At 36.8% G+C, this 269,861-nt stretch overlaps 2 protein-coding genes across 2 annotated transcripts; one reads left to right on the forward strand and one right to left on the reverse strand.

The window, feature by feature from the left end:
* The first annotated feature begins 2,544 nt into the window (after nt 1–2,544).
* On the forward strand, nt 2,545–157,882 carry HMGCLL1 (3-hydroxymethyl-3-methylglutaryl-CoA lyase like 1). The gene is made up of 9 exons (XM_058554130.1): nt 2,545–2,806; nt 43,177–43,257; nt 43,497–43,604; nt 65,061–65,156; nt 67,144–67,292; nt 77,555–77,618; nt 81,029–81,217; nt 152,612–152,737; nt 156,464–157,882. Exons 1-9 carry the CDS (start codon nt 2,699–2,701, stop codon nt 156,563–156,565), a joined length of 1,023 nt encoding a protein of 340 aa, XP_058410113.1. The 5' UTR covers nt 2,545–2,698; the 3' UTR covers nt 156,566–157,882.
* A 30,529-nt stretch (nt 157,883–188,411) lies between these two features.
* On the reverse strand, nt 188,412–242,240 carry GFRAL (GDNF family receptor alpha like). Its single transcript, XM_058555450.1, has 7 exons — nt 242,102–242,240; nt 229,919–229,975; nt 228,756–229,086; nt 222,775–223,025; nt 192,032–192,127; nt 191,872–191,944; nt 188,412–189,546 (listed from the first exon to the last, which is right to left on the reverse strand). The coding sequence occupies exons 1-7, from the start codon at nt 242,238–242,240 to the stop codon at nt 189,447–189,449; spliced, it is 1,047 nt and encodes a 348-aa protein (XP_058411433.1). The 3' UTR covers nt 188,412–189,446.
* Nucleotides 242,241–269,861: the final 27,621 nt, after the last annotated feature.

Genomic DNA, 269,861 nt, shown 5'->3' on the forward strand with positions numbered 1-269,861 from the left:
TGATTTTTAACAAGTGATTCCTTTACTGTTCTGATGGAGCCCACTAATCTGCAACACTGTGGAGAGAGAGCTACATGACCTACCACAGGAGTTTTCTGTATTTATTCTCATTTCACCTAGAGCTTTTTAGATTTGCAATAACGCGTTTATAGTGAGAATTTTCATGTTAAAAATAAAAACAGGAAAGATTTACACTAATAATAACTGTTCAAATTTATAAATTTTAAGCATTCATGATTACATTTAATATCAAACCACACTTTCTGCAAAAGCACATCTATTTTTACTCCCTTTTATTCGTGAGATTAAACATTTGTTTTTAAAATTTTTTGTTTATTTCAGTAACATTGGTTTATAACATTGTAAAAATTTCAGGTGTACATCATTATACTTCTATTTCTGCATAGATTACATCATGTTCACCACCAAAATACTAATTACAACCCATCACCACACACATGTACCGAATTATCCCTTTCACCCTCCTCCCTCCCCCCTTCCCCTCTGGTAACCACCAATCCAATCTCTGTCCCTATGTGTTTGTTTATTGTTGCTATTATCTACTACCTAATGAAGGAAATCATACGGTATTTGACCTTCTCCCTCTGACTTATTTCACTTTGCATTATACCCTCAATGTCCATCCATGTTGTCACAAATGGCTGGATTTCATAAACATTCTTAAGATATTTCCTCCTTATTATTGCTAATGGTTTTGGTATTTACAGGAATTATAGTTTAAATTGTTGGGATTATAGCATTTTCCATATGAAATGCATTAAAATAAAACTGTGTCAACAAGTTTTACATATTTATAAGGATTTTCTGTTAAAAAAACCCTATATTACTATGGTGAACTAATTGGGATATGAAATTTTCTGAAGACCTTTCCCCTTTAGAAAATTATTAAGCAGTAAAGTTTATGTCTAGGTGTTCTTTTTCTTAGTAGCAGAGGATCATACAATATTTGGCTTATCTTAGAGGTCATATTCTCCAAAAGTTAAGACTTCAATGTTAATTGTCAAAACTTTTTGATATTTTGAACTTCAAACCCATCATAACTCATGATGAAGGTTACCTTGCTAAATTGCTGTTGTTCAAATTGGGTCTTTTTAAATTCTTTCAGCTATCATGTTCCCTGTTACAGAATTACAACAGGGAGAGAAAAATGGTAGTAGGCGCTGACGCAACCTGCGTGCTGCATTTCCAGTGTGGTGGAAGAATAATCAACAGTAGGGCTCTGCTAAAAACAACATATAATGGAGATTTACCCCTGTGAATATATACCTATAAAATAGTCACATTCAGATAAATAATAATTGGAAATTTTTGCGCTTTAGAGAGTTTTGAAGGTGTCCAGTATTTGCATGACTCCACTTGGGCAGCTCAGAGCAGGTTCTCCGAGTTAACCATCCTTGGTCAAAGCTGTGAGATGTCTGAGATCCCTCCATCCTCTTGGCCCTCTCCAGTGCTGTTTCACTGCAGCATCCCCAGGATACCTCTCCCATTCTCTGCCTTTTTCTGTCCTTAACCACTTTATTTCTATTACCAGTGGAAGTCTCATCACCCTCACAAGTAATCATGATGGCTTGTTTATTCCGGGTGTTAAATTCCTTTTAAGGGTGTTTATGTTTTACAAGGTAATCTTTGGGTCCTTTCATCTGTTTGTGCAACTATGTGTGCATGAGCCAGCTCCTAATTTATATTTGCTGCAGCAACCAGTAAGGCTGACTGGTGTTCCTGGCCATGCATTTGGCTGCACAAGACCACTCCTGATGAATACGTCGACTCAGTCGCAGGCTGCTGAACCCACTCGGCAGAGTTTTAGAGTGGGTCGATGCGATGTAAGTGTGCTTGTGAAAGTAGGGGAAGCCGGGAGGTGGTCTGTTCCAGGACCATCTTCCCAACCCCCTCCCCATCACAGATTACTGCTATTCTAATGTCCTAAGGATTTGTTTAGAATCTTCAGTTCGAATGAATTTAGCCTTTAGGCTTCGATAATTTTGTGCCATGTGTCTCTTAAGCAACTCAACGTCATTTCAGCGCTTAACTTGTAGTACTGACTTATTGACAACTTACTGACTGACCAAGTTATCTGTGACATCTCCTCTAATGTAGTACCTTCTCTATTTTCTTCTTTATTACACTGTTGTACATAGGTGTTTTAACCTTGCAAACTGCCTCAAAATATTTTAAAATCGAGCTTATTGTCATCAAGCATAAACTCAAGTGAGTTCAACGTGGGACAAATCTACACTGAGCACAAAAGGATGTAGCTGGAAGGAACAAACTCATCGACACAAAAACGCATGCCCCCTTGCTTTTATTTAGACCCCTCTCCTTCTCCATACGATCTGAACCAGAGGAGAAGCCGATCAGCGGGGCGAGTGCAGATGCAATCAGCCCTGCGCGCTCAGCGCCGTGTGCAAAGTGCGCCACACCTGAATATTCTCTGGCTCCGTGGTGCCTGTGCTCCGCGGCTCCCCGGTGCTGCCGGCGTCCGCCGCAGGTGCCTGGCGCGCCCCGCGCCCGCCCTCCCTCTCGGCGCCGCCGCAGTGCGCAGAGCGGGGCTGGTGCTCGCCGCCCGCGCACCGGGGGGACGCGCTCCGGGCCTGGCGCGGTTTCGCAGCGCGTGCCCGCCCCGCATCCCTCTCCTCCGGGCTTCCTCGCATCGCCGACTGCAGCCCCAGGCCCCGCCATGGGGAATGTGCCATCCGCGGTGAAGCACTGCCTCAGCTACCAGCAGCTTCTCCGGGAGCATCTCTGGATCGGGGATTCAGTGGCAGGGGCGCTCGACCCCGCGCAGGTACCACCTCGCGGCCCAAGGTGTCCCCACCCTCTTGCACACTGCCAGCGGGCCTCTCCCCCATCAACCTCCTGGTCTTCTCTCTTCTTATTATGTCGCCTCCGCACCCCGAGGCTCTTCCTGTAGCAGTTCTGTCGTATTAGGCCTCACCCCTTAAAAGGTTTCCCATCATATTTCTGCTGTGAACATACAGACCCGCCTCTAAAGATCAGACCCAGCACAATCCCTCCCTGTGGCCATTTGCAGGTCGCCTAAAGGAAACTGTTCCTTCTTTGTTTTTCCCTTGAAAGAGATGCATTAGATAAATTAATTTGTATCTGTAGGCACTCCTCCAAGGATAGTGCCCTTATATTCAGTTCTCTCCTTGGACTGTGTAACAAAGACGACAAATGTGTCAGAATGGGAGGCAAAAAGAGGAGTGAAGCCAACATAGAAGGTTGAGAAAACAGTCTGATGAAATTATCCATCATATCGTTAATTATCCTTAATGTATTTATGCTTCAACACACTTGAACAAGCTTGAAAAAAATTGTAAATAACAGTAATTTCAGACCAAAATTTATTCCCATGTGATTCCTGAAAGCCCATTTTAAGACAATAGGCAACTTACTAGTATCCACATACTTGCGATTTAATGCACTCTCAACCAGACATGGCAAGTAAATGAAGAAAATATATATAAAGAAATTTACTTTTCCCTTAAAAGAGCTTAAAATTTAAAATTTCACAGAGTAATAACAGTGATAATTGTTATGTGAATGTTAAAACATGGAAAAATGGAAGGACACTATAAGAGTTTAGTTATTATTTTTTTGAATTTTGCTAGATGCAAAAATGATTATTCCTGATTCATTTTGTGACCAAAATAATAACTTGTATTAATTATAATATTTTAGAGGGTAAGCATAATTTTACAATGTGGCTTTAAATCAAGTATTCTAATGTTAGGTATCCATTTTCCTATAGTTTTACATTTAGTGTATTCTCAGTTCAGTGTATCAATATGTGAAATTGTAATCTTAGTTCTGCAAGTTGGAATTCAGCATTTGTGGATTCCTTAAAAGATACTTTGCTCCTCATAACTTAAAAGATGGCTGTGGTCATCTGATGCAAAGCCTGTTGCTGACAATACAAGAGAGGGCAAGTTCTTCTGTATCTTCTCATATGTTCACGTGTCTCTCTAATTTTCTTACGTTCTGATTTGATCTTTATATTATAACTTTCCTTGTAACTTTCATGGTCAGTCTGTTATATAACCAGAAATCTTTAACTTTTATTCCCTAAGCCTGAGACTTTATATGACTTCTATTGCTGTGTTAACATTGTATTTCTTTCTCCTGGTATGTTTTGATTTTGTGGGCTTTGGGAACAATGATAGAGGCCTGGCTGCCACATGAGGATGTCTACTTTGCCCTGTTAAGATGTCAAAGCAGGTTACTTGAAAATGACTAGGATGATTGATCAAGGAATGTGAGGAATAGGATTTTTGGACATCTGTCAGCCTAATGAAGAACGTTTTCCTCCTTTCTGAGAAATAGCTATACCTTCTCTAAATACTGCCTTTTTATCCCCCAACTGCTTTGCCTGGGAAACTCCTATTCCTTCCTCAAATACAGCTTAAATGTCACTTTCTTTGATCAACTCTTTTTTCCTCCAAGGTTCATGCCCCATTTCTGTGCTCTCATGACATTTTACGTATAATTCTGTTTTAGTCCCAGTCTTGTTGAATTCTAATTTTTCTTGTCTTGTCCTATTTGAACTCACAGCAGCATTGACACCTGACGACTGACTCTCTGAAATTTATCTCTTTCCTTGGCTTCTGTTTAACTGTACCCTTCCTGCTTTAAGCCCTACCTCTGCTTCCTCAGTCCGGAACCAGACTGGCTCTGTAGCCTCTATCTGTCTGGCAAATGTTCAGGTTCCTCATCACTTCTTTTCCACACTCCCAGTTTTGGTTACTATTTGTATCTCTGTGTCTTCCCGATTTATGTTTCCATCTCTTTCTTAAGCTCCAGTCCTGATGTTCAACTGCTCACTTGACATTGTCACTTGGATATCTCAAAAGTAATTCAAACTCAACATTTCCAAAATTGGATTCATGTTCTCCCCCTTACAACCCCAGATCTTTTCCAATATTTCCTATTGCAGGGAACACCATCGTAATTCATTCATCTCTGCAAATTGCAAACCAAGAGCTCCTTATTTTCATTTCTCCACATTCAAAGTATCACCGAGTCCTGCAATTTTACCTCCTGAAATTCTCTCAAATTCGTTTTTCCAACTTGACTGCTACTGCCAATTTTAAAAGGGTGTTCTCTCATATGGATGACTACACTATTTCAATCCTTCTTTAACCCACCGACTATATAGCTAGTTGGGAGATGTTCTCTATTTCAGATAGAATTATGCCATTCCTCTGTTTCACAAACTTCTATGAGTTCCCATTGCTTTTAGGAATGAATACTAAAACTTTTAATGTGTTCTCTGAAGCTTCAAATGGTCTTTTCATTGCATCTCTCTGCAACTTCATCTTAAACTGTTCTCACTTGTTCTTGCACACTGGCCTTCCTTGAGTTCTCTAATAATGTTTCCTCTTGAAACACTGTCTTTGTTTTCCTCTCTGCTAGGAAGATTCTTTTCAGCTAATTGACTTCTATTCATCCTTTGGATTTCAACTCAAATGTTGCTTTCTCATGAACTCTTTCCTGGACTCTCAAGGCAAGCAGACTTTGTTATCATATGTTGCACAGTGCACTATTCATTATACGTAATATGAATTATATATTTATTATTGTGATTATTTAATTCCCTGCCAGACTCTAAGCATCATAAAAGTAAGGAAAAAAATCCACCACAGGATTCTCAGCAACTAGCAGAATGTCTGGTTAGTTTTTGATGGCCACTAAATACCTGTTGAATGAACAAGTGAATGAATGTTTAGCCTTGTAGGCCATAAGCATCTGATGCTTATGGGAACCATGAAATTCTTCTTAGCACTTTTCAGGGTCCAAAACAATGACTAGTACATTGTAGTACAATGATAAATATTTAAGTGAATGTAAAGTGATGGGAATGCATACATGATGTCGACAGAGTTTTATCGTAGTGATGGAAGATGGATATTATTTCTGTTTGTGTCTTGCCTTTTCATTTCATGGAACTTAGTCATGCTTTTGTGGGGAGAAGAGTTGAAAATGGATTCTGAAGGCTGTGAAGAGACAGCACAGCGCTTAACCAATTGTTCACTGTTAACTCTGACAGAAAGACTCATGAGGAGGACCCCTGTGATTTGAAATAATCTGGTCGCAGTTGGGACAAGACAGAATGCTGTATTTGAAAGAATCCAGTCTTCTATTGGAAACCTAGACCTTTTTCTGCTACCAATTTATTCATGATTTCGTGCAGGCAATAGCTTGGCTAGATCTTAAATTTTCAGATTATGCGTTAGAGGTAATAATGTATCCCTGATAAATTATTAGGATAAAATTAAATATTGGGTGTGTGTATGTATAAATACACACACACATTTGAAGTCTAACAATTTATTATCACATGTAAAATGAATCAATGTGAATGAAAGGCTTACTCTACTGCAGCTCCTCTAACTAAATTCTTTGAGTCTCTAATTTTTTCTAATGACATTGGTTTTGCAGAAGATGCGCTTAATAGACCCAGAGGTTAAAATTGATCATTTTGTGGTTCAAGCTATCTCTTAGGGCCTGTTTTATTTTCTATATTTGTCTCTGTTAAAATGTGTAAGATAGGGTGGCTTAATTGGTATGCTTTAAATTTTTAATTAAATTTAAGGTTCCTGGTAAAGCAGTTCTTTTTGATTCCTAAGTGCTGCTTTGGCACTAGCTAAATTTCTTCATATATATTAATACACCATTGTAAGAATAAAATTCCCAAGGATTGAAATTCTAGCACAATGTTTCAAATATATTAGATTTATAAAAGCAAAATTGTAGATTATGTGAGATTAAATTTATAGTTATTTTACATTGTAGCTTGATACTTTAAGTTACACTTGCTGTCAGCAAAAATTATGATTCAAAGTGAAGTATTTGGTGTTAAAGAGCCTCTGGAATTTAACCTAAATGTATTATATTTCTACTTAAAATTAATCAGAGGATAATGTGACTATATTCTTTTTAATTTGTAACTATGCAGCTGTTAGTACATTTACTGAATACCTTCAGATGATTGGGGAGGAATTTTCAGAAAGCAACCAAAGTACCATCCCACTGTTTGTTTTCTGTTTATCTCAGGTGTTGTTTGTTCCTTTTTTCTCCCTTTTTCTCCTTTTATGGCTTCTTTTGAAATTATGTATTTTTATTATTCATTTTCCCCCTGCATTAGCTTGTTAGCTTGTTAGTTATATGTTTGTACTCTATTCTTAGTTATCTATGAGATGTCAATATACATCCTTGACTTATTAAAATATTATATAAATTAGTACTATTGCAACTTATTAAAAATGCAAATATAAACATTTAACTCCATTTACTGCCTTCTGCTTTTTATATTGTATATATTAATTCTCTATATGATATATGTGTAATATATATTTGTACAGCTAATATACATTTATATTTATGCACATATTTTTTTCCTTTGCTCTTCATTCCTTTCCTCATCTTCATTCTTCCATCAGAGATTATTTTCCTTAAACTAGAAGTATTTGCTTTAATGTTTTCTTTAGTAAAAATCTGCTGACGATTTCTTTCAGTTTTTCTTTGTTTGAAATTAAATTTATTTTGAAACACACACATGTATACATATATATAATGTGCATAAACATAAATGAATATTGACTGTAAATGTACATGCCATATAAAGAATTAAAATACATGACAGCAGTACAAAATGCAGATTTCTCAAAAGATACAATGAAATCAGAGACAATGAAATCAGTGATTAGTCTTATTTTGGTTCTTTGATGATAATGTAACTTTCATTCTCTTCTCATTATTTTTGGTTTCCAACAATATGACTGTGAGATGTCTAGATTTAGTTTTCTTTGTATCTGCTAATGATTCATAGCACTTTTTGGATCTATGGCTTGATACTCATCAGCTTTCATATGTTTTGGAAGATTTTCAACCATTTCTCCTCAAGTATTGCTTCTGTTTCTTTTTTAATCCTTCTACTTGGGCCTATAGTTTGAAGAATCTTAGAACTTTTTCTATACCCCATTTATTTCTTACGTTAATTTTTGTAGTTTCGCCCTTTCTTTTCTCTCCATATTTGGTCTGAATATTTTCTTCTCACCTGTATTCCATATCACTAATTCCCTCTTCAGCTTTGTTTAATTTGCTATTAATCTAATTTATTGAATTAATAATTTCAGTTGTATTTTTGAGTTAATGCATTTATATGTGATTTTTAAAACCAGTTTTTAGTTCTCTGCCACAATTCTCCATCTTGTCATGAATTCTTGAATATTAATCAGAGTTATTTTAAGTTCCATGTCTGAAAACTCCAATATTCAGATCTCCAGAGGGTCTGTTTCACCATGTTTTCCCTCCTGGAATGCCTACTGATTTTTGAGTTTGTGTTAGACACCTGATATGAAAGAATTATAGACATAATTTGAGGCTCTGAATGATATTATCCTTCTCTACAAAGGACTTTTTTTTTCCCGTTTCACTCACTCCCTACCTTCACCTCTTACAACCACCAATCTGTTCTCTATCTATGAGGTTTCTTTTCTTTTTTTAGATTCCACATATAAGGAAGAACATGCAGTATTTATCTTTTTCTTTCTGACTTATTTCACTTAGCATAAGTCAAAGCATATGCTTTCTTTATCCATTCATCTGTTGATGGACACAGGTTGTTTTCATGTCGTGGCTATTATAAACAATGCTGCAGTGAACGTGGGTGTGCAGATATCTTTTCAAGATAGTGATTCCTCTCCTTCAGATAAATGCCCATTCCCCACTTCAGAAGTGGAGTTGCTGGATTACAAATACTCACTTCAGAAGTGGAATTGCTGGATCATATGGTAGTTCTATTTTTAATCTTTTTAGGATCCTCCATACTGATGTCCATAGTGACTGCACCAATTTACATTCCCACCAGAAGTCCACAAGGATTTCCTTTTCTCCACCTCCTTGCCAATGCTTATTTCTTGTCTTGTTTTTTTGGTGAGGAACATTAGCCCTGAGCTAACATCCGTTGCCAATCCTCCTCTTTTTCCTGAGGAAGATTAGCCCTGGGCTAACATCCATGCCATCTTCCTCTACTTTCTATGTGAGATGCCTGCCTCAGCATGGCTTCATAAGTGGTGTGTGGGTCTGTGCCTAGGATCTGAACCTATGAACCCTGGGCCACCGAAGTGGAGCATGTGAACCTAACCATTATGCCACTGGGTTGGCCCTATTTCTTGTCTTTTTGATAATAGTCATTCTAACAGATGGGAGGTGCAGAAAGGATTATCTTTTGCTACTAGCAGGCAGTAGCAAGTGTAAGGATAACTTACCTTACCAGTCAGATGCTTAGCTGATTTGAGGCTGGGCCCACTTCATTTGTGAGGCCTTGTCTTTTTTCTCTTCAACCTTACTTTTATTTTGTAGCTCTTTAGGGGTTCTAACAAAAGGCCTAGGGTGTTTACCAGGGTGTCTCCTCCTTGGTAAGTTGATCACTGAAGTACTCATGACCTTTGCAACTCTCTAGGGCTGTCAAGCAAGTGTTTCTCATTAATATTTTGTCCAAATGTTCTCGTTATTCTCAGTGAGAAGTTTGTTCCAAACAAGGTAGTTGAAAGATTAACAATGTAACAGGGAAAATGTAAAAAATACCAATTTTGCAATGTAATTTGAGTTGTAAAAATATATTCATTTACCATATTACAAAAATTTTGAAGTGGTTGTATTCCAGGTAATATGCAAACTATTTAGAGAAACTATTTATTTTCCCAGCTTTATTGAGATATCTTTGACATATAACATTGTGTAAGTTTAAGGTGTGCAGATTTGACACACTTATGTATTGCAAAATGATTACCATTGTAGCGTTGGTTAACACCTGCATCACATCACATAATTACCATTTTTTTGTGTCAAGAACGTATAAGATTTACTCTTTTAGCAATTTTCAAGTATATCATACAGTATTATTAACTGTAATCACTATGCTGTACATTAGATTCCCAGAACTTATTCATCTTATAGCTGGAAGTTTGTATAGAGTGACAAAAGTTCAAGAAAGGAATGAAAAGATTGGCTGCTTCATGAAAAAGTAATATTTTATGGAAAGACAGACTACTATTTGAATGGTTTTCACTATAAATAAAAATTTTGAAAGATAAAGAAGGTATTTTTAAAATAATATGTAAAGCGATATGCTCAGTGTCGGTATCTGACTTTAGAGAAACAATATACTGTTTACTCCTTCTGTGTGTGACATAATTCAATCGAACTGCTAAATGAATGAATCAATGAATGATTAAATGGATGGTTCCTTTATAATATTTTATCTCTATTGATATATGTTTCTTTCAGACCTTTCCATTTTGTGGGCATAAGTTGGTAAATATATTTTTTTCTTGTTATTAACGTTTTCCTTTTAATCTTATCTTTTGCTTTGCATGTTTTCGTTCCTGGCTCATTTTCTCTATCTCTGCCTCTCTCTGTCATTCAATAAGCCTTTCTAGAAGTCTACATATTTTATCAGTTTATTCAAAAAGTTATCTTGTAGGTTTGTTGGTCCTCTTGTCTATGTGTGTGCACATGTGTAATGTACTCACAACTGATTTCCATTTTTTGAAAAATAATTCTGTTTTTCTGCTTTCTGCATTAGCATTTTAGTTTTCTTTATTTCAGTATTTAACTCGTGATTTTCTTGTTTTTAAAAAGTAAGTGCCTTAAGACAATACATGTTCATTTCTCTATTGTTTTGCTTTAAATGTGTCTCTTATAAGCCACTTATCTGATTGTCTCTATTGTCTCCATTAATTAGGTGAATTTAACTTTAATTATGTGTGATGTGACTATTGATATGTTTATCCCATTTTCTGCCATATATATCAGCCTCACTCACCACTTTATATTTCTTATCTTTGAGGCTGTTTATCTTTTTTTATTTTATTTTATATTTAAATCGATAACTGTTGTTTAGAGCAAAAGATGTATTTTACAGAATGAACTCATTCACCTTGAGGAAAAGTCTGTTTCATTATTATTACACCATGGTTCCTCAAATATCATATTACCAGGTATATTGCCATTCTCAAGACCCTCTTTGTTGACATAAGATATCTGACAGACAAGATGAAAGTAGAATGTTCCAAAGACTTGTAGTACCGATGAAGCCAAAGATTTTAGTCCTTTAGATTTCCAACTTTAGGCACAACAAAGTTGGAAAGTCAAAAATATAGGTATTTGTGGTCAGAGGCTTAATAAGTGAGCTGTCACCAGCAATAATAAGCCCCTTTATGACCATGTGAATTAAGGGCTGGAATGGAGTAACATTCCAGTGAATTTCACTGGAATTCAAATATTGGATAGAAGGTTCACCAGCACATTGAATACACTACAGGATAGTGTCAAAATTTGGGGTAAGGGGAGCGATGGTGAACTAAGTTCTAACAGCCTTGGTGTTTAAGGGGTACAAGTCCTCAAGGAGGGATCAAGGATAATATGGCCAAATTACCTGGATCTCAAAGGAGCAGGAGTTTTTATACAAGTAAAAAAGAGTAACAGTCTTCAAGAAGTAATGGAAACTGAAGATGTCATCCATATTCCTAGTCACTAAGCGAGGTGTAGGAGACTAAGCAGTCTCAGTATGAGAGGTTTCCAGGTCGAGTTCTTTCCACAAGGGTGATTGTGGCTTCATTTAAGGCCAGAGGCTGATGGGAATGTTCGGTAAAGAGGTTGAGAATGTGGTGCAGCTTGTTATTATAGAGCTGAGTTTCCAGCTAGAAATATGAGGAGACTTGAGTCTTAGCATAACAGGAAAAGCAGAGAACTATGCAGGGTTCTACAGAAGAAGTAGATGATGTTGGGAATAACATGTTGAGAAATGACTAAAGAGAACAGAATTGTGAAGTAAGGTGGGTTAGCAGGCGAATGATCCTCAACAGTCTTGGGATGGATGTGGGTCTCTTTGGGTATCTCAGCATTAGCCAAGTCCTGGATTTATTGTATTTCAAGAGTCCTCATCTCTCGAGCATGGAGACTTTAGATCTTGGAGTCACCTTTAGTTTGAATTGACTTATATGTACTTTAAAAAAAAAAGCTTTTTGTCAAGACTGTTCACGTGTTGATTCCCAAGAGAAATGCCTGGCTCGTGAATGCTGAGACCAAGGGCAGAAACCCTGAGGGTTATGGCTTGATCTCTGTGCCATTGGGAGGAACACTCGGTGTTTTATAAGAGAGGCAGCCTTTTTTATATCTTCCTCATCTTTTATTTTTTAATCAATTAAAATGTTATTTTGTATGAGTTCTCTATTCAAAGACTTTTATAGCTATATAGCTACCACTATCGAGTATTCACTATGTACGGACAACAGTCTGTTTCATAGATTTAGTCATTGGGATGCAGAAAGGTTAAATAACTTGTTCATGGTCAACAGCTAATGAATAGCAGAGCTAAGAACTGAAGTCCGGCAGTTCTAGTTCCAGAGCCCCCAATTTTTCAGTGCTTCCTAAACTTTCCTGGTGATAGGAATCACCTGAGGTGTTTATTACATGTACTGGAAATTCTGATTCAGTAGCTCTGAGCTGGCGCCCGGCTATCACTGTTTTTACTTCATCTAATTTGGAAAACACTGCGCTGGATGAAGCTGCCAGCCCTCTGTCGCTGTACCTGCTGTCCGAAGGGCTGCTGTCATATCATGTTCCTCTAATCTGTCTTTCCAGAGCTCCTGGCTCCTGCCCATGAAAGACCCCTATGAGTTTCAACTTCCCTTGTATCCTCTTTGAGGTTGAGACTAGAGTTCTGCCTGGAATAGAATTGCATTGGATACAAAAGGAAAAACAACTTGGTTTCCAATAAATTTCCTGTTCCCTTCAATCTCTAATACTTTCTGTCCTTGGATTTCTGTTGGCTCCCGTATTCCTTGCTGTCTCTTATTCCAGCTGGCTTTCACATCCTTCCCTCCCCCCACCCTGTGTCCTCGTTTTTTTCATTAGCTCTGAGCTCCTCCAATCCTTCTGGCTTTCTTTGTGCCTTTTCACTCTGTGTTGTAACTTTCCCTGACCCTTTCTTCTCTCCTTGTCTTCCAAGTTTAGCTTTTATTTTTGTGTCCTTTCATTTTCCCTAATCAACCAAGGGGCTAGACTGTGCAGACCCATAACTTTATGGGTCACTCTCATGTAACAGATGGTATTTAAAAGAGATAAAGCAAAGTCATATATTTGGGGAATATCATTTTAACAGAAATTCTGATTTGAAAGTGATCGTCCAGCTTGCTCGAAGCCCTAATAATAAAAGCAACATATAGCATCTCAGTTTCATCCTGCCAGTGTCTCTATTCTAAGTAGGAGATGCAAATTGGCTGCTGCACAGGTCAGCCAGATTTCACCTCTGGAAATATTTTATTTGGTCAAGATTACACTTAAAAGATAAGTAGCTGCATAGGAATGCCTTAAGCAAGACTTGTACTTTCTATTCATATACTTGGCTGCCTCGGGCTTCCAGGTTACCTTCCTGTGCCTGTGGACATTTGATTTTGTGATCCTTGACGGACAATTACATGGGGATACTTTGATGAGACCATCCAGGACATTTCTGAACATTGGCATATTTTTCAACAGTGTGGAGCCTAATCATCAACATTCAGCAGGCAGGAATTTGTCTTTAAATTACCAGAAGTTTACCATCTTCCCTTTCTGACGATCTTCCTTTCCTGAGTGATCGGTTTTCATTCCTGTTCATAAATGAACACTCAGGTGTTTTTGAATTTCTTCTCCTGGATCTAACCATCTCGATGAGCCAATTTTTAGGTTCTTTTCATACGGAAAGTAATATTGATAGGCAGATCTTGTTCCTAAAATATTTATTCTAAAATCAGACTTTATGTAAATAGAATTTTACATGAAGATAATTTAAAACGTTATTCAAGTGCATAGGAGTTTATATTTTTAAACTTTTGTTCATATGATTTGTATGAAATTCAAGTAATAATGAGTGGAAAAGCTCTCTGATAAATATGAAATATAACAAAAGCTATTGTTTCCAGGCAGTGATGAAGGAACCAGACTGTGAGTTCCAAACATGCTTTTGATGGGAGGAGTTGATATTTCCTTCCTTGGTCTAGGGAGCCGAGGAGCTGTGCTCTGGCTTTCTGATAATTGCAAGATGGTGAGGACCGTGGTGGGGAAGGAGGGGCAAAGGGTTATGGGAGACAGAACCATAGAGCTTCTGTCCCAAGGCGCTGTCTAGGTCACATTTTTATTGTTCATTGCTGTATTCTTTGAAAGCTCGTTTCTTTATTCTGCTTTTTATTTGCATCACTTTTTTTTTCTTGCAATTCAATTAAAAACCCAAGCCTGTAAATTTGTTTTAATTCAGTGCAGAGGGAGTTCATGATGACGATAATAGTCTTTGTGCTGGAGTTAGACTTGAGGTCAAGTAGGATTTGGATAGATAGAAGGCATTCCTGGTCAGAATAAAATGATTGAAGATTTATGGCAGAATTATCTTGTGAAATCATGAAGAATTCTTCATTTAGTTATAAATATATATGTGTACGAGTATATACATATCAATCTATGTCTGTATCTACATCTGTCATATATCCATCTATTTATCATATATATAATCTATTGTTTCTTACAGGAAAAACTAATTTAAAGACCCTTAGTTTTAAAAATTGCCTTATTTTTTTATATTTGATTTGAAGATGGATGCTCACTTTTTACAAGTGGTGAAACTTATTTCTTATAAGTGTTTCTGTTGTGGCCTTCACCTCTCCCTGCACCAACCCCAATTATTATATAGTGCTTAGTGGACCCATCTTTGTTTTCTGCATTGAAGCTGAGTTCCCTACCAAATATGCTTGAATAGATTGAAATATCTCTTTATTATATATAATATTTGTAGTGCTAGACTGAGGTCTTCTCAAGGGGTGAAACTAGATTTTATGTACCTTTCTGTTGTCCAGAAGACCCAAATACTTAGATTCTCTTTAAATGTTTATAGAACTAAGTGGTTTGTATATGTTAAATATAGCACACATCCGTAGGATAAACTTCAGGTGCTTTTAGCCAAATTAACTGACTTTCTGATTGGCAAAAATATGTATTTAATTATATCAAAGAAATTGTTTTTGTAAACTAGAATTAGAAATTTTAACTCACATTATTTTTCATATTGGACTATAATGTATATTGTCAGATCTAGGTGCTAATTTTGGAAGTTTGGAAACCTATTTTTTTCTTTCTTGGCTCCCATTGTAAAGGTCAGAGAAAGTAGAATGTAGCTTTTCATTCACTTTCCATATCTCTGTTTTTGTTGAGTTAATTCGCACTGTGTACAGTATGCATCTTTGCGTGACTCCATTTCACAGGAGAAGGAGTGGAAACATTGAGCGGCACAGGGACACCCTCAGGATGCAGCATCTTCTCTATTGCAGAGTCCAAGCTGTGGCTTCTGGTTCTGGATTCAGTGTTTGGGCTGAATATCCCACTGATAGGAAGCGCATCAAATGTCACCTTAGGCTTGTACCTTTCCAAGTCACGCTTCCTTGGATTTGTGAAGTAGGAAAATGCAGATGGCAGGAAACTTCAACTACATAAAAAGGCCTTTAATATAAATTTCGCTCTATGAAATCCGCATTTCATAAAGTCTTTTTGTTAAACTTTATTAACAAGCAGTGGGGTCTAGGAAGCTTGGCAAACAAGGAGGCAGGAAACCCCGAAGAGAACATGTCTGTCAGACCTCTTTCCTTCTGGGGTTTCCTTCCAAGTGTTTTTGGATCTTGAAGGAAGTGGAGTGGCTCTCTGCCACCACTTTCATACATCTGTAACCCACTGGGTGTACAGCGTCTGGCATTCACTTTTTAAATTCTTTCCTCAATCTGTATTTATTTCACTGTGAAATAGAAGCTGATCATAGGTTAATGTTTAAGTCAAAATATGAATCTTATTTTAGTTAGACACAATTTCTACTTTTTGAGAATTTTGATTTAAGGGCCGAGAATTCTCTGATTTTTTAAATGCTGTGGCAGAGTTCAAACCTTACATCTTACAAAAAGCTGTGGACCAGGTCATACATAAAAGCGGAGGGCGATTTGGAGCACTGTTTGCCTATATTTTCGGGCTGAGTTTAAAAGACATTTGCAAGACTTGTGGAGAAACAGATGTAGTTATTCAGAGTTTCACTCATGAATGTCTGCTATCACTTAGTCCCCATTCCCTCATGACAATATTTTAATATTTAATTTAATATAATTCTGCTGTATGTATGCTCTAGAAAATATTGAAAGGAAAACTTGAGCTAAAGGAGATGGAACACAAGCCTGCAAAAATACTCATCTCTGGAGAGCTTGAGCTCTTAAATCTGTTTGCTCTTTGAAGAATGTATACAGATGTTGACCTTTTGATGGGAAAGACATGGTGATAACTTGTTAAATAAAATGTCAATCATTCGTCTTAATCAAAAAGTATCGTTTAGGGCAGTAGTAGTAGTATAACATACCTGCTCTAGATTTGCGGTTAACTTATTGCCTGAGACAAATGAAGGAATGTGTGAGATACAAAATGCTACATTAACTGTTACTAGAGTACTATTAGCAAGAGTTTGGGAAATTATGTAGTAGTAATAATAATAATATCAACCACTCTTGATCAGATAGCGAACTTATTGCAGTGACTTTCCTGAAGGCTTTACATAACTTCCGAACTCTTATAGTTAGTTTGGCAAAGAAGATCCTGTTATTCTCATTTTTAGTATGAGGAAAGGGAGGCTCAGAGTTAATAAAACTCTGCCCAGGCCACATACCTGGTAGAGGCACTGGATTTGAATCTATGTCATGTTCCAAAGCCTGTATTTCTTCCACTACGTCATGTCAGACTATTGATCAGTAGGAACTTCAATTATAAGAAAATTATTTTGTACTCATTTAATATCACTTTTTTTTCATTTAAAATATTAGTAAAGTTCTAGGTTAATCTGTCACTTTAAGGAAGCAAACTGTAGTTGGGTACCAATGGCTTAGAATGATATGGCTCAACTTCCATCATTAGTTCAGTTTGAGACCCAACATTTAAAATCTGAAGTGGCTGAACCTGAATGAATCACTCTTACTTCAGAGACGGTTGTTTAGACTCTTTAAAATGATTCCATAGTTCTTAGTAACCTGTCCTGACCTCTCTCTTTCTCTCTGTACCTACCAACATCCCTTCTTTTTCCCCTGTGCTCAGGTAAATGGTTTTGTAGGATATTTCTGAGATGTACATCCTTCCTTAGGTTTTCAGTAAGTAGTTTGAACTACTTGCCCTGTGGCAAGTACGGTTGACTCAAAGTCTTATCAAAGAAGTCAGATTTATGTAAAATGTATTGTTGTATACATACCAAATATTGTGTACGTAGACTTATGTTCATATTGAAAGTTCCTGGGTAACTTCTGTTGGAAAATCTATTTACTTTACTTCAACCATTGCATCTTTACTCTTTTTTTTTCTAAGTGGTCATCCAAAACCATAGTGTGTGGAGTAAAACCACAGTATAATACAATAAATGGAATAAAAAAAACAAAACCCCTCAGTGACCTCAAATGTGCTGAAGTGCTATTGTGAAGTTAATAAAAATCTTTATTAATAAGACATGGGTTTTTTGAAGCATAGAAAACAATAATTTCCTGTCATTTGTCACTAAAAGCACCAAAGTAAAGATAATGAAACCAATTGTATACAGTTGATTGTAAAACAAAAAGATAAGGGATGAGAAGGAAAAAAATAATGACAAGGCAGTTGTTCTAACACCCACAATATACCGCTAAGAGAAGGACTACAGGATCCTTCCGCTTGAGAACAAAGAGCTCGGGAACCACTGCCAATCATGTTATGACTGAACGTTTGAGTTGAACTTACAGTATCAGAGTCGCTCTTTCGTGTGGCTTTGTTCTTCCATTTCTGCTCAGCATCCCTAAAAACTGTGCTGAAGCTGCGGAATGTTGAGGTAGTCAGGAGTTCCCTATGGCCTGTTTTGGGAGCTCCTCATTTCTCTTCTCCACAGGGGCCAGCTTTGTTCTGAGGGAACATCAGGCTTTGATGCTGCACCGTCCACCTCTTAGGAAGCCACCTTTCCCTCCTTTTACTAAAAGCAAGATCAAGAGAAGGCCAGCAGCTCCTTCTCGAACTGTTGGGAAAGGAGGATAAAAATACAATCCTTGTCATTAACTTTTTATGAACTCCTATTGAGCTAATTTTGCTGAAGCTACATGTAACACTTGGTATCAGATTAATTACTTAAACTACATGTAATAATTTTCTGCTGTTTTCAGATTCATCGTACAGTTGGAGACATTTTCTGTTAACCAATAGGGACAGTAGAAAGTGAATGCTGAGAACTCTTTTAGAAAGCTTAAAATATTTAAAATGGGCTGATATGCTATAAAATAATGATATCTCATTAATTTCCAGGAAGGAAAAATAAGTGTAAAAAATTAAATTTGTGCCTCATCATTAGTAAAATATACAATTCTCAAATTCTAGAAATCACAGGAATTGAAAACCAAAAAAACTGAGCATATTCTTATACAGTTTTGCTATTTGTGTTACTGTTGTGGCAAAGCATAATTGTATGTGGTCTATAGGGTGTGTGTTTTATTTTTTACATTTTAACTTTAACATCCCTGCCAGCACATATCAATACTTTCTGAGAACACTAGTTTTATTTATTTATTAGTTATCATCAACTAAAAATTTGAATACTTTCCAAGTGTTGATAAATTTTCAAGAGAACAAATATTTATAGTTCATGAACTTGTTCCTATAAATATATGTTTATTTATCAGTGTGTGTATGTGTATACACTCACCCACTGCAAATGACACCATCCATATCCAGACGTGTCTGTGAGTGTATGAATGATAGTCTTTGTGTATGTGGGTTTGTGTCTATGAATATATGTAAGTACATATTTACTACTGTTGGGTAAATCGTGGTATATCAAAGCATATTTTTTTGGAGTTAGAGCACTCAAGGGGAAATGGTGAATTGGCCAAAGAGAAATTAGGAGCGGGAGCAATTGAGGATGTTGTGTACAAGACTGATGTGAGAAGAACTGAGAGAAACCACTGAAGAGTGGGAGTGTGGGAGAAAGCATTGAATTAGGATAAATCTTCCACAGTGCCTGCTCTGTTTTTTTTTTGGTTTTTTTGTTTTTTTGAGGAGATCAGCCCTGAGCTAACATCTGCCAATCCTCCTCTTTTTGCTGAGGAAGACTGGCCCTGGGCTAACATCCATGCCCATCTTCCTCCACTTTATATGGGACGCCGCCACAGCATGGCTTGCCAAGCAGTGCGTCGGTGCGCGCCTGGGATCCGAACCGGTGAACCCCGGGCAGCCGCGGCGGAGCTCGTGCACTTAACCGCTTGTGCCACCGGGCCGGCCCCGTGCCTGCTCTGTTTGTCCCACCTGCCTTGTGGTTGATTGCTTAGCCTGTTCTGTTATCTTTGAGTATCCTTGAGTCTTCAAAGTATTATCTCAAATAAGCTTTCAAATTACTATTGTAAGTTATTAGATTTGTTGTTGTGTGACTTCGGACAGTAGGATCTACTCTTACTATTGCTAGACCAAACCTGCGTAAGTCGGGCACTGATGTCCAAACTCTTCCCTCTGCAAGGACTCAAAGGAGGCCTCTAGAAGAAAGGTAGCCTGGTGGGGGTTGGGCGGCAGATTCTGAGGCCTTTCCTGAAAAACCATCTCCTATCCTCTCAAACTGTTCAGCATCAAAATAGTAACTATGTGTATATGTTTCTTTTAGTGCACATCTCATATATGTTCCTGGTATTGGTATTTCTCAAATACCACTGGAAGTTTACGGAGGGATAGAAAAATGTTTAAACGACTTGTGAACTTTGTAAAGAGATTTTGTAGAATTAAGATTCTAGTGTTATGGTTTAAAATTTCATTCATTATTTACTCTAGTGTATGCTGAGAAGACTAACTTGGAATGGTCTAAGTGAGGAAAGATAAATCGTTTCTACTTCGACATAAAATAGTGGTATTTGAAAGAAAGGAGTCAGAAAGTGCTATTCAAGCTATGGAATTAGAATGGATATTAATATAAAAATTGGAATTTTAATTTTTATCATTTTTACATTATATTGGTAGAGGGATTTTATTATTTTGTAATTGTTGATGATAAGCTGTTACTTAAGCATAACCATAGAGGGTTTTTTTTAAGTTGGCTTAAGCTAGACTCGTGGTTCTTGAATTGTGGTCCTTGGATCAACAGCATCACCATCGTCTGTGAGGTGGTTAGAAATGCAAATTCATGGACCCAACCTGACCTCGTGAATCGTAATCTCTGGAGATGGTCCCAGGAAACTGTTTAAACAAGCTCTACGGGGGATTTCATATGAACATTAAAGTTTGAGAAATACTGATCTAAAGAAGAGTCCAGGACAAAGGCCGTTATGATCTACACAGGAAACAGCTGGAATTAGGAGCATGGGTTTTGTCTCAGTTTTATATTGTAGGAATCTTATGTCCTTATTTCTAAAAAGAAACCTACATTAATTGAGATTGTAGAACAAATAAGATCAAAGTTTAAAAAATGATTTTTGTAAGATAATACGGTTTAATTATATTCAAAGTTATTAATGTGAGAGTGTCAATGAATAATTTTAATAAACATTGCATACTATTAGTTTAGAATTAGCGGTTTATTGGGATATTTCAGTTTATTGAATAAATTAAATAATGCTGCTGAAATGAGCTTATAAATTTATGTGTATAAAATGAATTTATACACAGAATAAAATTAAACTTTATTGAGCAACCTGATGAATTTCGTTAGAGATTAAGTTTCTAAATAGAAGCTTAGTCGATCAGCTGGAAGGCATAAAGACTAATTAGTCATTGCATGTAACCGGTTTGTTAACTACTCCTCTGAGGAGAAATGGAAAATCAGCCACTATGGTTTATTTTTCAATAGAAATCGAAAAGAGGAACATTGATTTATTGCCTAAAATGGCCGATAAAGGTTGCATCCAACTTTAGCAGAACTGTGCAAAAGTTTTTTCTTTGTTTTGATGTTTCAGTCTGCAGATGTTAGCTGTTTTTGTGAGGAAATAATGGTGTTAGCTATGAGTTTTCTTGGAAAGAAAGAGCTTAAAAGCTTTGGAGTGCTGGAATCACAGTCTGCACTGCCAGATGAACATGGCTGGAATGTTAGGTGAAGTCCGTGGGGAGTCATTCCACAGCAGCATCTGGAAGGAAACAATAAGTGACTGGAGGGTTTACTTTTCAGGCAAATGATTAAGAGGTGATTAAATGAAGGTGTTAGGATGTGAGGGAGGGAAGGAAGCACTGAAGGTGTATATATAATATGGAACGGAGGGATTATGGAAAAGACTTAACAGAATAAACTGTAGATCACAGCTGAACTTACAAAAAGCTGGAAGCGGAATTTGGACAGAACAGCTTATATGTATCACGTGAAACAGAACATGAGATTCATATAATACAGAACATACAGGGACGTATTTTTTTGGAAAATAAAGGGCAGTGATGATGTCTAGTTATTCAGAGCCACTGGAAATCATTTCTTACATTTGGAAAGACATCCTGCTATTATACCTTTATAGTCTTACTCTGATTATATTGGCCCTACTTTAAAGTCCTAAAAAAGCTCTGCTCTTTGGAAATAGAAGTCCAAGTCTTTGATCAAGTGAGTGGTTTTACTTTAGCAATTTGATACTAACTCGTTCATAATGCGTAAAGACAGTGTAGCTTTAAATTGCTTTACACGATCATGTCTTCCTGCCCGTTTCTCTTGCCTACTGACAATTTCCCACGCCCTATTGTGAATGAATGAGTGAATTAGTCAATAAAGGAATGAATGAGTAAATAATTAGGACTCCATGTTTAGTTTAGATGATATGGGATGAAAACTATTTTTCCCCTAAAGGCTTAAGTTTATCCTCAGAAACAAAATCAAGTTTCCTTTGAATACAAGTTTTTCTTCTTGATGCCAGATATTTGAGCATCTGGAAAAGTAAGAAATTGGAAAGATAAGTCAGTGTTCTGGAAGCTAATGCCGTACTCTAGCCATCCTTCCCAGCAGTCACTTAAATATCCTTTAATCTTAATGTGTGGAGATTCTGCAAACACAAGGCTCAGTCTTTGCTCAAGGCTCAAAATCTAAGCATTGGATTTTATTAGCAAGTACACCTAAATACTATAACACACATCTCCACATTTTCTGTGGCTTAAAATAGTCACAAGAAATTTGATGTGGATGATTTGGTCATTCAGGAACCATGTAGCCAAAGAGTCAGGGACCCAGACTGCTTCTTGTGGCCTGCCCTCCTCTAGGCCTTTCCATTTATCTGGAGGATGGAGAAAGAGACCATGGGAAAGACACTTCCTCTTACCACTTCACTCCAGAAGTGCCACACTTTTGCTTCACTCCGTTTTCCAGAACTCACTTGAATGGTCAAACCCAGATGCGAAGGCGACAGGGGAGTGTCCATTGCAGTCTCTACCATATGGACTAAATCTTCCTGCCAAATCCCTAGGCAGGCTCTTTTTCTGGATTATAAGAAAATGTAAATCTAATTGGGCACATTCAAGGATAAACTAACTGGGCAAATTAATTAGAGGGCTGTATATGTAATTTTTGCTCCACACTAAAACTTTGGAATAAGAAGTCCTATTTAATTCTATTTAAATGCCTCTCTGGCCTCTCCTCCTGTCAGCCTTGGTGCACATCTGGCTCTTTAGGCTGGTGTTCCCTTAGGATGATCATTTCATCTAATGGCTCTGAGAAGTTAAAACCTAAGGCATTCCAGATTGCTAAAATGTGTTTTAGGGTTGGTTCCACTGGTAGGTGAAAAGGATAGGAATGCCTGCCTGACCAAAATTTGCTCTAGGCTACCTTGGGGTGAAGACAGCACTTAGGTAACCAAGATTGTAGTCTTGACAGATTATGAACAAGGTCAGGCAAATTTTGATGAGATTTGGGAAAGAGCAGCAGTTTGGATTCTTCTAAGGATAGTAGCCCCATTGAGGGATAGAAAGAAAATTTTAAGAAAGAGTCAAGAAGCAGCTCTGGGGGAAGCAGGGTTGAAAGCAAGACTCCTTTTTCACATTGCCTGGAGCTTACCCTCATTTCCAGAGAAATGTTCTGTAGAAACATAGAGACTGGGAAAGGTTCAGTCCCTAGGGTGGTCCACGTCTAGGTGTTTGGGGAGGGTGGCTTTGCTTATTTGTGATTGCCCTTGGTCATCATAGTGACATGGAGGGACTGTGAGAATTATATGCAGGGGCAGAGACAGGAGCCTTGTTCTGTCACTGTGAAAGCTCTGTATTCTGGTAGGGGTAGAAGGGATGTATGGTGTAATTGTCTATTCCTTCAGAGTAAATTTATATAGGAAATTTAAGTGAGATGATCATATAATTTATGATCCAGACATAGGCAGTTTGAGAGTCAAAGGAGATAGTGTTAATTCCTAGGACAACAGGTGTAAACTAGGGCCACCTCACTCAAAAAGGGATGTATGGCCACCTTGCTTTTAAGACGGTGATATTGCGTTCATCTACCAATAAGCCTTCAAAGTATTTAACAGCCCTGACTTTAAGAAAATTTCCTGCTCATGCTCAGCCTACTGTTTCAGTTCCTGTGTTAAATAAAGATTGACAGAAACACTAATCTTTGTAGGGTAACCCTTTACATAGTAAGTTATAAAATTACCCATTAGTTCTCTATACTCAAGGCTAAGCATTTCCAGCACAGTTTGCCCTCTCTCATCCTAGCTATAAGCTGCTACTTTAATCAACTTGTAGACCTTTTCTAAGTTCTTTCTCTCTTAAAATGGAGCCTGAAGCAGAACTGTGTTCTCTAGCTAGACTCCTACTGAATCCTGAGGAAGGCAGGGCTATCTTAGACTGACCCCAACATGTTAAACTTTTATCTGAGGATCTGATTGCTCACTTGTTCAACTTGAGAATAGAAGATTGTGGAATGAATTAGGCACAGTCTTCAAGAATATGAAGCACTTTTAAGTACAGTATGGGTACCAGCTGTACTCTATTCAGGCATCATAATTTGTTGAGTAACCCCCTACTCCCTGGTATATGGAGAACATTTAAGCAGGGCTAGATTTAGGCTTGCGTGGAATGAACAAATAGACCCATGATGTGATTTAAGAAGGATCAGAAATTCAGCGGCCCCAGACCACCACTCACCAGCCTGCTCGCATTCCCAACATTAGAGACGTCTCTGGGGTTCGAGATAGAGCATCTCTAAAATAAAATTGGCCATCTGGAAAGGAAAGTATAATAAAGCCAGTAGGAACCTCATCAGCTGGATTCAGAGCTCTCAGGAAACAAAACATAAGTTTTAATTGGAGTTGAGGCCAGAGAGGTCTGTTAGACAGCGGAGCCAGGTGAGGAGTCAGTGAGAGAGACGCAGTCTAGAAATCACTGAATGCAGAACTGGGGCTGCTGATGGCAAATTCTGTCAGGGAGCACGGAGTTGCTGCCAAGCAACCTGAAATGTAGTTTTTTGCTTTGGGCTGGCCCGAGGTTAGCTATTATAGGCAGCAAGACAGAAGGAGGAAGTGCTCTAGCTTAGGAGCTCATCACTTAAAGTGGGAAACAGGTTGAACACTGCCATATACTTTAAAGCTTAGTAAGTGGAAAAAAATTAAATCTTTGTATAAGCCTATTTGCCAGCCCTGGTAATCTAGTGGTTAAGATTCAGTGCTCTCACCTCCATGGCCCGGGTTCTTTTCCCAGTCAGGGACCCACACTACCCGTCTGCTGGTTTTCAGACTGGGTTGTCAGACTGTGGCGGCTGCGTGTTGCTGTGATGCTGAAAGCTATGCCACCACGATTTCAAATACCAGCAGGGTCACCCGTGGTGGACAGGTTTCAGCGGAGCTTCCAGGCTAAGACAGGCTAGGAAGAAGGACCTGGCCATCCACCTCCGAAAAAATTGTCCATGAAAACCCTATGAATAGCAGCGGAGCATTGTCTGATGCAGCACCGGAAGGTGAGAGGATGGCGCAAAAAGACCGGGCAGGGTTCTGCTCTGCTGTGCACAGGGGCGCTGGGAGTCAAAATCCACTTGACTATTTAGTATAAATTAGTATCTGTGGGTGAGCTTTTAGTTTTGGGGGGCTTAGGAGTAAAATGGAGAGAACAAAATATTGGTATCATTAGGATGATTGAATTTAACTTTATAAAGTGTGGGAAGGCTTCTTGTAGGAAAATATTTAGTAGTAAGTATTCTGGGGAAGATAGGAAGGAGTTTAATGGAGAAGCAGATTTTGAATAAATTTAACAATTTACTTTCCTTTTTCTTACATTTAGGACTATTTCCCTCTCCTAAGTATTCTGACTTTCTATGCATTTTACATTGTCAAACTTCCAGGGAAAATCAGAAATAAGGTTTTCATCTGTCCTGGCCAGCTTGGGAGTCAGGGTGAAAGTTATTGTTGCCTCAGGGTCTCTTCTTGCCTGCTCTACCCAAACCATCCCATCCAAGCCGCCATCATCTCTCATCTGGATCATTGTATAACCTCCTGACTTTTAGTCTCTTTGTTTCCACTCTGACCTCCTCCAGTCCATTCTCAATAGAGCAGCCAGAGTGAGCCCAGATCCTGTCATTCCTCTGCCCCAAAGCCCTCTAGTGGCTTCCCATCTGCCTGGGAATAAGTCTTGACTTGGGCCTTCTCTATACCTCTGATTCCTTTTATCTTGTTATTTTAGTCCTTGCTTACTCTTCTCCCTTTAACACTGGCCTTCTGGCCCTTCCTAGAACAGGTAACACACGGAGCGCATTTCCCCCAGTCAATTCAGAGAACGTTGCACTGGCTGCTAGAAGGCTCTTTCCTGAGATATCTGATGGCTTTACACCCATTCCCCTCACCCACCTGAAAGCACACCTGCTTACATAAAATTGCAGGATGATTCCTATCCCCCAAATTCCTCTTCCCTTTCCTTCTTTGATTTCTTTTTCTTTAGAACACTTATCACTATGTATTTTAATTTATCTTTTTTTGCTATTATCTGGAGCCTCCATGAAGACAGGGCCTTTTGTCTGTTCTGTTTGCTGCTGTGTGCCAGTGCTCATCAAATGAATGGATAAAAGAAAACTCAGCTGATTAATAGTCACAGAATTCCATGGGGCCCTTGATAAGTTGATGCTGATCACAGTGATCACAGCCCTTCCTCTTCCAATTTAGGGAACCCCACAGAGAACTGGCACCTTGGTAGTTATTTGGACCCTCAGGATCAAGACTCTTGATGTATTATCTTGATATAGTCAGTAATACCAGTGGAAGACTTCTACTGTACCCCACCCTGCCCAGGAGAATCTATACAACAGAAAGATGTATATTCCTTTAGACCACGGGACATCTGTCCTTTAGAAAAGCAATGGTCCAGCTGTTTGGCCCGCCTTCCTTTGGCTGCAGTTTCCTCACCATGTGCAGCTCTCATTCCAAGTGTTTTTGAAGGCTTCCCTTGGACAATTCCTGTGCAAATAATGATTCTAATTATTTTCATCAGGGAGCATTATTTATAGTGAATTTTTGTTAGTTTTCAAAGCTACAGTATGAGTGTGAACACCCTCCGTTATGTGAATAACTTCTATGAACTCTGTTTGGATGAATCATATCTGTTTATTTATTCCATAAGTGTTTACTGAGCATATTCCATATGCCACGCTCTACTCTGAGGGCTGGGATATAGCAGTGAACCTAAAAGGGTCCATACCCTCGAGGGGCTCTTTGTCTAATGGGAAGAGGCAGACAATAGACAGATAAACAGATACATATATAACATGCTGGGTGGTGATGAGTGCCAGCATCAGAATAAGATTAAGGGCGACAGAGAGTGGAGAGGAGTTTTGTAGTTGTTCTGCATTTTTTCTTTCATATTATGTAGGCTTTTTGGAGAGCAGAGATCTGAAGGAAGTGAGTCACAGAGATATATGGGAGAAGAGAAGTCCAGTAGGGGGAAGGGCAAAATGCCCGGTGTTCAAAGAACAGCGAGGAATTCAGTGTGGCTGGAGCAGGGCTGCAGGAGGAGTGGAGAGGACCTCAGAAAAGTCATAATGTGCAGGGTCTTGGAGACCTCCAAAGCTGCAGAAAGACTTGGGATTTTCTCTAAGGGAAATGGGAAGTCATGGAGGGTATTGAACCAAAGGAGTGATGTGATTGGATTTATGCTTTAAAAGTATTAGTAAAGACTGCTGTCTAGGGAGTGGGTGTCAAGGTTGGAAGCAGAGAGACCACTGATCATGCCCTTGCAGTAATCCAGGTGAGAAATGGTTATTTTGGAGATAGAACATGGTTTGCTGATTGACCTGATATAGAGTGTAAGAAGAAGAGAGGAGTCAAGGATGAGTCCATGTGGAGGCTTCAGCTGTTATACTTGTCTGTTGGGGTGCTATAACGGAACGCCATAGCTGGGTCGCTTATAAACAATGGAAATTTATTTCTCACAGTTTTGGCGGCTGGGAAATCCAAGATCAGGGTGCAGGATGATTCAGTGTCTGGTGGGAGCCCACTTTCTAGTTCATAGACAGCTGCCTTTCACTGTGTCCTCACATGGCAGAAGTAGAAAGGGAGCTCTCCGGGGTCTTGTTTATAAAGGCATGAGTCCCATTCGTAAAGACTCCACTTTCATTCTCTAATCACCTCCCCAAGGCTCTACCTCCAAATATTGTCACATTAGGGATTAGGTTTCAACATATACATTTTGAGGGGGACACAAACATTCAATCTATAGCAGCAGTTTAAAAGAAAAATATGCCATTTGCTGAGATGGGAAAGCCTGCAGAAGGACAGGTTGTAGAGGAACGAATGAAGTCTCAATTTTAATGGAACCACTCTTAGACCTGGGCAAGCAGGGCCCCTGCCCTGGGCTCTATGCCTCTAGGGGCCATGTGCTTTGGCATAACTTCAAAACTGTCTAAGCCCCCCTCCGCTGCTTCAGTTGTTCTCAGTATATTTCATTGCCCTTATATTTTGAATGTCCCAAATGATGGGGTTTCTGAAAATTCTGATAGGTTTTGAGGTCAAGAAGCTTTTCCATTCCATTACCTATAGGGGCAATTAGAATAATCAATGTACTCCAAGAATGATGACAAAATGAGTAATTGAGTTACTTTAAGGCCTTGTGAAGTCTCTTTTGCTCAAGGGTGTGGGTCAACTCAAACCGTATGCTGTGGTGTGAATGTCTAACCATTCATCTCCCAGCTCTGTATTCCACAAGAAGATCTACATCTTTTAACAAATGTATGCTATACCCAAAAACTACTCTTTGAAGTTGAAAGGAAGCCTCCCTGGGGTCAAAGAAGAATTTAAAAGCTAGCTCATGAAGAGGATATAGGGCTTTTTTGATACTCTTGCCTCTGAGCATGTGATGCCCATCAGATTTATTAATATATTAATTTGCCTTTTAAATACATATTTTTTCCATAAAAACATTTCCAACAGGTAAATAGCTGTGACTCCTGTATTCATTTATGGCATTATTCAGCCAGGTTTTAAATACGAGCTCTTATTTAGCCTCTTGGTGAAGTGAGTGCCCCTCTCTTGCCTCTCACAGGTTCAGAGTGAGGTTGACACTGCCAAGTGGAACAGGATGGGTGGAGTTGGTGGTGTCAGCACTGGAGGTGGGTAAAATTGTTGGCAGGCTCCAGAATGGGATAATGTCTCCAAAGTGTTTTGAGCTCCTTGCTGAAAGACCTTGAATAATTTCCATGTATTATTTTGATTGTGGCAAGAACTGCATCGGGTAATCTGCTGTGCTATCAACAATGATTCCTTTCATTGCAGATTTTAAACAAGTCAGTGTATTTTAAAATGATAAATGAAATAATTTTAAGCTATTCTTTCAAAGTATTAGAAAAAACTTTTCATGTCTTCAAGTTAGCCTTAAGAAAGGCAAACGAAACACGCTGATCAAGTAGTAACTCTTCGCCAAGCACTGTGCTACATGCTTTATATTCACATTCGCATTTAATCTTCACAACAGACTTATGGGCCAAGTGCCGTTTGGCTCAGAGGAGAGTTGAATTCCCACTTTACATAATTTTCTCAAGTTTGTGCATCAGCACGATTGTTTGTCTCCAGAGTTTTTCACTACCACAGTGGATGGCCCATGAGATTGTCATTTTAAGAGACTTCTAAGATTTGCTTCAGTAGTAGTATTGGAAACAAAGGTAGTAGAATAACTAGTGATTTATTTTAGGAATGTTTTGACTAGGGTAACTCCTTTAAAATTGATCTTTGTCTTCAAATGGGCTCTCTTTGACCAAGTTCTAGCATGGGGTCTTGCGTTTGTTAGGTGTCCAGTCAGAATTAAGTGAGTGAATGAATGAATGAACAAAAAATGATTGCCTGTACCTGTTTGTCTAATGGCTGTTATATGAACAACATTATGCATTGCTTTGCCACAACTCTTTATAGCTATTATGATCTCACTTTTATAGAGGAATAAGTGAGGTACAGAGTGGTGAGAAGAGCACTTCCGCTATAACAGGGATGGCAAATAGATTGTTGTCTTGGCTGCTAGTTGGTAGTAGATACCTGGAGTTAGATGGTAGTATCTACCTGGATAGTAGATATTGAAGTAGATGGTTGTACTGAGAAGGCCTAGGAGACCATCCTAGGACTCATTGTGAAATACTGCCAGATTTGATTACTGCTGTCCGCCCTGAGTCTGAAATAGAGGAGTGGTAGCATTCATGCTTGATTTTTGGCCAATACAATGCCCTACAGAGTTGGGTTTTCTATGGTATTTATCAGATTGTTTGACACTTTGAATTTGGTACTGAATATTGAGCAGTCATTTTTGTTTTGTTTTAGTTGTTTTTCAGATGACTGCATTAAAAAAACAACACAAAAGTCCCCTGAATTACTTCTAAAATTTCTTAATGCACTTTAATTGAGTATCCTTTCATACTGTTAGAACTTTAACTATTCATTGATATAGTGGATCAATGTGATGTTCTCCAGAATCTCCAGATATTGCAGGTCCGTGAAATATATTATGACAGATGGTAGGAGAGTTCATATAGCCCTGAGAGAATTCTATACATGTTTACTGTTGTCTGTCCCAAACCAAGGGGAATTGTTTATACTATCCTTTCCATCAGGTTTGAAAAAGAATACATTCGTCCAGTCAGTGGCTACCTACATGTATCTGAGGCAGTATTAATTTGTTTTTGCAAAGATACCACAACTGACACAGAAGCTACAATTGAGGTTGAGTTTGTGGTAGTCAACTGTCATCCTTCAAAATCTTAACATCTTTCTGGTTTTAGTAGAGGTAGTACTAGTGATTAAAATGAGTTTATGATGGGGCTATCACCGCTGTATCCTTTATTTCAAATACTTAAGGATGGCGATAATCTTTGCCATTTCTCCCAGGGTGTTTTTTCTTTTCTTTTCTTTATTCATTTTTACGATTTTGGCTGAACAGGAGACGGGAGGAGTGAACAGTTTCAGAAGCTCAGAAGCTTCCGCTTACCTTCCCCTGCCTGATAGTTCTTATATTATAGGTCAAGGAATGAATGTGTGGTAGGAGCTGTTTCAGCTACCAAATATGTGTATTCCAACTATACATTCGGGGACTGGAAAATGACCATGGGGGAATAGGGGCTCAGGACTCTATTTGTTATGTGGCCCCCGTATTCCCCATTCTAACAAGGGGGGCATAATGACACTAGGGTCTCCAAATGTCAATGTCAACTTAGACCTTCTGTCCAAGAGTCTGAAATGTATGGTATTCTGCTTTGCCCAGTGTACATTTACTCAAATAAATGGCTGTAGCTCCCTTTAGGAAAACGTTAGATAAATTATTATGTATAGTTGCCATAGCAGTACAGGGTATTCCTCATGGGAATCTGGCTTTTTCTTCATGCAGTTGGTTTTTGGTCTGAAAATTGGGTCAGATACGTAAACCGTGTGAGGGATTGTGACTTTTTATTGGATTAAGGTGCCTGTAACTCAACACTATTGACATTTTGGGTGGGATAATTCTTTGTTGTGGAGGCCTGTTTTGTGCATTGTAAGATGTTTAGCAGTATTCGTTGTCTTTACCTGCTAGATGCCAGTAGTGCCCAGCAATTGTGACAATGAAAAATGTCTCCAGACATTGCCGTATGTCTTCTGGGGGACAAAGATTACCCTAATTGAGAAAGAGTGAACCTTTTAACAATTGTATTACTGCAGATTGTCAAGGAGTATTAATGTCCCACCTATTTCCAAGGATGAGAACTAACTGAAAAAAACCAAGCATGTGGTCTAGCTCCCAAACCCCATTTTAGAGACTACAGTACTTCCTCCGCTCACTTCTGGCACCAATTTTCTTAGTTCTGGTTCCCCAGGAAACAGATTCTTGGATGATTTGCCTGTAGGAAGTTGTTGCCCTTGGTTGAATACCGGTGAGGAAGTGAAGGACATAGGAGGAGGCAGAGGCAGAGGTGGAACTTGGATGCAGTCATGCCAAATGCCTCCCTCACTCCCATGGGGGGCTTGAGCTGGTCTGGCCTTTCTGAGTTGTACTACCTCGAGGCAAAGGGAGAAAGCTGGGCTTTTATGTTCCTGGGTCAGCCACTCCTTGGATGATCACAGAGAGGGGCTATGGCTTTGGGTAAAGTGGCTTTCTCTAGCTGAGGTCAATTCCTGAAGAAGAGCTCAGTGAAATGTCATCAGCTGCCAAAATTCAAGCTTCTGGGAATGTCTCAGTCCTGAAAGGGCTATCTGAGCAGCACACCAAACATCCACTATAGTCTATTAATAATAGACATCAAAATTTCCAGAGATATAGACTTCACCTAATTTCACTAGCGTATGGTAGTGTTTCTATTAACTTCTTATTCTGCCACCTTGAGCACTCAACAATTCATCCCTACCAAACATCAAAACTGTTTACATATCATGAGGTATGAGACATCATAAATTATTAATTAGATCGTCTGTTTTGTTATTTTCTGAGAATTTTTGGTGTATGTCTATAACCATGCAAATACTCGGGCATTTCTATTGATTTTTGCGAATCAGAAAATACATATAACCTAAGGTAATATTTTGATGGAGGGGCTTCATTAAGATCTGAAGAATTTTATTCAAAGTTTGAATGGATTCTGTGGATGGCTGAAGGGTCTTGCTGTGCTTAATAAAGAATATTAGAAGGCTGAAAACTCATAGCATATCTGTGATGGGATTTTCCAACTTGCCATTGTTAATAACCAACATGGCGTAACCAAAAAGTCATGTAAAGCAATGTAATTGCTTTTTGTCAATAATAATGACAACTCGAATTTAAATAACTACTTAGCACAACGAATTGTGGCTTCTCAGCCAGTAATAATCCAAGTTTCCCCAGCAAAGGCACTGCTATACCAGCTTGGGAGTATGAACTCTAAAACTCTGACAAAATTATATATATCCCAACAGTTTTCTTAAACTTGGCTGTGAGGTCATGCTGCTTGTATAACTAGCTTAATATAGTTAGTTGCGTTTTCTATTTTAAGGCAGTGTTTTCAGAAATTTATCATCCTAAAAAATATTTCCATGATGAAACTTGGTACATTACATGGCATATCACGTTTTATCCTGGGAGAGTCAGCTTTTCCAAATATGTATACTTTTTAAATCAATCTGGCTGCTTTTGTGTTTGCAATAGGCAAAAACAAGCTTAGTGGTTTTAAAAGAAACTATTAGCAAAGACACCGAGGAAAAGGTAACTTTCCATACTTAAAATATTTCAAGTCAAACTTTTTCTTTTGATTTTCTAATTAACACTTTTATTACTGTCTTAACTTTTAATACAGTAATAGTGATAATAATAGTAATGAAAAATCTATAGATGATGTTGCCTAATTTTTCATAAAGTTTATTCCATTTTGTTGTTAAATTGCCATGAATGCAAGAATAAATAATTCCATTTCTTGAAACTAAATAATGTAAGTAACAGCCACCATTTAAAGAAGCATAACTTTGTATGTAGGATCTCATGCTATATCAATGCATGGAAGTTTTTCTTTTTTGAATTCTTTTAACTTTTTTTTTTGGTGAGGAAGATTGGCTGTGAGCTAGCATCTGTGCCAATTTGCCTCTATTTTGTATGTGGGACGCCATCTCAGCATGGCTTGATGAGCGGTGTGTAGGTCTGTGCCCAGGATCCGAACCCGCGAGCCCTGGGCCGCCGAAGTGGAGAGCGCAAACTTAACCACTATGCACCAGGCCAGCCCCATGTTTTAACATTTTTTAATGCTTTTACTGGGTGGTTTATTGAATTGTTGCATTAAAAATTACTTTTCTTCTTAATATTTTCAATTTGTTTCTCCTTACATGTACTTCATCTCACTTTTGTTTCTACTATTTTATCATCTGTGTTTCATAAACTGTTCACAGTCTATTTCAATATTCTGTATTTTCAGTCCTCATACACTATTTACAATACAGTTATGTTTTGGTATTAAAACAGTAATTAACAGATGACTATTAAATACATATGTATGCATTTATTGCTCAACACACTTTTAAAAATGGAATTTATTTAACTGGGAAGTGAACATATGTGATGCAGATGTTAAGATTCTCATTTTTCGAATTTTAATAAATAATTTTACATGATCTTATATGCTCCATCATTCTACTACATTTCAATCTGCCATATATGGCAGACGCCCCTTATATAAAATTCTTAATGCTTTTTTGTAACTACTCTTGATTTATCTAAGCATTCATAAAATTTATACATTTCCAGAAGGAATTCATATTTAATCATGCTGAATATCTATACTGATACACGGCACTAGTTTTCCATTGAATGCTAAGAACAAATATTAGTTTCGTACATACAGAGGAGTGTTCACATTTTTTAGAGCTTGTTTTTAATCTCTGTTAAACTTTGACTGAATGCCGTTGGGAACAAAGGACTGTAAATACTCCATTTTTCCTCCTGGCTGTCCAAAAATTACTAAAAGGTAAGTGGATACCTTCCTTTACCTTTAGATTTGGTGAATTAAGTTATATTATTCATGGAGTTTGAGGTGACTTAATAGTACATTACAAACTTATTTTTGCTTGGTTACAAATAAATTCTTCTTAAACTGCCAGAGATTGCCTTTGAAGCAACCTTGGGACGTGGGTATTCTGAAAGAAGGGTTTCAGGTATCAGCTTTATTGATTCAGCCCTTCATCCCAGAAAGGCACCCAGAAAGGAGAGAAATGTCCTTAGATTGTTTCAGAGGACCAAAGGTCCTATGGCTGTCTACTCCATCAGTGATAATGCTGCATGTGTTTCTGACTGTTTGGTTACAAGAGAAATTAATATCTAAGAAATAACAAATAGAAAATGTGGAGAGTTTAACATCACCACAAAATGCACCATGTGCATATTTCAGATGAGATGAAAATTAGATTCTTTTGGAAAAGTGGACATCTAATGCCCCCTTAAAAAGTCCAATTTAATTTTAAAAGAAAATCATACAGTCTCCTGATTCAGACTTTTCATCTGTGTGTTGGGAGCATTTGATTTGTTCATTGTGGCAGTTCTCCATGGGAATACTGGCTATGAAGCAGGATATGTCAAATTTATAAAGACTTTATTTACACATAAAATTACTCTTCAAGAAATGAAGTGAGTGGAACATATAAAAGTCTGTCTAGAAATTTCTACTGTGGATGGTGTCATTTTCCTAGGGGGGAAAAATAAAATACACACACACACACACACACACACTCCCCCTGAAGATTTCAGAGAAATCCCCATCAAAATATGCCTTCCATTTAATTTTATGTAAGATTGAAAAATGTGAATAAAGCAGCCTATTTATATTCTGCATAAAAGAATGGTTCATTATTACTTTTTCAACCTAAGCTCAATAATTGGTGATGTATTTAATCTCTTCCTAAAGAAAACTAGAATAGGAGCCAGGAAACTTGGTTGGGTAACCTTAGAAAGTCATCTCGTCTCTCTTTCGGTTCTGCCTACCTCACAGAGTAGCTTCACAGATGAAATGCAGATAGAAAAGTGCTTTGGAATAATAAAGCAACATATAAATGCAAGATAGTATTGCTTTCGTTGTTGCTCTATGAAAGTGAACCACTAGAAATCTGATGCTAAATGTGGGCATACACTCAGCCATATAACATGGCTTTTTAAAACCCTCATTCTGGATAATACGTCTTTTGTTTTGCACTGATATCGTACACTTCTCTGCATTAAACAGGATACACTGAGCTCAGTAACATAGGGCTTTTAATACTATAAAAATAAATTTAGACTATAGAGCTGCTTAAAGACTATGTTGCTAACTTCTGCAGACTATTTTTTAAATTCAATTTCTTGGAACTTTCAAGTCACTCATCGACTTTCATATATTCAATGTGTGAGAAAAGTGCTATGCCCCCACCGTGCCCTCTCTTAGAAGGTAGCATGCGGATCCCTGTGCTACTAAAAAGTAAGCTTGTTATGGGCAGAGATTTTTGATTGATTGGTTCATTTCCATATCTCCAGGAACAATAATAACGCTAATATGTGTTGGATAATTAAAAGATCAACCTTACTTTTCTAAATTTTAGATGTGAATTCCTTCCTTCATTCTTCCATTCATTCAGTCATTTAACTGAGCAAGTGCTTAGTATGTGTCCATACTGATGACTCTGAAGGTTCATAATCAAAAATGGGAAACAGGCGGGCAAAGAAGTAATTACAGATATATTTTAAAATAGGTCTCTACAAAGTGTTATGGGATCGTAGAAATGAAATTAGTTCTATCTGGAGAGGTCAGAAGAGTTTTTCTTGATTAGATGACAGGTTGTATCTTGGAAATGAATGAGAGTTTTGGCTGAGGACAATAATTGAGGATTAATTGAGGTAATAATGTTGAGAAACAATTCTTCATGGATCTCTCACATTTCTGCAGGTCTTACTAGCAAGACACTGATTACTTTCTTTGGAAATATTTTTTCAAGGTATTTGTCTGGCACACAGCCTTGGGGGTTAGAGATAGTGTCTCCTTCTGGAGCAAAGGGCAGGCATGCTATCTGACCATTACGAAATATTCAGGTTTCCCAAGCACAGCTCCTGTCATGCTCAGGAAACCGGTGCAAGAAAATGTTGATGCTCTGACTACTGCTATTAATATGAACAATAAAGCCTTTGTCTCTGATTCAGGAATCTCATATCTTCTGCCAGCATCCATAAAGCTGTGGCAGGGTTACTTATGAGCTAGCATGTAGGGTAAAGATCTCAGCCCTTCACAGGTTTTGACAGTTTTGTTGATGAGGATGGGATGCTGAGGGAGATATTACTTTCTGAAAGAGGAAGAATGAGGGCTTTTCAGGTGGATTAAAAAGATTTGAGCGAAGTCCATGGGAATTGGTAACAAACTTGTTCACCAGATTTTGTAGTCAATTGAGCAAAATATGGTCATCTGCTTTATTGCCTGTTAATAGTGAGGAATTGGGAAGATGGTTGCAGTCTGGTTTCCAGGATGTAGGTTCAAAAGCTGAGGGGTGCTCTAGCTTTGCTAACACTCCTAGGGGCAGGGGACTTTCTTGGCAATCTGGTGGTCAGCCTCAGGTCCACCCACTGTAACAACTAGCAGTAAGCTGAGTTCTGTGTGGGCTGAAGGTTCTCTTCCCTCTTTCCATTAAGAGTTACTGGGAGTGTAGAAGGAAGAAATTTGGCCAACTTTAAGGGAAGAAGCCAGGTGAATCATCAGAACTTTGACTGGTTCAGTTGGGAGATGAGGGAGTGGGGTATGTGATGACTGCTAGGGAGGAAGAGCAGTACCTGGGCCCTCTTACAGCTTAGCCCGTGCTGCAGTTTATCGTGCCAAACTTAGATGCAACTGGAGATGACAGCAAAAGGTCTCTGAGTTTTTTTTTCTGTGAGTCCTGGCTGCTATACGGGAACTTGAGCCTTCCTCGGGAGATTTCACTGGGATAGATCAACTTCCGTGAGGAACCAGAGATGAGTCATTGACTAGTGTGTGGGGTCTTCTTGCCCCAGACTGTGTTTATAATGCTGAAAGACAACCCACTGGAGAATGAGAAAGGACCCAAAATATTCAGATAAATTTTATAGTCAGCCTTGCCACCTTGCAAAACTCCCTTAGCCATTATGTTATAACTGGATGAGGACTTAGAAGATGTTGTCTTGATATTGGAGCATGTGTAAGTCAAGCCCATTTCAGCCAGAGGGATCAAACCCTGTTATCCGACTGGAAACCAATGGAGCTATGGGTGTTAAGTCCAGGGGTTCCCAAGGTTAAAAATAAATGGTGTTAATAATGATGCTTTTGATATACAATATAGGGTTTTATATGGGCCCAAAACATTGCAAGTTCGTTTGATTGAGCTAGTGAGCAGCTGCCGTGCTGCCTGAAATTGAAGGTAAATGTGCCTTGTTTACTGATATGGACCTGATCTCTCCCTCTGTGTCTCCTGATCATTCCCAACCTTCCTCCTTCAGCTGCTTGAAGGAAAAAGATGATTATTGGTGTGTGAAGATCATCCATCTGAGTATGCTGGGGAACTTGGGGGAGAACAGGCACTCAAACTTTTATGGCTCTGTCAGATAAAGGCATCAAAGTGACCATCCTGCTCAGTCCCACAGGGCTGAGAGTCCTGATTCAACTGATGGGGTTTGGGCAGTGTTCGCAATGGGAAAGGAGAGCCAAAGTAACCTTGTGGGTGGGGCTTTTGTGGCCAATTCAACGTACTGTTGTTGCTTCCACATCTGAGTACGTAGTAAAAATTGATGTACAATGTGATTATAATTCTCTGTTCCATTAAGTGCTGGAGGGGGTCATTTCAATTGGGAAGAGCTGCATGTAGTGATGTCAGCATACCTTTGGGGTTCCCCAAGTCCTTTTGACCTCTTTGAGCTACAAGTCTCAAAGTGATTTTGCAAATTGGAGCTTCTGACAAAGTCAGGCAGCCTCTACCTAGAGCTGCTGCTTGGGGTCTTGGACCCCTCGCTTACTTCCCTGCCACGGCCACCAGGTATCTTTTGAAAATCAGCTGTTAGCTTGCTATTGAGCTCGTGTTGAAACTGGATACCTGAGTCATGGAGGCCTTGTGACTCTCTGGCCTACTTCCATTTTTGGGGGTCAACTTGGACTCAGTGACTAACAAGGTAGGACAGTCTTAACAGGCCTCACTAATCAAATGGAAATGGTATATTCAAGAACGCGGTCAGCCTGTCCCCAGTGCAGTCTCAGCTTTACACAAAAAAAGTGGCAGTTGACCTCTGCTGCTGCTCCACTGCCTAAAACAGAGCTCCCGGCCCAATGGGGCCCTTCTGTTCCCAATGCTTTTCCTAATGCCTGGGCCTGGTTAGATGATGTTTTGGCTAAGCTGAGACCTGGTGATGTCTACTGGGCTGCTGCAGTTGTGCACCCTCTGCAACAGCTGTGCAGAACTGAAAATGGATGCGATCGCTCTCCTTACTCAACAGAATGTGAGGCCATTCCCATATTTTTACTGACTCTTGGGTTGTGGTCAATGGCCTAGCTTGTTTGTCTGCCATTTGGAAAATTACAGACTGATAGATTAAAGACACATTTTGGGGGGGCTCTGAATTGTGGCAACAAATCACATCTGCTGATTGAATCATCCGAGATCCATACTCTGTTGAGGCCCACTGGAATCAAGCTGATGATCAAGCCTCCATCACCTGGACCACCACCACTGCTGCCTGGTCCATCATAGTAGTGAACATGGCAACATCCACCATCATAAAATAGGCACAAAGTAAACAACTCTTAGTTTCTGATGCAGAGGCCACTACTGCATGGAATTTGTTCAGCTGGTTGCATCCAGGACCCTTGGGAGGAGGGGCATGGCTGAAGTCAATACTGCAGGTTGACTTTATCCTGCTATTTGGAGTTCTGTTGAGCATAGCCTTAATTAAATGTTTTATGAGATAAACTGAACAGATTTGGTCCCAGTGTCTGTTCATCACGTTAATCAGAAGGGCCAACAGAGTGGCTTAATAATTGGAAAAATTTGCCATAAATCAAGATGCATAAAAATGAAGAGCGGATATTATTCGGAAATAATTTTCTACAATTGTCTTGAATTTCTGTATGTCTTGCAAGCAGAGTCACAATTGCCTTTGTTCCAGACTATCTTGTCAAGAATTTTTTTTTTTTTTTGGTGAGGAAGACTGGCCCTGAGCTAACATCTGTCGTCAATCCTCCTTTTTTTGCTAAGGAAGATTGGCCCTGGGCTAACACCTGTGCCCATCTTCCTCTACCTTATACGTGGGACGCCTGATGGTTTGATAAGCAGTGCCTAGGTCCGCTCCTGGGATCCAAACCTGCGAACCCCAGGCCACCCATGTGGAGTGCGCGAGCTTAACCACTATGCCACTGGGCTGGCGCCCTCTTTTCAAGAATTTTTGTATGGGAGACAGCTTTGAATGATAGAAATAATGTCTCCTTCTGTAGCAAAGGCTAAGTGTACTTAAAGCCTTGGATGATAGAGATAGCGTCTTCCTCTGAAGCAAAAGGCAGGCATGCTTATGGTCAAGCATAATAAACATAATAATGTTTATTGCCAAGGGAAGATATGCTTACTGCCCATTACCAAAGGTTCAGGTTCACTATGCGTGGGTTCCTTTCCTGTCATGCAGTCCTTTGCCTGTGCAAGCGTCACGTGGTCCTCTTTGCTTCTGCTTGGGGAGTTGGGGCTTGGGGAACCAGCACAAATCCTGATCCTCTAGCTTTCGTAATTACTGTGAGTGATAGGCTTTTTTTCTTCTCTAACCCAGGAGTCTTGTGCCTTCCACCAGCATCCGTTGCAGGCTCACTTGTTAGCTTGCAAGTAGGGTAAGATTTCAGACCCTTTAACATTCTTCACAGTTAGTAGCTATAAAAGATACACCTCTAATCTCAATGGTCTAAAAGAGTTGACATTTATTTTTGTCAATATAAAGTACAAAATGATTGCCTCTTCTTGGCATGGAATTCTTACATAAGCAGTGATTCAGGGATGTAGGCCCCTTCAATTTTCTTTGTCTTTATCTAAGCTTCCAAGTTTGCCATACTCATCTGCATCAAGCTGGCTGAAGGAGAAAGAGCATGGAGAAATGTGCGTGGGATATTTTCATGGGCCAAGCCTAAAAGTGGTACATGTCATTCACCTTTATGTTCCATTGTCTGGAACTTGTTCAAACATAGTTCTTAGATAGGGGAGAAATGTGGTCCAGTCCTGTGTCCATGAAGAAGAGAAATGGGTTTGGTGGAAAGGCTTTCCCACAGATGTAAGGTATTTCCAGCCAACAGAAACTTCATGTATACAGACATGAAAGTGAGGAAGACATGATTTTAGCACGGCCGAAATCAGAGGCTGCGTGAAGTAGAGTGTGGTAGAAGATGAGAGGCTTGTCATGAATCATCTTTTACCTTAGACTGATAGATCTCTCTGAAGGTGACTGGTAAATGCTGAAGGATTTTTAATCATGGAAGAACAAGATTAGGGAGAATATTTAGGACGCCATAGCAACAGACTAGATGAGAAAAAAATGACAGTTTTAGTGAAGCCAGTGACAAGAGATCCACTAGTACAATCAACAAGTAACTATTGAGCACAGTCTGAGTGTCGTGCATTGTACTGGGTACTGGATATGTGCCAAAATAGAACCAGTAATAGATGGACCAATTAGATGTAAGTGGTAAGAGAGAAGGTAAAGAATAGCATGTGGTGGGGGAATCTGAGGAGAGGCGTGAGGTGGGGAAATAATGAGATCAGTTTTGAATTATTTAATTCTATGTGTTTGTTTAAACATTTAAGTGGATTTTCCCAGTAGGCATTGTTTATGTATAGCTGAAGCTCCTTAGAAAAGTCAATACAGAGACAGTAATGCCCAGAAAGAGACTAAAGATCACCAAGAGAGGGCTCTCACATACTACATATTCAATAAGTATGTGTTAATTGACTTTTTTTTTTTTTTGTGAGGAGATCAGCCCTGTGCTAACATCCGCCAATCCTCCTCTTTTTTTTTTTTTGCTGAGGAAGACGGCCCTGGGCTAACATCTGTGCCCATCCTCCTCCACTTTATATGGGACGCCGCCACAGCATGGCTTGCCAAGCAGTGCGTCAGTGCGCGCCCGGGATCCGAACCAGCGAACCCCGGGCCGCCGCAGCGGAGCGCGCACACTTAACCGCTTGCGCCACCGGGCCGGCCCCTAATTGACTTTATTTTTGTTTTATTACTTATTTATTTATTTGCTGTTAAAAAGGAGAACTTGTTACTCTGAACTTACTGAACACATTTAACTTTCTTCTGATTTCTCAGGTATTCAGGTAAAGGGAATACATACCTATGTCTAGAAAGACAAAATAGTAACGTTAGATTCAAGAAGAAATCTAATATAATATCAAGTGAGCACATATTCTGCTTTGACTGAAACGGCTAACACTGGTAGTGGTTTATACTTTAATTTCTTCAGATTTTTTTTTTTTTACTTCTGCTAACTACAAATGATGCCAAGAAAGGTCCCAAACTCTTTAATTGTACTCAGCATATTGTTGTCACCTTAAAAAACCCATGTTCCTATTTTTTTTGGTTAAACTTTGCTGTTTAATAAAGAAATACTCTTCATCCATGAATGCCCCAAGCTAATTGCTGTTGAAAATGCAGTTTCGGGAAGCAATCAGCAATAATGAGACCACATGCCTTAAGATTGCCTGGTTTTGTTTTTGCTTTGCTTTTTCGTTTCTGCAGTCTTGGGACTGGAGGTAATAAGAAAGAGGAGTGAGCTTCTCTTATTTACTCCCCCTTTACATGCCATCCCTTCCTTTATTGCCTGGCTGATATTATGGCTACTCTGTAAATGAGGCACGATTTCATGATTGCCATCCAAAACTGAGCCTGAAGATGAGGGACCCCATACCTCCTCTCTCAACCCCACCCTGCCCAACTGCATGCATCACAGCCTCCTCAGAAGATGCAGAAATGAGAATTCTTTTCCTTCTTGATTAATTTTTGCTTATTGAATTGCCCGATTTCATGGAAATTGTGAAGGGTGGTATGTAAACCTTGTAACAGGGACCATCTGGGTTCTTTTGCTGAGTTTTTGCATAGAATGCTAATAACACCAAATAAAAGCTATGGCCCCAAAAAGGGCCAGTATTTTTCTGTGTCATAGAAACAAACTGGGTCCTGCATCCAAAATAGCCACGTCACCAGTGTCAGCCAGTGATTGTTACAAGGACAGAGTGAGACAATATGAATTGGTTGGCCCAAATCCATCATCCGGATGAAAGGCAAGACAAAAGATCTTTAAATACCTTTTAAGTACAGGTCCTGCTGATCTGGATGGATTCCATGAGCTGTCCATTTGAAGACCTTGATGACAGGTTACCCACGCTTAACTGGGTTGAGAGACATCAGGAGATGGTTTATACAGTCTGACAAGGTGTAGCCTACTTCTAATTTTAACTGCAATATGGAGTTTAGAAAGGCTGTTCCTATTTTTCCTGTTTTAAACCAGTGTCCTTCTAACTATGGTATATCCATAGCACTTAGTTTAAGGTCAGAGGTTCCAGAGTCCAGACCCCCTGTCATTTCAGATTTAGGCAAAAGGCAGAACAGAGTGTTCCAATGGGCTGGAGCTAGGCTGTTCCAAGGGGAATATCAAGGATTAGGACCTGCTGGAGGGTCTGTCCTTCAGGAAGCTGTGTTAGGGGCTAGTTGTGCTATGTGACACAGAAAAGAAATAAACAGCACACCTTCTTCTCTAGCCTCAGCTTTCTGGGCACAGGCCAGAAAACCAGATCCACACTCTTCAAGTTCAGGGTATGGAGTGCGGCATCTGTGTGACCATGCTTGGTAGAAGTTTGTTAATACAACGATCTAATTTTTTAATGAACTCTGACAATGGTCAGTTTTATCGTCACATCTAGAATTACTCAGTAGATTTGCTCTTTAGATCCTGAGTAAGGTACTTTTTCCGCAGTTATATTTTAGAAATTAATTTTTTTGAGTTTAATCACAAAGATTAAAGATCTTTGTGGACTGAAGATCACTGAGTTATAAGGAAAAAATGACCTCCTGCTACCAATAATGTGAACTTGGTATTTGGATTATATCAATGTCTTGATTTCTTACTTAATTTAACAAAGTGTAATTGTTTGACTTTTCAAATCAGCACGTTTGATGATCTAACAGTTGTCTATTTTTCTTGCTTTGTATTTTCCATTTCAGGAATCTTCCCAGTTATCTGGACTCCCTGAGTATGTTAAAATAGTAGAAGTTGGACCAAGGGATGGATTGCAGAATGAAAAGGTAGTTTGATACTAGTATTACACAGTATATTTCAAATGCTAAATCTAAATATTAATATTTATTATGATTCTAAAGACTTACATGGATTTTGTATGTTACATGTTATGTTTGTTCTCAATTGATACTTGAATTTATAAATCTTAGATAGGATTTGCTTTCAGTTAGGAAGTAATTTTCTATTAGTGTTTCAATAGGCCCTATACAAATTACTTATAAAATGATCTTTAATGTTTTCATAGGTTATAGTTCCTACAGATATAAAAATTGAATTTATCAATCAGCTTTCCCAAACTGGCTTGTCCGTTATAGAAGTGACCAGCTTCGTGTCTTCCAGATGGGTTCCACAGGTATGTAAATCCATAATTCCTTAACTGGATCCTTAATTCAACTTTTCTAAGATTTAGTAAACAGTGTGATATGCATTGTGATATTAACCCGATGGAATTACTAATTTGCTATGTCCTGTGTAATGAAGGCCACAGATATTTTCCTTAGGAAGACATACATAGCTTGCTGAGACTAGACATAACTTCCTTGATACTGTCATTTTGTAAAATGCTAGCTGTTATTTCTCTACCTGTTCATTAATTTTAAGAGAATGTGAGACCCTTTTAGCATCTTTAAGTCTTCATGAACTTGCCTCTGGGTTTGGTTCCCTCAGTGCTCATTTCACATCTTTGATTATTGTTGGAGACATACTGGATAGCTGGTATAACTTGAGAGTAAGGATTAGGAAAGAGGACAGGTCATGGTAATATTAATTGATGACCACCCAAAGTTATATTTCAGGTATTATGTTTTACTAGTCCTCTTCAAGATACTTTTGTTTCCCAATAGTTTTATAAAGTTGCCTGCAAAATGTCCTTCTTTACTACTATGATGGTCATGGTCACATTCTGTTATTACACAATACTGGAAATTCATTGACAGATTGTTCTTCAGACTGATGTAGGGCACACCCCTTGACATTTAGAAGGACGAGGCTAGAACCCTTTATAGAGGGCCGTGCTTCTCTTGCACAACTAGTTAAGAGAAAAGATGGACATAACAAAAGGGAAGGCAGTCCCTCTGTGAGCAGTAATAGGAAAATGCCTTCTGGCCTCACATTAAGTAGATATGCATGAAGGGACCATAAAATAATATGATTTATTCTGGGTTTGTCCTGAGGTGTATTCAGGACTTAAGCTATTGAGAGTTAATGAACTCTTCCTAGGCTCAAAGTGTGGAACAAATGAGGGAATTCCCCACATAGCTCTTGAGGACAGCTGTGGTGAGGTAGAAGTGCCTCTGCTACTCTGTTCCTGTCTGTATTCTGCCTTGAGCTTGAGTAAGTGACTTAACCTCTTTGAACCTTGGAAATTCCATCAGCGATGCCTGCAGTATGGGAGAGTTCGGGGCAGTAAGGCCCGTGAATGGGTCTTGGTGTGAGACCAGAGCCTCTGGCTCCTGACCACTGCTCAGTAGTGTTATCTAAGTGAATGCCTGACTGACAGATGGCCTGACTTATCCTGGGCTCCACACAAGTTAACTGTCTTCTCTCTGATAAACAGTCTTTTTCTTAAAGATTGAGATATGTGTTTGGTTTAAATATTTGATTGGACCTAATCTGAATAATTAAAGATACTAGTATTCAGGGGCTGGCCTGGTGGTACAAGCAGTTAAGTGCACGTGCTCTGCTGCGGCGGCCCAGTGTTCGCCAGTTCGAATCCCGGGCACGCACCGACGCGCTACTTGTCAGGCCATGCTGTGGCAGCATCCCATATAAAGTAGAGGAAGATGGGCATGGATGTTAGCCCAGGGCCAGTCTTCCTTAGCAAAAAAAAAGAGGAGGATTGGCAGATGTTAGCTCAGGGCCGATCTTCCTCACACACACACAAAAAAAGATAGTAGTACTTCAGTACTAAAGAGTATGTTACATATTTCACTTTTAATACTCATCTGGTTACATGCATTCCAAACCAAAAAAGAAAGTATTTTAAATAAATCACATATCTGTAAAAGAGCAGTGTGCCTGAATCAAAGATATTAAGAGATGCATGTTCCAAAGTTATACTGGTCACTGACTACATAACATATCGAGTGTTGACCAAGGGCGATATTGAGAATATTCCATTTTTGCCATTTGATTTTCCATAGTTGTGTTTGTGTTTTAGAATTAACTGAGCTTGCCTAAGCAGAGCATTTTTTATTGTTGTAGTTGCCGGTTATCTCATCATGTAACTCTGCTGATTTCATTGTTTTTATGCTAACGAGAAAGGCCTTAAGTCAGCAGAACTGATTCATAACTTTCATTTCTCTTAAAATTTTCTATCATTCTCTCTCATTTTTGAATAAAATTTTATGATATCAGACTCATCTAACTTAAAATAATGTCTGAGATTTGTGACAGAACAGTTTTAGTGCAACGGCTTATATGTAATTGTCTAAAGTAATTTCTGCTTCTTCTAAAGACGTTCATTATGGCTCTAAATTGGAATTCTGTTAATTCTCTGCCCCCTCTTCTATTTCTTTCCGGCAAACATAGGTCATGGGAATAGTCCTCCAGTTTATGTTTAGATTGCTGCTTGTTCACTTATTTCTTTTTTTAGCATTTTAAAGCTTTTTTACGGTTTTCCTCCTACTGTTTTATTTGGCAGCAACTTTCCAACTAAAGCAGCTAAAAGAAAAGTTCCACGGTAGCAGGGTGCCATATAAAACAGGATCCCACACCTATAATCTAAATGGCAAGAGACAATAAAATACCTGCCATTAAAAAAAACATGTTCTTTACAACTTATCTGGAAAAAGTTTTCCTTAGAGTGACATATAATGTAAGAACATTTGAAATGAGTCCAGATAGCCTCTCACTTCAATGGAACAAACAACCATAACAGCAGAAAGAAAACATGTTTATAAAAATAGATAGGTTTACTGCAACTTTGGAATGTGGCTCTTTGTAATAAGCTATTTAAATCATTATAAATACAATAATTTAAAAAAGTGAACTAGAGTTTTACATTCATCTTGAATTTAACCATCTGATTTTAAACATTTTCCTTCACATGAGTGATTAAAGTGAACGTCATTTATTTAGAAATAAGAATACATTAAATCTACACAACACTGTATGTTTATGTATGTCATATGCAAAGTCTCAGTTATAAATATTTGCTCCCTGTTTAATTTGTAACTGTTGGAATGGGTGGGTCACAAGTCTTGACATGTCAGCAAGGGCTAGAAATAGATTTTCTCTATAAAAATAGAAAGAAATATACATAAAAGACTGTAACAATTATTTACAAGTCAGTCTAACACTTAAAAATATGGCCTAAGTACAATGTAAGCAAAAAGGAATGTGTAACTTTTCCCCACCCTCCTTTTAATGTGTGATACAATTAATTCTTTATTGATAATGAAAGCACAGTTACTGGATTGAAGTTTAAGATTTAGATTTACATTGATGAGATGCAGGAGGCTGCAGCTTCTGCTACCGAGTCCCTTTCTGGCTTCTCTTCCTAGCTCTGCTCTTTTTGAGGGGGATCGGTGTAGGGGGAAGAGGCAAGGAAGGGGGTAATTTAGCAGAGATGTTGATTTTGTGTGTGTGTGTGTGTGAGAGAGAGAGAGAGAGAGACGGAGAGAGAGAAAAAGAAAGAGAGAAAAAGAAAGAGAAAAAGCATGAACACACCCACAGAACCCCCAAATTCTTTTGCTTACGAGGCGCGGTTAACTGGCAGGGTAATTTTATCATCTGGGAAGTGTTCCAGTACGAGTCTCATCCATTATACCCTAGATGAGTTGGCCTCTGCCATCTCCCCAAAGAGGATCCTGATGACATTTGCCAAGACCACAGTGCCCATTTCATGGAGTTACAGGAGTTCTTTTACTCAGATGGGTTGGGGAAGGGAGCAGGATTTAACCCAAACTCTCTTCAAAGGAGGCTGACTTGGAATGCTCAATTCTCTGCTTAGTACACTCTTTTCTACACACTAAGATTAACTAACTCTCACTTAATCGCTGTCCTACTCGGTATTCTTACACTTTCCACATGTTATTTCTATAATAGAGGTGGCTCTGGTTAATTATCGCTGTCAACGTTAGAAACTAGGCAGTTGAAGTCACCCAGACTAGTCATTGGTGAAGTCTCCATTTCCTTTTATTTTCTCCTGAATTGGTAGTCCAGGAGCACACACTAGCGCTGCTTTCTTCTAAAAAGGCTTGGGTTTAAGAGTGTATTTTCTTTAGCAATAGTTTCTAAATGTACTAGGCTTGTTTTGTTTTTCAACTTATTTGAGCGTGTGAATTTCTTATTTGAATTTCTTACATGTCAAATAATAATTGCTGTGTGTTCAATATTTGGTCTCAGAGAAGAAATAAAGACACTAAGTTCTTTAGTAAATGACTTCAGATGGTTATTGAAAGTTAAATGGGGATAAAATTGTGCTATGAAAGCTATATCCACATAGAAAATGTTAACTCTTCAAGAAAATAGAAAGCAAGCATGTGATATTTTCTCCCTCATTTTGTTCCCAGCATTTAATGTTATGAACCATAGATGCTTCAGATTGCTTCAATAAGTCCAATGTTTTCTCATTGACTAGGTAGCTTGTGGCAAATATTTTAGCTGTGTGTTTGCACAAATGTGTGTGCACATGTGAATTTAAATATGTGCGATTGCTACATATCCCCGAAAGTCAGTAGAATTAATGCTGGTTCTTTTGATTACCTGCATAACAAATAGTTCTAAAATGTAGTGGCTTAAAACAATAACAAGATTTGTTTTTGCTTATGGTTTCTGTGGATCAAGAATTCAGGAATAGCTCAACTGGGCACTTCTGGCTAGAGGTGTCTCAGAGATGGTGGTCAGAGCTAGAGCATCAGGAACTAGAAGGCTGGGGCAGCCGGAGGCTTGCTGGGCCCCTCTCTTTCTTCATGTGTTCCCAGAGCCTCTCCATGTGGTCTCTGTGTGGGCTAGTTTGGACTTCCTCACAGCCTTAGACGTAAAAGGTGACTCAGAGCTGCAAAGGTGAGGGTTCCAAGAGGCAGGTAATTTTGGTATACTTTTTATAACCAGGCCTTATAAATTTTATAGCATTACTTTTCCATAATCTATTAGTTGAGATAGTTACAAAGGCACCCAGTGTCAAAGGGAGGGGACAGATGCCACCTCTTGATTGGGGAGTGCATTTCAGAAGAGCACAAGGAGGCAGAACGATCATTGGAGCCATTTTTATAATCTGTGACACTTAACGTTTTAAAAAATGTTCTAGTACTTAATCTAGTTATATGCTTTTGCTTATTAATAATTGTCTCACTCCTACTTGCTCCCATTATAAAATTGTTTTGCCTCAAATGGGATTCAGGTTGTTATTTGAGGGGAGATGTGTTGCCTAGACAACTTAGGAGATGATGGGGAGAAAGGCACATCCACAGCCCCCTCCACGTCTTGCCCATCCTCACCTCTGGTTAAGGCAGTCTGAGGTAGAAGCTGGTAAAACAGTTGTAGGCATTTGCCGTCATAACCACTTCTACCCTGGAGTGAAGCCAGCTTTTCCCTAAATACTGATTTCTAAACCTGTAGCCCAAGTTAGAGAGGAGGCCACGGGAGGGGAGAATCACCTCCTGCCAGATGGGGGTGGAAGGAAGAGGAAAAAGCCAGGAAGCAAAAGGTAGAAGTTAGAGCTTTCAGTTTCCCTCCAAATTCCCAAATCCCTGCCGTCCGCTCTGAAAACGGGGAGCGCACAGGGCTGCAGGCATCACTGCCTTCACTGTAGAGTATGTTATTTCTGTATCCCCGAAGCTGTGCCTTCCATGTCTAGACCTGCTCAGCAGAGTCCCCACTTGTGGACTAACACCTTTTCAGAGAGTCTGTTGTAACCCGTTTGGCATGCCTGGCATGTACACATGATTCGGTTCAGTGTGTGAAATTATTTAGGAAATGCCTACTTACTTTCAAAATAACAAAGAGCAGGAAGGCGTTTTTTTTTTTCAGAGCAAATGTCAATGTACTCAAGAAATGAAAAGTAGCAACTAGATTTTTGTTACCCTTGTTAGCAAAAAACACTGCTTTATTTTAAGTTGCTATATTAAAATGTGTCCCTAAATTTGCAGTCAACGTTTTCTCCTTTTAAATGAAAATAATCCCATGTATTCTGAATACTATCTCTCTACAATATGGCAGTGAATCTGATTTATATCCTACAGTACTGTTGCTTCTAGAATAGTGAGTATTACGTACTATAGCTTTACAAATAGTGATGATGGAGATTCCTGCATTCCTCTGATCAAAGGATGGGGCTTTGCTTAATCATTTTCTGTGTTTTCAAGCAGTGATTATCCTGAAATGCAATATTTTAAAATTGTTCTGTTGTACAATTATAACGTTGCTACTGTTATCACATAGGACAAGCAAATTGCCTAAAGCGTATTCTCAAATTTTTAAAACACATTTTGTTTCTCTCAGAAAAGAACATGGAATTATAAAAATGGTTGTTTTGGTTAGAATAGTGGGCCCTACTTTTTTTCCTTTTTGAACCTGTTTAAGGTTATACTTTGCAATAAAATTGGAAAAAATATGAGTTGCTAACATTGTACGTATTACTCAGCGTTCAACAGCAACTTATTCTCTAGCTAAGAGGTCATTTCACTACTGGATCCAAAGCAAAAGCAAAGCTTATAATTAAGAGCAATAATGTCAACAGTTCTTCTGGTTGGATTTTCTTATTTTTTCACATTGAAGGTATAATTCAATATTTTTTTGGACTTTTTCCCATGAGGCCAAAAACTATAATTATACTCAAAGATTTATTATGCTCAGTGTGCACTGCTTTTCTAATTACTTAATTTGATCAATTACATTTTGACTAACAAATTGTTTTTGTCCTTAGATTTATAAAAGGAATCATACCAAAATGTTAAAATAAAACACTTTATCTCACCTGTTATTCAATTATGTTGAGTTTATCAGATTTGCTTTAAGTTTTCCCATGAAAGAAAGAAAGAAACTTTTGAAACCATTTTGATCATATTAAAATTCCATTTTTGTATCTGATTAAAATTATCTTAAAATTTGGTCTTGTGGAACTATCTACGTGCATTGACAGTTGAAAGGTCTGTACATAATATAATTGCATAAAAGCTGAATAGAGGTACAGTTTGGCACAGAAAGACTTGAGTCTAACTTTTTAATGGGCTTTTCTGCATTACGCTGATTAGTTTATTGATAAACATTGCCAGTCTTATTTTAGTGTAAACTCATTCCATTGATATGATTCCTGCTAAGTCTCTTAAGTGCAGTCCATTTTAAGGGAAGCAGAGTACATCCTGAGGGCTAGACTTGAAGGAACTAAATTGCTTCCAGTGTGCCTCAGTTATGACTTGCTCACGGGGAGAATCACAGCCATTAGTGAAAACTAGGTCTAAAGTTTAAAGTGTTAGGAAATTAAATGTGAACTGGTTTGCTCACAAATTTTGTCTGTTCAAGTAACACCTGTTTTCAAGAATTCATGATCCCTGTCACTGAGCATTGAAAATGAAAATATCATAAGAATTATTTTTAAATAGATTATGCTTTTAAAAGACATCTTTTTGTTAATGTTTATAAAGAATTATGCTTTCTAGTTCATTTTCTTTTAGGTGCACACACACACATACACTGATCTAAAATTGCCTGGTTAAATTGTTGGAAAGCTCTCTAGGAGTAATATGTAGTAAACATAGAGAATTAGATAAATGTGAATGCTAAAAGTAGCATTACTTTCCAAAAATCACATTGAACAATAGGTAAGTTTTATGTTTCAAAACTTACACATTGAGACATATATATGCTAATGTTTCACTTCTTCCACATTTAATAAAAGGACTATAAATGTATATTTTTTCACTTGGAGTATACCTGTAAGTAGAAAGCATATTTTGTAAAGCATTTTATTTTATTAGACTTTAAAAAATTTTATCCAAATTCATTTATCTTGAATATTCAATTTATAGAATTAAAGGCTGATTGGAATTATAGCTTTTTTTAAAGAATAATAGAATATCTTCTAATGTCTATGCATTTTAGATATTTTTCATTGCTAATATATAGAACATTCTTTTAAGAATGCTGTTCATTTTATGAATGTCTTAGACAACTTCAAATTTATAATTGCAAGAGTTCATAGGTTATAGTTTTAATTTTTCTAAGTACTCACATTCAAGTTTGCCTTTTAAACTACATAATTAAGAACCTTTGAAATATCAATATGTTGAAGCAAATTCATGGTAATAACTTTAGAGCACTCATACTACTCACTCCAGATCTTCTTGTCCTGCTGTGGTGTGGGACCCATTAATAAACTGTAACACTACTCTTAGTCAAGACGGATGCATTTTGCATTGAATCAGCCTATAGTATGTAGTAAGAAATGTATTTCTTACTAATCTAAAAATAGTTATTTCCCCCCAAGTCCTCCAGGTCACAGGATTCCTGACCTTTTAGTGACATTATATCTGTTGTTTAGTTAGAACAACATATGTGTTTTCTGATGGAACAATAGAAAATCTGAGACCTGACTCTTTCTCGTTTATCATGTGATTTGCCAAAATATTTTCGCCTCTCTATGCCCTGGATCCTTTCCATTTATTCATTTACCCATTCACTGCTTTTATTATGTCTCTGTTAAAAACTGCATCGAGTTCTTTGTTGGACTCAAAAACTGAATAACATGTTGTCACTAACAATAACCGTAATATCTACATAATAAGGCAATCGTAAAGTTAAAATGAATAATAGAATGAAACCACTAAAGAAAATTAAAACACATACAAAGAGGTTTTAAAATCAAGTGAATATCTGTAAATGTCGTAATAAAATAGAAGCTAGTAACCATAATATGTTAAGCAGTTCATCACTGGTCACTCTGGCCAACCTTTTAAAGTTCTGGCTTCTGTGCTGCTTACCCAAACAGAGACCTCCGGATCCATACGATGGCCAAAATCATTGCAGTTTGATCACAAAAGCTATCATAGTGGTGGCATTGCTTGTCCTGGTAACAAGACCCTTTATGCTATAGCCTTTTCTTATTGCCAGTATCTTATTGCCAGTGAGTTAGCCTTCCTCAAACAACCCAGGCTCACTCTCTCCTCATCAGTGCAGCTATCCACTGTGGGCAGAGGTGGCTTCCAGAAGGAAGTGTAAGTATAGCAGGGAAACTCCATTTACAGTTGGTATAGAATGAATACAATTAGATACAGTATTTTAAAAATCACTTCTGCTTCTATGCATGGGAAATAACAATGTTGACAGTGTTATTATCAAACACAAAGCCATGATATATGAGAGGCAACACAGCTGAATGGAGAGAAAATTGTACTGGGAGCTTTGAGACTTCTTGCCCCTACTTCTGAGTGATGTTGGGAACACGATTGTTTTGAGACGGGAAGACCAGGAGGGTGGTCACAAAAGGCATTGACCTGAACAAAGAATAGCGAATACATAGTTGTTATGTTTATCTTAGGAAACTGGGAAATGTTATTGAGTAAATGGCTTTGGTTTCTCTGTCTGGAACATTGGTCTCCTACTTTATAACCCACAAATCCGTTGGGTAGATTGGGTTTATTTTATAATTTAAAAATGAATATTTGTAGACGTTAATGGATTATGATTAAAATGTCTTGCATGTATTCACAGTAAAAGAGTATGGGTCATATACTGCTTGCTTTGGTCACTCGTGAGAAGCACTTGCATTCCATCCAAGAGAGCGCGGTACAAAGGTCCTTAGAACACAAAGGTAGTGTTGAATAAGGAAGTATAGGAAATTATACACCAGACCAAATTAGTTTTAAGGCTTGTGGACTTAAGAAGTTTTGTGAGCATGGTGTCAGACCACTTTAGCAGTGGCAGCCAAGACAGCGTATTGGGTAGGAAAAAAAAAAAACTGGATGTTCAATTTTCCAGAGATTTCCTGTGTTTATTATTGTAAGACTGTGATTTATTAAAACTGTCTTACTACTTCAAGCAGACCAAGATTTCCTCTGTGCTACTGAGGCTAAGATATATGGGGTTTGTGCAGAGAGTCTGTGAATGAGACAGGGTTACGGTACCCAGGCTGCAATGCTCTCCGTGGCTGGGTAGAACATTTTCACCTAGGGTTGTCAGGAAGAACTCTAGTCTCATTTTTTCTCATTACTGAATTTACAAATGTATTACCTTTAAGAGGAGTTACTGCTCAAATTGAGTTTTGAGTTATAGGGTCTGAAACCACATTATTTACATTTTTAAAGTAATCGATGGCATGTGGTGAAGAAATTGGTCGTTCTATATCCGTCTTTCCTGCTGCACTCCTGCATACAGAAAATAATACCATCAGTTATGTCTCATCTGGCCAGTGGAGATTGTAGGCAAATACCTTCTGACATTACTTGCTTTTTTTGAAGAGAGATGAATGTTGTTCTCGGTGATGGGGCGGGGTTGGGTGGGGAAACAAAAACAAAGAATTCTTCAAAAATATTTTTTAAAATTATTCACTAGCAAACTATATTGAGCAGGGAAAAATGAGGGTTATAGGTCCATGAGTTTAAGTCTATTTCCTGAGAAAATTTAAAATGGTTTATTAAGCAGAGAATTTATAAATATAGATATACTCGGAAATATTATGGATATACCAAGAACACGACATCTCAAACTGATGTCGCTTCTTTCTTGATAGTATTTCTGGAGTGGTAAGCAAAAGGAATACTATAGACACCATGAATCTGTATTTCAGAAAGATCCTTAACTGTATTGATGATATTACTAAGAGCAAGATAGGAAATTTCACCAAGGCTGGTACTTTCTAAACTTTTATTTATTTTTTAATGCCTGGAACTTTTTTCACGCTGGGTAAAACTTTATTGAGAACATCAGTATATGCCGCAGACAGGAAAATTACCATAAAATATTTGTATAGATCACTCCTGGGAGGGGCCTTAGCCATGTGCTCACCTGGTCATATGTTTTAGTGAAATTTATAAAAGTTTAGGTATTTTTGTGTTGTTTTTTTTAAAGAGGCTTCCTCCCAAATGGCAATCATTTCAGACCCACAAAACCTGAATTTACCTCTGAATAATTTACCTTATTGAAGCAGGGGTGGGGACCTGGAATGCACTGTTTGGCATTCCTCTAACCCCAGCGGCAGGCTTTGTGACCGAATCCACTGTGATTCGCAGTCTTGTTGATGTCTAGCATCTTATGAAATATTTTAGGGACTACAGATTCCTGGGTCCTATAGCAGAACAGAATCAGAATCTGGACAGATGGGTCCAAGAAATCTGTATTTTTTTTGAAGTACCTCAAATAGTTCTGATGATGAATCTAGTTTGGGAGACATGGATTAGATGATAAAATATGCCCCCCAAACTGTTCAGCCTGAGTGTGGGATCGAAAGGGAGCTCTTCCCTTGACGTTATGATACACAAAATCTTTAGCAATGACTAAGATAAAGATATAGAAGATACATAGATGATATAGAGGATATATTATCAAGGAGGTATTAGAGAGTATGCTTTATAGTCAGATAGACTTAGGTCTCATCCCAACTCTCCGTCACTAGCTGGGTGATCTTCCTCATCCTTAATATCTCTGTCTAGTTCTTCTAGAGAAATGTCCCTCTCATTGGGTTGTTAAAAATGTTTAAAGAGATAATGCATATAAAGAAATCAACACATATAGACTGGCATAAAGTAAATATTTGCTGTCATTTTTTATTACCATCCTTACCAGCAATAAAATCTTAGAAGAATTAATGGAGAAAAAGAATCATGATTCAAAGTGGATTGAATTCAAAATGAATTCAAACTAGAGTATAGGGCAAGGAGGAGAAACTTCAGTTCAATTCAACAACCATTTATTAAATTCCTCTTTTATGCAAAGTCTTCAAGGAACTAATAATTTAGTCAGGGAGAGAGACACATAAATCAACATAAATTATACAAAATAAATCACAACACAATCAACATAAATTGTACAAAATTTGATAAAAACAATGATATATATATATACAGCACAGAGAGCTATGGAGGTATAGAGACATGTGAATCAAGCTGGTTGTTGAGAATGTCTTATAAGAGGAGTTTTTGAGTTGAATATTGAAGGATGAAATAAGTTGACTAGATGAAAAAGGGAGGAAGGGTTTTCAGGCAGATGGAATGATACATGCAAAGGATCAGAGTTGTGAAGCAGCATGGCATAGCACTGCAGACATATTTCTACGGCTAGAGGTAAGCTGGGAGCTCTTCAACAAGGACTACATGAGCTGTTAAGGGGAAACAGGACTCTGGAGTTCTCAAGACCTTCAAAGGCTTAGCTGCAAACCACTCTGGAATCTCAACAGTGGGGAGGGGAGAACAGGGTCCCAGCTGCTGGGAATGGATAACCTTGATATAAAGCTGTCCTCAGCTATATAGTGGTCAGGGGTGTCTGATACAAGATGACACCAGTTTCCTGGAGTCCGATAAGTTGAGGGTGGTGTGACATGACCACAACACTCTGGACAATGATGATGCTCATATAAAGTAAAAGAAAAAAAATCCTATTCCATAGGGCTTATGTTGGCTGAAGGAGAAACTTGACTCTTTTATTTCTCACCCCAGGGAGGGGTTTCACACTCTTCTAGACCATGCATATAAATCATCCAAGGAACTTATTGACCATGCAGATTTCCAGTTTATACTCTCAGAGGTTTTAACTCATTGGGACTGCTATGGGATACAGAAATATGTGTTTTAAAAATCATTCCAGATAATGCTGACCCAGGCAGTGCTCAGCCCACAGAGTTTGAGGAGCACTTCTCTAAGCACACCTGACCTTGCCGTAAGTGCTGCAGACTGTGCCCATTCCTCTTGGTGGGAATGGATTTTCTAAGAGATTTCTAGGCTTGATTTTCAATAACTGTGGTTCTACCCAGAGCGTAGCTAACAAGACGAAGGGTGTTGATTCTTTCAGTTGGATGTAATTAAAATAAGATTTTGGGCCCCACAGGATGGTGGCTTGGCAACAACTCGGATATTTGAAGGTACATTCAGAATTTCAACATAATTGAAAGTCATTCCAATCTTCACTTATGCATCATATAGCAGATTAAAGGGGACCCAATTTGTATCCTACCACAAGACATAGAAAATCTATTTTCCTTACCTCTGCAGATGTCTTTTACCCCACATCTGTTTTAGAGTTGCATGTTCTCTAAATGATCCTCCTCTTCTTTATGCCTGTAGGTCCTGTATCTCTTTGTTTAGTCCCCTGATTACATGTCACAGTGGGTGCCTGGCTTGGACCAGCAGAGATAAGGTCTATGGATTGCGGTAGAGGAAGAATCTGTGCTACAATGACAGAGCTTTCTTTGAATAATGGTGGGTCTTGGAAGTGGTGAGGTCATGGAGAGTCCTCAAATGCTCTGATCAACTTTTACTTTGTTTTTTTTTTTCACTTCCGTGAAAGATCTCAATGTTAATTGTGCTACTCAAAAACCTATCATAGTCTATTTCTCTTCTTCTTTTGGTAAATTACTTCCTATTCAATGCTTCTGAAGTACTGTCAAGTTTAACCTTGTTGCCTTCTGTCAAGGTTCCTCATCATAAACATTTGAACTAGAGAATATTCAATTTTCCAAGTGGCAAGCATGAGATATGGTTCAGTCTCTTTCCTCTTCAAGGACTGTGTTTTTGATAAGGTGCAAAGTGTGGGCCGGTCTCTGAGGTCATTTAGTTGTGAGAGTAGTCGTCCAGCGCCCATGACTCATCACTCCAAATGAAGCAGCTCCTGTACTGTGCTGCTGATACTATTTGGACAGCTCAGGGCTGTCTCTCTGGCTGAGATCTGGAAATGACTACGGGACACGGGCCAACAACTTGTAGGGAACTTCAGGTCCTGACGATATCAATTTGGAGAACCCTCATTAAGAAAAAAGAATACATGACATCAAATACAAAATTAGGCAGGAAAATGAATATTAATTTTGAATGAGAAAAAAATTCACAAAATTATAAAATTTTGGAAGTTGTCAAATATCCCAGATATCTCATAATTAAAGAAGGGTACTTTAAAAATTCAGTTAAGGTCTGAGGTTACTTCATATGCTCTTTTGCTTTATTGTGGTAAGAAAACTTAATATGAGATCTACCCTCTTAACAAATTTTTAAGTGTACAATACAGTATTTATAACTGTAAGCAGAATGTTTTATAGCGGATCCAGAACTTAATCATGTTGCATAACTGAAACTTTATCCATTGAATAGCAACTCCTCATTTCCCTCCTTCCACCCAGCTTCTCACAACCACAATTCTACTCGCTGCTTCCGTATGTTTGACTATTTTAGGTACCTCATATAACTGGAATCATGAAGTATTTGTCATTTTGTGATTGGCTTGTTCACTTAACATAATGTACTCAAGGTTTATTGGTGTTGTCACATATGGCAGAATTTCCTTTTTTATTTAAGGCTGAATAATATTCTATTTTATGTATATGCCACATTTTTTTAAATCCATTCTTCCATCCATGGACATTTAGATTGTTTCCACGTCGTGGATATCGTGAATAATGAACATGGCAATGCAAATACGTCTTTGAGATTCTGATTTTAATTCTTTTGGATAAATACCAGAAGTGAGATTGCTGGAACATATGGTATTTCTATTTTTAATTTTTTGAGGAACCTCCATATTGTTTTCCATAGTGGCTGCACATTTTACATTCCCACCAAAAGTGTTCAAGGTTCCATTTTCTCCATATTCTTGCCAACACTTGTTATCTTTTGTGTTTTTCATAACAGCCATCCTAACAGATGTGAGTTGATATCTCATTGTGGTTTTGATTTACATTTCCCTGATAATTAGTGATGCTGAGCCATACCTATTGGCCTTTTGTATTCAAGTTCTTTGCCCATTTTTTAATTGGGGTACTATTTTTTGGTTTTTTTTTTTTTTTGCTGTTATGTTGTAGGTAGTCCTTATGTATTTTGGATATTAACTCTTATCAGACTTATAGTTTGCAAATATCTTCTCCCAATCTGTAGGTTGCCTTTTCACTGTAAATGTTTCCTTTGCTGTGCAGAAGCTTTTTAATTGAGTGTAGTCCCACTTGTCTGCTTTTGCTTTTGTTGACTGTTCTTTTGGTGTCATATCCAAGAAATCATTGCCAAGATCAGTGTTATGAAACTTTTTCCTTACATTTTCTTTTAGGAGTTTTATAGTTTTATGTCTTACGTTTCAGTCTTTAAAACATTTTGAGTTGATTTTTATGTATGGTGTAAAATCAAGATGCAATGTCATCTTTTGCGTGTGGATATCCGGTTTTCCCAGCACCGTTTGTTGAAGAGACTATCCTTTTTCTTTTTTGTATTCTTGGCATCTTTGATCAATTGACTGTATATGCATAGGTTTATTTCTGGGCTCTCTATTCTGTTCCATTGGTCTGTAAATCTGTCTTCATCCCAGTACCATACTGTTTTAATTACTGTAGCTTTGTAATATATTTTGAAATCAGAAGTGTGATATCTCCAGCTTTATTCCTCTTTCTCAAGATTGATTTGTCTATTTGGGCTCCTTTGTGGTTCCATATAAGTTTTAAGATTGTTTTTTTCTATTTCTGTAAAAAAAAAAATGCCATTGGGGTTTTGATAGGAATTGCATGGAGTCTGTAGATCACTTTGGGTAATACGGACATTTTCACGATATTACCTCTTCCAATCCATGAACATGGGATGTCTTACTGTTTATTTGTGTCTTTAATTTTTTTCATCAGCGTTTTATGGTTTTCAGTGTGTAAGTCTTTCACTTCCTTGGTTAAGTTTGTTTCTAAGTATTTTATTCTTTTTGATGCTATTGTAAATGAAATTGTTTTCTTCATTTCATTTCCGAATAGTTTGTTGTTAGTGTGTAGAAATGCTACTGATTTTTGTATGTTGATTTTGTATCCTGCAACTTTACTGAATTCATTTCTTAGTTCTAAGAGGGTTTTTTTTTGTGTGTGTGTGGAGTCTTTAGGGTTTTCTACATATAATATTATGTCATCTGTGAACAGAGATAATTTTACATCTTCCTTGCCAGTTTGGATGCCTTTACTTCTTTTTCTTGCCTAATTGCTCTGGCTAGGACTTCCAATACTATGTTGAAGAGAAGTGGCAAGAGTGGGCATCCTTGTCTTATTCCTGATCTTAGAGGAAAAGTTTTTCACTGTTGAATATGGTGTTAGCTGTAGGCTTTTCATATATCACCTTTCTTTTGTTGAAGTAATTTCATTGTATTCCTAGAGTATTTTATTTGTTTGAGAGTTTTTATCATGAAAGGGTATTGAATTTTGTCAAATGCTTTCTGACAGAGCATTTTTTTGTCAAATTTTGACATCTGTTGAGACAATCATGTGGTTTTTATCCTTCATTCTGTCATTGTGGTGTATCACATTAGTTTATTTATGTATGTTTAGTCTTGCTTGCATCCTAGTGATAAATCCCACTTGGTCATGGTGTATAATCCTTTAAATGTGCTGTTGAATTTGGTCTGCTAATATCTTGTTGAGAATTGCTGCATCTATGTTCATCAGGCATGTTGGCCTATACTTTTATTTTCTTGTAGTGTCTTGTCTGGTTTTGGTATCAGGGTCTTATAAGACCAGATCTTAATGCTGGTCTTATAAAATGACTTTGGAAGTATTCCCTCCTCTTCAATTTTTTGGAAGAATTTGAAGGGTTGGGATTAAGATTTCTTTAAATGTTTGGTAAAATTCACCAGTGAAGTCTTCTGGTCCTGGGCTGCTTTTTGTTTGGAGCTTTATGATTACGGATTTCATCTCTTTGCTAGTTATACTCCTGTTCTGATGATCTGTTTCTTCATGTTTTTAGTATGTTTTGACTGCATGTTCTTTCTTTACCTCTTTCTCGTGACAGCACCTTATAATATTTTCTACGAAGAGTCTAGAAAGACGATTCAGTCTTTTCTCTTGAGCCGTTGATCAAATTTTGTTTTATTATTGATAGATTAGGGAAGTGTATTTTAGTTTAATAATCCGTTATTGGTAATGTCCTGCTAGGATGTAATCTAATATTTTGTGATGTGTAACCTTATACATAGATATATTGTTTTAGAAGAATTACTATAGTTTTGTGCCCTTCACAATGAATAATTTTGATATATATTCTATTATCTGTGATTTTCATAAAAAATAAATATAAAAATATGGTGCATTTCTAGTTGTATGTATTGTATATTGAATATATTTCTGATAAGAAAGGACTTCCATTTAATTTGACATTGATTAAAACTGATTCATTCACTTAACAATTTTACATATATAATGTTTGGAAGAATTTTCTATAGACTAGCTTCTGACTCTATACATTCCGAAACTGTTTCTCCTCAAATATTTACATACTTCTGGTGCCAGATATTGTAGGATATAGTGAATATGGACTCTTGGCTTAACTCTATAGTGACAATTTTCATAGGAGGTACAAATAAGTACTATATTTTATGCTTTATATTTTAAATATATGAGAATATTTACACGAATATTCTTGAAGAGCACAGCAATTGTGAACTCTCCCAAGTGGCAAAGTCTGTGTCTAGATTCACACATAAGAAATATAATATAGTAACCTAAATGAATTAAATGGTATTTCATTCTTTATGTGTGTTACTTAAAGACCATTGCGGGAGACCGACTCTGTAGATTAAAGCAACACTTTGTATAATTGCCCTTTTGTCTTCTCGTCTCACACTTCTTCACTGCTCCAGAGCAGTAAAAGCATCTTGCCACCAAAACAAACCTCTCAAACCCCATCCTTCATTGCTATTCCTCAACTTCATTACTATTCAGATTATTTTAGATTTTCTGACTATCTTGTCCTCTTTTTCCTATCACTTCTTAGTTTCCTCCTTCTACTTCATGTACCACAATAGGAGATCAGGTGCAGGACTTTTGTTAGAGGGAAGGGGAGGGAAACAATTTGAGCTCTTTAGCAGGTGAGTGGAGGAAGGAACAGTGAGTAATGCTCACCCATTGATGATGCTCGACTTGGTCATTTTGACTGGACCAGGGCAGAGAGAAGAGGAGAAGAAGTCGAGTTCTGTATTTAGGTTACAAGATCCAGTTGTAAGAGAGGTGGTCAAATTATATAATTTTACAGATATCACTGTAAAGGTGGAGTATCTTAACATTTTTTTCTCACTTGAATTTTAGATTCTACTTTAAACACTTTTGCCATTTTAGAACACAATGCTAACTTAAACTCAATATTTCCACTCCATCACACAATACAATTGCCTCATAGTCAACAGAGCCACAAAGATGCCTTGAATAATGTCTATGGTGATGCAAAACAACCCAACTCCTCTCACATAGTTTGCTGTCTTGTTACTGACTAATCTCTTATTGAGTTAAAATAATAAATGTAGCAGTTTCATGTATCGTAGATGTGTGTAAGACATTTTCATATAAAAATTTTATAATGAAATCAGCTCTGGAACCTAAAGACCTGTACAATGTGGTATCTTTGTAATTACGTTCATTCTGGGAAAAGGAAAAAAATGTTAATTAGTGATCAGATCCTAAATGAATAGGAGTCAATTCTTCTAAAAAATAGAATAGAACTTCTCAGTTTCCCATGCACTTTCATCCAAAATAAATCATAAATATTTATTTCACTTTATTGAACTTCTCATACAACATACATTTAGTTGCAACCGAACAAAATTTACTCAGTGAATATTCTGTTTTCTTTATTAACTGTTATTTGAAAGAGAGGTAAAGGGTGATAGGTATTTTAACTTTCCACTTCATTGGACTTGAAAATTAAAGAATTGTATGATTTTTAAAAATTAAATTAATTTCTATAAAATATTCTACCCCATAATTATCTGAAGAATTTTAATAAACATGTATGTTTTAAGTTAAGGCTTATTAAACCCTTTCCTTTTACTGTACACTAGAAAGGTCAATTTATCATAGAAAATGCATATGTATATATATGAATAGTTTTGCTCTATGAATATTTTGAATAGTTTCAAGCTCTACATATCATTTTGCTTCATTAAACTATATGAATATTTTGCTCCATTAAAAAACAGGCCCCTGAGTTATTTACATTTGGCCTAGACAAGCTTTAAGTGTTTGTCATTATTCTAGCTCAAGTTGCAAAGAAAAATACTTCCTTGTCTGTGCTCCATTGAACTTCAGATAATATGGCGTTTGTATTATTTTGTGTTTTTTTAAGTACACACACACAGACACACATGCACACACCTTTCCCCCACTAGCCTGTTTATTATATGTGTGTGGATTGCATCCGCCTCATTAGTCTATGCCATAATATTAGAAATATAGTAAGTGTATAAAATATGGAAATGAGTCAATATTCAAATATTGAAATGAATTTTAAAAATAAATTTTTTAAGGTCTCATGATAATTTTACAATTTACTTGTGTATCCCCGTCAATGGTAAATTTCATAGTCTATTTACAAAATATAATTGAAACTTCCAATAGTTTCCCTCTCTTAAGTTTATGAGAAAGCCCTTGTCATTGTTTATGATTATATATTCGTAGGCATTATCTTCAAATTCCAGTAATCTCAGGAAATTTGGGTGAGATGAGAACACTGAACAATGCTCAAACATAATTTAGCCATTGCTGTTGTCTGGAGAACACATTGACTGCCTAAATATTTAGGAGAGATTATAGTGTTCAGGTAGTGACAAAGTATTAGTAAGATGTCTGACTATGCATAATGTGGAGTGTCCAAATTTAATTACCCCATGATAGAGTTAGTAGCAAATAAAATCTCTAAACTGTGTGCTATTACATTCTAATCCTTGTGACCCTTTGCATATCTTTAAAATTCTTGCCAAGTGTTGCACAAATATTGTGATTATTTGAATCCATATCAAAATGCGGATGCCTAAGAAATTGATTAACTGTGGTGTAGCCTGGCTAGATAGACACAGGTATTGCCATTCCCAGACTATGGCCAGATGATAGCAAAGCATGTTACCAACCAAATCATGGGGATTTTTATGATTTTAAATGAAAAGTCACAGCAAAATTGTAAAAATATGTTAAATCAAACCAGATGTAGAAAAGTTTTGTTAAAACGTCAAGTAGTACTGTAAAGGAATAGTTCCATTATCGTTTGAATAATAGTTAAGCTTTAGACATTTATAGACAATAATATCAAGATTGAAATATAACATAAACTCCCTTAGAGTAAAAAAAAAATTAAGGCAAGGATTTTATACCTTTAATTGAAACGTGCTCTATTTTATTCATTGTAATAAAATTATGTCCTATCAAGGTTTTCTGAAGCTCTTTACATAACTGTCTTTATTGACCAAATTTAGACAGAATACTATTACTTTTTAAATGACCCTATTATAGTGTGGTTATTTTTAAAAACAAGAAAGTATGGATTTATTGGATTCTCATTAATGCATTTATCATAGTTTCATTAAGCTATCTTCTATGATTATCAAAGTTTAGGATTCATGACCTAGGAAGTTGGTTACTATCATCTCTGTTTATTTTCTAGTTCTACGGGTTGAAACATCTGTGAAATCATTGTTTAATTAAATAAATTTCTTCATAATGATTCAAGATTTTTGTTAAATTATGTATAGAATGAAATAATTGCTTATAGGTGAATGTGACCTATATTTCTTGAAAATTAAAATTTGTTTTGTGCCCCTTATATGCTGTTTTATGATGCACTGCCATACTTTATCCAAATATGTATATTTCATATTTTTCAAAAGTGTGGTTATATTAAGAAAAGAATTTATACTTTAATTTACTTTTATTTTTAAATTAAAAACAATTCACGCTTATTGTAACAAGCCAAGATGTATAGAGGAAAAAACAAGTCTTCCCTCATTCATTCCCATATTGAAGATACAAATTTTGGTTTGGTGTATGTTTTTACAGCTTTCTCCATGCTCCTTTTGTATACTTTTCATTGTTTACATATTATTCCTTATGTTTATTGTTCATGCCATAATTTATTATTCTTAAATATGCAAAGCTCATGGTTATGTCAATGATAATTTTTCAATGTGATGATTGTGGGATTTGATCATCAGTTACTGCTCTAGGAGGCTAAATTATAGACTTTGTGGCAAACTAGTAAATTTGATATTTTAATTCAAAGTTGATTTTTTTGAAGATTCATAGAAAATATAGAAAAATAAAGTCTTGGCAGAATAGGTTAGATTTTTCTGTTGTGTACTGCATTGTGTTCATTCGTTCGCGTTGTGAGAACGAATAGTAATCTGGTGATAGTACTGCATAAAGCATTATGACTGTTAGTAACTAAAACATCTATGCTAACCAAATAATATACTAGGATCTCATCCTTGTTAAATTATTCTAACAGTTGTGCAATTTACATTGTACTAAACATTGTAAAATTTCATAGGCTGAAAATTATTTGGACGTAAAATTTTCAGGTGGAGGGTAAATGCATAGCATATTGCCTTTCAGTCTCTCCTCAATCTCAGGGGTATTTGAGGCTTGGCCATGAAATGCAAGGGAGAGAATAAAGATCAGTCAGGTGAAAATAGTAGAGTTCAGAATTCCTGACTATTTGTAATCATTCGTTTAACCAGATCCTGTTGTGTGAGTAAGTTAAACCCATATCTAGTTATTATGTATTTAAACAGTGAGAACTGCTTATCTTTAGCTACAATGGCATAGTTTTGTTATCTTAAACATTAATTTATAGAATATAATTGCATGTATAATTATAACTTCCTGAAAAACTAAAAACATGCTTGGTGGAATATTCAAAGTTACATTTTTATGTATAACTATTATGTATTTAAGATGGCTGATCACACTGAAGTGATGAAAGGCATTCAGCAACATCCAGGAGTTCGATACCCTGTCCTTACTCCTAATCTTCAGGGTTTTCACCGTGCTGTAAGTGTGCTACTAATTTTTCTAAAATCTATATGCTTCTTATTAAGATCTTTACAGAGTTAAAATGGTGTCATATGTAACTCACTTGTTATCCTCGTAAATACTATGGTAGTATACTCACATGAATACACGGAGATCAGTAACCTCACGGCATTGTTTGGGACTCAAGTGCTCCGCATAAATGGCTCTTCCAGTGTAACCATTCAAGAATCAAAACACAAAAATACAATTGTCCATTTTGATGAAATTCTTTGAAAGTATATTTTGTGTTTCCCTCTTCAATAAGGAATATGGAATATAACTTAAACATTTCTCAATACAATATTATAATTACTAATATTATTGTGGTGGGTAATTATTTTTGTCCACTTTTTTGGGTCAGCTTTCTGTTGCTGTTGTTTCCTCCCTCTAGGTGAAGCTAATCATGTCATCGGAACTGCCTCTAATAACCTTCCCTATTCCTCTTCTGGGTTGTTTCTTCCAGTCCTGTGTGACTTAGGAATGTATGTGCCAAAAGCTTTAATAATTATATACAAGCAGAATCAGTGCAATTTTAAGTAAAAGCTTGAGGTGTTATGCTTACATGGCTTTACTGTAAAAGTTTTGCAGCAGCTATTTCTGGTATTAATGGATATTTTTTCACTTTTGTATGTGGGCTGTGTTGCATAAAATTGAGGTTGTAAGTGCTAGTTGATATATCACCATTAGTGTATCTTGTTGAAACCACTTTTTTTTTGTTTGATTTGATGTAATTTTTTATCACATTGTTAAGAGAGAAGGAAACATTTTAAGAAATTGTAAATATTTCTGTTGTCCAGTCCTAACAGAGTCGGGAATGTATCCACCTTGAAAAAGGTACTGAGAGGATACCCTCATGATGGCTTAGAAGGGCAAGTAATGGGGTGGAACAGATCTTGGCTTGGGAGTCAGGCAAGCCTGTGCTCAAAACACGGCTCCAGCTTTGTGACCTCGTGCTAGCGATTTAGCTTGTTTGAGCCACAGTTTTCTCATCTGTAAAATGGGCATAATAATACTTAGTTTACAAGATCGTTTGTGGATTAGAAGTAGAATATGCAAATTACTAACAAAAATACTATCATATAGTGGGTGTTCAATATAGAATTTTAATTCTAGAGGTTAAAAATTTATTTTGGATGGAGTAGAAGCCAATATTTTTTTAAATATTGGAGGAAAGGTGACAGACTTTTAAAATATTTCTTAATGTATTAATAGGTATCAGAAAGAGAAAGGAGTCTAGGCACAGTGCTAGAGATACGTTAATAGAAAGTCTTAAAAATCCAGCTGGAAAACTAGGAGGCTTGACCTTTGCCAACAAGTCACTGGAGAGGCGTGGGGGAAGGAATGGAGATGGCAAAGGGGGCATAAGGGAAATGGATTAGATCAACATTTTGCGTTTAAAGACTGGCGAGAGGATTAAGGCATTAGACACAGGAGAGTACGGGTGTAGCAGGCAAGGTGTGGAACGGTGGAAGCTGGCTTAAGAGATAGGAGGATAATTGGGGGCAAAATCTAAATAATGAATTGGAAAAACATTTTTCCGTGGGATTGTAGGAAAAGGAGAAAACCAAAGCATTTACTCTCCTCTATGTTAATAATTGGTCTAAAAATAATGTTTTCATAGATATTAAGAGGTTTTACTGGAGTGCCAGTATTTTCCATAATTAGGGTTAAAATGTTTCTGAGCATAACATAATTTAGGAAAGGCAAAATTAAATTGAAACATCACCACTGTTTTCTGTGCCTCATAGATTTATTAGTGTTGCAGTCTGTGGACTTATTCTATTGTTATAAAATATTTTAGCATTTAAAAAGAGTGTATGTGGCAAGATGAGAGGAATCTAATTTTAAATTCTAAGGCAGATATTAAAGAATTACAAGTATGCCTTTATAGAGTAGTTAATATTACTTCTGCTATCATTTACATTTTTGAAATTATTAACCTTGACCTTTAAATTATATTTTTCAGGTTGCTGCTGGAGCCACTGAGATAGCAGTTTTTGGTGCTGCATCTGAAACCTTTAGCAAGAAGAATATTAACTGTTCTATTGAAGAAAGTATGGAGAAGTTTGAGGAGGTCGTTAAGTCTGCAAGGCACATGAACATTCCAGCACGAGGGTACTTATGAAATCTCACAAATTCTATTTTAGTTAATGTTTGTTGTGAAAGCGCATTTATGAACTATTTATACATTATTTTACCATTTATAATAATATACATAGGGTCTCTTATTTGTGCCTTATGTGATCAGGGCCATCGCTGTATAGTGACACCTCTCATTAATATCAGTTAGTTATTAGAGTGTATTAGCTTGTGGAGCGTATAATGCAGTTGAGATTAGAGGGACTAGCATGCAAACCTGACATTGTTACTCATTTTTTTGCATACTGAATTATCCAAATGCAGCCATCTTTTGATCTCAGCCTAGTGTGAGTTGATAAATTGGTGTAAATTCATTGTAGCATTTGGAGTGGAATCATCAGATGTGGTTTCCAAATCTTTTTTAAAGTGTTTTTAAGAACCGTGATTTTTTTTCAAAGAATATTTTGTGTAGAACTTCAATAGAGTATGGAAAACGTAAAATTGAGCCTTTGAGCTGCACCGGGAAGTTGAGCCTATCATTTCACCCATTCAGCCTCCCCCTCAACGCCAACTTCCCTGCTTTCCCTGTGTGACTCTAAAGCAAAGGTATACGAGGAAGAAGAGAGAGAAAACCTGCTTTGGTCCTTGCCTGCTTCCGAGACCAACAGTTACAGCCTCTATTGCCAATAGATTCTACACCCAGGCCTACGTTCTGTGAAATGTATAATAAATTCTATGTTACTTAAGAAAGAAATTGTTTCTAAGACATTAGCTAATTTTCTATTGATTTTTATAATTTTGGAGATATGATAAACATACCGTATCATCTTAATAAATTAAAATGCATAGCGTTTGTGAGAGAAGGCTGAGTGTTTTAACTGGATTTAGACGCAGGTCGTACTTACTTTGGTTGAGGTTAACAGATTTCATAGTGGCAGGAAAGATTCAGTGATTAATGAGAAAGACAAGTGGATCCAGTTTTGAGTGACAGTATTAGGAAAGGGTTGGAATTCAACCAAGATAATTTGGAGAGCAAGGAGAGTTAGACTATACCATAGTGAACGCTCTTGGTTTGTTTACTTTTTTTTAACTTCTTTTTCCTCTCTGCATAGTAAATTGCCAACATGAGTTTTTAAACATAAAAAATTATTTTTGTTATTAAAATATATTCATATCATGAAAAGCACATAAGAAAATTTAAAAACTAAGATATTTCCAGAGACGAAAATAAGTGACGTGTATTTTTAAGGTAAAAGTTACATAACCACAGTCAAAATGGAGAGATGGACTATAGGTTTCTAAATTCAAACATACATAAATTGTTTTGTCTCTTTCCTTTAAAAGACATAGAAAAATGAAGAAGCTGTTCTGTTTCAATGTGTGTTTAAACATGCAGTTTGGGTTTAGAGTAGAATAATTCTCACTGGAAGGTGTGCTATAAGAAGTCAAGTACATGTGCAGCTCGTACTTCAAATAGGAAGTGTTTTTAATGTTGAAAGATGGATGTAAACGTAAATTGTATATCAGATTTTATCAGTCTAGTTTTTCTCTTATAAAATAGAATAGGTAATATAGTAAAGCTAATAGAAAGCCTAAAACCTCTTTAATACTGCTTGTTAAACAATTAACATTGTCCCATCAGTGAAGAATCTTCTAACCATGCTACAACTTAAAAAGCTTTCCGTGCTTTGATAAGAAGGGTACAGACTACAGGATGGACAGGAAGTGACCCATAGTCAAATAAAATCAGCAAAGTACATTGGAGACTTGTTGTAGAGTTATTCTATAGACACATGTATGTTTTCCAGTGCAGATGTTGTTCCTTTAGAGCATAACTCTTGGATTTTTTGAAACACTGTTCATTTTTAGAAATATGCCTTTCAGTATGTAAATTCACTATTAATCGTGTGGTTGGAAATTATCTTCCACCTCCCCCAAACTTTCACAGAGTTCAAATTTAGATTTTATTTTTACTGGCAGTCTAGATTTTAGGTACTCATTAGTGTAAGTCACAGGCCATTGGTACTCATTTAAGGAAAAGAGCCATGCTCAACTAGTTGAAACTGAAGTAGATGCTTCAGTATGTCTTACTGTGACAGCAGCTGCATCAACATGTACTTGATCATCATCCAGAAAATTTATGTTGTCAGCTGTCAGATTTAAAGGCCATAAGGCAGTGCACATTTTATAAATATTCACTAAAACCATTTAAATTTTTATAAAAATAGTAAAATTTCATATGACCTAAGTAGCAGCTTTTATTCAAGTTATGAAGGCTGTTGTTGATTCCCCTCCTCCCCGAAACACACACACACGCATGTGTACATTTTTTATACATGCTCGGAACTTGACATAACATCTGGGACACATTGGGAAAAGATACCATGCCAAATCATTGACATAAAATGCAGAGTCAGCGAACTACTGCTGCATATACATTATAGATGAATGAGCAATGAAAAGTCTACATTTTGAACTTCATTCTTGAATATGTAATTCACATGACATATGTTTAAAAAATCTAGGTTATTTTTCCATTATCTGTCTAAATTTTTAAAAAGTTAAAGAAGTGAAGAAAAATAAAAGCCTATGATAAGTGCAATTTTCTCTCTTTTAATCAATGGCATTTATTGAAAGAGTTATCGCTTAGTTTGTCAAGATCCTTTTAAAATTGAAAAGCCTGTGATAAATGTAATCAATTTCTCTCTTTTTTTCCAGGGCATTTATTGAAAGAATTATCTCTTAGTTTGTCAAGATCCTTTAAAAAGTGAAATGACTTCATATCTTTATATTTAAGATGTGAAGTAGTACTTAAACATATATAGACATTCAGGTTTTATTTCTTTTTGTTTAAAACGAGTATCAACTTGTCTTTAATGAAGTCACAAGAATAACATGCTTACTCTCTTTGTAAGAATAGTAATTTAAAAAGGAAACTATCACTAGGGTACCATTATTAATTCCACTATTCAAATGCTTATAAATATATAAATTCAGAAGGTCAGTAGTTGTGCATATCAAAGCAAAGGTTTTTTGCATAATTATGGCTTAGCCCTCTCCTGTGAAATGGCCTAGCATGATTTGAACTATGATTAACCTCCTGAGAGTTAAAGGAAGTATATTTGTAATATCTGTCCTAGGAGCCAAACAAAATTTTTCATCTATTGTTAAAAAAAATTACAAAATGTAAAAATATTTAACTCTGAACCATAACTGCTTGACTTCTTAAATTCCCAGAAAAAGTAAAGGTGCAAAATAGTGAGAACAAGGAATAAAGGCAAATTAATAATTAAGCTAATGTAGACAATTGTGGATAACTTTTAGGTACAGAAAAACAAAGACAATTTTAGAATGTGATAATGTTTCACTTTAGTCATAACTTCTATATAAAATATGTTTAATATTTATCCATATTCAGGAGGAGATGAGGAATCAGGTTTTCCTAGATCTGTAATGCATCTAGAGTGCATATGTTATACCTCTCTTCATCTAGTGTCTACTACCCTCACCACCTACTTTCCTCTCATCCAAAACCAATGAAAATCCAATCTGGTGTTAAAAGCTTCTGAGTAAGATTGTATCACGTGTATTAGTGACCAATTTCTTTGATGAAAGACCCTCAATGTTAGGAAATTCTTCCTGGGCTAAATTATTTTTTGACTGTGAAATAAGGGCACAGTCTTCTCCCTCAGTTTTCTCTGGTTTTCCCTTTCAGAGAGAATTTATAACTCAATACATTTGTTCAGGAACTTGCAACCTGCTTGTTTGATAGCCAACCATCTAGGCCATATTGTATTTCCTGTCCTTCCCCCGTCTAATGCAAAGTATCATTATGGATTCTGATCCTGACCCTGAAGGTGATAGCAGTCTTATTGAGTGAGATAATGAGCCTCCTTATTAAGGGCTCAGTTTTTTAAAAACATGGTGACTGGCAGGCAGTGTTTCTCATGACTGATGTAGCAAATACCTTCCATTGGATGACCTACCCCAATGGATTCACTTGGATATATGGCACCCTCTTCTTATAAATGGACAGCTTATTGCTCAAGTTCCTTACCAACTTCTACGGTTAAAGGGAGGCCTTTGTAATGGCTTGGAAGAGCAATTCAGGTCTTCATTTACCAAACTATGCTTCACAAAACTCTAAAATGAGACATCTGTGAAAGCTATTTTCTTCCATACATATGGTTTGTTTGAGGGTTTATACTTTTTTTTTTAGACTTACATATTATCCCATCACTGCTGTGTGCCAGAATAACACATATAGTTAATATGTGTAAGCTGTGTTTGTGCAGTCATGTTTAATAGCTTTCATGGAGAGCTTTTGAGGAAAGAATGTGTTTCGTCATTTCTCATGAAATTAGCATTTTAGAGCAAGAGGAGAATCTTAGCAGAATTGCTCCTTGAGCCCAGAGGACAGTATTTCTTATATCATCCGCAGTGATAAGTGCTTAGTAGGTGCTCAAAATTTATTTGTGATTGGCTTATTAATAGTGGAATGCTATTTTGTATTGTGTGTAGTGCATCAGAGCTGCTCCTATATTTAAATGCCTTAATTACCTTTAATTGACATTACATGTCATCTCATCGCTCTTGGCATTGTTATTCCTTTCTGAGGATAGCAGTGGTTGACTCTTCCCATTCCAAGTGTTTGTGATATTTATTCAAGGCTTTTACTCATCCTTTTTGTTTCTTTTTGTCAGGATTATGGGGGGAACATGGGGTAACTGTGAGAAGGTAGGCTTGGGAAAGGCCTAACTGTGGGTGCTTTTTCATGATTCAGTTATGCTGGGTAACGTTGTTAAAGACTTGAATGCCTCAGTTTTGTCTTTTATGATTTTGCACAATACTGTTAAATGGCCTCAACAAGCACACACACAAAAATTTTAACTCACATTTCTATCCACATAGTTTAGTATAACACCGTGCTTTTTGTTAATTTTAGCACAATTTGCTTCAATACAGTTGGTATCACTTTATTATACTCTGTCATCCTAAATAATGTTTAAACATGGTTCCAAGCCTGAACTTTGAAATATGTGCTGTCATCTCTGGCTACAGGATTAAGAACATTAATAACCTGAACTAGCTACATATTTATTTGTAAAGATTAGGAATTTCATAGAAAATTATTTAGAAGGTGAAAATATCTTAACATATTTTTACATTAATCTGTCCCAGAAATATTGAGTGTTTTATATAATGTACTGTCTTGTGGTACTATGTGGAATATGAAAATGAAAAAGTAGCCTAACTTCAAAGAGTTTCCAGCAGACTGGGAAAATTATACATATAGAAATAATTATTATATTGTCAAAAAACCAAGTAACTTAAGAGAGATACAGATAAATCCTATTAAAGTTTAAATTAGTACTATATTAAATTTCTCTGGAGTTATTTGGAGAAACTGCATGGAGAAGTTGTCAATAGAATGAAGGCATTAAATATAGGTAAATACAGGGGAAGTAGTCAGAAATAATGAACTTTTTAGGCAGGGCAGGAAATCTACAAAAAGCAAAGACATAATGAAGAGAAATCTCAAGAAATGTTTAGGTCACAGAAAGGAGTTTACTTTTACTGGAGTAGGAGTTTTTGAGGCTGTGTAGTGCAAGAAAGGTAGAAAGGTAGATTGGGGTTTCACAAATTGCTGAACTTGAATACCAAGTTTATTTGGGAAACAATGGCAAATCATTAAAGATTTTCAAAGTGGGAAAATATGAAATCATATCTATGCTCTAGGAATATTATTTTGGCAATAGATATTGGACTAAAAATGAGTGGCCTGAGACCCGGGGTAGGGAGAGCACTTAGGAGGCGTCTGCAGCTGTCCTGGGGATGGAATGCAGGGAGTGTTCGGTCCCCTTGGGCAGGTACTGGCGGAGGTCACATGCTATAGAGGCTGGAGGGGAAGAATCAGCCAACTTTGGTTATTGAATATGTTCTCAAAGGTGACCTTCAAGTAATTGAGCAGGACAGACTCTGAAAATCACTATCATTTTTTAAAATGGCACATGCAGGGGAAACAGAGATGAGCACCATTTTGGACATATTGAGCTTAGTTTACCATGTGAATGTGACAAGCAGTCAATTTTTGTAATGTTCACGAGGAGGTTTGGAGTTGTTCCTGGAGTTATCTGCGTAACGTGAGAGAGATACCATGGGGGACTGAGCTAATGTGGGGACTCTCTTTTCTGTTCCCATTACAGACACATAATTATAACAACTTTTAAAACATATAGTCAAGCTCAGAAAAGTCCCCAGATGTCATCAAAGAAAATGTGGTGAGCAAATAGGTTGATGCCACTAGCATGTGGGGATATCTATTCCAGATATAATCCCTAGTGGCTTGGAAATGGGATTTTAATGTCTATATGGGAAAAGATAGATGTTCTGCTAAAACGTAGATTTGGAACTGAGTATTCTTGGTGTCTGGAAGCACCTCCTTGCCAATGCAAAGTCACTGGAACCTGTGCCAGGTCTACTTATGGGTTGTGGCTTTATGACACATGAGTATTGCGGAAACCCAAATTGAGAAATTAAGGTAGAAATTTGTCCAGGAACTGGTAAAGTTTGCGAGGCAAGGGCAAAAGGAAATCAGATCTCCTTTATTAGGACATTTAAGTAACTCAGGACTCTCATGGAACTCCTATAGAAACTAAAATCACCATGAAAAGGCACTCACAGTAAAAATGACAAACCACATGAGGAAACAAACTACCCTGAGAAAAAACAAGCAAAGGAAAAAGCAGGAGAACTTTAGAAAAGAAGGAAACAGAACAACCTGAAAAGGAGATTATAAATTCGCCCTTTAAAATATTTATAGAGGGAAAGGAAGAACATAATGAAATAACAGGTCTTTTTGGGAAAAAAAAATAAGAATGAAGATTTGACAAAAAGAAACAAGTGTTTTTCCTAGAAGTGAAAAATACATTTATTAAATGACAATGATTAATGATTGCATTGAACAGCAAATTACATACAGTTGGAGAGGGGATCAGTGATCTGGAAGTAGGATTTGAGGAAATTGCTCTAATGAAGGATAAATCAATAGAAATTTTGAAAGTGAAGTTAAGGGGGAATGCCTAATAGAATTTTCAGAAGGAGAAAATACTGTATATAGATATGAGAGATACGCTTAATGAACTAGTACCTTGAGAATTTTCTAGAAGTGAAGAAAAGCATTAATTGTTAATATTGAAGAAGTATAACAAGTCCTGACATACTCATTGTAAAATGGAGATTATTAGATAAAACCAGATAATCCTAAAAACAGTAGAGAAAAAATTACTATAAAAGAATTATCATTAGACAGCAAAATTCTCATCAGAAAACACTGAGACCAGAAATAGTGAAATAACATGTTCAAAATGGCAAAATGAAATAACTGTCAACCTAGAATTCTATACCTGGACAAACTATTATACATTAATGAAAGTGAAATAAAACCATTTGCTGGGAGAATAGTCTGCAAAATTCTAGCATTGCTGAAAGAACTCCTACAGGATGTAGCTCAGTAAAAAGGACATTGAACCAGAAGTAAGGAGTAAGGGATCCCTTACCAGAGTAAGGGATGAAAAAAGAAATGGAGAGGTTGCAGTTTGAGGCTTCGGCAGAGTAGAAACTATTTGGAATAGATCTGTGAGAAATTTAGTCATCAGCCAGTAAAAGACGGATAAAAATACTGTGGCATAGGAATAAGGAAATTCCTGAGATTAGATACTGTCAAGTCTGTGTAATATCACTTTTTACATAAGGGAATCAATCAGGCAATCCAGGTGAGCAGTATTGCTCGTAGTTGAGCGGTTTACAATTTTGGTAGAATAACTTTAAAAATTATTTTAGAATATTAGTGGTTGGCTTCCATTCTCTGAGTTTCTGATTGAATTGGTTTGGAGCATATCCTAACCACCAGGGTTTGATTTTGTTTTTTAAGCTCCCCAGGTGATTCTGTACAGCCAAGGTTGAGAACTACTGTAATAGATTGTTAGAGAAGAGCAGAAGTCTAGTCTAGAAACTGGCTTTAGCCACTAGTCAAAGCAGATGATGTAGCCTATTTTCATCATGATCAAGGCCTTTTCACCTTCATGAAAATGCCTCACTTTTTATTGGCAGCTGGCAAGCTTTTTCTGTAAAGGGCCTGATAGTAATACTTTAGGTTTTGTGGGTCAGATGGTTTCTGTTGCATGTACTCAACTCTGCTATTATAGTGCAAAAGTGGCCATGGAAAATAGGTAAACAGATGGGCATGGCTTCGTTTCAATAAAATTTTTTTGCAAAAGAGTGATGAGCAGGATGTGGCCTATGGGCATTAGTTTGCTGACCTCTGCTTTAGAGTGTTGAAGTACAGTTAATGAACACAGTTGAGAACCATCACATTCGCTTTGGAGAAAGTAGCCCCATGTGTGAATAGGTTAAAGAAGTGGCCACTCACAAGGGTGGAGAAGAGCATATGAACATGAAATGCAATGGAGTGTGAAGACCAGGCAAACCATAGACCAGGGAAGGAATCAGAGGGTACACTTGAATGAATGGAAATGCACAAGGAGAGAGTTAGTGTTATGGCATAAAAGGGTAGCTGGGGCCAGGCAGTAAGTTGAGAATGCAAGAGAGGTTTGTTTGTTTTATATTGTTTTGCATTTGTTGTTTTTGCTTGTTTGGTTTTTCACGTTTAGAGATGTGGCATGTAAACGGATGGCTTGGATTTTCTATTTAATCACATCTAGATATTTTGGGTTTGGAATAAATGTACTTATATCTTTAACACTTTTCTATAATCATTGTATCTGAATTGAAAATATTTATCCTCTTTCATCCTTAGCCACCTTCTCCAGTGTTATGTTCACGTAAGAACGTTTTCTTTTCACATATCTTGATTAAATTTATACAGATTATCCAAACAATAAACTTAGATTATAGTAATTGGAAGGGCAGAGAGGTGAGTTTCCTGTCCAGCATAGCTTTCAAATTTTACTTGAATTTGTCCTCTTTTCTCCTTCTCTGTCCTTACAACTGCTTGCCTGGCTTATGGAAGTCCTTATTTACTTTAATTCCAAAACACAACTTTTATTCACATTTTAATACTTTTGAAATTAGCTTACATCTCTAGAATCGATGGATATGTATTGAATCATTGATGTATATTTTATTTTTTTACTCCAAAATCTGTTATGAAATTCATAGTGTATCTTCCAATTGACAGCGTCTTAGAATCAAGGAAATACAGTATTGTCTTTTCTCATGTTTTTGCCTCCATCTTCCTCTGGCAATCACTTCCAGAGTTCCCGAAGAGTTACATTTCTGGAAAACAAATCTGATCTTGTCATTACCTTACCTAATAATTCTGTGTGCCTCAAAATAGTTTTGGGCAATCTCAAAGTTTCAGACTCCTTGGTGTGGCATTAAAGGCCTTGTTATATAAAGCCTTTCATATTCTGGCCCAAAGAACTGGATCTCCAGTCTCATTTCCCACCACCCCTTTCTCCCTCATGTGAATTACTTCACTCTTGACAATCAGGCACATGATGCATTATTTTAATAGAAGGGTTGTACAATCTCTGAGAAAAGTTTAATAAAATGAGATTGGTGTTGAGCTGAAAATAGCTAAAACAGGCTTTTTCTAAAGCTTAGTACTTTAAGATGGAAATTGTCCTTGCAGGAAAGGCTTGACTTTTTATATTAGAGTAGATTGCTGAAGAAGCTTATGGAATAGCTTTATTTGGAGCCTAAACAGACTAGACACTCTTCTGTTTGGGATGATTCAGTGCACCCACGAGAGAGAAACAAGATGAACTTTGAGGTTGTGGCCAGTTCTAGGAGTTTTGGGTGATTAATGACTGTATCTAAATGAGGCCAAAACAGCCAGATGGGAATGAAGAGAGAAATTCAGTTGGTCCTCTACTTGTTCTCTCTATATAATTCCAAAGACCTGGGTATTTAACAGTTGAATGTTTGTACTTATTTAAATAAAACGATATATTTCACTGGTAGTTTCTGCTTTGAATGTATATATGTTGCTATAGTATAAAGAACCCCATGAGATAAACACTTGTTATCTTATCCCCATCTGCCATCAAATAACACATATCAAATAGTAATTATTAGAAAGATAAAAAATGCGAGTTAAATCAAAAATGCAAAATTGTTTTTGTTTGGTCTGAGAATACAACAATAATGAAAGCATAGTGTAAAATAAATTTTCTCATGCACTTTTGGCTATTTCTTCATTTGTATAAAATGGAAATTAGGAAATGACTTATCCACCATATGCATATTTATATGGCTTTGTATTTTAAATTTAGGTATGTGTCTTGTGCCCTGGGCTGTCCATATGAAGGAAGCATTGCAACGCAGAAAGTGACAGAAGTAAGATAGACCTCCGGTTTTTTGGTTCATGGTAAAATGATGTATATTGTCTTAAAAAGTGGGCTATTTTACTTGCTATTTATTGCATCTGCTTGACAAAGACTAAGGAGAACCGTGAAATGGGAGACATGTTTGACCACTTAACACATAGTTTCATTTTAACACTGAAGACCCCTATAATGGCTATAACTGTTCAAAGTCAGATAACGTTTGAGTCTGATCATTTGGGTGCTCAGAGATGGAGAGAATAAAAACAGCTGTTTTGTCCTTACGTGGCTGGAGCACAGTGAGTGCCGTTTTCACTCTCCATCAGAATGTCGGAGCAGTTGGTGCGCACACACTTATTAAACTTTGCCTCGGCTGCTCAGGTAGCATCCCTTTGTCTGTCTCCTGCATCCTTTGGCATTTGTGTCGGGGGATACACTGCATCACTGTTTTTGCTCCTGTGAGATCCTATAGCTCTTACTGCTGAGATTCAAGTTACTATTATTGCAGAGCAATTTCACAGCGATAGATAATAGTTGTTAAGAAGCTGCTCATTCATTTTTTCCTTCCTCTCCCTGTTTATTAATTGAAAGCAATGAATACAAAATGCTCAGTCTTTGAGATTATGTTAGACTATCTCAGAAACTGATTTGTATATGAAGTATATTAATGTGTACCTGTTGTTAAGGTTGTGAATTGAAAATTTAGTAATGTGGTCCTGAAACAGCAAGGATGGCATTGTTAGAAAATCAAAATTTAGTTTGGCTAAAGCCATTCCTCTTGTGTACATTCATTTGAACTTTTGAAATTTGCTGCAGATTTTTCACATGAGAGATATCCCGTGGTCTATTATTTAAGCAAGACCTTTGCACACAAAGGCAAATATACTATAAAATAATGAAGCTTAAATTTTGTAGTCCTTCACTTGTATGGGACCCTTCCAAGACTCTGTTATTAATTTGTATTCACAATTATATATTCTTTTCTAAAGAACATTTCCCAAATGGTGCAACTTCAGGCTCCACAAAACCTGGATCCAATTCTGCCTATACACCAAGCTCTTTGTTTTTCTGCCTTTTGCCTCCTTCCATCTCTGGATGGACCACACACCCCCTCAGGTTCTTCATTATTGCACCAGAATGCCTGAGGAGTTGCTGAAGAGAATCATGTAACAGATAGATTGGAAGCATTGGGTCTTCTGTGCTATTCTAATACATTATGTGGGCAACTCACTCTTCTTCTCTCTGAAATGACTATTGCAAACTTTGTTCACTCTGGTCAAGCCTCTAGTCCTTCCCCTCAGTTACTCCCCTGTATATTCAACTGCCTGGATTCCTTTCCATTGATGCTTGAACATGTTCAAGCCTGTTCTATCTGAAAACTTCCTTTCTTAATTCAGCATCCCCATCCAGTTATCAACTATCTACCTCCATCCTTCTACATCTAAACTTTTTTTTCACAAGGCTGTCTACAGTAGTGGTGTCCATTTAGTCATGTGCCACTAACTCTTCAGCATACTCCAAGATAACTTCTAGAGCCTTCACTCCACTGAAATCCCTCTTTATAATAAGATCACTACTTAGCACTTGGGTCAAAAAATGCAAGATCATTTTCAATCCTGTCTTGACTTCACAGCAGAATTTGGGACTCGTGACCATTCCCTCCTTCCTCACACCCTTGTGTGCCTTGTATTCCCTTGAACCACACTTATGGTTTTCCTCCAACCGGTTAGGTTTCTCCTTTGGAGGCTCATTCTCCCCTACCTGGCCATTAAGAAATTGCAGCATTTCATAGGCAGTAGAGGAGAATGAGCATTATGATTTTTTTAATCCAAGTTTCTATCCAATAATAGTCTCCTTCCTGGGCTAAGTAGGCCTTCTGAGTACCCTTCGACTTGTTTCTAATATTGTTATTGCCTTTCTGAAACATAAATCTGATTATGTCATGACTACCCCAAATTCTCTCATGACTTTCTGTTGCTCTTATGATAGAATCCTCAACCAAAATCCTAAACTTGGTTGGTTTGCAAGGCTCTGTATGGTCTGCCCGACGCCTACCTCTCCAGCTTTATGTAGCTTCATTCCCCCTTGGTTTTTGCTTTCTTGTCACCCCTCTCCTTTGCACTTGACATTTTTCCTACCTGGAATTCCCTTTGCATTTTATATTTCAGCTTCCTGGAACACATTAGCCTTTGCATTTGATATTCCACTTGGAACATTCTTCTCATGCCCTTCCTTCTCACCCACTTCAACAAGTAAATGCTTAGTTTATCTCAGACTGTCACGTAAGCCCTTCCTGCTTGACAGATCTAGGTCAACGTCTTTTGCCACATGTTCTTAGAATCCTGTTTCTTTGTTTCAAAATTCTTATTTTAGCAGTATTTACACATTCCTGAGTGGAATTGATTAAGGTCTGTCCTTACTTGACTCCAGGCTCCATAACAGCATGAGCCATCTCAATATTTGTATCCACATTATATCCTAGCACTTAGCATAGTGCCAGGTATAAAATAGGCACTGAAGAAATACATAATAAATGAATTAATGAGTGATCACATGCCAGATTTTATACAAAATGATTTTTATGTATTCTCATTTCATTTTCACAACCAAACATGTCATTTTTAACATCATCATTATTATTGTAATTTTAAAAAATTAAGTAAGAAGGCTTAGAAAATATGCTAAATAAGGAAGTTTTGTTATCTGTATTTTGTCAGAATAGGGACTGAGGCTTAAAAAGGTTAATCTTCTGCCCAGTATCACATGACTAGCATAGGTGGCAGCTATTTTAATCCAAGCCTGTCTGATTCCAGAACCCATGTCTTTGTCAACATGCCATGCTGCCTTCGTGCAACTTCATATTGCCCTTTGAATGTAACACTAGTTATTCAGCTTGAAGGGAGCTTGCAATTTACCTTGCACAAATACATCCATTTATGAGCCAGAAAAATTAAGCCGTAAATATTAAGTGACACTACCAATTATAAAGCTACTTAGTGACAGAGCTGAAACTGGTATTGATCTCTCTTGACCCCTAATCTAATGCCTTAAGAAATACTACATTCAAAGTAGATTTGTAAGGCTTTGATTTGATTAAAGGGTTGAGAAAACAAGACTCCATAACTGAAATTGTAGTTTATAATTCCATAATTGAACATGCAGATAAATAGATAGATAGTTATTACTCTAAGGCAAACTTGAATACTAGAAAAGATAATCACAGTGATGTCATTCAAAGTTTTGTACAATGCTTAGAATTTAATGAGCAAGGAAAAGGACCAGAAAACTAAAATATATGTTTCCCATAGGTATGTAACTGATCTTAGTTGTGATTTGTACCTCTAAGTGATGTTTGCTAAGGAGCAACAGGGTTTGAGTCTGTTCATTTCCATTGTTTTACTAGCTCTTCACCTTTCCCAATAGGTATCTAAGAGATTGTATGGCATGGGCTGTTATGAGATCTCTCTGGGAGACACAATTGGAGTGGGAACTCCAGGAAGCATGAAAAGAATGTTGGAAAGTGTCATGAAAGAAATCCCACCGAGAGCTCTTGCTGTTCACTGTCATGACACATACGGACAAGCCTTAGCAAATATCCTTACGGCCCTTCAGGTATTTTGTATTATTTGTGTGTATGCGTAAAGGTGTGTATCCTTATTTGTACTATAAACGTGTTAAGAGCTTTAGTGAGATAATATTTATAAATGGTTATGAATATAATGTTTAAACAGTGCCTGCCACGTGGCAAGCACTCAGGAAATATTTGTAAATTGCGCATATTTTCTAGGGCAATGATGTCTCTTATTACTGTTAATTTCATTTGATAAAAATCCCTGAATTTGTTCTTTTTAAAGTATTAATCCTCTTAGAGCTATGTCAGCTTTTTTTAACTCCCATATGCTCTCAGCCATAAAATTTAATAGACTGAAATGTGATGGCATTTTGAGGAACACAAAGCACAGGGATAGTAGAGTGTACTGTGTAATCGTGTAACTCATGCTCTTTTTGATAATATGGTGCTCTATGATGAGAAGATATGGTGCTGAAATATAGAATATTTTGTTTAAGATGTTTTCCTGATGTTGGCAAGGATACTTTGGAAAGAACCCCTGGTTTTTATCAAGTGTATTCTGTTAGGTGATCAAAACAAAGAGATCTAGAAAGTTGGAGGAAGAAGAATTGCTTCTTCAATTCTAGTGATAACTGAGTTATTTTGAATGTATTTAAAAGAATAAATATAAATAGCATTTTAAGGGTATTATTTTAAAACTAATATTAGTTTCTTAAACACAGCTAAAAATAGATTCATTTGATGTTCTTAGAACCCAAGATTTTGACAACTAAAGATAAAACTATATGAAAACTTTTTGATGAGGCTGAAAATCAGTATGTAAAACTTAATGTCACAATCCTAAAGTGTACAGTTGCTTGGCAGAAGTTAAAAAACAATGTGAAGATCCAGCCCCACAAAGGCTTATTTTGACTTTGTAACATATGTGCACAAATCCTTATTTATCCTCTGGAAACAGCAAGGAACATTGTATTGAATTAGAAGAGAAAATGATATCCCATGGACTTTTGGGCGTGGGAATTGCTATAATTTTCCTTCCCTAGATATTCTAGTTTCTAAAACAATAGAGAACTCGGCAGCACTTCAGGATTCTGTGTTCAGCTGCAACTGTAACTTATTAAGCGTTCCTGACCAGGAGTTCCTGAAGAGGTCTGTGTCTGTCTCTCTCTCTCTCATTTCTCTTATGGATATATTCTCTATGTGGTAACACTTTGAGTAATGTTTTATCCATGTAGCATATTTATTATATAATGAATGACAGTTTAGTTCTTTGGGCTACAGGGCTATATAGTGCAAAATCTGGGAACCCAGACTTTTTCTTCTGGAAACTGTCTGCCTCTTGAAAATGCCCGAGTGCAAAATATTGTTGATACCCTATTGCAATTTTAACAGTTGAGGAAAACCTATCTTTCTGAAGAAGTAATGTTTCAAGTCAGATATAAAGAATGAGAAGGAGCTAACCCCAATATGGTGTGTGTGTATGTGTGCTGGTGTGTGAAACAAATGGTTCAAGCTGATGAAACACCACTTGAGTGAAAGGCCTTGGGAGAGGGGGGGATCATGTCCCAGGAACTGAATAAAACTAATGTATTCAGAGGAGAAGCTAAGCTTTATAGCATTTGCTGAATGAGTTGAATTGCAAAGTCTCTGTTTACAGAGGTGAGAACTGAAATCCTGGGGCATTTGCCCATCCTGTAGCAGCCACATAGGGGGACAAGAAACAACCTTGGGCCCAAGTAAGATGAGGAGCATGGATGAAAACCTATATAAGGCTGAAACCCCCAAAATGCCACACCCTCAGTCAAAGGGTGAACCACCAAAACTTTTCCCTCACAAAGGAAGAAGGCAAGCATATTCATTCTCAGGGCCTTGGCTGTGGGCGGAGGAGAAATATAGTCTTCCCTTGTATGTCGTAACCTTTCGTTGACCCTCATGTGGCTTAAGGGTTCAAATTCACATTGCCTGAAGACTTGGAAAGACCCAAGAAGAATATAAATCTTTTCTGAAGGAACACATCTTCAATTTAAACTGAACTATTTAGGATGTGTGTGTGTGTGTTGTGTGTCAGGGGAGGGGTGGATATTCTGTTCTTCAGCAGCTCCTGTGGTAGTTAATAGGAGGTGTGTCTACAAGCATCTGTAACTGTGTCTTCTATTCTTGTACTGGGTGCACAAGCTCTAAGTATATATGGGAGGCAGGAGGGCGGAAGGGAGCTAGGGGCCTAGGAAAGCAAGAGTAGACTTCCAGCTCAGTGTTACCTGGCCCCAGAGCTTAAGTTGTAGTCACAGTGTGAATGGGTAGAGAAGAGGGTAACAGTGGCTTGTATAAGAAGCAACATGACATGAAACCAGAGAGGCTATTTAACATGAGTGATTGAGGAAATGGTCAAAAGCAGAGACCTGCTGAGGAAACTAAAAGTTAGAGTTGTAGAGTTTTCTGTCTTTTCTGCCATTCACTTTCATATAGTTTGATAAGCCAGTGACACATTAGAAAGAAATATACACTGTTGCTCTCTTTGAAACTGGGTGTAATGTTTTGGAACTTTTATGTTCATAAAGATAGCCGAATGTGGTACTGGAGTGTCATTGCAAATACACATGGGTACTGGTCCCCAGCAGCGCGAGTAAGGTGGCGTCCTCCAGTGCTCTTTTCCTCTTCTCATCTCCCATCCCCTCCATGCTTTCATTTAGGGATTGAGAAACAGTTTACAGTGCTCTAAACTGAAAGTTAATATTAAGACAAGGAGACATGTAATAGTGGAAACTTGGCCACAGTGGTAGGAAGCAAATGAGAGTTATGAATGGACCATCCCCCCTCAGTCTGGAAAGCACACACCAATTGTGTAGTAGAGGGAGCTTTCTCGGGTTCCCAGGTTTCACTGTATTTTTTATTACTTAAACATATGACTTATAGGACTATGGATGGTTGTATGGGAGTGAAGAATTCATAATTATCAGATATTATTTAATATAGAGAAATAATTCTGAGACTATAGATGTAAGTGCAGGATATTTATAACCACTCAAAACCAAAAGAGCAAGAAAATGAGGTGACAAAACGTACAACATTTTAGGAGTGGAAGAAACATACATGGCCCAATATATTTGTCTTAATTTTTTGTGTAAAAATTGGGCTTCACCCTCCTGCATATTCCCAAGTACCTCAGTAAAACACCAGTGAACAAATTGTTTAAGACTTAATACCAAACAAATGCACAGTCTCTATTTTTCTCCACTCAAATGATTTGAGTCTTCATAATTGGGTAAAAACAGAATAAAACAAATGAGATCCAATACCTCAAATAATAGTACCCTGTTAATTGGTAGCATGGAGACAAAGCACAGTGGGCAACAGTTAGCATTCTCCTAAAGAACTAGTATGTGCCTTTTTACTCTTAAACTTAATAGCCTTTTAGCTAATGTGCCTTTCCTCATAATGTTTTTCATATGTTTATTCTCTTTTAGAAAAAACAGATTATTTACCTAATTTTTTACATCAAAGCATTCATTTTTTATATTGACTCTTACTAAACCATGTTTAAACGCTACCCAATAGCAAATATTTCTTCCTATAATTTGTTTTTGAGGTTCTCAAGGACACTTTTTAAAAATTCTAATCACTAGTGAGATGAGTCTCTCTGTTCTCAGTTCTGTATCTGTAGAAGGCATACAGTGATGTCCATCTCCTCAAATTATGCAAAATTGATATAAGATGTAGCATTTCTAGGACAATTGTCATGGTAACAGTACATTTGGTTAATACTATTGTTACAGTCATTTTAATTAATACTACTACTAATAATAACAATAATAACTTTTATTAATTTAGTTGTGAGTAGAGCCAGTAAAGCATTGCATTACAAATGTGTTTTGTAAATACGCACATTAGATGTTATTCATTTCATCAACATCTGTTAAAGAGCTAAGTAGAAATCATGAACAAACAAGAAAGAAAACAAAAAGTTGAAAATTGGATGCCCCTACAGAGGTTTTAGAAAATGCATCATAAATTTATTTAACAGATATTCATTTTATCAGACACTGATGTAGATGTTAGATTCAGATGTTAAAGTCTCTGAGCAGTACTGCTGTGAAGAAAACTGTTTTAGTTTAACTCAGTATTTTCAAAAGCCTTTTGATTGTGAAATAGTTTTGCTTTTGTTTTTTTGCCACACAATTAACTTTCTCCAGCATGGCATTCTGTTGGAAAATATTCTCATACGAAGGTGGGATTATGTGTAAGTTATGATCAAAAAATAAATAAGTAGGGACCAGCCCCAGGGCCTAGTGGTTAAGTTCAGTGCACTCTACTTTGGCAGCCTGGGTTCAGTTCCTGGGTGCGGTCCTACACCACTTGTCAGTAGCCGTGCTGTAGCGGTGACCCACATACAAAATAGAGGAAGAGTGGCACAGATGTTAGCTCAGGGCGAATCTTCCTCAAGCGAAGAAAGAGGAAGATTGGCAATAGATGTTAGCTCAGGGAGAATCTTCTTCAGCAAAATAAATAAGTAAATAAGTAAATAAAAGAGGACAAACAGTCCAGCAGAAGTTTAACACTGTCCACTTTTCAAGTGTGTATAAACAGGGCTCCTGAGCCGTGAAAGTCGGAGAGAAAAAGATGAACAAAGTATATATAATTTCTATATAATTTTTCAAGTGGTTGGATTGCTATATCGTTGATGAAAAATGAATAAACATTTGAATAATTTTGTTTTCTTTTGTTTATATCCAGCATCTTTTTATTAATATAAACTTCTCTCTGATTTTGGCAATAGGTGATCAGTTTTTGTTTTCAGAGATAATGTAATTTTTATCTATTTCTACATATCCACAGGTATTTAAAGAGTAGTTGAAAAAAGCTGATTCTGAGCTAGATGGCATTTTAAAGTGGCGTTCAATTAATCAGTATTTAAAAATAACACTTGTGAAATTCTACTGTCATATGCTAAAAATGAAAGAAGTTAATCTTTATGTAATGGATTATGCTTAGATCATAAACTTGAAGCTCACCAAGAAAGAAAACATGTCCAAAACTTCTCTGCAATTCGTCCATGCTCATCAAATAGATAAATGTTATAAAAATGGAAAATCAGATTTTTTCTACTTAAAGTTTAATTAGGCAGAAAAGTAAAGAAGAAAGAACACAGAATTCATCAGTAGAAGGTTTTGTTTGTTTTTCTTTTTAATCATGGTTTGACTTTTTTTTATCATTGTTTCCCCACTTTTATTAGCCCCTTTAATTTACAGTTGATTGACACTCGGGGGAAAAAGGAGTGGGCATAAAGAACAATATTTATACCTTGTGATCTACATTCCACAAGTCACAGCTCATAGGATCCAAGAACATCCCTAACACATGTTAGATAGTTAGAATATCTTTCCCGGGACCCAGAGGCTGAGTAGGTCAGATGTGGCGCCCCGGAGAGCAAGTGCACAGAGAAGTAGAGTCAGGGGGTGTGCAACTGAGAGAGACAAAGCTGGAGAGTGAGATGCCTGATGACTTTTCACACTCCACAAGGCTAAGTGTTGTGCTTTTTGCTTCGTTTTATTGAAATTCCCCACTGTCCTCTCAATGGATACTTTTCTTTTTCACGTAAGACTTACATGTAACATCATGCTAAGACACTGACTTTTGCATTATCTATGAAATGTGACATTGGGAAAGTCTCATATTTTTCTAGATTCCCATTTCCTCATATGCAAAATAAGTCTGTTACACTAGAAGATAAATCAAAGTACATGTTCACATCTCTTTTACAAAATTTTCATCATCAGTTCAAAGCAGATTTAATCAAAATATCTTGTTTGCTCTTCTTAGCAATTTTGACTTTATTAGTGTGACCATATTAATCCAAAAATTAGATTAATGAGTGTCTCTTTATCTTTATCTCTGATTGCACCAAAACAGCAATCTGAGGCTGAAGCTGTTATTTTATTTTCGTTGTACATAACAATGCAAGTTTTGAATCAGGAGGATAGACTTATCCTAGTAAATTTTTACCTTTTTAAAAAAATAACCATTCTTAATTTTAAATGAATCCTTGTTGCTATCATCACCTTTCAAGAAAAAAAAATAACATCATCTGTTCATGCAATTATTTTCTTCTCAGTGTAGTCTTTCTTCTCTTTAGGACCTAACTTTGGCTTTTGTATTATTGGTGGGGATGGGGCCAGGATATATGATTCTTCCCTTGGCATAAAAGGTGGAAATTGCAAAACTCACTATCTTTTTGAGCACTTCTCATCCACTCTGTAAATGTCTCATCGTATTGTTTTAATCTTGTTTTTAATATCTTGTTTTCAACTGAGTACTTGTCATATCTCTCTCAACAGATGTGGCTTTAATTTGGAAATTTCGTTGTTTTGCTCTATTGTTTGCATAAAAACATGTTAAGCTTTTCATTTTCTAATTTCTTTTCATATTTCTGTTTTATCAGTTTTTTTCTCTCTTGGATATTCATATTTACAAGGAAACTTTTTGCACATGCACTCTTGTGCCTGAATGTAATGTGACAAAGCCTTTTTCTTAGAATATTGGTTTGAAATTGGTCAGTTTGGTGTTGAACATGAAGTATTATTCTCATGACTATTTTCTGGCTTTCTCTAATGTAACCAGTTAATGGTTATATGCCCAGCACTAAAAACTAAAACAAGTACACACCTGAATACACGTGCACACACACAATTAGAACCACTGATAACCGTAATAGCCAAAAGTGAAGAATCATTTAACTTTAATGTTTGAATAACTTTCTTATATGTTGCCAAATATTTATAGTTCTGGGTTTGAATGAGGTGGGCATATTGTATGCTGTTAGATCACACTGGCTCATTTTTATAAAATTACTTCTCACTTTAGAATACCAAACTTACTTAATAGTATCGGTAAAGGTTAGATTCAAGACTGAAAGACAGTGGAGAATGAGGAATTCAGTAAGTGCAAGTCAAATGTGCAATCCCAATCTGAAAGCTACAAAGTTGAATTTTTTTTCCTTTATTTATAAATCTCTTCAATATAGAGCAGAATATAAAGTCTAAATTATGTCGATCAATTATGACCATTTAGACTTATTTTATAAATTATTTAAAACTACTCATTTAACCAAAAAATATTTATTGGCTACCTTGTGTGTGATAGTCTCTACTATGGGGTATAAAAGACAAGAAAGAAGCAGGATGAAAATCCATCTCTTTACTCGATAACTTTTTCATCTATCAAATAAGATGTGGAAATCATGTCAAATTGCTTAGGCATTAAGTCAAGTTAAATTAAAAAAATTGTATGTAAAATTGATTTAAATTTTTACAAATCTATATAAATTATAACTGTCAGAATCAGGTTATGGTTACATATTTCTACAAAAGACTTCAAATTAAGTAAAACTTCTTGGAATAATTGTGCCTTTTTTTCCCCCAGTTTTAATGAGCTATAATTGAAATACATCACTGTATAAGTTTAAGGTGTACAGCGTACTGATTTTACTTACATATATTGTGAAATGATTACTGCAATAAGTTTAGTTAGCATCCATCATCTCTCATAGACATAATGAAAATAAAAAGCAAAAAAAGAAAAAAAAATTTTCATTGAGATGAGAACTCTTAGGATTTACTCTAAGAATTTTCGTATATATCATACGGAGGAGGTAACTATAGTCATCATGTTGTGCATTACTGCCCTAGTACGTATTTATCTGAAAACCAGAAGTCTGCACCTTTTGACCACCTTCCTCTAATGCCTTCTCCTCCCACACCCTGCCTCTGGTAACCACAAAACTGCTCTGTGTTTCTATGAGTTTTGTGTTTTGTCTTTTTTTTAGATTCCACATACAAGTGAGATAATACAGTATTTCCTGTCACTTAGCATAATGCCCTCAAGGTCCATCCGCATGGTTGCAAACGGTGTGATTTTATCATTATTTATGGCTGAATAATATTCCATCCTATATATACCACAACTTCTTTATCCATTCATTCATCAATGGACACTTAGGTTGTTTCCATGTCTTGGCTATTGTAAATAATGCTGCAATGAACCTGAGGGTGCAGATATCTTTTCAAGTTAGTGTTTTCGTTTCCTTATATATTTTGTGGGATATATTCCCAGAAGTGGAATTGCTGGATCATATGGTAATTCTATTTTTAATGTTTTGAGGATCCTCCATACTGTTTTCCATGGTGGCTGTACCAATTTACAATCCCAACAGTGCACCAGGTTTCCCTTTTCTCTATGTCCTGGCCAACATTTGTTATCTCTTTTTTCTTTAGTGATGGCCATTCTAACAGATGTGAGGTGATATCTTATTGTGGTTTTGATTTGCATTTCCCTAATGGCTGGTGATGTTGAGCATCTTTTCATGGACCTGTGGCCATTCGTATATCATCTTTGAAAAAATGTCTGTTCAGGTCTTTTGCCCATTTTTAATTGGATTGTTTTTTTGCTATTGAGTTGTATGAGTACTTTATATACTTTGGATGTTAACCCCTTATCAGATATATGTTTTACAAATATTTTTTCCCATTCCATACATTGTCTTTCCACTCTGTTGATTGTTTTTTTTTTTTTTTTTTTTTTTTGCTGTGCTAAAGGTCTTTAGTTTGATATAGTCTCACTTGTTTATTTTTTGATTTTGTTCTTTGTGCTTTAGGGTCAGATCAAAAAATCTCTGCCAAGACACATGCCAGGGAACTAGTTTTCTTTGTTTTTTTCCTAGGAGTTTCATGATTCCAGATCTTACATTTAAGTCTTTAATCCATTTCAAGTTAATTTTTGTGAGTGGTATAAGATAGAGGTCTAGTTTCATTCTCTTACATGTGAAGATCCAATTTTCCCAGCACCGTTTATTGAAGAGACTGTCTTTTCTCCATTGAATATTCTTGACTCTCTTGCCAAATATTAGTTAACTGTATATGCTTGGGTTTATTTCTGGGCTCTCAATTCTGTTTCGTTCATCTATTTTTCTGTTTTTATGCCAGTACCATACTGTTTTGATTACTATAGCTTTGTTAGAATAGTCTAAAATCAGGAAGTGTGATGTCTCCTGCTTAATTTTTCTTTCTCAAGATTCTTTTGGCTATTCGGAGTCTTTTGGGTTCCCAATAAAACTTAGGATTATTTTTTCTACTTCTGTAAAAAGTGCCGTTAGAATCTTGATAGGGGTTGCACTGAATCTGTAGATTGCTTTGGGTGGTATTGACATTTTAACACTATTAATTCTTCCAGTCCATGAACACAGGATACCATTCCATTTATTTGCGTCTTATTTGGTTTCTTTCATCAATGTCTTGTGGTTTTCAGAGTAGAGGTCTTTCACTTCCTTGGTTAAATTTATTCCTAAGTAATTTATTGTTTTTGATACTATTATAAATGGGATTGATTTCTTTAATTGTTTTTCAGATAATTTGTTGTTAGTGTATAGAAATGCTGCTGATTTTTATATATTAATTTTGTATCCTGCTACTTTACTGAATTCATTAATTAGATGTAAAAGTTTTGTTGGTCAAGTCTTTAGGATTTCCAATATATAAAATCATGTTATCTGTGAATAGAAACAATTTTACTTCTTTCTTTCAAATTATGATGTCTTTGTTTCTTTTACTTTTTTGCCTGATTGCTCTGGCTAAGGCTTCCAATACTATATTGCATAGGAGTGGCAAGAATGGGTACCCTTGTCTTGTTCATGGTCTTAGACTAAAAGCTTTCAACTTTTCTCCATTGAGTATGATGTTAGATGTGGGCTTGTTGTTTATGGCCTTTATTATGTTGAGATACCTTTCTTCAATAACTAATTTGTTAAGTGTTTTTATCATGAATGGATATTGAATTTTGTTAAATGCTTTCTCTGCAGCTATTGAAATGATCATATGATTTTTTTGTTTCATTCTATTAATGTGGTGTATCACATTGACTGATTTGCATATGTATAACCAATCTTGCATCCCAGTGATAAATCCCACTTGATCATGATGAGTGATACTTTTAATATGCAGCTGAGTTTGATTTGCTAGTATTTTATTGAGAGTTTTTGAGTCTATATTCATCAGGGATATTGGCCTGTAGTTTTTTCTAGTAGTGTCTTTCTCTGGCTTTGGTATCAGAGTAATGCTGGCCTCATAAAATGAGTTTGGGATTTCGATTTTTTGGAACAGTTTGAAATAATTGGCATTAATTCTTTAAATGTTTGGTAAAATTCACCAGTGAAGCCATCTGATCCTGCAATTTTCTTCATTGGGAGATTTTTGATTACTGATTCAATCTCCTTTCTAGTAATTGGTCTATTCACACTTTCTATTTCCTCCTGATTTAGTCTTGGTAGTTTGTTATGTTTTTAAGAATTTTTCCATTTCTGCTAGGTTGTCCAGTTTGTTGGAAAATAGTTGTTCGTAGTAGCCTTTTATGGTCCTTTGTATTTTTGTGGTATCAATTGTAATGTCTCCTTTTTCATATATAATTTTGTTGATATGGGTCCTCTCTCCATTTTCCTTCATTAGTCTAGCTAAAGGTTTGTCAATTTGGTTTATCCTTTTTTTTTTTTTTTGAGGAGGATTGGCCCTGAGCTAACACCTGTTGCCAATGTTCCTCTTTTTCTTTTTCCTCTCCAAAGCCCCAGTATGTAGTTGTATATCCTAATTGTAGGTCCTTCTAGTTCTTCTATGTGGGAGGCCTCCTCAGCATGACTTGATGAGCAGTGAGTAAGTCTACACCCAGGATCTGAACCGGCGAACCCTGGGCCACCAAAGTGGAATGTGCAAACTTAACTGCTATGCCACTGGGCCAGCCCCTGGTTTATCATTTTAAAGAAGCGACTTTTAGTTTTGTTAATCTTTTCTATTGTTTTCTTGTTTTTGATTTCATTTATTTCTACTCTAAGCTTTATTAATTCCTTCCTTATGCTGACTTTGGGCTTAGTTTGTTCTTCTTTTTATAGTTTCTTAAAGTGTAGAGTTGGGTTGTTTATTGGGGATTGTTTTTGCTTTTTAATGTAGGCATTTATTGTTATGAATCCTTCTTAGAACTGCTTTTGCTTCATCCCATAAGTTTTGGTATGTAGTGTTTTCATTTTTGTTTGTCTCAAGATATTTTTTTTATTTCCCCTTTAATTTTTTCTTTGATCCATTGATTGTTCAAGAGATTGTTTAATTTCTGTGCATTTGTGAATTTTCCAAATTTCCTCATGTTATTGATTTCATATCTTTCATTCATACAGTTGTGGTCATAGAAGATATTTGGTGTGATTTCAGTCTTCTTGAATTTGCTGAGACTTGCTTTGTGGCCTAATATATGCTCTATCCTATAAAATGTTTCATATGAACTTGAGAAGAATATGTAATCTGCTCTTCTCAGATAGAATGGTCTGTAGAAGTCTGTTAGTTCCATTTGGTCTATTGTGTTATTTAATTCTGGTGTTTCCTTATTCATTCTCCATCCAGATGCTCTATCCATTGTTGTGAGTGGAATATTAAAGTCCCCAATTATTATTGTATTGCTGTTTATTTCTTTTAGCTCTTTTACTTTTTGCTTTATTTATTTAGGTGCTCCAGTGTTGGGGGCATAATATTTACAATTGTTATATATTCTCGATGGACTGACTATTTTATCATTATGTAATGATGTTCCTTGTCTCTTTTTACCATTTTTAGTTTAAGGTCTGTTTTGTCTAATGGCAGTATAGCTATCCCTGCTTTTTTTTTTGGTTATCATTTGCTGGAAATATCTTTTTATATCCCTTCACTCTCAGTTTATGTGTGTTTTTAGGGCTAAAGTAAATCTCTTGTGGGCAGTATATTACTGGATCTTGTTTTTTTACCCATTTGTCAGTTCTGTGTCTTTTGATTGGAAAATTTAAGTTGTTTACATTTAAAATAATTCTTGATAGGTAAGAACTTACTATTGCCACTTTAATTAATTGTTTTCTGGGTTTTGTAGATCCATTGTTTCTTATCCTACTGTCTTTTTTTGTGTGTGTTTTGGTGTTTTTTGGTATCAGCATACTTTGAATTCTTTATCATGGTGTTTTGTGTAATTGCTTTATATTTTTTCCCCTTGTGGTTACCATGAGGCTTACATAAAATATCGTAAAATTATAACTCCCTATTTTAACTAATAACAACTTAACTTCAGTAGAATTCGTACACTTTGCATTTTTACTTCTCCTCCCCCTCACATTTTAGGTTATTGATGGTACAATGTACATATTTTTTTATATTGTGTAGCTAATAACAGATTATTGTAGTTATGGATGTTTTTACTATGCTTATTTTTTAACTTTTAAGCTAGAGTTGAAGGGGAACTATGCACCACTATTACCATATTACAGAATCTTTGATTATATATTTACCATTACCAGTGAGTTTTATGCTATCTTTTTGTGTTTTTTATGATGTTAATTAGTGTCCTTTTACTTACACTCAAAGAAGTCACTTTAGCATTTCTTGTATGTTTGGTCTAGTGGCAGTGAATTCCCTCAGCTTTTGTTTGTTTGGGAAAGTTTTTATCCCTCCTTCATTTCTGAGGGAAGAGCTTCACTAGGTATAGAATTCTTGGTTAACAGTTTTTTTTCTTTGAATATTTTGTATATGTCATTTCATTCTCTCCTGGCCTGAAAAATTTCTACCAAAAGTCTTGGTAGAAATCTACCAAAAGTCTTTTGGTGGTTCCCTTGTCTGTTATTTTTTCTCTTGCTGCTTTTAAAGTTCTTTCTTTGTCTTTGACTTTTGACAGTTTAATTACAATGTGTCTCCACGTAGCCCTCTTCATGTTGAACCTATTTGGTGTCCTTTGGGCCTCATGGAGCTGGATATCCATTTCTCTCCCCAAGTTTGTGAATTTTTCAGCCATGTTTGCTTTAAATATACTTTCTATCTTTTTCTCTTTCTCTTCTTCTGTAATTCTCATAATGTGAATATTGATTCTTTTAATTGTGTCTCATAGTTTCTTAGGCTTTCTTCACTCTTTTTTTTTTTTTTTGTGAGGAAAATTAGCCCTGAGCTAACATGCATCACCAATCCTCCTCTTTTTGCTGAGGAAGATTGGCGCTGGGCTAACATCCATGCCCATCTTCCTCTACTTTATATGGGACGCCACCACAACATGGCTTGACAAGCGGTGCGTCGGTGTGCGCCCGGGATCCGAACCTGCGAACCCCAGGCTCCTGCAGCGGAGCATGCGCACTTAACCACTACGCCACCGGACCAGCCCCATCTTCACTCTTTTTCATTCTTTTTTCTTCTTGCTCCTCTGATTGGATAATTTGAATATCCTATCTTTCAGGTCACTCATTTTTGCTTCTACATATTCGAATCTCCTTTGGAAGCTCTCTATTGAATTCTTCAGTTCATTCATTGTATTTTGCAACTCTACTATTTCGGTTTTTTTCATTGGTTTCTATTTCTTTGTTGGACTTTTTATTTTGTTCATGTATTTTTTTTCCTAATTTTGTTTAGTTGTCTGTGTGTTCTTATAGTTCATTAAAGGTTTTTCATTTTTTGTGAGGAAGATTGGCCCTAAGCTAACATCCGTTGCCAGTCTTCCTCTTTTTGCTGAGGAAGATGAGCCCTGAGCTAACATCTGTGCCCAGTTTCCTCTATTTTGTATATGGGACACTGCCACAGCATGGCTTGATGAGTGGTGTGTAGGTCTGTGCCCGGGATCCGATCCTGGAAACCCTGGGCCGTCGAAGTGGAGCACGTAAACTTAACCACTACACCACCAGGCCGGCCCCTTATCAAGATTTTAAGAGGATTATTCTGAATTTTGTCTGACAGTTCATAGATCTCCATTTCTTTAGGGTCACTTTTTGGAGCTTTATTAATTTGCTTTGGTGGTGTCATATTTACCTGATTTTTCAAGATCCTTGCTTCCTTATGTTGGTATCTGTGCATTTGAGTAAGCGGGCTCCTCTTCTAGACTTTTACAGGTTTACTTCGGCAGAGACAGTTCTTTATCAGTGAGCTCAGTTTGGGTTTCTGGGGGTATCTTCTGGTCATGTCCTTGGGAGGGTGAGGCCTGCTATTAGAGTCTATTTTGTTCAAGCTCTGAGGTCGGGAGTAGGTGTGTGTGCTTCTGGCTGAGAAATTTGATAGGACTGCTGGCTTGGTTCCCTGCCCAAATGAGGCTGTAGGATGGGCTCTCCAGTTATCTGGCCAGCCTTACTAGATGGTTATGACTGGGTTCTATACTCAGCTTCCCTGCTCTGGCAGGGCAGCAGGACAAGACCCTGGGCCTCTGTGGCTGGCTGTTTGGGGACCCGAACCAGATAAGAGTTGTATGAATTCTCTGGGCAGGTAAGGCCTCCAGTTTTGCTCTGCTGTTGGAGAAAGCCATAGGCTGTGCTCTCTGTTCAAGTGCCACTGTAAGCAGGGCTATTGGATGGGCTACACAGCTTTCTGTGTGCTCTGCTTAGGTTCCCTGGTTGGACAGGCTGAAGACTGTATTCAGCGTAGACTGGGGCTAAGAATTAGTTTCCCTGCCTGGGCGTAGCCGGAGAAGCGACTCTAAAGCCAGGAAGGCTCTTTGTTTATGGTCTTAACTCAACCCGACTCACGCCCCAATATTCATGGCTGACCAGGGCCATTGGCTGTGCTCTGCAGGCTGTCAGCTGTGCCTGCCCACCTCTCAGCTCAAGTATTGCTAGTTAAAGTAGCTTCTTGGTGTTCTCACCAGCCCTTCTGGTCAGATAGGCTTTCTAGCTGGGAGATGCTGAGAGCTACCGTCATGTGAGAGTTCCTTTGGGTAAGGCTATGGATTAATTCTCCTGTCTGCACATAGCAGGGGACCCCCTTGCCTCCATGCCTGGTACTGGCTTTGCTCTCTGGGCAATCAGCTCTGTCCACCTGCCTCTCTGCTTGAGCTTCACTAGGTTACGCAGCTTTCAGGTCTAGTCAGATGGGGCCAGATTTCATACTCTGCAATTGGTGGGGCTGTGACTTAGCCCCCTGGCATGGGCAAATCAGGCACTAGGGCTGGCAAAACTCCTCATTTAAGGACCCAAATCAGGCAGACCTGCACCTTGCTGAGTTTCATGGTCAGAATATAGCACCAATTGTGTTCTGTAGATGAGGAAAGCCGCTGTTTGGGACTACTACTTGGGCTCTACAGATGTGAACTGGGTGTGCCAAGATCCAAGTGCTGGTTGTTGCAAGCTCCTCCCCCTTTCTCTGTCACAGTCAGATTCCCAGTGGTTGAAGCCCGCAGACTCCTGTGCAATCCTCGTGGGTGAAACCTGAGTAGGAGCTCTCATGAAGTAACACACAACACTGGGGGGGTCTGCATGTCCCCCCTGGACTCTCTTTTCCCACTGAAGGAACCATAGGCTCAGGAGAATCCTCTCCATGTGGTGCTCTGCCTGCCTAGGAGAGGGGCGATGTGGTCAGTGTGGCCATTCTTGTTACCCTTCTAATGCAGTCTGTCTTGGTCTCTGTGGTGCAGAGTGGGTGCTTCAGCCTTTTTTCCATGTCTTAGGATTCCCTCAGTGTTGTCTTGTCTATAAAATAGGTGTTAGTTGTTGTTCTTGTGGGGGGGAGTTAAGTCAGGAACGACCTATATTGCCATCTTGGTGATGTCTCCTATTGGTTGGTTTTTAATGGTGAAAAAATTATGTGATTTTTAAATATTTGGAGAATGTAGAAAAGTTCCAAGAAAAATTACAGTCATGCATCACTTAACAAGGAGGATACATTCTGAGAAATGTGTCATTAGGCGATTTTGTCATTGTGTAAACATCATAGAATGTACTTACACAAACCTTGATGGTATAGCCTACTACACACCTAGGCTAGGTGGTACTAATCTTACGGAACCATATACATATAATCTAGTATATGTGTTGTTGAACAAATGTCGTTATGAGCACATGACTATACTTATAATCCTGCCACACAGCAAAAATTACTATTAGTTATTAAAATAGGTCATTCTAATATATATTTAGATCTATCTATCTATCTAGATATCTATCTATATATGAAGAATATATATACCTATATATAATGAATGTTTTTTATAGTATATTAAGCTAAAATTTGAATTGATTTTGTAATGAATTACATGTGGAGAATAAGGGAAGGAAAGGAATCATAGATGCACCAAAATCTTTACCTGAACAGCTAGAAAGGTGAATTGCCATCAACTGAGATGTGGAAGGCTATGAATGGATAACATTTGGGGCAAAGAGCAGGATTTCAGTTTGGGGCATGTTATATTTGAGAAATCTACTAAGAATCTAGATGGAGATGTTGAGTAGGCAGTTGGATATGTAAGAATTGGTTTTGGGTAAGAAGTCTTTGCTAAAGATATAAATTTAGAAGAAATCAGCATATAGATAGTATTTAAATCTAAGGGAATGCATGAGCTGGTAGGTAGAGAAGAAAAGAAGACAAAGGATGGAGCACCAAAACATTACATCATTAAGAGATCAGAGAGAAGAGGGTATCGAGGAGACTGAGAAATAGTGACTCATAAAGTTGGAGAAAACCAAGACAATTTTGACTCCTAGACTCTAAAGGAAGTATATCAAGGAGGCAAAGGTGATCAACTGTATTAAATGCTGGGTAAAGTAAGCTGAGAACCAAGGATTAACAATATTGTCTTCTCTTTATGGCTTCTGCCTTTGGAATTTTGCTTAGAGGGACCTTCAATGCTCCAAAATTATATCCATGATTACCTATCTTTTCTTTGGCTTTATTTCTTACATTTAAATCTTTAATCCAACTGTACTATGTTTTTATTCATGATGCAAGATAGGAATCTATTTTTTATATAAACACGTTGTTATCCATTCATTGCATAACCCATTCATTCCTCACCAATACAGGCTGTTCACTTATGACACACACTATGTTTTTATATTACTGAGTCTATCTCTAGAGTTTCTATTCTGTAATAACATTAGCTGTATTTATTGAATTTTTCAATTGTGTTTCACCTGAATTATCTTATTTTGTCCTCATAACAACCCTATGAAGTAATTTTTTATAAATTTTTTTTTTTTTTTACATGAGGCAACTGTGGCTTACCAGGGTTGGGTCACTTGTCCAAAGCCCCCTACTTGAAAGATAGTAGAAGCAGGATATCAACCCATTTCATCTTGTTTCTTTCTGTCTCTTTGTTTTGTACAAGTGGCATACTTTTAACTAATGTGGCTTTATATAAGATTTTAAATCTAATATAGCATGACCCCTTTTTGTAATCTTTTTATCAAACCCTTCTTAATTATATTTATATATTTATTTTGTCTGATTGAATTTTAACTAAATTTGTCCAAAATCTCATCGCCAAAATATCCATTACATTAAATACATAATTTAGAGAGGATTGACTTAAGAATATCATCTCCCCATCTACGAAATTGTCATGTTTTTCCAATTATTCAGGTTGTTGTTTGTATAAAAATGAAATTTGGTTATTTTCTTGCTGTAAAAGCCTACGAATTTTAATTTCTTCCCTGGTTGAGAATCACTGTAATATGTCCTTCTGTTTTTCATCCTGATTTTGAATTGCTTCTTCCTTGTTTTCTATCCTCCCTTCATTCAGAAATTATGAGTCTCCCCATGGCTCATTTTCTCATTAATCAGGAATTTCTCAGAACGTTCTTGTATTTAGTTGTGCTTAAAACATTTAAATTTATTTGTATTAAATATATAAATACCTTGAGCAATTTGTTGGGGAAAGACTTTCCTTGCAGGGTATGGAAAATACATTTATCATATCCATTTCCTGAGGTAAAAAAGTTGAGGTTTGAAGAGGATGCTTTGAGAATTAGATTCTTTTTACTTTGATCTCATAGCTACAGATAACTAAATAAAGCTCACATTTCTTAGTAAAATGTTTTCAGTTCAGTAAACATTCTTAAAGGAAACATTTGCTTCAGTAACCAAAACCCACTGTTTTCATTGACGGTCCAAATTAAAAGAATACTGTTTCTATTTTGTAAGGAAAGAAAATCTTATTTTTCTACATAGACATTTTGGAACACTTCCCCTTGAAAATACACAAGGCTTTATAGATAACAGACCTTAGAGTGAAAAATATTGGTACCCACAGCAGCAGGAAGAAGGCCAACAGAGTTATCTGTAGCCAAATCTACTTCAAAAAATGAAATGTTGAAAAGAATGGGAGGCTCTTTTTGATTGCTAAGACATAACTTCAATGAAGAAGTAAAGACAACTTTCTGAATTTTAACCTACTTTATTATTGCTTAAATTGTGAGAATTCGCATGAAAATCCTGCTTTGCTCTAGATTTTAATGAAGTGCTAACTTCTTTATCAAAATGAGTTCATATGCTTGCATGACAAAAATAGGCTGGAACTAAGTTACAAGTAGCCCCTTGCATGCCCGCTGTAGTTCACACTGACTGGGCATGCTTTAAGATCTTCAATCTGGTTTGTATCTTGTATCCCACTTGTTTGTTTCACCCCTTCAAGCATTCGAGTTTTAGAAATCTGACCTAAATTTTTGAAGAAAGAGATAGTGCTAGTGGGGATAGGAAATGGTAAATTGGTAAACAGAATTTTCGCTTCTTACTAACCCGGGATTCAAATGAAGACTGTGGTTTTTAGTAAATAGAGGAATTCTGAATTAGAGAAGTAGGAATTGGAGGTTAAAATGAATCCTGTTAAACGGTGGTGAGCTAAAGTGATTAAAAACTGTAGATCTATACATGTACATTTGTACATTTGTAATTATCTTTCTGTATATCCTCTTAATGCTCAGGCTTCCATGCACTGAAGTAGTGTTTTCCTTTTTCAATTAAAAAAGGAAATCATTAAATGTCTACAGTGAGTTTCTATGTTGTAGTGACCTGCTGTACTAAAACAAAAATGAAGAAAAAAAACCAACATGGATATAAAGATAGAAAGGATAAGATTACGTGAGGATCATTTGTGGTTATATAAATGAAAAGGTTAGGATGAGAGTGGCAGAAGACATGTAATTTCTTGTTCCATGAAAGTGGTTCAGGAAATTTATTAAGCCTGCTCAGATTTTATTAGGACTCCGTGTTTCAAATAAACCACACCCTATACTTTCAGACATAACCCAGCACATGCTGTAATGCAAATACATATGCAGCACCAAAATACAAACATAATGTAAGGAAATGTGCCATTTTTATGTGTTTCAAGTGTTGTCGTTAAGAAAAACTGGAATGGGAAAATTGTTCTCAGCAGATGCTAGACTGACTGACAGTAAAAATTCCCCATAAAGAATGTAGAAAGGCTGGTAAAGAGCTTTCTTGTTGCACAGGAAATGATCCACACATAATGCCCAAGCCTGGTGAGGATGGCCCCCACGTCCGTTAACACAATGTCTCCTGCTGTAAAATGGGAGAGTTGACTGGGTGATCTCTGAGATCCCTTTCAGTTTTGGCTTGGTTTAATGTCAAAGACACTTAAAGCTATGCATAGTTCAGTTTATTGTTAGCAGATAAGGAAAAGAGGAGAGACAAAATAAGAGACATGAGGACATTTCAGATCTATAATCTTCTAATTTTTTAATATAAGTAGAGAGATACTAGTGAAGAATAAATTTCTAAAGGAGATTTCTCCCTCAACATGTTGAATTTATACATTTATCATGAAAAGAAATTAATTGAAGTGAAATCCTCTTTCATTCAGTACAGTCGTAGGGGAGAATAGCCTATATAAGAGTTAATTTAGAGGAGTGATGTCACCAAGATGACAACAAAGGTCATTCCTGACTTCGCTCCCCCTCACAAGAACAACAACTATTTATGGACAAGACACCGCTCAGAGAATCCTAGAACACAGCAGTGAGGCTGAGGCACCCTCTTGCAGCCCAGAGACCAAGACAGACTGCATTAGAAGGGTAAGAGGAACAGCTGCACACTGACCGTGCTGCCCCAGGCCAGTGCAGCACTACACCAAGAGGTGTCCCCTGAGCCTATGGTTCCTTCAGTGGGAAGGGAGAGCGCAGGGGGACCTCTAGGCCCCCAGCATTATGGGTTGCTTCATAGGAGCCCCTACTCTGGATTCACCCTCCAAGGATCATAAGGGGATCTGCAGGCCTTGCTACTGGGCAGCTGATTGTGACAGAGAAGGGGGAGGGGCTTCCAGCAACCAGCACTCCAATCTTGGCAGCCTGAGTCCCTACCCTCATAGTCCAAGTAATTATCCTAAACAGTGGCTTTCCTCATCACAGAACCAAGTCAGTAATGCAGTTTGAGCAGGGAACTCAGCAAGGAGCAGTTCCCCAAACAATAAGCCATGAGGCCCTCAGATCTGTCCTGCTGCCCAGCCAGGGCAGGGAAACTAATTCATGACCCTACTTACTTCTGAGTGTAGTACACAGTCCCAACCGTTTAATCCTGACCAGAGAATCCAGGGAAATGCGAAGCCCATCCTACAGCCTCACTTGGGCAGGAAACCAAGTCAGCAGTTCTGTCCAGTGGTTCTCAGCCAGTGGCACACCCACCCACCCCCAACCTCAGGGCTTGAACAGTAGGCTTGCCTAAAAATAGACCCTAATAACAGGCAACACCTGCCCAAGGATGTTACCAGCAGACACTTGCGGAAACCCAAACTGAGGTGACTGATGCAGAATTGTCTCTACCAAAGCAAACCTATAAAGTCCAGAATAGGAGATTGCTTAGTCGAAAGTGCAGATACCAATCTAAGGAATCAACGATCATGAAAAATAACGTAAATTTGACACTACTAAAGGAAACTAATAAAGCTCCAATAACTGACCTGAATTAAATGGTGATCTACGAACTCTCAGACAAAGAATTCAGAATAGTCTTCTTAAAGAAGCTTCATGTACTACAAGAACACCCTGACAGACAGTTTATCAAAATCAGGGAAACAAACATGAACAAAACAAGTTTGACAAAGAAATAGCAGCCATCAAAAAACAAAAACAAAAACAAATGGAAATCCTAGAGCTGAAAAATACAGTATCTGAACTGGAGAATTCAACAGAGCTTCCAAAGCGACACAACCATGCAGAAGAAAGAATCAGTGATCTGGAAGATAAGGCATTTGAAATTATCCAGAGTATGAAAAAGAAAAAAGAATGAATAAGTGAAGAAAGCCTACAGGTCCCATGGACCATTGAAAAGAAACAGTATTCACATTATGAGAATTCCAGAAGGAGAAAAGAAAGAGAAAGTATATTTAAAGCAATAATGGTTGAAAACTTCGTAAACCTGGGGATAAAAATAGACATCCAGATCCAAGAGGCCCAAAGGACCCCAAATAGGTTGAACATGAGTAGGTCGACACTGTAACACATTATAATTAAATTGTCAAAAGACAAAGACAAAGAAAGAATTTTAAGAGCAGCAAGAGAAAAGAGAGTAGTTACAAACAAGGGAATCCCCATAAGGCTATTAGTGGATTTCTCAACAGAAGTTTTTCAGTCTAAAAGAGAATGGGATAACATATTAAAATATTAAAAGAAAAAAATATATCAACCAAGAATTCTATATCCAGTGAAGCTGTCCTTCAAAGGACGGATAAAGACTTTCTCAAACAAAGAAAAGGTGAGGGAATTCATCACCACTAGACCTTCCTTACAAGAAAAGCTAAAGGGAGTTCTTTGAGTGGAAATAAAAGAACACTAATTAACATCATAAAAGGCAGTGTAACACTCAAGAGTAATGGTAAATATTTAGTCAGAGTTGGATTCTGTATTATGATAGTGGTGGTACATAATTCACTTACAAATCCAGTGTAAAAGTGAAAAAACAAACATAATAAAAATAACCATAACTACAATAATCTGTTATTGGTTACATAATATAAAAATATGTGAATTGTAATATCAGTAACCTAAAATGTGACAGGGAGAAGTAAAAGTGTAAAGCAAAGGAATTCTTTTGAAATTATTAGTTTAAAATATGGAGTTATAATTTGAAGATGTTTTATGTAAGCCTCATGGTAACATGGTAACCACAATAGAAACACTTGTAGTAATTACAGAAAAGAACATGATAAAAGAAATCAAAGCATACTGATACAAGACAAAAAAATAATAAAAAAGCAGAAGAAGAAACAAGGAACAATGGTTCTACAAAACAGAAAACAATTAACAAAATGGTAATATTAAGTGTTACCTATCAATAATTACTTTAAACATAAACAGATTAAATTCTCCAATCAAAAGACATAGAATGGCTGAATGGATAAAAAAAACAAGATCCAAGGATATACTGCCTACAAGAGAGTCACTTTAGCCTTAAAGACGCACATAGACTGAGAGTAAAAGGATGGAAAAAGATGTTTCAAGCAAATGGTAACCACGAAAAAGAAGAAGCAGCTATACTTATATCTGACAAAAAAGACTTTAAACTAAAAGTGGTAAAAAGAGATAAAGAACATCATTATGTAATGAAAAATATGTCAGTATATCAAGAAGATATAATAGTTGTAAATATTTATGCACCTGATATCAAAGCACCAAAATATATAAAGCAAAAAGTAACACACATAAAAGGAGAAATAAAAAGCAAAACAATAATATTTGGGACTTTTAATACCCCACTTTCAACAATGGATAGATCATCTAGACAGAGAATCAATAAGGAAAGAGTGTAATTGGACAAAACTACAGACCAAATAGACCTGGCAGTATATACAGGATGTTCCATCCAACAACAGCAGAATATGCAATCTTCTCAAGTGCACATGGTACATTCTCTAGGATAGACCATATGTTAGGCCCCAAAACAAGTCTCAGCCATTTAAAGAAGATTGAAATCATACGAAGTGTCTTCTCAGACCACAATGGTATGAATCTAGAAATCAATAACAAGAGGAAAACAGGCAAATGTATGAATGCATGGTAATTAAACAACACTCTCCTGAACGACCAGTGGATCAAAGAAGAAATTAAAGAGGAAATAAAAAAGTACGTTGATACAAATGAAAATGAAAACACCACATACTAAAATTCATGGTATGGAGCAAAAGTAACTCTAAGAGGGAAGTTTGTAGCAATAAATATCAACATTGAGAAGCAAGAAAAATCCCAAATAAACAACATAACTCAACACCTTAAGAAACTAGAAAAAGAAGAACATACTGAGCCCGAAGTTAGCATAAGAAAGGAAATAATAAAGATTAAAGCAGAAATAAATGAAAAAGAGAACAGGAAAACAATAGAAAATATTAACCAAACTAAGAGTTGGTTCTGTGACAAGATAAATGAAATTGACAAACCTTAAGCTAGACTAACCAAGGAAAAAAGAGAGGACCCAAATCAACAAAATTATAAGTGAAAAAGGAGACATTACAATTGTATCCACAGAAAGACGTAGGATCATAAGAGGCTGCTATGAACAACTGTGTGCCAGCAAACTGGACAACGTAGCAGAAATGGAAAAATTCTTAGAAACATACAAACTACCAAGACCAAATCTGGAAGACATAGAAAATCTGAGTAGACCAATTACTAGTAAGGAGATTGAATTAGTAATCAAAAATCTCCCAACAAAGAAAGGCCCAGGATCAGACGGCTTCACTGGTGAATTTTACCAAACATTAAGAATTAAATTATCTTGAACTCTTCCAAAAAAATTGAGGAGGAGGAAACACTCCCAAACTAATTTTATGAGCCCAGAATTACCCTGATATCAAAGCCGGAAAAGAAAACTACAGACCAATGTCCCTAATGAAAACAGGTGCAAAATTCTCAATAAAATACTAGCAAACCAAATTCAGCAGCACGTTAAAAGTATCATTCACCATGATCAGTGGGATGCAAGGATAGTTACACATATGCAAATCAATCAATATGATATATCACATTCATAGAATGAAGGAAAAAATTCATACGATCACCTCAATTGATACAGAAAAAGCATTTGACAAAGTTCAATATCCATTTATGATAAAAACCATATATGATAAGCCCACAGCTAACATCATACTCAATGGTGATAGATTGAAAGATTTTCCTCTAAGATCAAAAACTTTTCCTCTAAGAGTGCCCACTCTCACCAATCCTTTTCAACACAATACTGGAAGTCCTTGCCAGAGCAACCCAGTGAGAAAAAGAAATGAAAGACATCAGAATTGGAAAGCAAGAAATAAAATTATCTCTTATTACAGATGACATGATTTTATATATTGAATATTCTTAAGACTCCGCCAAAAATCTGTTACATCTAATCAACAAATTCTGTTAAGTTGCAGGATGCAAAACATACAAAAATTCAGTAGCATTTCTATACACTAACAAAAAATTACCTGGAAAAGAAATAAAGATGATCTCATTTACAATAGCATCAAAGAAAAAAAATACTTAGGAACAAACTTAACCAAGGAGGTGAAAGATCTCTGCTCTGAAAAATACAAGACACTGACCAAGAAATAGAGGAAACAAATGAATGGAAAGATATTCTGTGTTCACAGATGGGAAGAATTAGTATTGTTAAAATGTCCATACTACTAAAAGCCATCTATAGATTCAATGCAATCACTGTCAAGACTCCAATGGCGTTTTTTTTAGAAGTAGAAAAAAAAAAATCCTAAAATTTATGTGGAACCTCAAAAGACCCCAAGTAGCCAAAGCAATCCTGAAAAGGAACAACGCAAGAAGTATCACTCTTCTAGATTTCAAGCTATATTAGAAAGCTATAGTCATTAAAACAGTATGGTACTGACATAAAAACAGACAAATAGATCAGTGGAACAGAATCAAGAGCCCAGAAATAAACCCAACAATATATGGTCAACTAATATTTGACAAGGGAGCAAGAATACCCAATGGAGAAAAGACAATTTCTTTAATAAGTGGTACTGGGAAAATTGAAACTACACCCCTATCTTACATCACTCACAAAAATTAACTTGTAATGGATTAAAAACTTAAACATAAGACTTGACACCATGAAACTCCTAGAAGAAAACATAGGAAAAAAGCTTGAAATGGGTCCTGGCAATGATTTTTTGGATATGACACTAAAGCACGAACAACAACAACAAAAAACATAAACAAGTAGGACTACATCAAACTAAAAAGTTTCTATACAGCAAAAGAAATAATCAACAAAGTGAAAGAACAATCTACAGAATTGGAAAATATATTTGCAAAACATATCTGATAAGGGGTTAATATCTAAAATATATAAAATACTCATATAATTTAATAGCAAAAAACCAAATAATCCAATTTAAAAAATGGGCAAAAGACCTGAATATACATTTTTCCAAAGAAGATAGATGAAAGGCCAACAAGTACATGAAAAGGAGTTCAACATCACTAGTCATTAGGGAAATGTAAATTAAAACCGCAATGAGATACTACCCTCATGCCTGTTAGAATGACCATCATCAAAAAGACAAGACATAACACATACTGGCAAGGATAAGGAGAAAAGGGAACCCTTTGCACTTTTTAGGGGAGAGTGTAAATTGGTACATTCACTATGGAAAACAGTATGGAAATTTCTCAAAAAATTAAAAATAGAACTACCAAATGATCCAGCAATTCCACTTCTGGGAATATATTCAAAGGAAATGAAAACACTAGCTCAAAAAGATATCTGCACCCCCATGTTTATAGGAGCATTATTTACAATAGCCAAGACATGGAAACAACCTAAGTGTCCATGGATGGATGAATGAATAAAGAAGCTGTGGTATGTATAAACAGTGGAATGTTATTCAGCTGTAAAAATCGAGGATATCCTGCCATTTGCAACAACATGGATGGATCTTGAGCACATTATGCTAATTGAGGTAAGTCAGACAGAGAAAGACACATACTCTGTGATCTTACTAATATGTGGAATCTAAAAAAACCAAAACCACTAAACTCATAGAAAAAGAGATCAGATTCGTGGTTATCAGAGGCAGAGTGGTGGGAGGGGGAGCTGGAGGAGAGAGTGATCAAAAGGTAGAAACTTCCAACATAAGATAAATAAGTACAAGAGGTGTAATGTTCAGCATGATGACTATAGTTAACACTGGTGTATGATGCATATGGAAGTTGTTAAGAGAGTGAATCCTAAGTGTTCTCATCACAAGGAAAAATATTTTTTTTCTTTTTCTTTTTGTTGTATCTAAATGAGATGACAGATGCTAACTAAACTTATTGTGGTAATCATTTCACAATATATATAAGTCAAATATATGTAAGTATATTATACTGTATTACGCTAAACTTATACTGTGATATATGCCAATTATATCTCAATAAAACTGGAAAAAAAATAGTTCAATAGTTAAACAAGATTTCCACTTCAAATGCAAATTTTTTCTCCACATGAGACAAGGAGACTGACTGCAATGATCCCTCACTAATGATTTGAGAATTTTGTTATATCATTGAAAAAATAAATATGTAAAGTGTTTAAACATCTATATGATTACTAATCCAGATCATGTTTGTATTTACATTTCCTCTGAATAATATTTTCATCTTTAAGGACTAATTTTTTTGGTTATATGCAATACTTTAATAAATTTCTTACTATTTTTGAACACAAATTTGTTCTTTTTTAATCCATTCACCCAAAGAAGTTGCTGCTCTGTAAATGTATAAGATTGCTCTCTACCATGCCTGACAGATCAAACTCATAAGCTCATGCATATATACTCCTATTTTACTTTTCTTTTACGTCTCTTCTCCAGTTTAAAATTTATGTGGAAATTCAGCTACATTTCTTTTCTACTTCTATAATGAGTTTATTAGTTTTCTGTGAAACTTTGAATTGCTTTGTGAGTTTCTTCACATTATCTTATATTCGTATCATAAGTAGAGATGAGAAGATGGAAGGAATTAGAATGGGTACAACAGTACAGATGTAGCACAGATCAAACATAATAAGAGATTATTGTGATAAGGTTATACCAGTATGTTTGAAAACTTAGGTGAAAAAGAAAATTTATAGAATAATATAAATTATCAGAAATGGAAAAGAAATAGAACCTCATCAAATCAGTAGTTTACTTTTTTTTTCACCGTGAAAACATCATGCTCAGATGCTTTTATAGGTGAGTTATATTGAATGTAAAATAAGCAGGTAGTTTTAGTATTAAGCAGATATTTTTAGAGAATATTGAAATATAGAACCTATCCCGTTTCTTTTTACAAGTAATATACTCTGGGTTTCCAAATCAGATAAGGACAGTATATGAAAGGAAAATTATATCCACTCTCTCTCATGAACGTTGATGCCAAATCCTAAACAAAATATTAGTAAACCAAATCCAGTAATGTATAAAGAGATAACATATCACAAAGAACTTAGTTTTATTCCAGGAATTTAAGTTCTACATTAGAAAATTTATTAGAAATCACTACCTTAAAAGGTTAGAAAGCAAAAGACATGATTATCTCAATGTATAATATGTAGAAAACATATGTTATTTATTTACTTATTTATTCTTCCATCATGGGTCATTTAGGTGTCCAGTTTTTCTCACTATTAAATTTTTGTTCCATTGCCTATAATTTATAAACAGGTCTTAAACCCTAGGGGAGAAAATTCTTAAGTTGCTTCAGGAGGTGCTGTTGCTGTTAAGCCCCAGTATGATATCATATGCTGAGTTACACTATTATCCCCACTCTCAAAACATTTCATGAGTCCAGTATAACCTCGATCACAAATCTTACAAGGATATTACAATAATGAGAAATAACAGCCAAATCTATTTCATAATATCCTAAATAAAATATTTTAAATATAATCCAGTGACATATTAAAAATGAATCCGTTTCAGCCAAGTTGGATTTATTCCAGAAGTTCTGGTGAAACGTTCTAAAATCAGTCAATGAAATAGACAGCAATACAATAAGAGGAAAGAAGGTCTTTAATATTGCACTTATATCAATGGATAGATCATTCAGACAGAAAATCAATAAGGAAACATCGACCTTAAATGACAAATTAGACTAGATGAACTTAAGATATATATACAGAACATTCTATCCAAAAGCAGCAAAATACACATTTTTCTTGAGTGTAAATGGAACATTCTCCAGGATAGATCATGTGTTAGGCCACGAAACAAGTCTTAATAAATTTAAGAAGATTGAAATCATATCACGCATCTTTTCTGACCACAATGGTATGAAACTAGTAATCAATTACAAGAAGAAAACTGGAAAATTCACAAATGTGTTATTAAACAACATGCTACTGAACAACCAATGGGTCAATGAATAAATTCAAAGAGAAATCAAAAAAACATTTGGAGACAAATGAAAATGGAAGTACAACATAACAAAATTTATGGAATGTAGCAAAAGCAGTTTTAAGTGGGACGTTCATAGCAAAAAATGCCTACCTCAAGAAACAAAAAAAATCTCAACTTAATTTTACACCTCAAGGAACTAGAAAAAGAACAAACAAAGTCCAAAGCTAGTAGAAGGAAGGAAATAACAAAGATCAAAATGGAAATGAATGAAATAGAAGACAATAGAAAAGATCAATGAAGCTAAGAGCCAGTTCTTTGAAAACATAAGCAAAATTGATAAACCTTTAGCTAGACTCACCAAGTTTTTCTTGGTGAGGGAGGACACAAAATTAGAAATGAAGAAGATGTGACAGTTGATACTACAGAAATTCAAATGATCATAAGAGACTACTATGAACAATTATATGCAAACAAATTTGACAAAAGAAATGGATAAATTCCTAGAAACATACAACCTACTAAGACTGAATCCTGAAAAAATAGAAAATCTGCACAGACCAAATACTAGTAAGGAGATTAAATCAGTAATCAAAAACTTCTTAATAAAGTCCAGGACCAGATGGCTTCACTGGTGAAATCTACCAAACATTCAAAGAAGAACTAACACTAATCATTCTCAAACTCTTCCAAAAAAGAAAAGGAGAGAATACTCCTGAACTCATTTTATGAGACCAGCATTACCCTGATACCAAAACTAGACAAGGATGCCATAAGAAAAGAAAATTATCCTCAAAAAAATATTAGAAAACCTAATTCAACAATACATTAAAAAGATCATACACCATGGCCAAGTGAGATTTATTGCAGGGATGCAAGGATGGTTCAACATCCACAAATGAATCAATCTGATACACCACATCAACAAAATGAAGGATAAAAATCATACGATCATTTTAATACATACAGAAAAATCATTCAACAAAATTCAACATCCATTTATGATAAAAAAAACTCAACAAAGTGGGTATAGAGGGAACATACGTCAACATAATAAAGGCTATATGTGACAAACCTATGCTAACATCATACTCAATTGTGAAAAGCTGAAAGCTTTTCCTCTAACATCAAGAACAAGATAAGGATGACCCCTCTTGCCACTTTTAGTCAACATGGTATTGGAAGTCCTAGCCAGAGCAAGTAGGCAAGAAAAAGATATAAATGCATCCAAATTGGAAAGGAAGAAGTAAAACTATCACTATTTGCAGATTATATGATACTAGATATAGAAAACCTTAGATTCCACCAAAAACCTGTTAGAACTAATTAGCGAATTTATTAAAGAGGCAGGATAGAAAATCGATATACAAAATTCTCTTGCATTTCTATATACTAATAGTGAACAATCAGAAAGAGAAATTTAAAGTTGCATCCAAAAGAATAAAATACCTAGGAATAAATTTAACCAAGGAGGGGAAAGACCTGTACCCTGAAAACTATAAGACGTTAATGAGAGAAATTGAAGATGACGCAAACAAATAGAAACATATTCTGTGCTCCTGGATTGGAAGAATTAATATTGTTAAAATGTTTATACTATCCAAAGCAATCTACAGATTCAATGCAATCCCTATCAAAATTCCAATGGCATTTTTCACAGAAATAGAACAAAAAATTCTAAAATTTGTATGGAACCGTAAGTGACCCTGAATAGGCAAAGCAATCTTAAGAAGGAAGAATAAAGATAGAAGCATCATGCTCTCTGATTTAAAACTACATTACAAAGCTATAATAATCAAAACAGTATGGTATTGGCATAAAAACAGACACATAGATCACTGGAACAGAATAGAGATCCCAAAAATAAACCCATGCATATATGGTCAATTAATTTATGACAGAGGAGCCAAGAATATACAATAAGGACAGTCTCTTCAATAAATAATAATGCAAGGATAGACATATAGACCAAATGGACAAAATTGAGAGCCTCAAACATATACACTCAACTGACTTGTGGTAAAGGCATCACTACAATTTAGCATGAACTTTTCAATAAATGGTGCTTATTCATTTGGATATCAACATAGAAAAAAAATCTTAACCCTTACCTTACACTGTACATAAAATCAAGTGCTGGTGGATTGAAAATATAAACATAGAAGTAAATAACGTGAGAGAAAATATTTTTCATAGGCAGAGATTGCATATTACATAATAAAGGGCTAACAAGATATAAAAAGATTGATAAACAGGCTACATTAAAATTAGAATTTTTCTGTCCATAAAAAGATACACTATGAAATTATGGTGTCAGCTTCACATCTAAGAGCTTGGAAATTACCTTCATCCTTAAAACAAGAAAAAGCTGGACAAACTGAAAACAAATGACTTTTCTTGGACCCGTCAGAGAACTGAGGTTGCAGGGCAAACTTCCACCCTGAAATCCAGAGTGATAGACAGATCCAGAGATGCACAGCTGACAGCTCTTTACCTGGTAGGAACACTTCAATGATAGTTTTCACAAATTGCTGGAGGCTGAGTGTGGATAAGCATGAGAGTGAGAAGCTCCTCTAGCCAAAGTCTCAAAGGAGTCACCACAATTTCATGAGTTTTACCTCCAGGAACCCTACCAGGTTCTAACAGTGAGGCTCTAAGAATGATCTTCCTGTGGCTTGGGCAAGGAGAGGGGAAGAATAATCACTGTGTAATATTACCAGAGCATTCTCCATACAAAGGCCTGTTCTCCGGGAAAAAAGACCATACCAGAGCCTTATCCCAGCTGAGCAAGGGCATTTACCCCACTCCAGTCCCTGCTAGACTTCATGTCTCACCAAAGGGGCAGAAAAAATTGATACTGCTGGAGAAACACTCATGAAAGTCACCTCCTGAGACACAGGCCCACTCAAAGTCTAAGATTCAATCGTAAGACTATAGTGTGCTTCCCTTCCCCTACATCTTAAAACCATATCAACAAGGCTTCAGTATTGTAATAGTGGATCATAGCGGGAAGAGCTTCAAGATGCAGACTCTCTCTGAGGGAGAGTACTTAGGGAAGCCCACAGTAAAGAAAGAAGGCAAAATCAAAGAAACTAGAGAAATTTGAAGCCTCTGGCAGTTACAGCCATGACAAACATTAAACACAGCCAGACTCCTAGCCAGATTAACAAATTCTCACACTTATACAGCCTATTTACCTCCATTCCTCTCATCAGATACAATATGTCTGGCTTTGAACAAAAAAAATCCAAAGGGAAAAAGCCAGAAAATCAGCATGAAGAGATGAAACAAGCATCAGAACCAGACTCAGATATGACACAGAAGTTATAAAGTCCAGATAGAGAATTTAAAGTAACTAATATATTAAGGGCTTTGATGGCAAAAGTAGAAACATGCAAAAAGAGATGGGAATGTAAGCAGAGAGATGGAAACTCTAAGAAAGAGTTGAAAGGAAATACTAGAAATAAAAAAATAACTGTAACAGAAATGAAGAATGCCTTTGATGGGCTCATCAGTAGACGGCATATGGCCAAGGAGAGAATCAGCGAACTTAAAGATATGTCAATAGAAACTTCACAAAACTGAAATACAAACAGAAAAAATAATGGAAAAAATCAAAACAGACTATACTAGAACTTCAGGATGGTTTTAAAAGATATAACATTTGTTTTATTGGAATACCAGAGGAAGAGGAAAAAGAGAAGAGAGTAAAAGAATTATTTGAATCAATAATAGCTGTTGATATTCCAAAGTTAATGACACACACCAAACTACAGATCCAGGAAGCTCAGAGAATACCATGAAAAATAAATATAAAAATATTCACACCTATGTATATTTTATTCAAATTGCAGAAAACCAAAGTGAAAGAGAAAATCTTGAAAGAAGCCAGAGAAAAACAAACATTTTACCTGTAGAGAAACATAGATAAGAATTACATTGGATTTCTCATCAGAAACCATGCAAGCAACAGGGGAGTAGAGTGAAATAATTTAAAGTGTTGAAAGAAAGAACCCACGAACCTAGAATTCTATATCCAACAAAATTATGCTTCAGAAGTGTTGGAGAAACAAACGCTTTCTCAGACAGACAAAAACTGAAGGATTTCATCATCAGTAGATTTGCTCTACTAGAAATGTTAAAAGGCATTCTTCATAGAGAAGGAAAATTACATATGTCAGAAAATCAGATCTACATAAGAAATGAAAAGCATCAGAGATGTAATAGATGAAGGTAAAATACAATCTTTAATTTTAAGCAATGGGAGGGAAGAATTGGGAATACTCTGTTATAAGGTAACAGGACTACACATGAAATGATGTAATATTATTTGAAGGTGAACTTAAACTAGTTAAAAGTGTGTGTTGGAAACTAGGGAAATCACTAAAATTTTTTAAAAGAATAATTGATATGCTAAGAGAAGAGATACAATAGAATTGTATAAAATGCTCTGTTAAAACCAGAGAAGGTTTAAAAAGAGAGAGGAAAACAGGAAAAAACTACAATGAATAGAATACAATTACAAACATGTTGGATATTAATCCACCATAATTATTTTAAATGTGAATAGTGTAAATACAGTGATTTGAAGACAGGTTGTTAGAGTGGATAAAAAGCAAGATTCAACTATTTGTTGTCACAAGAAATCTACTTTAAACATCTACTTTAAACAAAAAATCTACTGAATACTCAGATGTTTTAAGAGTAAAGGGGCAGAGAAATATACACATACTGTACTAACATCATGCTAAATGAAAGGTGGGGTAGCAATATTAATTTCACACAAAGCAGACTTCACAACAAGGAAGATTATCAGGGATAAATAGGTATATTACATAATGATAAATAATTATCCACGAAGAAATAGTAATTGTAAATGTGTATGCATCTAACAGCATAGCGTCAAAATTCATAAGGCAAAACTGATAGAATTGAAATAAGAAATAGACAAATTCACTAGTATAGTTAGAGGCTTCCACATATTTCTTTCAGTAATTGATAGCTTAAGCAGGCAGAAAATCAGTAAGGATATAGTTGATCTGAATAGCACTATCAATGAATTTGTTCTAATTGACATTTGTAGAATATTTTCTCCAATGGCAGAAGAATACATACTACTGAAAGATGTTAATAGGAGAAATTGGATATGATAAATGGGTATGGTTAATGTGGTAACTCTGTACTATCTTCACAATTTTTCAGCAAATCTAAAACTTCCCTAAAATAACAAGTTCATTCAAACAAAAAGAGATACATTATGAGAGTTAAAAAACAAGCCACAATGTGGGGAAAGATTTGTAGTTCCTGTATCTGACAAAGGAACAGTATATGGAATACATGTAGACCTCCTACTAATCTATGAAAAAATAAAGGTTAATAACCCAGTAGAATAATGGACAAATGTCTTGAAGAGACATTTCACAAAAGAAGGTATACTAATGGCCATTAAGCTATTTATTTGTTAGTCAGAGAAATGTAAATTAAAACCACAATGAGATAGCACTACACAGCCACAAGAAATCACCAAAGTTATAAAGTCTGGCAAGTATTGGCGAGAATGTGGAACAAATGACACTCACACACTGCTAGTGGGAATTTAAATTGGTACCACCACTTTGTAACTTATGCATACTTTAGAACCCAGCAATTCCATTCCTAAGTATATGACCAACAGAAACGTATACACGTATTCACCAAAAGATATGTGCAAGAATGTTCACACTAGTACTATTTGTATTGCCCCAAATTGGAAGCAACTCAAATATGTATCGTTAATAGAATTTGTATAGAGATTGTGGTATCTACATTTATCATTTATGAGAATGAACGAAACATTGCTACATGTAACATGGTTGAATTTCAAAATAAACATGTTGAATGAGAGAAGCCAGACACGATAAAGTGTATATTATATGATTACATTTATATAATATTCAGAGAAATATGCAAAACTAATCCTTAGTGATCCATGTTAAGAAGGGAGTAGGATAATGTGGGAGGGGGCAGCAAGGGGGCGTCCCTTGCTGGTAGTATTCTATTTTCCGACGCGGGTGCTGTTTTCACTTTGTGAAAACTCATTGATCTGTCATACACTTATGATTTGTGCTCTTCTGTCTATGTTATACTTAAACAGTTTCCTTTAAAAAAAACTGAAAGAAAGAAAGAAACCAGTAAGAAAATTGTCAAAGGATTTCATTAGGTAATACACAAAAAAGTGAACAGAAATGCCACATAAACACAAAATATATTTAATCTTGTTATTAATCACAAAAATGCGAATTAAAGTAAGGTATTCCATTTAATACCAGTATATTGGAAAAATTTAAAAGTCAGACAATATCCAGTGTTGGTTTGATGTGGATTTACAGATGGTTTACTGCTGGTGCAAATATGTGAGGATACAACCACTTTTGAACAAGGTTGGCTCTTTATAGTAGTTTTGAGCATGGGCATACCCTCTGACACAGCAATTCATTCCTTAGTGTCTACTTAGAAAATCTCTTTTACGTGTACAGCTGGACACATGACAAAAGAGTTTGTGGCAAAATTGTTCGTGATAATAAAAATTGAATCTCTTCAAATTTCCATCTCTAATAGGATAAAGCGTGGCATATTTGTACAATGAAATATTCCATAAGGAATATCTAGAGCTATGTGTAATCATGTGGATTGACCTCAAAAACCTAATAATGGGTGGAGAAAAGCAAATTATTGAAGAATGCATAAAGTTATGTAATGAATAAAGTATTCCAGTTATGTAAAGATCAAAAATGGACAAAATTAGCAATCATATTGTGTTATAACAGTATAAAGAAAAACAAAAGAATGACTTGCAGAATTTTCTGTGGAAGGGGGGACATACAATGAAGGAGAGCTTACAGAGGGATTAAAAAATATTGGTAATGCTCCATTTCTTAAACTGTGTAGTAAGTAGAAGTATTTTTTTATTATGTTTTAAAATGTATATCTACTTAAATATGCTTTTTACGTTAACAATAACACAAAGAAAAAAAAAGAATGAATTATGTCAGTATAACCACATTTGGACTTTCGGCCATGATTTCCTGAACCAAAGCTATCAACTAAAATAAAAAAACATTTTTGTGTTAACTCCTACAGTTATTTTAGAAAGTGTCCATCTGATATCTTTCAGCCCATGGTTATTTGAGAACACGGTGGAGGGACCTATAGGGAAAATCACCAGGACTTGTTTACACAACAAAAAATGTGGCTGGTAAAATATTCTCTACTGATGTTTCTGAAACCAGAGACCGGAAATGTGCAGTGGAAGTGAGACCCTTCACTTTTCTCATGCCAACACAAACAACAATTATAGCACCATGCGAAGAAAGTTGTAAGAAACATTGCTGAGTTTCAGTGGTTCAACCAAGTCAGCAGATTTCTGTAATTGCGGCAGTTTGGACCCCAAAACTTTTAGACATTAAACTGATCCCTGATAAAACAACCCCAGGGTCATGAGAAGGCTGCTCTGCCAATTTTATTTCACTGTGGGACCCACTGACATCTGGCTCGGCTGCGGAAGCTGGAAAACTTTTTAAAAATTCTCTTGACAGTAAAAATGGACATGTGGAAAACATTCTAATCTGTTAATCTTTGGTGCTCCTGAAAAAGGGACATTTGGCTTTATACTTCATGATGATAAATATGAAAGCTCCAGATCTAGTTGTAAATAACTTAGTGGCACTTGAATAAAGAATAGAATTTTCATTTCCCAAATGTGCCCAAAGATGCATACGCACCTGCGTCAACCCTAGGACGTAAGAAGCCTTCTGGATTCTCTGTTTACACTTGTTTATTTTTCACAATGTAAAAAGTTGAAATTTATTGAAAATTTCTGAAATTTTTCATAAATAAGCTATTATTTGATTAAACAAACAATGGAATTTTTTGCTGGAAATGTAATTTCAGTACGTTAGTATCAGTGAAATTCATATAACTGTATTCCAACAGAAGTTCAGTGTAGGTTATTTTCAGGCCACAGTTTACATAACGTATGTTCAAAATCCCACTGGTTCCTTCTTACCAGTCTGATAAAAGCTGGAACTGATATACTTTAGGGGTTATTTCTCTAGGAGTTCTGCTAAGAGTCATGCAAAACCAAATGAAACCAAATAGTGATGTTATGTTTTGAAATGGGCTGCAGCTAATTGTGCGAGTATTGGCTTTTAGATAATACATAACAGACTTTATTGTTTTTAAAAATCTAGAATTTTATTTGAGCCATTTTTTTGTGTTCTATTCTTTCAATTCCTGTTTATTATATGTAGTCATGTATTTAACTCAATTTTTATTTAATCTTCAATATTTTTACAATATGTGTATAATATGTAATTTGAGGGAAAGCTATGACTTCTTGGTTTCTTGTATGTCTTAGAATCCTAGGTAAATAAATCAATAAAAATAAAACCTTTTCATTTAAAAGACCTTTTAGTTAGAGAAGTATTGACACAACTAAGAACCCAGATATTTTAATTAGTGTTTACTTAAGCCTTTTTCAAGTGAAGAGATACTGAATACAGATGATATTCTGGTTGTTTCTTTGAAGCTTTATGTGGAAATATAAAAATAAACACACTCATGTGAATAGCTACTATATTATGAAAAAACATTAGAAGCTGGTAATAAAAAATGAGACACTGTGCAAAAATCACTTCTCTTTGTATTGGCTTAGGCATGTCGTGGCCTTGACTCATTTATGACAGGACAAGGGAACCAAAATGGCGGTGGGTGGCCAGGGAAAGCCATGGGAAGGGTTCACATTGATAGCAATAGTTTGCACAGTGCCACTCCCTAAGAGAGATTTATTTATAAGATTTCAGACTAATACACTTGAGTTTTGTAATTTGTTCCCCTTTACATGGATTCCATTTGGCCAATGAAAGTTAGCGAACAGTAGCAAGTGATTTCTCCTTTTCATCTCCCTCCCCTTCCCTCCCTTCCCTCCCCATCTGTTAACCAACTCTCCTGATTGATCAAGCACTCCTTGTTTTCCTTCCTCCCTACCCTTGCATTAAATATTTCAAATAATCAAGGAAATGAAACAGCATCAGAACTGTTTTCATATATATATTTGCATGTTATCAGTAAGTGACTTTTAGGGTAGATGTCTGGCTTCAAGCTCAGTGGACTGTGGACGCTGCCTCTATCTTATAGTATCCGCTATGTGTATAGAACAGCAGTACAGTAGAGCCAGGATTTGGGATTAATTCCTCACTTCAGCTTCCCTGCTGGTTCAGTCTACCTCCTGCTCCCTACTACGCGTACTGTGTTCCCTCGCTTTGAACTGCTGTTTGAGAGGTTTTCGTCTTCTTTAACAGTCTTTTGTCTTTCTTTCTAGTTTTTTCCTTCCATTAAATTCCTCTTTTCAGCATTAATATATTTGTTCCAGTGTCAAGAACTATCCTAAAAGCCCTGGATTGAAACTCATAAAACAAATTAGAGAATAAAGGAAATAAGCACAACTAAATATAGATCTACATAGTGGCCCGTTAAACTCATGCTACTCAAGAGGTTTGCTTTCCCTAGGCTCAGACATCCTGTGTGATCTCTAGGCAAAATAGATATGCAGATACATAAATGAATACATAAATTAATTAATTAAGAGAAATAAACCACAGCTATTGCTTCTGATGAACCAGCTCATGTTTTTTTCTGATTCTTTCTATAGCATCTTGACTCCTGAATAGAAGGGTGTAGCATAGTAGTTACAAGCAGGGACTCTGGAGTCTAAGGTTCTAATTTTGACTCTGTGGTCTTGGGCAAATTACTTAACTTTCCTATGCCCCACTTTCCCCCATCTGTAAATTTGGGATATTAATAGTAACTACTCCTGAGCAGTTGTGAGGATTAAATGAATGTGGGTATGTATTAGGCACTGCAAGTGTTAGCTTTTCTCTTCCTTCCTGTTGGCTCCATTTCTCAGCTAACAGTCAGTCCGGCCTTCATACCGGAATCAGGAATATCACTCCATCAGTCTACTTTTGCACTAGAAGATTGGCTGCTTCTCTAAATTCTGAGTCTGAAAAATAGGTACGTATTTAATTGGGTGTGGCAACATCACATTATGAAAGATCTTTCCTATATTCCTCACGGGAATTCATCAAACATCTAATGAGCACCTTCTATAAGATAGCGTTCTTTGTAGGTGCTAGACGTGACTAGATGTTGTGTAACTTTGTGTGTATATTCATGAGATGATATTAGGTCATTCATTTTCAAATAATTTCAAAATCATTACACTTGAATTCATTGTTACCTTATAAAGTACATTGTTAGACATAAGAACTCGCAGTCTGCTTAAAGTCTGTAGTGACTCCGTTGTACCCTTAATATCAAGTCCTCAAAGTAGATCCCAAAACCCTTGTTAGGCTGCCCTCAGCCTGTCACCACAGCCTCGTCTCGTCGTGCTCTTCTTCACTCTCAAATTCCCTAGACTGGAGGCCTTCTCAGAGGCTGTTATTTATGGCACACTTCTGCCCCTCTCTACCTCTGGACAACCTCTATTCGTCTTTTAAATCACAATTTAGAAAGACTTCCTGAACAGGTGTTTCTGGGCTGTGCTCCTGTACCATGTGGCACATCCTCTGTCTTGTTGCTGTTCATACAATATCTCTACTGCTTATTTTTTTTTAATTTCACTGCTTTTGAGGTATAATTGACAAAATTGTAAGATATTTAAAGGGTACATCGTAGTGATTGGATATACGTATACATTGTGAAAGGATTCCTCCCATCTAGTTAATTAACACATCCATCACCTCATATTTATCTTTTTGTGTGTGTGAGAGAACACTTCAGTTCTACTTTCATAGAAAATTTCAGTTATACAATACAGTGTTATCAACTACGGTCTCCATGTTTTACATTAAATCCTCAGACCTTATTCACCTTAAAGCTGAAAGTCTGTACCCTTTTGTCAACCTCTCTTTATGTATCTAACCCCAGCCCCTTTTACCCCGTTTCTGAGTTTGACTTTTTTTCTTTTAAGATTCCACATATAGGGGCCAGCCGGGTGGCGCAAGTGGTTAAGTGTGCGTGCTCCGCTGTGGTGGCCCAGGGTTTGCTGGTTCAGATCCTGGATGCACACTGACGCACCACTTGGCAAGCCATGCTGTGGTGGCGTCCCATATAAAAGTGGAGGAAGATGGACATGGATGTTAGCACAGGGCCAGTCTTCCTCAACAAAAAAAGAGGAGTATTGGCAGATGTTAGCACAGGGCTGATCTTCCTCACAAAAAAAAAAAAAAAAGATTCCACATATAAATGATGCCACGCAGTATTTGTCTTTCTCTGCCTAACTTATTTCATTTAGCATAATGCTCTCAAGGTCCATCCAAGTTGTTGCAAATGACCAGATTTCCTTCTTTCTTATGGCTGAATAATATTCCATTGTGTATATATACCACCTTTTCTTTATCCATTTGTCAGTTCATGGACACTTAGGTTATTTCCATATCTTGGCTAATGTGAATAATGGGGGCTTAGCATCACCAATCATCAGGAAAAGGCAAATCTAAACCACAATGAGATATCACCTCACACCTGTCAGAATGGCTACTATAAAAAAGACAAGAGATAAGTGTTGGCGAAGATGTGGGGAAAAGGGAACACTTGTGCGCTTCTGGTGGGAATGTAAATTGGTTCAGCCACTATGGAAAACAGTATGGAGGTTCTTTAAAAAATTAAAAATAGAACTACCATACGATCCAGCAATCCTACTTCTGGGTATATATCCACAGGAAATGAAAACAGGATACCAAAGAGATATTTGCACTCCTATGTTCATTGAAGCCTTATCCACTGCTTATTTACATGTCCATACTCCTCTTATTGGTGAGCAACAAGACTGTGTATGTTATGGTTAGTCATAGCTTTGAGCATAGGGTCTAGCACATAGTATATGCTTAATGTTCAATAATGTTCAATTGAACATTATATGGATAATGTTCAATATTTAGTCAAAATAATTAAATATTGCTAAAAATATACAGCTTCAATAGAAACACTCTATTTCTTACATCAATGATAAGGAATTTTTTCTGTTTGATTTCCTTGTGGAAAAGTAGATGACTACTTGATACCACGCTACCTAAGGATACAAAAAGAATAAAACACTTGCACTTAAAGAGGGAATACTTGGGGAATCTTTGAAAAAGTTTTAAAATTCAGAAGCTGTTTCTTTTTAGGTCTGCTGATTTTCCCTAAGTGAGCTCTGCTTGTTTTCTTTAATTCAGTTTTAGTTGGTGTTAGATGTAAGGTGGAGGAGGAATTAGGTAACACCCACTCAGGTAGCATGGCAAGTTAATCCTAGATGTCTACACACGAGAAACCTGAACTGACTCTTGGTTAAAACATTTGCCAAAAATATGATGAGAATATACACATAGAGAAAATATATTCCATATTATATGGAGGCTGTATAGTTGAACTATAGACATGGGAATCCATAGAGTAAATGTTTTTTACATGTGTGTAGGAGCTTCTTAAAATGAGATCTTTATTAGTTGAAGCTGTAATGTTATTCCAAAAACACGGTTTCTTGGAAGAAGCAATTCCTTCAGATGAGGAAGAATTAGTTAATTTAGAGGCAAATTTCCAGGCAGAAAAGACATTGTGGTAAAAACAAGGAGGTTAGAAACAGTGTGGAGGAATCTACAAGAAATTTTATGTTGCTGAAATACAAAGTTCAAGACAATGGCAATGTAAAGACAATGGCAACGTGAATGTAATGTAAGACGAGAATAGAAGATGAGGCTGCATAACACATCCTGATGCCAAAACATGAAGGGCCTTAGCAGTAATGGTAAGAATTTTGGACTTCCTCCAGTAGATGATGGAGAGCCACACTGGATTTTAAGCAGGGAAGTGATATTTGCACTTTAGATTCATATTTTAGAAAAATCTTTCTGGCAGATTTGTAGAGGATAGATTTAAGGGACAAAGCAGATCTGATCAGATCTGATCAGACTCAGTGAACTGAGCAAGAGATATTGAAGGCTTTGTGTGTAGGGCATACATAATACAGAAGAGAAGAGGGCTATGGAAATTTATTTAGGAGGTGATATCAATAGGACCTCATGATTGGCTGAATATGGAAGGAGAAGGAGAAAGTGCATGGCTGATTACTCTGCTTTTTTGCGTGAGTGACTGGATGGTCTCTGATCAAGCTATTGTCATGTAGACACATTTGTTAAACTGCTATTACTGTCTTCCAGAGCAGAGAACAGTTGTGCCTGAACTATGGGAGAGGCAGTGGAAACAGAAGAATTAAAGCACAAGAGTCATTTCAGATTATCAGATTAGCTCAAAGAAGTGGGACTTGGTCATCAATTTCTTGTGGCACTTGATGACAAAGCTCTAGTTCTTGATTTGCCACCTCATTCATTCCCCTCAGCTACCACTGTTCTATAGGTTCATCTCTTGTAAGCTTCCTACAAAACTGTGTTTCTATGTTGCATGGCTAGTGATATTGCCTCTTGATTAGTCAAAACAATTAAGTCCATCAGGCATAATCTTGCTCAGATTTCTGGCCCACTACCCATAAAAGGTTCTGGGCCTCAATACTGGACCTAAGAGAAGCAAAGTCTCCACAAATAGACCCTGCATTCAAGAATCTTACAGCCTGGCATACTTTCATCCAGCTCTTATTTTCACCTTAATATGTCTTAGGAAAATATTCACTTCCATTACTAATGACAGTATACAATAGAGGTTAAGTACAATGGTTTTACAGTCAGACCAACCTTAAAACATAGATGGGCATACATGCAAATGGAAAAACAAACAAACAAAGTTAATTGAAAATGAGAGTTTTTTGTTTTGTTTTTTTGTATGTGTGTGAGGAAGAGTAGCCCTGAGCTAACATCTGTTGCCAATCCTGCTCTTTTTGCTGAGGAATATTGGCCCTGGGCTAACATCCATGCCCATCTTCCTCTACTTTACATGTGGGACGCCTGCCACAGCATGGCTTGATAAGTGGTGCATAGGTCCACACCTGGGATCCGAACCTGCGCACCCCAGGCCGCCGAAGCAGAGCACGCAAACTTAACTGCTATGCTGCTCGGCTGGTCCCGAAAGAGAGTTTTAACAACACAGATTTTAAAGTGTTACAAAATTGAATCTAGTAAGAATGAATCTAGTAAGAATGGACTGGTCGTTTGCCCCCCTGCCCCATTCCTAACCCCTATGTGGTAGTATTAGGAGGTGGGGCCTTCTGGGAGGTAATTAGTGGATGAGGGTAGAGCCCTCATGAATGGGATTAGTACTCTTATAAGAAGAAACACAGAGATGATTTATCTCTCAGCCATATAAGGATACAATGTGAAGATGGCCATCTGGAAATCAGGAGGAGGGATCTCACCAGACACTGGATCTGCCAGCATCTTCTTGGACTTCCCAGCCTCCAGAAATGTGAGAAATAAATGTTTGTTTTCTAAGTCACCCAGTCTAGGGTATTCTATTATATCAGCCCTAACTGACTAAGACACCAAGTAAGGTTTATACCAAGGAAGAATGAAAGATCAGTTCAATGTCAGGAAATTGATGTAATCAGAACAGATTACAGCAGAAAAACATTTCTCAAGAATGCAGAAAAAAAATGATAAACACTTTTATGATAAAATCTTTTTAAATTAGGAGTAGATGGGTACTTGCTGGAGCTCATGAAGAATATCTATCAAAAACCTACAATGAATATTATGCTTAATGATAAACTTTAAGTAATAGTCTCAATTAAAATAAAAACAATAAAGCAAGGTGTTTATCACTGTTTCAGCATTGTATAGGAGATTTTAGCCAATGTAATGAAATGATAAAAAGTAATTAGAATAAAAAACACTATATTTTCAAATGGTTATCTATAATGATATATATTCTCTTGAATTTTCATATAGACAATCATATAATTTGCAGTAACTTTGTTTTGTGTGTGTGTATGTGCATGTGTGTAGTAATGGGAATATATATAGTAACAAGAGCATTCTAAAAAATTTTGGGTTAAAAAACTATAAAGTACTAGAAGAAACCAAATGTGTGTTAAAACCAAATATATGCTAAATATTTCATATCAAATCTGTATATCAAATTAAAATTGGTATTGAAAGAAATACAAAGAAATCAGAATAAATAGCTAGATATAGAATGTTCACAGAGGAGAGAATTCAATATCAATATCAATATTTTAAAGATAGCAATTATCCCTACGTTGGTTTATAAAGTTTATGTTCTTTGAAATTATCCTAGCAGCCTTGTTCATGAAACTTGATAACAAAATCTGTGAAGGCCATATATGATAAACCCACCCCCAACATTATACTCAATGGTAAGAGGTTGAAAATTTTTCCTTTAAGATCAGTAACAAGACCAGAGTACCTACTCTCACCACTCCTATTCAACATAGTACCAAAAGCCCTAGCCAGAGCAATCAGACAAGAAAAAGAAATAAAAGGCATCTAAATAAGAAAGGAAGATGTAAAATTGTCTTTATTTACAGATGATATGATCTTATATATAGATCATCCTAAAAACTCCACCAAAAAACTGTTAGAACTAATCAACAAATTCAGTAAAGTTGCAGGATACAAAACCAATATATAGAAAACGGTTGCATTTCTATACACTAACAACAAAACATCTGAAAAATAAAGAAACAATCCTTTTAAATAAATCAAATATCATCAACAGTATCATCAAAAACAATAAAATATTTGGGAATAAATTTAATCCAGGAGGTGAAGATCTGTACACTGAAAACTGTAAGACTTTGATGAAAGAAATTGAAGAAGACACATTCAAATGGAGAGATATCTTGTGTTCATGGATAAGAAGAATTAATATTGTTAAAATATCTGTACTACACAAAGCCATCTATAGATTCAATGCAATCCTTGTCAAAATTTCAATGGCATTTTTTACAGAAATAGAAAAAACAATCCTAAAATTTGTATGGAACCACAAAAGAACCCAAATAGCCAAAGCAATCTTGAGAAAGAAGAACAAAGCCAGAGACATCACACTTCCTGATTTCAAGCTATATTACAAAGCTATAATAATCAAAACAGTATGGTTCTGGCATAAAAACAGACAAATCAACGTAGCAGAATCGAGAGCCCAGAAATAAACCCTTGCGTATACGGTCCACTAATATTTGATAAGGGAGCCAAGAATACTCAATGGGGAAGAGATAGGCTCTTCAACAAATGGTGTTGGGCAAACTGGATAATCACATGCAGAAGAATGAAATTGGATCCCTATCTTATACCACTCAAAAATTAACTTGAAGTGAATGAAACTCTTAAACATAAGACTTGAAACCATAAAACTGCTTGAAGAAAATGGAAAAAGCTCCTTGACATTGGTCTTGGCAGTGATTTCCTTGTTACAACATCAAAAGCACAACTACAAAAGCAAAAATCAACAAGTGGGACTACATCAAACTAAAAAGCTTCTGCACAGCAAAAGAAACAATCAACAAAAGAAAAGGCAGCCTACAGAATGGGAGAAAATACTTGCAAATCATGTATCTAATAATACAAAAAAAAAAAAAAAAAAAAAGGATTAAAAACTGGGTAGAAGAACTGAATAGACATTTTTCCAAAGAAGACTCACAAATGGCCAACAGGTACATGAAAAGGTACCCAACAGCACTAATCATCAGGGAAATGCAAATCAAAGCCAGAATGAGATATCACTTCACACCTGTTAGAATGGCTGTCATCTAAAAGACAAAAGATAAGTTTTGGCAAGAGTATAGAGAAAGGGGAACCCTTGTGCACTGTTGGTGGGAATGTGAACTGGTGCAGCCACTATAGACAACAATATGGAGGTCCCTCAAAAAATTAAAAATAAAACTGCCATATGCTTCAGCAGTCCCACTTCTGGGTATGTATCTGAAGGAAATGAAATTACTCTCTTGAAGCGTTATCTGCACCCCATGTTCATTGCAGCATTATTCACAATAGCCAAGATATGGAAACAACCTAAGTGTCTATCTATGCATGAATGAATAAAGAGGATGTGGTATGTATACATACATGCACACATAATGGAATATTATTCAGCCACAAGAAAGAAGGAAATCTTGCCATTTGTGACAACTTGAATGAACCTCAAGGGCACTATGCTAATTGAGATTAAGTCAGACAGATAAAGACAAATACTGTATGACATCACTTATATGTGGAATCTAAAAAAACCCAAACTCAGAGAAAAATAGAGTAGAGTGGCGGTTACCAGGGTCTGAGAGAGGGGGAATGGGGAGATATTGGTCAAAAGGTATAAACTTCCAGTTAGAAGATTAACAAGTTCTGGGGATCTAATTACAGCATGGTGATTATAACTAATAATACTATATTATATACTTGAAAGTCACCAATTGAGTAGATCTTAAATGTTCTCACTACAAAAATGAAATGGTAATTATATGATGGGATGGATGTATTAGCTAATGCCATGGTGGTAATCATTTTGCAATATATAAGTGTATCAAATCAACGTGTTGTACACCTTAAAATTATACAATGTTACATGTCGATTACATTTCAATAAAGCTGGAAAGAAAAAGAAAAACAAACAGAGGAGTAAAAAGCGAAAAGTAAACAAGGAATGTTTTAGAACAACGTAGGAGAACATGCCTTATCAAGTTCTTATCAGAAAAGACTTCTCGATGATAAAGCAGCCTCCAGGACTGATTCTATTCAGAATCCTAGGCAGGCTCACAAGGCCTGGGATGATGATCAGTACTTAATTCTCTCTTTTTTATGTTAATATAATTCTTTTTTTTTAATTTTTTTAATTTTTTATTTATTGCAGTAACATTGGTTTATAACATTGTATAAATTTCAGGTGTACATTATTATACTTCTATTTCTGCATAGCTTACATCATGTTCACCACCCAAATAATAATTACAACCCATCACCACACACATGTGCCGAATTATCCCTTTCACCCTCTCCCCTCCCCCGTTCCCCTCTGGTAACCACCAATCCAATCTCTGTCTCTATGTGTTTGTTTATTGTTGTTATTATCTACTACTTAATGAAGGAGAAATCATACGGTATTTGACCTTCTCCCTCTGACTTATTTCACTTTGCATAATACCCGAAATGTCCATCCATGTTGTCACAAATGGCTGGATTTCATCGTCTCTTATGGCTGAGTAGTATTCCATTGTGTATATATACCACATCTTCTTTATCCATTCGTCCCTTGATGGGCACTTAGGTTGCTTCCAAGTCTTGGCTATTGTGAATAACAGTGCAATGAACACAGGGGTGCATGTATCTTTATGCATTGGTGTTTTCAAGTTCTTTGGATAAATACCCAGCAGTGGAATAGCTGGATCATATGGTAGTTCTATCCTTGATTTTTTGAGGAATCTCCATACTGTTTTCCATAGTGGCTGCACCAGTTTGCACTCCCACCAGCAGTGTATGAGAGTTCCCTTCTCTCCAAAATATATAAAGAACTCATGCATCTCAACAACAAAAAAACTAACAACCCAATTAAAAAATGGGCAAAAGACCTGAACAGACATTTCTCCAAAGAAGATATACAGATGGCCAACAGACACATGAAAAGATGTTCAAAATCATTAACTATCAGGGAAATGCAAATCAAAAGTACTTAATTCTTAAATGCTAGAAAGTAGGAGGGTGGGTGAAAGCCTGGCCTCTTAGGGTCAAAGCTCACCCTCTGGTGGGAATTTGGTTTTAACCTGTGGAGATTCTTACAGAGGAAACTTTGCTTTATTTTTCGTCCTGACTAGATTGTTAATCTAAATGAATTTGAGTCTCAATCAGAACTGAATGTTAGGCTCATCTATTGCCGTATGATTTGTTTGTGTTTGGAGGACTTTGCTTTAGGTTCTATTTATTAAAAATATTCTTTAGGTGGTTGTCCATGTGGGTACATAGAGGCCTGGCAGTAGAAATGTTTTCTTAAACTAAAAGTAATTAAATCCCTAAAAGTCACATTAGTCAGCGTTTGGCTGCAGAACAGGACTTCCACATCTTTCGCTTTGTCCTTTTTATTTAATTTCTACCTGCAAGTAGGAGTCTAAATTTTTTTCTGTAATAATATCGTGAAATTGTTTTTAAAACTAGTAAATCATCTTCATGAGTATATAATGACATGATAGATTTAATTATGTTTTCAGTTGATATCACACATTAGCAAATTAAGAGAATTAATTTCTCTTGGAATTTAATGTTAATATTGTTCATAGTCACTGTCTCTAGAAATGTGTATCTGGACAAAAATATTAATTCTAGGTAATTGTACAAGAGTCTCATTACCACTATACGATTTAAAATTTAAAGTATATAAAAAAGTGAGGAGTGAAACAAGCAAAAATCAAAATAAAATAAGACATTTTAGTCTAAAGCCTTGTGTGTTTCCTGATTTCCACCTGTTTTTATTCTCATTTTTTTTTTTTTTTTTTTATGATCCTGTACATACAGAGTATTGCCCTGGAGGTGAGACTCAGGACATTCAAAAGAGGTTGGACATATTTTATCCTGAAAGTGTATCCCATGTGTTCTCTCAGGAAGGCAGGAGTATGTGGAGTAGAAAAACGAACAGCTCAATCAGAAACAGAACAAAAGACAAGCCCACTTTCTTTCAGTGATGATTCCATCTGGAGAGGTACCTAGGGGTTACTACATTTAGAGAAAAAACATAGATATTTTGGTTGAGATATTTAAAAGTCTGCCATTACACCAACGTTTCAGAGCAAAATTTTTATGTTTCTATTGTTATATTTTGCAATACTTGTATCAGAATATATTTTATTGTCTTACAGGAATGCTTTGAAAATTTGTATGTTCTAGCATAACTTTTCTGGAATTTTCTCTTTAGTAGAGAGTTCTAAATCAAGGAAACTAAGGCATAACTAGTAAATAAATTATGAATGATAACTTATCCCTTTTTCATTTGCTTTAAAATGGCTTCAGAGTTTTTCACATTAGAAGGGCCACTTTTTCCACATATCCTTTATTTCTCTTCTCAGGCAAAGATTCTGTGCACCCTAAACCGAGCATAAGTTCTCTGTGAATTTTGACCACACATGTTGTTCCAGTTGGGAAAAGATTCTTTGTACCTTCCATGTGCAATTTTCCTTCATAAACAGTGTTTTTAATGGTGATGGAGTCATTGTTATGTCTACACATTCTGCGGTTAACTCCTCCTGAGAAGCCTGTTGACTGAAATGTATGGCGGCAATATGAGGTCTAGAAAACTGATGCATCTGGGGTATGCCACAACATAGGAAGTTTGCATAATCAGTTTGATCTTAGGTGGTATTCAAAATAATCCTTAGACCATTTTATGGCAGCTTATCCAAGCACAGATAAAGATGGCTGGCATTTTCACTGATCATTTCTGTGCCCTAGTTTAGATCAATTTAATGAATTTTTAAGATTCTATTGGCACAATATTGTGGATTATATTTTGAAACAAATCTCTAGGTGAAATTAAAATCATAATTTACTTCAGATATAGGGGTTGAAGGCAGATATGTGAGGGAGAGAGGAGAGCTCTGGAAGCCGTGGGGGGAGAGGAGAAAGCTATGATGTGGTATAATTGAGAAAGGGAGCAAAATACAGAGATTTAAGAAGTGAGCATACACAGTCAGCATAGGAAGAGAGGAAATGATTTTGTATATGGTTGCAACAGATAAAGGTGAGAGTTTTGAGAGTGGATTGTAGCATTTGAGCTAGGAAGTAATTCATGGTTTAGCAAGGTGAGCATGAAGGAGCAAAGCAGTCCTTCTTATCACATCTTGTTTTAATTTATAAGGTATTTTTATGTAGTCTTATTTATTGACTGTAATTTTGACAGAGGTCTGCGTTAGGATGCCCAAACGCCCCATAATCACATGCATATATGGCATATCTGATGGAACCGAGAGATTGTCTTAATTTACGGTATTTGTCATTAATATGGATCACAGTGACTCATATAAACTTTCTGTCATATTAGTAAACGGACAGCCTGAATTATATTCTTATTTAATTTTGCCACTGGTTAACTTTCTAGTAGTTAGAAATATTACTATTTCCTTATTAGTGTGTCTTAGGGTAGTTTTGCACAGCTGAATATTTTGGAGCAGCCAGAGTAGCCAATTTTTTATTGACTATCTTGAGTACTTCTTCATTTTATTTGAGTCCAAATAGTCTAATCAAGTGTACCTACATTTAAAATGTAAACTATTATGTTGTAGATGTGTTGTCTAATTTTATGGTGCTATTTTTTTAGCTTCTGATAAAATTATGGTTACTTTCTCTTATTCGAAGGGTGGTTTTAATTTTAAATGAAATATCAAGTCAGTTTTCAGTAAGAGAATTTACCAGTCAAAGTAACATGAAGGAAAAAATTAGGTCTATTCTTGTTCTTACCATGCGCCAAGTATTCTACACAACCCTTACTGTATTTCAAAATTAGCAAATTTTCACATATTTGGTGTTAGCCACCCCCCATGATTGATTAGTAGGCATCAAAACACTAGCTACACTTTCTTGATAGCGGTAGTATTTGGCAGATACAATATTATTTATTTAGAGAATTATAATGTGATTTGCCTTTCTTGTTTCATTTTTTGGAAACTTTCAAAATACTGTACATGTGTCGCTCACAGTTGGAGATTTTGGAAAGCTGAGGAATGCTTTCCACATGTTTATTCTTTTGACTCTCCAAAAAACCATTTACTCTCAAAAAGAAATCTTTACTGCCTTAAAGAATGTCTAGATGACTAAGAAAATATAGTGGGTCATTATTCTTTAGGATGTTTACACTGCTTGCCAACCAAACAGCACAGAATAGATTCTACAAATTAGGTTGTAGTTTTTCTTTTTTCTTTCATATTCAGGGCATAGAGTTAAATGATTTTTTGTTCCAAATCCTGCAGCAGCACCGTAAGGGCAAAAGTCTTAATAAAACACATTAAGTTGTTTTCAGGAGAAAATATTACATCTTATATTTTGTATGTCTCAGAGAGATTTCCTACTTAACTTTATTGGTCAGATAAATGTTTAAATGTTGCTAGTGTTGTAACAATAAATAAAGAATGTTGACATTAAAACTTATCTTCATACTAAATTTCAGAAATTGCTGGGTTAAAAAACACTAACTGACACAAAAATGTTTAGATACACGGGCTACAGAGTTCACAAGTAACAATAGAATGTTTTTCCTTTCTTGGAGGGGGGTGATTAAGTGAATTCCGTATATTCCTTTTAGAAAAGTGTTCTGCCCATGGATAAGATCAATATATACAATTTTGAGTGTGTCTTTTTTGTGATTTTTTTTTCTAGCAAAAGGATATAATGTTTTCTTCAGAATTCTACAGGAATCTGACTTAATATTTAGAACTGTGACTTAGAAGAAGAGGCTTTTTGTGGTGCTGAGAAGCATGAAGATTTATAGCACAATAAACATGCTATTCTTTTTATGTTAAACATGCATTTTTTAACTGTCATATGTTTTATCAGGAGAAGAATATATCAGAGGTACAAAATATGTTCATTTAATCAACAAACATTCATAGGCTGCCTGCCCACCATGTGCAAAACTGCTATAAATGTATGATGTTTGGCAGGTGTAAATATTAGTACCTTAAATGCCATTTTATTCAAACCTTATAGGGAATTTTTAAGCAGCTCTCATTTCTTTTATAATTAGGAAAGTAACCATGAACCCTATTCTCCCTCTTTTTTTTTAAAGAATATTTTTATATACTCTAAAAGTAAGACTTCAAAGGGAGCTACTTCAAATGCTTTCAAATGTGGAAAGTGAGGCCCAAAGAAGTAAACTGACTTTTCCAAAGTCGAGTATCCAGTTAGTGAAGAACTGGAAGCAAAACCAAAGGTCATTTCTGTTGTGTTCCACCGAACCTTGTCTCGTTTTAACTAATGTTTATAAATATGTGGTTGGTGAAAGGGACAGAAACTTGGGTAAAATTAAACATAAGTGCTTTCTGTGAATTTCAGTTGTCTGTCATTTGTCTCTGGTAAAGTGAAAATGAGTTATTTGCATACATAAATGATTCAATTTAGAGTTAAACACCAACTTGAAAATAATATTTTTGGTTTTATATATTGAAATAAATAACTAGCACTTGTTTGCATAGATAACTATACTATGTTGTACTTTTTGTGTAAAGTTTTGGATTTTTTTTATCCTTAGTGAGATATGATGCCTGGAAGAGTTCCACCTCTGTAACATTTCTAATATCGCTATATAGTAGAGAAGCATGCATGCATTTGTTAGATTGCTCACGAACTTTGATATAGATTCCTCCTGGACATGTGAGATGATGTGAGTAATTGATACAAGATTGGGTACTGGCCTGAAAGACTGAGCAAGAACAGACATACTTGTATTAAGAAATGCAATAGTACTTTCAGATGTCCTGTAGACATTAGCTGTAATGAAAGTGAGAGTTCTAAATTAAACAGTCATTATGTGATATAGCTGCAATATATACACATATACAGATAGCTAGATATCGATGTGCATATCTCTCTATATTTGTATGTAGCTATCTTAAACATGTGCAATGATGTAGCATTTGCTTGGAAATTTAAAAGTTTATGTGTGTATGTGTGTACACATAACGTCATCTTAGAAATCCATTCTATTAAGCATCTAGAGTTATTTATAATACTGCATCTTACTCTTATTTATGTCCCCCATAGTGAGTTGTCCATGGAAACTACTTAATAAATATGCTTTAATGAATAGTGAATGAATAATATTTGGGATACTTCTACCAAATACGTAGCAGAAGGGATCCAGCATTATGTCAGGGCTGATGTTAAATGTCAGTAAATAGGAAATTGTTATTGACAAGTTCAGTCATTGGTGTTGTTTTTAGTTCTTTTTTAAGGACCGCTCCCTGAGCCCCATGTTCTGTCTGTAGAATCTTCCTACTCTTCAAGGCCAAGTTCAGATGTCGTTTCCTCTATGAAACCTGTCCTGATCAACCCAGTCTGAAATAATTTTCTTCCCCCTTGAACTTGTATAATATTTTCCTAATTGACCTGAATTAGTACTTCTCACAGTCTCCCTTTTATTTTAAATCTTCACATATACATCGTATCTTTTCTACTACATTGTGAATTTTTTCAGTCAAGAACTGTATCTTAAATATATTGGTATGTAAGCCTTTTGTGAGTAAATATTGGCTAATTGCCTAATTTATTCTTCAATTTACATAAAACTGAATGTGCTCCTAACAGCTATGATTCCACAGTAATTTTGGCAGAAGAGAAGTTCTCCCTGTGAAATTAGGCAATAAACACTTATGAGATTCATATTGTATTGTCCAATAAGAAACTAAAAGCTCCTGTAATCAATTACAGGAGACTTTTGTTAAAGTTAACATATTTTATTTGACAGGAAAGCATAAATATGACCCCAGTTAATTTGTTAATAGCTTCCTATGGGCTTTGGCTCCTAACATGCTCCCTGCTCCATTGTAGCTTACTAATCCGAAACCTTGTGGGCTATCAAACAGCAAAGTGTTTTGTGATATGGAAGAAAGTACAATGAACTCTTTATTCTATTTCTATCATTGAGAAAATGCTGATTGGGGCTTCAAACTGATACACTACTTATACTGACCCGATTAAAATATGCTTGTCCACAAGACCTGGCCCTGCTCTGTGTCTAATGTTATCTTTTCACACTGTCTCCCCGGTTCCCTCTTCTCCAGTCGCAATGGCCACCTACCGCTCTCTAAACACAGCAAGCATCCTCACTTTTCAAGGCATCTATTCTGACCTTGGTCATTTTGCCCTAAACACTATTATTTCAATTAAGTTCGTAGTTCACTTCTCAACTTCATGCAGGTCTCAGCTCAAATACTTTATCAGGACAGTGTTCATTGAAAGAATGGTCTAAATTAACATCTCTCCTCTCGCTTTCCTGCGCTATTCTTATTTTGTTGTTTAACCATCATAAATGGTTTTCTCCTCCACCAGAAATTTGGCTTCAGGAGAGCCTAGATTTTGTCTGCGTTATTTTCCGCTATTGTATACCTGACACCCTGAAAAATGTAGGAACTTAATAAATGTCTGATCAATGATGGAATGAACAGTTGTCGCTACCGAGCCTTAAATGATGTTTTAAGTCTCCTAAAAGCAAAGACTTAAAGAGGTACAAGAGAGCTTAACACTAACTAATCTTTTTATGGTGTTAAAATTCAAATGGAATATATTGAGTGACTTCTATGAAAGGAATCCAGTGAATGTTTACTATTGGGTCTGCTCAAAATAACATCCCCCTTCTTCTAGGAAGCTGTTCCCCCACCACTCCAACCATGTGGTTCTTGTGAGGGCCTAGAAATTGCAGCATTTCCTCCCTCTCACATCCCCACTCTAGGTGAAAGAGTGGACTCATGGCCCCAGGGCCCACTGCCGGCAGTCTTTGTGTTCTATTACACTGGCTTCAGTAACTGGTCCATGGATGGACATGTGACTCAAGGCAGGTCAATAAAGATCCCTTTCCTGAGAATTTTCTGGCTGGAGCTCATGAAAAAGCGCCCACTTTTCTTGTATAAAACCCTGTGACTTTTGGCATAGCAGACATGAAAGAATAAGGCCCACACAGAAAAGAAATGATGGGGGGAGGAGACAGAAAGAGAGAAAAGAGAGAGAGAGAGAGACAGAAAGAGAATGATAGGAAAAAAAAAAGGAAAGTCAGGGAAAGAAAGAGAAGGGAGGAAGGGCAGTGTTGGAGTCCTTGGTTCCAGTTTTTCCCAAGATCAGCTCCACCAAACTCTTCCAGCAGTCCACTTCAGTGAACCAATAAATTCTCCCTCTTTTTTTCCCTTAAATAATTCAACCTAATCATCCTGATTAATACAGGATAAAATATAGTAAAATTAATGGGCAATATGTCCAGCAGGAGTTTTCAGGATAAATGTGGAAGAAAAAAATCTTTCATCACAACATTGTTTTTAAATCTTTTGTAATGACTATCAATAAATGACAAGAGAATAACCTTAAAATGGGACTCAGGGAAGATCTCTCTGCAGAAGTCTGAGCTAATAAGATTCAGGTATATGTCTTTCTGGTGAACTCAATTGATATAAGGATAGAACTCAAGTACTTAGAAGAGAATAGACAGTATATTTAATATTCTCTCAATCTGCCTTTGACCAGAACTAGGTAGAAGCAAATTTAAGATTCAACTTTATGAAAGAGATGCTAGGATTTGTCAAGGTCCAGCAAGAAAGCAGGAGACATATAAGGAATTGACTATAGGGAATTGGTTATACAGGTGGTGAGAGAACCGTAAAACAGAACATCAGACAATGAAGCAGCCCAGAGATGAGCAGGGCCTGTGTTAGGGTGAGGCAAACCAGGTACCTAAGGTACAAAATTTAGAAGGCACTCATTCTCCGGTGCTGACTCTGTACTTGCCCAATTCTGAGAGTGAGTGACTCCTTAAATCTTGCTCTCTGGGTGCCTCACTTTTAAGGAGGCACTTCTGAGATTAGCAACCACAAGGAACACCACTTCAACAGCACTGAGACCCCTAGGCTGGGAGAGGTGGAGAAAGGAAGAGGAAAGTGTTACTAGAGCCTAGCATCCAGAGTCACCAGGAGAGAGCTGAACCATGGTCAACAGAGGGCATTTGGAGCCACAGAGGAAATATAGGTTCTGCTGGAGATTCCACCTGAAGCAATCGGAGAGGGGGAACTATTCTGGCTTCTCCTTCCGTCAGAGCGTTCTATTGGCTGAACCCAGCAGGAATCCAGTTATTTGTGAGTGTGGGGAATGCAGCCTGCAGGAATCAGGCCCCTGTGATAAGGAGCAGGAAAGGGATGGACAAGCAAGATCTCTCAGAGCAGACAGGCGCTTGACTATCACAGGGTTGTGTCCTTTGGAGATCAGAGGTGCAGATGGCCCCTTTCTTGTTCTGTTGTCAACCTTGAGGGGTCTAACTTGTATTCTTGCCAAGATAGGGTGATGAAACATATCAGTCTGCTTTACTCATGATTAGTATTTGGTGTATTTTCCTGCATGTCCTGTACGGGATTTTTTTTTTTTTTCCCTGAATGTTATCTAGCCAATGAGGGAAATAGCGCTTGAATTAGATTCAGATCTAAAGATTCTTATCTGCTTATCTATTTTCACTACTAACTAAGGGTGGCATTGAATTTTAGGTGCTTGGAGGTATTTAAAAAAATCCTAAAATATGTTACAGGTCGTATTGAAGCTTTGTAAGCCTAGTGGTATTTGGCAGCCTTGGCACAAATACCAAATATGTGTGGGTTTGGCACTCTTCAGGAGAATCTTCAACAAGTATTTTTCTTTTAAAACTATGTTTTATATGACTTTTTCTTGGCTGTTAGCACTGGATAGCACAGTCGTATGCCATCTGGAGGCTTATTGCATGTGGCCTTCCCAAGAAGTGACTGTGTCTTGCTTAGAATTTGCCTTCCGGATGTTCAGATGCCAAGGGATAGACCTACCACAGTAGTGTGTTGCCTCAAACTACAGTAGCAGAAGCCCTTAATATTTTACTTTTATTAGGCTACATTTATAACTTTGTGACAGAATTAGATGTTATCGAGCAAGCTAAGTTCAACATGCATTTATAGAAAGCCTTAGGTTTGGATAAAACCCTTGAGGTCAAAGCCAATAGCTTCACTCACCATAGAAAAGATGTCTTCTACAACCGTTAGATTGTCTTGTAATATTTTCAATGGCAGGGAGGTCATTATTTTGAGGGCTAACCCACTTAAATTTGGGCAGTGTTAAATAACTAGAGAGTTATCTCTCATAACCAACCAAAATCTACCTCTGTCTATTTTCCTCTAGAATCATACAGAATATGTCTGCTTTCTTGAGCATGTAATGATCTTGAACTACGTAACTACAACTATCATCTACCTCTGAGTCTTATCCAAGAGAAATACCCACACTGCCTCAACCATTGATTATATCATGTTTTCCAGATCTGTTGGTTGCTCCAAACCTGTTTCATCTCCTATGTATTAACTATAATTATACCTACTTTTGTTTTCCTACTTTCTTTGAATAACTGGCTTCAACTGGAGAAAAACCATTCTGATTTCATATGTAATCAGTTTTCTCTCTTCTTTCAAGTTGTACTCACTGCTTAGAAAAATTAATACTATTGTTACTGTAAATATCTTGTGAGATATTTTGATCAATGGTGACTCTAGAGTAAGCAAGGTTCTTGGTAAGTCATTTAGAAATCAAGTTGAACTCGAGCTATTTGAAATGAACAATAAGGATGTTTAAGTGGTAATACTCATACAGTGCTATAATATTGTAAAATATTTTCAACACTATTATCTGTGTAAATATATGACAATGTCCAGTTTAATGAATCTTTCAATTTAAATGGCCCCAAATAAATATCTCCTAATCAATCAGCTTAGTCATTTCTCATTTAAAACACAATGTCTCCAGTTTCTCCTGCTCATTTTTCTCTCTTGTTCCTATGAGCGAGCTAAGTTTGAAGGGAGCTGAAGTACCTTCCTGCCATTAATTAGGGGTTACCTGGTCTGCTGGCATTCTTAGTCCTCCCTTGTCTCCCCTGAGGTCTGGTTCTCTAGCCCGTTCAGCCTCTGTCCTTGTGATGGTACCCTAACTGTGGTCTAAGAATGTTGGTCCATACTCTCTACAACTTCCTGGTCATGATCCTAGATCCCTCTGCCTACCAGTGCTCTCTCAGCCCTACTGGGGAAAATGGAAATTGTTGTATGCTTTCTCTGCCAGGTTTGAGTGCCCTGTTGTCTTTGAGGCTACCTTGAGTACCACTTGCCAGGCACCTCACTTAGCCTTTGCTGCCCTAGCATCCTAGCCAGCTGGATGGGAGCTTTTGAGTCTTATAATCCCTTCAGAACATGCCTTTGGAAGCAGGACCAGTCCCCTCTGTTGTAGGGCTCCCCTAAACCTACAGAATTTCTATCACATATTACCCCCAACCACACCCCTGGTACTCAGCAGAGAGGAGGAGCCTTGCACTCTTCTCAAGGACTCAAGAAGCACATTTTCATATGTTTTTAAATTATTTTATTGCCCAATGGAGACTAATTCTTTGGTTATAAGAATGTTTAGTCTTGTATTTGAGCATTACCAAACCATGAAATCACTCCAGATGCAAGTGATCAAGTGGAAATGGGTATATAATGAAAGATAAAAAATAAGAATTAAAGTTAGTTTTCAACAATCAGGGATGCTTTAAGAAACATCATATGTTAAATATCCAGTTTTCTATATCTATAATGATTTTCAAGAAGGCAACTTCTACCTTTCACTAGAGTTGATTCTATGTCCCATTCCAGTTAATAGATCATCCTCTACTTGGTTGTTCAGCTAGAAATCAGTGCTTTTGTTAATGACGACTCTTTCTTACACTATTCCTCATTCATTTAGACACTATTTTACTTCAGAAATTTATCTCAAATTTATTCGTTAACAAAAATCTTTTTTTTTCTTCTGCTTCCTTTTAAATACTCATCACCATTGACTTGATGCATCGCACTAATTTTCTAACTAGTATTTCTACTTATATGTTTCTCAACCTTCTATTCATGTCAATTATTACTCACTTGCTAATAAAATTTGAGTAAAACAAAATGCTGATGATGGCATTATTATTCAGAAACTTTTGGTAGGTCTTTATTTCCTAGAGAACAAAGCGTATACCCTATAGAAGGACATTCAGGGCCTACCATGATTAGGAGCTGTACTCCATCCAAACTGTAATACTCCCTACAATAGAAATCGCAGTATATCCTTGGCCTGTTCATCATGTATGATGTGTCTTTTCTCAGGCTCTTCCCTCTCTGTAGAATATCCCTGCCCTCCCCATCCTCCACTTGTCAATATCCTTCAAGGCCCAATTCAGAGCCAAACTATTCATCAACCTTTTCACCCTACCCGCCTTCCTTGCTCCACTACAAAATATCAAAACCATTTCACTGGTGTTTCTGAATAGCTTTGTTTATAATTCTCATAATAGCGACCACATTCTACTTGATGTTATATTTCTTTGTATTTATTAATATCTTCTCTACCGTGTCATTAACTTAATGACATGTTAGTTACTACTCTTAGTTTCCAAGCAAGAGTAGCCAACTCAAGCTATCTTAAGCAAAAAAGAGACTTTGTTACAAGGATACAGGAGTGTCTCATGGAAACCTCTTAGAGGAACTATGCACACATGTCAAGAGCAAAGATTTGGAAGCTTTTCCATCTGATTCTGAATCTTGGCTTTCACTATTTACCAAATATATAACACTATGCATGATCGTATTAAACATTCTGTGGCTCAGTTCTCTTGTTTATCAAATGAGGATGATGATAATAGTACCTACTTCCTAGGATTATTGTATGGGTTAAAGCACTTGGCACAGCTCTCACTAAATGTTATTTCAGAAACAAAGGTGGGAGGAAATGAAACTGGACCTCAGGAAGGACCAAACAGCCGTCTGGAATTCAGGTGGCATTTCTCTGATTCAACTATGCTTTATTTTCCCTCTTACTATAGACTGAATTTCTCTCTCCCCATTGTTCATGGAAAAAAATTGCTTATCCATAGCTCAGGTGCTGTATATCTCACCTCTTAGAAAGAGGGATTTTGTCTTTGTCTGTACTCTCAATTCTGGAGAGGAGGTTGTGATTGACTCAATTTAGGTCCAATCAGCTGCAGCCAGGATTAACAGAGTCACTGAGCAAACAGCTTTTAGAAACCGATCTTTATGAGAAGGCACTTCTAAGAGAAGAAGGTTTCAGGAGCAAACAAAATAGGTAGTGATCCGCTGAAATGTTTTGGTCTCCTCAGTTTGTAGTTCTATGCCTCCAATTGAATTGTATCAAGTTCAGTTATTACCATGTATAGTCATACTTGCACCCAGGTCTTGATATTGCATATGCTATTGTTCTATGCACTTTTGTTTAATTATTGTTTCAAAAAGGTTTGAATAGTAACTTGTTACGTTCTAGGTACTATGCAATGTACTGAGGGTATAATGGAGTGAGGTAGAGTGAAGTTCTTGACCTCATGAAGCTAATATATATTGCCTGCTGCTTGGACTTTTTTTTTTTTAATTTGATCTTTCCATTTACACAAGCCCTCCCTGGTTTGTGAGTATTGGCAACACTTGATTCTTTATCAGCACTACTGTGTTTTCAATTCTTTTTTCTTTTAACTTTATTTTTTTATTAACATCTAGTTATATTTTCGCAATATTAGGTGACCTCCTGTAACATCCATTTTGGAATGAGAAATTATTTACCTCCTACCGGTGAAATTCCAAAAACATGAAAGATCCATCTCCACAACTGAAGACCTCTGTGACTTTTGGTGACCTCCTAAGAGCCATGGGCTTAGTTCTCTTTAAACCAAACATCAATCAATCATATAAGAGATTTTGTCTAAATTATCTGGCTGTAAAAATCTGTGATTTGCAGATTCTTATGAAAAATATGTGGTGACTTCCACCTCTATAGCTGCAAAATTTTTATGGTTTACACGGTGTTATTTATTGATCTGTCTGCTTTTCTTCCTCATCCTGATTACCGTTACTTCCATCCATCTCTCTGTGCACACATTGAAGAGTGTTGTGAGAGCAGGGTAAAGCTGGGTCTAAGGAGCAAGTGTCAAGGAGGTAGAAATGAGATGATCAGCTCCGTCCAGGACTCTCAGCAGGTGAACTCAATTACTATGTTTCTGAGAAGACTGATCATTCATTTTCTTCAGAAGCTTCAAGGTCCTTATTCCTTTAACATATCTCTGTGCCTCTGTCTGTCCTCTCCTTTCACCCTACCTCAAAGGACAGTTTTCTCCACTAATTTACTGGCTCAACTCCATGTTTATGCTCTAATCTCAAACTCACCCCCACCTCTTTAAGATTTTTTCTCTGTTAATTTTCTCCGCTATGTCTGGCATCGTTCTTTACTTCCGTTCAATTAGCTCCGTCCTGCATGGCTTCCAACTTAACGTATCTCACATAACTCCCATCTCTCTCCGTTCACATACACCCCCCACCCCTCGAATTCTGCCCCAACTCTCTTCTTCATTCTATTACATACATACACACACACAAACCCTCTGTCTGCCTCTATATCCTTGTCAAAACCAATATTTAATGCTTTCCGTAGAAGATGTCATTGTCTCCTCAACAAGCCCGTGAATCACTACTTTTACATTTATTTTACAGCTGGGGGAACAGAGAGGTAAAGGAACATTATCAGCATCACACAGTTACCAAGTGGAAGTGCAAACAGAAGTCTGTCTCCTGAAGCTGATCTTTTAAGCACTAGGCTGTCTGCTCTCCATTGGTTTGTAAATCTTTTGCCAGCTCTGCCCTGTCCTGCCTCTGTTGAAACAAAGTATTTCAAAATTTGTCAGTGGCGGGGCCAGCCCCGTGGCTTAGCGGTTAAGTGCGCGCGCTCCGCTACTGGTAGCCTGGGTTTGGATCCTGGGCGCGCACCGACGCACCGCTTCTCCGGCCATGCTGAGGCTGCGTCCCACATACAGCAACTAGAAGGATGTGCAACTATGACATACAACTATCTACTGGGGCTTTGGGGAGAAAAAGGAGGAGGATTGGCAATAGATGTTAGCTCAGAACCAGTCTTCCTCAGCAAAAAGAGGAGGATTAGCATGGATGTTAGCTCAGGGCTGATCTTCCTCACAAAAAAAAAAAAAACCTTGTCAATGGCGTAAATCTGGTAGATTCTCTCAGCTCTCATTTTCCTTAACTGTGGGAAGCATTCATCATTGTGGTATAAGTATTTAGAGACACTTTTTCCACTCTGGCGTGTGACATTGAACTTCCTCCTGAACTTCTTGTCTGTTTCACTAACTCATCTTCTTCCTCTTACCTCCAAAAAGTGTGTCCACTTAAAACCAGGATTTGAATCTCTGCTATTCTTATTCTAGGCAAGTTCCTGCAGAGAACTCAGAAATTGAATAAATCAAGATAAAATTACTTTTTTCCCCTATTTTTTTTTTGTCTGTTTTTGTGAGGAAGATCAGCCCTGAGCTAGCATCCATGCTAATCCTTCTCTTTTTGCTGAGGAAGACCGGCCCTGAGCTAACGTCTATTGCCAATCCTCCTCCTTTTTTTTTTTTCCCTTTTTCTGCCCAAAGTCCCAGTAGATAGTTGTATGTCATAGTTGCACATCCTTCTAGTTGCTGTATGTGGGACACGGCCTCAGCATGGCCGGAGAAGCAGTGCATCGGTGTGCGCCTGGGATCCGAACCTGGGCCGCCAGTAGCAGAGCACACGCATTCAACTGCTAAGCCATGGGGCCAGCCCTTTTCCCCTATTTTTAATTGCTCTGATGATAACTGACTGCCTAAAGCAAAAAGAATAGCAATGTATTGTGAGTTTGTATATGTAAAAGTAAAAGGTAGGGAAATAATATCACAAAGGATGGGTGGGAGGAATTGAGAACATAACTGTTGCAAGGTCCTTGCCTATCTGTGGCATGGAAATTTGAAGGTAGACTATGATTCATTAAAGATATATATTGTCAACCACAGAGTAACTACTAAATAATTTAAAGAAAAGGTAGAAATATTAAGTCAATAGAAGAGATAAAATGTAATCATAAAATACTCTAACAAAAGAGAAGGTAGAAAATGAGAAAAATAAAACAAAGAACAGATGAACTAGAAAATTGCTAGCAAAATGGCAGATTTTAATGCAACTATATCAGTTGGTGTATTAGTTCTAATTGGCTACCCTGATATAACAAGTACACCCCAAAATGAATAGTGGCTCATACACATGGATAAAGTTTGTTCCTGGCTCGTTAGATAGTCCACTGCACTTGTTCCTGTCAGTGGGCATCTCTCCTCCAGGTGGTCATTCAGGGACACAGGCTCCTCCCATTTTGTGGCTCACCATTCCCTAAGGCCTTTTTGTCATCTGCATTTGACTAGTAAGGAAGACGAAGACACATAGTTTCTGAAAAGACTTCTAGAAACAGCCTGCATCACTTTGCTCACATGCCATTGGCTAACTACAGTCACATAGCCACACCTAACCACAAGGGCAGCTTGGTCATGTCATCTAACCGAGTCTCAGGAGAAGAGGAAACAGATCTTTGTTGAAGAGCTCGCACTATCTGCCACAGATGAGCAGTTCACTAGAAAGGTTTGAGATTTTCAAGCTTCATCATCCATAAAAGTCATCTTGGAGTTTGAAACAATGCGTATACTTGGGCTTTGCAAGAAAAAAAATTCAGATATTGGGGTAGAGCACAGAAATCTGCATTTTTAACTAGGACTTCAGGTAATTCGATACTCACATGGTGTGATTCTGAGAAACAGGAGGGAACCATTGTCGTGACTGGAAGGTGGATATACCGGCACCTGAGACGTTTCCTAGAAGCACCGGAGTCTGTTGCCACTCAGGTGTGCTCTGGGGACCAGCAACTTTAGCACAATTTGGCGGTCAGAAATGCAGATGCTCAGGCCCCGCCTCAGACATATTAAATGAAATCTTATGCTCATTAAAGTTTGAGGAGAACTAGTCTAATTATTTTGTGCCAATAGATTAGAGAGAATGGATGGTTATTGAAGAAGTGCAGTATTGGTGCAATATCCCTCAAGAACAGGCTAAAGTAGATGATTCTGAGAGGTATCATCTGTAGAATTTGAATTGAATCCAAGAAATGAGAAAATAGAGCTTAAGGTAGGGCAGTTTACTTTTTTTTTTTTTTTTTGGTGAGGAAGATTAGCCCTGAGCTAACATCTGTTGCCAATCCTCCTCTTTTTGCTGAGGAAGATTGGCTCTGGGCTAACATCCATGCCCATCTTCCTCTACTTTATGTGTGCCACAGCATGGCTTGATAAGTGGTGCATAGGTCTGTGCCCAAGATCCGAACCTGTGAACCCTGAGCCACAAAAGTGGAGCATGCAAACTCAACCACTATGCCACTGGGCCGGCCCCTAGGCCAATTTACTTTTGGGGGTGTTGTACTGGCAGAAAAAGGGAATGATTGTGAAAGAAGAGTATATATTTATTAGTAAGGTTCACTTGTCCTAATTACATGAGTGATATGTATTTATTATACAAGATCAAAAAAGTCTTAGAAACACATGATGAATCATACCAAGCATAGTTAGTATCTTGCTCTCTTATCTTCCATTTTCTTATAATCACTTTTCCATACCATTAAACATTCTTTGAAAATATTTAATTGTTTTATAACAGTCTGTCTTACATAATTTGTTAACTATTTCCCTATTGTTGGACATTTAACTTAATGGACTTTTTTCCACCATTACAAATAATGCTACAAAGAATATTCATCCTTGAGCATAAATCTATATTAACATCTCTGGTATATTCTTGGACTAGTTCCCTACAAATACAATCACTGGGACAATAATCATTTACTTTCTCAAGTCTCTTGATAATGTTGCTAAGTTGCGTAGAAACTTTTCAGAAAGTTGAAGAAAGTCTCATAAGAAAACGACGCCTTGGGGGATGGCCCAGTGGCGCAAGCGGTTAAGTGTGCGCACTCCGCTGTGGCGGCGCAGGGTTCGCCGGTTCAGATCCCGGTTGGTTCAGATCCTGGGCGCACACTGATGCACCGCTTGTCAAGCCATGCTGTGGCAGTGTCCAATATAAAGTAGAGGAAGATGGGCACGGATGTTAGCCCAGGGCCAGTCTTCCTCAGCAAAAAAAGAGGAGGATTGGCAGATGTTAGCTCAGGGCTAATCTTCCTCACAAAAACAAAAAAAAGAAAGAAAGAAAACGACACCTTTTGATCCATCAGTGCAGTCTTCCTAATTCACACCCTGCTCCTGGGATTGTTGCCTGGATTAAATGAAACAATGCATGTAAAGTGTTTAGTAACGTGCCTGCATATAGTCAGTGCTTATTAAATATTAACTATTCATATTGGGCAGTAGCGCTCAGTTTTTAGACTTGGGTTTCTGCCTCATACTAACTAAATGAAGCAGGAAATATCACTTGGCTTCCCTGAGCCTCAGTTTCCTCCTTAGTAAAACGAGCATGTCTTACTACCCACTTCACCGTGATTTTGTGGGGCTTTATCATATGTGAAGCATATGGCACAATACCTGTGACAAAATAAGCATTCAATAAATGTTTGCTAACATTTATTATTTTGTTTGCTAGTATTATTTCCTCAATCTTACTGACATCAAGAATTTCCTTGTTATCTGTTTTTCCTTACCCCCTTCTATGTACCCACTCCCATCTTATCACAATTTGAAATATAGTAAATGAAGGTAAGAATATAATCTGTCTCACTGAATGTGGTAAGACAAGGAGGAGTGAAGCATATAGGAAAGCCTTTCAAAAATGAGAAATGTTTTACAAAAGCATTAATATCAATCACCATTAGCTTAGTCCTCCCCCCAACAGCAGTATATATGCCTATCATCATCTACATACCAATTTTGGTATATCCTTCACTTTATTATAACAGTGGGCTTTATTCATGTATGCCAACTGTTCGTTAGCTATGGTTTACATGGCATGTTGTGTACATAATACGTATGAATGGCAAATTGGGTTCTTTCTCAGATGCTACCATAAATCCATATATTGTAACTATTTAGAGTGCTGGCTGAGAAGCATCTCAAGGCAAGATCTGGGCTTATTGGAAAGAGAGCTGTGATCCATTAGTGATGTCTGGCCTGGCCACTGGAATAGAAGTAGCACCTCATGTATGGGTAATTGTAGCCCTCTGTTGGAGGAAATATTGGCTGTGAGGAATAGTTGAGGAGATAAATATTAGAAAAATAAGTATATTTTTAATATTTTATCCTACATGAATATTTGCCTTTTTCCCTCTAAGGAACTTAAATCCAAAAATGAGTAATCTCCACTATCAGAAATTTTATTTTAAATTAAATCTAACATTATTACAGATTTTTAAAGAAAAATTTGATCTTGGTAAAGAAAGCAGATGTCATTTCAAAAAGTAACATTACCAAAATTTCATGTTTCTTGAGACTTTAGTATCTTCAATACCTAAAATTTCAGATTTGATTAAATATTTTGAAATCATGCATATATAGAAGACAATAAATTTGGTGTAGTGATTTCTTTGACTTCTTGTATTGTATTTCTCAGTTTTGTTTGGGGAATAAGTTCTTACAGCACCAAGAAAAAGTCAAGATGTACTTTTCTTTTAGTTAGCATATCAGCATGGTCTGGGTCTCTAAGCACTACACAAGATTAATGCTCCTCAGAGCTCACCTGAGATTGTAGTACAGAGTGATATGCTCATGGTATATCTACCACCAATTTACCATTTACCAGAAAAAGTGGCCATTAGTATTTTACCCATTTTCCATAGCCCTTAAGTCCAAGCACATATCTGGAGAGATCAAGCAGATGGAGCATGCATAACTGAATTCACCAGGTTTATCATACCCTGGGTCGCTGGGTTAACAGCTTTAATCATGATCTTTGAGAAAAGTGAGAGCCAGGGACACCTCAATCCTTTGAATTCTGAGTTTGTTTTATTTTAGGGAGAATTAGTTCCCTGAGCTCTAGGGAGAATTGTTTCTCATTTGATAATAGTAAGCTACTTCTCAGTGACAGACAGTGTATATAGTAATTTTAATTTCTAATGCTTAGCTCCATGAGCTATAGGATTTTATATGTATTCCAAGTCCTTGGCACATAGAACATGCTTAATAAACACATTCAAGCCAAAGGAAGAATAATAAAAAATATACTGAATATATTGAACCAGTTTATGTGTTACAACATTAGTAAAACTTTCATTTTGTTAACAGTAAGAAAAATATTTATTTTGATTATATAAAGCCATGTATTTACCTGTTTGCCATTATTTTGGGCTCCAACTCAGTGAAGTTGTAAACGCTTGACTTTAACTTGGTGGATCTTGGTGCTACATTGCCACCTTCTGGTTACTCATCTAAAGATGTACTTTCCTTCAAAACAAAAAACAAATGCTTTGTTTTTACAGTATATGGTGCAAAAAATCACTTTGCTTCTGTGCTAACACACATACAGACCAGGAATCTGAAAGTCTGAAAGTAATTCTTTATGTTTGGAGAGGTGAGAAAGAGAATATCTTTCCAAGAATAATCTTTTAATACAGATAATCTCTTGTATGATAAAATCAGCTAAGTGGCCCATCTATTATTTTCAAATATATGATGACATTATAGTAAATGTAATGGCATTTACCATAATACTATGATTTCAATAATAAAGTACAAATATGTTTCCTCTATTTGCCATAAAGAAAAGATGAAGACAAGAAATGTTTTTCTTCCTATTCTGTTAAGAACTTGTTTTATCATATTACGTATCATTTCTAATGCCATAGGAAAGTGGATGTAAAGAAAAAATACATAATAAAATCAAGTTTTCTTAGATGACTACGACTAGAAGTTTCCAAAGCAGCTTGTTTAGAAATAAGAGCATATAACTTAGTATATGGATAACATTATCCATTGGTAAGATCTTTATTTCTGGGGAATGGAATTACGCATTTAATAGAGGACAGAATTTAGGGGATATTGCATGCAAAGAAATATTTTTAAAGTACTGTTTGTTTCTTTTTTTTGAAGAGAGACTTTAAAAGGAAGTAATATCTTAGTGTTCTCTTTCACAGGTAATGTATACTTTAATAAACTCTAAATTTGCTTATTTAAACTTTAGATCCACATATTGCTCTTAGAATTGATTCAATTAATTCGTGAAGAGCTTACTGAAAGAGAATCCAGGTCTAGAGCTAATCTGATATGAGGAAAGAGGGAAAGACCATTTTCCAGGGAGCCTTTCTCCCAGACCATGTCTGTCTTTACCAGACTATGTATGCAGACTAGCCCTGCAGTCCTAGAAAGACCAATTAGATGCAAAATAATGATGTTAATCAAGAAATTCAGTCTCGGATTTATTTATGCTCATTCTCATTTATTTACTATCATTCTACTACAGGCCAAAGTTTGCAGAAACCTTTCTTTTTCTACTAAATATGTAATCAACATTCATTGTGGGGGTATTGGAAAACACAGACAAACAGAATTAAAATAAAGAAATTACCTATAATCAGACCACCCAGTGATCACTGCTATTAGCGTCTTGGTATATCATCCAAATCCTGTTTTTTTTAAGAAATTGGGTTCGTGATTCTGTGCACTGTTATAACATCCTTTAACCTGTTTCTTACCTTAACTGTGCATTTACATAGCATTTATCATTCTATTTTATAGCTACACCATAATTAATTTAAATTTTCCCCATTATAGACATTTAGATTGTTTTCAAATTTTTGTTCTTGTAAAACATACTGTGATGAAGCTATATATAGGTGTGTGTACGTGAGTGTGTGTGTGTTGTGTTTCATGTACAACACACATACATTCACCCACATATATTTGTTTTTATTTCTTATCGAATTATTTACTTAGGATTTGTGAAATATTCCTAGGAAGGACTTTTTTGATAGGAATTGCTGGGATGATGGATATTAGCAGTTAAGACTAATTCTTAAGTAATTGCTCACCAGAAAAAAATTCCAGTTTCTTTTCCTACCAGTTTAAGTTTTCCTGTTTACTTTCAGTTCCAACAACACTGCCTTTTCTGTCACTGATATTTATTGCACACATCATAAGCTCAAACTGATGAGAATTTTCACAAACTGATATTATTGGTGTAACCAACCCAGTTCAAAGAATGGAATGTTGCCGGCATCTTGGAAGCTCTCCTTGTGTCTATTTTTATTTACATTTCAAAGGTTACTATTATCCTAACTTCTAGCAGTTTTGATTGTTACCTATTTTAAGACTTATCTAAATGGAATCGTGATGTTTGTCCTCTTTTGAGCCTGACTTCTTTCATACAACCTTTTGTTTGTGAGATTTGTCCATATTGTTGAAGTTGTAGGTTTTTTTCATATTCCGTTGCTCTATACTGTTTCATTGCCAACAACCTTTGTCAGTCTGAAAGCATAAAATACCACAGTGTTGTAGTGTTCGCTCACAGTCTTTGACTTCATGTGAGGTTGAACCTGTTTTCCTACCTTTGCTTGTTATTATTTATGTTTGCTCTGTTTGGACATTGGTTATGTGTTGTTCGTCTATTGTGAGTAAACTTCTGCCCACTTCTGCCCACACAATAGGTCACACTGGCCCTTAGATACAAAATAGAAGAGTGACTTTTGTTTTTTCACTCTCTCCCAGGAGGACAGTTAAGATTGTGTTCTTTTGACAAGACAACACATTTCCCTTCTGTAGCTCTCTGGGTGCAGGGTCTTGAGCCTCAGTAGTGGGAAAAGGAACGTGATATGTGGATTCCAGACCCCCTGAGGGAATCAGCCTGCATAGTGGGCTAAAGCCCTTTTTCACCTATCATGCTGGGACCTCTGACTTTTCCTACCTCATACTTGTTTTAGGTCTTCTTTCAAAAATTGGTTTCCTTGAAAAGTTGACCAGTCATGGTTAACTCTTTGCCGCCCAGGGTACAGACTTTCTCTAGAATTAAAGCTGACTCACACCCACGATTGATAAAGGGTGAGATGGGTGAGAACCTCTGCCTCAGGGGTTCCCACACCTAGTTACACAAGAGAATCACCAGGGGGAGCTTTAAAGAAATACCAATGCCTGACCCCATTCCCAGACAGAGATTGTGATTTATTGGTTTGGGGAGAAGCTTGGGTGTTGGTTTTAAAAGGTCCCCAGGTGACTATAATGGGTAGCCAGGATTGAGAACCACTGACACTTCTGTCTCCTTGGGCGATGGATTCAATTCTACTGAATTGATATTTTAGCCTATAAGTGAAGAATGCCTCTGCCTGTTTGATGTCATGGCAGACTCCCAGAGACGAGTCAATGTCTTAACGTTTGTCTTTCCCAACTACTGGACAATACCACAAATTTCACTCCTAGAGCATAATTCGTTATACTTATTATTTTGATTCATAGCAAATGTAGATTATCCTACATGGACTAGTACTTCAGCTGGTCAGTTGTTAACACCTGAATATGATTGAACTGGTCAGATCATTATTTTAGAGAGGTTGTGTGTGATGGAAGAAGAGCTATTGAGACCTTCCCATTTTGAGGAGTATAATGAGGAGAAATGGAGGTGCAGAAGCAAACAGATTATATTTATAAATCTGCTTTAGGTTCCAAAGACATCCAGGGCTTTGGGGCTGTGGTTCTGCCCTTGTGAGCCCTGGTAAACATCCTCTTAAGTCTAGAAGAGTGATTCAAACAGTGCAGTCCCCTAAGGGACACTGGAGCCAGCTGGAAGAGCTCCCCATGGGCAAATCTCAAACAACTTGAGCAACAAAATATATAAAGTAATATTGGATTATAAAACAAAGTGCAAAATAAATACCATGAGTCCCTACTGAGAAAAACAAATGTTTGAATAAATAAATACGGGAGAATAGATAAATCTCCCATATGGAAGAATTCCAAATAATTTATGTAGATATTCTCCACCCCATAAGAGTGAGGTGCACATAGTGACTTTTCCCAAAGAGTACAGTATGGGAAGTAGGGGGTGGTGTTTTATAGTGCAGACACCTGACATACACTCCTCAGCCAGGTGATCAACGTTAATATCATCAGTCATAAATCATGGTGATAATAGGTACCCTTGATATGATGTATTGAGAAAGGCACTTCACCTCTGTTGTTTTCCTCACAAAATTTCAGAACTCCAATCTAACCATGAGAAAAACATCAGACAAACCCAAATTGAAGGACACTGTACAAAATACATGACAACTACTACTCAAAATTGGCAAGGTCAACATAGACAAAGAAAAGTCTGAGAAACTGTCCCACAGCCCAGAGAAGCTTAAGGAGAATGACTGTTAAATGTAGTCTGGTATCCTGAGTGGAATCCTGGGACAGAAAAAGGATATTAGGTTCAAAACTAAGGAAATATGAATAACATATGGACTTTAGTTAATAATAACATATCGATATTTGTTCATTAGTTGTGACAAACATCCTTAATACTGTAAGACAATGTAACAGTAGGGGAATCTAGTGCATAATATAGGAATGCTCTGTACTTCCATCATAAATTTTCTGAAAATCTAAAACAATTCTAAAATAAAAGGTGTATCAAAGAAAAAAGAAAGTGTGATTCCCCAGACCAGTGAGAATCTTGTTAAAAATACACATTCTCAGGTCCCAGCCTGGATCTCTTGAGTCAGAAACTCTGGGGATGTGGCAGCAATCTGATTCCCTGATTGAGAACTGCTGATCTAGCAGGTTGGCCAAGACCTCAGCTTCCAGACGCTTCTCATTTTAGATGAAGTCATGTTACTTTTTCTTCAATGCCCAGGAGTGAAGAATCAGATTAGGGTCCTTCGTAGTTTCTGATTACCCAATTGTCACCTTTCACAGAGGAATGATGTGCCTACCTCTCTTCTCCCTCTATTCACATCTGATCTCCAGGGCCTTTTTCAGACCCCACTGTGCTCATGTCTTCCACAGCATCTCCAACACACACAGATCTCCTCCACTTCTGAGATCCCCAAACACATAACCTGTACCAACTTGCATATTTCCAGAGGCCACAAATCACCTTAAAGTGTGAATTCTCTGGAGACAGAGGTGACCTTGGGCAAACTGTGTGATCCCTCTGTCCTTGAGTTTCTTCATCTGTGTTTTGGGGAATAGAAGAGTATTTACCCCATGGGTTTTGTGAGGACTGTGAGTTAACACTCATGAGGTGTTAAGAATAATGCCCAGCACTTAGTGAGGACCCAGTAAATGTGAGCTGGTGCTATTGTCAGTGGCGGATGTCTTGCCTCTTAAATATCTCTTCGCTTCTCCCAAAGTAGCAGGGTTGTGTGTGCAAAATAAGGGCTCAATAAAGATTGGGTGAATTGAATGGGTGAATTGAGCCCACAAAATTCCTAGTTCAAACACAGTGACCCTACCACCCCCATCAGTCTTCTAAGGCACCTTGATTTTGAGTTGGGGTGTTGGAAATATTTCATGTTATTTATATAATCCTTTTTGGATAGAGCTGGAGAATTAGTTGGAGAATCTATACAACCTGGGATTAAATTAATCTTACTTCAAGCTACACCATTTTAATTTTGATCTAAGATTATTCTAGTTCCTGAGATCCTTAGCAGAGTTTCTGTTAGCCTAAAAGACAAGATTGGTCTGAAAAGAAATTAGCACCTCAGGGACTATTCTAGTAGCAGGTAATATATTTGGATAACAGGTTCAGATTTTGCTTATTTGCTCTCTGGAACGGATTAAATAGAAATGCAACAATTTACATGCCATAAATACACAAGCCTTGGGTGTTTTGGTTTGTTTTTCAGATGGGGATTAACGTGGTGGACTCTGCAGTATCCGGATTAGGTGGTTGCCCTTATGCAAAAGGTGCTTCTGGGAATGTAGCCACTGAGGATTTGATATATATGCTTAATGGCCTGGGGCTCAATACAGTAAGTTAATTTAACATATTTTAATATTCTTGAATTCCTTGCAGATACAAATTGGAACACATCTCAGATTTGGAAAGCAATTTTGAGGTCAGAGCTTTACTACGTTTTTGCTATTTGCTAAAATGCACACTGGGAAAATACATTAAAAATTCTTTAGAGGGCTTTATAAAGTAACTTATTGCTATAGCTCAGTCACCAGTAACGCTCCCATTTCACATTTTTATAGTGCTTCGTGGCCTCCAGAGTACTTCTTCATGTATTATCTGCTTTGATTTCACACTTTGTGAGTTGGGGCCAGTGTATTTGTTGTTATGATTGTTGTTTCTGCCTTTTTGTTTTTTTTTTGATGTGGATGTTTCCTTGGAGGAAACTGAGATCTTGATTTTCTCACAGTGACAACTAAGGCTTCTGCACAAGAGCCCAGGACTCTTTTAAAATGGTCAGTGGAAAAGCAGAGCTTAATAACATTTAGCATGTGAGACTCTGGACAACAAGATCAGTCTCTTTACAGGTGGTACCCGAAAAGTCACATACTCTATAATAACATCCACCAAAATCAGCACCTTGTTTTGCCACATAGTTGTTAACATGACCCATTAGTCTATAAGACAGATTTTTTTTTTTTAGGGAAAAAAATTTAAAAGGGAAGAAAGCTGTTCACAGATTATTAGAAGTTCACAATGTTTTCTGAGATGTAAAAGCATCATCTGGGTTACAATACGGAATTTTCCTTCTCTATTTCTCCCATCTCTCCTCTTCCCTCACTCTGCTTATATTGATGCTCCTGGAGCACCAAACTGGCCTGTAGTCCCCATTTTTGCACCATTCTATTTCTCACCACCCCTCACTCAAGCTTTCGCCACCACTTGGAGTGGCCTTATTCCCCATATTCAATTTTACCTGGAGACTGAGGCACCACCATCCTCAAAAACTCTTCATCTAGCATCTCTCTACCTAGCCCCCAGGCCCACCCATACTGTTAAGTTCCTCTCCTTACTTCCATGCTAGCCTCTGTGCCTCTACCTGTGAGCCTACCCTGAGTTATGTAATGATCTTATTTCTGTGTGTAGCTCCCCCTGCAGGCAGGAGCAATTATTACAGATTATTCCTACTGGGTGCCTATTGCATAGAGATGCTCCAGAATATTCATTGGAGGGTGGATATCACTTGGCACTAAACACCAAAAGCTATTGCCTGTCTTCTCTGATTAGGAATAAATATTATTTCATTTACCAAGTAGCTTGATCATTTCCATTAGAAATATATGGCCATGACAGAAATTGAAGAAAAATAGATCCTTTCTTGGAGATTTAGATGACTGAATTGAACTCAGCTGATGCTTAATGTGTGTCAGGTCATGTTCTATAACTTGGGGGGCCCAAATGCTAATAAACCATGTCTCCATTCCTAAGAATTTCACAGTTCAAGGAGGATTGTTACATTGGGTAGCAGCTACAATTCAACCAGTTACCGAGGCTAACAAGCCAAGATTCTCCGTAGAATCCAAAGGCACTATGGCTCCCATGCCCAATCAATTATTTACCAAGAGACACTAATTTGACTTATAAAATATTTTGGTTGTTTGTCCCTTCCTTACTATCCTTGCTGTAACTACATCAGCACAAGTCCTTATCTCTTTTCTGGGTATTCATCCTCCACACCGGTCTGCTGACTTCAGACTTGCCTTTAAATTCATCCTCCATTTTACCAACAGAGGATTTCATCTAAAATACAAATATGAATATGCCTTGTTTCTGCTTGAGCACACATCAGTAGATTCTCATTTCCTGAAAATCAAAGCTGTCTTCTATCACATAATATGGCCTATTTATACCTTTGCTAGTCATCTTTGCCTGTCATTTTCCATATATACCATGGTATTTTTCAGGTGTCTTGTACTGCTCTTCTGTTTGCCTACAGCGCCCCATCCATCCTCCTTCTCCTCAATGACGCATACGCTTCATGTAAGACTTGGGTCAGCATTTACCCTTCCTGGCACCCTTCCCTGGCACACTCCTGTCCCCTGCCTTTTCCTCAGTGGCTTGATTGCCCCGCCCTCTGCCTTCATAATCATCTGAGCACATCTCTGTCAGTGACTAACTCCAGTACAGGACTTTTTGTTTAGGGTTGCATATTGCCTGCTTGACCATAAGCATCCCAAAGACAGAAACCATATTCTACGTGAGGCTCTTGAAACCCCAGGACATATCATAGTACCTAAGACATATTTAAGCACCTGGTGAGTGATTCGAGAATAAATGCAGTGTTACTTCATAATGATATCTGCTAATTAAATAAAATGGTAGAGCAAGGCCCAAATGAAATTCTTCTTTGGTATGATATCAACAAATTCCACTGCATAATTGTTATAATTGAAATTCCTGGAACGCTGGGAATCTTCCTTTGATCTCTTGCTGCATCTAATTCAGAAATGGAAGACACATGTAGCTAACTATTTACAAAATTAGATATCACTGGATTAACTATGTTAAAGTAAAATATGCCTAACAGATACTCCACCTAAAGTCATTACCATGACAAAAGCAAATTTCTCAAACCAAAACAAATGTTAGTACCCTAAGAACAACTTTATAGTAAAAAGAAAGAATGAAATCATTTATGTGTCATTTTACAAAATATTTTCCTTGAACATTCTTAAATAAAAAGAAGTAAACTACAAGAAAACAGTGCTCTAAGTGGTGTCCAGAGAGGAGTAATTGGCTATTAAAATGATGACTTCTTTATGATCTTTGTTATGAAAAGGCCCTATGAGTATTTATACTGTACTTGTGTATTTTAAGAAAATGACAGACTTACATAAATATTAAAAACCACTCCTTAATAGCAAGGAAGCCTGAGTCTGTTCAGTTTTAAGTCCACATTGTTTCTAGTCCATGTTGAGGGAGGACACAGGAGCTTATGAAATGCTACATGAGGGCAAATCTCTGGTTAATCCACCTACTGCTCTGCCTCACCCAGTGACAGTAGAGGTCCTGGGTGGGGACCTCGCTGGTGACCTTTCCTTACACCAAACCCTAGAGATGAGGAGCACGCCCTGAACTTGGCCTTCATACCTAACTGCCTATCTGTCATCCGTGGATTTGCCTAAGCCTTTGTTGATCCTATATATGTTTTCAGACAGAACAACCTCTCAGGCAAACAAGTTCCAGATGTGTGCTAAATACTACTTCATTTTATCTAACCCACAACTACTGCCTTCAATGTCATCCTAGTAATAGTGTTTCTGAATATGGTAATAAAAAATTATACATTCGCCTTTCCTATATTTCTTATGGCTTTATCAAGTTTGTTTCTTTATGTATTAAAGAGGTTTTTTTTTTCCCTAAGACATTATCTAAACCATTAACCTCCTCCAAACTATTGCCATTTTAATTGTCCTTCACTGATTTATTGTAGACTGTTTCTAGTTCCATTATTGTCCCTTCTAGAGTTTAGGTACCAGCCTGTATTACATTGAGTTATTCAGTTGTGGCTAGCCTATGGTTTTATAGAAGAACCAGAGTCAAGACACGTTTTATAAAGCAGAAAAATCTAAAATGCTGACTACATGATTCACGAAGACAAATGTTGCCCCCAAATCAATAATGAGCAACATTTTGTTTAGTAATTTTAAGTGGTTAATAACTGCTCATAAAATTAAAAGGAATCTGTCCTCTTTCTTCCTAATCCCCCTTCCCACCTGGTGTCCCTTCTTTCCCTTACCAGGGTGTGAACCTTTACAAAGTGCTGGAAGCTGGTGACTTTATTTGCAAAGCTGTGAATAAAACCACAAACTCCAAAGTAGCCCAAGCCTCCTTCAATGCTTGACTTGAAAGAATTTGTGACTTAAGGCAGAGAAGATCCATTTCAGCTACAGATATTCATCTGAAAATCGTTACTGTCAACTTCTTCTGAAGTGTGAAGTAATAGACACAGTGGAAAAAAAAGATACTTTTAAAAAGAGTATAACTGGATAGATTACAAAGTCAACGGAAAGCAATACCAGTCATCAGGTAAACTGCAAGCTGAGGCTACATAATAAAACTTTTAGACATGCTTTTGAATTTGGAGAAAAGTCTACTGGTTTGCTCTTGTAAAAATAACTTTTTAATTTAGTAGACATGAAAGTTGACCTCAGATTTCCCTAAGTATCAAATACTGTGTTAATACTTAATCAAGCTGGCTTAGCACAGCATACATGTTGTCAGTGGTTTATGTGCTCCTGCGTAGTGTGCAAAGTGTGTGGCCTCGACATTATGCGTTATGCCTCTGGATCTCAACTCTCTATTTGCCAAGTCAGTTAAATTATGGACCAAGTGCCAAATCTCCATCTGACCCTACATAATTTTTTGCAATAGAACTTGTATATTTTGAGTATGGCTAACATCTGTTAACTATTTCAATGACTTTATCTTGTTCCAAGAGGCTGTGGTCAATGGCAAGACACCATATCCTGGAAACATCTTACAACCTCCCATGTTTGTTACATGCATCCAGTTTACCATACTTTCCCTTTCATCAGTGATTGTAAAAACCAGCATGGTGTTACTCAACTATTCAGAAATGTAAGGTACAACTCTCATCCTGATGTCTAAGTTGCAGTGATGAGAATAGACTGTTACATGTACCATAATCCATGTTCATAATTTTCATATCACTTCCAAATTGCCCAAGAAAATGCCATTGTAACCCTAAGAATATTAAGGTAGTTTTTAATTCATGAAATAAACTGTTTTTCAGTGATTCAGGGTACTTTGATTAAATCACATCTTTTTTTGGTTGACTTTTTTATAGTTATTTTTAATGTTGAAGTGGCTGAAATTTTATCTTTTGTACTAGAAAGCATTGCCAGAAATAGCAAAAATTAATATGTCAAAGTTGAGAAGAGGAGCAGGAAAACTAGGTTAAGAAAAACATTTCTATAACCTAACCCAATCATATGGGGACAGTATTGTTACATGCGGGTCTGAAACATCAGTTCTATTATTTATGTAGACTTCTCCAATAATACTGGGTGATCTTATCTTTGAATAAATTTAAATATAACTTGAAATATGAAAGAGAGTATTGTGGGCTTTCTATTAAATATTCATCAAAACCATTGAAATAAAAAGAAATTCAATTAAATAAGAGAAGTACTGATTACAACAGGGTTAACTTTAAAGATTTACGGTAATAAGAAAAGAATCACAAGTGAAACATATTGGTAATTGACAAAACCAAGTTATATTTCCATGGAAGAGGCCAACTCGTCAGGTTGTGATGGGTGGGAGAGCAGGAGCTTGTCATCCAGATTACTGGGTGATTCTTTGCATTTGGGTTAGTGTTGAGGGGTGGGAGTGGTGCAGGGAGTAAAGAAAATTGCAGCTCTTTATGTCTCTGTCTGTTCCGTCTCCTTTGTACATCTCTCTTCACAAAGAACACAGCCCTACACACTGGGGAAGTAATAGGACCCCTACCATAAGTGTGCACAGCAGGATATCCACCTCCCCGTCTTCTGAAGAAACTGACTTTTCCTGTCTCTTACAGAACTGTGAAGTTCTTAATTTAGAGATATTTGGAAAAGCATCTGTTGATTCAAACTGCTTATAGAAACATCTAAGGGCAGAACTTTGCTGTTCTGAAATAAAAACCATGGACTCTTGGAAAGCAGAGCAAGTAGTGAGCAAGCCCAGCTGCGGCCTAGCACGCTCTCGCATGGCACGCACGCTGCTCTGCCGCTTCAGTTCCAAGAATACCTTGATGCTTCCTAATCACACCCCAAGAAAGTGTGTGTTTTAGGTATTTGTTACCCTTCCTCCACCCAAACCATCTAAACCCCTCTACTAGCTTAAATAGAGTTTCTTTTCTGGTTTTGAGGAAAAAAAATCACATAAAGCTGCCGGAAGTCCATAGGCAGAATCCTCCCAAAGCTATATTTCAACTAACTAGGAAAACTTGGAATTGTTGCAGGACCTACCCAAACAACCCACCTACCAATAAACCCATACCAGGCTTAGCCTTGGGGAAAGGCTTAGGAACAGCAAAGCAGTTATGACCTTTATTGAAAAACATATCAAAGTAATCTTTTATGACATCTGCCCTTAAGTCAAGGAAAATCCTTTCTATGTTCTAGAATATGTAATGTATTTTATCACATATATATGTTGATGACCTATTGTAGACAAAGACTTTAAGACTGAGTCCTCTGAAAACTATAAATTTTCTAAATTCTGGATTCATGAAACTCAGAAAGCCCACAAATAGAAGCTGGCTATGACTTTCTGAGAAAATTCAGAATACCCTTTTATATTATTTATTCTGATTACTATAATATTTAATAAACACCCTTTTAGCTTCACTTATATGGCTATTCATTCCTATGTATGTGCCTCCTGCATCTCTGAAATGATGAACTCCAGATGTAAGAGTCAGAGGTTATTTAGCATTGAATAAATAAGCCACAAATGTCATCCCTATCACAATTGTGAAGAAGAGAGAAAATTAAGGCCTGGGAACCAGTCAGGAATCTGAATTGAGGTCATAGGCAAGTGAAGAATTGTTGTGAATACCAGTAATCATTGCAAATTGCTTTTGTGGACTAGAAGATATAAGTTTTGTGCTTGTGTGGGGCAGACCTAAAAGTTAAAAGAAGAGTTTTGGAGATATAGAGATAGGGAGGAAGGGATTGGTCAAGGGAAGGAGGCAGGAATGGAGGAAGGGGGAGAAGATGGGAGAAAAGGGAGAGAGAGAGAGGGAGAGCGGGAAGAAACTGTTTCAGGCCTTAGAAGGCACGTTCTGCTATGGTGGAGCACATCAGTTAGGCTGTTTTAAACTGCGGTAACAGAAAACCTGAACTCAATAGGCTTAAGCAACAACAAAAATTTTCTCCAGTATTTCAGAAATGTTTTTCCACCATCATTTAACTCAGTGGCTCAATTATGTTACAAGCAAAAAGTTTCTCCCCATGTTCCCGCCTCAAAGTGTTGGCTCATCTTCAGGCTCCTGCTCCTTAGAGCTGTGAGATTGTCGTGGCACCTCCAGCCCTCACATTCCACACTGTGCACAGCCTCTGCAGAGGGCTTTTTTCTTCTGTAATGTCTTTTTTTTAATCAATGCAGAGTATTTCCCCACCCCCATCCCAGTCTTCCTCTCATGTTTCATTGGGCAGACTACACCACACGCCCCTTCCTTAAACTCTTACTTTTAAGAGTGGGGAATAGGCCATTAGGATAGACCAGCTAAGGTCATTGGTGACCTTGAACAGATCAGGGAAGTAGTGAGGAGACAACAGCTGATGGGAGCACATTTCATGTGAGACAGGTAGAGGAATTGGGGGCAGATGAGTTAACAACTCTAAGGAAGGACCATATCCAATTTCTCTGAGACAGGACGACAGGATGAAAGGATGGAAATGGAAAATGTTTTAAATTTGAGGGGTGTAGGTTTTAAGGGGAAAGTAGTTGATCCTGTTAATTGGTCTCTCCTTTTCTCAGAAAGGTAGGAAGTGAGGTGTCAGACATTAACGTTGGGGGTGTTGTGAGCGCTTGAGAAGAATGGTGAAGTTTGAAACCTACCCATACTAGGACTAGAAGTTACTTAGTTTATTAAAGGTCCCCAAGGGCTGATACATGCCAAACCCAAGTCCACACATCTGTCCTGCTATCTTCACTACTCAGTCTGACACACTCCCACCTACTTGAAGCACTTCTTGGTTTCTGTGGCACTGCTCTATCCCGTGTCCCATACTCCCTCTTTAATTTTTGGGTCCCCTCCTTCTCTCCTTTGTGTTTGACTGTAGACTCACAAATACAAAATTGCTTACATCCCCACAAGTCAAACTGTGTTCCACAGCCAGCAGAGCAGTCATCACTTGGGACCTTTTGAGAAATGCAGAATCTTGGGCTCCACCCCAGACCAATTGCATCACAATCTGCATGTCTAACAAGCTCCTCACAGGGCTCCTTGCTCCTTGACCTCTGAGAAGCACTTGCCTGTTGGACACCTTCCCTTAGGTGTCTAATGGGCATCTGAAGTTTTGTGTATTCAAAATTCCTTGCACCACTCCCCTCATGTGCCGTGCTCCAGCTCGGGGTCTTTTCTCTGCTCCTGGAACCAGCCGGACTCAGACTCAGACTCGTCTCAGGTCCTTTCCCTCAGTTACTCTCTCTGCCTGTAAAGCTGTTTCGCTGGACATGACTGGCTTCTTCGTGTCATTCAGGTCTTGGCATAAATATCACCTCCTTAGTGAGTCTTCCTGGACAACTCAGTCTAAAGAAGGCCTCAGCTACTCTCTCTCATCAACTAGTTTAATTTTAATTTTCATTATAGAATTTTTAACTCTTCATTTGTTTATTTTCTTTCTTTCCTCGACAGAATATATGCTCCAAGAGAGCATGGGCTTCCCTATCTTCTTCACTTTTACTTCCGTGGGGACTGGCACAACAGCTGTCCAATAAATGTTAGAAGGAAAAATAAAAATAGAAATGAGTTTAATTCAAACTTTTGGGAATTTAGGAAAGGAAACCATTCCACTTGAACTCTGTCTTTTTAATATATTTTTTTAAATTTCCTGAGTCCTTAATAGTTCTTTAGAGTTTGTTTTGTAACAGTTTGGAAGCAATGCTTATTGAAAATCCTTAAAATATATGTTGAATGATTGAATTAAGGAATGGGTACATATATGCACCAAATGAATTTAAGAGAATGTTAAGAAGTGTTAGAGAAACTAAAATTATCGGAGAAACAAATGTCATTTCAGCAGGAATCAAACCCTCAGAACTGGTACAAAATGTTGACAATATCAGTAACAACAAAAACCTTCCTGAGGTGGAAAAGAGGCATTAGCTACAATAAGAAGCACATGTAATCCCTTTCTATCTCTCTGTATCTCTCTTACACACACACACACACACACACATGCACACACAGGCACACACACACACACACACACGCACACACAGGCACACACACACATAATACACCATTCCAATGAGGACCAGTAAAGCTCCGTTTCCCCATCTAAACTTTCTGGAACCTGTCTCTTCTCCTATCCAAGGAACCAGAACTGAATCGCCTATTCAAAAGTCCACTGTAACATGTCATTAAGAAAAGCAAGCCCGTTACATCACCTGTTATCTATGTGATTAAGAGATAAAAATTTCATGATAATTTGATATCAAGGCCTCATTAATTTAGTATTCCTTAAGTAGTTCTTATTTATAGGTATTTCAGAATCAAGTCTTAGGATAAATATAAGCTTCAACTTTTTGTGGCTGACACATAAACTTATTCCCTGTGGTCTCAATTCAGGCCGCACATTTAATCCATCTGCGGAGGACTGGCAGTGGGATGGGGAGGAGGGGAGTTAACAATCCTGATGCCGGGGCTTCACCTCCAAAGATTCTGATGTAACTGGTCTGGAGTGAGACTTCAGGTATCAACATTTAAAACAGCGTCTGTACAAAGCAGTTCTCCCGTGCAGCCATGGTGGAAAATCTACTCTAGTGTAATGGGTTTTAAAATGTGGTCCCGGGACCAGCAGCATCAGCGATATGGCCTGCTTTTCCCAGGAGCTTTATTCAGGTGAACTTGAACATCTGGGAGTCAGCTCACAAAATCCATATCGTTCATGTGTGTATACTCCCGAGATGAGGGGAAGCAATGGAGTACCAATTCAGTAGAATACAAATTAGAATTTACTAAAAATGCAAATTTGGGGGCCCCAACCCAGTTCTACTGAATCAGAAGCTCTGGGTTGAGGCCCAGCAATCTGTGTTTTTATAGGCCCTGCAGACAATTCTCAGGCACTGTAAAGTTTGAGAATACTGCTCTAGGATGAATTGCCTTCCAAAACAGGGATTTTCCACCCTTGTAATAGAGGAGAAAAATGGATAAGACTCAGTTTATTGCATGTTCTACATTTACACAACGAAGTATCATTTAAACTAAGACTCGTGTAATCCAAACAGCCATATCGTTCCACATTTCCAGCATGAAACAAGGGAGAGGGGAGTGTGCAGAACAGATGTCAGCGTGCCCTGCCACATTCCTCTCCTTGACTCTTTCCCAGCCCATAAGGTGGGAGAGACATGTGAACAGGCTTATCAGGATTTCTCCAGGAGGCTTGAATTGGAGACAAAGTTCACCAGTTTCCCATATTTGGTCCTTCAAGCTTATTATTAAAGTATAAAAGCAACTTAAAGTGAGCTATAGGGATAGCTATAAAGGAAGATTAAAAATAATGCATCTATTGAGGGAGGGAGACTGTCACAAAACTACTGAAAGAGGAGGTTTAACAGACTTACTGCATATCCATCAGTCTTGAGTCTTCATTGGTACCATCAGATCTGCTACTCAATGACTACAGAACCTTGCTCAATTTACCTAATACCTTTAAACTTCACTTCAAACCTCACTTCCTTCACCTGTAAAACTTGGATAATAAGAGCCTTTAGTTATACAACTGTTGGAAGGATTTCATGAAATAATGGTTATAAGTGTTTGGCAAATTGCGTGGCACTTACTAAGTGGTCAGTAACGTTAACTATCATCATTTTTATTATCCCTTTTTATGACACTGCCTTGGAGTGTAACTCTTTCTTCTTTATGAGTTGTTTAGCCCTCAGGGAGCCTCTTGTAAAAGATCATCATCCTTTATCCTGTTCCATGTAAAGGGTGCATTGTCTTAAAGGGCCTGCCATGATCCCAAAAGAGACAGCTCACCATCAAACCCCAGAACCATGTAAGCTCAAATGGGCACCAAAGTCTCATGCCTTACTTAATTATGCTGCATCATTGAGCTATGCACTCTGAGCTGATTCTTTTCTGCATTTCACATGACTGTAGTTACTGTAGCAACTTACTATGAGACTCTTGCTGAGTAAACCTGTCTAAAGAACATCATAACAGGCTCAGGCTACATATCCTGCGTCACCTAAAGTCAGAAATTTCATGAACATGATGAATTTGTCCTACTGTTTTGGCAGTTGGACAAGTGAGCAGGTGGAGTTGATATCTATTGCCACATGAGTTGCCAATATTTATTTGGTGGGCATCTAGCTAGGCAGGCTTCTGCTTTCTTCTTGTTCTACAAGATACCATTCTGCTTGCTTCTGTTATGAAGTTGTGTGCTTAGTCGAAGGGGACTAGTCCTTGCTTCCATAGGAGTCATCTATCCTCTGACCTGAATGAACCATAATATCAAGTTTATGTGGTTTATGGAAGAGCTTAAACCCTTCTAGGAGTCAAGAAGAAATACTTCATAACTTCTGGTAACTGTTTCATCTGAACTTTCCTTTCTCCAGCTAATTCTTTAAGGCCCCTATCATTGGTAAAGTAGGCCAACCTATCACAGGTAGCCAGACCATTATCCTGAATCATCTGAATCCTGAAAAGCTGCCTCTCAATCAGAAGGTTTTCACAGTGGCCTCCCTCTATCAGTACATGAATGCCAATATCTTTGATTGTGGGCAGACATTCTGGAAGCATTCTGAGAGGCCTGTGGCATTACAAAGAAATACTGCTTGCTTTTCCCAGGAGTTTCATCCAGATGAAACTGAATCATCTGGGAGTCATCTGACAAAATTTGTATTCTGAATGTGTGTATACTCCAAAGGAGAAAGGAACAAATGGAATCGGAATACCCATGTCTGGCTTTTTAAAAAAATTTATTTGGAAAATAGTTTATTTGGAAATGTTTCCATTGTTAGAATTTTTTGCTAAAAACAATGTATGCATCCCCATAAAAACTTCCTATTTTCTCACTTTAAAACAACATTGGAAAATGACTATTTCACTTTGTCTAAAAATCTTCCAACGAGAATTTCAGTAGTTTTCTTTTTAAAATTCATTTGTTAAAAAAATAAAAATTCTATCTCTTCTGATAAGTTTGCAAGAACGACTGATAAACATTAGGAAAGCAGCCATGTGTTAGTGAATTTCAATAAAACCTTTTCTGTGAAATTGGTCGGTGAGATTTAAAACCTCAGTCACATTTTTGTAAATGTAACCCCAAATGCACTTCTATTTAGATTCACGTATCTTTGGAAGCTTCCCCCCTCGACTTTATGAACTATAATTGGCATATACCATTGTGTAAGTTTAGGGTGTACAACGTGATGATTTGATGTACTTATATATTGCAAAATGCATACCACTATAGTGCTAGTCAACACCTACACTATGTCACATAATTACCATTACTTTTTTGTGGTTAGAACATTTATAATCTACTCTCTTAGAAACTTTCAAATATATAATACAGTATTATGAACTATAATCACCATACTAGAATGGTGGTTACCAGGGGCTGGGGAGTGTGGGGGAAATGGGCACATGTTGGTTACAGAGTACAAACTTCCACTTACAAGGTGAATAAATTCTGGGGATCTAATGTCTGCCTCTTTCTTATAGTAGCCTATACAATCAGACACCTATCAAGTTTGTATAAAAAGAAACATATCTATGGACCTGTCTTTAAACAAAAAGCAGTGTCTTAGATTTGTCAACTCTTAAGTTCTTCACATATGTTGAGGGTCAGTTAGAATTCAGTTTGAATTATGGACAATGAGGAAGAAGGGAGAAATATGTGATGACACATGTTAGGAGGCTGAGTGGGGGTAGCCGTGTGGGGCTCTGCAAGTCATTTGTACACACATGTAAAGGATGGTGTCCAACACAGGCATTGCAAGGCTCTTAGTCTGCCTCTGTTCCTGGTCTTTTACCACTCAGGTGACTAGAGACTGTTCCCTGGACCCACTGGACTTCTGTATCACTACACCACCATCATTAGGTATTTAATGTATACAGGAAAGGTTGTCCTCCTAAGCTGTAATTTTGGGAAGCCATGAATTCATGTCTATGACATTATCTTTTAGAATTGGAATTGCATTGAGTCTCTTCCACATAAAAAACTAAATTTCAGTAATGTATAGTCACATTCAGTTTTTATATTATGCTGATATTGTTAACAACAATAGTATTAACCAAATTTTGTTTTTATGTTTTGTTAATATTATTAACAATCATGATATTAACCAATTCGATTATCCACATTATTCACTAGATTTTTATCCAAATGATATTCAATTATTCCTAAAACTCAAATCTAGGCTGACACAAGAGAAGTTTTCAACTTTCTGGATAATTCAAAAGAATGTGTCAAATTTTTCTAAAACAATTTCAGTGAGCAGTAAATAAACACATTTACTTTATTGGAAGAATGTTTGAATAGGTGTCTAGACTTCCAAGGCAGCAATTTTGAAGGGGTATCATTTACTTCTATCTTTTAACTTATTTGTTTAAAAAAATATATTTTATTTCTTACTTCTCATAACTCGTATATAGTACCATTTATCTAGATGGATAATTAAAGATGGGCTATTAAAGATACATGATTTTCCAGAGTGAGTGAAGGTTTCCACTTTACATCCCAACTTTTTAAAGAATAAACATTTCTGTAGGAAGTATTGCTGTGGTCCAGATTTATTTGCTCATAACACACAAGGCCATTCCTAATATGTGTTTCATCTGGCATTCTAGTATAATTTCCTGTTATCTTCTACTACCCTACTCTCCACAGCCTCTGTTCAAACCCTCTCAAGATACATCACTACTCCTGAATGTTCTGCCTATCCACATGGTCTTCTGGCCTCTGATATCATTCTCCCATGGGTAGCTGTTACTCATCCAGCGTGTTCCCATGGCAACTTGTTCATATTTGATCACTCTTCAGTGTGATTGTTTGCTTTGTGCCAGTCTTTCTGACTAGACTGTGAGCTTCTGAAATTCAGAGACTGTGTCATATGCACCTGTGTGTCCCCAGTGCCTCACCTGATATCTAACGTTTCATAGCATCTCATGAGTATATGTTGAAGGAATAAATGAATTGACACAACTTATTATCTTGGTAATTTGAGGATTTATTACAAACTTCATTTATAACAATCTCAGTTGCTATGAGCTGTGTAGGGAAAATATAAGGCCTGCCCACAATAGCCTAAGACTCCATTGTTTTGGGAAACTGTGCCTTTATTTTCCTAATTTGGCAGAGCTCTTACTCTTAAGTCATGTCTTGGCATTTTCCATTTCACTTACTATTTTAAATCCCTGAAGATGGAGAAGCCCAGCAGAATGTCAGTAAGCAGCCAAGATGTATTTGATGTTTGAACCACTTTTGCTAGGATTGCCTCACACACAAGTTAATAAGCTGTTAATGAAACCTGCAGGTTCTGCTGGAAGTGAATTGAAAAAGCATAAGTGGTAATCAGGGTTCTTATTTGCCTACAGGTTTCAGAGTAGTAAATTTTATTCATTAGTTTAACCAGTATTTATTAAGCCATATATAAAATAAACACTTTGCTAAGTTCTAAGTTTTCAGTAGTGAACAAGGCAGATGCAGTCCTGTCTGTATCAATATTCCACTCAAATTCTGGGAAGGTACATCAGTGCAAGTTTGGTATTCACTTTACCCGGTGACAAGTACAGATGTAATTGAGTAGCTCTGAAGTGTACCTGATGTGCTGGACAGGGTCTTCTGGATAAGGATCTACATGGAGTCCAAGATCTAGACAAGCCAATGCTATTGGGAACCAATGACTGGATAGTGCTTAGGTGCAGAAGTATATTTTCTAGATGAATGGAGTTCATCTCAATTTTAGGCCTTTCTGGCACATGATGTACTTCTGTGTATTTGTCTATTTTTATGCCAACCTTTATCTTTTTCAGTCACAATGGCTCTAGATTACTTATCTTGGGTTTGGCTCGCTGTCTGTCCTGAAACTCTAGCATGTGTAGACAATCATGTACCATTTCATGAATTTACTTATCACCTCTGTACTCAGTTCTTTGTTACAATGCACAGAAAAATATAAAGGTTGAGACCCTGAAGGTCTAAGCCTGTGGATACCTTATAAATTCTCAATGATTTCTTCATTATTTAGTAGTATTTATTAATTAACTAGAGACTAAAAAGACAATAGAAAAGATCAGTGAAACTGAGAGCTGATTCTTTGAAAAGATAAACAAAATTGACAAACCTTTAGCTAGACTCAGGAAGAAAAAGAGAGAGGGCTCAAATAAAAGCAGAAATGAAAGAGGAGACGTTACAGGTGATATTACAGAAATAAAAGGATCATAAGAGATTCTATGAACAATTATATGCCAACAAATTGGACAACCTAGAAGAATTGGATAAATTCCTAGAAACATATAACCTTCCAAGACTGAATCATGAAGAAATAGAAAATCTGAATAGACAGATTAATCATTAAGGAGATTGAATCAGTAACCAAACACCTCCCAACTAAGAAAAGTCCAGGACCAGATGGCTTCACTAGTGAATTCTACCAAACATTCAAAGAAAAATTAGTACCAATCCTTCTCAAAGTCTTACAAAAAGTAGAAGAAGAGGGAACACTTCCAAACTCATTTACAAAGCCAGCATTACCCTGTACCAAAACCAGATAAGGATGTCCCAAGAAAAGAAAATTACAGGCCAATATTCCTGATGAACCTAGATGAAAAATCTTCAACAAAATATTAGCAAACCAAATTAAACAATACATTAAAAGGATCATACAACATGATCAAGTGGTATTTATTCCAGGCATACAAGGATGGTTCAATCCACAAAATCAATCAATGTGAGACACCAGATTAACAAAATGAAGGTTAAAAATCGTATGATCATCATAATAGATGCAGAAAAAGCATTTGACAAAATTCAACATCGATTTATGTTAAAAACTTTCAATAAAATGAGTATAGAGGAAACATAATTCAACATAATAAAGGCCATTTGTGACAAGCCTGTAGCTAGCATTATACTCAATGGTGAACAACTGAAAGCTTTTCTTCTAAGATCAGGAACAAAACAAGGATTCTTACTCTCACCGCTTTTATTCATCACAGTATTGGAAGTCCTAGCTAAAGCAATTAGACAAGGAAAAGATATAAAAGGCATCCAAATCAGAAAGGAAGAAGTAAAACTGTTGCTATTTGCAGATTACACAATATTATATATAAAAAACTCTAAAGACTCCACCAAAAAAACTGTTAGAACTAATAAACAAATTTAGTAAAGCCACAGGATACAAAACCAATATAAAACATGTGTTTCCATACACTAATAACAAACTATCAGAAAGAGTAATTAAGAAAACAATCCCATTTACAACTGCATCAAAAAAAATAAAATACCTAGGAATCAATTTAACCAAAAAGATGAAAAACCTGTACATGGAATACTGTAACACACTGATGAAAGAAATTGAAGCAGACACAAATAAATAGAAAGATATTCCATGCTCATAGATTGGAAGAACTCATGTTGTTAAAATGTCCATAGTACTCAAAGTGACCTACAGATTCAATGCAATTCCTATTAAAATTGTAATGGCATTTTTCACAGAAATAGAACAAACAATCCTAAAATTGGTAAGGAATAACAAAAGACTCCATATAGCCAAGACAATCTTGAGAAAGAACCAAGCTGGGTACATCACGCTTCTTGTTTTCAAACTATATTACAAAGATATAGTAATCAAAACAGTGTGATAAAGCAGACACATAGACCAATGAAACAGAATAGAGAGCCCAGAAATAAACCCACACATGTGTGGTCAATTAATTTATAACGAAGGAGCCAAGAACATACAATGGGGAAAGAACAGTCTCCTCAATAAATGGTGTTGGGAAAATGAACATCCACATGCAAAAGAATGAAACTGGACCACTATCTAACACCATATACAAAAACTAAATCAAAATGGGGGCCAGCCCAGTGGCATAGCGGTTAAGCGCGCATGTTCCACTTCAGTGGCCCAGGGGTCGCGGGTTTGGATCCCGGGTGCACACCGACGCACTGCTTGTCAAGCCATGCCGTGGTGGCGTCCCATATAAAATAGAGGAAGATGGGCACGGATGTTAGCCCAGGGCCAATCTTCCTCAGCAAAAAATGAGGAGGATTGGCATCGGATGTTAGCTCAGGACTGATCTTCCTCACACACAAAAAAAAAAACCTAACTGAGTAAAATGAGTTAAAGACTTGAACATAGGACCTGAGACCATAAAACTCCTAGAAGAAAATGTATCCAGTAAGCTCCTTGACATTGGTCTTGGTGATGATTTTTTGATTTGACACCAAAAGCAAAGACAACAAAAGGAAAAATAAACAAGTGGGACTACATCAAACTAAAAAGCTTTTGCATAGCAAAGGAAACCATCAAGAAAATGAAAAGGCAGCCTACCAAATGGGAGAAAATATTTGCAAATCATATGTCTGATAAGGGGTTAATATCCAAAATATATAAAGAACTCATACAACAAAATAGCAAAAACAACAACAACAAAACCCCAATGGGGCAGAGGATCTGAATAGACATTTTTCCAAAGAAGATGCACAGTTTGCAAAGAGGTATATGAAAAGATGCTCAACATCACTAATCATCAGGGAAATGCGAATCAAAACCACAGTGAGATATCACCTCACACTGGTAAGAATGGCTATTATCAAAAAGACAAGAAATAACAAATGTTGGCGAGGATGTGGAGAAAAGGAAACACTTGTGCACTGTTGGTGGGAATGTGAATTGGTACAGCCACTATGGAAAACAGTAGGGAAGTTCTTCAATAGATTAAAACTAGAACTACCATATGATCCAGCAATTCCACTTCAGAGTGTTTATCCAAAGGAAATGAAAACATTAACTCAAACAAATACATAAACTCCCATGTTCATTGCAGCATTATTTACAATAGCCAAGATACGGAAATGACCTAAGTATTCATGAGTGGATAAATGGGTAAAGAAATTGTAGTATATATATACAATGGAATACTATTCAGCCATAAAAAAAGATTGAAATCTTGCCATTTGTGACAACACGGATGGACCTTGAGGGCATTATGCTAAATGAAATAAATCAGGGAGAGAAAGACAAATATTGTATGATCTCATTTATATGTGGAATGTAAAAAAAAACAAAAATGAAAACCAACCAAGCTCATAGATACAGAGAACAGATTGGTGGTTACCAGGAGGTGGGTGAAATGGATGAAAGGAGTCAAAAGGTACAAACTTCCAATTATAAAATAAATAAGTTATGATGATGTGATGTACAGCATGGTAACCATAGTTAATAATACTGTATTGCATATTTTAAGATTGCTTAGAGAATAGATCTTAAAAGTAACCATCACAAGAAAAAAATAATCTGTAACTATGTATAGTGATGGATGTTAACTAGACTTATTGTGGTGATCATTTTTCAATACTTATAAATATCAAATTATTATGTTGTATACCTGAAACTAATATAATGTTATATGTCAATGATAGCTCAATAAAAAAAATAACAAGTATTTTTTGAGCACCTACTGTATAGGTAGGATTCTGTGTGCCTGCAAGTAACAAGAATACAGAGGTACATGGTTGCAGTTATTGTCTAATGCCCTATGTAATAAAATGTCTTAATCCATTTTTGACATGTGACCACTGACAACTTTCATGTCCCCCCACCCCGCCTTACCCTTCTGTGCCACATCTGGGCAAGCTGATAAGAAAGCCCAGGTGGGGCCAGCCCTGTGGCTTAGCGGTTAAGTGCGCGTGCTCTGCTACTGGCGGCCCAGGTTTGGATCCCGGGTGCGCACCGACGCACCGCCTCTCCGGCCATGCTGAGGCCGCGTCCCACATACAGCAACTAGAAGGATGTGCAGCTATGACATACAACTATCTACTGGGGCTTTGAGGTGGAGGGAAGGAGGAGGATCAGCAATAGATGTTAGCTCAGAGCCGGTCTTCCTCAGCAAAAAGAGAAGGATTAGCATGGATGTTAGCTCTGGGCTGATCTTCCTCCCAAAAAAAAAAAAAAAAAAAAAGAAAGCCCCGGTGCTCCCTCCCTTGGTTCTGGTCGGGAAGCTCAAACCATGAAATCACCAGCAGGGAAGTTCAGGTTGTACAGGACCCCCTTCTTGGCTCTATCCCTTAGACACCATAAAGCCCAGGGCCTTTGCCCGTTGTTTCGCATAGCTGTTTACAGATCTACTTGGATATCTTCGCTGATCTTCTAAGACTCAACATGTGAGTAATACGTCTCTCCAGATCCTCTTGGTATGTGGGGCATCATCATCAGTTTCAACATCTGAAACAATTTTGAGTGGAGGCCCACCCTGTCTATGTGAGTGATCACAAGCCCGATAAGGCTATCTTTCTGCTTCCCATGATGAAAGCATGTCATCTTTCACCTTTATGCTGTTTTCCTCATGGTCCCAGGATAGCTTCTCTAACTCCACTCTTTACATTACATTCAAGGCCAGAAGAAGGGGCAGTAGCAGTCTTGTTGCACCTGTCTCTTTTTATCAGGAAAATTATAGCTTTCCCGTTATCACTGACCAGAACTATGTCATGTCACTCTACTTAGCTATTAAAAAGTCAGAGAATTCAAGCTTTTTATTTGAGCATATTGCTATCCCAAACAAAATAACAATTCTATATAGGGAAGTGGGTGAGACTGGATCCTGGAAAAGCAACTATCTGTGTCAGTGAGGTCAAACAGGGGCCAGGTTGTACTATTCTAGGAATATAATAATAAGTAAATTTGCCAGTGGTTCCTCATAGAACTATCTAATGGGGGAAATCATAGAAACTATTGTCGAGTGACAATTACATGTGTAATAAGTGTGATGGAAGAGAAGCTTATCTTTCTCTAACAGTGTACAGTAGACGGTATGACCTTGCCAAGTGTATCCATCCATAGGACGTGATTCCTGAGATGAGATCAGAAAGAAGGATTAAGTGCTAAGTAGTAGAAGAGGAGGGAAAAGAGCATTTCATGTGAAGGGAACACCATGTGGAAAGACCCTTTGGAAGGAAGGGGTATGATGCATCTGGAAAACTCAAAAAAGGCTCATGTGGCTGAAGCACAGGGAAAAATGGGGGAATATGGATGTGTGAACACAATTTGGTTAATAAAAACCTCATAAGTTATAACATGCAAGGAGTTCCGATGGGCAGATGCTTGGGAGTTATGTTTAGAGCCTCAAACCTCTTCTACAACCATGTGTGCAGTGCTCAAGACACAGCAATCACTCTCCCCACCTATATATTTGTTCAGTAAAGAAAGGCAGAAATAAAAATGACTAAATTACTTAGGAATTAATTTTTTCATGTGATGTGATGTTATTATTCTAAAAGATATTTCTCAAACAACACCAAATTCCTTAGGACTAAACAAAAATAAAGAAGAGAGATTTATCTTTCTTCCTATTGACTTGGCTGACCAGGCCTGGTGGTCTAATGGTTAAGACTTTGGGCTCTCACCAAGAGGGCCTGGGTTCATTTCACAGTTAGGGAACCACACCACCTGTCTGTCAGTTGTCATACTGTGGCAGCTGCGTGTTGCTGTGATGCTAAAAGCTTTGCCACCAGGATTTCAAATTCCAGCAGGGTCACCCATGGTGGACAGGTTTTAGCAGCGCTTCACACCACGGCAGACTAGGAAGAAGGACCTGGCCACCCACTTCCAAAAAAATTGGCCATGAAAACCCTATGAATAGCAGCAGAGCATGGTCTGATATGGCGCTGGAAGGTGAGAGGATGGTGCAAAGAACTGTACATAGGGTGACTAGGAGTTGGAATTGACTTGATGGCACTAACAAAAAAAATTGACTGGCTGTTAAGGAGCATTTAGAATGAGAACAATATCTCTTTTTAAAATTTTTTAGATTTAAAGATTCTTGTAATCGAGGGAAGGTATTGAATGGTCAACTCATTTCCCATTATTGGCCATAAAGTTGATCTTCTACTGGAGGTGAGGGGCTGTAGTAACCATAGAAAGAGAAAATTAATGTCTCTTTGGATCTGGATACTCAGATGTGAATCAGAGGGTGAAACTATACAATATGTTCCAGAAAACAAATAGAGTATAGTAATAAATTGGAGACGTGTAATGAAGGCTACACAGTGGGTAATTAACGTGACTTTTTGTTGTTTCTGCTTTGCATTGGATGATAAACTGAATATGGAAGATTCTAAATGACTATGCTTGGAGAAGAGTAAGAAAAAAATCATCCTATAATTATTTTTTACTTGATTCTACACAATGTTTAGTAGGCTTAGCATTTTTAAGGGTTCAGTCTAGGAGATAGTTTGTGAATGGCTGGATCATTTTCGAAAGAAAGTGAATTCACGTATTTGAGAGGAACTTCTATAAGCCCTGGTCTACACAGCCTCAAGTTAAAGTTCTGTATCTTGTTTTCTAGAAGCATCATTTAGGGAAATATTATTATATCATTAAATTTCCTTGTGACCCTCAAAGCACCTAAAATAGAGCCCACAAACTGCTGATGTGCAATTATTTATTTATTTGATATTATTTTTTCAGTATGTAGGCCTTTTTCAGGAATATTGGCATTGTTCTGGACGATAACCTGTGTTACAGGTTTTCAAATCTACAGTGCTTTGTAGAATCATGTCAGTGTGAACCAACAGCAAGTACTTAAGATGGAATTAATAAGAGTTTTATTGATTCAAGGTGCTTTGCACCAGCTGTCAGACACAGACCAGACTCCTTAGCTATTCTTCACCCTGAATTCATAACGAATAGCATCCCCATAGGACAATTTTAATTGGAAGCATATTTCGCCCCATGATGCAAACTCAGGGTCATAACAGGTAACTTGAAAGATTGTTCCACCATATGTGAGCCCCAGAAAATATATTCCCCAAATATCATGATACACAAGGGGCGAAGATTACATAAGTCTTAAGATAAACTTCCCATCAAGTCAGTTTACCGTAACCAAATGGTTGGGTTTCAAATGAAAGCAAGATGCAATTTAGATTCTGGTATACATTAGGAAAATGAAATTTATGTTATCCACCTGTTTGAGGGCCTGTTACTTTTATGTTAAGCTTCACAGTGTGCTTCAAGATATTCAGGGATGACATAATATATGGTCATATATTCTGGATACCAGAAAATGTAAGGCTTTTTATTACAGTAAAGTTAAATGTATAGTACTATTTTCATAAACTTGAAAAGAAGTCTATTAGCAACAATTTCAGTTCTCTTAAGAAATGGAAGAAATTTTAATTAACAAGATGTCTTTCTACATTAATATTTACTTATAAGTATATTTGAAATAGATTATACATCAACATTCAAAAATTAAGTATTAAATATAATTTTTAAATTTTATGAGGAAATTTAAAATTTTTAAGCCTGCAAAAATGATAAGCTTCAAGATATAAGTTTTTAATTCTGAAAACAATATTTCCAAATATCTGCTTTATAATTGTCCAGGCATGAATAGTTATCATCATGACTGAAAAATATCTGCCTTCTATTATATAGTATAAATTAATCATAATAGGTCTTAGTCTGTTCAGGCTGCTGTAATAAAGTACCATAGACTGGGTGGCTTATAAACAACAGAAACTTATTTCTTACAGTTCTGGAGGCTGAAAGTGCGAGATCAAAGTGCCAGCATGATTGGGTTCTGGTGAGGATCCCCTTCAAGGTTGCAGACTGCTGATTTCTTATGGTATCCTCACATGGGAAAAAGAAAGCTAGAGAGCTCTCTGGTGTCTCTCTTATAAGGTCATTAATCCCATTCATGAGGGCTCCACCCTCATGACCCAAATTACCTCCCAAAGGCCTGCTTCCTAATGCCACCACATTGGGGGGTTAGGATTTCAACATATGAATTTTGGGAGGGATGCAAACATTCAGTCCATAACATAATATTAAAGTGGAGGTGAGTCACTTTCCATGTTGTTTTTCTGTCAAATTCAGGATACCAAGTAAAGAGAGTGCAAACGGTATGTGCTGCCAAAATGCTTTAATGCTGCCGTGCTTGATATTGAGTTGCAAAGATATTTGCATAATTATTTATTTAAGCTCCATGAAGGCAGGGCCTTTGTCACATCCAGGTCCACCAGAAGAACTGGTACATAAAAGTATCTCAAAATTTGTTGAATTAATGATGTTGCCCTCATATACTCTCAGTGGAGCCCTAAGAAATCACATTGGAAAAGTAGGGGCAATTTTGTATGTAAAGAGAAATGGCATGCAGAAAGCTATACAGCTGCTTACCCAACAACCCAAGAATCATGGTAGGTGGAAAAGCACTGTGGTCAGTTATTGGTTAATTAGGAGGCTCATGACTTCATCTAATTACCACAGTTCTATTTTCATATGTAAAAGTTTGGCATCTTAAAAAATACAAAGGCAAGTAATAAGTTTGACCTTAATTCCCCCTTTGGTTCTTCTCATACATATAACTTAACTTGATGTACATAATTTTTATATTTCAGAAATCTGGTTTGACTGCTTTCAGCTATTCCAGTTGACCCCTCTTTTTATTGGTTTTCTGAACACCTACTGGTAAGTGTCCCCAGGCTACAGGTTAATTAATTACTAGGGACAGAAGATCGTTAGCTCATTTGTAGCTACTTCGGCCCATTGGCAGTTGGTTCCTCAAATAAGGTTAGAGGAAAACTCACTGCCATCAATTCAGATTTTCTTAACACTGGAGTGGTAATGTGCATCCTTCAGGTTCTTCTCAGCTTCTTATATTCAAATGTTTATCCCCCCTTCCTTGTCCTAGGAGGGTCATGGAAACATATGCAGCACAATAAACAGGAGCAGGGACTGGATTTGGAGGCAGAAAAATCCAGTTCCACTCGCAACTCAGCCCCTTATCAGCTGTAAATTGATAACTGACAAATTTATTAATCTTTCTAAACTCATTGTTTACCTGTAAGAAGAAAAACCTAGTACATACCAAACAGAACTCTGATGAGTATTAAATATACGTCTTAGAAGAATGCCGGGTTCCGGCTGGCCCGGTGGTGCAAGCGGTTAAGTGCGCGCGCTCTGCTGCAGAGGCCCGGGGCTCGCCAGTTCGGGTCCCGGGCCCACACTGAGGCACTGCTTGGCAAGCCATGCTGTGGCGGCGTCCCATATAAGGTGGAGGAAGATGGGCACGGATGTTAGCCCAGGGCCTGTCTTCCTCAGCAAAAAAAAGAGGAGGATTGGCAGTTGTTAGCACAGGGCTGATCTCCTCACAAAAAAAAAAAAAAAAAAAAGAAGAATGCCAGGTTTGGAGTAATTACTTAAATAAATGCTCTGTATTTTGATAGACTGTATTGTTATCCCCCTCAAATCACCTGCCTCTCTGGAGGAAGAATCTACTTCCCTGTCTCACTGACTCAAGCAGCGTAAGACTTGCTCTGGCCAATGAAATGTGAGCAGAAATGACATGTATTACTCTTAGATGGAAGTTTCAAGACCTCACATGTACTTTGTCATAATCTCTGATTTCTCTCTGGTAATGTTCCAGAGAGAAGCTGTTTCGTCAGCCTGGACCTCCCAGTGAAGGTAACAGAGCTTACCTGTAATGGACTTGCAGTGTGAGCAAGAAATAAACCTTTGTTATTATAATCCACTGACATTGTGTGATTGCTTGTTACTGTAGAGTAGCCCAACCTATCCTGTTTGATATACCTATTCCTAGTAGTATTATTATAAATAAGATAGATAATGAGGCAAATACAAATAGGTGTTGGAAAACAAAAATATCATAAAAGTCTGTACAATTAGGGATACTTTCTAAAGGTTAGATGCAGATGAAACTCTGAACTTTCTAGCAGCCACTTCTTAAAGGGGAACATATTTAGGTACTAGATTCAGTGTCCATTATCTAAAAATAAATCAGTTACTAAGGGCTGTGATCCACGGACCTTAACAAAAGGGATTACATTTGGCCAGCAAATGAAATGCAATGTGGGGAAAATGCTTGAGTTTGGGTCTTCTTCTCTGATTGACATGTGTCAATGATAATTGCAATGACTCGCAAAACAACAATGAAGCAACTACAACCTCAAAAGGCCCAATCGGAATAGGACTACAAAAGCACTGCCTTACAGGTGGTTTAATATTTGGGATCCTCCTTGCTTTGGTAAGAACTCTTTTATCTTCTACCTGCAATAGAGGTAAGATACCATAGGAAGTGGGAAGAGGGGGAAGCAGGGCCAATGTTGATACCCTGTGGCACCTTTTTCTTTTTTTCCTTTCTCTCAATTTCTCTCATATCTCAATTTCTTTTCTTCTCATTTTCCCTGTCCTTATTTCCTTTTTCTCTTTACTAGCTCTAGCTTTTAGTTGAACCACTGTATGTGTGTAATAGGAAAATAATGAAAAATCCTAAACCATTCAATTTCTTTTTCCTTGAGTCGTGATACTCTCCAGTTCCAAAACCAGTGAAGCAGCAGTATTCATTACTCCTGAGAAAGATTGGGTCCAGTCTTAGAACAAAGAAGCCATTGTTCAGTTTAAGCTTAAAATCTAGCCTTTTCAAGCACATAAAGAAACAACAGCATTGAAAGCCAGGCTTTGCATAGAGAAAGCAGTGTTTTCTAAATTCAAAAAACCTCCTTTTACATATCATGATCCAACTCGGGAAGATTTGAGTCATAAAGCTGTCTAAAAGTTACAGTGTGAAAAACACGGAGGCTGCGCTGCACAGAAAGTCGACACTAGATAGGAGCTTTCAACCTTGGAAAGATGGAAGGAAGAGAAAGGCAGAGGCAAGAGGTTCAACTTTGGCATCCTGTCCCAACTCCTTCCCAACCACTATTGCCCCCTCTCCCAATCACTATCCCACCCCATCCATGGTAGATGTCACTGTGGGTTTGGGACCAGGGCAGAAATGAAGAACAATACTCATACCCATATATGTTTGGGGAAAATCCCAGTAAAAGAGGGCCTTATTTCTTTCTTCTCAGAAAAGCTGTGCAAAAACAGACACACAGATCAATGGAATAGAATCGAAAGCCCAGAAATAAACCCACATGTCTATGGACAGCTAATCTTTGACAAAAAAGCCAAGAACATACAATGGGGAAAAGAAAGTCTCTTCAACAAATGGTGTTGGGAAAACTGGATAGCCACATGCAAAAAAATGAAAGGAGACCCTTACCTTACACCATACACAAAAATTAACTCCAAATGGATTAAAGACTTGAATGTAAGACCTGAAACTGTGAAAATTCTAGAAGAAAACATAGGCAGTACGCTCTTCGACATCAGTCTTAGCAACATCTTTTCAAACACCACATCTGACAGGGCAAGAGAAACAATACAAAAAATAAACAAATGGGACTACATCAAACTAAAAATCTTCTGTACAGCAAAGGAAACCATCAACAAAACGAAAAGACAACCTAACAACTGGGAGAAGATATTTGCAAACCATACATCTGATAAGGGCTTAATCTCCAAAATATGTAAAGAACTCATGCATCTCAACAACAAAAAAACTAACAACCCAATTAAAAAATGGGCAAAAGACCTGAACAGACATTTCTCCAAAGAAGATATACAGATGGCCAACAGACACATGAAAAGATGTTCAAAATCACTAACTATCAGGGAAATGCAAATCAAAACTACAATGAGATATCACCTCACGCCCGTCAGAATGGCTATAATTAACAAGACAGGAAACAACATGTGTTGGAGAGGATGTGGAGAGAAGGGAACTCTCATACACTGCTGGTGGGAGTGCAAACTGGTCCAGCCACTATGGAAAACAGTATGGAGATTCCTCAAAAAAATCCAGGATAGAACTACCATATGATCCAGCTATTCCACTGTTGGGTATTTATCCAAAGAACTTGAAAACACCAATTTGCAAAGGTACATGCACCCCTGTGTTCATTGCAGCGTTATTCACAATAGCCAAGACTTGGAAGCAACCTAAGTGCCCATCAAGGGACGAATGGATAAAGAAGCTGTGGTATATATACACAATGGAATACTACTCAGCCATAAGAAATGATGAAATCCAGGCATTTGTGACAACATGGATGGACATTGAGGGTATAATGCAAAGTGAAATAAGTCAGAGGGAGAAGGTCAAATACTGTATGATTTCCTTCATTAAGTAGTAGATAATAACAACAATAAACAAACAGATAGGGACAGAGATTGGATTGGTGGTTACCAGAGGGGAAGGGGGGAGGGAGGAGGGTGAAAGGGATAATTCGGTACATGTGTGTGGTGATGGGTTGTAATTAGTATTTTGGTGGTGAACATGATGTAAATCTATGCAGAAATAGAAGTACAATGATGTACACCTGAAACTTTTACAATGTTATAAACCAATGTTACTGCAATAAACAAAAAATTAAAAAAAAAAAAAAAAAGAAAAGCTGTGCATTGATTACATTGCCAAATCAGCATGCCACTGCAACTCTAGCGAGAAAGAAACCATGACTGAAGGAGGGATTTGAAGGTAGCTTCAACAGATTACTACATCATATACGCTGCGCAGAGAAAGTAGCTGACTATTTTGCTCCCCAGAGGAATGCAGGGAGGCTGAGACCTTTAGAGAGTCAAAAGAGGCCCAGCCTTAGAATAAGGAAAACCACCATATACTGAAGCCTCAAAACTGGAAGCCGTGACAAGGAACCATGAGGACCAGCCTCTCCTCAGCACTCTGCTGCAGTATGAACAGAGACCAGACAAGATAGTCACTCCACAGCAGAGACCAGCCAAGATACAGAAGGCAGCCTGCACACCTGAGCATGCTCTCCACTCAGGAACATATCCTCTTGGGGAGGGAGAGGAGAAAGAGAGGTGAGATGGCCTCCAGTTGGGAACTCAAAATGTGAAGATAGCTGATTAGTTTTCCTAGAGGACTGAATTAATCTGAATAAGCATTTGGGTTATCTTTCTTGGCTACTTTAAGTTATGCTTCTCACCATCAGGAGGAGTAGAGGCTTCTGAGATCACACCATGAATAAATAGATAAATATTCATTATCTTTGCAATACATGCTATAATATGTTGTAAGGAAATAGTATAATGTTTGATCCTTTACAGTTTTTTAAGTTGCTTTGATTACTCAGAACTGTTTCCTATGTTCCTGTATTAGGCCAGTAACCAAGTAAAATTTTAGAGTTATCACTATAGTAAGTTTAGAGTCTTGATTACGTAAAGAATATCCCCAATCAACATACTCAGATCAGCAGAGGATGAGACTATGGCCTTATAAAGTGATATCCTTACAAATAAGAGGAACTTTTCGTAAAAGTTGGCTTCAACCCCTGGAATGTTTGTTTTTAAATTTTTTATGCTTTATATTCTTTTGCCACCCAGTCACTCAAGGTGGATGGAAAAGTAAAGTTGAAATGCAAGTGGCAAAACAAACTTCCTCAAGTGCTGCACGTCCAGACGTGCATTACATCCAACACCCCAGATTCATGATGCTCCTATAACATTCATGTTTAGTTCCTATGTTTGGTAGACCCATAACCAAAATCTGGTTATCTTTACCAATTTTCTGAATATTTATATACAAATATATAAATTATTTTCAAATAGTTCTTTCTTTCTCTTCTTTCCTACTGAATGGTTCAAAGACTCAAACACGTAGAATCTATTTTTGGATGTGATTGAAAAGGAAGATTAATTCTTTTTTTTCCTTCAGCTTTATTGAGATATAACTGACATATAACATTGTGTAAGTTTAAGGTTACAATGTGATTATTTGATACATTTATACATTGAGAAATGATTGCCACAGTAGGGTTAGTTAACACCTTTATCACCTCATATAGCTACCATTTTTTTGTGGTGAGAACATTTAAGATTTACTCTCATTAACTTTCAAGTATAAAATACAGCATTCTTAACTATAGTCACCATGCTGCACATTAGATCCCCAAATTTATTCATCTCATAACTAACTGGAAGTTTGTACCCTTTGACCATTATCTCCCCATTTCCCTCAGCCCCCAGCCCCTAGCAACCACCATTCTGCTCTCTGTTTCTATGAGTTCAGCTTTTTTAGATTCCGCATAAAAATGCTATCACACGTATTTGTCTTTCTCTGTCACCTAGCATAATGCCCTCAAGTTCCACCTATGTAGTCGCAAATGACAAGATGTCTTTCTTTCTCATGGCTGATATTCTATTGTGTGTGTGTATATATATATATGTATCATATCATATAAGAAGATTATATATAAAAAGATACGATGTATATATATATATATCTTCTTTATCCATTCACCCATAGACAAACACTTAGGCTGTTTCCATATATCTTGGCCATTGTGAATAATGCTGCAATGAACATAGAAATGCAAATATATCTTCAAGATTCTGATTTCATTTCTTTTGGATATATACCCAGAGATGAGATTGCTGGATCGTATGGTAGTTCTATTTTTAGTTTTTTGAGGAAACTTCATACTGTTTTGCATAGTGGCTGCATCAATTTACATTCCCACCAACAGTGCACAAGGGTTCCCTTTTCTCCACATCCTCACCAATGCTTGTTATTTCTGGTCTTTTTGATAATAGCCATTCTTACCAGTGTGAGGTGATATCTCATTGTGGTTTTGATTTGCATTTCCCTGATGATTAGTGATGTTGAGCATCTTTTCACGTACCTGTTGCCCATTTGTGTGTCTTCTTTGGAAAAATTAAGTTCCTCTGCCCATTTTTTTTCATAAGATTATTTTTTTTTGCTATTGAGTTATATTATTTCCTTGTATATTTTGGATATTAACCCCTTATCAGACATATTATTTGCAAATATTTTCTCCCATTCCTTAGGTTACCTTTTCATTTTGTTGATTGTTTCTTTTGCTATGCAAAAACTTTTTAGTTTGATGTAGTCCCACTTGTTTAATTTTGTTTTTGTTGCCTTTGTTTTTGGTGTCACGTCCAAAAAGTTATCGTCAAGACTAATGTGAGTAGCTTACCGTCTATGACATTTCCACTTGCATGACATCAGTTACAAGATCTTCATGCTCTTTGTGCACAGTGATTTCCAGGACAAATCCAAGAGAGCCTCACATACCATCAGAAGTCCCAGCTTTCCAGATCATCCATTGTTTTGTGCTTGCTTGTTCCTTCACTCTACTTGTTTCCTAGTGGAGTCCCTTCTTCCATTCCTCCCTGCCCTTCGAGATCCTTCCACTGAGCTTTAGGAATTCACTCTTGGTCATCAGCAATCTTGTCTGTATCTTTAGCCTCTTCATGTTACTGTCTCCTTGCTCTTATTCAATTATTCTGTATCATAGGCTAGATATTAGAATCATTATAGAAGATTTTAAAAATACTAATTCCCTGGACAATATCACATCAATTAAATCCAGAGAGAAGGAGCATGGACATCAGTAAATGTAAAAGCTTCCCAGGTGATTAGGATGGGTATACAGGGTTCTAGATCAGTGGTTCTCAAAGTGCAGCCCCTAGGACAGCAGTGTCAGCATCATCTGGGAATCTTGTGGGAATGCAAATTCTCACCTCACCCCAGATCATCTAAATAGAAACTCGGGAGATAGACTCCAAAAATCTTCATTTAACAACCCCTCCAAGTAATTATGAGGAGGTCTGTGTTTAAGAACCATAGCATTGGGACAACTCCAACCTGTCTGGAGCCTGTAGACTCGATCCTCTCAATTTTAGGCCGTTTCCTCCCACAACTCATGTACTTCAGGACCTGAAGTTTTACATTCCCCTTCATTCCCTTTTCTGCTTCCAAAATGTTTGTCCTTCTTCAAACTACCCAAAATCTTTGAATATCATCAAATTTAGTTACACATTCCTGATCCTTTTTGTCATCTTCTATTCTCCTAATAATTCCCTCTCACTCATGATGACTCCAGTGCCTGGCTCACTGGTTTTCTGCTTGCTTCTTTGTTTTTTCTCCATTGCTACTCTTGTCTCCATTGCTACTCTTGTCATCATCTTTGGTGACTTTAACACCATCCCTGTAGGTTAACTACCTGACACCTGACCTCTTAGTTCTTGTTTGCCTCATTTATAATGTCTTTTCCTCTCAATGTCTGCTTCAACTCGGGCTACCATTCCCACAGTCCTACTGACTATAACTTGTGAAATTTATTTCACTTTCCACCTCTCATCTTTCCAGCTTTTATACCAGCATTCTCACTCCAATAACTCTTGATCTCCACTGAGACCACCGTACTTTGATCCAACTATCTTTCATTGCCTGTGACCTGTTTGCTGGCTTCCTATCATTGCCAGAATGGCTCAACTAACTTGTAATTAAATTCTTCTGCCTCTTCTTCTTCCCTCCATTAAACTCACCTAGAAAAACTCCAACTGCAGTAAAATCCAGCTCTTTGCACCTGATTAGTTGATGGGAAAAAATCGACCAACTCTACTGACATGTATATTTTGATTTTTGACCACAAGTCTCAAATATGTCAGGTAATTTGAATAATAATTGTGTAGTAGAAAGTCCACATATACTTCTTACTATGTTTAGGCAGAGTTATAATGGATTTATACATATTAACTAATTTATTCCTTTCAAAATCCTATAGAGTAAGTACAGTTAACCTCCTTGTTTCATGATTGAGGGGACTGAGGCTCAGAGAATTTAGGTAACTCAACCTAAATCATAGAACAAGTAAGTGAGCCAATAAGGATTTGAACCAAGAGAGGCTTAGACATGTTGCCTCTACAATACTTCCCTGGTAAATTTACTTATCCATTCTCCAAAATAACCATTTCACACTCTCTCCCTTCTCACATTTCTTTAGACTGTTCTTCTCAGTTATCAGTTATTGACTTTAAACTTCACAGAAACGCTACATATACAACCCCATTGTAATGGTCCCCTTTGGAGCAAAACTTCTCACAAGGCTTGTCTATATTCATTGTCTTCATTTCCTCATTTCTCATTCTCTCTTTAATCCACAGTAATTGGGCTTCAGTCTCCACCATGTCAATAAGATGTGTTCAAGATCTCAATGACTTACATTCTGCCAAAGCCAAAATTAAGTCATTTGTCCTTATTATAGTCAATCTCTTAGCAATATCTAACACCATTGAACATACCCTCCATTTTGAAACATTCTTGGCTTGTCCCTGGTATCCTTCATTTCTTATTAGCTACCCCTTCATGGTAGCCTTGCTTTCTCATCTTCCTCTTCTCAGACCACTAAGTGTCAAAATGGCCCATGGTGTTTTTCTCAGTCTTTTTCTAACATTCCTTTGCTAAGTGATGTCTTCCATTCTCATGATTTTAAATAACATTCATACACTGATGATTCAAGCTAGACTTTGCTCTGGGGCTCTACCTTCATATAACAACTGTCAATTAAAAATCTTTATTTGAATGTTTATGCCACCCCAAAGCAGAATTAGACGCAAAAAACCAGACGTATATTTCCCTTTGCTCCCAATCACCAAATACATTCTACTCCAGGCAAAAAATCCAACGTGTATCTACATTGAGTTCTGGATTTTCCTCATGTCCTGTTCTTTTATATAAATAAGGCTTGCTGGCTTTACCTCCAGTATTTATATTCCAAATCAAGTGATGTTTCTCATCTCCACTGACACAATCATCATCTAATCTACATTCATTTTTCCCCCTGGATACAGAATCAGTCTCTTAATTGGTTTCCCTGCTTCCATTTTTGCCCACTTTCAATCTTTTTTCCAAATAGCAGCCAAATTCTTCTAGAACCTAATTTAAGTTATATCATTCTTCTCTTTGAAACTGTCTGAAGAATTCCTATTGCAATCAGAATGGAATGCAACTCCTTACATTGAGTTTCCTCCTGCTTAGTCCTCTGACTTCATCTTTGACCACTCTTAACTTCCCTACTCACTCTGTTCTAGCCCCTTCACTTTCCATGATTTGAACACATGAAGCTCAATCTCCTTTTAGGAATTTAGCACTTGTTCTTTTTCTTAAAAGAAAATTTTTCTTAAAATGGTTTCCACCACATGGCTTCTTCCATGTCAACTTTTAATTCTCAACTGAAATAATACCCCCGAGAGGATTTTCTTGATCTTCTAATCAAGAAACATGTTGACTGATGAACTAAAAGAAGGCCTTTATAAGTAGAATTGCATTCCCCTTTGGTATCTAATTGTCTTCACGCTGACACCTTATGAGATGAGTAATGTACTTATTTTATGTTATAAGGTGTTTCCCTTGAAGTGCATTTGTGAAAGAGAATGACATATGAAGTGACTAAAATGGTTGATCTAAATGTTCCTATGAGCAATGTCTCTTTGTTAGCCATTTTCACAGTATTCTATTTTTTGCCTATGGCTAACTGATTTCCCCTTTCCTGAGCTTGTTTCTTTCCCATCTTTCATGAAACCAGAAAACTGTTTTGAAAAAAAAGATGGAGGAGAGGAAGAAGATAGAAAAGGATTAATACCTGTGATGAAAGAAATTTACGATATTTGTAAGACAATCAGATGAATGCATAAAATGATATTTTGTTTTCTTTATTACCTAGTTGTATGGTTGAAATAAGAACTAATTCAATGGGTAGAATACTCTATATGAGTTTTACAGTAAACAATCCTTGTGTATTTCAAGATGGCTGCCAGTAATGCCCAAGGACTGACAGTTCTACTCACTCCTGATCACCACTCTCCTCATGACCCCCAGTTCCATTAAGGTTCAATACAAACATGGAAGTGCTATATAAACCTTTATGTTCTAATCAACCATTTCACTCTGTCAAACCCCTCCAAACTTATCTCCAAGATCTTCCTCTATTATTGAGGTATTAGGAAAACAAAATCGGTTACTTCTCCTATTACATATCTGAATATTCAAATATTTTAGTTCAATTGCTTATTATTTGCAGAGACTAATTTGGATTAAATAATCCAAAAAGAATAGGATGTCTCTGAAGCTTGCTCCTAACAGACATCTACTACTTCTGAATTTCCTCTTTATGGAGATTTTGTTTCCCATTGTTTCCTTTTATATATTGCATCTCACCTTTAGCTTCTAAGCATTACCTTTCTGACCTTGATGGTTCACTTATTTGGCATCAGGGACCTCTGCTATTTTTTGTATTACTGTCTGGGAAACCTTTATTCCTTTAACTTTTCTAGAGCTCCTAAGGCAGAGGTGCCCAACCAATAGATGAGTCCTCTAAAGAGCACCCCTGCATGGATTGCAGTTCCCAGAAAAGAGGAGAAATGCAGGCAGCAGTGATGCCTCCACCACTCACTGCATGCTACAACTTGACTGTTGGCAGCAAAGCCTTCGGTCTTTTCCCCTGCAATGAATGGATGATCCCGTTTTTCTGGAAGAAATTTCACTGCAAGATGAAATGTTCTTGCTAACACAAAGCAACCAATATTGTTTTCTACTAAACAAATTTTGTTCATTAATAAATAGAAAAGAAATCCTGAATTGGTGGAGCTCAAGCATTTTGATAGGCTGAGAAACACTTTTTAGGTTTGGGCTATTTAGTTCCAAATAGCCAATGAAAAGTAGAACTTAAACCCAAACTGATCTGGTTTATTTGTTCAAGGCCATGATATCCATCACTTAATTGATAATGAAGACTTTTGTAGCAGAAACTGTTGGCTGCCTACCCAAGAGCCCTCTCCTGTTCCTCCTTGCTAACAGAAATCAGATTTTATTTGGGAGACTACCCTTCTCCCGGCTGATTCAGGGTCAATTCTTATTAGACTAAGTCAGTTATGGTAATTTGAATTTCTACATTTCCATGTCTTCAAATCCAAATCCAAAGCCTGAACCGTGCCAGCCATTCAGTAGCAATGAGAATGGTGGAAAAGAAAAATTTGAGTCCTCAAAGATATCATTGAACTGCTAAGTTAATCAACCCTGGAGATGTTCTGCCTTGAACTTGTTATAGGAAATAATATGTATTCCTTATTGTTTAAGACATTTCATTACAAATAAAAGCATCCAACTGATACACATGTGATCTAAGTTGATATAGATAGTCCCTCAGAGAAGAATATTCAAAATAGGTACTTCCTAGTTCCTTCCAAATGAAGCAATCCATTCATTGAACATTTTTTTTCTGAATATACCCTATTTGTAAAGGAATGGATATCAGAGATGAGCCAACAGATTCAATCAGAGTGCTTACAATTTGCTGAGAAAAACAATAATGAAGAATAAATTGTAGTGCAGTGCATTATCTAAGATAGGGGAAGCACTGAGTACCTGACCCGGGGCAGGGAAAGGCTGCTCACGGAGGCTTCCCAAAGGACGAAAGAGAAAAAGACGAGGGTGGAGATGGGGGCCGTGTCCTGAAGGGGCCCAAAAGCCACATTTGGAGTGTCTCAACCCCTTAGCTTCATGCTTAAGGATATTTAGTGTCTCAGTCCTGATTTTAGTTTTATTTAATGTCCCATATTTAATGTTTTATGTCTCATATTTTCTAAATGTGAATTCCCTGCTCTAGAGGCAGCTGACTAGAGTTTTCTAAATGCTCCATGCTGATTCCTGCTTCTGCAATTCTGCCTAGAATGGCCTACTCATTCCTGCTGGCCTGGGAGACAGGATTCTGTTTTTAAGGGAGGACTTCTGCTTCACACTCTGTCCTCTCCTCTGCTCAACACAAACATATTTCTAAAAGCAAGTTGACTTCTTTCCTCGGTTTTCCAGAGAACAGTTTGTGTATTCCCAGGCATTAGCAAACCCAAATTAAAACGCAATGATTTGGGGACAGAAATGCCTACATTCTCTTCATATTAACTTAGAGAGTTAACTGCCACTGGAATATGTAGAACTCTTTGAGGGGAATTTGTGACTCACCACATTATTCTTCCCTGTTTTAAAAGATAAAGGATGGCTTTTTCAATTACTCTGAGTAAACATAGCCAAATGTTAACCTCAAATTTAATTCAGTGGAGACAATTTGATCTGAAGCATAGTGAACAGCAATAGACATGAGACCAAACAGGTAAAAAATGTTTGACCTTTAATTGTAAATATATCACTAATTATTAGTACGCTCAGGTTATTTAATATTTGCACCTCTGTGCCACTATAGATAAAATAAGCTCATATTTATTCTTAGCAATGGGTATTGCTAAGACAGTTGAAAAGCATATATGTATCAAAAACTTAACTAATAAACATCTTTTCCACAATTTTTTAATCACAATTATACTCTGATGTCAAATCAGGCCAAGAGTAACAATATAGAAACAATACAGAAAGGAACAATTATGAAGTTACTTTATTATTGCAGAAGTTCATAATAATTGGCATAGAAAAAATAAATTAACAAATAAAATATATCATTATTGAAGTGCACATTGATTTTTCAGCCAATGCGGTTGCCTTACATCTTTTGGAGTATGAAATAAAGACATCAAGTTAAAAAAGTAAAGTTCAACAGTATTTAAATCACAAAAATCCAAAGATACCACTTGCAATTTTTAAGACTAATCATCTAACCAAATATCTTTAGAAACTTAAAGTCAATGCTAATGATGTAGCTAATGATTTGAAAATGGATATACAAATAACAAATATACTGGATGTTTTTAGTAGCAGTTTGCTTTTGGCAAGTTAATGGGAATTTATAAAATTGATCAGAAGAAAAAACTCTGCTAACTATAATTTGTCATATTATGATGCAACTAATTACTATTATATGGATTCAAATTTATCATGAAACAAATCTTGCAGACTGTAACTTAGGATAATACTTTTTGCCTTCAAGGCAATTCTGTAATTCTGTACCAGTGTCATAAAAGATACTACATATATTTATACTTGAATATTTTCTTAAGAAAAAATAAATCTAACATCAGGCCATATTATTATACCTTACATCATTACACTTAACGACCCAACATCATTAAATCCACCTTAACATTTTGCTTATTGATGACAGTTAAGATATTCCATGGACTGGCTATCAAGACTTGCTTTAAAGAAAGTTAATGGTCCGTGACTCTTGGTGAATCCTGAGTCCTCCAGGTATTTGCATTGGTGAAGGATCTCTTGTTTGACTTGATATTCTGAAGGTTCTATATAAAAATAAAAGTAAAAGTTAACAATGTGCTATTTTAAGGATTTTATAAATGTATGTATGCTTATGTTTTTGGATGGATTCTGTGCCTGGAGGGGAAATATAATCAAGTTCCTAAATGCGAAGTCCCAATAGTAGAATGTTCTACAGTCTTTCTAGGAAGTATCATGCATTTAACTGTGATTTCCAAGGAATCGTTTTCAAAGAGTCCTTTCTTTTCTCATTTTTTAATTATCAGTTTCTCGGCAAGTTTTTTGAATGGTTAGGGATGTTTTAATTTAGCATAACACGGAACAAATGCAAAAACCGTAATCTTCACTGCAGAGAGGTATTCACAGGGGTTAGACCTGACCACCAGGTGAGTGGCAACCAGGCTTCCTTCACTAAGGAGGCATTCTATATTTCCAGATGCAGGTAACATAGGTCTTGTTGTTGATACTTTTGCTTTGTTTTGTTCTTTCTTTTCATCGTGGCTTTTACTTTTGTCATTTATTTAACCCTGGGTCTGGATCCTTCAAATTACATGTAAGGATCAACTTTAAATTACATGGGAAATAATTTGTAACTAAATGTAATATACTTAACAGTATGAATGATTTGCTTTAGAATACATATTAAAGTAAATTCAAAACTTTTGTCTATAACGATCTCATTGTCATCCGGTAAAGGGATATGCCTTTCTACGCAGGCAAGAAAGGAGGTCAACTTATAGCTGATACACAAGGAATTTGAATAGCCATCACCTTACTTATCTGTAGCACAACAGTAACCTGTAAAAACCAGTGGGCCTATGTGGCAGATGTGAACTTTATACATTACGTGTATGGCTAAGAAATAAAGATTGAAATCCATTAAAATAAGATTTTTGCTAGGCTAGAAAATTGTTTGGGCTTCTCTGAAACAATATGTCTGTGATGGAATATCTAGGCAGGCCTAGTAACTGAACAGTGCTCTTAAATATTTTAAACCAAATAAAGGGAAGTTTAATAAATGCCAGACTATTTTTCCCCCTTAAAAGTGACTGTAACTATTTGGCCTTTAAACCATATCTTGGAACCCAAGGAATATCTACTCATACAAATACAACTTTTGAGGCCTTGGAGAAAAGCTGTTTGTTTTGGTACTGGTGTTGGTGAGGACCAAATTAAATGGTTAGAGGGGTGGGATCCAACAAGTGGATATGTTTAGCTGGCATTGCGTTTAAAACTAAGGAAGTTTGAAAGTTCTTAGGCAGAGCCTGCACTCATCATGTGCCCAACCCTTTGGTGTCGTGTACACCTCCTCACTTGATTCTCTCGTTTTATCTGCCTGGTTGTCAAGGCCTTTAACTCTGAGATTTCTGAAGAAGCAATATGTGTACATGCATTGTGTAATTTACCGAGTCCTCCTTTCTGAGTGTCATGAGCTAAGAGAAATGTCCATTGCCCCTGCTCCTCTCTGGGCCTAATCTTCCTAAGAAATATAATTTATGTGTGTGTGTAATATATACTATACACACACACATAAGTTTATTTGTTAACACTTATGATACTCAAATTATATACAAGGATATACATATGTTAATGAATAAGCAAATAAACATCATTGATCTTTAAATATGAGGTTATTATTTTAATTAAAGGTAAGCAAATACATACCATTTTGTCTCTATTTGTAAATGTCAATAAGTGGAAAAATTTTAAACTCTGAACATTTAGAAATCTAGAGACTAATAGATCTCTAATCTTAAATCTCACATGTAGCTGGACCATTACCGCATTCCAGCAAGGAAGGCAGCCAAGGAAAAAGAAGATTTGGAAAGAGTGAATTAATGTCAGGCAATAGGAATAAATCTTTCTAAGGGTACACTGTGAGGCCTCATTAAATGTGTCTTTTAATAATTGTATATTAAAACATAATAAAATTCATTAGCATATAAGAAATAAGAGTGAAGAGTAAATAAATCTTCAGGTAAATAGCAACTGTATGAAGTATACAACAGGTCCATTGTGAGAGCTGATTAGTCCTGCAAGTGATTTCAATAAGGAATGCAGCCAAGCTCAATCTGGATTTTGGAGGAAAAGATTGATCACAGCTTAATTGGGGGGAACAATGCATATGTGCTGTAAAATGCAATGTAAAAAAATTCCCTGCAATCACATTTCTCTCACATGTGAAGACTGAGAGGAACGTTTCCATGGGCCTATCCCACATTAAAATTTGATTTACTATGTCTTAACAGAGAAACTTGCTTTCTCCAGCCCTTTGTAAACTCTGCCATGTGAAATGTGCTTTCACAGGGCTGATTCCCTTCCATCCTTCCTTCTGATCTGTATCCAGTTACCTCAGCTTGAACATAGCCAAGAGAAGGATTCCACAGGTGACTGTCATGCACATGACAGCATAGATTACTTCTCCTAGAAACAAAAGATTGAAAAAAAATTACTGGATTTTTAGAAAGAATAAATAATAAAAACATCATAGAGTGTTGATTTGTAACTGACCATTGAAGGGGGGATGAAATCCACTTAGAGTGATTCCCTTTTCATGTTTTCTTTTATGCAGTGCAATGCCTTTGACATTAGACAGGAGCGGATAATCTGAAAGAAAATAATGAAAAGGAGATTAAAGTATTTAAAGGTCATGCATTAATTTTACCCATGGGTGGTAATTTGCTTTATATTATAAGGCAGCAATTTATTTCTATGACAGTATTTTAATAAAATCTGATGGATTAGGATGAAGGCGAGGGCACTTTTCTTAAATATTAACAGCTTTTTTTTCACCTGTCAGTCAGATAATTTCCTTATACAAACTGGTTTTTTTGTTTTGTTTCTCAAACCACGAGTAGAAAAAAGATTACATTTTATAAGATAGTTCATTGTATCTTATATATAGACTAGAAAAAAAAGACAGTAACTTCAGGCTACCCATTGGGTTATTAAAAAAGATCGCTTCTTTACAAGAGTTACTCTTTTAATGTGCTTTTAATGACATCTCATTCTCCTAAGACCCACTGTATTTATGAATTCTTATGAAGGAGAACTCCTAAACCAATCACTCTGTTCACCCTTACACTCAGACTGTTCAGTATCTGTCTTTGCTTATTTCCCCTATTTTCTCACCCTCCTCTAACCCCTTCCGTTTCTGTTGTTGTTACCTATTTTTGTCTCACTTAAGGGCTCCTCTTGGCCACTCTGTGGCCCTGGTCTTCTTGGCCATGTTTTGCTAAACACATTTCCACCTCACCTTACAACTCACAAGACAAAAAGATGCAAGCCTTAAAATTAATTAATAGATCTATTTTAGGTGATTTTTATTGATAACTTTGACTTGATATCACTTCTAGTTTTGACTCAATTCAACACAAATATGAATGTCAAACATACCAATAACCCAATAACCAATTTCTTTGATGATGATTCAGGTGGGTTTTGAGGCTTAAAAGAAAGAAAGAAAGAAAGCCTCCCCTTGAGAGAGGCTTTACTGCCCTCTGTTACAGATGCTTCATGCATTTTGAGACATGGAAGTCTAAGTCTGAGTAGACAGTTTGCAGAAATGAGTGTATCAAATAGCGGATATTACATCCGATGACATCTAGTGACAGTAGGCCCTGAGCAGGAAGGGAGATGAGAAGATATATTACTGACAGTTCCATTCTCCACCCCAGGCTGCTGCTGTTCAGAAGCCAGCTCCTTGTAAGCCAGGGTTTGAGGTTCATGTTAGAAATAATCAGTAGAAAGCACAGGAAACAGACTGTTTCAGATCAGTAACAAAACTCTCAGGGTGGGCCCAGGAGAAGCAACCCAATATAAGAGCTGGAAAAGTAACTGAGGATTTTGTCATTAGAAAACCCTTTCTCAAGGAGTTTGAACTCTAACACAGTTAAGACTTATTTAGTCCAAGACTTTTAAATCTCAAATTCACATACTGGGTGATCATATTTATAGAAGTCTGACCCTAGGAAGGGAAGAAATAAACCTTTTCTGAATGTAAAAGTAATAGAGGTAGAACTTGTGAAATAGTTTCACTTTTGTGGTTACAAAATAAATTTTGTTATTTACTATAAAATTGGAATGGAAAATTGAGCTATTTCGAATAATATTTTTATAATAGTGGTCCTTGTTTTTGAAAGAATTTCAATCAAATTGAGCATACAGATTTTTTAGTGAAATAAATGATCATAATAAAATTTCATATTTAAATCAATTCAGAATATTAAAGAAATTATTTTGCTTCTTTTTAATTCTATGGCATTTGTGAAGTGTTTGGCAGATTCATGGCCTAAATGTAAATGCATATAATATACTTTGGCTGATTATTCGAATGATGCTATAGTTTTCCTTTATGAAATTCTATCCCTAAGTACATTTGGTCTAGCTAGGTATCACAATTCATCTGTGTATAAGAAAAAATGTATCATTTTGATAAATTAGGCTATCTTCTAGATATACAGCTGCCTACAGTAATTGTTAAACATTCACCTAGCGAAGTTTAGAAAGAATCATCTCATTCACTAAATTCCACTCACATGGAACTCATTAACAAAGTTATAATAGATCAATGACAGAAATGCTAGCTAATGATCCCAGTGAAAATTTTAATATGTCTAGCAATCACTCCACAATCTTAAATATTGCACCCTAGGAGGATACCAAATATCAGTTAGAGAGATTAATGTTACAGAGGGTTTCTTGGCTACTGAAGCCCACTGGAGATTCTTCCCTGCCTTTTATAAACAGTGAGGTTTACAGTGTTTTATAACCATGAAATTAAAGTCGGCAGAGTTAATAACCAACCTCAGTCCCACACCATCTGCTATATTTATAGATAAACACTGTCAGTGACTTGTTTATCTTAACTCGTACCCTAGAGGAATTAAACACTATTATGAACTGTATTGTAAAATCCCTGTGCATTTGACGGGAAATCAAGATTAATTTCAGTCTTACATTAAGAACAAATTTAAATAGTATTTTCTGCAAATGAGCTACAGAGATGTGATCATTTCTATTTTTTTCTTCCAAAATCCTTGTGCAGCAGTAGCTGAGAGCTGAGGGAGACTAAAACTCTACTTTGTATAATTTATATGAAATGTTAAATGCATTGTAAAAAATGTGGTAGATCAGATACAAAATAGTGATTTAAAAATAAATGTCACAAGACTTCAAATAGAAATTAAACATATCACAAACTGCAAATTTGTAAACCTCCAATTAAAATTCTTAATTAAAACACACCTTAGAAGAGTCTGCTTGGAAGGGAAACTTTGATGAAGTGAACATTTTCATAGAGTGATTTAAAAAATATATTTTGTAGCTGTTTTTTGAATTGTTAATGCATCACACGGCATAGGTAAAATTTTATTGTCATCTTTCAATGTTTGAATAAAAGAGAGCCAATACTGTGGCAATATCTTAGTGAGAATGAAAATTCAGGGGTGACCTTCTTACGTATCTAAGGCTTGGTGCTATTTCTAGTTTGGTCAGTACTCTTTCATCTAAAGGTATATAAATTCCCAAATTGGAAATGAGTTTTTAATTATTTCACCTAATGATCAGGACTGAGATTCCATATATTATGAACTCTTTCCGTCACAGTGTGTGAAAACCTCCTTCTAAAATGGTCTAAGGAGCATTGCTGCTGGGAAGAAAGGAAAATAGATAAGCATCTTTAAGTATGAAAAAAACAATACACTTGTAATATGATAAACCAAGGTAGAAACACATATAACGAGGATATAACACCATTGCTGCTAAAATGTATGTTGTAAAAACTAAACAAACTAAATAATATGCTTTGCCTAAACAGTCATAACAAGCATCAACAAGCATATCATTTATTTAGTTCGCAGACTTCAAAGTAGAGGTTTATCTTCCAGCACTGTGGTGGTTGCCAGGGGCTGGGGAGAAGGGGAAACTTACAGGCATTGCTCAAAGGGCACAAAGTTTCAGTTATGCAGGATGAATAAGGCCTAAAAGTCTACTATTCACCATAGTACCTTTTGTTAAACTATATTGTATTGTACAATTACAATTTTTCTGAGCGGGTAAATCTTATCTTACGTTTTTCTTATCACACCCAAAATAATAATAAATAAAGACGAGAGAAAACTTTGGAGATTATGGATATGCTTATGGTATAGATTGTCATGATGGTTTCAGGGCGTATACTTATCTTCAAACTCATCAAGCTGTATACATTAAATATGTACAGCTTTCTGTATGACAAAAACAAAAAAACACGTAAATGAATAAATGTGCCCTTGGGGCTTGCCCGGTGGCGGAGTGGTTAAGTTCTCATGTTCTGCTTCAGTGGCCCCGGTTCTCAGGTTTGGATCCTGGGTGCGGACCTAGGCACTGCTCATCAAGCCATGCTGAGGTGGTGTCCTACATACAGCAACTAGAAGGATGTACAACTATGTCATACATCTATCTACCGGGGCTTTGGGGAGAAAAAAGGAAAAAAGCAGGAAGATTGGCAATACACATTAGCTCAGGGCTAATCTCCCTCAACAAAAAACAAAAAAAAAGTATGGCCTCGAGAACATTTGCCTCGATCTTTTGTCATGAACCAAAAAACTCAGTGTTAGTAAATGCCAGTATAGACAAGCCTGGCATCTCCTATTTGACCCTTGGTTGAATGACAGTGTTCTTCACAAGTCTAGTGAATTTGCGTGGTGATTATTATAGTGAGTCTCAACTGCACTACTAAAATATCACAAATGTTCTACATTTTTCTTAATAGTGTCTGCAAATAATGAGGTAGTCACTGAAGTAGCAATTGGAATGCAAATTATGCTATTTCTGATAACAGTAGATTAGATCAATCTGTCACCTGTAGCTTTGGGCTCATCCAAAACAGATCTAAAGATATAGGTTGAAAATAGGAATAGAATGTTCATGGTTAGAGTATATATCTATAAATACACAAGTGTGTATGTATAGTAGAATTACAAAATTGGACGGGACTTCTTTGATTATCTAATTCAAACTTTCAGTGCAATGATCTATTCTGCCTCATTCTTGACAGATAGTCACCACCATTCCAGGAACGAGCCGTTTAATACTTTGTACCCTTCTACTACTGTTGGTCGTCAGTTCTAGTTAAAATAGAAAGTACTTTTCTAGACTACTCTTTTATCAACTCAAGATAATAAATCTATATTGTTTTCTTGGTATAACTGCCTAGCTCTCTAGCTGCTACATGTATGTGTGTGTTTGTGGAGAGAGAGATCACACTGTAAGTAAACCACATAGAGCAGCGCTTTTCAAACTTTAATATAAATCTCCTGTTTATCTTAAAATGCCAATTTTGATTCCGTAGGTCCAGGATGAAGTGGAGATTCCGAATTTCTTATAATTTCTGGGTGATGCTGATGCTGTTGGCAGAATATATATATATATATATATATATATATATATATATATATTATACATCTATACTCTTACATATGTACCTAGAATGGAAGAGAGAGATGCATGTACATACTCATCCAACACACAAAATACTTCTATATGTATGGTGCTTAATACTTTACAAGACACTTTGACAAACAATGTTTAATTTTATAACAACTAGACAAATAGGAATTATTAGCTCAACTTAATAAAAAAACTCAGACTCAGAATAGTTGTCTTGTCCAAGATCACAGAGTTGCTAAATAGTGAAGATGTGATTTGCAGCAAAATCTGCTACCAATTATAAGTAAAATCCACCTCATGGTGGATTACGTTACAAAAAACATGTAACATGTAAAATATCTTCAGCTTTTTTCAATGTGGCAGCCAATTGGATTAGGAAATAGATTTGAAAAATAGTAGGGACAAGTTGTATTTGTACAATAAATGTTGTACAATCAGAAACATTTAATGGTAGTGTCTGATTGCAAATGTTCATGATTAAATATGTTTCTGTTGCTGAAATTCACAATAGAAGGGGTAACATACACTCTAAGCATCTGAAATGCCTCACATCTACCTGTAGGATGTTCCAGCTTGCACACACCTCTGAAATATGTTCATCATTTTCAATGTATTCAAATAAATCAACCACTTTAACTTTGACATTTAACAGAAATATAAAAATGAATGCTGCAATTTGCAAGGCAGTTATCTTAGACTGTGATATCAATAAGAGCATTTTCTGTTTTTACAGATGTAGAGTTAGGACCATGTGTAAAGCTTTCCAGAGTATTCACCAGGCAAAGGACATGCAAAGAATAATACACAAAAGATTAGTATAACTGTTTAAAATCAGACTTGGCTATTTCTTTGGTTGCTATAATCTATGTCTACATTGATACAACCTGAATCTTAGAAAAAAATATAAAGTAACCCCACTATTTAGAAACTGCCTATATCTGGAATGAGTTTAATAGAAAAAAATGTATTCCCAAAATTGAACAGTAATTTTTACCTTGAATTATTGAGTATTATACAAGCACTAGGAGAGCTTGTAATAAGACAAATTTAAGATAAGAATGGGAATAATTTATACTGTATTTCATCAATTTCATAAGTTTATGTTTTCATAAATGACGTTTTTAATGTACAGAATTTTTTAATGAAAAAGTATATGTGACAATACTGTTAATTTTCCAGATAACTTTCTGATGTTTCCACTTGGAACTGAATGAGTCACTAATCTATGCTTTTGGAAATGTATAATACTTCACCTGGCTGGCTTACACAATTTTCTCATAGGCTGATTGAAAACACAAGGCAAAAGAGAGTTAGTTAGGAAAAAAAATAATAAAGGAAAGTGATACATTTTGGAGAGTCTTCATAGTCATTTGGAATGATGAAATGATTTGGAAAGTCTTGTAAGTTATTGAGTTTAAAATGGGAAAAAAAGTGTATAATTGCAGTATCTCTTCCCTGCACATAACTTTGCAAATCTTCAGGGAAAATCTGAATATAAAAATATAATACATGTTGTTAATTCTCCTTAGATGGCAACCTACTTGAGAATAGCTACCACATCTGTCTAATTTACAGTATAATATGGCTATCACAATGCCATGCCCATGCAATTCTCTAATGGCCAAAAAATATAGATTAGTAACTTTCACATTTGAAATAGCACATCTATCCCTGTGTAGAGACATACACTGTGTAGTGGATGATTATATAATGTTTAGTTCTTTCTCATCTTTAACTGACGTAAGCCAAGGGTGTTCACGTAAATCACACATATTTTTCACATATTATCGCCATTTCTTAAAGTGTAAATTCAGTGTCCCAACTGCAATGCATATGGTTACCCAATCAACAAAAATGTGTTAAGAAACTATTTTGCCTAGCAATGAATTCTAACAGTCAAGTTTGTTTACTGATAGGCAGAGGGTAAGCATTTTGGTCATTGGATTAAGAGATATCTAAGAGGAAAGAATTTTGAGAATTCCTCTGAGTTTCAGTTTTCTCATTTGTAAAATGAGACTAGTAATACCTACATATACAAGATTTTTTTGAGGATGAAAATTAATTTAAAACTAATAGTAGGATAACAGAGCTTTTGGGAACTTCATGAGACATAGTGTGCAATTGTAGGGAGGAGTAGAAGGGAAAATAAGGATAAAAGAAGGGATTCTTTAGGTGGTTCTTTCTCTCCTTCCTTTTCTCTGGAAAAACCTTCCTATGCCAATTTACTGAAGTAGAACCCTCTGTCATTTTCTTTTTCAGAAACCTGATTTCAGGTAGACACAGTAAATTCAAAGCTTGTAGTAAAGGCAGAGTTTTCTAAACTGTGTCCCGTGAAATACTAGGTCTGTAGAATACTTATATGTACTAGACAAATAAAAGATTCCATAAGCAAATGACTTTGGAAAATTCTAGATTAGACAAAATAAATTCTGTACTTTTTTGGCTGCAAATGTTTTCTAGTTTTTTTACTGTAGTAGAGAGGCACAATTTACCTAAACTTATTTTCTCCATGAGATATATCTGGGAATCTATAAAAAAAAAATCTTGGAAAACATGGGTATATGTGAATGATAGACAAATATTTATATATTTTAGGGGGGCATAAGATGTCTATTGAGGATTCTTATTTTTACTTAGTCAATGGAAAGTCAGAGAACACCGTACTAACAGTATTTTGTGTCCGTAAATGTAGGCACTAATTTATAATCCTTTCCTCTACTAAACACACATATTCACAAGCACCTGAAATCACAATTTCTGTTGTTCTCTATTCCTGGGAGTCAAGCAAATTTTTCACCCTGTGGTTTGGGAGACGCCTGACCTCTCAAATGCTGGTCCTATTGCCACTTGGAGTGGTTGGTGTGATGTAACATTATTTTCATGTTTGCTGGAAAACAAACAAATTTCCATTGATCTGCCGTCCTTCAATTTCTCAACTTGTCCTCATGGGACACGGAGGATTTAGAATCTGCCCTCTACTCAGGAGACCCAATCCAGCAGAACTAAAAGGAGCTCATGATCACTCATACCTAGTCACCTATAAACGTCCACAGGACTATGTGGCAGAAACCACCATATTTGGGCCCAAGTAAAGATTTTTCAGTTAAGTAATTACTTCCTCCTTCAAAGCCGGCACCATCAACATGGGGCAACTTTGTAGGATGATCCATGACCCTACTCGTGAAGTTCTCAATCTAGTTTCAGGTAAGGGGAATAATGGGAATAAAGTGAGGTGGGAATCAATGAGAGACACTAGGGGAGAGGCACACGTTTGAGGAATGGTGGGAAATAAGGCGGATTTGCATTCTGGGTGTCCTTGGGAATGAGATGGAGGCATCTCGATGTGGGAAGGATGAAAGCAGGAGCAGTGGTGAGCAAGAGCTGTCTTCTGCAGGCAGAAATAACATGATCAAGACAGAGCTTGAGAATTAGTCTAGTCATGAGAAACAGGCTGGTTCGGGGGCGAGATCTAACTAGGACGCTACAGCAGCAGTTTAGGTGTGAGAAGATGAAAACTAAAAATAGGTGATAGAAGCTGGAGTAGAGAAGAGAGAAAGTGTAAGGGTATATTTAAAACAAAGAGGTTTTTGTTGGAAAGCAGAATGGTACACAGCATAGTAGCACAAGCATTAGAGTTAGACATGGATTAAAAACCAGCTCTGTCTCACCCCAGCTCTGCCATTTTAGGCAGCTTACCGAGACTCTGTTCCTTTATCTTTAAAATGGAATAATGCCTTCCACAAAATTTATTGTTAAAAATTAAATATGACAATATATAAAGAGAGTTCGGAACAGTGTATGGCACAAAATAAGTACTCAATACATACCATTATTAAATATTATATAATATAGAGTTTTATTTGATATTGAAAATGCAGAGAGTTCAATCAAAGATGACTCTTAGGTTCTTGAGAGGACGTGATTTTTTTTTTTTTTTTGTGAGGAAGATCAGCCCTGAGCTAACATCCATGCTAATCCTCCTCTTTTTTTGCTGAGGAAGACCGGCTCTGAGCTAACATCTATTGCCAATCCTCCTCCTTTTTTTTTTTCCCCCAAAGCCCCAGTAGATAGTTGTATGTCATAGTTGTACATCCTTCTAGTTGCTGTATGTGGGACGAGGCCTCAGCATGGCCGGAGAAGCGGTGTGTCGGTGCGCGCCCGGGATCCGAACCCGGGCCGCCAGTAGCAGAGCGCGCGCACTTAACTGCTAAGCCACGGGGCCAGCCCGGACGTGTTGTTTTAAAATAGTTTTGGTGTGAAAGATGGAAGAAGAACAGAAGAGAGAACTACAATGTTTGTCTCTCGACTTTTCAACCGGACTGCTCAGAGAAAAGAACACTGGCTTTGGACTCAGAAGGAACTCCATCACAATCTTGGTTGAGTCATCCACCAGCTGCAGTAGCCGTGGACAAGTTCATTTAACCTCTGAGCTTCGGGCTTCTCATATGTAGAAAGGGAATTGAGATAGATTGCATTATTTTGCACAAGAATTCACCCCTCTTTCACTGTAATGGATTATACGCCCACCACCCAATGCCATGTGACTTAGAGCGCTGCGCTCTGTGGAAGAGAATGTTTACTGCCACGCTGACCTTGAGCTTGACCTTGACTTGAGTTAGTCAAAAATGTGAACAGCAATGATGTGTGTAATGTTCAAGCAGAAGCTTGAGAGTGATTCCGTTGCTGGTTTTTCGTCTCTGCCATGGGAATGACATGTTCTAAATAGTGGCTATGCCCTTAGTCTGAGTCTAGAAATGGGAAGCAGAACCTCAGCTGTCAACCCACAGCTGCCTACATGTAGCGTGACCTAGAACTCAATCTTTGTGTTTGTAAGCCACTGAAGTTTGGAGATTGTTTGTAACTGCATAACCTGCAAAGATGACTAATTCAGGGGTAATAATATACCATAAATGAAAATTATTGATAAATGATGCATGCCTCTTTCTTTTCTCTCCACCCTTCTATCTGTCAATTGAATTGCAGGTAGAGGGAGAAGAAAAACAGCAAAAAAAAAAAACATTAAAGAAAGATGAGAAAGGAGGATACTGAACTCAGAGAATGGTGGGGGAGAGCATTGAAGAATAGTCTTCATCTTGGGGATGGGAATGCTTTCCCCTTTTCAGGGGAAAATACTGGAGAGTAGGATATGCATTCATTGCTGTCTCTCAAGTTCACTTTATTCTCAAAAATAAGTATGAGATGCAACATTATTATCTCTACTGGGATTTAAATTATACTCCAATCAAATAGGGCCACATGATTTTTATTCATAAATACTTTCAGGTTGCATTATAATACAAGATATTAGGCTCTTGGAAATATGGATTTTCCAGTTGTTTTGTCACCTTAGATAAACCCACAAAGACATAATGAGAATTGGAAATAGAGGCTACTGGTAAATATAGATGATGCTGGTAGTATAGCATAGTGGGAAGAGGCCAGCCTTTGGCTTCAAGCCACAGATTCAAGTTCTTGCTCTAAAATTTGCTAAATGTATGACCTAGAGCACTTTTTTAAAAAAAAGAACTCATCTGTGCCCCAGTTTCCTATTCTATTACATGGGATAATAATATTTATTGACTTCCTGTGAGGATTAAATGAGACAAGACATGTAAAGTGTGTTGCAGAGGGTAGACATACAATAGAAGCTGTGATTTTTAATTAGAAAAGCATGTTTTGATTGTGGTTGCATATCAGTATTAACTGTGGAGCATTTAAAATGAAAGATTCCTAGGCCTTATCACTATAGGATTTGATTTAATAGGTCAAGGGAGAAGTGAGGATAAAGTTCTGGACAGTTGTAATTTAAAAAGCTCTCTAGACACTTTCAGTACACAGTCAGGATGGAGAACTATTGGAAGAGAGAGGAAAACACGTGATTTTGGAGGTGAAAGAGAGAGAAATCAGATTGTAAACCACATTGTGGTAGGATAGTGAAATAGAAGTTCTTAATGAGAAAGAGAGAGGAAGAGGTTGGGAGTTATGTTTAATAGATAAAGGCCTTTGAAAAAATCAGCAATTGGTGGAGAATAACCAGACATAGGGATGGTAATTGCTAAGCTAGTTTTACTAATTGAAGAAAAATGTATTTGGATCAGTAAGAGATCTTACCACCTCAAAAGTTCTCTTTCAGCTACCTGGTAGTGTTGAAAGAACAAAAACAGTTAAAAGCAACCATATTGCCATTGCAGAGGAAGGACTCTGGAATGAAAGTTAAGGCCAAAAAACAGTGAGAGAAATTGACTGGGTCGAAGCAGCCGTGTAGAAGTGTTGGAAGGAGCTATTAGGGTTGTAGACATATGCTTAGTGTACATTTTCAGTGTAATAACTACCATATGTACTTTAAACAAAATGCCATTGTATGTTTTAGGCTATCTGTTACATCAGGAAGGGTGAGCAAATAGAGATGCAGGTACTGAATCAAGGCCAGCCTGGAAACTTAAAACATCGACAGAGGCATCTTCCTACACAGACCCCGGTGACACACAGCAATGCATCACTAAGAGAAGTTGTCCATTGAAGGAAGCCCTGCAATCTGATTTATATGGCTTCCCTCCGTTCAGATTGCCTTGAGTCCCAACTAAAGCAGACATACAATCAGGAACTCGTGGGCTCTGGCCTCTTTCTGCAGCTGAGTTGTTTTGAAAGTCCCGATCACATGCCTACAGCGTCTGGCCTCTCGAGGCGGGTGCGAATGCAATAGTAAAACATCAGTCCCAGAGTTCTGGCAAACTCGGAGCATATTGGGAATTGAGAAAACTCAGTCACCAGCCACAGTGGCAACCGAGGAAAGCCATTCCACCAGAGGCTAGAAGCCAAAGAAAGGAAAGAGACAATGGGGATTAGGCTCTGTCTGAGAGGCAGACTTTCAAAACATCACCAAGCAGTCACACTGGGCCATAAAGCAGCTTTCCTCCGTCCCTTAGTCTTTTATCTGGTCTGAAAACCCATTTGTTTACTGGGATTTGTACCACAAGCCCCAAAGAAATGTAATGAGCGAGAAAAATAAAAATCATGTCATGTCTATCCTTACAATTTACTAGATATCAGTGTGATGTTAGGGCATTCTTGCAACTTTGAGACTGAGAGAATATTTCCTGAGGTTTGCAATGCTGTAAAGGGTTTTCTTGAACCCAAGAAAAGAACTTCAGAAGATGGTTTGAGACAATCTGATACTAATGGAAGATGAACGATTATCAGTGTCAATGGATTTTTAACAAATCTCTACTCCTTGCTCACCTGTCTCATCTAAGAGATTCTAATTATCTAAGTACCAAACATTCTTTTTTCTAAGGAGTCCCCCTTTAAGATGATATCCCAGCATGAGGTGCTAGGGCAATAACTATTAAGTGCCCACATATGGTGTTTTATGGGAATACATCTGATGCTATTATATTGTTGTCACAAGAACATTTGGCTCTTTAAGCTAGGAATACACATGCTCATAATAAATGATTTTTATGACTTCACATACACAATCATGATGCACAGAAAGTATAAAGGAAAGACTGCTTATTTTATGCAGTTTTGGCACTAACTCCATCCCCAATTATAGGCAACCAGGGGATTGTATGAAGCCAATGAAAGCATAAGGGTGGAAAATGGAAAAGATAACACTACGCTTTCACATACTGAAGCCTGTTATTGTTCAAATTGTAGCAGTATTGTTTTGTTGTTTTATTTCCCTCCATGATCTTAAATGCTCCTTCCTTCTTTAGTGATGCCAAAATGTGAGTTGTCTCACTCATCAATGGCAACTCTTTAATCTTTCCTTTTTGGCTTAGAACAAACAACAAAGGTAGTCACGGATGATTCATGCCATCTTTCATGCTCCATGGCAGACTTTTTCCCCTCCCTTAACAATACCTAAGCCTGTAAGGGTAGAGTTGGGAGAAGGTGAAGGTAGGAGACAGCTGTTCTCCTGTTGTTTCTCTTCAGGGTTTGTACATTTCAATATTTCCAGATTACAGTCGTGTGAAGCATTTTCTGCAAAATAGGAATCCAAGCCAAATTTGCTGTTTCAGGTCTGCAGACAAAATTTAAGCCAGCTGGATTTTATTGGGAACTTTTGCGTGCAAGTAAACCTAGTGGTGAAACTAAAGCGAGCATTTGTCTCCATCGGAATGGGCTACATCTTTAGGGGCCATCCCCCCTGTGTCTCGTCCCTTGAGGGAGTTTTGAATTTTGAAAGATCCTAAGAGAAACCTGCCAGATTATTCCTTAGAGAATCTGATTGGATTCTTAGCCAATGAAGGTGGAAGGTGCAACCAGATATGATGCCTCTCAGTCAAATCTTCAGAGAGTTGAGAGGAAGCTGGGTTTCTCTCTGTAATCTGATTTTAAATTACCCCAATTAAAACAGCTAATGATTGCCTATACACATGTACTTACAGAAACAAAAGCCATATTCACTGAAACTCACACACACACACACACACACACACACACACACAACAGTGCCTGGTCAAAGTGTCAAGTAAAGGCCAACTTATTGGATTTGTATATAGCAAAAGTGCCACATCATATTTTGAATGTGCCTTGAGTAAAAATTATCATGTTCTTTGCTAGAAATATGCAATTTTATAGATTTAAACATATAAGTAGTAGAAGCAAAGAAACACGCCCCATTATTTAGTGAGTCTAGCATACGTGATTTTATAAAGCTGTTTACAATTGGGAAAACAAAGCAATAAAAGGTAATCCAACCCTAGAAAAACCCTTTTACTCCAAATCTCAATTTAGATCTCTGAAAGAATGAGTGCTTTTCCAAAGGCAAAGAAAGAAATGATACACGCTTTCCTAACATTTTAGTAAAATCATAGGAAGGAAAAGATCTTGGCAGACTACTGGTTTTTCCTGCATTAAAAAAAAATTCGCTCCAGAGCCTGTCCTGTATATAGGCAGTGTGGAGGTTTGCTGAAAACGTACTGGCCTCAAACATATCTGAAGATTGCCTAATCCAAGAATATTGGGGCACATCTAATATCAGAGATCATCTATTTCTGTTAAACTATTACCAAAATTTAATATGCAGGAAACCTGAGGTCTAGGGAGAGGGTAACTGATTTCTTGCATACCACCTGGTGTAGTTAGGGATCCAACTTGTTTGTGGGGCTCCTGTTCTTTATATCACAACATGCTGACTCCCATCAAGCACATTTTTCAAGGATTCTCTTGTTATATACACATGTTCCCTAGGAAATATAATATTTTATCATCAATTGAAAATTATAAATTTCACATCATTAGATGAGAGGAGTATATTATGGTTGTTAAAATCGCAGTTTCTGGTGCCCCAAACTGCCTTGTTTAAATCCTGCCACTATTGCCTTCTGTGTGGCCTTGGACAAGTTACTAACTTTTAGGCGCCACAGCTTTCTCTTCGGTAAAAGAGAGAGCACCTACTTTAACTATTTCTTCTGAAAATTAAACTAAATAAGACATAAAATGAGTAGAATAGTGTCGAACACATAGTAAGCACTCAATTAGGTCACAAGACTCTGAGTAAACAAAAGACAAGCAAAGCTATAGCGTTCACAGCCAGGGCACAGCTTTAAGCGGCAAGCAACATCTTGAGAAGTTTATTAAACCTGCATTTTAAGGATATCTTCTATGGCTTCAGTTTTCCTCATGTTATCACTTCACAGTGTTGAGATGAGTTTCCAAGCAGATCTGTTGAAACGTTCCTGTGGTTTGTCAAATGTAGGATTATTTTCAAGAGTTTGTCCAGATCCTGATACTATTAATATTAATTGAATGTTTTAAAGGTCTGCTTCTGGCCACGAGTCATTTCCTCTTCCTGCAGCTTCTCTGAGGCAGGTGATAATGTGCTCGCAGAGCGCCAACACCTGATAGTCATTGCTTTCCACAACAAGCTGTCCAATGTCATAAAGCTACATGCACAGGAGAACCTTGTCTGTAGGCCCCACCTCCCCATTCTAAAGACGCGTGCCTTCCAGGGGAGCCTTAAGTACGTTGTCAGAGAGGTTAGAGCATTCCACATAGTCTAACCCGGTAACTAGGTCTGACTTACTCAAGGCTGCCCCTGGGAGGTTAGGCAAACCTAGGGTGAACCTAGAGGGCCTGAGATTTTTCTATGTGTGCAGATCTGACGCAGATTCCAACTGCCAGGACAAAGTGTCCTTAAGGTCGCAAAAGTCAGCAAGGAAATTATGATTTCCGCAAATATACTCAAATTTCATATTGGAGGTTCAGACAAGTAACCTTACCTAACTGGTTGATCTCCCTTCACCCTTTGGTGGCTCCTCACCTCCCAGTCCAATCTCACTCAGCGTGGAGCACACATTCCACACTGCTTTCTGAACATCGTGTGTTGTACGCTGTAACTCAAGTGATGCCGCTCTTCTGGATGTTTTCTGACTCGTGACTTTTCTCCATCGGATCAGTGGTTATCAATGTGGACAGTGAAACTCTGGGGCCAATGAGAGTTCTTCCAGTGACTTATGTTTATTTTTTCATGTTTATAACATGATAATCTTGGTACAAATACATCTGGGATATATTAATAATTTATTTATGCTTAATAAAAAACAGGCATCACCTCACTAGTCTTTAATCAAAACCAGTGCCTCTCTTGCTGTTGACTCTGGGGATGTTTACTGTGTGGGGATAGGGGAGAAATGATGAGATCTTGCTCCACTAACTTGGTAAGCAAATTGAAGCACATTTAAGAATTATGGTTCTAGGGATCCTATCTCTTTTGGTATCTGAAACCAATTTCAATGTGGTGGGGAAGTGTTCCCCACAACAAGCAATTCTCCGACACCAGCTGGGTGTCCTACAATTCAACTCATTTCTGACACTATCTACCTGGAGACAGCAGCAGATCCCACAAGCTGAGGGTTCAGTTCTTCAAGACCTTCCCCGCTTCAGACACCAGTTCAAGTCCAGGTACCTGTATTTCTGACTGACCTGATAAATTAGAGGTTCCCAGGACCTCCTCCTCAGGTTCAATTGATTTGCTAGAGCCAACTCACAAAACTCAGAGAAACATTTTACTTACTAGATCACCAGTTTATTGTGAAAGGATGTAACTTAGCAACAGCCAGGTGGAAGAGATGCATAGGGCAAGGTGTGGGGTAAGGGTGTGGATCTTCCATGCCCTCTCCAGGCACCACTCTCCCAGAACCTCCAAGTGTTCACCATCGCGGAAGCTCTCCAAACCCATCCTTTTGGGTTTTTATAGAGGCTTCATTACATAGATATGATTGATGAAATCATTGGCCATTGGTGATTGATTCAACCTCTAGCCCCTCTCTCTTCCCTGCAGGTCAGGGTGTGGGACTGAAAGTTCCAACCTTCTAATCCCATGGATGGTTCCTCCAGTGACCAGCCTCTATCCTTAGGCTCCCTAGCGTCCCTCCAAAAGTCATCTTATTAACATAACAAAAGACACCTTTATCCCTCTATCACAGGAAATTCCAAGGGTTTCAGGAGCTTTATGCTAGAAACAGAGTCAAAGAGCAAATATGTATTTCTTGTAAATCACAATATCACAGTATCTCAAAACGAGCAATGTTGAAGCTCCTCCAATGAGGGACAGAAGTATATGCTGATATTGATGATTCAAGTAAGAGAACATTGCTAGACTCTAGCTGATTTCAGGAAAGGATCAACGAGTACTCTAAGCCAGTGGTTCCTAAAGTATGGTACCTGGACAAGCAGTATCTGCAACACCTGGGAACTTGTTACAAATGCAAATACCCAAGTTCCATCTCAGACCTATTGAATCAGAATCTCTGGGGTTGGGGACCCAATAATCTGTGTTTAACAAACCCTCCAGGTGAGTCCCATGCAGCTAAAGTTTGAGAACCGCTGCTCTAAGCCACTCTCTCAAAAAAGAGTTTTAAGAAATTATTAGGATATCTGCTTGAACTCTTTCATGACACTAAGACACCTAATATCCATGAAAAACAGATTACTAGATTGATACAGTGCCTCAGGTCCATTAGGTTGATCTATTTCTTAGTAGCAGACAGGTTATTATAATGAGATACATAAATTATTTGTTATATATATATTAAATTAGATTTTTTTGTTTTTAAAAGGTCCTTAAGAGATTGTCTAGGCCCATGCTACTCAAAGTGAGATCTTCAGACCAACAGCATTGGCATCACCTGGGAGTTTGTTAGAATGCAAACCTCAGGCTTCACTCCAGACCTGCTGAATCAGAATCTGCAATTTAACTGAAAACAATGTGATTCTTATACACGTTAACATTTGAGACCAACTGTCTGAGTCCATCATCTGCCCTAAAATCATTCAAAGATATCATATTTAAGAAATCACTTATCCTGAGAAAATAAGACACTTTAGATCTTCCAGAAATGATTCTATCTCCCACACCACCCATGTGACATTATGATTATGCAAAAATTATTGGTTTGCGTAATTTTCCAAATCCTTCAAATTCTATAGGAAGAGTTAATATTAACTGAATTTTACTATGTTCTTAATATTTCTTCACATGAATTAACTGATATAATCTTTGCACCAACATTCTGGGTTAGGATTGATTATTATATTTTTCATTTCACAGACAGGAAATTGAGGTAAGGAGAGGGTGAGTAACTATTCACAGTTACTTATCTTGTAAACGATGGAGAAATTATTTGAACCCAGACATTCTGGCGTCATATTGCCTCTCTAAGGCTATGCTCTCTAATAAGGTCTATTAAGACTTCTAAACGTGACATCTGATTATTAGAGGCATTGTTGCTGATCATGGTTTTTAACCAAAATTCACCAGTGGGGCTGAGGAAGAAGGAAAGCAAAAGAGGCCGTATTTATATTTTATGTTTGTCAGCAAATAAAGGTTAAATATGTTAATTTATCACTGAGGCCCAAACCGAAAGAAATATCCAGAATTCTAAGTCTAAATTAAATAGCACAAAAGCCAAAAGTTGCAGAATTTACCACGGATCTGAATTTTTACATTGGGTGGTAACTAAAGTCATTCTAAAGAAATGGTTTATTTGTTTTTATTATTATTCTTTTTATTACTAACTTGTAACACATATGCCTGTACTTTAAAGAATTCAAAAGAGTTTGCAAATAATGAAAAAAAAGATCCTAAAGGAATAACCACTAATTTTTAAGAGGAAAAATATACGTTTATATGTGTGTCTATGAATTTGGTGGACTAGAAATTCACCATGGAGCCACTTTAGTTCAGAAAATACAAAATACTGGACTATTTAGAGGCTATGCTGTAATTATGAATACAGAGTAGAGAAATTCTGTTGAATGTTCCTTGGAAAACCAAGAGACTTTTTTTAGCACCTGGACTGAATTTGAAGGAAACTGGACTTGAATTAGAGTTTTGTGTAGAAACCAAGAAAAAGTCAGTGGTTTTGGCTAGATGAAGTGATTTATTTAAAGCCAAAACTTAATATAAAGCTCCTGGAATACTAACCTATATGAATTGGCTATAAGAGAAGGTGGTGTGTGTGTGTGGGTATGTGTGCATATGTGAAAGAGACAGAGAGAGAGAGAGATTTTGCAATGAAAATGTCTTTCACAATTCACTCAGCTCACTGTTTTATGTATAGTCTATAATCTTCCTTTCTCAGACAGCCAGTGATCAATAAAATTAAATTGAGACAATAAAAATTAAAACGAGAATTTACAAGTGAATTTGAGCCTTTATTAATCCATTTTGCACAATCTTTAAATTATTTTTCTAAAAATAAGTGTAAAATTTTATGTAACTTAGAAAAAAAATATAAAACTATGTATTATGCACCTCCATACATTTATGGGTGTGTTTAAAGGACTTTTTATAAAAATGCTCACTAATGGAATGTTATTTTTAGATTGAGATCTTCACTGGGAATAGACAGATGAAATGTTGTAAGGCAAGATAATATGCAGCCAAATAAATAATCTACCCATTGAATGCAGCCAAGTAAGATGAATAAAACAGTCTCACTAGCAATCTTGATATCTAAGATGAGGCCTCAATAGACAGATGGGTGAGAAGTAGAGTTACAAAAAAAAGAAATTAAGTGGTATAAATAGGTACTAATCAGAAGCGCTCTTTTCTTCAGCTTCTCAAAAGACTATACACATTTTTAGAAGTTTTTATGTTAATATTTCACCAGAGCCAGCTAGTTCTGCAAATCTATTGAAGACAATCTTCTTTCATCCTTGTTATTAACAGACAGGGCTAACCATATCATATAGTTCGTTAAGGGGATACACACATTCTAGAGCAAAAATGTGTTTGGATCAATCGCTTATTTACAGTTGATACCACCCAAGGATCAACTGTAAAAGAGTTTCCTATTACTCAGAGTTTTTTAAAGTAGATCTATAAAAAGGAAAAGTTAGAAAATATAAGGGTCTTGAAATGTTTTTATAAAGTGGGCAGTAGCAGCCTAGTCTTGTTAATTCCTGCATCTTTTGCTCAAATATTTGAATGGAAAATTCCAGCTTAAGTGGAAACACAAATGAGTGAGGATCTTAATAGGGAAGCTGTATTATTAGGAGAGTTCTAATAAGGGAAAGAAAAACAATGGTATTCAGAAGACAGTGCTGCCATAGAGATATAGTAGACATTGGTTCATTCATTCATCCATTCATTCATTCACTATTGATTGAGTGGCTCGTGTGTACCAACTGTGTTTTTAGGCACTAGGATGAAGCAGGCCACCTTGAGAGCTGTGTGGTACTAATCTTGCCTTTCTGAGCACAGACTTTTCTCATTCCCTAAGAGGTGTGAGCGAAAAGAGACTCTGGGACCTACAGCCGGTGACAGGGTTTTTTCCACCTGTGGATTAGAGCAGTGGTTTCCAAACTTGGTTGAAAATCAGAACCACCTGGGTGATTTTTTTTTTTTTAAACACAGATTTCTGATCCCCCCATCCCTGGCCCATTGAATTAGAATAACTGAGGTTAGGGCCAAATATATATGAATTAGACAAATTCTCTAAGTATTTCTGAGGATTAACAAGGTTTGAGAACCAAAAATTCAACATCCATCTTCTCAGTACTTTTGGGTTGTCTTTGTGATCATCAGGTTCTTCGTTAATAACACAAAGATTGTTCCTAAGATGAGTTGTGGAACCAGCTGGCTTTAGTGCAAGATTAATATAGAAACTCCTAAAAATGTGTATAGTCTTTGTAAAACATCAGAAAAAGAAACTCAATGGGCCAGTCCTGAATTCTGAACCAAAAACAATGGTTTTTAAAGGCAGGGCAATTAAGTCATATAGGATATTTTTTATGCAACAGGCACTTTATACACTTAATCTCATTCACACTCTGTGGATGAATAGGGAGTCTCTGGCAAACCCTAATAGGAGAGTTATAGCACAGACACCTCAGGTCCTGGAGCAAGGCTATGCCATCTGCAGTGGAGGACCATTTGCTATTTGAAATATAGCTCCTAACATGTCACAGGGTATTGTCAGATCCATTAAGTCATTGGTTCCCAGAAAGGTGAGCACAACATATGAGGGCTAACTGTAGACAGCTGCCGCACTGCAAATCCACTTGGAGGTGGCCTTAGAGGACAGTGGTGAAGGGAAATCTCCCCACAGGCAGAGCGTGTGCAGTACTCTCGATTGTTCACTTTGTAGACAAAGAAGTGGATAGACGTTAAGACTGAAGTGATAAATTGGTTGACCAGAGAGATGAAAAGAGCAACTTGAAGACTGTAGACAAGGAAATGAGGTGAAGAGGCATGTAGAAGGAGCTATGGTAGTGGCTCAAAGCAGGCAGATCTTTGTATCTCAGGTTAACGCCTAGCAGAGAGTATCCACCACAGAGTAGGCCCTCAACAACCGAGTAAACTGGTGATCTACCCAGTGGAGGCTAACCATGCCCTCTCTTCAGCCACCTGGTGCCTGTGCAATAAGCATGAAGAGAGTAGCTATGATGACAAGGATAGAGGCTATGCATGGGCTGCACAGAATGGATTCCCTTTCCTTCAGGCTGATCCATCAAAGTTTTGCCAATGCTGAATGCCAAAGCTCCTAGCAATGGCAGAGACCTATACTGAGCCCTCAATTTGGCAGGTTGGTGGCAGACTGATGACACCATTACCCTTCCACCCTGAAGGAGGCAGTGATGCATCCATACTGGAATTTATACTTGCTCTGGACATGGATTTGCCTTTGTTCCTTACCATAAGAAGGATTCCCGAAATGTCTGATCTATCTTTGTGCAGATGAAACCTGACAGTGCTTCAGCTTGGACCTTGCACCATCCACCTCCTTCTTCCCTTCACAGTGCTTTCTGCCACTGCAGCATGAAATGTACATTGGGTTCTGCTCAGCACTCATAGATACATTGTACACAATTTCTGGGGAATCAAGGCTCATGGGGCCACTCCTGAGAAGTGAGAGACAGTGTCCAAAGGATAAATCCTTTCCCTTTTCTTCCCTCATGAAGATAGTTCTGCGATGCATTTCTCAAAGCACCTTGGAGGTCCCAAAAGGAGCAAGAGAACTTGAAAGAGCTAGAGTGACGGTGCGAGTTAATTACTCTTGACTGCATCGTGCGGTTTTACAATAAAGATATGAGTTCAGGTAGAAACTGACTGGTTTTCATGCAGAGATCAGAGAGGTTAAAACCAGTACTCTATAACATTGAAAGCGGACTGCTTCTAGATCCCAAATAGTAAGAGATAAGACTAAAAAAGATCTCCACTTATAAAAGGCCCAGTATTTCTGAGTTAAACAAATTGACTCAACTATGCAGCAAAAATCAGATTAAGGGTATTACGTTTTTACTCAAGACTATTGTTTAGATTAGCTTAAATCATTAAATTAGAGAGGGGGTATGGGGGTGAGGAAGCAAGGAAATAAGACAGACTTGGGAACTAAGTCAAGAAAATACTTTTTTTACTGTGGATACTGGCACATGTAACTGACTAAAAGCAAATAGATTAGAAACCTAGCACATTTTTAAGAGATTATATTGCCAAAGTAGCCACCAGTCTGCTTGCAAAAATCTGTGACCGCTAAACTTTAAAACAACGTTCAATCCCTCAAACCATGTGGGCAGGATATGGTCTGTGAAAGCTCCATGCTCCCCAAAAAGGGCATACTCCCCCAAACCCACTTCAGATATGGCTATGGAGGAGATGGATAAGGAAGAACCTTCCAGAGAGCAAAATGGGAGCCACAAAAGGTGGCCCTTCCCAGTTTCCAAGGAAATCCCCACTGCCAAAGAGATTTCACAATGCCTATCAAGCAGGATCTCAATACTATGTGTGATTACTCTCTCATTTTTCCTTATTTTGAATGCGAGCTTTTATTGAGGTTCTGTTGTCCCTGTTACAGTATATAGTTATAGTATAGTTCTATATATACAGAGAGAGAGAGAGTGTGTGTGTGTGGTGTTTGGTGTTTGTATTGGGGGCATGGCAGAGAATAGCTAGTCTTGCTAGTTCATAGGTTGCCTGTCTACAACATCTAGATTGCACATCACCCAAGATCTAGCAAAATCTTAAAATCCTAAAGAAAATATCAAGTAGGTGGGCAGATAATTGCATCTGAAGCTTGGAGAAGAAGTCTGCCCTAAAGATTGGAAATCAACATAAGGAGTAATGATGTCGTGGCCATGGATGGGATCTCCCAAGGGAAGATTATAGAGTTACTCTAGTAGATAGCCTACAGCTGAACCTTAAGCAGCATAAATATTAATTGGCCAATTGGATATGCCTACAAGGTAGACATAGAAGAAGCATTCGAGTAATCAGAGGAATAAGAGCCAAGAGTGAAAAAAATGTGTATCAGGAAAGAAAGAGTATTAAACTATTCCTGAAGGTGGCTTAAAATTCCAGTAAAACGAGGACTTCCGGAATCTCTGACTTGGATGTGGTTGGTAACCTGTGGGACAGCTGCTTTTGTGAGGGTCTATACCCCTAGGCCAGACGGGAGTGGAGGGATCAGTATGTAAGAGATGAAGAAATTGAAGTGATGAACACACGCAACTCTTTGTGGAAATTTGGCTGTGAAGGGGAGGAGGTAAGGTGTTAATTAGCGAGTTTTGTTTTTTTTTCCTTTTCACACAAGTGGAGATCCTTAAGTGTGTTTAGAAATTAATAGTAGAGTACTTCTATTTCTGGCATTATGAGGCAATTGGCATCATGACCAATCACTCTTCCACGAGAAAATGACTACAAGGTGCTGAACAAATTTCAAATGACATCTTCAAATGTAGAAAAAGCATTTACTAAAATTCAACATTGATTTCTTAACAGGGAGTCTAGGAATAGAAGAGAAATTCTCTATTCTCACACAGAGAATCTACAGAAAATTTATGAGAAACATTATACTTAATGATAAAATGGTGAAAGAATGCCTTTTAAGATCAGGAACAAGACAAGCGTGCTCATCATCACCATTTAGATTTAACATTTTTCTGTGGGTCCTAGATGTGGAGGAGGGGAGACAAAAAAAGAAAGGAAAGGTAAGAGCATTGGACAGAGGAAATAAAACTATAATTATTGAAGAGCATACGATTATCTACATAGGAAATACAAAAGAATTCAATAAATCATTAAATTTTGTGAGTATTTAACAATGTTGCTCCATAGAACTTCAAGTAGAAAAATCGATTGAATTTCTATAGTTCAACTACAAAGAGTTTGAAAATATAATCCTAAAAAGATGACTTACAGCTGCACTCATAATATTTAGCAATATCTAGAAATAATTATAGCTAAAGGTATGCAAGAAAATTATTATAAAATAAAGCATATTATTGAGAAAATAATAAAAACTTCTTGAAAGACATCAAAGAACATCTACATCCATATACCGAAAGGTCCAGTATCACTAAAGAAATGAAAAGGCAAATGTCTGGCAGCAGGTGAAGGGTGGGGGAGTGGAGGGATGCTGAGTAAGGCCCAGGGCACCAATGGGTGGGGCAGGCAGCTGAGAACCTGCCTGTCCCAGGGAAGTGGCAAGAGGCAGGAACACATAGGAGCTAAGGCTCCAAGCTCCTCACATATGCTCCATTGGACTTCATTTACAAAACATAAATTCAAAGATCAAATTAAGAATTTCAAGATGATGACTGCGGAACATGAAACTCCAAGCTCAGGGCCCTTCTGAGTGCAGAGCCTTGTGTCACTGCATTGGCCACATGGCCATGAAACTGGCTCTGCTGATACCCAGATCCTGCCTCCATATAACGTAATTTTATTAGTTTATTGGGTATCAGAATTTTTAATCTCTTGGTGATTCTCATCTCTAGTAAAGATTGAGAGCCATTGTCCTAGATAACATCATGTGTGTGTGTATCAGTTATGTATCACGCGTGTGTTTATCAGTGTATGGATGGTTACCTCTGAGTCGGGAGAGGAAAGAATGTGATTTGAAGGGGCACTTAAAAAAACTTAAAAAATAATGTCAATGGGGCAGGCCAGTGGCCTAGTGGTAAAGTTCGGCATGCTCTGCTTCAGCGGCCTGGTTTGGTTCCTGGGCACGGACCTACACCACTCATCGGGGGCCATGCTGTGGTGGCGCCCCACATACAAAATACAGGAAGATTGGCACAGATGTTAGCTCAGGGCAGATCTTCCTCAGAAAAAAAATAATAATGACAATATTCTGTATCTTAAACTCAATGGTAGATACCATTATTCTTCATAGTTGTATTTATATTATAAATTTTCTTTGGTAACTATAAATGACTTAAAAAAACTATCTTTTAAAATGACAATGAGGGGCCAGCCCACGGTGTAGTGGTTAGGTTCAGCATGTTTCCCTTCAGTGGCCCAGGTTTGTGGGTTTGGAATCTGGGTAAGGACTTACACCACTTGTCAGCCATGCTGAGGCGGTGACCCATATACAAAATAGAGGAGGATTGGCATGGATGTTAGGTCAAGGCTAATCTTCCTCAAGCAAAAAAAAAAAAAAAAAAGAGGAAGATTGTCAACAAAGGTTAGCTCAGCATGAAACTTCCTCACCAAATAAGTAAATAAAATAAAAATAAAAATAAAAATATTTTAAATGGCAATGGAACTTATCTAGTTGAGGAAGAATGGTTTACTATTCAAGAAACAGTTAAAAAATTTTCCCCTTTATATAACCCAGATAGCACATAGCAGGGGCAAGATCTACATCAAACTAAAAAGCTTCTGCACAGCAAAAGAAACCATACCAATTTGGAGAAGATATTTGCAAATCATATATCCTATAAGAGGTTAATACCCAAAATATATAAAGAACTCGTACAACACAACAACAACAAAAAAACAAACAACCCAATTGAAAAAATGGGCAGGGATCTGAACAGACATCTCTCTAAAGAAGAGATACAGATGGCCAACAGGAGCATGAAAAGATGCTCAGCATCACTAATCATCAGGGAAATGCAAATCAAAACCACAATGGGATATCACCTCACACCCCTTAGAATGGCTATTATTAAAAAGACAAGAAATAACAAGTGTTGGAGAGGATATGGAGAAAGGAGAACTGTTTTACACTGCTGGTGGGAACGCATACTGGTGCAGTCACTATGGAAAAGAGTATGGAGATTCCTAAACAAATTAAAAATAGAATTACCATGTGATCCAGCAATTCTACTTTTGGGTATTTATCCAAAAAACATAAAAACAATAATTCAAAAAGATACACGCACCCCTATGTTCACTGCAGCATTATTCACAATAGCCAAACTTGGAAACAACCTATGTCTGTGCACGCATGAATGGATAAAGAAGATGTGATACACACACACCCACACACACACACATACATATACAGTGGAATACTACTAAGCCATAAAAAAGATGAAATCTTGCCATTTGTGACAACATGGATGGACCTTGAGGGTATTATGCTAAGTGAAATAAGTCAGATAAGTCAGAAATAAGTCAGGACAGAGCCAGCCCTGATGGCTTAGTGGTTAAAGTTTGGCATGCTCCACCTTAGCGGCCTGGGTTTGGTTCCCGGGTGGGGAACCACACCATTCATCTGTCAGTAGCCATGCTGTGATGGTGGCTCACGTAGAAGAACTAGAAGGACCTACAACTAGAATATACAACTATGTACTGGGGCTTTGAGGAGGGAAAAACAAAAAGGAAGATCACAATGGATGTTAGCTCAGAGTGAATCTTTAAAAAAAAAAGAAGTCAGCAGAAAGACAAATACCATATGATTTCATTCTTATGTGGAAAATGAAAAAACAACAAGAACAAACAAACACATAGGTACAGAGAAAAGACTGGTGGTTTCCAGAGCAGCAGAGGGGAGAGCAAAAAGGTTAAAGGGGCACATGTGTACCATCACGGATGGCAACTAGACTTTTGGTGGTGAACACAACGTAGTCTATACAGAAGTTGAAATATTGTGATGTACACCTGAAATTTATATAATGTTATAAACCAATGTGATCTCAATAAAAGCAAAATTTTTAAAAAGTAGATCTGAGCCCAAGACTATGATATACCATGTCATCACTTTGCCATAACAGACCATGGATTCTGGACCATCGTAAGAGGTGTGCAGGTTAGTGAATCCTCGCATATCAATACAAACGTCTGATACAGGCAATAACAGTGCCATTTACTGACACTAAAGGAAGCAGATGTTTTAGGCAAAGAATATGAATAGGTAAAAAGAAATAGAATATTTCCAACAAACCAGTGAAAAGGTGCCCAGCATCATTTATAATAAAAACACAAATTAAAACAGTAATATTTTTCTCACTAAGAATGTAATTGGAACAAACTTTTTCTTCTAGTTTCTATCAAATTCAAAAATGCAAAAATCCTATGGTCTAGTAATCTAGTAAACTGTTCGAGATCTATTCTATTGAAATGCCAGCTAAAATGTGCAATGACATTTATTGCAACAATGCCTATAATAATAAACAATCACATTGAACCTAAATGTCCATGTTAGTAGATTAGTTAAATAAATTACGGTATATTGACTGTAGGATACTATGCAGACTTTAAAAAGAATAAAGCCATCAGATTTGTTGGCTTCGCATACTTGCAAATGAGTCCACCATATATTAAGTTAAAAAGCAAGCTGTAAAGCAGTGTGTATAGTTTGATTCCATTAAAAAATATGTGAGTATGTGTGTGTCAGGGTGAGGGAGGCATCTGTTTGGGTGTATATAAGGTATTCAAGGTACGTATGTATTGCAAGTAAAAAAAAGTTTCAAAAGAAAGTGCACCAACCTTCTTAACACTGATTCTTTCTAGAGAATGGAAATGGGAGAATTTTTTATTCCCTCGAATTATTAGAATAATTTATTTTTATTTCTGTATTCTTTGAATTTTGTTTAAGCGTGTATCACATTTGCATTGCTATGCTTTCCATTCTCTGTAGGATGGAAATCCTGTAGGATTTAATGGAGATAGGTAGTCTCTTTTTATTTTTAATTTTTAAATCAAACTTCAAAAAGAAAGAAATGAATTTTAAGGGGCAGAACGAGGATATATCCAAATCTCTTTCAGATGATTACAGTTGACATAAAAAAAGAGAACTGTGAGCAAGATGAAGAGAGCATTCCTGTCAGCACCAGGGACACCCACTCCTGGGGACTGAATCCTCCAGTGTAACTATGAAACACAACAGCGATCCGTCAAGTCTTTCCATTTCTGTGGTCCTCTCTGTCTAACCCATTTCTCTCTCTTCCATTTCTCTCATCTCTCTGTCAGCTCTAACTGCCACAAGTTTGCTCTGTGCTGCAAGAGACCAGAGAAAAGTAAGTCTGCATGGATCCAGAGGTTGGTAGTTGAGTGGAAGTTGGTGGCCAAATACAGTTTGTTCAGGATGCTCATTTGCCTAAGTCTGGTCCTGCATGCGGGAACAAAGGTGGGCTCTTCAAGCGCGTTTTCAAAGCTTAGTGCTTAGACCAGAACTAAGAGGTTCAGACTGAGAGGGCTTTGGAGCATCCTGAACAGACACAAGGTTGTGGTCCTCACAGTCTCACAGGCAGGAGAACACAATGGGCTACAAGTCAGCCAGTCAGGGTTTGGATCCTAACTCTTCCGTGCTCTGGGTGTAGAACCCAGAGCAAGTCACTTAACCTCTTAGCTTCCTTCTCCTCATGTGTGAAACTATGGAAATAATAGTATCTAGCTGATGGAATTGTTAAGATTCAATGAGAAAATGTGACCAAAAATAAGCACTGAAGAAATGCTAGCTACTCTATAATTATTTATAATTATTATGAGACTCTGACTTAGATATGTCCATGTAGATTATTTTAAACAAATTTATACTCCAAGCAAGTGTTTTTCAAGCTTCAGAGAGCAACACATTAGTGAGTCATGAAATCAATTCAGTGGGTAGTAAGTAGCATTGAAAAAAACTGATGGAATAGAATAATAATTTTTTTTTTAAAAGTAAGACATTGCACCTAAAAAGCTAATGTAAAATACATTGCTTACTGTGGTCTGAGGTCAAATAAGTTTGAAAAACAATGCTTCTGACCCAAACAAATGTGACAAACTGAAAACCTTGCCTAATTGCACTCTCAGTTCTACTCAGTTCTGCCCCTTTCAAGTAAAGCGAGCAGAAGCTAAAGGGCTTTGGAAACAAGATGTAATTATGGATCTTTCTGATAATGCACGAGCATCCTGGGGGGATGTGAGAAGTCAGGAGGCAATGGTTAGGGAGATAGTTCATTCAAAAATATCCTTGTGCTATATCCCAAGTATATGAGGCAGAGGACAAGGGTTTGTTAGAACTAGATGGGCCTGAGGATTTGGTTCTTGCTTTTGTTAGAAACTTTTCCTATTAATTCAAGTAATGAGAAATATGACTGAAGGCCTTTAAGGTTCCTTTAATTCTATAAACCTGACACTTGAAATTCCTACTGTTAGTTGGTAGTGTGAGGAGAAAAAGCTCATAAAGTTTAGTCTTATTAGGTGAGTGAAGAAAGTGAAATAGTTTTGAATTTTCACTTTTCTAAAACATTATATCGTATTTCAGTGTTTATGGAGTTTTAAATGTCCATTTCTACTGTCTCTTCATGAACATTTTTTGCTCTATACAGATATGGTAACAATAATTAAAAACATATCAGAAAAAAACAGGCTTGGCACTAGAATTAAATTGCTTGGACTGTTGTTTTTAAGGAACTTATGCCCAAGGAACGAAGTTATCACTAACCTGTAGCATCTACTATTTATTTTTATGGATACCATTTAATATGGAGAAACATCTTATAAATAACCATAATAATATAACTGCATATATTGCTATTGGTTTAATTTATTTTATTTGGTATTTCCTTCTGTAATATTATGAGCTATTCATTATAAGTACCTTTAGTTCCAATAGAATTATCCACTTAATATTAATCAGAGAAGAAGATTATTTAGAGAATATGATTCAACATATATAATGCTGCAATGTTCCTTTTTGTATCATGATTTCAGTTTAAATATGTCTGTAGTGCTAAGTATAGAAATTGTAGAAATTCAACAGAGAGCTCTGTTGGAATCAAAAACACACACTCTGAGATATATGTCTAATACCTAATACACAACAAATCACAATTTTGATCATATTGGCTAATGTATCTCTCTCAAGTATCTGTAAAGAAATATAAAAATATTAAAAATTTGTGTATATCTTTATACAGTTAGATGGCTACAGATAAAGATATATCTATATCTGTATATGGCAAACATTTTTCACAAATATAAAGATTTGGTTTGCAATGAAACCGTAAGTGTCTATCATTTCCTCCTGGGAATGACACTTGCAGGGTTGGTGGTTACAACTAAGGGCTTGCGGCCTGGAGATGTTTTGGGACTTGGATGGTTGCATGGACTAACCCTGAAGATGAATAATGGAGGGGTCTTAAACTAGTATGTGATCACATCCTTAGATTCTTTTTATTAGACTCATACACAATCCCTCTCAACTACTAACTCACTTTGAGACTCTGATCAAATTATTTAAATTACTAAATCTCACTTTTCTTATTCCTAAAAAGAGCAAATAGTAACTTTAGAAAATGTGTTTTCCATCACATCATTACAGGTGGATCAGTGGACACATTACAGACCAAGGGCAGAAACACTAAATCCAAGGGTAAATGTATTCTACATAGGTCAGGACAGCTATATAGTAGACTGTTAAGGTAATAACCCCTGATGAATCCAACTTTGAATACATACATCGTCGTATAGTCCCCTAACCCAGCGACTCTGAGCTTGGCCACGTGACTTGCTTTGTCCAATGGGACATTTGCAATTGTGACAGAAGCAGACACTTGATAAGTACTTGCACACTGTGAGTGTGCTGCCATCACCATGTAAGAGCTCTGGGGTCTACTGCTGAAGAGGTCACATGGAGGAGAACCATGCCATCCCTGCCAGTGGTGCTTGTTTACCACCGTCTTGTACCATCCAGCCTCTGTTGTGCTACCAGATGACTGCAGCTACGTGAGTGACCCCAGACAAGACCATCAGAAGAACCACCCAGCTAAGCCAAGCCCAATGTGCAGAATTGTGAGCAAATAAATCAGTATTTTAAGCCACTAAGTTTTGGGGTGATTTGTTACTTGCAATAGATACCTTAGATACATTCAGTTATCTGGTAGGATAATCTTTTTATGCTGTTGATATTGAAATCGATAAATGATAACTAGGAGTGACCAGTCACATAAATTAAAAACATTTACCGCTTGCTGATAAACGAGTACAATAGCAAATGCACAAAACATAATCAGAAAATGGATTTTAAAATGGAATAGCAAACATAAAATAGTCTTTGTGAACAAATTTTCTGTGCTGGATTACGACTTTGCACTGTATAGACAAAAACAAGAACTAGATATAATATATATGTAATTTTATTTGGGGAACTTACTGAAACATGATCTTCTATGAAGCATATGCTGGAAAACCTTGCACAAAGATTCTTCACTTTGTGTAATGGCCCTACAGGTGCACTGCACTTGAAGGACCGTCCCAAGGGTACCGATGTAAGCTTCTTTGCAGTCATCACTTCCCGAGCAGGTGAGGTCCTGCTTGCTTACAGTACTAATGCAGGTCTCATCTTCGTAGCACTTTCTAGTCACACGCTGCCAGCATTTTGACTGGAATGTTCTGTAGCGCCTCCTAGAAAGAGTCAAGAAATGGAATTTGCCTCTGAGTAACATTATTTCACAAAATGAAAGATTGCCTCACAAAATGAAAGATTGACATAAAACAAAATGCCTTCTGGTTACCAGTATGTAGCTGAAAACTAAGTTTTTACATTCAAATATCCCAATAGAGAGTGTGGAAGAAAAAGTAGAGAAACTGTGAATTATTTCCCTTTTGTGATGAAAGACAGAGGCTAAGTTTAGGATTCCCTGGATGAATTTCCCTTCATTGCTAATTTTATTTCAATGGGTGACGATTTGCAGCGCCTACTACGTGGGAGATTTATTAGCAATATTTCTTAAAGTCGAATGTGGTTTCTCGGCTAGCATTTGGCCTTTGTCTCACACGGAGTGATTTCACATATGGCCCTTGACCTTTCAAGCCAGTTTTCCCACAGGATGGGAGGTCCTGCACTACTTCTCAACGTTTCTAAGCAGACTAATTAGAATTTGCAAAATGTTTTGAGGTTTTCTGGCAGCAAGAGCTAATTTAAAGCAAAACATTATGAGTTTATTTAATGGCCAAGACAATCCATTAGAACCACATCCATTCATAGCTTTTCTGACTACGTATTTGATTCTTGCTGTACTAGCTTTGAATAAAAGTCTGGATGATGTACCATAAGTTCATTTTTGAAACTTTCACAGTCAGAAGATGTTCTTCTCAGTGGAACCAAGGATATTAATCTTCCTACTTAGCGTTTATCACCTAAAATTACTTTTTGGCCTTTCTTGAATATGTCACCATCCAACATGCACGAAAACCCTCTGGGTCGTGACATTTGTCATAAGCTTCCTTGCTGTCATGATGCTCCTCTGCTTAAATACATAAGCCCCATTATTTTCAATAATCTAATATTTTAAGTCATCTTAAAGGAATCAGCTTTTTAATATAATGGCAAAAATTAATTAGTATATTTTAAAATTTATGTTTAAGGAAATACTACAACTTTTTTGAACATATAATTCTGAGGCCAGAAGAATAAATATGTTCCTTTAATGCAATTAAGAGTTATATATAAGATGTCATCTAAATGTCAAGTATTGACAATATTAATTGTCATTTATGGGGTTGATAGAGAATAAATTTGTACCTAGGTGCCATTTATTCTTTTCTATATATGTGTTTTACCAAGTTTAAGTTGCATGATTTACCTACTTATTAGTTCACTCAGAAGTTATTTCATCCAGAAAATTAGTTGTGAAATTTTGCAAAAATGATGAACCTAAAGGATATTTCATTAAAAATTAAAAACATCATAAAAATACTCTGGTATACTAGTTATATGTGGCAAAAAATATTTTATATTATAGAAATCTTATTTTAGGTTTGAAAAGTTTTGATGTATAGTGTTTTCATTATCCTTATTTTCTTGATATTCTGCAATTTTTAATTTTTTTTGGGGGGGAGTTTTTTTTTTTTTTTTGTGAGGAGATCAGCCCTGAGCTAACATCCGCCAATCCTCCTCCTTTTTTGCTGAGGAAGACGGCCCTGGGCTAACATCGGTGCCTATCTTCCTCCACTTTATATGGGACGCCGCCACAGCATGGCTTACCAAGCAGTGCGTCGGTGCGCGCCCGGGATCCGAACCAGCGAACCCCGGGCCGCCGCAGCGGAGCGTGCTCACTTAACCGCTTGCGCCACCGGGCCGGCCCCTGCAATTTTTAATTTTGATTTATTGTTCAAACAAGTGTTTAAAAGAGTAATTTTAAAAATGTAATTGATCATTCTGTTTTCATTTTTGTTATTGATTTCCAGCTACATTGCGAAATGTAAGAGAATGTGTAATTTCTGCACACAGAATGTATTATATTTGCCTTTGTGACCTAATGTATAGTCAAACTTTGTAAATATTCCATAGCATTTAAAATAAATGTGTATATTGTGGAGTTTTGCTTTTAAAAAGTAGTTAGAATTGTTTTCTAAGCAAATACTTTTTTCACTACTTTCTTGAGTTCATGCATTTTAAAATGTAATGTATTATAATTTTCTAGAAGTTCCTAAACATTTATAATTGGCAAAACATAATCCCCCCTCCCAATGTATATCTCTATTGGACAAAATTAATTGAAAAATGGCCTCTATATTGCCTTCTTTGGCCTTTTCAAATGAATAAAAGAGTTTCAAAACCTATCAGGAACTGAAGAATCTGGAACAGGGACAGAAGTTGGATTTCAAAACCCAAGTGCCCTGCTTTGCCTCATGTACAGGCTCTTCTGCAAAAAAGGTAAGTGAGGGGGCTGGCCTGGTGGCATAGTGGTTAAGTTCACGCCCTCCACTTCAGCGGCCCGGGTTTGCAGGTTCGGATCCCAGGTGCTGATCTATACACGGGTCATCAGCCATGCTGTGGCACCGTCTCACATACAAAATAGAGGAAGATTGGCACAGATGTTAGCTCAGGGCCAATCTTCCTCAAGCGAAAAAAGAGGAAGATTTGCAGCAGATGTTAGCTCAGGGCCAATCTTCCTCACCAAAATAAATAAATAAATAAATAAAGAAAGAAAGAAAAAAAATAAAAAGAAAAGGTAAGTGAAAAGGGCTGAACTTCTGCACAGAAGAAGTGGTTTTTCATTTGGAGATGTTTTTCCATCTGAATTACATTAAGACTAATTTAATATAAAAGCTGGAAATCTCTCTAAGGCAAAATTTGCTTGAGAAAATGACAAGATTTGTCTTTTCACCTTGACTACTAACATTGTATAATATTTCCATTGCCTCTATACAGTATTTATTAAGGGGCTATTTGCACATGGTGAAAAGAAATAAAAAACACACAGTCCTTACTCTCTGAACTAATCTATGAAAGACAGAAATTACCTAAGAAGAGACATGTATATGGACATTAAAGCATTATAAAAATTAAGAGCAACGTGTTCAAAAGTGAAGGGAAACGAGATGACATCTTTTGAGTGCCTGTGGTGTTCCAGACCCCACACAAAGTGCTTTGAAGAGGTGGTTAAACCCAAGAGTCCTTGTGGAGGAAAATCACCAGCTCTGTACCAGTCAATTTGAAAAGGTATAGATGCCAAGGTGAGGTTAATGCACGAGTGTGTGCTTCATAACCCACCAGGGGCTTCTCAAGGGCTGTAGCAGCAGATCTCATCACTTGCTATTAAAATCTTTACTTTGATAGGGAAGCTCAGATATATCATGCTCTGAAGGTTGAGTGCTAATAACTTCAGGATAATGAGGACGAATATCAAGGGCATGGCACTGGAATCAGGTAAAACTGGGTACCCATCCATGGAGACATCTGGTATTTTTGCAGAGATTGCTTAAAACAAACAAATAAAAAAGGTATCTGCTGGCTGATTAAAATGTTATTCTGAGTCATTGTTAGTGTAGATAGATGATAGATGATTAATAGATAGATAGTAATATTCTATTTGTGAATATGAGAAAAATAGTGTGACCAAATGTTTTTACCATATTTCATTGATTGTAAGAGATACCACTATTTTATTACAACTAAAATCACTTGTTGGCAATTAAATTGTTGTTTTAATTTAATAAATGGTTTTTTGTCATTGTGCTTAAGAGTCATCCCAAATACATTAGGGATATTAAATTTAGTGTAAAAAATTTGCATCTTAGAATCCAGGAAATACAATATTTTACTAAATGAGGATTTTTAAGATATAAATGAGTTTGAAAAATCTAAATTGCATTATAAAATATTCTTATCATCAATTTTCTTATTCACTCAAGAGAAATAATTAATACACCTTAAAATAACTGATCAACATTTGTATGACAGAATCCTCAAACAAAACTTTCCTAAGAACTTTGGCATTCTGTATGATAAGTTGAAGCAAAAAATATGTCAATGCTCTAGCACCCTGCTTAGATCTTTACCTTTCATCTTAGAGAATGTGTGTTACAGGGAAGCGGTTGTCTTTTCTGAGAAATGTTTACAAGATCTGGATCTGCTCTGCACGTTAGAATGACTGAGAGTAGAGGAGTCAAGATAGCAAAAGGCAAAATAAGGCAGTTTACCAAGAACCAGCCCCTTCAGGAAGTTGATATCAGTAAATCTTTTAGTTCATTTGCCAGTGGTTGAAGCAAGGTGACAAATGTGACATCTTTCTCTGAGCTCTCATATACTGAGCGACTCATCTACACTAATGTTTATTTTGACATTTAAATGAATTTGCTATATATGGAGTTTTATTCATTTAAATAAAATTAAATAAAACAGTCCCTGATAGAAGGCACTGGGTAAACAAATTAATGTGAAGAATTATAAATGAAGCAAAAGATGAATCCCAAAACGGCACAATTTAATGCTGTTTGTTAAAGAAAGCTCCTTCAACATGGTAACATCAATGTTAACATCAAGTAGATTTGACTCATCCAATTAATTCAGCATTCTCATTCTTTCCTCCATCTTCTTACTCTCGTCCAAAGAGCCCACTTAACTGTGGATTTCTTACCACAGAAAAGACAAATTCATCTTGCATATACAAGGAAATGTGTTAATGAAGACCATAGTGAGGAAAAGAAAAAGCCCCAATATTGGATTAGATTTATGGTTCCCAGGAGTAGTTACTTGCAAAGATACAGTCCATGCTCAACCAGCAGCCAGAGTGGAAGTTTTAGTAAGTGAGCCAGATCATTCCTACCTCTGCTGAGAATCCTCCAGAACCTGTCCATCCACTTTACTTGGAGTAAAACCCAGTGTCCTTAGTGTCCCTCAAGGCCCTACGTGATCGAGACCTGCCCGCACCTCATCCAGTTAAATCTCCAACCAAATCCTCCATTGCTCTCCCCTTGCACACTCCACCCTCATTACTTTTTGAACACGCCACACACATCTCTTCCTCAGCACTGGCTGGTCCATTTGTTTGGTATCTCTTCTCTCAAATATTTACTGGGAGAGGCTCACCTCCTCACTTCAAGTCTGGTAAAATGCTTCCTACTGGGATCACCCTATTTGCATTGCAACGCTCTCTGCCCATTCACAATCCCCATTACTCAATTTTGTTGCTGTTGTTATTAACCTCCAGAGCACTCTTTACTTTATATTATAATATACATTTTCCTTATTTATTATCTGTCTCCCCGACTAGACCATAAGCTCCACAAGGCAGGTATTTTTGTGTCTTGCACACTGATGCCTCGAGTAGTCACGGGTGCTTGATAAAAATTTTTCTGAATAAACAAATAAATGACTAACATTACTCCCCTGGGGTTGGGAAGAGTAGAATGGGTACATTTGTGACATCATGTCATACGTGTCTCCTGGGAATACCCAAACGGTGCTCAAGTTAACTTTCTCCTGATCTCGTCTAAGACAGAAAGGATTAATTTGAAGTTTGAAGAGTCACCTTGTCAAAATTTTATGGTGTTTAACAGCATTAAATAATCATACTATAAAACAAATTAAAAAACCGGCATACATGCCAGGTCTATTAACCAAATCATTTGTCTAACTTGAATATATAATGTTTATAATGCTATTTCATGGCTACCAAATCCTGACATACTGAATTTTTTTATTCCAAAAATATGTTCTTCATTTGAATTTCAAAACGGATACTACACATGTACCACAGATCCAAAAATATGAATTGTCTGGCTTTGTTTACATCATGTTGGCCGATGGTGGGAACTCTAGCTAATGTAATGAGATCAAGTGTTAGGACTGGACTGTAACAAATAAGGTGCCGAAATAAGAAAGTAAGGTATGCGTGTTTGACTCACCTGCATAATTCATCATTTCGGCAGCTGTGAATTACATTGACGCAAGTAGGGGGTGGAACTATGTTCAGTGCACATGGCTTGCTGTGAAGAGCTTCTTTGGACTGCTGACAAGGTATATCAGATTGAGCACAGTCACAAAAAGCCAACATCTGGGCAATGTTAAAAGGCATATTTTGATAGAAGAACCGTATGGCTTCTTGGCAGTGTTTCACATCACACAGATTTCCATTTGCTGAGCAAGCCTTGAGGTAAGGGGCCAACTGTGCATTACAGACCACATCCCCTACACACGCCTCTGCCGCTTCCAAACAGGATCGGATCCCTTTGATTCCTGAAATCAATGATATGCCCGGGTCATGGAAAAGTAAACATAAGGCTGTACATGCAGAATCTGCAAAACACTGTGAGAAGTCTGTGAGCAAACTACATGATGTACCAATGTGCTATTTTTGGCAAACATTACTTTTCTTTTTTTTTAGAGTTAGTCTGAATTTCCTGAGACCTGAGTAGTGGGCTATTTGAATCATCTTTCATCTATGCTGGATACGTATTGTGATGCAGAAGTGATGGAAGTGTGGAGGGCCAAAACTGAGCTGACGGAAAAAATCCTTGAGTCCAAGTTTCTCAAATGTAAACAATAAATCTTCAGAAATTGCATGTGAGCTATGTAGCTTATGGTGAGTTCATTGGCTCAAATCAAATGATTCTTCTTCTGTTGTGCTTTTTATTTTGAGGGAAAATCTTGACTAAAGGCTCCACGTAGTTATTTCAGCACAGAAATATGTTCACATTCTAGAAGGCATAGGTACATGTGAATGCCCCTCCCCCCACATATATACTGTATACAAAAACAGTTGGCCTCAAATGATTTAATTGTTGTGATCAAAATGTCCATGAAATTTAACCAAGATCAGTCTTTGGTTTTAATTGTAAAGTATTCCTCAGCATAATAATAAATAGATAATGGACACGCAAAGCACTTGTTTTGATAGTTTAGTGGAAGAAATGCAATGATTTTATTGCATTTGGTAATAACAGAACTATTAAAAAGCCACACAATTTATTTTGTATTGGTATATCTTTAAGAAGCCTAGTAACTACATTTTAAATTATATTGTCCAGTGCTTACAATGCTGATCAAAATTACAATTTATAAACATTACCATGATATGGAAGAGTAGTTAGATTCCACTTGGATTTGTTATCTTCTTTCATGGTATCTAGAAGGATAAAAAAGAGACTATTTCATTAGTGAACAATTTTCTATATTTAAAAGGAGAATGTGGGCTACATTTATAAATGAGTAATCAAGCAAAAATACATACAAGCTCGTGTAATACCTATTTAACCCTTGATATTCAAAATTAGTGAGGTACAGATGAAGAAAATTAAACCCCTGAAATATTATTCAAATGAGTTAAATAGCCCTGCTCTGAGGATTCAGTTACTTGAGGATTTAAACAAATGCTAACGACGAGGCCATGTGCACTGAAGTGAACAAAGAATCTGTCTGGGGAGAAAGAACAGAAGGAATATTGTCTGAACCGAAAACACTCTTCCCAGTAGGGTCTTAATTTGATTGAAATGCAATTTAAAGACTATTTCCACCTCTGATTATCTCAGCCTCCCAGAGTTCTTAGGAAGTATAATTACAAAATGGGAGACTCTCATTGATGCAAGTGAACTCGGTAGCCATCTAATTCTAAAATCTTACATTCAAGAAACATGGGCTGAGTCCCTACTATGGACCAGGTCCCATACTGAAGACACAAACCTGCAGTCCCTATCATCGAGCACCGACAGCCTGGCAGCGAATATAGACATATAAACAAAAATCAAAATAAAATATCAAGAGCACTAATAGACATACGCATAAAGTGATAGGGGAATAGTATGATCAGATTTTCATTTTAAAATAAAAATTCAAATTTTGCCATTGGCTATTGATTAAGGTATTGACTTCTGTTATGGCATAAATGTCCCTTCATGATTCAATTTGTCCCTACTTGAGCTGTCTGTCCAGACTCCCTGCCTGCGCATCTACTGCACACATATGATGGTACAATCACAAGAAAATTCTTTTAACCCCCAGGTATGTCACAGCCTTTCCAGACTCCTTGCATTGTTCCATCTGTTCTCACCATATGTGGTTTTTCATTTTTCTACTGATTAAGTCTCAGCTCAAGTATCACTATCTCTTCTGGAGTCCACTCTCCTGTGTCTCTGAGGAAGCCTGGGGTGTTCCTTCTTCTGTGCTACTCTCCCAAGTTGAACAAAATCCCAAGAAGCACATCTCAGAGAGTCATATAGCTTTTGTAACAGATACAAAAGTCTAGGCCAGACTTTCCATTACAGATTAATAATACCACTGCTTTGGGACTGATTGGTATGCCTGTGCCACTGACTAAAATATATTCAAGAAACTATCACTGAGACATAAATAAACACTAAATTTACTTACTGCTATGGACTGAATGTTATTTCCCTGCAAAATTCATATGCTGAAGCCCTAACTCCCAGTGTGGCCATATTTGGAGATGTTGTCTCTAAGGAAGTATTTAAGGTTAAATGAGGTCACAAGAGTGGGGCCCTGATCTGATAGGATTAGCATCCTAATAAGCAGAGACATTAGTGCGCTGACTCATTCTTCCCTCTCCACGCACACACACCAAGAAAATATCATGTGAGAACACAGCAAGAAGCCAGGAAGAGAGTTGTCACTAGAAACTGACCCTGCTCAACCTTGATCTGGAACATCCAGCCTCCAGAACTGTGAGAAAATAAATTTCTGGTGTTTAAGCCACCCAGCCCGTTGTATATTGTTATGCCAGCCCAAGCAGACTAATACACTCACTACATGAGTAGTTATTACAAACACAACAAAATAGTTATTTTAGCATGGGAAAAGAAATTCTATCTTGGATGTATACTATTTTATATGCTATGAGTAATGCCTTATAATAAATTCTTTACACACTAAATTCTAATTTCATATGGTACATACATATGTCTATACATATTTTCTCAGAGGATATTTTAAACAGTGGCTTAATTGTTGAAGAGGCACTAAAGGGCAATACTTCATGTACCAACCAGACTTACATCTGAGTTATAAAATCACATACATCAAAAAATACACACTGTTCCCTCTTATTGATCCACTAGTATCAGAATCTATCCAGAATCGGGTATCTTCTCACTCTGCTACCACTCTGGTCCAAGAAACCCAATGCATTTCTGTCATGGTCAAGCAAATAACCCCTAATTTATACCTACTGCACAGATGTCACTTCTGTATGTCATACATAGAATTTAGGCATCAATTCTGTACATAGAACTCTCTAATTCGATATCTTCACTTGGATATCTAATAAACATTTCAGACTTAGCATGTCCAAAACTGATTCCTGACCTCTCCTCTGCCCCTCACTAAAACCTCTTCTTCCTATAATTGTTCCTGTACTAGCTAATGAAAATAATGGCAACCACATCCTTCTGATTACTTGGGACAAAAGCCTTGGAGTCAACTTTGATTCCTTTTTTTCTCCTTGCATCTTATATGATCCACTATACTAAAATATATCCAGAATCTAATAACTTCCCACACCTGTCCATCATCCATCATCCTTTTGCTGCATCATTATGAAAGCCTCCTAACTGGTCTTCCTACTTGCGCCTTTGCTTCTTTCCAGTCACTTGTCAACACAAAAACCAGAATTATCCTGTCAAAGATATAAATCAGACCATGACACTCCTCTGGCCAAAATTCTTCAATGGTTTCCTATATCACTCAGAGCAAGAGCCAAAGGTTTGGAAATGACCTGGAAAGCCCTACATGATCTTGTCGCCTGTTTCATTCCTGCTCTCATCTCCTACACCTCTCTCTCTCGCTCTTTCAACTCTGGCCATGGCGTTCTCTTCGCTCTTCCTCAAACCTCCAGACACATTCCCAGCTCAGCATCTTCAACTCACTGTTTCTTCTCCCTTAAGTGTGCTTTCCCCAGACATCCACATGGTTCATTCCCTGGCCTCTTTTAATCTTTACTCAAACATTAATTTCTTCAGAGCAACTTTCTGACCATCCTATTAAAATTACAAACCACCCACTCAGATCTCTTTTTCCTCCTATCTGTTTCAGTTTTCTCCTTAGCACTCATACTGTTTAAAATCTATGTCTTAGAATCATTTATTTTGTTAATTTTCTCTTTGTTCTTGTATCAGATGCTGTGGCCCATTACTAAGATCCCCCCTTTAGTGATCCAGGTACTTATTTCCCCAGCTGCAGGGAGTCTTGTTGGGTGATGGCTCACACTGGTCCTTTTCCAGGCATCGCCCTCATCCAAAGAAAGTTGCCACACCCAAGGTTACAGACTTTTCCAGGGGTGAGGTCATATCTAAGGACTAGTTCATATGAGGGGTTCAAGAATTAGCTCCCTTGCCTCACTGGGTGACATCTCTGAAAAGCCATTCCAGGTCCAAGCTTCCTGTGGAATCAACTAGCTTGCTGGGGTGATTGTATTGCATTTCAATGTCTCCCTCCACCTAATCCTGTTTTCCTCACTTCCTTCTAGCTTTTGTTCCTGAGCCTTCAGCCCAACACATTTTCTGTGTACAAACCTCTGTCTCAGAGTCTGTTTCCAGGGAAACTGACTCAAGACACTATTCCATTTAGAATGTAAATTCCTAGAAAGCAGTGATTTTTGTTGTTTACTGCTTTTTCCCCAGGTCATAGAACATGGCTGAGGACATGGTAGGCACTCAAAAGAAATATCTATTAAATAAATAAATCATCATCACTTACCACAGTTTATCTATTTCTTTAATTTTTAAATCCTCTAAAAAATAATAAACTCCTTGAATGAAGGACAGGTCTGTTTTTTTAACCCTGCTGCACACAACCTAGCACATTGTAAATGTCTCATAAATATTTGTTCAATAAATGAATAAAGTTAACATTATGCTAAAATCTTTTAGCATTTGCCTCTTTCTTCATAATCCCTTTTGGACATAGTCATAGTGTTAAGGTTTTTTAATTTTAATTTTCTAGGAGAAACACAGGAAGAAATGACAGAGCAGGAATTAGACATTAAATATTCTTTAGTTAACTCAGATTTGTGATTATACTTAATGTTCCTAAATTCTTCTTTTGAATAACAACCTGAAACAACGTCCTGGTTGAATCCATCTTCGTAGTCTTCACTGAAGGCTGGAAGTTGATTCATTGGAGCATCCTGTATACAAATGTTTTCAAACAAACTTTTCCAAATTTCAGTGCACTCTACTTTTGAAGGGTCAATGCATTGACAATTCCACAAGATTGTTTCTTTCAGATTTTCTCTCAATGCTGCACACAGGTAGCCTCCATCAAGGGTCTTGCATTGTTCTGATTCCCTCCCACAAGTTTTCTTAAACTTCTCATACAACAGAGTGCAATCTTCAGATTCATGGCAGATATGTGCTGCTATGACACAGTCCCTTTTCTTCTCGACCATTAGCGTTGTATCTGCCTGATGGAGCCATTGAGTGATATTTGATTGTGAAGCCAAATCTGAGGACAGCGCTGGTTCTTCTATGAATAAAGTAAAAAAAAAAAAAAAGACTAAAAATTAAATAAGTTCGTTCACTTATGACATTTAATGTTATCTAAAAAGTGTATAAACATATCTTTTATAAATATTCCAATATCTATCTTTCAAAAATCATTGAAAAAATTATTTCGAGAGTTATTATAAATGATCTTGAATTTTTAAAAACTGAAATAAAAACAATGATTATTTATAGTTTATGTAACCACATAATGGTAATGTTCAATTTCTGTTAGTGATATTGTGTCCTTATCATTTACTTTTATCTTTTCATTATATTTTGATGATGATTGGTAGAAATCACATGTAACTTAAAATACTTATAATTCATTATTTCTCTTGTGTGAATTTTTATTAATTTCCATTTGTTCCTAGAAATATACCTATACTGAGGTGTTTCTCCACCTTTTTTCATTATTCACTCTTAACAAGTCTTTTTAGACAGTTTTTCCCTAATTCTCCTACCCCCTTGTGAAATTTTAATTTCACAGACATACTGTACATCTGTTTAGGAACTGTGTGTATATCTGTGCTTTATACCTAGTGAAGAGGAAGAGTTTTTTTTGTCTACTCCTAAGTACCAGTTTTCACCCCTTGGAGGTTATATGTCTCATTGAGAATGAGTGTTCTACTAGATAGTTCCAATAAGCCCATAATTATGTAAAATTCATAGAAAGAAGATTAAAAAAACAGCTTCAGTATAAAACTCCAAGTAAGCTTAATATAGGTTTTCAGAAGTACACTTTCTACTTCTAAATGTCTCACCTTTCTGAGGCACTTTAAGAGGATCTCCACAATGAAAACTTCCTTCACCCTAACATTCTTCCCCAAATTACTTTTTTTCCCTGGGGTGGTCTGCTCTTTAAAAAATTGGTTGTTTTACTAAATGAGTTTTATTACACTTTAGTTTTTACAAATGCCTCATACTTATGCAAGACAAAGATAATATAATTAATTTCATGATATGAAAACCTTTCCTTAAAAACTGCCGGGGCGTCCTTACAAGCACTATTCAGAGTAGCCTCTGTATTGCATGTGCTTTGAAACACACACTACTGTAGCATTTTATACATTTCTCAAATAACAGCTCACAATGGAGTGTTATAATTATACAAATCAGGCTTATCTACTAGAACAGAACCCATCTCTTCTATCCCTTTTGGCTAGCCTATGCAGGCTTGCATGAATAGGATGCACGTGAATAAATGCAGTCCTCATATAATTAATTCTATTATATTAGTAATTTTATATTATGAAATAATCTGTAAACTTGTTTAAATGTCAACCCATTTTATAATACACATATATGATATGTATATGTATATATATTTAATAAGCTAGGCTAATTAAATAATCTGCCTGGATGTCAGTTTTACTTCACAGTGTTAGCAGCTAATCAAGAGCAAGGACCGTCATATCCATCTTTATATCCATCCTCCAGCATTTACACAATGTCTACATATATTAACTGAATAATAAATATTTTATGAATGGATATATGATTTAGATGCTCAAAATATGTTTAAAAAATTAAAAATACTTACATTATATATTTATTGATTATTTACTAAATGTCAAGCACTATGTAGAGCGCTTTATCAGGTTAAGAAAAAAAGAAAAGAGAAGGAAAGAAATGCCAAAGCTGATTTGCTCAAGAAGTTTACAATCTACCAAAGGAGAATAGAAAAGTGCACGCCTATTTATGTTGCGGAATGCTTTGGGAATGCAAAGGAGAGAGAGAGAGGTCATGTCTTGTTGGAGTGATGATCAAAGAGTTCGTGGAGGATGCGGCAGTTGAGATAGGATAGGCAGTAAAATTTCAATTATCATTTCCTTTCTCACTCTAAGATAAATTATGAGCAATCATCTAATGTTGTTTGTAAACCTAACAACCAGGCCAGGTCCATCACGAAGTGTGTTTGTGAAATGCTTTAGGTCTTCTCCTCTCCAGGGTTTTTATATTCCTGGCTTGTCAATATTACCACATAGTAACATTTAATGAGTCTATTTTAGAAAAAAATATGTGAACTGATTTTGGTTAACTGCTCTAAATTTGTATGTACCTGTTGACTGGTAACTTATATTTCATCAAAACTTCGTATGATAAAAATGCCTATTGAGATATAAATTAAATTGTCTTACCATCCTGAAACAAAAGTGAATAAATATTTTTAGTATTTCAATGTGCTTTCATTTCAACCCACTTTGATCTAAAATGAGTAAGGACCTACTAATTATGTAACTCATGTCATTTTAGTTCCTATCCTATTTGACTTCTTCTCAGCATTTGTAATTGTTGACTATTTTCTCTGTGTCCTTCTCTCTTTCATTGGCTTCAAAAATTCTTTCTGTGGTTTCTTTTTCTGTCCTTAAAAATTTCTTTTTGGGGGCTGCCCCAGTGGCGCAAGTTGTTAAGTGCGCGAGCTCCGCTGCGGTGGCCCGGGGTTCGCTGGTTCGGATCCCAGGCATGCACTGGCACACCTCTTGTCGAGCCATGCTGCGGCGGCGTCCCATATAAAGCAGAGGAAGATGGGCATGGATGTTAGCTGAGGGCGAGTCTTCCTCAGCAAAAAAAGAGGAGGATTGGCAGATGTTAGCTCAGGGCTGATCTTCCTCACAAAAAAAACAAAACAAACTTCTTTTTGGTTTGTTCAACTAGATCACAAATGTTGTTATCAAAATACTTACACTCTCACTTTATATCCTTTCCTGGCCAATCTTATCCTCCTTCATGTTTTTATCTACTTCTTATAAACCTTTGACTCTGAAATCTGTGTGGCTATTTTACATTACTATCCTCAATGCAAGACCCATGTTTCCAAATGCCAGCTAGTTGTGGTACATTCTTTCATTTCTTTTTTTAAACTATTTTTTTAATCACGTGAGATTTAAAACAAAATGCTAACGTTTCTAGCATGAATGTTCCAAAGCGTGCCCCAGGTGCAGTATCTCCAAAATATAACTCATCACTTCTGTCCCCAATCCTGTACTTTATTCTTTCTTTCCTGTCTCAGTGTACAGCAATACCCTTGTCCCAAGCTAGCAACTTGTATAGCAAGCTTAATACATTTCATATTCCTCATATCGTACTGTCACACTTTCTATTGGTTATAATTCATAAATATATCTTAACTATGTCTTCTCCTTTTAGTCCTCACCACCAGTGTGTTAGTTTAGACATATATCACCTCTTATTATTATTATTTTGATGGCTTTTTAACTGATGTCCCTGGCCTGCATGGTTCCCTCCCCTCCATTCCATCCTCTACACCACTGCCTGTGATATCCTTTGAAAAGCTGATTCTACATTCCTCTGTTTAACATGCACTAACAGCTCGTCATAACAAGTTTAAAGTCTAATCTCTTTAGAAAGATATGTAAGTTCAGCTTTCCTCTTTTTTATAAACATCTGGTTTCTTTCTAGCCTCATCTCCTAATACTCCTCCAATTCAGCTTAACAAAGGATTTGTTGCTCCTCAAATGTGCTCTGCTTTATTCTATTTCCTCTCTTTAGAACATCCATTTTATTTTGTCTCCCAAATGAACTCAATTTACCCTAAAAGGCCCAAGTCTGTCATTTCCTCTCTGAAGCCTTCTGAGTCACCACCATTTCTTCCTCTACAACTTCAAGTACTTTTTGAGTGTGCATGTATCATCTAGCATGTATCTCATTGTACAGGTGATGTTTAGCAATTATCATTATAATTAAGAATTGAGACTATATAAAATATATTCTCTAATGATGTTGAAATTAGAAATAAATAACAAAGATATCTGGGACATCATCAAATGTTTGGAAATTAAACAATAGTATTATAAATAAACCTTGAATCGAAGAGGAAGCATAAGGGAAATGAGAAAATATTTGGAATTGAATAAAAATGAAAACATGACATATTAAAATTTGTGGATGTAACTAAAACAGCACTTGGAAGGAAATTCATATAATAAAATGCTTATATGAGGAAAGAGGAAAATCTCCAATCAGTGATGTAAGCTTTTATCTTAAGAATCTAGAAAATGAAGAACAACTTCAAGTCAAATCAAGCACAACAATAGAAATAATAAACAGCAAAATTGAGAGAGAGAGAAAGAGACAGAGTCAGCGAGAGAGATAGAGAACCAGAGAGAAAGAGAGGATACAAATTACCAGTATCTGAAGGAAAGACAAGACATTACTATAAGTCCTACAGACATTTAAAAGACAATTTGGGAATATTAGGAACAACTTAGCAGAGAGATAGAAACTGAAAGAAAGAGTAAAGTGGAAACTCCAAAAATAAAAATTTCAACATAAATCCAATAAATGGGCAAATTCATTGACAGACACCGACTGCCAAAGCTCACTCAAGAAGAAATAGATAAGCAGAACAGTCCTATAACAATTAAACACATTGAAAGTTTAAAACTTCCCAATGGAGAATGGCCCAAGTATCTTCATTGGTGAATCGAATCAAACGTTTAAGGAAGAAATAACGCTAATTCTTTGTTTACCATTCTAGAATAAAGAAAAGAAGGAAATACTTCCCAGCTCATTTTAAAAGAACAGCATTAGCCAGACAACAAAACCAAATACGTTATTAAAAAAACCAACATGTCAATATCCCTTATGAACATAGATTAAAAACTCTCAACAAAATATTAGCAAATTGAAAATCCAGCGATATATAAAATCGATAATACATGATTGAGCAGGATGTAGCCTCAGAATGAAGGGCTGGATCCAACATTCAAAAATCAACAATAAAATTCGCCATATAGAAAACTAAAGAAGTAAGAACATAATCATTTCAATTGAGGCAGAAAAAGCATTTGCAAAATTTGACATCCATTTATCCGTTCCTGATAAAAATCTCTAAGCAAACCAGAAATAAAAAGGAATTTCCTCAGCCTGATGAAGGGAACTTGCAAAGAAAGCACTGCAAAAACCATTCTTCATGGTGCAAAACTGAATGCATTCCTCCTAAGATAGGTAAAAAGGCAAGATTGGCTACTCCCAACAATCCTGAAAGTCTTACTCAGAGGGATAGAGCAAGGAAAAGAAATAAAGGCCTACAGATTGGAAAGAGAAATAAAATTCTCTCTATTCACAGATAACAAGGCTATCTATGTAGAAAATCCTATAGATTCTAGAAAAAAATTACTAGAACTAATAATTGAGCTGAGCAAGTCAGAGGATACAAGGTCCATATAAAATATCAATTGTATTTCTATATACTAATGATGATCAATTGGAAATTAAAATGTAAAATAAATTACTGTTTTCTATAGCATCAAAAAAATGAAGTATATTTGTATAAATCTTAACAAAATATGTAAAAACTATATACTGAAAACTACAAAATATTGATGAAAGAAATCAAAGTCCTAAATAAATGGAAAGAAGTATCATGTTTATGGATTTGAAAACTCATATAGTAAAAATATCAGTTCTACACAAATTGATCTATAGTTTCAATGTAAGCCAAATCAAAATGCTAGCAGGATTTTTTGCAGACATTGACAAGCTGGTTGTAAAATTTATATGGAAAGACAAAGAAGAATAGCTAAAACAAGTTTTACAAAGAATAAAGTTAAAAGAATTACACTACGTGATTTCAAGATGTCCCATAAAGCTACAGTAAGACTGTAGAGTATTGGCAAAAGTAGAGAAATATAAATCATTGGAGAGAAAAGAAAGTCTAGAAATAGAGCCACTAACATATAGCCAAATGATTTTTGAGAAAGGTGAAACTGATAGTCTCTTCAGCAAATGTGGTGGAACAATTGGATATGCATATGGAAAAAAATCAAATCTGACCCATAGCTTGTGCTATATACAAAAATTAACTCAAAATGTATCAAAGACCTAAATATAAAACCTAAACTACATAATTTCTAGACCATATGAGAAAATCTTTGTGAATTTGGGTTGGGTAAAGATTTCTTGGATGCAACATCAAAAGTATGATCCATAGAAAAAATAATCATGATAAACTGGACTTCATTAAAGTTAAAAAACAACTTCTGTTTTCTGAAAGACACTCTTAAGGAAATAAAAGACACAGACAGGGAAATATAGTTTACAAACCATATATTCTGATAAATCCTATGCAATATAGAGAAACAACTCTTAAAACTCAATATAAAAGCCAAAATTCAACTTAAAAATGGGGAAAATTTTGAAGGGACACTTTACCAAGTAATATAAAAAGACGACCCATAAGCACATGAAAATATGCTCGACATTATTATTATTTTAGTGCAAATTCAAACCACAGTGTGATGTCACTAAATATGTATTAGAATGGCAAAAAAAAAAAAAAAAAAAAAAAATCAAGTGCTGCTGAGAATGCTGAGCAACCAGAACTTTCATACATTGATGGTTACATCAAATTTCAAATATAGTATAAAAGCTTTTTATAAAGTTAAACATACACTTTACCATATGACCCAACAATTTCTTACCCAAGAACAATAAAAACTTATATTTGTGTAAATCTTGTATGTGAATATTTATAGCAGCTTTATTTATAATCTCTAAAAACTATGAAACAAGGCAAATGACTTTCAATGGTGAATGGATAGCCAGTCTGTGGTATAACCATATGATGGAATACTACTCCTCAAAAAAGAGAACAGGTGCCGGCCCCGTGGCTTAGCTGTTGAGTGTGCGTGCTCCGCTGCTGGCAGCCCTGCTTCGAATCCTGGGCGCGCACCAATGTACCGTTTGTCCGGCCATGCTGAGGCCGCGTCCCACATATAGCAACTAGAAGGATGTTCAACTATGACATACAACTATCTACTAGGGCTTTGGGGAGAAAAAGGGGAAAATAAAAAAAGGAGGAGGATTGGCAATAGATGTTAGCTCAGGGCTGATCTTCCTCACACACACAAAAAAGGGAATAAACTTGTACATAAAATGATGAATCTCAAACGCATTACGTTAAATAAAAGAAATCAGAGTCAAAAGGCCACGTTATGTAATTCCATTTATATGAAATTTTGGAAAAAACAAACTTATGGAACAGAAGATTGTCCAGTGAGCTCACCATGAAAGATTAGAGAGGTCCAACAATGGGACCATTCAAGATAGATGAGAGGTAAATCTAACTCTTATAAAGTGGGAGAAGGTTGATTGTGAAAGGAGAGGTGAGAACTCTATGATAATAGGTGCATTCCCAACCTGACCACTTTTCAGAGAGTACACAGGGACATTAAAGGTCTGGAAATTGATCACTTGAGAACTATTTGATCCCACAGATCCCCTGGAAAATCTTTATATACCCTCAAGGCACATGCAGACTAGTTTGATTACCACTACTTCAGCATTAGCCTGGCACCTTGAGTAGGCAGTAAATAAATGCGTATTAAAGGATTAAATGCTCCTGTCCAAAGGCAATTATAATTCTAGGTAAATGGCTATATTTCGGTCTTTCTCAGGAGACTCTGAGTTCTTCAACAACAGAAATGATACCTTATTTGTCTTCTGTCATCGAGGTCTTGAGCAAAGTCATAGTAAGCCCCACAAATATAAATATTGAATGAATGAATCTATAATTCTAATGGATTATAATAGAATGAAGCTTGAAATTGTGGTTAGCAATTACAGAACTACATTATGCACTTACTGAGATCTACAGCCCACAGAACCTTAAATTACATGAAGAATTAATCACATTATCAAAAAGAGAGTTATACCAAATTACATAGATGTGGTTAATTTTGAAATTGTACTTTTCTTTTTCATGACTGTAAATATTCCATATGACAGTGTATTACCTGATTCATTGCTGCATTTTTTTCCAAGTAATTTGTTAACAGTACAATAGAGGTCATCAATGCAGAGACAATCTTTAAATTGGAAATTGCTTTCCACAAAGGACTGGATCCTCAGGTTGCAACGTGATGAATCCTTCATCTTGCAGGGGTTACCTAGATTTCACAAACATGTAGCACTTCAGATTTTAATCTGAATATAATTTTTGAATCCCCCTACCCAAAATGCTTTTAACACATTAATCTGAGTAATTCTTTATTATAGCAAGATTATTTGGGGTTGCTGCAGGATGCCATGTAAGTGACTTTTTAAGCAAAAAAATCTATTTTTACTGTCTTTTCCCTCAATATTTACTTTCTAAAATAGACTAAAACTTTCTGTGTTTTAAAGTAGCTTTGTCCCCACTTGAATGCCAATTTTTGCTCTTCAATAATAAACAAGGCTTCCCTTATACGAACGAGGTGACAAGAATGCTCTGTAACATTAGCCTTTTTGTCAGTTTAGCTATTTTATTAGCCGTTTTGTCCTAATCTGCACTTTATTTTACATATTCTTCTAACATTATAATAAGAGACATGCAGGTGGCTCTAAATTTATCATGGGAAATGAAGTGGTCCTGACACTTAGAAAGCACCCAGTAAATATTATTGAATAATGAGTCCTTCATAATTACCAATATTTCATCTTCTCCTTTAGTTTAAAAAGCCGTATTCATCTACTCAACAATTTTCTTTTATTCATTTTTCTGAATAAAACTACTTGAGTTCATTTCATTTGTGTATTTGAGAATATTTCTATTTCAGCTTCACGCATGAGATAATTATGCAAATATTATTGCAATTCACTACAAATGACTTGCTATTTGCATACTGATATAAATGTGTTATAATTCATGACACACTGAATGAAATATTTTAACAACACATTTTAAATTGCCCTTTATAATGTAACAAGGAGCTTCATCATGAAAACAAATAAAATATTTTTTTTGGTCATAGTCCTCTCTTCTCATCTTAAAATTATTGTGTTACTTTGAGTAAATTATGCCTTTGAAATTCTTTTCCTGGACAGTAATAGGAATGTTGGATTAGAGAGCTATAACTTTCTTCAGAGTATGAACATTCCGTGTACTCCCTCAAGTGCAGGGAAGAGAAGAAATCTCACTCCCTTCTTCTCTCTGTCCTATGTCATTCCTCGAGATCATGTGGTTGGGCAGGAGCCCTGATGGTGGAATTTGTGAACGTTGGCATCATCAGAACTATAGGTTGCTGCCTTTTAACCCAACACACTCCACTTTGCATCTTTTGGGAGGTAGAAGCAGCACGAGCAGATGGGCCAGGACGTGAGCAGTACAGAATTTACTCTCCCTGAAGTGGGTGGAGAAACAAAGTCATGGAAGAACATATTTTTATTTTTGGATTTCTCTTACTGAAACTTCCAGAAAAGTTATCAGGTTTTTATAGTATTATAATATTTATAATAAAAGATGACAAAACATCATTATGTCAGAATATCATTTTTTGAAAAGTTTTGTCACGATAGTGTTAGGACAATATCCTATTAAATAATCAGTTTATCTACTCTTAGTGAAAGAGGTCTTACTATACTGTTCTCATTTAATATTTATTTAGCTATTTGATATATTCCGGACATATATTTTTTTTCTTTTTAAGCAAGTGACAATGACTCTCCAATCTTCACACTCTCTACCCCATGGACCTCCCCTCAAATGTTTGGAACATAGGACAAGTTAAAAATAAAAGTATGTTTTTAACTTGTTCTTGACACAGTTGGAATGGAAAATAATGTATATGTTGCAGGAATATAAAATGTATATTATACACATACAAATAAATAACAATGCCTTTGATCATCACAAATATTATATTTTTCTATTTTGTTATTGACATATTAACATATAAGCAAAAGAATAATTTATTTGAAAAATTGTTGCCATGTTTCTGAGAAGCATGTAAATAACTGTAGCATTATACACAGTGAGATAAGTAAACAAATAATCTGAAATCTTGCATAAAACTGCCCACAGTGTCAATGCGTCAGAGCCCTTGAGTAACTAAGAATACCCTTTTGTAACTAAATTCACTAATAAGTGATTAAAGGTGAATCCCTTGAATATCAAATCTGAGTGGGGTATTTAGAGCAAAACAATCTTGGGGCCGGCCTGGTGGCGTAGTGGTTGCGTTCCCGCGCTCTGCTTTGGCGGCCCGGGGTTCTCAGGTTCGGATCCCGGACACTGATCTCCGCACTGCTTGTCAAGCCACGCTGTGGCGACGTCCCACATAAAATAGAGGAAGATGGACACAGATGTTAGCCCAGGGCCAATCTTCCTCAGAAAAAAGAGGAGGATTCTCAACGGATGTTAGCTCAGGGCTAGTCTTCCTCACACACACACAAAAAACAATCTTAGCTCCTAGGATAGTGAAAGAAATGATCAAATCCTATTTTTAACTCAATAAAAAGAAATCATTTGAGTATACTTTAAACACCTTGTTTTACCTGAAACATTGCAGGCATCTTCCATTATTCTCCACGCATGTTTACATCCATTTGCATCACTTAGGCACTGCTCTCTTAAATATGTGCAATCAATGGTTTGGGAAGTGGATTCTTTTTCCAAGCACAGCCCCAAAGCTTGAATAACAACAGTAACAGAATAACAAAAACAACAAGTTTGCAATATTACAGTATGGCTGTTATTTGTCTAGAATCTAAGTTATTCATGGTAAGGAGCAGAATTATGGAAAACAAAATGTGATAAAATTACTATAAAACTGGAAAGGATCTTAACCAACTCTCTAGATATAAATCTATCTTTCTCCTGTGAAAGATTCTGAAATGAAGAGTCTATATTTTCTCTCTCTCTTTTTTACTGCCTATTCATCCCTCAACTTACGATTTACTTTTATGACTTTGCTCCATGGAAACTGCTCTTAGAAATGTCCTAATCATCTCCGTAACACCAAATTTACCAGTTTTAGGACTTCGTCTTGCCTACTTTTATCGTTGGGCGTTTTGTTTTCATTTTGTTCTTGAAACTCTCTTCCTTTGGCAACCCTCTCTTCTAGTTTTCCTGATGATTATCCACTTGCCACTTTCTGATCATAGTTAGATCTTTCCCAGAATCCATGTACTCTCATGGTTTTAACTCAAATCTCTAGACTGATGATTCTCAAACGTATAATTTAATCCCATTATTTTCCATTATTCTAGTTATAGATGCTAACTGTTATCGCCACCTAAATGTTCTAGACACAGTTATAGACTATAATATCTTTAATATTGTCCTCATTATAACCAACCCCTGGTTGACCACTCTATTCATCAGCAATTCCACCAATCACATAGGCACCTGAACTTCGATTCACGATAGACTCCTTTTCCATCCTTTCATAACCATTCTTGCATAGTTAGTTAGTCAGTTTCCTCTCATTCAGATAGGTTCTTTACATTCCCTAATCTGCCTAATACACCATTCTAGTCCTGTCATTTCCCTGCTTTATCCTTTGGATGGTTCCTCAAAGCCCGATTCTCATATTCCTCATCATGTGCAATCTAGAGATCCTCAAGAACTTGTAGTTTCCCAAATGCTCCATGCTGTCTGTACCTCTGAGCATTTACTGTATGGTCACGAGTAGGCACTCCTTTTCTCTTTCCTCTGGAATAACCCTTTTTTGTCCTTTAAGACTCAACAAAATAATGACCTATTTTATGGAAACCTTCCCTGAATTCAATACTCCCTTTTCCTACATCTCAATTGAACTTACCCCTCATCTGTTTCACTACAATCTTAGGAATTCCCCCAACTACAGCATTTACTGTTCTGTAATGAAAGTGTGTATTTATGTGCTTGTCTCTACCGCTGGGTTCTAGGGTTTTACTGAGCAGCCATTAGGGGTAACTCAAAATTGTATCCCCATCATCAAACACAATGATGCATTATAGATATTCAATAAATGTATGTTGACTTACACCAACTTGAATATTTGTTTATAGATAAGTTATACATTAACTGATAATACTCAAAAAAAATAACACCTTCCAGATATTTACAAGTTATTTTGGGTAGAAGAGAAAAGGTTTCAACACATTTTCTAAAATTATCAAGAAAGCAGCAATGTTAATTTAGCATATTGCACAAATGACTCAAGTTGATTCTGCAAGCATGCAAACTGACACTTGCTTAACCCATAGAAAAATATGGGAACTACAATTGAGTTATAGAGACAACATAGTAACTATAATCAAGAGACCTCAAGCTATGTCTTAAGCAGAACCAAGTCATTTGAATTTTTAAAAAGATGATGCTAATTACGAATCACCTGTTACAGTATAGAGTTATAGGCTTCAAGTAAAGCCTTGAAATCTTTTCTTTATCTTACCTCTTTCCAAACCTCTTCTAAGGAGAATCCAAGACAACTGATTGGATCATATGTACTACTTGCTGGGTCACTGCATTTGGAGATTAGGCCCTTGGGTGTGGCTCGGTCACATTTTTCTTGCTGAGGGCTGGAGTGGAAATTGACACATCAGCTTTCTGTTTTTTCATGCGTTCATGGACATACTCATCTAGCCAAGCTCTTTGCCCTAGGTTGGCAAGCCCAGAGAAAGAGAAAGAGAGCCGCTTTAATTCTGGCCCATGTTTATTTGTTTGGATCCAGCTTGCCAAAGACCCTGAAGCAGGGATTTTATGTCAGAAACTTAGCTTATAAGAAACTGTAATTTTATTTGCCATTAATCATTGTATCTTATGAATAGTTCCCTCAAGAAACTTATAGGTGATGGTCTCCTGTATATATTATCAAAACCTCACTGGTACCTCAGTGTAGCAATCATTTACATATTATCTTTCCCAAATTGGTTTCATTTTCTTTCATATTTAAAATTTTAGGTTGAATAATCCCTTGATTTTACACGATTTTCCACATCATCCACTCAGATAAAATGCTGAATCCGCTAGAAAAACCATCTCAATGATTTGGCCCATAAGAATCAAAATAACTTTAGCTTTCTAAAATTTTATTCATTCCTGACTACGATTTGTGGCCATGTATTTAACTCAGGAATTTTCAAGGATTTTCTTGAAATGCTCAGTGAAAAACAGGTTCTATTTTAAAATAAATAAGATGGAGAATATTGCACATCACCCTTTTAAAGATGTATAAGACTCATTAGGATATTAAATGTTCTGTTTTAAAAATTCACTATGTCCCACATTTCTTTGGCTACAGAACTTTCCTGCATTACAAGACCTATTTAGATGATGTTGAATGAGCATTCTGAGGAACGCACTATCGGAAATGTTGGTTCAACCCATGAAACAGCACAATTTGTACTCTAACAATATTAGAAATGATTTCCCTCCTTCATGCAACCTAGTGTCAAGGTTAATTTAGAAGTGAAAGATGAAAACTAGAGGTCATCATTGGGTTTTTGACCGGGGCCATAATGACATTGTAATATATTTTGTGTGTTCTGTTATATTGCTGCCTGATCTACATAAATCAAAGTCTCCCAGATTTTTCTTTATAATAAAGAATAGAAATAAGGAAATATTATTAAAAATAAATACCAGGAGCAAAATTTTGGAACACAATAGCTGTTATTTAAACCACAGAAAAACTGAAAGCATATAAAAGACCCCTTTCCTTCTTGTCTTAATTTTCTCTGATTAGATTTATTTTGATTTCCTTTTGTGTTCGACATAATTTGAAATAAGCTTCTTTGTTTTCTTGCCCACTGTTATGCCTTTATTCATCAATATCTATTAGTGTAGAGCAAGCATAAAATATACTGGCTTCGTTTTAATGAGTGGATTATTAACATACAGCTACGATCATAACTATCCCTTTTCCTGAATTCAATTTACAGATCCTACTAAATGCCAGAGAAAATATAATAGCTTTTTCAATAACACATATAGCAAGTAGATATTCATGGATTCTACTTGAAGTATCAATAAATTCTTTTTCACCAACATCTTACAATACTTTCATATTATCCAAAACAAGAGGGATAAGTCCATACTTTCTCTCTAGGTCACAACAACTGACTGAAATATGAAGCATTTGATGCGGTATTGTTTTACTCTATTAAATGACTCCTGCTTAGTAAATATTAACACCTTAAAATTGGGGAACTGAATGGCTTAAATTAATTTCATTTAAATTTAATTTCAAAGAAGAATAGATAATTTGAAATTTGTCATCTTATAACTTGTAAATAGATACTGGAAGGTTTCATTTCTAAAAGGCTCTAGTATATATGTGAGTTCCATAAATCCTAATAAATCACTCAAAGTAACCGGGTTATTCTATACAATAAAACAGAAGCAACCTGAGTGATCAACGTAATTATCTCATTGTGCATTTTCTAGTGAGTTATAAATGAGTAGAAGAAAGTGTACACTTTTGAAAAAGTAATAAACTATGTTAAAGTATAAATTTGTGATTGGTACTTTATATTATAAGCCCCTGTTAGCTGAATCAACAGTTCAGTTAGATGGGCTAGCATTTGGTTTACAAAGAATTGGAGTAATGAATTCAGATAAACCGGAAGCTTAATTCACTTACCAAGGAAGATGAAGACTATCATGCTGGACAAGTTGGGGCTGTGCACCTGGAGGGAAGGCAGATGTCTTTACTTCAACCACCTTGCCAACAGTCACTGTGCAGAACAAGTCTTCAGCTTCTGCTCTCGCTTCCTAAAAGCATCACTGATTCAAGTCAGCTTGCTCTGTCACCATTTCCTCACCAATCTCTCCTGCGCTGTGAACTATCCTAATTATGTCCAAATTCAATTATTTTCTCCTGAGTGTACTGATCTCTGATGTTATGTTTCCAAGAAAGCCCACAAGTCAGATGCTGAGAGAAATAACACGCACTCTGCACATTCACGAGAGGTTTCTTTTCCTTCAACTAGAATACTAAACTGGGTAAAAACCTCCCAACTATGACCCCCATTTTCCTAGACACTCGAGCGTGCTCAGTCTCCACTTAATTAATTAGCTTCATTAAGGCAGTTTGACGTCATTTGAGGACACAGAAAAGGAGAAAATGCATAAGCAGCCCAGGAAAATGTACAGGGAATTCAAGTTCCACCAGAATCAAACTGGTGGATATACTTCATCTTCCCAAACAAGAAATGTCCTCCACATGTACCACAAACCCAGGATGCTTGAAGTTGAGCTGTCTCAGCTACAGTTCCTCAAACCCTCCAAATACAGTGACAGTGTCAGAAATGACTGACTCCTCACGGAGATGCAAATTCCCTGCTCCACTGGAAAGGTAATCATCCACTTGTGTTCATCACTTGACAACGATTTTTCTCCTAGCTTCCATGAGAGGCATTGCTATGGTCTGAATATTTGTGTCCCTCCAGAATTCATATGTTGACATCCTAACACCCAAAGGTGATGGTATTGAGCCTTTTGGAGGTGCTTAAATTGTGAAAAGTGGAACCCTCATGAACGGGAACAGTGCCTTAAAAAAGAGTCTCCAGGGGGCCGGTCCCATGGCTTAGCTGTTAAGTGCGCACGCTCCGCTACTGGTGGGGGTTCGGGTCCTGGGTGCGCACCACTGCACCACTTGTCTGGCCATGCTGAGGCCGCGTCCCACATACAGCAACTAGAAGAATGTGCAACTATGACTTACAACTATCTACTGGGGCTTTGGGGAGAAAAAGGGAAAAAAATGGAGGAGGATAGGCAATAGATGTTAACTTAGGGCTGGTCTTCCTCAGCAAAAAGAGGACGATTGGCATGGATGTTAGCTCATGGCTGATCTTCCTCAAAAAAAAAAAAAAAAAAAAAAGAGGCTCCAGAGAGATCTCTTGCTCCTTCCACCTTGTGAGGACACAGTGAGAAGGCACCAGCTATGAACCAGGAAGGGGGCCCTTGGGGGAACGTGAGCATGCTGGTTCCTTGATGTTGGACTTCCAGTCACCAGAACTGTGAGAAATAAATATCTGTTGTTTATAAGCCACCCGGTCTGCAGTATTTTGTTATAGCAGCCTGAATGGACTAGACAGGCATCATTTATCTCGTCTTTGATTTTTCTCTTCCTCAAAAGAAGCAAGAGCACATCATCTCCCTTGTGGCATTGTGCGGCTTCCATTTTTAAAACACCTGAGACCTTTCTGTAATGAATGCTTAGGAAATATAAAATGCTGCTTTGGCAAGAAATTAGGAGAAGATATATGTGGATAACCTACTATCTCGAGACGAGGGAAGAGCATTTGTGTATGCAGTTACACAATGAAAGTGTTGATTGCAATTGTCCATGTTTATTTTACACTAGAAGAGAAGTTATATTTTGTTTTCTGAATGCATAATGGAAAAAACACAGACTCTGGAGTCCAACAAACTGAAATTTTAATACTAGGCAAATGACTTTATGTTGGAGATTATTTATATTTACTCCTCTGTAAAATGGGCTGATTGTATCCATGGTTGCTATAAATATTAAGTATGTATATGGGGTTTATAGCACAGAAATCAACAAATGTCAGTTATATTACACCCACTGACTTATTTAACAAAAGAATTATAATGTCATAAAATTAATCAATTATTTCCTTTTAAAGGCACTGAGTCAGTAAACTTGTGTTATAAACTTTATCAAGATAATTGTTCTTTTTGATATAAGCCAACTAAAAATGGCTTAAGCTACAGAGAACTTCAGTGCTGTTCGTTTGCAAACTGGCCCCTGTACAGAGAGGGCAAGGAGAGACCAAAGAAAGAGGCAGACACTGCAGATTGGTAGGCGGCAGGTGTAATAAGCAAAGGAACTTACCTATGATGAAGCTTGTCTTGGGCGGCCCACGTGATGAGTAGGTCTCCGCATCCACCTGCCAGAATCTTAGAAGTTTACACAGAGACCTAAACTGGGTTCAGTCAGGTATACCATCCAGATAGTCTCAACAACACTTTGCTCTCTCAAGGCTGCATCATTGAAATGGCTCCCACTGTAGGAATAGTGGACAGAACATACATTCCAAGGACAGGGGATGGGGCAAGGGGCCTTCAGTTGCCTGGATCCCGGTCTCGGGTTAACCAGTGGTCACATCCTCTCGATGACCTCCTCCAACAGGCTCCCATAGTTGAAGAGTCCAGGGGTAGAACGGATTTAAGGCATGTTTTAAACCTTGTCTTCAGGCCTTGAGGGCTTTTCCCCTCCTGTCTCTTAGCTGCTTTCTTTTGTGTCAGCTCCATTCTCCGGCAGCTTCTCTCCCCTCGGTGGGAAGATGGCTGTCAAACCCTTGACGTGCATTCTTCTCTCTTAGGACCAGGGTGGGAAGGGTGACTCTTTTCCTATTAAAATTCCAGAATTGAGTCACATCAGTTCTAGACATACCCCGTGCCTGTCAACTGATCCTGCCTGGTGCCCAGCATCATAGATGTAGGTGGAATTAGTCCTATTCAAACCACAGGAACTGATGGTGGGAGAGGGGTGCATCAGCAAAGAAAATCATAGTAGAAGAAGTATGTGAAGGGATCTTGAGCAGGTGAAAAACAACTCAGTAAAGTGTCTAAATGCTGAATTTATGTAGGGCTACCACAAGAAAAATGAACTGATGAAACAAAGAAAAAGGATACCAAAACACAATTTCCTGTTCAAGGGAGGTGATATAGTTATGACATTCTAGAGTGCAGTAATGCCCAGAACCTGAGTGTAAGACACAGGGTGAACGGCGCTCATCTTTGCCAAACAGGTGCAGCAGCTGAGGTCTATTGCTTGCAGGTGTAGAAAGTATCTGTGGTCATCTACCTGCTTATCCCAAGATAACAATCACCAGCTGTGTCACCATCTGAAGCAGGGGAGTTCTGGTATTTCATTGTGCCGTCAGTCTCTTTCTCCATAGCCCTTTCTCCTTAGAATATTTTTAAAGGTATAATTTTTTTTTTTAAAAAAAGGATTACAGAGAAATTAATCATATTAAAATATATACATCAAAATATTTTTAAAAACAAATTTGTGAGAAGGTAATATATATGCTTCTTTATTAAGGGAGTAAATATCAAGATCCAGGTATGTCTAATAATACCATAATTTAAGTGTAGTGATAACCATAAGTGTTAGTGATGACCATAAATGTTAATTTGAGATATTTTTAATAAATGCAGTGTCATATAAAAACATCTGTAATTTCTAAGACAGCACAAAATGTACTGAATTTCAATTAGAGTTCAGTAAAAATAGAACACAGGTTTTCCCTGAGCAAATTTATAGACACTCCAGATTAATAAACCTTAATCTAATATCAACAAAAACAGTATTTTTAGCTCTATTAATTGCTCAAATGGAAACCAGCTATTGAATCAGAACACTTTAGAGGTCACAGGGAATGATAAAATCGTCAGTTTCAGTAGTTTACAATGATAATGGGTGTGTGATTTTAAAATGTATCCGATGTTTCAAATAAAATGCTGTGAACAAACAGATGAAATAGAAGAAATTAGAGTTGCTCTGGGTGGGAATTTGGGTGGGAAGTTTCAAGCTCTGTTCATTGGCCTTTTCCATCACCCTCCACAGCTGCCATTGAGACATCCAAAGGTTCCAGAACTCCCATTCAAAATTCACTGCTCTCAGTTAATTGTTTTTAAAAATTTTGTTTTTTTCACATAAAGAATCCATTCTCGTAACAGTTAAATGAAATGCATAGACCTAGCACCTTGTCACTGGCCAAAAACACTAGGATTTTATTCAACAAACATTTACTAAATGCCTACTATATCCAAGGCTCTGTGTGAAAATGAAAATGATGCATGGTCCTTGGTTTCACAGATAACAGGGTGCAGATGAAACTATATATAAACAAAGAAAGAAAAAATTTTTGAAAAAATAAAAACAGTAAATCAGTGAAACATCTATATGGTAGAAGACATTTCTTTTTGGAACATAAGGCAACTATTTTGTGTTTAATGACATTTCACTTCCTCCCAACCAACTCTGCATTGCCACTATATTTGTCTATTGGAAATTTTGTAAGATGCTCATATCTGGAGGAGAGAAATAAAATCTGATCAGCCTCGGATTTAGAGTCAACCTAAAATTGACAGCTGTGGAAAGAATATATATATTTGGTGACGAGTTTCTTGGCTATAAGGCCTATAAACAAGGTTCTAAGACAATAATAAAGGAAGATATGATACGGTATTTGGGGGGAAAATAAGAGACTCTCACTGTCTTTTACTGGAAGGCCTCACCAGAAAAGAAAAATTAGATCAACATGATGGTGTACTTAATCATTTCACCATGAACTACCCACTGGTCTCCTCACTAACAAACTGATGGGAGGTGGCCATGAGTTGGGGGACAAGGCAGCCAGGATTGGGAGAAACTGAGAAACAGCATAGAGACACAACCTGAAGTACGTTCTGGGGATTTCAGGTAGACTAATATCTATGAAACTTACCGTGGGTAGGAAGGAAAAGATAAATGAAAAGATTATGGGTAGCTTTTTATGCCTTGTCAAGGAGACTGGAGTTTATCCAAAGAGAAAAGGGAAGCTTGTGGTGAGTTTTAAACAAGAAACAATCAGGTTGGTATTTTGAAAAACTGCTTGAGCAATGCTATGGACTATGGTTTGGAAACAAGGATAATTACCAATTATGAGTCTATTTCAGTAGCATAGGAGAGACGTGGTGATGGCTGAACTAAGAAGAGACAATGCAGAGGAGACAGTAGATCAAAGATCTTGAAGGATTTTAAATTTACATGATCTAGTGACCATTTGAGATGGAGGAGGGGATGGAGAGAAGGAGTCCAGGAGAAGTCCATACTTCTGGTTTGTGTGACTTGGTGTTGGTTGTCATTTATTGAAGTACTCGACTCACAATTCAATGCTCTATATACAATATAATTCCATCCACTGAAGAAATTAAATTAAACATTAGAATGAAACAACAGTTCATGTGGTTCATGTGTTGCTAGGGAAGACAGGCTGGCTGTCTCCAAGATGATCAAAACAGCTCCACAAGACAGCATTGCCTTGGGGGATTACTGTTGTACAAGATCTGGCTCTTAATCTCTTAGGATCAAGAATGGGTTCATCTTTTAGGACTTCACTAACATTAAAAAAGATCATAGAAAGGGAAATATTAATCATATTGCCAATTTATTTATTCTTAAAAAGAAACCTAACTCCTAGCCAATGTATTTACTTCAGGTGGGTATGCCAACAGGGGAAAGTGGGTAGATGAAAGATTTAGATTAAGGGGTGTTAGTTCTAGAATTAATTCTATGTAACCTGAATATTTAATGACATCAGGTTAGGACGTTCCCCACACATCATCTTTCATAATAATGGAGTATATGCTACAGTCTTTCTTTCTTTGGGTAAATGAAGCTGCTCAATCATAGCAGCCCGATCTGCTTACAGTGCTACTTTTTTCAGCTAAAACTGGACATCTCTCCATGTGTTTTGTTGATTTTATAGTTTGTTTCGGTAGACAATCTTTCTTCCAAGCTCCTGAGAAACATTGTAACTTTAATATACTAATAATATCCTTTGCTTTGACACAGATAATTTAAAAATTTTTGTAGTAGAACATCATTTACAATTGGGCTAATCATAAAGGTCAAATGTATGCCATGGAAGGTTTTGTTTATAAAGCGGCTAATACTCCTATCTGAAAACAGCAGTTCTGTATCCAGCTTTGAACTATCCTGGAACTTCTATTAGTTGGATCTGATTTTCAGGAATTTGTGACACTTCTAAAACATAATCAAGACCAACTGTTGAAAAATATCCTTGATTCCTTTAAATTTCTTTTTCCTAACTCTGTGTCTACTCTCTACTTCCCATTTCACATTAATATTAGAGTGTGTTGCACATTCCAATCACCATGGTGGGAAGATGTTATTTGCCTGCTGGTTCAGCAAATTTATTATTAGCTGGAGAAAGGACCACTCATGACCAGATCGCCTAAAAGCATCATACATTTATATTTATATTTAATATATTGTCTTCCTTTTATTATAGGCGAGAGTAAACTTTGAAATGAGGTCATCTATGGTGCAGACATTGTCTCTCAGAGAGATGAATGATTGGGTTTAGGGGATGCTTTCTGCTGAATTACAGACTGGACGATTTTTTTAAGATCAGTTCTCCCAGGAAGTATTGAAGAAAGGCTCTGGACATCCCATGGGAGAGACGTCTAACAATAACACACAAGGAAATATTATTTTTAACATGTTGGTAAGTCTACTGAAAACAGATTTATACTGTTTAAATTACCTTCTTTTTCTCTTCAAGGTAATTCTTTTCCATTGTAAAATACTTGGTAATTATGTATAGCATTTGGAAAACAACAAATCAAAATATTTATACTTAAATCATCAAGCGATATCCACTATTTACCTTTTGGTGTACTTTCTTTAAATTGCTTTACTTACATTTATTTATTACTTTTAAAGAATCATTATTGTCATATTCGTATATACATTTGTACATTAAAATGTTAATAGCATCAGTTATATTTTTCTGATTGCAAACATCAAGAAAAAAATCACAATGATTCTACTACTTATAGGTAACTAATGTAAATATTGGTTATATTTCTTAGGTTTTTCACATACGTACATACAAATATACCCTATATGCCATTTTTCAAAGCATCGATAGCACAGAATTATTCATAAATCATGGATGAAAATAAAGTGAAAAAAGATGTCAAAAGTTTCTATTCTGAGTTTTCAGCTGATTATTTCCATTAAAATTCTACTTTCATTTCTTGGGTTTAAGGTATTAACATTTTTTTCAGAAATCAGGCTTTCCAAACCCTCAATGTTAAAACAGAAATGCAAATAATTCAAATTCCACGAGTAGCACATAAAATGAACGTTTTGTCCATATAGTAGATTTTTGCACATGGAAGTTACTCAGTTGTCTTTGTAATTGTACAAGTAAAACTATAATCATTATTAAAAATTCAGAAAATGCAGAAAATTATAAATAAGAGAATAAAAATATGTAATTTTCTTCCCAGAGATAAATGATAAGATTTGATGTATAACTTTCAAAATTTTTCCAGATATATTTATAAACATACACATATATATTTTATTAAGATTATACTCTACATACTGTTCTGTGATTTGGTTTGAACATGTGAACATGTAAACATGTAACATGGTTTGAACATGTGAACATGTAAATATCAAAACTGTCATGTTTATGCCTACCTAGTATTCTATTATGGGGTATTTTGAACTTTATTTAGTTTAATATTCATTCAGTTATTCAACAAATATTTATTGAGCACTGACTACATTCCAGGCACAGCTCTTGTTTGAGAGATGGATAATAAAAGAGACACAGCTCCTACCCTTATGTAACTTATATTCTAGTTGGGGACTACAGGCATAAACAAATAAAAAATAAATACCATCTATACCAGGTAATTGTAAGTCTAAGAAGAAAAATAAGGCAGAATAAAGGAGATATGAAATGCTGGAGTTGCAGGGCATAGAATTACTATTTTATACAGGATAAGTAAGCAAGGGACAAGACGCACAGCAGAAGTGAGAGATGCCAGGCAGAGGAGAAGCAGGTGCAAAGCCTTGAGATAGATAAGTGCCTGGTATGTTCACAGATTCGCTATTCGGCTGCTGTGGCGGGGGGGGGGGTAGAGTGAGCAAGGAGGAGAGGGATAGGACATGATTCAGAGGGGTCCTGGGGCCAGAGCATGTGGGAATTTGTAGGTTTACAGTCAGGACTTTGATTTCTTTTTTTACCTGAATAAAATAGAGAGCCATTGGAGAGTATTGAGTAGAGTAGTAATAGGATTTGGGTTACCGTTATTTTAAAGATCACAATTGCTGCTGTGTGGAGAACAGACCATGGAGAGTTAAGGTAAAAGGAAGATGCTTAGTTGGGAGGCTAGTTAATGCCCTGGGGCGCATTAAGATATGAGGTCGGGAATATGAAGAGGAACTGAGACAGAACGGCTGATGAAGTGACAGGAAATCCGTGAGAACAGGGCATCCTGGAAGCCAAGAAAAGGAAGTATTTCAAGGATAAGAGAGTAATCCACTACTAACGACTAAGTGAGGGCAGAGTACTAATTCAGCATTGTGGGGGTCACTGGTGATGATAATAAGAGAAGTGTTTATGGGACTTAGGTGGCAAAAACTTAGGTGGAGTACAGGCAGGATGAATTGGTAGCAGAAGAATTTCTGATAAGTATTTCCTCTTTCAAGGCAATTTGCTATAAAGACAAGCAGAGAATTGGGTCAGTATCTGGAGAGGGATGTGAGGTTAAGGAAGAGATATTGGAAATATTAGATTATATTTGTTCTACATCTAAAACACTTTTCCTGACTGCAAATGAAAATATAACTTCTGCTGTTTCCTAGAGCCCTTCTGGCTCTAAATTAGAAGCACCCACTTAAGTTAGCTTTTCTCCTCCCCTGTTGTAGTGTTATTTCCAGTTTTTCTTTGTCATCCATATTCTACATCTGTCTGCTGCTTTTATTGGAGCTGTTAATATGCTATATCATTTAAAGCAGATCATCATGTATTCACTTCCCTTTACTTCCTTTCTGAAAAGGACTTTGTCTACATAATGAAATCATCATAACAGCTTTTCCAACAGCTTTTGTTCTTTCTCTCCTAGGATGGATTTCTAAATAAATTCAGCTTCTCAGTTGATGTAAAATTCATTTCCAACTCATCTTTTCCTAATACTTGAATTACTACAAATAGAGCCTGGGATTAATGGTATTTGAACCTGAAGATTGCCATGTAATCTGATCCTTTATTCATTAAGATGCTCAGAGCAAACTTTCCTTTTGAGGACCATTTCATTGCCTTTTTCTGCAGAGTATTGTTTTCTTCTCCTTTTATGTTCCCCCATTTTCTCCTATTTGGCATTTTTCTTCATATTTCCAGTTCATCATTTTTTTCTAATGCTATATAAAAATCACCCCAAAACTTAAATCAACAATAATTATTTACTATTGCTCACTCTTTCCCTTCTGGAATTTGAGAATGGCTTGGCTGAGTGGTTCTGGCTCAGGATGCTCTTGAGGTTGCAGTCAGACAGTTATTTCAGAAGGATGATCTCGGAAGCTTCTCCATCACTTGTCTGGTGCCTGAAATGGAAAGCCTTGAACAGCTGGGACTCCTTGGACATAGTCTTTATCTCTATGTAGTTTCTCCATGTGGCCTCTCCAACATAGTAACTTCAGGATAGCTGAGCTTCTCACATGGCAGTTCAAGGCTCCCACAGCACGTGTCCCAAGGAAAAGGCATATGGAAGCCCCATTGCCATTTGTGAGCTAGCCTCTGAAATTATGCAGCATCATTTCCACTGTGTTCTTTGGTCCAGACAACTACAAAGTTCTGCTTAGTATCAAGGGGAGGGGCCATAGACCTTCACCTCTATGAAGGAATGTCAAAGTAGCATTGTAAAAACAGCATGTAACATTGGATATGAACTGGTGCAGCCACCTTTGAAAGATTACAGTCTGCCACACCACCCAAGCACACCATTCTCCTTCCTTTTCAAATCTTATTTCTCCTTCTAATTATGTCTTATACTCAATATAATCTCCAGTCCCGCGTGATTTTCTTATTCTCTTTTTATTCTTCTGGCTTCACTTCCCTGCCTCCCATCCTGAAAGCCTATGGTAAAGTATTTCTTTACACTCTTTAGTACCCTCAGATGCCTTCTCCTTGCGATCTTTAAATATATTAAATATGTCAATCCCCAAATCAAATGACCTCTGCTTCTGCACTACTGAATCATACTGGAGGAAATTCATCACTGTGTTTGTCGGTATTATTATTATTACTAATTTCTATCTTCGATCAGAGTCCCTGACACTGCCAAGCAGTACTACTTATCGACAAGTTAAAATATTCTCCATTTTCAATGATGGCTATTGAAAGCATTTACCACTTTTCTAAAATCTACCTTTTCACAACTCTCTCCTATCAGGAGAAACCTTGGTCTGCTTCTAACTCAGTTTACTCTTATTTCCTGATTTAATTTCTCCAACATTGAATTTTTAAAATTCAAAAATTGGTTCATTTATTTTCATGTTTTTTAAGAAATAATATGTAAAACTCGTTTTTTTCCTTCTTTATACGTATGCCTATTTCCATCCATTGTTTTTGAAGTTCTTTTTTATTATTTTTGAATTAATAATGTCATTTCAGTTTTCATTTTATTCTAAATCAAGTATTATTTAAAAGCATGTGTCTTGACTTTTTAGGTTAATATGTATTTAGCACATACAATACGCCAACAATGGTTCTAAGAGTTTAATGTATAGTCATTTGATCCTCAAAAGAATCCTATGTTGTAGAAGTTATTATTATCCTAATATTATGATAAACTGGAGTGGAGACATGATAAGTAACTTTCCAAGTTTTCCATCACAAAGCTAGGCACAGTTTATGTTCACAACGACTGTATAAATATTGCTTTTATTCTTTTATTCATCCCTAATGTTTTTAAATTATCATTAAATTGGCTTATAGTATCTCTACCTTCCTGGCTTTATTAAGGTTTTCTGAGTGGCCAAATAGATTACCAATTATTTCAAATGTTCCAACATCTTAAGAGATCATTTATATATTTATTTTGTAGGATATATAGAATACATATATGTGTTTTAAATATATACACACACATATTTTAATTTTTTTATTGATATATTACTTTCTGCAATAAATATGTTAATGTTGCCTGATAATTTGCATTTTATCAAGTTTTTTATTTTTATACTGTCTGTATTTTGCTAATTTTTTTATTGAAATATAATTGACATTAACACTGTGTAAGTTTAAGGTGTATAATATGTTGATTTGATACATTTATATACTGTAATATGATTACCACTATAGCATTAGCCAAACCCTCTATCACCTCACATAATTATCATATCTTTTTCATGGTGAGAACGTTTAAGATCTAGTCTCTTAGCAACTTTGAAGTATATAATACAGTATTGTTGATCATAATCACTATGCTGTTCATTATATCTCCAGAACTTATTCATCTATTTGCAAGTTTGTATACTTTGACCAATATCTCCCCAATTCCCTCACCCCCAGTCTCTGGTAACTACCATTCTAGTTTCTGTTTCTATGAGTTCAGCGCCTTTAGATTACACATATAATTGATACCATACAGCATTTATCTCTCTCTGTCTGACTTATTGCACTTAGCTTAATGCCCTCAAGGTACTTTCATATTGTCACAAATGGCGGGATTTCCTTCTTTCTCATGGATGAATAATATTCCATTGTATGCATGTCTATCAATCACATATCTTCTTTATCGGTTCATCTGTTGGCTGACATTTAGGTTGTTTCCACATCTTGGTTATTGTGAATAATGCTGCAATAAACATGGAAGTGCAGGTATCTCTTTGATATCCTGTTTCCATTTCCTTTGGATATACACCTAGAAGTGCTGGATCATATGGTAGTTCTGCTTTTAATTTTTTGAGGGTCCTCCATACTGTTTTCTATAGTTGCTGCAGCAATTTACATTCCTACCAACAGGGCAAAAGAGTTCCCTTTTCTCCATAGCCTCACCAACACTTGTTATATCCTGTCTTCTTGATGACAGCCATTCTAATAGATGTGAGGTGATACTTCCTAGTGGTTTTGATTTGCGTTGTCCTGATAATTAGTAATGTTGAGCATCTTTTCACATATCTGTTGGCCATTTGGATGTTTTCTTTGAAAAATGTCCATTCAATTCCTCAGCCCATTTTTATAATCAGATTTTTTTTATTGAGTTGTATGAGTTCTATATGTAGTTTAGATATTAACCCTTTATCCAATATATGACTTGCAAATATTTTCTCCCATTCCATAGGTTGCCTTTTCATTTTGTTAACTGTTTCTTTCGTTGTGCAGAAGGTTTTTTGTTTGATGTAATCCCACTTGTTAATTTTTGCTTTTGTGATTTGTGCTTTTGGTGTTATATCCAAAAATAATTGCCAGGACCAATGTCAAGGAGCTTCTTTCATAATTTTCTTCTAAGAGTTTTACACTATCAGATCTTATGCTTATGTCTTTAATTCATTTTAAATTAATTTTGATCAGTAGTGTAAGATTTCATTTTTCTGCATGTGGTTATCCAGTTTTCTCAACACTATTTGTTGAAGAGACTTTCTCTTCCCCATTGACTATTCTTGGCTCCCTTATCAAATATTAGTTGACCATATATGTATGGGTTTATCTCTGGGCTCTCTATTTTGTTTCAATGATCTGTGTGTCTGTTTGTATGCCAGTACCATACTGTTTTGATTATTATAGCTTTGCAATGTAGTTTGAAATCAGGACGTGTGATGCCTCTGGCTTTGTTCTTCCTTCTTAGGATTGCTTTGGCTATTTGGGGTCTTTTGTGTTTCCATACAAAGTTTAGGATTGTTTTTTCTATTTCTATGAAAAATGTCAATGGAACTTTGATAGAGGATGCATTGAATCTATAGATGACTTTGGTAGTACCGACATTTTAACAGTACTAACTCTTCTGATCAGTGAAAGCAGGATATTTTTCCATTTACTTGAGTCTTATCCAATTTCTTTCATCAAAGTCTCATAGTTATCATGGTACAGATCTTTTACTTGCCTGCTAAATTTAGTCCTAATATATTATTGTTTTCACTTCTGTTGTGAATGGGATGCTTTTCTTTATTTCTTTTTTTATGTTCTGTTGTTAGTGCGTAGAAATGCAACTAATTTTTTTGTGTTAATTTTATATACTGTAACTTTACCTAATTTGTTGATTAGTCTCAACAATGTTTCGGTTGAGTCTTCAGGACTTTTCTATATATAAGATCATACCACCTGCAAATAATGACAATTTTACTTTTTTCCTCTTCAATATGAATGTCATATATTTCTTTATCTTGCCTAATTGCTCTGGTGAGGACTTCCAGTATGATGTTGAATAAGAGTGGTGAAAGAAGGCAGTCTTGTTTTGTTCCTGATCTTAGAGGAAAAGCTTTCAGCCTTTCACCATAGACTATGATATTAGCTGTGCATCTGTCATAAATGGCCTTTATTATGCTGAGGCAGGCTCTTTCTATGCCCAATTCATTGAGGCTTTTATCATCATAGGATGTTGTGTTTTGTCAAATGCTCTTTCTGTTTTACTGCTCAGCCTATTTCTTCTAATCTTCATTTTCCCATTTTGTGTCTTAGTTTAAATGTCACTTTAGTTTAAGTAATTTTTTACAATTATCTTCCTGGATAATATTCTCTCTGACACTTTAGATGTCTTAAAATGTCTTTCTTTGGTTTGACATATTCCAGATTTGGGACTCACAGACTCCTGACTTCTGCTCCTACCTAGGCACAGAATTCAAAAAGATCTGAGAGACTACAGGCATGGGGCACTGAAATGGGGTGTTGAATTTTAATTGACAGCAGGGTGGCCTCTTGAGAAATAGCAGCCCAAGTGTAAGCTGTACCACTAAAGAGCCTCTAAGACTTGGACCTCCGACAGGTTTTGAACACCCTTGGATGTTCATAACACACGGGGAGAAAATGTGGCCTGCTCTCTCTTATTTATAGCAGACACACCCACACTTACAAACACATATTCACAAACAAGCACTTGAAGAGAGAAGGAGAGAGAAGAGAATCCTCATTGTCCGTGCTTGTACACCAAGGCCACCATAAGCAGGGGAGCAGCTAGCAGAGCAGACTGTTATGGTCCAAGTAATGGAAGATTCTTGGCTCCAAGACTAGCAAATTGGCAGCCCTGTTTGGGTGCTGAGGCAACATATGCCAGAAGGAGGTGGGTGGGGTCATTGGTCGAGGGTAAAAGAGAAAGAGGACAGACAGCTCACAGAGTGAACATCTACCTGACTTTGCCTCCTCCATAAACTCACGCAGTCAGAAAAAGGTATGTTAACAAGGAGAGGACAAGTTCACGAATGTATTTAAAGCACTTCAGCTACTGGAACAGCACTGTCTCTGTTAAAGTGGATGGTGGCTTAAATCCATTGTAAATATAATTAAACATTAATGTGACCTCTTTTATTCCCCAAATCTTCATCTACATACTAAATCTAATGTTTATTTTCCAGTCTCATTGCCACTGCCTTGGTTTAGATCCAATCGTTATTCTTGGGGATGAATAGTTCTCTAAAAACTTATCTGAGATCTAAACTTACAATGTCCAGCTCTCAAATTTACCAGCTACAGGGCTATTAACAGACTCTCCAGAACCCAGATCTAATCACATCACTCCTCTAGAGAGAATTCCTAAATTTTTCTCCATTACATTATATGTTTTAAATTTCCTTGAATATTATAAAAAGCTTTTTACTACCTACCCCTTCCCACTCATTTAATGCTATTTCCTGCCATGGGCCCCCATTTTCCCTTTAAATTATGTGAAATTCCGTGAAGGAGTCATGCTGTTCTACATGCCTATCCCATTGTGGATCTGTCCCTTCTGCCCAGAAGGCCTTCCTCATCTCTGCCTTTAGACTCCAGTAAAGCCTTTTTCTTTCAAAGCCCCCTTGCTTTAGGCAGAGCCAAAAGTTTCATTCTGTCTAATATTTAGCACTTAAAACTTGACTTTTTAACTTTGTTCACATTCTTCCTTTCAAAAACGTTAGCTTAATGTGGGGGCAGGAATTTAGCCCTTTTGATCTGTACATCTTTTCTTAACGTAGTATTTAAGAAAGTAGTAAACCCTCGATATTTTTCTCCGTGAGTAATGTCTCATATTGCTCATAAAACTTTTCAGAACTGAGTAAAATAAAGTACAGCATTGGGTAGGGGTTCTTTGTTTACTGATTTAGTCAATAAAGGTTTATTGAGTGTCTGCATCTTATAAGGCACTGTGCTAGGCCCCGGGCTGGCACACAATATTATGAAAAGAGCCCGGTTCCTGTCTTCAAATAAGTTATGTGCTAATAGGGAAGAAAATGCCTAAACCAAAAGACCCAAATCTACCATTTATTTTATACACACACACACGCACACACACACACACACACACAATGGAATAAGAAGACACAGCTCCCCCTGGGAATACTATAAGGATGGATTTTAATTTAACTGGAGAAAAAAGAAAAAGACTACATATCCTACAGAAAATTCTCTAAAGATATTGTTGCCTGTCATAGGATTTGATGTGCAAAGGATGGTAAGGAGTTCCGTAAGTTCTTCTAATTATCTCCTGTTAGTTTCAGAAAGGTCATTTTGAAGTCTATTTACAGGTAAGTCCAAAGTGACACTGCCTAGTGGTGGTAGAAAGAGTTTTGCTTTGGCTTACAACTTTTTTGTTAGCAAATATTGTTAGTTGAAAATTTGTAACTGGGAGAGTACCCGTGAATCTTAATAAGAGCCTGGAATGCAGCTATGTTAACCAGAAAAGAACAGAGCCGTGTAACTGAACTCTCATGAAATTGGGATTGTGTGGATATTTTCTGTAAATAAGAAGCCAAACAAGGACAATGGCTTGAATGAAATGCTGCTCACTCAAGTCAGGAGCAGGCAGAGGGGCTCACAGACTATCAATATTCTCCTCAAAATGTAATGGAGTTGGCTCTAAAACAGAGAAGTGAGCAGCTGACCCCCTAGAGTCCCAGGCAATAAATCGAAGGTCAAATACCAGTCTAGAGCAGCTGAATTGGAATCCCTGAGTTTCATCCTAGACCAACTAAAATAGTGTATTGGGGTGGTGTCAAGGGATCTGCATTTTAGACAAGAATCTAAGGGGATTCAGAACTAGAGATGGGTTGGTAGTCCCTGACTTGAAAGACTGACCACAGTAATTTTAGCGTGGAAATAAGGTATAATCAAACATTGTAGCCATTTAAAAATCCCCAGTGAATCACTCACAGAATGCCCAGCTTTAAGCATCACTATCTTGACATACCCTCCATGACCACCTGGTTGAAAAATAAACACCAACATGATTGAATAAGGTGTCTTGCTATATGGGTATCCATGATTTACGCTAGCTAAAATCCTAGGGCAGGAGCATCGAATTGTACAACTATTGGTTGATGTGCCTATTGGGGCATAGCTGTACAAAATAATGATGCTTATTTAAAATATCTTATTTAAAGCCCTTTTTGATGGTAGTAGTTAGCATGTTGTTTCAATGGTCTATTCTGAATACTCCCACTGGCAAAATGATTTTGTCTTATGTATATAAAATATTGACCATCATTCTGTGCTCTGTAACAGGAAAAGGGATCTTATATCTCTCAGATTTAAACATTGGATTAAACCATATTTTTTAAATATTTAAATAAGGTGGAAGAAGTCACTAATGTGTCATCCCATTGGAAAATCTTCTTAGGGGAACATCTTGACAGATCCTGACTCTTGAGGAAACCAGTACCAGCGTCAATAGCAGGGCTATTGACCTGCACCCTTTGACAAAGAGGTAGGGAGATGATTCAGTTTTCTGAACAAGTTGCATTCAGGGTTGGTTTTAACCTGCATGTAAGTTGTTGATGAGTGATAAACATGAAAAAATCTCCTGCTAGAATATGTAGAATGCTGTTAACTTTTGAACCACAGATTTCTGCTAATGGAATGAGGGAAATATTTTGTCTTTCTCAATCTTCTGAACTCCATGATCCCATTCCATTCCGGTTATGTGCAAAATAATTCGTTAAAAGAACACAATTTAGGGTCAAGAGGGTGAGGAGGAGATGGCCCCTTTCAACAACAGGAGTATAACAATCGAAGAGGACCAGTTGAAGCTAAATATTCAAATTCCATTGGAAAACAGGTGAAAAGATGGTTTATAGATGCTTCCTTTTAGTAATACATCCTAAAGGCCTAGATTAGGTTTTCACATGAGGAAAGTGGGCTTTTAGAATTGGTAGAATATAGATGCAAGGGAGGATACATACTTTGTAAAGAGAAAGTCACAGTTTTCTAATAAAAAATATTTTAATTAATTAAGTCAATTCTTAAAAGCCAAAACATTTGACAGAGCACATGGAGAACCCTCCTCTTAGAGTAAGAAAGATTGCAATATGATTAGTTTTAGAATCAAATGAAAGGAGCTCTGTTGCCTTTTCATGATGCCAGAGTATGGGAAGGTAAGTTCTACTACTGCAACAGCTCTCAACAGGAGGAATAAAGCCACAGGATTTTATAAAGTAAGAGTATGAGCTGCAGATGTATTTGAAATGGATAATTTACTATTTTTAAGAGATGAATAAATAAGGGAATTATTAATAGCTAGCCAAGAAAAAATAAGATGACCTACTTTTGTCCCCAAACACACACAGTTAAAAGTGAAGATTGGACAATAAGAAGTAGGAGTCATAGAGGATTGGCAAGATCAAATTAAGCAAATTTATATGGTATTAAAGAGAATTTGTAAATAATGAAAATATTTTTAGAACAGCTTCTGACGCAGGAGAAAAAATAATAGGGGCTCATGACAGCAGAGACAGGGTGAAGAAAGAGATTAATTAATGCCATGGCAGACCTGGAGATGTGAGTCTCTGGAATGCAATCCTCAATAAGAGAAAAGAGGCTGGCTCTGCTGGCCTGGCAGCCTAACTCAATAGGGCTTTTACACCTTGCTTGACTCGTTTATTTTCAATGCTATAGGATAGCAGGCTCTCTGCTGTATGAAAACTGTCACGATCTTCATCAGGGCAAAAAGTAAAAATTTTTTTGAAGTAAATCACGTCTTGTAATGAGAGCAATACCACCTGATGGTCTTGTTTTATTCTGGGTGGCGAAGAAGTTAAGTCCAGGATGCGGCTGATAAACTGGGATAAACTAAAAGCATATAGAATCTAATAGTCCCTTTGGGGTTGGGGAGGGAAGTTCTAGCAAGAACATAAGTGTGAGATTAAAGGATGGATAAGCAATTGTTGGCTCAGAATAGACTGAGGTTTGCCTTTCAGTGGAGGACCTATTGTTATAGGAGATGATAAGGTACAAGGTGTAGCCTATGAACTGCAGTATGCAAAACTATGACACTGGTTTAATGAAGAGCAGTGGCAATCAAAGTCTTCCACATTAAACAGACGGAGGAAATGTGAAGCTGGATTCCTGGCTGTATCATCCACACGGACCCAGGGGCTGGAGAGTATGATTTCATGCTAATGTATGTGAGGGAGGGGAACAGAGATCAAGAGGCTGGCAACGCCAGTAACAGAGAGAGGTCAATGATGGTAAAGCCCCTCAAAGGAGCCAGGTTTTCCTGAAAATGGAAGAGGAGTCATCCGGGACTAGGATTGGTGAGAAGGAGAAGGCTGGTGCTACCTCCTAGTTTGATGGTGGATGGTTAATATTCTCAATGTATGGTTTAATTTAGGTTAAAAAAAAAGGTATAAGCTATGTAGACCCTGAGAACACAGGACACTTTGTTCACAGTGGAAAGGGAGTTCCAGGGGGCACATGGGAAGAATTGGGAGAAAATGGAACAAAAGGATGCGTTGGGAAAGAATTTCCATGTGATTGTTATTAATTCATTAATTTGAGAGATATTTACCAAGTGACTTCTATGTGCCACTGTTCTAACAACCAAGGATATAGCAGTACAACACAGAGCTCTGTGACGTCAAGGACCTTAAATTCTTGTTGATTATTTACATTCTTATTGAATTTTGGAGGAGATAGCAGTTTACAGACTTCTTCTTTTCCTCTGTCCCAAATTGCTATAATCATATAAGTGTTGTTAAAACAAATAAATAAATAGAAAAAGAAAAAGAATAGTCTTTTAGAAAAAAGATTGTCTAGAATAGCAGAAATATGGAACCTAGATATTTGTAAAAGAATGGGGCAAACTAGCCACCAAACTAAAAGACATAATTTAAGAGATGAGTAAACTAGATGAAGAAGGAAAATCTTTAAAAGTCTGGGATATGAAATTAATATACATTATGGGATATTCTCATACATGTATATATGCATATATCTCATTCAATTATACACACATGCATGCACATATGTATATGTGTGGGTGATACTCTAAAATGATCATTTTCCCCATTCCTTAATGGATATTCTGCATGATCTAGACCCAGCTTTGTAAGCAAGTTCTCTACTTCCTCCCTTGAACCATATAAGGAGAGCTTTTAAATCTGCGCCCCTGTGAAATGGAACGTCACTTCTTTTTAGAGACGCTCTTATTACATCTGCAATAAATTAAGCTTCACGTTGCCATGTACCCTTAAGGATTTCCCAATCCCACAAACATTTTGTTCATACCATTCTCCCTTTGAGAATTAACATATTAACTCAAGTATTTTGAAATTAATTAGAAGTTGATTACATAAGAAGAGACATTTTTTCTTTTTTAATTGATTTCTGCCTTTCTGCCATTGCGTAGGGGCTGGACCTATGAAAAGTATTGGAATAGATGTTTTGTTTCCAAAGGTGTCACAATGTACCTCCTCAGGCATCCCTAGTGACCTGCCTGTGGCCTTGGCCTAAGAGTCTCAAAATTGGGATCCCTTCCAAGCTGAGGTAGCAAGCTTAGCTGGGGCTTGGAGAGGGAGCTGACACAGATCTAGATGACCACTGATAAGCATAGATATTCTGGAAAGAAAAGAAATGGGTTTTTTTGGAAGTGAAAATGTAATTTTTTTTTCCCAGAGCTCTACCTCATTTGTTCTCAAATTAGCCACTTGCCACTGGTTTGCCTGGGGAGATAACAAGAATCTGAGTCAATGAGTCATACCTATTGGCTGGAGTTGGGCTGAAGGAAGGTCAGGGGCTCTGTAGGGCTAGGCAGGCTGTGGAGGGAGGCTGCCTGTGCTTAGTTTAGGGGTAGGACTTGGGGCAAGGACTACAGCTGCAGAGTGAGAAGACAGTGAATGCAGGGCAAGGCGGAAGAGGTACTTCAAGAAAGTTTCCTCTGTTACCCTACTTCCAATTCACGGCCGCTGGCCTAGATGAAGGTGAAGAAGGTGACCTCCGTTCAGGGCTGACTCTAGGAAGAGGAGTGGCCAAGTACAGTAGTCCTCCCTTATCCACAGGAATACATTCCAAGACCCCCAATGGATGCCTGAAACTGCGGATAACATCGAACCCCTACATATACTACGTTTTTTCCTATGTATACAACCTACGATAAAGTTTAATTTATGAATTAGGCATGGTGAGAGATTAACAATAATAACTAATAATAAAATAGAACAGTTATGACAATATACTGTAATAAAAGTTATGTGAATGTGGTCTCTCTCTCAAAATATCTTATTGTACTGTACTCACCCTTCTTCTTGTGATGATGTGAGATGATACAATGCCTACGGGATGAGATGAAGTGAGGCAAAGGATGCACGCATTGTGACTTAGCATTAGGCTACTATTGACCTACTGATGTTATGTCAGACGGAGGATCATCTGCTTCTGGACCGCAGTTGATCTTGGGTAACTGAAACCAGGGAAAGAGAACCCTCGGATAAGAGGGAACCACTGTACCTGGGCTGTGATAATGGATTACTCAAAGCAAAATATCCTCACCACTGAAATAGCTAGCCTTTCTTGGGATTTCAGTCTGGGAGTTTCACTTTATCTTTAGAAACCTGACCATACGCAAATCACATTTCTCTAGAAGGAAAGTATTTACTTTGCCTGGTTACTTAGGCTCCATTTTTGACATGAGTTAGAATAAACAGTGCTGAATAAAAATATATTTTTTCATTAAAATCTTTGGCAGTTGATTCTGTCATTTATCAGAATCATTTAGGTAAATGAAAAGCATAAAATATACATTTTAAAATTTATCATTGAACTTAAACTAGTCCTAAAACTTTTGTATATAAT

Source organism: Diceros bicornis, chromosome 14 (assembly GCF_020826845.1).
Source record: "Diceros bicornis minor isolate mBicDic1 chromosome 14, mDicBic1.mat.cur, whole genome shotgun sequence".
Lineage (NCBI taxonomy): Eukaryota > Metazoa > Chordata > Mammalia > Perissodactyla > Rhinocerotidae > Diceros > Diceros bicornis.

Excerpts from the sequence above, each read along its gene's own strand:
- HMGCLL1 (XM_058554130.1), top strand. The coding sequence starts at position 2,699 with ATGGGGAATGTGCCATCCGCGGTGAAGCACTGCCTCAGCTACCAGCAG. Across the intron at positions 77,619-81,028 it reads CAACGCAGAAAGTGACAGAA|GTATCTAAGAGATTGTATGG; the intron begins GTAAGATAGACC and ends CTTTCCCAATAG. Across the intron at positions 152,738-156,463 it reads ATGGCCTGGGGCTCAATACA|GGTGTGAACCTTTACAAAGT; the intron begins GTAAGTTAATTT and ends TTCCCTTACCAG.
- GFRAL (XM_058555450.1), bottom strand. The coding sequence starts at position 242,240 with ATGAAGGATTCATCACGTTGCAACCTGAGGATCCAGTCCTTTGTGGAA. Across the intron at positions 229,976-242,101 it reads AAAATGCAGCAATGAATCAG|ATACCATGAAAGAAGATAAC; the intron begins GTAATACACTGT and ends TTATCCTTCTAG. Across the intron at positions 192,128-222,774 it reads TCATAGAAGATCATGTTTCA|ATTATCCGCTCCTGTCTAAT; the intron begins GTAAGTTCCCCA and ends ATTTTCTTTCAG.